General features: G+C 32.7%; 8 protein-coding genes and 1 long non-coding RNA gene across 10 annotated transcripts; 5 read left to right on the top strand and 4 right to left on the bottom strand.

The window, feature by feature from the left end:
- The first annotated feature begins 33,583 nt into the window (after positions 1–33,583).
- LOC127700646 (phospholipid scramblase 1-like) lies at positions 33,584–44,838 on the top strand. The gene is made up of 6 exons (XM_052204200.1): positions 33,584–33,878; positions 39,516–39,602; positions 41,559–41,757; positions 42,389–42,512; positions 43,344–43,446; positions 44,470–44,838. The coding sequence occupies exons 1-6, from the start codon at positions 33,752–33,754 to the stop codon at positions 44,568–44,570; spliced, it is 741 nt and encodes a 246-aa protein (XP_052060160.1). The 5' UTR covers positions 33,584–33,751; the 3' UTR covers positions 44,571–44,838.
- Positions 44,839–49,086: 4,248 nt separating this feature from the next.
- Positions 49,087–66,526, top strand: LOC127700643 (phospholipid scramblase 3-like). Its single transcript, XM_052204197.1, has 6 exons — positions 49,087–49,429; positions 61,422–61,511; positions 61,868–62,063; positions 62,526–62,649; positions 63,333–63,435; positions 65,657–66,526. The coding sequence occupies exons 1-6, from the start codon at positions 49,303–49,305 to the stop codon at positions 65,755–65,757; spliced, it is 741 nt and encodes a 246-aa protein (XP_052060157.1). The 5' UTR covers positions 49,087–49,302; the 3' UTR covers positions 65,758–66,526.
- On the bottom strand, positions 59,006–61,407 carry LOC127700645 (uncharacterized). The gene is made up of 2 exons (XM_052204199.1): positions 60,541–61,407; positions 59,006–59,970 (listed from the first exon to the last, which is right to left on the bottom strand). The coding sequence occupies exons 1-2, from the start codon at positions 60,623–60,625 to the stop codon at positions 59,480–59,482; spliced, it is 576 nt and encodes a 191-aa protein (XP_052060159.1). The 5' UTR covers positions 60,626–61,407; the 3' UTR covers positions 59,006–59,479.
- A 126-nt stretch (positions 66,527–66,652) lies between the features above and the next one.
- LOC127700644 (39S ribosomal protein L40, mitochondrial-like) lies at positions 66,653–79,247 on the bottom strand. Its single transcript, XM_052204198.1, has 5 exons — positions 79,180–79,247; positions 77,141–77,221; positions 74,704–74,877; positions 69,108–69,306; positions 66,653–67,320 (listed from the first exon to the last, which is right to left on the bottom strand). Exons 1-5 carry the CDS (start codon positions 79,209–79,211, stop codon positions 67,210–67,212), a joined length of 597 nt encoding a protein of 198 aa, XP_052060158.1. The 5' UTR covers positions 79,212–79,247; the 3' UTR covers positions 66,653–67,209.
- A 209-nt stretch (positions 79,248–79,456) lies between these two features.
- Positions 79,457–141,313, top strand: LOC127700636 (DNA polymerase epsilon catalytic subunit A-like). The gene is made up of 52 exons (XM_052204190.1): positions 79,457–79,536; positions 82,364–82,484; positions 82,888–82,968; positions 83,528–83,665; positions 83,965–84,119; positions 84,733–84,804; positions 86,160–86,292; positions 86,682–86,789; positions 87,416–87,526; positions 87,910–87,995; positions 90,248–90,367; positions 90,855–90,915; positions 91,234–91,305; positions 92,025–92,138; positions 92,453–92,665; positions 94,004–94,240; positions 95,018–95,120; positions 96,507–96,653; positions 97,423–97,717; positions 98,191–98,283; positions 99,401–99,545; positions 100,271–100,471; positions 101,254–101,532; positions 102,193–102,384; positions 102,978–103,058; positions 103,527–103,655; positions 104,302–104,529; positions 105,201–105,398; positions 105,940–105,952; positions 106,378–106,497; positions 108,277–108,373; positions 109,882–110,020; positions 110,917–111,023; positions 113,880–114,008; positions 114,609–114,775; positions 116,033–116,105; positions 116,863–116,950; positions 117,487–117,662; positions 119,734–119,848; positions 120,559–120,707; positions 120,986–121,075; positions 122,416–122,500; positions 129,563–129,766; positions 132,113–132,283; positions 132,582–132,653; positions 134,707–134,817; positions 136,199–136,287; positions 136,482–136,611; positions 137,144–137,355; positions 139,195–139,327; positions 140,028–140,137; positions 140,986–141,313. Exons 1-52 carry the CDS (start codon positions 79,466–79,468, stop codon positions 141,056–141,058), a joined length of 6,837 nt encoding a protein of 2,278 aa, XP_052060150.1. The 5' UTR covers positions 79,457–79,465; the 3' UTR covers positions 141,059–141,313.
- On the top strand, positions 123,041–125,055 carry LOC127700641 (uncharacterized). The gene is made up of 2 exons (XM_052204196.1): positions 123,041–123,300; positions 123,871–125,055. The coding sequence occupies exons 1-2, from the start codon at positions 123,216–123,218 to the stop codon at positions 124,383–124,385; spliced, it is 600 nt and encodes a 199-aa protein (XP_052060156.1). The 5' UTR covers positions 123,041–123,215; the 3' UTR covers positions 124,386–125,055.
- Positions 141,314–143,951: 2,638 nt separating the features above from the next.
- Positions 143,952–160,410, bottom strand: LOC127700637 (out at first protein-like). Its single transcript, XM_052204191.1, has 4 exons — positions 160,096–160,410; positions 154,132–154,272; positions 153,081–153,258; positions 143,952–148,546 (listed from the first exon to the last, which is right to left on the bottom strand). The coding sequence occupies exons 1-4, from the start codon at positions 160,408–160,410 to the stop codon at positions 148,272–148,274; spliced, it is 909 nt and encodes a 302-aa protein (XP_052060151.1). The 3' UTR covers positions 143,952–148,271.
- A 27-nt stretch (positions 160,411–160,437) lies between these two features.
- LOC127700639 (uncharacterized) lies at positions 160,438–185,737 on the top strand. Of its 2 annotated transcripts, none has more exons than XM_052204194.1 (7): positions 160,438–160,578; positions 164,382–164,432; positions 170,658–170,783; positions 171,474–171,606; positions 171,894–171,994; positions 173,695–173,877; positions 184,113–185,737. In XM_052204194.1, exons 2-7 carry the CDS (start codon positions 164,385–164,387, stop codon positions 184,146–184,148), a joined length of 627 nt encoding a protein of 208 aa, XP_052060154.1. In that variant the 5' UTR covers positions 160,438–160,578; positions 164,382–164,384; the 3' UTR covers positions 184,149–185,737. The 2 variants fall into 2 exon arrangements, with proteins under 2 accessions (XP_052060154.1, XP_052060155.1); XM_052204195.1 differs by lacking the exon at positions 160,438–160,578 and adding an exon at positions 162,159–162,179.
- On the bottom strand, positions 174,696–175,461 carry LOC127700642 (uncharacterized). The gene is made up of 2 exons (XR_007981674.1): positions 174,989–175,461; positions 174,696–174,820 (listed from the first exon to the last, which is right to left on the bottom strand). It is a non-coding gene; the product is annotated as an uncharacterized LOC127700642 (long non-coding RNA).
- Positions 185,738–202,225: the final 16,488 nt, after the last annotated feature.

Raw genomic sequence — 202,225 nt, 5'->3', positions numbered from 1 at the left:
AATGCAATATATTTCTCCTACGAATTATAAAAAATCGGGCTAATTGTTCAGTGATTTGTACAATAAAACTTATTTAATCCCTTTTGTTTTCCGTCCTGAACTTAAGTATGAACAGTGTTTTCCATGTTCAGTTGATAATTCATGTGCATCCTGTTTGTAAGCGATTTTGGGATTTCGATTCTATCTATTAAATTTGTTGGGTTAATGTATTTATTATATTGTGAGTCCACAAGAGAAGACTCGCTTCATTTCTAACAACAACACAAATATTACAACCCACGTTTGGTCTTTTATAATTAAGCCTTTTTGCAGCATGTGTCGCATTTTCTCAAATTAACTGATACGTTGCTTTGCTAATAACAGCTGAAAACTGAAGCTTGTAAACATTAACTGCTACCTAACTTATCTGCTCAAAATTAGAATAAACAATTCAACGGCCAAACGTAATTAATCTTTTCAATTATATTTAATCGCTTTTAATTTTCTTTTATTAGTAGTATATTGGTTGTTAATGAAGAATTGAATTTCTGACAGCTCAATTAACGGTATAAATAATTTCTACAAATTGTATTACATAGTATTATATGAAATCAATTGACCATCCTTTAAGTATTTTATACCAGAGAATTTTGTTTGAAATAAATTTCTGATTATTTAGTTTAATATCAAACAGTCCGCTGATTATGACAATTCTTCTTTTTTTTCTATTGCTTGAGAGCGTTTGTAATTGATTATTCAACATTTCAATATCTTTTTACTAATCAATATTGCTAACATTTGTGTAAAATACATTGGAACATATGTAAAATGAAAAGACCCCGTGGCTTTTTCTTGGAAGACTATTGAAGCTTTGCCATATTGCCGATGACGCTGTCATTTTACTCAATGGGAGTTTTATCTGTCAGTGTCAAACATTGAAAGATTTAAGACAATGCCTTTGTCAATTTACTATCTGGGTGTATTTTCTGTCAATTACGATATTGTTACTCAATGGGAGTAAACATTAATTAAGACAAACCCTTTTTTCATTGTCTCTATCATTTTACTCACTAGTAGAATTGTCGGTCAACTCTTAACATTCAAATATTCTTAATTTTTAGTAATTGAAGGTAGTGCTATCAAAGAAACTATTTCGAAACTGAGGAAGAAGCAATGCAATAGTTATTGTTTTAAAAAAATGGCGAAGGATACCACTTGGAACTCTTGGTTTAATAGCTTCCTTGTGATCAGCAATCCTCTGTCAAGGAAATCATGATAGGAAATACAAGCCCTGGAATATCGTATCAACTAGGATATATAGACTCCGTATGCAGGCTCTGCTGGAATGTTGCATGTTCCAATTGTCCTAACAACAATCCCGTCCCCTTTCTCCCGAATGTGACCTACCGAATAAGTTTGTAATAGCACGGGGAACCCAACGGTTGCCACATGTGGAGCAGGATCTGCTTACCCTTCCGGAACACCTGACATCTCCCCCAGTTTTTGGTTGTGTTTTGTGTACTGTTGTTTGTCTATTTGTCTTTTTCTTTTTTAGCCATGGCGTTGTCAGTTTATTTTCGACTTATGAGTTTGAATGTTCCTTTGGTATCCTTCGCTTCTTTTTTAAACAATAACAATTAATTGCTTCTTCCTTAGTTTCGAAATAGTTTCTATGATAACACTACCTTCAAATACTAAAAACTAAAAACATTTGAATGTTAAAAATGCATTTAGTAAAATATATTATTTGTACAACCATTATACCTCTAGATTCTTATATTGAACATCAGGTATATGCGTTTATATTCAATTTAAAGATACATGTATGTATAAACATGCAGTATTTAGAATATATCACCCAACAGCAGCAATTTGTTTTATCGTACACATTTACGGGGAATATATTTTTACATTACTCAATCCTTATTTACATATTTAAGGGGTTAATTTTTATTACTCAGTAGTAGATATTGTGTGATTTTGTACATACAAAAGACTGTGCCAGTTTCTGTTTGGTTTGCTTTGTCAAATTCATTATTAGAGAATTTATAAGGAAAAAAATGGATTCGTAAACGACAATCAACGTGCGACGTTAGTCACATGTTGATTATCGTTTGTGTATCAAATTCTTATATTGATTGATTGGTAATTGCTTTACGCCGCATCAGCACAAAAAAAAATATATCGCGGCGAGAGCTTTTTCACATATTTCAACAAAAGGCAGTTTTAAAAAATTAGACAAAAGGTCTTACATTTTACTTCCACTTCTTATAAATTCTCTAGCTAAACACATCTCTGTTAAAACGACTGTTAATTTTGCGTTTTGACCATAAATCAAGGGAATTACATAAAGATAATTCTACATATTATGTTTATTTTATTCTTTATTCTTTATGAAGGAAGGCAATTGCTGTATCCACACGATTCACATATATCTTTCGGCTTCCGACAAGTCAACAAAAAAATAAATCAGATCAGTAGTCAGTAGTTTGGTACTGACATGATTTATACTATCCTTTCTTAATATGTCCGTTTATGAATTGAGAAATATTTACGAAACTAAGGTTTAAGCTACCTCAGGCAAAGTTGAACTCTGGTGGATTTGGCTATCTTTGGGTCCCTTTTGTTCATATAGCTCTCCACCTGTTTCGGTTCATATACATCCTTGCCTTGCAAACATTCAGCTTTGAACGTTCCTGATAAAGGAAAATCCAGAAAGCGCTTAAAATTTATTAAGTATTGTACCGCTGCTGGTGAACTATCAGCCCCGCGGGTATCATCAGCTCAGTAGTCAATACTTTGGTACTGACATGATTTGTGACAATCTTTTCTAAAAATGGCCATTTATGAATTTAAGAAACTAATGTTTCAACTCCCTCTGGCTTAGTTGACCTTAGATGGATTTTGCTATTGTTTTAAGTTCCTTTTAGTCATATAGCGCTTCAATTGTTTCGATTGTTATACATCCATGGCTTTCAAATATTCGGTTTGAGCTTTCCTGGTGAAGGAATATCCAGAGAAGCGCTAAGCACGAATGAAATTTTTAAAGTGTTGCTTTTCATATTTAATTATAACTTAAAATTTGATACATCATGCACATGTCTCAATTGTTTAGAGAATATATTCAATAGTAGTTGTTAGACATTTAGCATAACTAAGATTAAGGCATTAATAAACTAGAATGCAACCAAAATTAATTATTTTAGCATGAAGACTCATGTTTTGAATGTATTGGTATGTTAATTTTTCAAGGTGTTACCAATTGCCGATTGCCGTGATCGTATATTGGATGGTTATGAAGGTCAGAACAGTTAATATTCTACCCCAGGATTAGATTACCTTGGCTGTATTTGGCAAAACCTTTCGGAATTTTGTGTCCTAAATGATCTTCAACTTCGTACTTTGATTGGCATTTTAACTTTACTTATTCGAGCGTCATTGATGAGTTTTTTGTAGACGAAACGCGCGTCTGGCGTACAAAATGTTAATCTTGGTATTTATGATGAGTTTATAGAACGGAGTCGAATATTAGAATTTTAGAGCAGATTATTATCTTAATCACAGAGAGTACTTAATATTTCCTTTTCATATAATGATAATATTTGTTTTAACTGTCAAAGAAGTAGTTTTACGGTTGTTTCTGTTAATTTGTCCCACTCATGACCAAAAGACAATGGTTTGATAGGATATTTTATAGAATAAAAAATATGTAGGTAACGTATGATTCGATGGAAAAGTAAATCGAAGGCCTTGTTCGAAATAAGTGACAAGTTCCATTGGTATATGAATGTTACTTTTACAGTTGTATAACGATGAGAGACATGTATAAGACATATATCGCTGTAACCATGGTGTAATAACAGAGCATATAATGGTTTGGTTCAACAGATCATAAAATGAAAAAACAAACATAAAATCATGTTCAATCCTGACATCTTGCATGAAAGATTCTGACCCTGAGTGTTCAACGTTGTAAGGGGTAAAATTTTTGTTAGTTAAAAGTTGGAATATAAGTGAATTTGTGTTTACAATGGATTATTGAAATATAATCTACAGTTAGAACAACAGACTGACGTCGAAATTCGTTAACAAAACCTACGGTTCACCAAGGAAGGAAACTAGACACAAATAAAAACACACCAAAATATAAACACGACATACAGTTTGACGCTATTTTTCAACATCAGAACTATTCTTGTTAAATAATTGTATCTAGCAACTTTTTATATACATGTATTGAAACTCGTTGATACATACATTTGACAAAAAATTCAACGCCTTGTTAAAGTTCTAATTTCTTAATTTTCAAAATATTTTCAGAATATTTTTGCTTTCTTTTTTACATCAACAAAATCCTAACAACGAGCAGACACAAAAAAAAAGAGAAAAATATAACTTTGGCATAAAAACACGTAGTAGCATTTCTCAAAAATAGCTACTGCCTCTACGTATTACGGAATACGTATCAACATTATTCCACGGTACTGTGTTGTCTAGAATTATAAAATTAAATTTCAATCTAACAACTGACTAAAAGTTTCATTAGATAATTCTATTGATTTTCAGCTCAAATAAATTCTTATTAAATTGACAGACTTTCTAATTTACACGTAGGTGTAACATTTTCTGGGATTTGAAAATAATTGGAAATGTTTTTATTTCAATTCAATTCAACAAAATCTATGAATTCAAGCTTAATAAATTACAAATTTCAAATAATTTTGCACTTTTATACCTACTTATAACGATAAACTATAAAATTATATTATAAATTTAATGCCAACCATGTAAATCTCCCTGATTTAATTTTCTTAAACCTTACATTGCTATAGAAAAATCTATAATTATGTGAAAATCTGAAAAAAAAGTAATTTGAAATTATCTCAACCTGAAATTTTATCATTTATGGAAACTTTTTATAATGTGTACAGCACTAGTTCAAACAGAACACAATTATGACAATTGAAATTAGGTTTCCGCATTTCAAATGAAATAATCTTTTCATTTATATTTTTTTTCTTTTCGTCATTTTACTAGTGAAAACATAACTTGTCGTTGCCTTTTATAACGTATTGTACGATATGCGTTTTACTAACTGTTGAAGGCCATGGCAAAAAGTGAAACAATTCAAACGAAAACAACCATGTACTAGGTTTATAACAAAAACAATAAACGGGGAAAAAATATGACAGACATCAACCAACGGCAACACTGATTTACAGGCTCCTTACTCGAGACAGGCACATGTAGAAAGTGGCAAAGTTGAACATGTTTGTGAGTGCTCCACTAACCAGGGACAGTTTTATAATCACAACACAAAAACAAACTGTAAATTTTAGTTTGAAAAGGCTAGAATCATCAGATCGGTACGAAACATACATAATAATGACACAAACAGACAGACTTAAAGTACCAATCTAATATTACTCGCAATCAACGAAAGCCAAAAAAAAAAAAAAAAAATAATGAATAAATCATGTTCTCCGAAATTCTTTTTGTTTTTCATTTATAACTTGTATAGCTGATTTAATAGATCGAGTTAAGTCATATATCTGATCCTTTAGGCTCAACCAATTCACGATCTCATTCCCCTCAAATGTAAAACGTTTTCTTATAGAGTTCAGAACTTCCAAATAACAAACTAAAATATTGTAGTTTGTTCCAAACGGACCAACTTGCACAAAAGTCAACAAAATATTACTAAAATATTGTGATTTATTGATCAATAACTATAATTAAACTTAACCTATTTGATTGTTCAAAAACCATAAATCTATACTTTCTATGTCAATTGAAATTTGAAAATTTTAGAAATCTTTGGAAGCAAAAATAAAAAAAAACAAGCAAATAAGACGTTTTCGAACAAAGAACACTCAAACCTAAACCACTGGACAAATACAATTTCAATAAAACATTGAATGTCTTACCAATAACCCTATATCAGACTGCTTAATATATACCATTATCCCAAACAGTAAAGGCATTGTTGGTAAATATACGATTCAATTGTACTATAAATACTACAATGTAAACGTTCCTCGGACATAGTGACACAATTTACTAAGTCAAATGTTCTACTTCTGCAATACTATACCATCCTAGTATATAACAATCATGTATCCCAGAAAGATAATGTCGACTAATTGATTACTTTCACTGTGCCATTCAAATTTTGTGTGATACACTAAAATACCATTAGTAGCAATTGTCTGTCAATAAAGTACAAACCATTTTCTTATAAAATTACCATAACTACATAAGTAAGTGTTGGGCTGCAGTTTGATAACATGGGGATACGTCCAGCTGCATACAACATACGATATAAAAATAAATGTGGGTTGCAGTTTGATAATATGGGGATACGTCCAGCTGCATACAACATACGATATAAAAATAAATGTGGGTTGCAGTTTGATAATATGGGGATACGTCCAGCTGCATACAACATACGATATAAAAATAAATGTCGGTTGCAGTTTGATAATATGGGGACACGTCAAGCTGCATACAACAAAAGATATAAAAATAGATATGGGGCTGCAGTTTGATAACATGGGGATACGTCCAGCTGCATACAACATACGATATAAAAATAGATATGGGGCTGCAGTTTGATAACATGCGGATACGTCCAGCTGCATAGAGCATACGATATAGAAATAGATATGGGACTGCAGATTGATAACATAGGGATACGTCCAGCTGCATAGAGGTGTAATACCACCAAAGCATAGTACGTCTCATCCGGTTGCATACGAAAAAGGGTCGAAATAAATATTCCCTTGAATTTGACAGTTGTAGGAAATAATTCCTACAATTCATTGCAGTAAAAAATTTCTTGAGTCATAAACATATATATTGGGTGTTGCAAAGCACCATTATTTTTTTATTTGGTGTTTCTATAGAATATTGAGGAAACTTGAGGTTACATGGTTATTAAAGCTTGTACACAGGAAAAAAGGGGTGAAAATTTTATTGGTTAACTTCCAGTGATTATTATTTTCTTATATGCAATGCAATGTTATGTGAAATTTTGTCTATAGTACTGGACATGATAAAACTTTACTCATGCCAAGTATTTCTTTATTTGAAACAAAGATAAATTCTGCACAATTTTTTGAAAAGTGCAAATTTAACAAAGACTAATAGGGGAAAATCAATGGTGGTATTACACCTAAAGCATACGATATAAAAATGGACATTGGGCTGCAGTTTGATAACATGGGGATACGTCCAGCTGCATAGAGCATACGATATAAAAATAGATATGGGGCTGCAGTTTGATAACACAGGAATACCAAGGAGGTTATATATCATATAACCTCCTTGGGAATACGTACAACTTCATAAAACATACAAAATTGCAACCCCACCTTTTCATCAAAAAATGTCTGAACCAATTCACGAATATGAGAGTTGTTTTCCATTTGTTCCGTTGGTTCATATAGTCTTACGTTTGATTTATGGACTTTCCCCTTTTTGATCTTAGATAACATGGTAATATTTGCAGCTGTTAACACCATATGAACAAATGTGGGTATACAGTTTCATAACATGGTATTAAGTTCAGCTGTTTACAACATACTAATATAAAAATTGATACGTGGTAAACAGTTTGATAGTATGCTGAAACATTTAGCTGTTTACATTATATGCATATACTGTTAGTTACATGGTGTGTTAGTGACCAAATACGATATATATGGGGTCAGTAAATTCCATATGAGGTGAGAGCGAAGCTCAAATCCCCATATGGAATTTACTGACCCCATATATATCGTATTAGGTCACTTGCACACCGTGTAACGAATTTATATTACCGACTATCTTCACATGTGGTATTTAGACTAGCGGCCTATCAAAGTGATTAAGTCTTCAATACTTAGTATTAAGAACCTACTTCCATTTGTTTATACAAAAAACAGATGCCAACAATAACAACTTGTTAGCTTTAAATTTTGTTTTATGAATTTATTTCAATCGTTCATCATCAATTTCTTCGTCTGTTGAAACCTTTCAGATTTCTATTTGTTTTGAAAGGGAAGTCACTCCTTACTAACCCTTAAGGTAACTAACCCTATATGGTAACTAACCCCATATTTTTTAGGACACCCTATATCAAATATATATAGTCACCACGTGTAGTCCTTTAACCAATCATATCCCCATAAATCTATAGGAGGTATAAAGATAAAATCAAATATGGGTATACGGCATGATAACATTGTGATACGTCCAGCTGTTTACACCGTATGAATTTAAAATAAATGTTGGTAGATAGTATGCTAACATGCGATAAGTCCAGATTCTATAGAAATGCCTTCGTCCTTTATAAAATGTTCATGTATCACAAAATGAGAAACAATTCAAAAGGGAAAACCAACTGCCTGATTTACACTACAACAGACAAAAAACTAACAAATAGAAATCAGACAACAATCAACAGCAATAACTGAGTAACATATTATTGCTTGAGACATGCACAAAAAGAAATGTGACAGGGTTTATGTTTGTGAGCGCTCAACATGCTACATTCTTGGCCAGTGATGCTTTGTAATATATGTGAAAGAAGGAGTCACAAAAAAAACCCACCAAATAAATAGAAAATTTAATTTAAACAAAAACTAGCAAACAAACAAAAAGGAAAAGTAGTTCATGTTGTTTAGAATTTTCTGAAATGCAAGATTTAATTTACGTTTACCCTACCAAATATATATATACCACGAAAACAATATTTTTTAGGGTACCATCGTCAAGGATTTCGTGACTCCCTCCAACAGCCAGATTTAGCACATACAGTAGGACAACCGGAAGCGTCGCAGTTAGATTTTCGGTGCTTAGTGATACGGTTCACTAGACGTTATAAACACGTAATGGCGAATACTGTTTGATTTTGGCATTCCGGGTAGATAAGTTACACTGATGACATTATCGGATGGTTTAACTAACTTTATGCTACACAACAACATAGAAGGCAAAGGCTTATTTCATATTGTCAGCTTATAATTTTCAGAAATAACAGAGCTTTAAGAATATTTAAAAACGGCATAGATAATGTGTATAATCATTTGAATCCATTGTTTACATCAAATATAAGTGGATTAAGTTATAATTTCGACCTACGATATCCGCGATTGTCTAGGGAATTTATAAAGACACATCTCACAACATCCGTCTTCAAACTGTACAGATTGTTCTTACCCTTCACAATCTCCCACAAAATCATTGACTGCTATCATTTAGTGTTTAGCTTATAGAACAGTTTTGTAAGTGTCAGAGGTTAAACAGCAAATACTGACAAAAATGAATCAAATTGAAATGCACAGGTGATCATGTTCCATACCGACTGTTAGTTCTCCGAAAAAGGGGACTCCTTTCCCTTTCAAAATATACCACAGCAAAGATGTCACCTTTCAACTTTGCCGCAGCGGAACGTCTGAGTTTCATGTTCCAAATCATTAAAGAATCAAAGTAAAATATTTTCCCCTTAACTGTTTACTATTTAAAACACAAAAATTTCGAAAAACTAAAACAGGAAAAAAAGATTAACATAAAACCATAGTGAATAAGATAACTAAGTGGACTACCGCTAGTTACTTGTAGTACGGCGCATTAATTACGCTTTGGCGCTTAAACATTTATTTTCAATTATGTACACAAATACATCCTGTATTTTGTTTCACATAATATTCATTACCAAACTGCTCTATTCCCACCCACCCACCTCCGAAAACCCTTTCTGAAATTATCAAAAACAGTGCATGTAAAATAAACCACCCACTCACCCCTTTATAAAAATTGCCGCATACCGTTTCATTATTTTATTTCAACAGTGTGTAATGAGTTGAATATTTGAGAATACAACACGAGCTTAGACTTAAAAGAGAGATGAAAGATATAAAAGGGACAATTAAACTCACATATCAAAAACCAGCATGTAAGAAGAATATTTGGTGAATAAATTATCAAGCTAAATTGTTTCCTCGGAGTTCGGTATTTTTGTGATTTTACTTTTTGTTAAAAAAAAACAATAATAATTTAGTACATGTTGCCAAATTATCTATTGTGTCCGAAAGTGCTAATCGTAAATCCTCGCATTTAAAACCCCACGTTCCAACTATGTTTTAACATGAGTATAATATACGAAAGTGGATACACACGAAGATAAGTATTTCCACAGTAATTTGCATTCAAATTTGATTCCGATTAATCGTATTTCAAAACATTACTATTCAGATTTCCAAGTTAATCAGGAAACGAAAAATGTCATCTAATTTTAAAATTATGTAATTTTCTGTTATATGAACTAATATCTGATAAATTACATGCTTACAAAATAAGCTGTATTTAATAAAATATGTTTCTTTTTACTCTCATATTATACAATGCTTTGAAATTCAAACTTAATTATACTCAATAATAATATTTTCATTTATTTCACAGGGTCTTTTTAATGTTACGCATGTAAAGTATCGTTTTACCTTTGAAAGAAAATGTCAGATGAATCCAGAGATCAGAACGTCATAGAGGATTCCTGCTAGCTCTACAAAATTTAATGTGCCAGAAATTACATATCCGGGGGACAATACAAATAAAAAAAAACAAAAAAAAAAAACACCATGAACGATGCCTAATTATATAAACAATACACAACAATTATAATCCAACATACTTTAAGTCGCTATTATTGAAGTAGATTATTACTAAGTCAGAAATTAAATAATTATCATTTCTTAATATGTAGCGACAGATTTCCGTGTCGTAAACAAAAAGATCCTATCACATCTATCAGATAGTTCGGAATTTAATCATTATAGGTACATATATACGAGAATTAAAAGTCATTTTGAAAATGTTTATGTATCTTTAACTGTCTGTTTAGTGTAGAACGGAGCTCAGAACGCCCGCAAACATCACTACTGTGCAGATTATTCCCACGGGCATATAAAGGACAGGGGCAGAGGCAATATAATCGGGGCATTATCAACTTGTCTACATTTGACGCGCTCAGGGATTGACAGAAGAATGGTAGTTTTTTTATTTGCTCAAAGAAAAACGGATCAAACACAAGTAAAACATATCTATTTAGTCTACTCCAAAGTACTGTTACTATAACAGTACAAAAATAAAGTGAACATGCATTTTATAATATAAGTACCTATCGTCCAGAATATAGAAGAGTTCATAAAACTTACGAGATGGTGATGACGATATATGTTTTACCTATGTTTCTATAACATCACGAGAATTTATATTTAGTTAATAACTTCAACATTTTGCCATATGAAAAGAGTTTGTTTTAAATCTAAATTGTACGCCTAGTATCTATAATGAGTTTTTTTACAACCACTGTGTCGATGTCACTGCTGGTGGACGTTTCGTCCCTCAGGACGTAAGATGCAAGTTGCATGACTGACTTTAAGATAAAAGACAGTCTCAAGTGTTCAAATTAAACCTGGCACATATGATGAGAGTTTATTTGTACAAAAATAGTGTCAGTGCTTCCGAGCCACCAGTACTATTGACTATTAGTAGAAAGATAGCCTCTGGAATATATAATACAATGAATGGCAGTAAAATGAAGCCAGTAGTATTACGGACTACTAGGTAGACTAAAAGATAGCCTCGAGGATTCAGTGTGCCCTGGTAGTGGTATCAATTCGGTAGTATTACCGACTTTTAGAACGAAGACTACCTCGGAAATGGCAGTTGTACCAACAGTGGTATCAAATACTCTACTGAAGACAGCTCGGGTAACTGGCTAGTGGCTACTCTATAGAAGACATCATCTGGAATTTACAATTCAATGTAAATGGTATCGAGACAGCATTATTACTGACTACAAGAAAGAAAACTTTCTCAATTATTTACAGTGCATTGATAGTGATATCGAGCGAGCAGTATACCATTAACCTACTACAATATAGAAGCCAACCTCATGGATATTTTGCATTGATAGTGATGTCGATCCAGCAGCATTACAGAATACTAGAAGGAAGAGTCTTGTAGATTTATATTACATTGCCACTTTTATAAGGCCGGCAGCATTACTGACTACTACAAAAAAGACAACGGGGACTTACATTCCCTAAATAGTGTTATAGAGTTCGTTGTGTTAGAGCACTTGAAAACAAAAGTGAACGAAAAATTAATAAAACCAAAACAAAACATTAATTCCGGTCAGCAACTGTTTTTGTTTTTTGTTGATTGTTGACCTTTTGGTGTTAACATCGTCTTCTCTTGTGATGTTTGGTGAATCCTTCTTATTAGTAATCGTACAGCATCTGCCAATTGTCATGGAGGATATGTTTGTTTTAAAAGAAAGACGAATGGCTGTCACACGCAATCAACTTATTATTCTTCTTGTAATGTTCAGTTCCTTTTTTTAAAGAAAAACAATACCATTGTACTAAATTTACTAGGAAACAAGACTTTTAATTTGGCATTTGAAAGATCTGAATACGTAATTATCTTTTTTTTACTGTTTACTTGATAACGTTAATTTAAACGTTAATCAAATCCTCCTCCAGCGACATGGCATTAATTTCGTTAACCCTAATAAAATAAATATCATTACAATAGCAAACATAAAACATAAAGGAACATCCCATCAACAATGTTGATCTCAAAAGTCACGCATATGTGGGGTTATTGTTATTCCTCAAAGCTATGCACTTTTAACCAAGAATTAAGTTCGAAACAAGAACCTACACGATTCACATTATTGTTTATAAGTACAATGAAACTAGTTATTGAGACTGCTCATTTTTTAAATTAGTCGAAATTCACATTGATGAATATATTATAACGTATGAAAAACATGTTGATTGTATAAGTAAGATCATAAAAATATCACTTAGTATAAACGTTAAAGAATTGTTGCCTATATCATATCATAAATAAACTATTGAAGTTAAGTAAAGGGGAATGTATCCTCAAAAATTACAAGAGTTAAAATATTACAGCATAGTGTGACAGGAATTATTCTTGAATGTGATATTTCAATTCAGAGAGTGTCTGTATGCAATTCTGTCTGTTTTTCTTTGTTGACATAGTTGCATAGTGTGTTTTTATAGTGATTAAGATTACACATTTGTAACACAATAATGACTGCTGTACCCCGATTTTTGACATTTTTACCTACAAATGTATTATGACTGTTTGCTCTGCTCACACATTGTTGTCTATATAATGGAATTTTATGCGACTGTCATACGAGTGAGAGTTTTAGCTAGCTATAAAACCAGGTTTAATCCACCATTTTCTACATAAGGAAATGCTTGCCCTAAGTCAGGAATATGACAGTTGTTATCCGTTATGCATTCATTTGATGTGTTTGAGCTTTTGATTTTGTCGTTTGGTAAGGGACTATCCGTTTTGAATTTTCCTTGGAGTTCGGTATTTTTGATATTTTACTTTCTTATACGACCGCAAAAAAATTTTGCGGTCGTATATTGGTATCACGTCGTCGTTGTCGTCGTCGTCGTCGGCGTCAGCGTCGTCCGAAGACATTTGGTTTCCGGACAATAACTTTAGTTTACATGTAAGTGTATGGATCTCTATGAAATTTAACCAAAAGGTTCAATACCACAAAAGGAAGGTTTAGATTGTTTTTGGGAGTGATGGTCCCAACTGTTTAGGAATAAGGGGCCAAAAAGGGGCCAAAACATGCATTTTTCTAGTTTCAGGACAATAACTTGTGTATAAGTATTTTGATTGATCTGAAATTGTACCACAAGGTTCAATACCACAAGTAGAAGGTTGGGATTCGTTTTGGGGGTAATTAATTGCCCAAACCGTTCAGGAATTAGGGGCCAATAAGGGTCTAAAACAAGCATTTTTCTAGTTTTCAGACTATAACTTGTGTATAAGTGTATGGATGTCTCTTAATTTGTACCACATTTTACAAAAAGAAAATTTCTTCAAAATTATTTTTTTTGAAAAAGGGGGGGGGGGGGGGGAGTACATTTTTTTTTGGGGGGGGCAATTTTTTTCCTCAAAAGAAATTTCTCTTCAAAATTTATTTTTTTTGGAGGGGTAAACAAAATTTTTTTTGGGGGGTCAATTTTATTTTCCTCAAGATTTAAGAAATTGTCAATTTTCCAAAGAAAAAAATTGGGGGTCACAATTTATTTTGCTAATTCTTTGTATATAGTCTGAAAACAGATTTACTAAGTATTGCGCAACAGCACAGTGTATTGCACAACAGTTAGAAATCTTCAATTGAATATAAATTCAAATCATATAACCAATTTCAAGTTCTTTGACTACATTTATTCTGTGTCAGAAACCTATAATGTGTCAAATATTTAATTACAATCCAAATTCAGACCTGTATCAAGCTTGAATATTGTGTCCATTTTTGCCCCAAATGATAAGGGTTGGACCTCTGCGGTCGTATCCAGCTGCGCTCGGCGAAGCATTTTATTCAATCATGTTTTGTTTTTTCTTTTAAATGGTTATTTTTACAGAACATGTAAAATGAATTTATGTGCGGTATGCGGAATGAATTTGAAAGATTGCGCATTAATTTTATAAAGGGGATTTTGTATAAGTTGTATAACTATTGCCGTTAACCGGTTTGGCGGTCAGTATAAAAGGTAATTGCACGGGTTTTTTAGTTATCGAGGACTGGGTAGTGACAACACAATCGCACGTCATATATATAGGTAGAAGTTTTTTTTTTTTTGTATACAAAATATTTGTATTTAGGTTTTATATAGAACAGTATTTAAATGTGTTGTATTTATTTTGTAGATTATTTTGTTGCAGAACATGATATTGTCCAAGATTCTGTCAGGCAGTGTATCTTGTGTTTTTGATGGACTTTATTATTTTAGTTTGATGGACTTAACCAGATCAGATACATATTGTATTAGGAAAATAAAATTTAAGGAGGTCACTGCGCCATTCAGTATCCAAACTTGTGTTTGTTCTATTGTATTTAGAAAGTAAAGGCTAATGTTGAAGTGTACATAATTGCATGTGCTCAATTATGTACACATATGTTCAAAATAGATGGAGCATTTTAGCACATAAATACTTTATGTTTGGTTAAACAACGTGCATTAAAACATAAACGCAAGAAATCTATTTTAATACATAAAATTGTAAGTGAACTGTATTTACCTTTAATCTGGTCGTTATTTTTTTCTAGGTATATGTAAGAGAATGATAATCCCTTTCTTCATGATTAAGTACGAGCGTTAGCGATATATTGTAAAGTGCTCAAGGTTCTCAAATGATCTCTTAATTGGTTGTATTTAAGAATTAATTTCATTGTCAGTGCAATGTTTTTAATTAATGCATGACTTCCTTTTTAGGCATTTCATTTATGGATAAGTTTTAGTGATGTAAGGACTTTCTTATCATTTGGGAAATATTTTTAAAAATATGCGTTATAGATATTAGGTGACACAACAGAACAAAGAAAATGTAGGAATTGTATATGTTTCCTGATTGTGAGTATAAATGTATATCATGTAACATTTTAGTGAGGAATTATCCTTTTTTTTTAATTTACAGTTTGAATCAAATGATACATTTGAGTTGCAACTAAATTTTATTTAACAGCCAATATTTTGGTCTGGCTTTTTACATCAAATACTATTTCATTATTTCAGGGAAATTTTCAAATAAAATGCCTTTAAAAGTTTTTAATATGTTCAAAACTTAAATTAGATTCCTGTTTTTTTTTTTTATTTTTTTTAATTTTATCGGAATATTGGAAATAACTATTCTTCCAAACCGCTGATCCAGTGATCAAAGTTTTTGAAAGCTAAATATTAAGGTTTTTTTTTTTATTTCAAAGCTTTTGTTTTCCTTTTTTCGCAAATGCTTTGACATTGTTTAATTATTTAGTAATTTGAAGAATGTTTTCATAATAACATTCACGGTACCAATTTTACTGCACAGTAAACTTCAACTTATTTTGAGTTTTTTCTTTTTTTCACAATTCAACTTTTAGTCAGTTTCAATCACTGTGTGATAAATCCTTTCAATCTGATAAATGTGCTTCGGGGCAATTGTAACTCATTTATAGAAACTCTTTGATAGACCCAAATAATAGGAGAATCATGATTTGCATTCATTCTTCACAACTAAGAGGCATCAGATCCTACAATTTCATTGGTAGAGAGCACTTTACTATATTCTAATGTTATGTTTAACAAATTTGTAATCTGGGGCCTTTTATAACATACTATTGATTTAATTTGTTAACTGTTTAAGGCTGTACGGTGACATGTAGACATCCTTGATCTTTGTTTTTTTGTTTTTTGTTTTGTTTTATGGGGGGTTTCGTTGATAGTTCTCTCAATACCAATCACATCAACACTCGGAGCCTCGGTGGCCGAGTGGTGTAAATAGTATAACTTCTGTATCACTAGCCTGTCAGCACTGAGGATGGAGGATGGGAGTCCGAATCCCGCACGTGGCAGGTCCGCTCGACTCCAATCTTAATTGACTAGGACTGTAAGTTTTCCTACCGAAGGTCGGTTGTTCTAACGGGCCGGCTTCCACCACCAATAAAAGCTAACCGCCACGAAATACCACAATAGTGCTGAAAGTAGCGTTAAACTCCAATCAATCAATCATTAATCTGCAATAAGTTATAATCTTGTCTATCATATTTGTTTTGTCATAAATTAGGCAGTTGTTTTTTCTTGCGTGAGTATATTCACATTTTGTCATGTCGGGCCCTTTATAGCTGACTATACGTTATGGGTTCTGCTCATTGTTGAAGGCCGAACTTTGACCCATAGTTGCTTATATCAACCTTATATGAACCCTGGTTGATAGCTGTCTCACCAGCAGTCCACCAGCAGTCATATCACATCTTCTTATTTTTTTATGTTAATTGATTTACGGTTACAGTTCAAAAATGGTCATTACGTGGAATTTATATATTTAGTAGTTGTAGTAGTAGTCGTCGTAGTTTATTAATTAGTTTATTTAGTAGTAGTAGTAGATTTTGGGTTTATAAGCAAGAGAAAAAAATGCTGTACATTGTCGATGGCTACCTTAGACTTCCGTTGCTAGTGGTTATTTTTATAGCCTTTAAAAAACAATTTTTAGAGGTATTTTTTTAATAGTACAACATGGAAAATTGACAAATAATCTATCATTACACAGAAAGAAAATACATAGATGTTTTTAATAACCATTTTATTGGCCATGAAAACAAGCTTAACATTTTATCGAAACTTTTTCTAAATAACCCAAAATTTCTTTTGAACATTGTAACTGGAGAGACAAAATATTGCACCACCTATCAAAATATGTTTCAATGTATTCTTTTACACTAGTCATTAGTCCCTTTATAGCTTGCTGTTCGGTGTGAGCCAAGGCTCCGTGTTGAAGGACGTACGTTGACCTATAATTGTTTACTTTTTATACATTGTGACTTGGATGGAGAGTTGTCTCATTTGCACTCATACCACATCTTCTTATTTATATTGTATGCATTTATGAAGATGGCATCTGTTTATATGTTGTTCCATAAGTATTGTTTGTTTTAATTAGCTTTTGATGAGAGTGATTTGAATTAATGACTTTTATTCAATTGAAATGACCCATATAGGAAGATCGACTTAACAATGTCTTCTTGATATATATCGACCCTTGCATTAGGACAGATCAGCTTGGAAAACCAATAAGAGAAGCGCCGCATACATTAGAACAAGTCAGCGTGTGCAGTCTATAAGAGAAGCGTCGCATGCATTAGAACAAGTCAGCTTGTGCAGTCCATAAGAGAAGCGCCGCCTTTCTTATGATAAGTCAGCTTGTGCAAACTATAAGAGAAGGGTCGCATGCATTAGAACAAGTCAGCTAGTGCAGTCCATAAGAGAAGCCTCGCATGCATTAGAACAAGTCAGCTTGTGCAGTCCATAAGAGAAGCGTCGCATGCATTAGAACAAGTCAGCTTATGCAGTCCATAAGAGAAGCGCCGCCTTTCTTATGATAAGTCAGTTTGTGCAGTCTATAAGAGAAGCGTCGCATGCATTAGAACAAGTCAGCTTGTGCAGTCTATAAGAGAATCGTCGCATGCATTAGAACAAGTCAGCTTGTGCAGTCCATACGAGAAGCGTCGCATGCATTAGAACAAGTCAGCTTGTGCAGTCCATACGAGAAGCGTCGCATGCATTAGAACAAGTCAGCTTGTGCAGTCTATAAGAGAAGCGTCGCATGCATTAGAACAAGTCAGCTTGTGCAGTCCATAAGAGAAGCGTCGCATGCATTAGAACAAGTCAGCTTGTGCAGTCCATAAGAGAAGCGCCGCATGCATTAGAACAAGTCAGCTTGTGCAGTCCATAAAAGAAGCGCCGCATGCATTAGAACAAGTCAGCTTGTGCAGTCCATAAGAGAAGTGTCGCATGCATTAGGACAAGTCAGCTTGGAAAATCCATAAGAGAAGCGTCACCCGTTTAAAGCCATTAAAATTTGATTCAACGGCTGAAATCTGAAAGTGATGATGTCATGATAATGTCGATGCGGCCATTAGTTATGAATTATAGTGCAAAATTAATTAATAAAACTACTGTGTATTGCCTTTTCTATATGGCCTTTGAGAGTTGACTGTGGACAATTCATTCGTACTTTTTTGAACCCTTTCAATTTAAACATAGTGTGCAGTAAGCATGTTATTGAAATATTTATTCCAAACCTAATGGCCGTTTTGAAATAGAAATCAAATCTTTTACAAATAATTACATCACGGAACTATGTACAGTTCAGTGGATTAGAGAAAACATTAGATTTATCAAGTCCAATTATATTTACATCTTCAAAGTTAACTTTCTATAATGAAATAAAAATACTACAATGAGAGTACATTTGTAATTCATTATTGGTAACGATGGAATCTTTGATGTATGAGTGTATAAATAAAGTTTAATATAGATAGTGGCTTGATAATTCCATAATTGATGTCAATCAAATAGTTATTAATTAATTTTATTTTCTAAATCTGTAGAAATTACACTTTATAGCGATATCAAAGTATTTGGTGGAAATGATGAAAATGCTATAATTGTTGTATTTAAGTGTTTAGTTGTATGTACCGGGACTATTTTGTTAACCAATGCTTTGCATGATAAGAATCATCAATGGATTTTTCATGTAGGTCCTCAATTTTTTTCACTGCGTTATCTGATTACAGAATTTCCTAATTTTACTTAAATGTTTTTCTTTTATGCTTTTGACGTTCTGTAACATGTTTTTTACACGTAACAACTTTGTTATTTCGCAAAATAAATTGGATTTGATGGTTTAAATCTAAAGCAAGATTGAAATGAAAATGTCATTCATGAGTCTGTTGTATAATATGGACGTTTGTCAAAAAGGATAGACGTGAAATATTGAGGATGAAAAAGTTGGTATTAGCAAACGGTAGGACGAAAATCTTAACCATCTTAGGAAAAAAATAATATAAAAAAGATTCCTTGACTATTAATATGTACAGTTAGGGAAAATGAATTCAAATCATTAAGGTATATTCGATCGATCGATCGATCGAGAGAGAGAGAGAATGGCCCGTCGTGGAATCCCCCCAAATGATATCCACGGAACCATCATACGACAGTCTGATATAGTCCTGATTTTGAACATGTTATTACAAACATTCCCTCTTATATGGCAATAATTTCGGTTCCATTTAACAAGGGGACTTTATGTCGTCACGAATATGGCTTGAATGTGTATTTATACATCCATTATCTGAAATTTGTACTACAAACTTCATATTATTTGTACAAATTGATATCATCTTGGGCAATATTTATAATATTATTATCCAATATCTTCTCTTAGGATTTAAAATTTTTCTTGGGAATTCTCCCTTTCCGAATGGTTCTCATTCCTTAGCGGTTCTCTTTTTCATTATCCGGGCTTCTCTCTTTCTTTTAGTTTCTCTCTTCCCTCTCCCTAAACTATAATGCAATATAAAATTGAATTTGGTATAATTGTTCATGAGACATTATCCACCACACACCAAAAAAAAAAACCAAAAGAACTACTATCTGGACATTTTGTTTGCGCTCAATAACCCATTCAACTACAATATCTCTACCTTCACTAACATATAAAACTGATATACGTCTGCATGACATGTTATTTTGAAGAAAAAAAATTCAAGGACACTAAAAACCAAAAGTTATGTAGGTCTGAAACTACTATGACAGTTGTAGTTGTCTCAGTGTAGGGAAATAATACAATGTTTCCTTCAGATAACAGATTAATTGATTGTTAGATTGATTGGTTGCTTGATTGATTGATTGGTTTGTGTTTAACGCCTCTTTCAGCACTATTTGCTATTTTGTGGCGGTCAGTTTTTATTGTTACAGTTACAGGTCAATTCTAGCAATACATAATACAACTTTTCATCTATATATTTTTTCTCTCCTTCTTTCTTTGGTATGAATTGTGTATTAGTGGTTGTCGTTGGTTCATGTTTGTCTTATTTGTTTTTCGTAAATTGTTTTGTTACAAATTAGGCAGTTAATTTTCTCAATTTAATTGTTTCATATTTTACATGTCGGGGCCTTTTATAGGCGACTATACTGTATGGATTTTTCTCATTGTTAAAGGCCGTACGATTGCCTATAAATGCTTACATCCACTTTATTTGAACTTTGGTGGATAGTTGTCTCATTGGCAATCATACCACTTCTCCTTATTTTCATATATTACTTTGTTTTACTGAGTTATTCAACAGATATGACATAGAGTTTTCGCAAACACTTATATAATTATATAGCTGTAAATGTTATGGTTACAACTTATGTTCCGTGACTCCGATTCTAAACAGACACATCCTATTACTTACAGTAAATAGCTTTCAGACGTCCAGACAATGGATTCGAAGACATGACATTAATATACCATTAAATAACGTGGACGTTCTTGCAGACAACTTTTTAAATCTAGATTGAAATCGTGACTTCGTCTTAGGACAATCATGTGTATTGTGACAAATATATCAAACTGCATATTTGAAATTCCAAAAAGGATGAATAGAATTGAAATTGTAAGTCAACAACAACAACAAAAAAACAGCCCAACATACAGTCATCGACAAGACCATTATTTTTTTTGGTAGGTTTATTACTTTAAAAGTTTAATTACATCCGGATTTAATAGAATACAAAAATGTCTGCTTGATAAAGTTATATGGTATCGTCTGATACCCAAATGAAAAAATATGACGATAAGTGGAGATATTGAACTAACCCTCACAGAACTGTACATGTCCAGGGAATTTTATACACTACAGAAATCGTAAGTATCACAACTATAATATACGATTTCTTACAAAGAAGTTGAGTTTCTTAATCATTACAAAAGTATTAGTAAAAGGAAAATAACATAATTTTCTTCGACAGGGTTTGAACTCGCAGCTATTGAGACATCAACGCAACACCACCTGTATACATAGCCAAGCGCCTTACGACACTCGACAAACTGGTCCATATAAAATACTTTCGTTTGTCGGGCGACGTATTTCCTCTAATTAGATATAAGAAGATGTGGTATGAGTGCTAATGAGACAACTCTCCATCCAAGTCACAATTTGTAAAAGTAATCCATTATAGATCAAAGTACGGCCTTCAACACGGAGCCTTGGCTCATACCAAATAGCAAGCTATAAAGGGCCCCAAAAATGACTAGTGTAAAACCATTCAAACAGGAAAACCAACGGTTTAATCTATATAAAAAACGAGAAACACTTATGAACCACATCAACAAACGACAACCACTGAACATCAGGTTCCTGACTTAGGACAGATGCAAACAAATGCAGCGGGTTTAAACGTTTTAATAGGCGCCAACCTATCTAAGCCTAGATATAATATAAAGGTGACATTGTAAAGTGCATAGTGTGTAATGGGTAGGAGATTGTATACCTGCGCAGTTCATGTTAATTTCAGTATTTCGCACAAAATGACAGTATGACTTCTATAGATATCCCGGTTATTGCGAGGGATTTAAGACCATGTTTCCATTTCACTTATTTCTGCTCTTTAAATGCATTATATCGTGTGTTTTTTTTTTTAGTCTTTTATATGTATGTGATCGTCTTAATATTTCTATTAAGTTCTTTCGGCGTCTCTCTTTCGGAAATTTTCTTAATCTTTAGTCTAAACATTATCTGTTTATAGACTTATTTTCAATAATGGGTTATTTGAAAATATATGAGGAACATAAAAGCAATGAAGTTTGTTTAATACGGTTTGTAGGTGACATGACATATAACAAAAAGACCAATCCCGAATGCAGCTGTGGCCATCCTGTTGAGGACAGTATTCACTATTTTTTCGAGTGCCCTTTTCATACATGTAATGAAACAAGAAAATTATTGTTTTTAAAATTAAAAAGATATGCTATATCAATTGAACTTCTATTGGCTGGTGACGGTGACCTTACATTTCAGCAAAATAAAGAAATTTTTGAGACTGTACAACCTTATATCAGAATTTCTCAAAGATTCAGTACGTTCAATTAAAATTCTGAATGCCTACTTTCTCAAACTTCACTCTAGACCAGTCTGATCTAATATTCCATATTATATTTTAGTTTTGTTTTTGTTCATAGTTTGTACTTCATGCATTCCTATTATTTTTTTCGTCATTATCTAATGTATTTTGTGTTCATATATGTATAGGGAGAGGACGTCACAAATGTTGTAATAACTTGTGTCCAATCCCTTTTGCTACTTTTGCAAATAAAATATGTTTAAACAAAACTAAACTAAATAAAACTAAATAAAAAAGAAAGAAAAAAAAAAAAAGACCATTGATAATACAATGTTCCAATTTAAATTAAAGCTTTAAATAACTTTCGAGAATAGAGAAAAATTGCTTTCGTTTCCATGGGAATAGACGAATATATTCTACATTTTAACCCAAAAATAGATTTTTGCTTTGGAAAACAGTTAAGAAATCATGCAATAAACAAGGGTCTGGATGGGGGTCCTTCATTTCTATATTCCTTAATATTTTAGCACCTCATTATTTTCTATTCTTTATTATTTTGGTTATTTTTCTGTATTCTTTGAACTTTTTGCCCATTATTCTCTACTCTGTAAACCCCATCCACACCCGCATAAACGTAAAACGATATTTTCAAGATTAGTAATCATTCGACCAGTGGAAGAGAAATACATATGTAAACTTATTTTTCGTTTTCATTTGCAAGGACATAAATAATTTTGTATTTCGTGATGCAACGGCATGAGTATCGGATGACACAATCTGATTTTACAGAAGCCATTTCCGTCTCGTGACCATCAGAGCAGGCGACAGTTTCTGGGACATGTTTTACGTTCTATTTCCTGTAGCGACTATCAAATTACGTAAGATGGGCTTTTAAAGTATTTTTTTCTTGTTTTCTTAATAAAAATAGATCAATTTATTGTTAATTAAGTATTTATTTTCCATAACAATGTTTAAAGCAATGTCCATGAAAAGATAGGTCGGGAGACATTGCGACAAAATTGCCAGTAACAATTATTTCTGCTTAATGCGTCAGCATGATTGCATGTTTATTTTATTATATAGTCACATAATAGAGCTAGCATTATAAGTTGTATTTATAGGTAGCTCATAAAAAAGAAAGACGATACAAGGAGGTCAATCCAAACATAAAAGCTAACGACACCATTACCCAAACGGAGAAGACTGAGAATACCAAGGAGCAATAAAAAACCTATTTTTTTCTCAAACATTTTAATGTATAGCCAAAGACAACTGAGCCGAAGCGGTTACAAAATGTAAATAAAAAGTTGAAATTCTGTGTAGCTAACAAACAGTAGACTTTTTAAAGAAATAAAGAAATTGAAATGTCTATAGAGCGTTGAGTGATAAAGTATTCAAAGATCAAATACGCTTTCTTCTGATCCCTTAATCGGCAAACATTTTAACCGTTTCCAGCCTGAACGAGGAAGAATAAAAATTTACAAATTAAAATATGTTGGCACTGCAATGCATTCACACTACTTCACTTCAGTTTATTAAATGTCTTTATGCATACAATTCGTAGTTGTAATGTTAAAATTTTTTTTAATTTCTTTGCTCTTCATTGAACCATGACATTTTAGCCACACGAGGAGACAGTCGAAATCCCTAACATCATAATAGCCGGAATCAAACTCAGTCTTAAGCAAATGCTCGATAGGAGAGTTTAATGATTACGCATTGGATGATTGCGTAACAACTTACCGAATTCGATGCATGGATGTCACTAAAAGAGTCGGATTAACTTACCCTCTGGAGCACCAGATGTCACCCCCTGTTTTTGGTTTGAGTTCGTCTTCCTAAGTCTATAGTTTTCTGTGTAGTGTTTTGAAGACTGAACATTGAATTTCCAATTTAGTCATTTTTAGCTCACCGTTCCGAAGGAACTGTGAGGTAGCAATACACAGTTAGGAAAAAAACTTAAAATTGACACTCATAATTTTTAAACATCCTCTTTCCCTTCCTTTCTAACAAATAAGGCTTAATATTTGTGTTATGCATGTGTATATTTATAGAAAGAGAATCTTCCATAGATTTGATTTCTAATGGTTATAATGGTGAAATATAATCTCTTTTGGGTGTAACCATGGCAACAATCTGCATTTCTTTGATACAAAATATTGCATAAAAGGGGGGTGAACATGTCACAAAAGTCTCCAAAATTTGGTCCAAAGGAAAATTTCAATCAATTACAGTGATACCTTTCCTGAATCCATAGACATATATCTATCAAGAGGTCCAAAAAAAATCATATGCATTTCTGCTCGTTTTTCCATAAAATTGAATTGAAAAGATCGAGCGCAAAATCTTTGTTGATAAATACTACAATAATTTATGAACCTATGGGCGGTACGGATAGGAAAATACGGACTGTCAAACAGAAAAATTGCCTATAAAACATGCTAAAAACAATCTAAATGTTCATATAAACCCACTAAGAAGGCTATATTATTCTTCAATTATCTAAAAATCTATTTTATTGTACAAAAACTTTCATATTTAAAAAATTCACCATGGCCATAATGCGAAACTAAACTTCTAACTGTGTATTGCTACCTTAAGGATAAACATTTTTTTTTCCAATTCCACTTTAAATGGATTTCTGTGTTCTGCTAGCTTAAACGAGCAAATTGGCCTGCTAGTTTTGAAAATTGGTTCAGAAATAAATATTTTATGAAGGTTAGCAGTTGACACTGAAATGCAGCAAAAAAGTGATTTGGTGAAACATGCCATGTCGAAGTGTAAATTCTCCTTTTTTAATCAAATTTCTAAAACTATACCTTCTGTGCTTGTCTTTTCTTGTTTAAAAACTTAAATTAACCTTAACAGTAGACAAATTTTACAAGTTAAAGTTATTTTAAGGCTTTAGAATGTCAATTTTGTTGTGTATTAGCATACCAAAGCCTTGGTTAAAATTTAGCAAATACTGAATTAATTTATAACAGCCGGAACAAATTTAGACTTAATTCAAGCTAAATTGTGACTTTATACTTGCTAAAATAATAAATTTGATTTAGTCGCATGAAAAAATATAAAGCGTTCCCTTCTGAGGTTTCTACATAATGCGCATTGTTTCTTTTCCAAGGGGTAGCCAATAAAGTATCAATTTATGACCGAACCAAGTCTTTGTGTCAAAATGTCTATATTGGTTGCTAAGGACAATAAACAACAAAAGTAACATACATTGTCATACTAAAAGATGTTTCTCCCTCATAATTGTATCTATAATCTAAATATCAATAGATTTGTGGTATGATTTGTCTAAAAATAAGCAATTCTGTGATTTGTCAAATGCCATAAGGTAGCAATACACAGTTAGGAAAAAAACTTAAAATTGACACTCATAATTTTTAAACATCCTCTTTCCCTTCCTTTCTAACAAATAAGGCTTAATATTTGTGTTATGCATGTGTATATTTATAGAAAGAGAATCTTCCATAGATTTGATTTCTAATGGTTATAATGGTGAAATATAATCTCTTTTGGGTGTAACCATGGCAACAATCTGCATTTCTTTGATACAAAATATTGCATAAAAGGGGGGTGAACATGTCACAAAAGTCTCCAAAATTTGGTCCAAAGGAAAATTTCAATCAATTACAGTGATACCTTTCCTGAATCCATAGACATATATCTATCAAGAGGTCCAAAAAAAATCATATGCATTTCTGCTCGTTTTTCCATAAAATTGAATTGAAAAGATCGAGCGCAAAATCTTTGTTGATAAATACTACAATAATTTATGAACCTATGGGCGGTACGGATAGGAAAATACGGACTGTCAAACAGAAAAATTGCCTATAAAACATGCTAAAAACAATCTAAATGTTCATATAAACCCACTAAGAAGGCTATATTATTCTTCAATTATCTAAAAATCTATTTTATTGTACAAAAACTTTCATATTTAAAAAATTCACCATGGCCATAATGCGAAACTAAACTTCTAACTGTGTATTGCTACCTTAAGGATAAACATTTTTTTTTCCAATTCCACTTTAAATGGATTTCTGTGTTCTGCTAGCTTAAACGAGCAAATTGGCCTGCTAGTTTTGAAAATTGGTTCAGAAATAAATATTTTATGAAGGTTAGCAGTTGACACTGAAATGCAGCAAAAAAGTGATTTGGTGAAACATGCCATGTCGAAGTGTAAATTCTCCTTTTTTAATCAAATTTCTAAAACTATACCTTCTGTGCTTGTCTTTTCTTGTTTAAAAACTTAAATTAACCTTAACAGTAGACAAATTTTACAAGTTAAAGTTATTTTAAGGCTTTAGAATGTCAATTTTGTTGTGTATTAGCATACCAAAGCCTTGGTTAAAATTTAGCAAATACTGAATTAATTTATAACAGCCGGAACAAATTTAGACTTAATTCAAGCTAAATTGTGACTTTATACTTGCTAAAATAATAAATTTGATTTAGTCGCATGAAAAAATATAAAGCGTTCCCTTCTGAGGTTTCTACATAATGCGCATTGTTTCTTTTCCAAGGGGTAGCCAATAAAGTATCAATTTATGACCGAACCAAGTCTTTGTGTCAAAATGTCTATATTGGTTGCTAAGGACAATAAACAACAAAAGTAACATACATTGTCATACTAAAAGATGTTTCTCCCTCATAATTGTATCTATAATCTAAATATCAATAGATTTGTGGTATGATTTGTCTAAAAATAAGCAATTCTGTGATTTGTCAAATGCCATAAGGTAGCAATACACAGTTAGGAAAAAAACTTAAAATTGACACTCATAATTTTTAAACATCCTCTTTCCCTTCCTTTCTAACAAATAAGGCTTAATATTTGTGTTATGCATGTGTATATTTATAGAAAGAGAATCTTCCATAGATTTGATTTCTAATGGTTATAATGGTGAAATATAATCTCTTTTGGGTGTAACCATGGCAACAATCTGCATTTCTTTGATACAAAATATTGCATAAAAGGGGGGTGAACATGTCACAAAAGTCTCCAAAATTTGGTCCAAAGGAAAATTTCAATCAATTACAGTGATACCTTTCCTGAATCCATAGACATATATCTATCAAGAGGTCCAAAAAAAATCATATGCATTTCTGCTCGTTTTTCCATAAAATTGAATTGAAAAGATCGAGCGCAAAATCTTTGTTGATAAATACTACAATAATTTATGAACCTATGGGCGGTACGGATAGGAAAATACGGACTGTCAAACAGAAAAATTGCCTATAAAACATGCTAAAAACAATCTAAATGTTCATATAAACCCACTAAGAAGGCTATATTATTCTTCAATTATCTAAAAATCTATTTTATTGTACAAAAACTTTCATATTTAAAAAATTCACCATGGCCATAATGCGAAACTAAACTTCTAACTGTGTATTGCTACCTTAAGGATAAACATTTTTTTTTCCAATTCCACTTTAAATGGATTTCTGTGTTCTGCTAGCTTAAACGAGCAAATTGGCCTGCTAGTTTTGAAAATTGGTTCAGAAATAAATATTTTATGAAGGTTAGCAGTTGACACTGAAATGCAGCAAAAAAGTGATTTGGTGAAACATGCCATGTCGAAGTGTAAATTCTCCTTTTTTAATCAAATTTCTAAAACTATACCTTCTGTGCTTGTCTTTTCTTGTTTAAAAACTTAAATTAACCTTAACAGTAGACAAATTTTACAAGTTAAAGTTATTTTAAGGCTTTAGAATGTCAATTTTGTTGTGTATTAGCATACCAAAGCCTTGGTTAAAATTTAGCAAATACTGAATTAATTTATAACAGCCGGAACAAATTTAGACTTAATTCAAGCTAAATTGTGACTTTATACTTGCTAAAATAATAAATTTGATTTAGTCGCATGAAAAAATATAAAGCGTTCCCTTCTGAGGTTTCTACATAATGCGCATTGTTTCTTTTCCAAGGGGTAGCCAATAAAGTATCAATTTATGACCGAACCAAGTCTTTGTGTCAAAATGTCTATATTGGTTGCTAAGGACAATAAACAACAAAAGTAACATACATTGTCATACTAAAAGATGTTTCTCCCTCATAATTGTATCTATAATCTAAATATCAATAGATTTGTGGTATGATTTGTCTAAAAATAAGCAATTCTGTGATTTGTCAAATGCCATAAGGTAGCAATACACAGTTAGGAAAAAAACTTAAAATTGACACTCATAATTTTTAAACATCCTCTTTCCCTTCCTTTCTAACAAATAAGGCTTAATATTTGTGTTATGCATGTGTATATTTATAGAAAGAGAATCTTCCATAGATTTGATTTCTAATGGTTATAATGGTGAAATATAATCTCTTTTGGGTGTAACCATGGCAACAATCTGCATTTCTTTGATACAAAATATTGCATAAAAGGGGGGTGAACATGTCACAAAAGTCTCCAAAATTTGGTCCAAAGGAAAATTTCAATCAATTACAGTGATACCTTTCCTGAATCCATAGACATATATCTATCAAGAGGTCCAAAAAAAATCATATGCATTTCTGCTCGTTTTTCCATAAAATTGAATTGAAAAGATCGAGCGCAAAATCTTTGTTGATAAATACTACAATAATTTATGAACCTATGGGCGGTACGGATAGGAAAATACGGACTGTCAAACAGAAAAATTGCCTATAAAACATGCTAAAAACAATCTAAATGTTCATATAAACCCACTAAGAAGGCTATATTATTCTTCAATTATCTAAAAATCTATTTTATTGTACAAAAACTTTCATATTTAAAAAATTCACCATGGCCATAATGCGAAACTAAACTTCTAACTGTGTATTGCTACCTTAAGGATAAACATTTTTTTTTCCAATTCCACTTTAAATGGATTTCTGTGTTCTGCTAGCTTAAACGAGCAAATTGGCCTGCTAGTTTTGAAAATTGGTTCAGAAATAAATATTTTATGAAGGTTAGCAGTTGACACTGAAATGCAGCAAAAAAGTGATTTGGTGAAACATGCCATGTCGAAGTGTAAATTCTCCTTTTTTAATCAAATTTCTAAAACTATACCTTCTGTGCTTGTCTTTTCTTGTTTAAAAACTTAAATTAACCTTAACAGTAGACAAATTTTACAAGTTAAAGTTATTTTAAGGCTTTAGAATGTCAATTTTGTTGTGTATTAGCATACCAAAGCCTTGGTTAAAATTTAGCAAATACTGAATTAATTTATAACAGCCGGAACAAATTTAGACTTAATTCAAGCTAAATTGTGACTTTATACTTGCTAAAATAATAAATTTGATTTAGTCGCATGAAAAAATATAAAGCGTTCCCTTCTGAGGTTTCTACATAATGCGCATTGTTTCTTTTCCAAGGGGTAGCCAATAAAGTATCAATTTATGACCGAACCAAGTCTTTGTGTCAAAATGTCTATATTGGTTGCTAAGGACAATAAACAACAAAAGTAACATACATTGTCATACTAAAAGATGTTTCTCCCTCATAATTGTATCTATAATCTAAATATCAATAGATTTGTGGTATGATTTGTCTAAAAATAAGCAATTCTGTGATTTGTCAAATGCCATAAGGTAGCAATACACAGTTAGGAAAAAAACTTAAAATTGACACTCATAATTTTTAAACATCCTCTTTCCCTTCCTTTCTAACAAATAAGGCTTAATATTTGTGTTATGCATGTGTATATTTATAGAAAGAGAATCTTCCATAGATTTGATTTCTAATGGTTATAATGGTGAAATATAATCTCTTTTGGGTGTAACCATGGCAACAATCTGCATTTCTTTGATACAAAATATTGCATAAAAGGGGGGTGAACATGTCACAAAAGTCTCCAAAATTTGGTCCAAAGGAAAATTTCAATCAATTACAGTGATACCTTTCCTGAATCCATAGACATATATCTATCAAGAGGTCCAAAAAAAATCATATGCATTTCTGCTCGTTTTTCCATAAAATTGAATTGAAAAGATCGAGCGCAAAATCTTTGTTGATAAATACTACAATAATTTATGAACCTATGGGCGGTACGGATAGGAAAATACGGACTGTCAAACAGAAAAATTGCCTATAAAACATGCTAAAAACAATCTAAATGTTCATATAAACCCACTAAGAAGGCTATATTATTCTTCAATTATCTAAAAATCTATTTTATTGTACAAAAACTTTCATATTTAAAAAATTCACCATGGCCATAATGCGAAACTAAACTTCTAACTGTGTATTGCTACCTGAGCTTTTGCCACCACTTGGCGTCCGTCGTCGTCCGTCGTCGTCCGGTGTCGTCCGGCGTCGTCCGTCGTCATCGTCCGTCCGTGTAAACTATTTCAAACATCATCTCCTCAGAAACTACTGAACCAATTCCAACCAAACTTAAGTTGAATGATCCTTAGGGTATCTAGAATGAAGTTTGTGTTTTATTTTCTGTTTCGTCAAAAAACATGGCCGCCATGGCTAAAAATAGAATATAGGGGTAAACTGCAGTTTTTGGTTTATATCTCAAAAACCAAAGCATTTAGAGCAAATCTAACACGTGGTAAAAATGTACATTAGGTCAAGATCTATCAGCCCTGAAATTTTCAAATGAATCTAACAACCCATTGTTGGGTTGCTGCCACTAAATTGGTAATTATAAGGAAATTTTGCAGTTTTTGGTTATTATCTTGAATATTATTATAGATAAAGATAAACTGTAAACAGCAAAAATGTTCAGCAAAGTAAGATCTACAAATAAGTTTTATGACCAAAATTGTCAATTGACCCCTTAAGTAGTTATTGCCCTTTAAAGACAATTTTTCACAATTTGTTCATCTAGTTTGCTACTTTAAAAAATCTCCTTTGAAACTGCTGAATCAATTTCAGCCAAACTTGGGCTGAATGAGTTTCAGAGTATCTAGTATAAATTTTGTATTTTATTTCCTTGTACGTCAAGAAACATAGCCACTATGGCTAAAATGGAACACAGGGGTAAAATGCATTTTTTTTGCTTTTGAAGAAAATATGACAGATACAAAGAACATTTGAATGGCATTTTTAAGCCACTCATTAATATATATTGAAAAGCAAAAATAATCATTGATGAAAGATTTAAGCAAAAAATTAAAGGTGAGCGATTTAGGCTCTTGAGAGCCTCTTGTTTTTGCACTGTTATGAATCACAGCTTAAGACCAAACTCAGTAAAGACCCGTCTAAATTGCATTTAATTGATAAATTCAACAACACTTACAATTATCTTGATAATATTTTTTCATTAAATAATAAAGAATTTTCTAAATATACTGCCAAAATTTAGCCAAAGGAACATACTTTAAATAAATCAAATATAAACGGCAATAACTGTCCTTTCTTAGATTTAGATATTTCAGTTTTTCACGGGAAACTCTACTGAAAAATTTACGACAAAAGGGACAATTTTTCGTTCCCTATTGTTAATTTTCCTTTTTGGACGGTGACGTTCCTTTGGCACCACCTACGGTATTCATATATCACAAACTCGTTCGCTATGCCCGTGTCTATTGTGACGTGTCATGGTTTTCTCCGACTGTTTATGACGTCTTCACACTAAATTCATTGGATGCTGGATGTGTACTGATTAATAATTAAGTCTTATGTGCATGTTTATTTCTATCAGTTGTTTTTGGCTTTTAATTAGCTGCCAGTAACTGGGAGTACTCGCAGATCTGTACTTGGTGTCCTTTTTGTTGTTGGGATGTATAAAAACCCTGCCATGTCTGGTCTGTGTACGTGTTTGATGTCTTTCTGCTTTGTATCGATCTGATGAGTTAAGCCCTTTTCAACTGATGTTTACAGTTTGTTCTTATGTTGTACTGTTACACAACTATCCCAGTTTAGGGGAAGGTTTGGTGCCAACAAACTGATTTAACCTCGCCACATTCTGTATGTGCCTGTCCCAAGTCAGGAGCATATTCAGTGGTTGTCGTTTGTTGCTGTATATCATATTTGCTTTTCGTTCTTTGTTTTGTACATAAATCAGGCTGTCAGTTTTCTCGTTTGAATTGTTTTACATTTGTCATATCAGAGCCTTTTATAGCGGACTATGCGGTATGGGTTTTTCTCATTGTCAAGGCCGTACGGTGAACTATAGTTGTTAACTTCTATGTCATTTGGTCTCTGGTGGAGAGTTGTCTCATTGGCAATCATACCACATCTTCTTACCTTTATATTAACCCATTCACAGTCTTTATTTGCATGTTCAAAGTCAGGATCCTGTTATTCAGTGGTTGCCGTTGGTTGCGGCATGCAACATTTGATTTTGATGTATTGCTTTAGAATAAATCAGTAATATGTTTTGTGGTTTACATTGTTTCATGATTTATAACGCCGGAGATTTGGGTCATTCTCTATGATTAACGGCCGGTGCGTATTGAATTATCGCTATTGACGGTTCAAGTTGTCGTCAATGTATCTCTTCAGATCTATCAAGTTATGCACCTGTAATACTCTGTAGAATGGTCATAGTTGTCTCTACAAACTGTTCAAACTTGTCTTTGTCTTTATAGACTCGGGGCCGATTTGTTTCTATAGATGGCACGATTTGTCTTTTTTATAGAAGGTCCTATTTTCTTCTGGCCGAGATGTCTTGTGATCGAGCTGACTTGAAATTCATTTTCAAGTTTTATAGAGTTCTAGTAAGACGTGATTTGTGGAAAGATACATACAAAATATCGAAATAGCCTTACTGAGGGGCGGGGGGGGGGGGGGGGGGGGGGGGAGGGGTCCTGATCCCGAAATCCCGGGCTTAAAAACATGGAATCCCGAGGTCCTGAATTTAAAAAGAATTCCCGGATCCCGAAAGGATCAATCCCGAAATCCCGAGCTTAAAAACACCCGATCCCGGAGTCCCGATAAAGGTCCTAACCCCCTCCCCCCTAGGCTGAAATTTCACGAAATCACTGATGAGGATTGTTTGCGTTATTTTCATGCCCATAGGCAAACAGTTGACAAATTTCAATTCTATGATAACTGTTGAAAATTTTTAATTGGGTAGCATTTCAACGCTCATTCAACGAAACTGGCATTGTAATAGATAACTTGAGTAAAATTGTATTAGCCGCCATTTAAACTAATTGACTTTCAGGTGATCTCCCTTGCTCCTCATTGTTTACTTCCTGCACATGTCAATAACTACACGTTTGTTTACATTTTTCCAGAAAAGCGTTTAAACGTTGTTGTTTATCGCTCCGTCTACATAATATATAAGAGAAGTTAACATACATTATGGTGCTTCATTCCGGGTTATAAAACTTTTAATGTTTAGTATCCAAACGTGTACCAGTTACGTGCATGGCTTACGTCGTTCCTGAAACATTCCAGCCATGTAAAGGTGCACGGAAAGAACTTCCATCTGGTCTGAAGGAACTTGCAACACTTTCTGAAGTTCAAATAAGCAGGGATGTTAACTTCTTTGAATGTATGTTTGTTGTTATATTTTTATGATTCTGTTATTGGTTGTCTTCTCTCATCTTCATGAGGATCGTAATGGAGGTACCTTTATGACGGATAACGGTAAATATTCTTGCCAAATGACGTTAACGGTATTTTTTGGTGCATGACGATAATTTTGACGTTTGACGTTTGACGTTAACGGTAGCCGAAAATGACCGTTTGGCATTCCTACCCTCCTTCATATTTGTTTAACAAACTTTACATCATAGATATCTTTGACAACTTATATCATTTAATCAGAAGTGAATTTTAACTGACGATATCAACAATTCATGTTTACATTTATAAAATTGATATCAACTGCTAGTATATGCTAAACAAACAACAATTACATTGTTTATTTAGAACATGTAACATTATAAGATAATGTGGGACAATCAGAACTCCAAAATTTCAAAAAAATGGGACAATCATATTAAACGGTTAATTTCGACTCGGTGCTATTTTTTTACTTGATTTCAATCCTTTAGTTGAAGCGCGAGGTTCCACTAGTACAGGGTTATCGAATAAATATCCTTTAGGTGTGTACTTTATCATTATATATCTTATTTAGTTTTTCTCTCCAGCTCTGCAAAATCTCATCTGCAAAAACCAGACGACTTTTTTTTCAACTCATTATGTATGTAAGTCATATCTTGTATAACAAGGTCATTGTTTAAAAAAATGTAAAGGCGAATGATCCAGTATCAGTTTTGTCAACACATTCTGTTTTTGTCTGATATCAGTTTTAATCAAGGAAACAAATATATGAATGAACAATTAAGAAATATCAAGGATATTAAAATTAAGATAAAAGATGTATATAGAGAAAAACATAAATAAAGGATTAATTTCATATGTTACAAGAGATTTGTTCTTAAATTGGTAGATTTTAGGATGATAATAAATATATTCATGAAGCAAAGAAATAAAACATAGTCCATATAAAAGACTGATCATAAAGTTGTTCAAGTAAACTTTCAATTCAAGTGACTAAAATAGGAAAGATTTTTTTGGAATAAATATTCATCGGAAAATCCTTGAATTAAAAAACGTCATAAACATAAAATCGAAAGCATGTGCAGCTATGTCTTCTTCTTTCTGTAACTGCCTCCTGTAGTATTTGCTTGATTTTTTTTATATAGTGGGCTATATACACTTGCACGGACGAAAATAGCTAAAATCACTTAAGTATTTATACAGTAAAAAACGCACTTGCTTATTAAAACGATGGGCTTATATTACACGGAAGATATTAATTACTTCGTTGTACGCTGAAGTTTCTAATAGTCTAAAATCTAAAATGTTAACTATATATAATGATTCACTTTATGGCAATAGTAAAACCGTGATCTGACACACCATTAAATATCTGTATGACTCTCTCTATTCAGTACGGTATCAGCTACCGCTATGCATATATCAAATGTCTGTATTATCCATCTTCCCTATACCAAAATATCTCTAAGTACATAACTGTATATGAACTGTCCTTCATGTACTTCTCACATCTAACTGTATTTGAACTGTCCTTCATGTACTTCTCACATCTAACTGTATATGAACTGTCCTTCATGTACTTCTCACATCTTTAACTGTATTTGAACTGTCCTTCATTCACTTCTCACATCTAACTGTATTTGAACTGTCCTTCATGTACTTCTCACATCTAACAGTATTTGAACTGTCCTTCATGTACTTCTCACATTTAACTGTATTTGAACTGTCCTTCATGTACTTCTCACATCTAACTGTATTTGAACTGTCATGTACTTCTCACATCTAACTGTATATGCACTGTCCTTCATGTACTTCTCACATCTAGAACTGTATTTGAACTGTCCTTCATGTACTTCTCACATCTAACTGTATTTGAACTGTCCTTCATGTACTTCTCACATCTAACTGTATTTGAACTGTCCTTCGTGTACTTCTCACATCTAACTGTATTTGAACTGTCCTTCATGTACTTCTCACATCTAACTGTATTTGAACTGTCCTTTATGTACTTCTCACATCTAACTGTATTTGAACTGTCCTTCATGTACTTCTCACATCTAACTGTATATGAACTGTCCTTCATGTACTTCTCACATCTAACTGTATTTGAACTGTCCTTCATGTACTTCTCACATCTAACTGTATATGAACTGTCCTTCATGTACTTCTCACATCTTTAACTGTATTTGAACTGTCCTTCATTCACTTCTCACATCTAACTGTATTTGAACTGTCCTTCATGTACTTCTCACATCTAACAGTATTTGAACTGTCCTTCATGTACTTCTCACATTTAACTGTATTTGAACTGTCCTTCATGTACTTCTCACATCTAACTGTATTTGAACTGTCATGTACTTCTCACATCTAACTGTATATGAACTGTCCTTCATGTACTTCTCACATCTAGAACTGTATTTGAACTGTCCTTCATGTACTTCTCACATCTAACTGTATTTGAACTGTCCTTCATGTACTTCTCACATCTAACTGTATTTGAACTGTCCTTCGTGTACTTCTCACATCTAACTGTATTTGAACTGTCCTTCATGTACTTCTCACATCTAACTGTATTTGAACTGTCCTTTATGTACTTCTCACATCTAACTGTATATGAACTGTCCTTCATGTACTTCTCACATCTAACTGTATAGGCATCACTAGTTTGTGATCTGAAAAGTATTAATCAAAATTCAAATCCATATGTAATGAATGATCATATTCAATAAAATTTTAGCAATTATCCGAGTTACTAGTAACCTCTGTTGGTGTAATTCATAGCATATGATTCAATCATTTTCAGGAAATTATTGTCATTTGGAAATGTAGAGCTCACAAGTTTTCTGCGGTCAACAATTAATTGACTTAAGGTGCCCTTATTTTGAAAATTGGTCAATCCCAATCTTATTAATTACGGCCTGTTTTATTGGGGCATAAACAGTCCGTCGAACCCCTTCCAGAGTTGGACATCTAGTTAGAAAAATGTTGGGGTTTTCTTCCTCGAGTTTGCAAAACGGGCAAATTGGGTCTGTGCTGCCTATATTAAATTTTGCATTAGTTGCTTGTAAGAGGTATGTCCCAGTTAGTATCCTAGCTTTTGTTATAGCTTTCTGTGTTTCCACTGGAATTTCTGTTGCAGTCTTCAAAACTGGATGTATTTCCCCTATTCTGATAGTGTCAATACAAAGCCGATTTAGGGATGACTTCTCTGTACTAAGTGACCTAAATTATCGCTCCAAAATTTATTTTTAGCAGATCTGAAACTAACGGAGACTAACTAGAAGCTATGTCAGTTTAAAAAATATCTGGTCCATCATTAACAATATAAAAAAAACAATTAACCCCCGGTCGTGTCAGACCAAAGACTTGAAAGTTGGCATTTGCTGATTCTCCGCCAAGCATGCATCAATTAGGAATTAGAGAACAGATTGGTCGGCCCAGAGTTAGAATAATGTTTCTATTAACATGGTTGAGGGTTACATATGCCTTCCCTGTGGACTGTTATTTTTAACTATCACTTTAAAAATCCGGCTCAGTGTATGTTGGTCTAGTTCAAAGTAGGTTTCATATTGGTCTAACATCGATATTGTTCTCGTCCTGAAAATGCATTTAACTTGCCACTGGACATTGAACAACCATCCGTTCATCTTTTTCAATAAAATTATATATGTTCTGAGCATACTGATGAAATTAATAAACCACATATACCTCTTCTTCCCAAGTGAGAATGTAGTTTTAGGCCTTGTCCTCTAATTTTTCAAATTATATTAATTCTAACAGTAGGTTAGAAAATAACTTATGCTAATGTAACATTGTGATTGTAAATGTTTTTCCCTTTCAATTCAGTCTCCCATCCCTTCAGTCTGAGTGTTCATAAATTTTAATTTTTAATCCTTTAGTTGAGTCGTGAGGTTCCGCTAGTACAAGCTTAAGTTTATCAAATAAATATCCTTAATTGCTTAAAGCGTGTACTTTGTTATAATATCTTATTTTAAAATTTTCCTCTGCGAAATCCCATCTGCCAATATCAGACGACTTTTTTTCCCATCTCATTATGTATGTAAGTCATATCTTGTATAACAAGGTCATTGTTTTAAAAAACGTAAAGGCGAATGATCCAGTATCAGTTTTGTCAACACATTCTGTTTTTGTCTGATATCAGTTTTAATCAAGGGAATTAGGAAGAATGAACACAGTCATACTGACCAGAATAAACTCGTAGTTTTTTTACGTTAAAGTAGAAATCCATTATTGAGAACCTTCGACGTTGAATACATATTGTGTCCGTTAATGCTTTAGAGACGTCCCTACATGCCAGCGAGTGAAGATTGTTAATTAGTGATGTTTTAACTTAGCTTACATTCGGCAACTTTTTTTCTATTCTTAAGATAAAAGTATTCCAAATAATGCTGATCCGGACAGAATAATATACAAAAGTGACATTGTCTATATAGCTTTCCCTGTGACAGCCACAAGGAGCTTCTAATGAATTAAACCCGTGTTGGAGCCCCATCCTAACAAAACCTACATATAACACCATCATTAAGTCTTTTACTATAACGGTAATGGTAGGACTTACACAAACAGCTGTAACTATACTCATTACTGACTGTGTCCGTATTCATCCATATACTCCTACACACATATAAATGGTATTGCACTGTTTTAACTTAACTTATTAAGGGAGTGGATGGGGCCGGGGGTCTTTCGTTTTTTGTATTCTTTAATTTTTAGCCCATTTTCCTCTATTCTATTTTTGGCCCGTTATTCTCTATACTTTACACCCCGCTGTTCTCTGTTCTTTATTTTTTTGGTCCATTTTCTCTATTCTTTATTTTTTTTTTGACTCGGAATTATTTAGAGTTTAATATATTGTATAGACACATGTCTATTGTTAAGACCGCGTGTTGATCTCATGATGTCCTTAGTTACGACCTCTAGATGTCTATTGATAAGACCGTATGTTGACCTCTAGTTGTCCTTTATTAAGACCGTATGTTGACTTCTAGATGTCTTTCGTTTTTCGTGTCGTTTTGGTTGGTGTCCTGTTGACATATATCTTATATTACTTATGTAAAACACATTTTTTTGTTCAGAGAAATGAAAGGGAAAGTGAGCTAAATCTAAGAAAAATACGACTAACGGTTAATATAAAATTAGAATAAAGATCTCTGATGGCATTATGCTCATAAGACGAGCAATGCGAGTAACGATCGTTGATCTGAATTTAATCAGATTATACTAACGGTATATATGTACTCATAAGGGTCTTGTGTATTCCAGTGATTTTTTACTATACTCTCTATAGTTGTATGTGTGTCATTGTTTTATTCTGTACCTCTATTCACTTTAGTTATTTTGCATATCAGTATTTTCTTTAGCTTGTTCACTTTGTCACTCTAGTAATATTATTTCAGTTATTGTATGCTGAACTTCTCGTCATGGTAGTAACATTATTTCAGTGATTTAATGCTGTACATCCCGCCACTCAAGTTAAACTAATTGAGTGTCCTTGTCATGGTAGTATTATTCATTATTTCGCTGTACTTCTAGTCACTCGTGTATGCAATTCAATGGTTTTATGATATTATACTCCTCTGCACTTTATCTATTTGTATTTCAGTATTTTTATGCTGTACTCCTCGTCAAGCATCATTTACTGTCTCTACATGTACGCCAACACCAGAAGAAATCTTTTCCATTAAAGAATGTAAGTACTGTCTTCAGGATTTCTGTCTTTTTGGTGTTTTGTTCTTTGTTCAGCTCACCTGACCTAATAGACCATGTGAGGTGAGATTTTGCCATCATTTAGCGTCCGTCGTCGTCGAGTGTCCGTCGTAAAATTTTATGGGTAAAATGCATTAGTTGTCATATATCTTGAAAACTATATTAGATAGAGAATACCTGACAGAGCAAAAATGAATAGAATACACAAATATTTATATATATATATACATTAAAAATTAAACAAGTCTAAATTGAAAACAACGTTCAAACCTATACATTAAAAATTAAACATAGTTATGATACTATTTACAATATGAAACTTCTAGGCGTCTTTTCAGACTGATAAAAGTACAGGTATTGACACACATTAATCTGATAATAAAAGTACAATTTTCTAACAGTCATTCTAATGCATATTATTAGAAACTGGGAAACTGGAAATTTTTTTTTATGCTTTTAGCGAAACTTAATATTGTGACCAAGGGCTACGACCCTCTCTACATGACGTAGAACTTTATTTTTATTACCCAACTTGAGAGGTGTTATTTATCTTTACTTCGGAGCAAATTGTAAGAGATAGGGTCAGTTTCCCCCGTATTTGTTTCACTGAAAGGGTTCATTTGTTTCACTCAAAGGTTGTATTTGTTTCACACAAAGGTTGTATTTGTTTCACACAAAGAGTCTGAGTCTAAAAGATGTCAAATCCAACTGGAATTTGAATATTAAAGAGACTATATCGTGTACTTTTAAATTTTTTGAAAAATGTACACATATTTCTATAAAATCAAATTGTAATTTTGAGCTGATTTATGTTGCTGTTGAAGGCAATTTGACATAGAATAACAAAATTTACATGTATTTGCAACATTTTGCATCAAAGGACGTCACTTAATAACGTCCTTCTTTACTTTAAATACTTTAAAAAAAAATATATTAAAAATTTGCCAAATTCATGGAAAATTGTTTTTTTTTAATCTATTTTCAGGCATTTGTAAATTGGTCATCTGATAAGAAATAAATTGAACCCATATTGTTAGAGTTGTACTCATAGTATTGTTAGAACTTCAAAGTACACACATCGAGCTATTATGCTGTGAATTTAAGTAAATACTGAGACGTTTTGAAATGGCCATGGTGTGAAATAAATTCATGCAAAATAGGCCTAACCTGTTTGTATATGATCCACCACTTGAAAACTAAAAGCAAGCGAAACATAGAGAGTTTAGTGAATGTACAGCGAATGAAAAAAGAAGCAAGAAAAACATGCATATGAACAAACTATACACAATATAATAATGAGGACACAAAAAAGACGGAAATATGAAGAAAAAAAACCCAAACAAACAAAAATATCGATTAACGAAGAAATAATATAAACGGCGTGTAAACAAACAACTAGACATATAAACAAATTTCAAAGACAGTCAGTCGTATGAGCAGACAACAACGCACAAAAGAGATAAAAACAAAACAAATACAGGTATATGCATAAACAACCATCAAACAAAACAAATACAGGTATATGTATAAACAATTATCAAACAAAACAATTACAGGTATATGCATAAACAACCATCAAACAAAACAAATACAGGTATATGCATAAACAACCATCAAACAAAAACGAATGGATACTAAAATGCAGGTGCATAAAGCACGTGTTGTGATGCCTTGTATTAAATTTTCAAACGAAGGCTTTCATTTCCTTAAATTATTTGATATAAAATATAAGGATATATGGTATGATTGTCAATTAGGCAACTATCCAACAGAGATCAAAGGATATACACATAACCCGTGTGTGCTTGTTCCGTACATATGGCTTTATTTTCGTTGTTACAGCCGGTATGTGCGTATTCCGTAAATATTTTTGTTTATTTTAGATTCAGCTGGAATGTGTGTTTTTCGTAAATATCTGGGTTTATTTTCTTTATTACAGCTGGTATGTGCATGTTCCGGGAATGTCTAGGAGGGGCGAGGAATCTAATGCTTCGGATGAGCAATAACGAAGACGAAGATGTAGCGTTTTTTTCACGTTCTATGACATGTACACGTGGGTGTTGTGGATCTTCCTGTTGTCCACCTAATATGGGGATAAATTCTCCGCCATATATCAGGATAGGAACTATACAGGAAAGGTAATGTGTCGTATTAAACAGGTCAATTCATCCGCCCACAAAACTAAATATTCTTGATAATAGTTTCAAGTTTTAAATGATCATAATGGAGTTGCTATTTGTTTTGGTACAAATGAATATGTTATGATGACATAGATAACGGATAATTTATTAAAATGGGTATGGTATCCCTCATGGAAGTCCCTGTTGTGTCGTTTGAAATGTTATTATTGCTTCGCATCACGATGCGAAGTTATTAGTTTCATTCGATATTCACGTCATCTTGAAATTATTACTTAACAAATATCAGTTCTGACTGGTGTCCTTATGATGTGGACTAGAATGAGATATAAAATATGGGATATGTCTCAGACAGGAGAAGATATTGAATACGGAAGACCCGAGCAACAATTATTGCTTCATATTGACGTAATTTATGATACTGACAGGCCCTCCGTACCTTTTTAGAAAGGTTAAACTTGCAAGTACGTAATTACTCTTGATAACCCTACGATCTTTTCGTGTATGCTGTTAATTTTAGAATATTAGAATGGTTCTTTCATTCAATATTTTTGCGGGTTATCCCCCTCCCCCGATTTCAAGACTTAATTCTTTCGCCAGGGTTATACACTTTAATACACTTTTATTACAGAGTAAATTGTTGCTATCCGAGGTTTGATGCTATAAATTATAAAGACAATGAAAACTTGCTTACATACCATACTGACTGTTGTTACATTAAAACATGTGGACTTTGTTATGATCTAGAAATAACTGTAAGTATTTTGTTCTTACACTCCGGTATAAGTGAGTTGTGAAGTCAAAATGACTAAGTTATATGATGCATGAAGTTTCTTAGTCTGTAATGTTGAAATACCTGCAAATATTGTGCATTGGCTGATCCAGGAGGACTAGAGGTCCCCCGAGTTAAATATAAATGCCTCGCGCATCAATGAAAAGACATAACTTGTCGAAAAGCTCATCCATTGCAGTAAAACTAATACCGTTATTGTTATTTTATGCTGAAAATTGTACACGAAATTTTGTTCAGATTCAAAATGTTTTTGATGAACACACACTCGCAGTGCACAAAACTTTCCTCCCCCTTCAAACTCCAAGCTATCTCGTGACACACTCACACAAAACTTTCTTCCCCTTAAAAATTAAAAATATCTCGTGCCATACTTACCTTGCTAATGATCGACCATGCCATAAGGATCGTAACTAATTTTTGAGGGGATGACACGCTGTTGGGATGTGGGATTTAGGGGGTAATGAAAGTGGGAATGCGGATATTAGGGGTACAAAAAAGTGGGGGTGTGGTATATTTTGGGAGGGGGGATTGAGGACTTAGGTGACCTTTCAATCTGAATGATTATCGCTAAAGGAAGTCACTGTAGAAGATGTGAGCTCTTTTGAGTTAGACGAACCATTATTTTTTTCCTTTCTTTTTTTAACTGTGTTTTTTTTTATTTAATATTTTGTATGTTAATTGGTCTGTGTGCTTAATGCATTGGTCAAGTTACGATATTCAACCTTGTGTTTGCATATTGCTGATAAAATGTAAGTCACAACATGTACATTATTTCGCTAAACGTTTATTATAGGTCCATGATTCCTGCACTGAAGAATGTGTTGCTAAAATAGTAAAGAAATCAAAATCCAATTGTCGTGAATGGTGTAATCTTAAAAATGATTTTATTGTACATTGTAAGTATATTACTGTTAGTATACAGGGTATGTAAGACACGCTTAGATTTATAATTAAATTTAGGACAACCATAATTTTTTTCGCAGATTTCAATATGTAAAACAATTAAACAAAATCTTTTCATTTGGAATTGGTTAAAAATCTATGTCCATTTCACATAAATCTATAGAGGACAAAGTTCTTCAGCTACATTGAGGTTAATTTAACCTATATTTCACACTAGATTGACTTTCTTAAAGTTTTTTGTTTTTGCTAATCTCTTTGAAAGCGATTACACCCTTAATATTTCACTACTAGTTTTCTTGAATAGTTAAACTCTGATCAGCTGATGATTTAGTTACTTGGTTATTTCATAATTGGACAGCATGGACATGCCATTGGCATTAATTTAATCTTGCATTTACATTTTCGTTTGAAAAATGCTACTATAACAGGCACATAAATTGCGTTTATTAATTTTGTATCATTTTATATATATATTGGATGTAATAGGCTTAGTAAACATATATGAAATGACAATTGTAGATATAATATTTAAGTTTTAAGTAAAGGTTTTTATCATGTACAGATTTTGATTGAAAAAAAATGCTAATATTAATTGAATTCAAAGTTGAAACCGTTGACTTTATAAAGCTATGTTAACCTTACTCTCGGGGATAGTAGAAGAAAGTATATATAATTATGGACGCAGTGCCAGTACTGGTAAAATCTCATACGAAAATGTACCTCGAGTGCCTCTTTAAAAGAGAAAAGTTCTAAACGACAAATACGAGTGCATACAACTTTTTTACAGCTATGTCCAGCTTTGAGTGAGAAATTTTCATAATGAATTATTAAAGAGAGGCGAAAGATACCAAAGGGGCATTCAAACTCATAAGTCGAAAAAGAAACTGACAACGCCATGGTAAAATCGGAAAACAACCAAAAGAAAAACAACAGTATACATAACACAGCACAGAAAACTATAACGACTGAGTATGACAAGAGAGATAACTTTGTGCATTTGTTTTTTTTCCCTTCAGATTTAACAGATTTGGACATTGTTAAGAGACTAATGGTGATAGGTGCCTGTTTATTGGCAGATTTTAACAATTTTGAACATGATCGAAGATGCTGTTGTTGATTTGTTTAATTGCTGTCTAATCAATGTATGAAATGTGCGAGTCGTTGAAACTTTAGGCTAACGCATTACTTTTATTTCTAGAATCTTTCGAAAATTTATCTAGTCAGTCAAACACTTTACACTTTACATAACTAATATCAACATTGAAGTATGCATTTAGTGATTCGATTCTTTTTCTGATACTGTTTATAGCTCATACATTGTATCTTCTGAATACAAGGAGCTCTTTTAGTTATTTTGTACATTCCAATAAAAATAAAGTAGTTTTGGTCTGTTTTCCTTTAGTTGTATTATTTGAAACTAAATACGTGTCTCCGGAAGTTCAAACGATAATGCTTTTTCATTAATAATAAAAGACATGAAAAAGGCAAGTAGAAGGTAACATAGCAATAAAAAATATCACCATAACAAAACGGAACAAAAGGGAACTCAGATGCCGCGGAATGACAGCAGTTCCTGTTATGCTCCAGAACGATAAGCGGTTCCTTTTCTGTTCCGGAATGGTTAGCTGTACCATGTGTGCTTAGAAATGGAAAGCAGTTTTTCTTTTCTGCTCCGGAATAGTTAGTTCTCTGTTTCTAATCGGAAATCGTTAGCAGTAACTTTTCTGCTTTCTGCTCCGGAATAGTTAGCAGTACCTATTTCTGCTCCGGGATGGTCAGCAGTGCCTTTTATCCACAGTTATAGTTAGCAGTGCCGTTTCTGGTTTACAAGTTGCACCCTTCTTGTTATCATCGACATGTTAAAATTCGAAAAATCGTTACAGATGTCTTAAACCTTACCATGAAACCCCGTATTTCAGTCGCTTCCATGAAAAGAAGCAGCGCTGTATCAAGGAAGTCCTGGTAAGATACAAAACCTCTAGAATACCTAATCAAGTGATAGATATTATAAGCAGATGCTTCTGGAATATAGCTACATAAATAATGGAAAGGCTGCATTTGTAGGACTTTTATTTTTTTCTGTTTGAGGGTTATTACTTTCAACCTGGTATAACTGTGCATTTGAATAAATAAATGAATTAAAGTATATGGTAAGGCGGCTCGAGTCATTTATATTTTCTATGTAATTTAAGATGTTAAATTGCTTTTGAGGAGCTGTTTATTATAAGCTTTTCTGGCTACCCTTTAATTATTCTACTGGTCAACATAAAAAGGAGGGTGAGTACTAAAAAACAAGTTTAACCCTACCAAAATTGCCAATTCATTTTAAAAATTCTGTAATTTCACCATCACTTTATGTATTCTTCACTGTACTTTCATTGTAAACTTCATACAATTTTTTGTAATACACACAAAAAACTGTTTTTTTTTCTTCAAATGTTTGCGAACCGCCTCTGTGGTGTTGTCAATAACGTTTTCGCCTCGATTGCGTTGCAGTTCGATACCCTGCAGGGTCTTTCCAAAGAACTGAAAATTGATAGTTGCTTCTTCGCTAAGAACGTGGCATTTATAAGTAAGAGCATAGACAGGTCGGTTCAGAATCGGGAATAGTATCCATGTAGGACGGCTTGTCTTCCTGTTCTTTGGCCATGAGAACTAGCACGTTAAATATCCGGTTCAGTGTCCTTATATGCCAATCCAGCATCGTTATCACTATAATCAATGTTTGACTACATACAGCATTTGATTTGATGATGCATTTTTTTTTTATGAAATATAGGATTTTTTGTCTATCGCTGCCATCATGCCCAAAATGTTAGTGTTTATTTGCATTTTATTTATTTGATGAACAATTTCCCAGTATCTTGTTTTCTTAAATTGACCCATAACTAAATTAGAGAGTTATTGGGTGTTTTCTATGGATATATAAAAAGGCAAATATAAGTCAACAAATAATATAATTTTAGTTTTTTATGCGACGTTTTCTACAAAATTTATAAGAGGTACTGCACTCCTTATCCATTTTTTTTGGTGCTTTAAAACGATTATTTTCCAACGCTTTTATATTCTAGTATGTAAATAGTTGTATTATTTACAAAATAAATGGATGTTATCAAGTTTTTATCAAATGCTTAAATTTCTAAGTTTCCCCGACAAAACCACTGTGAAAGGAATCCTCTATTTCTTAATATTTCATGAGATGCTTGTCTCGGGTTCTCATCCACCTCCCGTTCATTTTCACTCTTCAGCTTTTGGTAAATAACAGGACGAGTGTGTGTGATCATAATTTTCAATCTATAAACGTTATAAAATGACTGTCGGATATTCAATCTTAGCAATTTACAATTACAAGATTTTTTTTTCAAAGAACGTGGTACCATTTGAAGAAAAAAGAGTAAATCCTATATTGAATATGTTGAAATCACTTCGTTTTTTTCAGTATTATGGGCATTATGGTAGTTCATTTTCTTGAGACATTAGCGTCTGATGTCAGACTTATAATGTAACAGGGGATTCATTGCTTTAGGTTTATATAGAATCATAACTGCAGATTGGCTATAATATTTGTAAATACAATAAATTGCTTCGCTGAGCGCAGCTGGATACGACCGCAGATGTCCAACCCTGAAAAGTTGGGCCAAAATGGACACAATATTCACGCTTGATACAGGTCTGAATTTGGATTGTAACTAAATTTTTGACACATAATAGGTTTCTGACACAGAATAACTGTAGTCAAAGAACTTCAAATTGGTTATATGATTTGAATTTATATTCAATTTATTGCTTTTGTGCACTATGTTGTTGCGAATTGACCCCCCCCCCCCCCCTCTGCCCCTACCAATTTTTTTTTATTTTACTCCGTTTTGCTTTTGTGCAATACACTATGCTGTTGAATATTAACCCCCCCAAAAAAATATTTGAAGAAATTTTCTTTTAATTTCTGAAATCTGAAATGAGAAAAATTGTCCCCCCCTCCAATTTTTTTCACCTCCCCCCTTTCCCTTATTCCCCAAAAAAATTCCTTCCCTCAAGATATGGTCAGTATCTCAATTCAAATTTCTAATGCAGTTTGCAACCAAAATTACCCATTTAAATACATCATAAAAGTTTTAAAATATAAAATGACATACATAGTCATGGCTAAATTTAATATTAATTAATAGTAACTGCTAAATATAAATCGACAACTAATCACCTCAAGACAATCATCATTTCTTAATACATAATTTACAAGCAGTGTAAGGGAGGTAATCAAACAGTGTTCTTTAATTTGAATAGGATTACCTCCTTTACACTGCTTTTCAATTGTCTCAATTGTCCTTTAACCAGAAAAACCCTTGTTTTTCCCCTTTTTTGCCCCTAATTACTAAATGGTTTGAGCCATAACCCCCCAAAGTCAATCCTAACCATCCCTTTGTTGTATGGAAGTTTCAGAGAGATTCATACACTTTAACACAAGTTTTTGTCTGGAAACTACAAAAATGCTTATTTGGGCCCCTTTTTTTGGCCCCTAATTCCTAAACAGTTGGGACCATAACCCCCAAAATCAATCCCAACCTTTCTTTAGTGGTTATAAACCTTTTGTCAAAATTTTATTGATTTCTATTTACTTATACTAAAGTTATTATCCGGAAACCATCTGTCTTCGGACGACGCTGACGACGACGACGCCGGACGACGACAACGTGATACCAATATACGACCAAAAAATTTTTAATTTTTGCGGTCGTATAAAAAGCGCTTCAGACGCACCACATTTATAAAGTGTTATTCAAGTTCAATTTCTAGTACTTACCGAATCGATATTGCTAGTGCACAAAGATTTTTCTCTGAAAAAATAACCTTTATAGATCTTTATACATTAACATGACACGTATATACTGAGGTTAAAAAAATTTCAGACACAAGTGCCTGTGCGCTAGTGGTGGAATTATAGTATGATATTGTCAGTGCTTCTGTGCTGACATAAGTTATAATATATCTTTCCTAAAATTAAGAGATCATAAAGAAAATAGCTAGTTCTTCGTGATCGGCGCGTTTTCGCTATCGTGATCCGTTTTTCTACAGATTTTTTTTTTTTTATATTTTCGTGATCCGTGATCATGGAAATTTATTTTCTGTGAAACGTGATTGTCAAAAAAATCAACTCGTGAATCGTGATGAGACCCCCCCTTCCATCAGGCCCCTCATACATAACAAAATCTTTGTATTAGTTTTTTACCGATATGTTTGTCAATGGAAGATCGGTTAACACCTCCGTATTAGTAGTATCTACCGCGTTATAAATCAAAATCAAATCAAATCAAAATCAAATATTTATTATTCCAATCATGGTCCCACAGGGGGCAATATATAATACGTGTCGTCTGATCTCAGCAGGAACCACGAATCATATAGTCTACGATATACTCCTCACGGAAGAGTATGTAGATCTACAGGATTATATGGGTTACGCTATCGTATCTTACCTTTCAATGTGTGGTAAGCGGAAAGTTTGTTTTATCTGAGAAGAATAGAAAACTCTGTTCTTAGCTACAAATCCATCTTAGACTTTACCGCCTTTTAAACTGTTAAACAATAATATTATTATGAGTACTTACCTCCCATATTTACAATGTTTACATCCGGCACATGTCAATAACTATGTACACAAGTTTTAGAATAACAGTTTTTTTGATGAAACTGAGTGTTTTCGTTTAAGTGATTTAATCATTTATACGTGGAATAGCCAATGTATTATTAAAGTACCAAGACCGTCACGGCGACAATTAACGTCAAATATTTCAAGAAATTTAGCCGGCCACGGACATATTGGTTTGTATGTACATAGTGAGTGTGACAGACAGATGGCATACACTGTGCCCGAAACTCACCAGCCATGTAAAGGAGATAGAAAAGAGCTTCCAAATGGTCTGAGGGAACTATCAACTTTATCTGAAGTTTTAGTCAGTAGGAATGTCAATGTATGTGAAGGTTCGTATGTTTACATGTCCGCCGGGTTCGTAGGTAACAGTGTATGTATATTAGTATCTGTTCGTTCCACTAACAGAAGTTCCACTCGATAGTTTGTTATAAACAATGCCATAATATCTGTTCACGTTGGAACAAATATTCTATAATCGTTTTTCCGTTTGAAAAACGCAAATAGATTAAATGCATATGACTCGACCTGAAAAGTGCATTTGACTTTTTTTGTGTACATTTCCAGGCATGCTTTGAATTCCGTGCCATTGAATTACCCCATACCGTACCAATTGTACTGTAGCAGATGCACAATTCGGCCATTAGTGTCTCTTCGGTGATACTTATATATTTATCTTACGGCCTTCACAAATGAGCAAAATACATACCGTCTAGTTAGCAATAAAAGACCCCGACATGACCAATCTGAAACAATGCAATCAGGAAAACCAAAGATTGACGATTTTTACGACAAAACAATAAATGAAATTGTGTTGCTTTTATCATATCACCAGATACGTATACATTATTCAACTGGTTACGTTTTAAACTGAATGACCGACCTATATTTGTTCTACTATGTGACACCTCTACAGAAAATTTTGAAATATAATCTTAATATATTTTTTTTTTGAGAGACCGTATGAAATACGCAATGGAAACATATGATCTATATAGAGGTCTTCAAATATTGGAAAGATAAATTGACCAGTGGAGCTAATTTTTTTTAAACATTTGGATTACTTAAGGGCATACGATACAGTTACAGGGGAAGTAATGACGTTGCCAACGTAAAATGTTATTTTTCGCGACGTCAACTGCGACATATCGGGAAAAGATGCATTTTTCGACTTATTTTTATCATTCAGACTGATATAACTTGAAAACGAGTTCATGGACCCCTCTTTCTTAAAATGAGATTAGGATTGATTACGTATGAAGATTATTTGTACCAATTTTTATGAAAAAGTCACCGATGAGATTTTTTAAAAATTTGATAAGTATACAGCAAAAAATTCCGTTTTATTTCCTAAAATCCTGAAACTTTGATAAAAATTAATTATTTCCAAAGAATTGTTATAAACATTTAGAGCATACTTATTTAAAAGAGATTTTCCAAATGTTTTTACAAAAATCCTATTGTGTTTATCTTTTGAAACAAAAAAGTTAGGTATGTCTATTCAAAGGATAGAAATGTTCCAAAAAAAACGAAATTTTGAGTAAATGTCTAAAATTTCGACCCCATTTATCTCTTAAAGTAGCACATGAAGGTATATTTTTTATTACATATTTGCATTGACTAGGTGAAAAATAGCTTGTATGCAAATTTTCGTAAAAAAATCACCTTGGGATCAAAACTGTTACATATGCCCTTAATCTTAGAATCATATAATCCGGGAAAACAACACCCTTTTATATTTATTCCAAAGCAATGGCTAGAGACACATACAGAATACCTATTAAGTACATTCTACATTACTTAAGCAACTCGTTCAAGATTTAATCAAAAACAAAAGTAGAAGCAAAATGCATATTACCCGGTATGTGGAGAGGATGACTAAGATCTGATACATTTTCTACTTAACTGTGCCTTATTAGAAACAGCAGCTGCACAACAGGTTACAACCCAAGATATAGAAAAGAGCTATAGAAAACCTGCAAATTGAAACTAGCATAGATGTCAGATGAAGAGAAAATACAAAATACATTTGACTGCTCATGAAATAGAAGTTCTTTCATAATATAAGTCTCACTGAAATGTTTTCCTCTGGAACAAATATTACAGCTTTTTCCTAATATATTTAATTAATATATATATGATGCTTAATGTCAATAAATCAGGGCACTGGCTACGGTTACATGGAAATGTAACAATAATATAAAAATTATTGTTACATTGGAGACTAATTGCCGGAATGCAGGGTTGGGTAAGGAACCGATTAATTACGAATGTAACAATAATATTTGGGTCTACGGTTACATTGCATTATTGTTACATTAAAGACTGCAATGTATGATAGATTTATTAAACTTAAACCTTCTATAGTTATGTTGCTTAATTCTTCGATATGTACTAGATAATATTAATAATAATAATATTATTCAGCGAATAAGTATTGATTGTTTTGGTGTTGTTAAAAATCATGACTACTACAGTTTAGTTCAATATCACTATTGATGAATACTTAATGAACTGTTCAATAGAGCATGTACTGTCACGACTGATAAGATCACAAAATATCTGGACTCTGAAAATGAAAACACTGTTTCCACCAATTTCAATCTGTCGGCAAATGTCAACATTAATTGCTTTCACAATTGACTTGTATTTAAACAACCTAACATGCTTCTAAAAAAAATATTGGACGAAAATGTAAACATCGCAAGAGTAACAAAATATTTTTCACCTGAAGCATGGCATTCAGACATTGAAAGTTTCTTAAACTTCATAAAGGGAAAATGCAGAATGGAATTGTACGGTATGCAATATAGAGCGTGCACATTGCCGTATCACTGCATTGTTTGTGATGGCTGCTTAGAGTGGTTTCACCGAAAATGCGTCGGACTAAAACATGCTCCAAAAACAACATACTGGATTTGTAGAAACTGTCATTGTAAATAAAAAATCAAAATATTGTATGCAATATTGTAAATATCAAATAAAAGTTTTCAAGTTTTATTTTAATACATATTTATTACTATTCTCATCGTACATTGCAGTGCGTTAATGTAACAATAACGCAATGTAACCGTAGTTTTGTCCGTATTCATCCCTGTCATGCCTGTAAACTGCACGAACTATCCGTAATCTATACTATTAAACGAGAAGACCTCATTTTGTGTGCCGCTTCTCTTCCTTCCCCAATAAATTAATCATCATGCCTCTGTGTCCTATAGGTACCATGCATAGTCGCATTTGTCATCCATTCTTATGATTATTCAGTTTGGGTTATTTTGGGAGAAAAACGAAGAAAAAGGCGTCCGGATATTGTTCCGTCATCAGACCGACTTTTAAGTCCTACCCAAAACTTCCGATTTTAAACTTTAAAAGAGAGGGTAAAGGGTTATTTTCGTGCTACGTGTTTTGCCACTTTTTATTTCACGTGCAGCCGCCAGCCGTCCAAAAGGTTCGTTGTTCACAGTTTTTCTTGAAATCGATAAAAAGATCAACGTGCAAGAATTTTTTAATTCGGTTCGCTCACCGTGAAATGGCAATTTTATTTCGCGTTCTTCCTTGCAGATACCCCCCCCCCCCCCCTTTACTCCCCTCTTTAAACATAATTTTCATAATTACTCGGGGACAGGACAATTATTTTCGCGTTATTCTGCATGTATACTATGATTATAATCCTATAATATATAGAGACTCTCTATATAATATAGCAGTGATCACCGCCGTGGAGAAGAAACTTAATTAGAATTGATAGTTAATAGCAAATACACTTTATTTATATTATATGTATGTTCTTAATATACAGAAACGCGAAAATCATGGAATTTAACAGAGAGCAAAAAAATAACGGGCTTTGGAAAAAAAAGGGAGAAGGCTTAAAATAATTGTCCTGTCTCCACTTGAAGTGCCTATGACTCAGTTTGATACCATTTCTGAAATTCTCCAGACATAAAATGATTAAATCTTTTACAAAAATTCATCCTACAACAGTTTACATACTTTCAACCAAGCTCTAAATACCCGCGATTTCGCGGGTGTTTTCTAGTATCTTTAAAAGTCGGACTACATGCTCAACAAAAATTCAACATAGTTATCCTTGTTAATTTGTTAATTTTTTCCAACGCTGATGATTCATTATCAAAAAGGATTGAATGGGAATGACACCAAATTTTAACAATGGAATCCAACAATATAAAAATATATATAGTCATGTGTGGATTGAGGATTGTGTGTGCTTATTCTAAGTTTTGGAGAATAGGAATCAGCATGATTGTTTCTAATCGTCTGTTCACGAATATTGTAAGCGCAACTCCTTATAAACCATTCACTAGATTTTAATTAACTTTACTCAAATGTAATACACAATATAGCAATATAGATATGTTCTGAAAATGCGAGATAATAGGACCAGGGCATTTATCTGTTACAATTTATCACGTAATTCGTTAGCTTAGCTTCTATACACATCAACGACATTTCAATCAAAAGAAGTACGACATGTGAAATTGAAGTAAATCAAAATGTGACTATGTTTCAAAATCTAAGTGAGGCATTTAAAAATTAATTGGTAAACCTAAAATTTCCAAGTCCGATCGCCGTTGTTCTCTAAAAGGGTGCATTTTGTACATCGAGTTAAATCGCGATCGGGGTCACAATATTTGTATTAAGTATATATCCAGATACATATGATACGGTTTGAAACGTTTTAAATTGACCGACCTTTAATACAAGTATTATAACAAATTATATCAGTCTTTTTCTGTTGAGTGCAATCCATTCCAGATATTATTTATGGTACCACATCTGAAGAGTTTTGTGGAAGAGATATATATTTTGATTTATCATTTGTTTTTAAAAGTTCTCCTGTTTTGGTCTTGGAATAAATGTAAGGTGTACATGTCTGTCTGGCACGGTTCATATGACCTTGACCTTGTTATCAATATCATTGTTCATTGGTCAATGTTAATTTTTTTTGGTTGGTTTGTTTTTCAGGTACTTTGAGCAATATGACCTATATATTTGGCGTATGAAATGATTGTAAGGTGTACATGTCAGTCTGGCATGTTACACCTGACCTTGACCTCATGTTCATGGACCATTGGTGATGTTAAGTTTATGTAAACCTTCATATTACAGACTTTCAACATAAATTCAGGCAGGCGAGACATTTCAGCGCATGCACTCCTGTTTTAAATTGGTTTTATCCGGAACTTTAATTTCTAGCCCGTATATTAAAGTTTGTATACTATATGTTTTAAATATATGTACACAAGTGATAGGGTCTTATCTGTTGGTGCCATGAAAAACGGCTGACATTAGGCTATAAGCTGTTCTTGCTTTTGTGATGTTATTATTTACTGTTTTTTATTCAATTGTTTCCTTATAAAAATAACGAGACGTGGTATGATTGTTAATGAGACAACTATCCACCAGAGTTCAAATGAAGTGGATGCAGTGAGTGGATGTAAGCAATAGTATAAGCAATTGTACGGCCTTCGGCAATAACTAAATCCCATACCGCATAGTCCTCTTCTGTTTTCGATCTTTGTGTGTCCAAATATACTGCTTTACTTATATTTGGTAGTATTGATTCATTGACACGTTATTATGTTATAAACCTGGGATAGATTTGGGAATCTGTGACGCTTAAACTATTGACTTCACACAACTATCACTCTTCTTTTGTTGTGTCAGTCTTTTTCTCTTGTGACATCAGAATGTTACGTGAACGTATGTGCTGTCCAGTAATGACGGACAAATGGCGATAAAAAGGTGTATATAATTGTCCTCTATTATAGGATTACATTTTTACGTAAAACGTTTTATGGTTAATTAATAATTCTGACATTACTTAAGTCTTTTGATCTACCATACCGATAAAACAGAAAGGAGAAAGTACGATGAGAGCTCCGCTGGCATAACGCTGTCTAATGGAAAGTATCAGTCAATCTTTTAAAAAAATATGTTCATTTGTCTTGCGACTAAGTACAGAAATTTCAATATATGTCTATATATTTTAATAGTCCGAGATTGCTCTGACGTCCAACGGCTGTTTTGCAAGACAAGTCCCACGGCCCCAGCTTGTCTGGCAAAACAGCCGTTGGACGTCAGAGCAATCTCGGACTAATATTTTACGAACTACTTTTGAAGTATATATACGTTTATAGGTAGTGCCTGTATCATACCGACCGTGCAAGGGCTGTATAGCCAGTCAAGGTCGTTAAAAACTTCCATTTGTTGCCTGTATCATTGAAGCGGCATAATGAATTTTCATTTCCGGTGAAAGTGAGGCGAAAGTTACCAATGGGACATTCAAACTCATAAGTCGAAAATAAACTGACAAAGCCATGGCTAAAAAGGAAAATCAAAGCACGAAAGCGCTGTAAAGGCAGTTAATTACAGGTTGTGTGTATTTTAAGTCCAGTTATATCATTATCTTGCATAGTACAGTGTACTAAGCAGAGGTGGCTTTCAGTATTTAAGATTTAGAGTTCTCTAATGATATTGAATAAGTTTTATGAATGTCATATTCTGAGCACTATATGAAGGCGATTGTTCTCACTTGTTTATGAACTAGTGCATTATGTCCAGTTTGTACCTTTTTTATCTATGTTTATAGTCAAATTAGTTATCAAAGGTACCAGGATTATAATTTAATACGCCAGACGTGTGTTTCGTCTACATAAGACTCATCAGTGACGTTCAGATCAAAATAGTAACAAAGCCAAACAAGTACAAAGTTGAAGAGCATTGAGGACCCAAAATTCCAAAAAGTTGTGCCAAATACGGCTAAGGTAATCTATTCCTTGGATAAGAAAATCCTTAGTTTTTTCATTGGCAATCATAACACATCTCCTTATTTATATAATGATCTATATTCAACGACCTCAGGTACAAAAAAAATGTATGTAACTAAACTATGATGGGAAACCTTTGACTTCTTTCTTTATATAAACTTTTGATTTGGTACCATAGAACTATGTAGAGTAAATGTACATTGCAACATGTCAACTCTTTCAACTCCAAGCAAAATTATATTTCCAAGCATAAAGTAATTTATGAATGAATGAAATAAAATGCTCCGCTGGGGCGCAGCTTGATACGACCGCAGAGGTCAAACCCTGAACAGTTGGGGCAAGTATGAACACAACATTCAAGCTTGATTCAGCACTGAATTTGGATTGTAATTAAATATTTGACACAGCATAGGTTTCTGACACAGAATGAAAGTGGTCTAAGATACTTAAAAAAATTTAATTTACCTATTCAAACCATATCATTATTATTTGCTTTTATATATAAATCAGAAATAACCAATTTAAAATGGAAAATTTTAAAGAAAAAAAGGAAAAAGAATCCCCCCCCCCAAATTTTTTGAACCCCCTTATGATTCATCACCCCAAAACTCAATCCCAGCCTTCCCTTTGTGGTATGGTACCTTGCAGTACAATTTCAGAGAGATCCATACACTTGAACACATGTTATTGTCTGGAAACTAGAAAAATGCTTGTTTTTTGCCCCTTTTTGGCCCCTAATTCCCAAAAATTTGGAGGCAATTACCCCCAAAATCAATCCCAGCATTCCCTTTGTGATATGGAACCATGTGATACAAGGTCAGAGAGATCCATAGACTTACACACAAGTTAGTGTCATGAAACTAGAAAAATGCTTGTTTTTTGCCCCTTTTTGGCCCCTAATTCCTAAAATTTGGAGGCAATTACCCCCAAATTATCAATCCCAGCATTCCCTTTGTGGTATGGTACCTTGCAGTACAATTTCAGAGAGATCCATACACTTGAACACAAGTTATTGTCTGGAAACTAGAAAAATGCTTATTTTTGGCCCCTTATTCCTAAACTTTTTGGGCAATTACCCCCAAACTCAATTCCAGCTTTCCCTTTGTGATATGGAACCTTGTAGTACAATTTCATAAAGATCCATACACTTACACACAAGTTATTGTCATGAAACTAGAAAAATGCTTGTTTTTTGCCCCTTTTTGGCCCCTAATTCCTAAAATTTGGAGGCAATTACCCCCAAATTCAATCCCAGCATTCCTTTTGTGATATGGAACCTTGTGATACAATGTCAGAGAGATCCATAGACTTGCACACAAGTTATTGTCATGAAACTAGAAAAATGCTTGTTTTTTGCCCCTTTTTGGCCCCTAATTCCTAAAATTTGGAGGCCATTACCCCCAAAAATCAATCCCAGCATTCCCTTTGTGATATGGAACCTTGTGGTACAATGTCAGAGAGATCCATACACTTACACACAAGTTATGTCTGGAAGTTACAAAAATGCTTATTTTTGGCCCCTTTTTGGCCCCTAATTCCTTAACTGTTGGTACCATAACCCCCAAAATCAATCCCCACTTTCCTTTTGTGGTATTGAACCTTATTTTAAAATTTCATTGAGATCCATTCACTTAAACTAAAGTTAGAGTGCGAAAACTAATGTGTCTTCGGACGACGCCAACGTCATACCAATATACGACCACAAAATTTTTTTGCAGTCGTATAAAAAGGAGTTCTTAATTAAGAAATAAACTGATTCGCTGCGCTCAGCTGGATACACCCGCAGAGGTACTACCCTGAACAGCTGGGGCAAAAATGGACACAATATTCAAGCTTGATACAGGTCTGAATTTGGATTGTAATTAAATATTTGACATATTATAGTTTCTGAATAAATGTAGTCAATGAACTTGAAATCGGTTATATGAATTGAATTTATATTCAATTAAAGATTTCTTGCTGTTGTGCAATACACTGTGCTGTTGTGCAATACTTAATAAATCTGTTGCCAGACTATAAACAAATAAAGTTCAATTTCTTCTCAATGTCATATTTGAAATTTATGAAAATCAATAGGGAGATTACATCAATAGCTATAAATAATTCACCAAAGTTTCATGTGAACTGCTTAAAGCATTTTTGAGTTGTTGTCCAAAAACTGGAAAATCCCCCCTTTTTTAATGAATAAAACCCCATAACTCAGAAATGTAAAATCTAAAATTTATAAAATTCTAAAGGGAGCTTCTGGATTGATAATTTAGTCTTAGATGCAAGATTTTTTTATCAGTTGTTAGTGGCTTTGAACTAGCTGTCAGTAACTGCGAGTACTCTCAGATTTGTACTTAGTGTCTTTTTGTTGTTTGGATGTACAACTACCCGACCACGTCCACTTGTATTTGTATTTATCCATTTGATGAGTTTAGCCTCTTTCAACTGATTTTTATAGTTCTTTCTTATATTGTACTGTTACACCACTGTCCCAGGTTAGGGGGAGGGTTGGGATCCCGCTAACATGTTTAAGCCCGTCACATTCTGTATGTACATGTATGTGCATGTCCCAAGTCAGAAGCCTATAAAAGTGTAATTCAGTGGTTGTCGTTTGTTTATGTGTTGCATATTTGTTATATTTGTTCATTTTTTTACATAAAATAGGCCGTTAGTTTTCTTGTTTGAATTGTTTTACATTGTCATTTCTGGGCCTTTTATAGCTGACTGTGCGGTATGGGCTTTGCTCATTGTTGAAGGCCGTACTGTGACCTATAGCTGTTAATTTCTGTGTCATTTGGTCTCTTGTGCATGTGTGGAGAGTTGTCTCATTGGCAATCATACCACATCTTCTTTTTTATATTTACATCAACAGATATAAAAAATTCACCAAAGTCAAGGTGAGACAACAAAACTTAGTTGTAAGATCTCTGAAATTTTTTACAGGGTACGAGTTTTTCTCATTGTTGGAGATTGTACGGTGACAGTAACACCTGTAACTGCTTAAACCCATTTCTTATGCACTTTAGTTTGATAAACTCACTGAATATCATACCACATCTCCTTATTTTTATATGCATTACAATTTACATGTGCATGTAATTGTAAATATATATATATATCAGAACAAAATTCATTGCGTCACTTTTATTTATGCATCCTTTGGCACAATACAAGTTCTAAAATTACACAACATAAAACAACTAAATGTTATTTCAGATGAAAGTTTTGTTTCAGTTCCATTCATAGGATTTATTAGAATTTTGTATGTTTTGCCAAGTCCAAATTACACAACATAAAACAACTAAATGTTATTTCAGATGAAAGTTTTGTTTCAGTTCCATTCATAGGATTTATTAGAATTTTGTATGTTTTGCCAAGTCCAATAATTCGCTCTATGTGACATAGAGACATAGTTGACTAAACCACCAGGTGTCGAACATTCAAGAATTTTCAGTGTTTCTGTTTTTATTTGATGAAAAGGTTGCCTGAGCTCTAGGAGCTTTAGGTTTTATCACGGGATATTCTGTGCTGTCAATAATAATCCAAGTCGTAGGAAACTTTAATTTGAAGTTGGATGGTGAAAAATACCTGACTAAACCACTACTAAATTTCATCAAAGTCATAAAAAAACTGATTTTCAACTGACACCCTATCAATTTGAAAATGTATGTATCTCAAACAATGTGCTGCTGGACCAAGTGTGGTCAAAACAAATAAAAATTTAGTATACAACTCTAAACCGGTATAAAAATGCATGGCTGTGTCACGTGTCTTCATTTCAAAATTCTCTGTTAAAAACATAGGCATTGATGGTGTTTGCGTAATTCCATCTGTGAAGCTCAACATTAGCTCGGCAGTTGGTGGTGGACAGTCATAAATCCTTTCTGCAGTATGAATGACTTCTTCAGGAAAACCAACTTTACAATCAAAACTTTCCTCTAGATTTCTACTACAATATTCATCAAGTTTAGTTCTTTTGTTTTCACAGGAAACTGCCATTTTTCTTTTTGCGGACGATTCAGTTTCTTGCTTGGTCCAGGAAAATAGGCTGGGAATTGCAGTAGACTTAAGTCTCTGTATGGTGGGTTTGCGCCCTGAAAAAGGTTATAAAACATTAGTTTTTTTATAATTAAATGAACTTCCATTAGCAATGTATACTTTGTACTACCTGGCGAAATATTAACTAGATTTATTCATTACAATCTGGATAAAACTATGTTTGCCTGATTCAATGTATGTTATGTAAATCCAAAGGACAAACAATGAGAGACTTATGCAACAAACGTACATTGTTTGTACCTAAATAACTATAATATAGATGAGAGCATGTCATTGTTTTGTTCCTGTTAACATTGTCATTGATATTTTTCAAGAAAGTCTATGAGGCATAGCTTATGCATTCCTGTCATTACTACATTAGCATAATTACTGCTAAAATAATTCTCAGTATGATATACCTCTTGTAAGAAATCATTATAATTGTAGCAATCACCAAAAAATCTCAAACAGATCACATTGAATCGTAATCCAAAAAATTATGACGTCTTGAATTACCCACCCCCTTTTATTCTAAAACGATAATTGCGGTTGTAAACAGACTTTGGTTTATTCGCATGGCGATTACATATATAACTATATATTTCACAAAGAAAATAGAGTTTTACCATGAATAGTTTCCTGCACGTAGTCTTTTTCAGTAAAACGTGCCTTGCAAACAACAGCTGATTGAGATGGACTCCACGATATCATCGTGTTCTCGTCCAATCTGCGTATGGGCCATGGCGTTGATCCAACTTTTCCTTCTTTTTAAGTCATTTGGAAATGCATGTCCTCCTCTTAAATGACATCCAGGTACACAACAACAAGTACTTGGCATCGTTAATTAAAAATATAACTGAAATAGTTGCACAGTGCAGAAACCGGAAGAAGAGGAACAGGATCCGCTACCACGGCGCCACCTATTCAGGAACGATAATTTGATACTTTATATAACTGCGAAAATAACGTTAGACGGGTTCACGTGCATAAACAGAAATGCGCTTTAAATTGTATAATATAATTCATGTTCAGTCGACCTTTAATTATTATATCAACGACTGAAATGATTTATAAACATCTAGATTGCAGATAACACTCGAAATTAACCCGAGCTCTTTCCACACGGAATTCAAATAATTCTAGTTTGTCAATCGGTTGACTGCTTATAATGCAAAATACTAATATATCAAAAGTTTTTAAAACTAACAAAACACAATGATCGTTTCTCTATTTCCCAATGTAAATGAAATGTAACAAAAAACATTTTATATCGCAATAAGAAGAGGAGAGAATTCAACATTTCCGGATCTACTTAGAGTTTAATGACCCCCCACGTAGATAAGTTGGATATCGCGGAAGGAAGGATTAACCCGGCAACTAGAAAGGCATTAAAGCACTGCCTTTAAAAAGACCAACAGACAAACAACAGTATACAAAACACAACATAGAAAAACTAAAGACTGAGTAACACGGTAACTTAAGAATAATATTCCGTCTTGTTTTGCAGTGTTTTTGTGTTGTACACCTCGACAAGCTTCATTTAGTATATACACAACTGATACTGACTCTCAGGATGAAATACTTAGCATTAAGGAATGTAAGTACCGGTACATAGTTTTTCATGATTTACTTAAAATTACTATTGCCTTCAACAGACATAATCGATCATGCTGAGCCTTTTAACGTTAGACAAACCTGAGACTACTATAACATGTGTTAGTTATAGTAGTCTCAGGACAAACAATGCTGTAAAACAATATTTTTATCAAATTTTATTTATTTTCACTGCTAATTTTTTTTTTCTAAAATCAAAATAGGCTTAATTAACCCAATCAAATTTTTTTTTAGTGATAATGTTTAAAATTTAACTTGTTGCTTAGTGACACCTCTTTGCCTTTCTAAAATTCAATGTGTGTTTTAATTTCAAGATGTTTTTCCCTTTTTTATTAACAGCTGGCATGTGTTTGTTCAGAGAATGTATTGGTGCTGCTAGGAACTTGAATCTACGTATGAATAACTGTGATGATGAAAACGTGGCTACATTTTACCGTACAATGACATGTTCACGTGGATGCTGTTTCTCCCCAGGTCCCCCTTCAATGGCAGTTAACTCACCACCTCACATCAGACTGGGTACCATAGAAGAAAGGTTAAAACTTTTTTTCATAGTTGTTGAATTGTTGTTTCATTTGGGTTTAACACAATCCATGACAGTAGTGTAAATAGGGATTTATATGATCCAGCAGGCAAGTTATCCTCCATTTACAATACTACTTCAGTCAAGTTGATTGGTTAATTACAGTGGAAAATATTACAAGCATGTCCAGGACAATAAGTCAATAAAAAGTCTTTAATTGATTCTGATTCACTTTGTTTTTATAGACCATTGATAACTCCAATACTAGTATCGCAATCTACTCGAATTTCAATCTTTAAAAAAAAACTTTGAATGACACTGGACGTTTTAGAGCTTGACACTTGTCTATAGATGAAGACCATAGGTAGACATACCAATGTAGTTTGGTTATTTGTGTCCTAGGATTGCTGTCTCATTGACATATACCATCATCTCCTTGTACTCATGTGTGTATTAACCATTATTTTTTTACAGAGTAACCTGTTGTAATCCCATTTTTGATGTATTACCTCATAAAGAAAATGAACCTACACTGACATATACCACAAACTGTTGTTATATGAAGACATGTAACTGGTGTACTGATATAGAAATTCAGGTAACATTATTGAGTTTTTGGTATTATGGTTAAATTATTTGGGGACTGTTAACACTTTAAAATATTGTGTTAATGACATTAACAACTAATGTTATTACTGTGACTTGACTGTAAGTGTTGCTCTCCACCTATTGCAGTTTATTTAAAATTCTGACCAAATTGCAATTTATTTTATCAAACCAAATTTTATCACCTTGCACTTTCACCACTTGGCTGTGTTTTTCTACAGCAGTTTGTTAAAATTTCTGACCAGTTGAACAGTTTGGTTTGATACTACAAACTGCAATTTGGTCAGAATTTTGAATAAACTGCAATAGGTGGAGAGCAACTCTTACAGTCAAGTCGCAGTAATACTGTAAATTACCCTAAACATTGCACTTATAATAAAATTTACTGAATATTTTGTAATAAAAAAAAATGAAAAATTCTGAATCAATTCTTATTTAATATTAGGCATTTTTTTATCATAAGCTTTTCTTATAAATTCAGAAAATTCAACATGGGTTACATTCATCATCATCAATGTATACATTTGAAATAAATATATTATAATTATCATCAATGTATTACAATTATCATCAATGTATACATTTATAATAAATGTATTACAATTATCATCAATGGATACATTTGTAATTGATGTATTATAATCATCATCAATGTACACAATTGTAATTTTTCAGGTTTATGACCCAGCTACAGACAATTGTGTTGCTAAAATTATAAAGAATTCTAAATCTGATAGTGCAGAATTATTTAACCTGAAAAATGACTTCCTTGTTGAGTGTAAGTGCCATATGTAATGATAAGGTTTAGCTGTACAGTGTAATAAATGTTCAGATCTACCATAGCCTATGTGTGTTGACAAGGTATTAAATAGGCATCAATCAATCAGATTTACAATAGCCCATGTGAAGTGATGCTGTGTTAAACTGCCATCAATCGAAGTTCAATTCAAAAGCTTTATTTATAGACGAATATTTGAATACAGAAAAACATCAGCTCTATTGAGCTTTTATATCGTCGTATTACAAATAAAACATTTAAAATAAGCATGTTTAAAACAAAGCAAGAATACAAAACACACAAGAGCTACATAATCAAAGCAAATCATTACATGAAGCATACATATACGATATAAATGACATGAAGTAGTTAATTATGTAATCAATCAGATCTATCTAGCAATCCCTTCCTGATTGGTTGGGGTTAAAAAAAAGACATTTTTCTTTGCTTGTATGAAGGTAATTGATAAAACATTTAGTAAGGAGCATGAAAATGTTAAGTTGTTCTGTATGTTAGCTACTTTCAGATTTGCAGTACAGGAAATTGTGTTTGTTGATACATTGTATTTTGAACAATTAGGATGCTATATTTTACTGAAATAAAACACATAAGCACATGCAACCTTTTGTTTAGTAGAGAGCTCAAATGTTTCATTGGAGCTAGTTGAACTTGTTATCAACTTTTGTTAGTCTATTGTCCGATCTGATTAAAAATTCAGATCCTGTGTCCACGCTTTGCATACAAGGATCTGACGAAACTCCATGCTACTTCCTGTTCTGGTAATTATTAAATCAGCCAATGAAATTTCAGCCTTCAAATTTTTGAAGGTGTGTTTCATTACAACAAAATCAGAGGATCTCTAAACGTTTTCAAAACAGAGACTTAGAATTGAGCATTGTCAGATCCTTGTAAGAGAAGCGTGAACACAGGATCTGTATTTCAATCAGATTGCCTAATGGCCAGAGTTATCTTTCCTAATTGTTGAACATATTATAAGTAAAACTATTCTCTGATACAATCAGTAATTTAAACTTCTCAGACCTTAATCAGACCTTAATTTATTGTAAGCTGAGTGGAAAATCATCACCCCACATATATGCATAAGTAATGAAAAATCATCACACCACATACATGCTTAAGTAATGGAAAATCATCACACCACATACATGCTTAAGTAATGGAAAATCATCACACCACATACATACATAAGTAGAGAAAAATGATCACACCATAAAGATGCTTAAGTAATGGAAAATCATCATACCATACACATACATAAGTAGCGGCAAATCATCACACCACATACATACATAAGTAGCGGGAAATCATCACACCACATACATGCCTAAGTAATGGAAAACCATCACAACACATACATTACATGCATAAGTAATGGAAAATCATCACACCACATACATGCATAAGTAATGGAAAATCATCACACTACATACACACATAAAAAGCATAAAATCATCACACTTCATATATGCATAAGTAGTGAAAAAATCATCACACCACATACATGCATCAGTAGAGGAAAATCTTCACACCACATACATACACAAGTAGTGGAAAATCACCATACCACATACATGCATAAGTAGGGGGAAATCATCACACCATATACATACATAGGTAGTGAAAAATCACCACACCACATACATGCATCAGTAGAGGGAAATCACCACCACATACATGCATAAGTAGTGGAAAATCACCACACCACATACATACATAAGTAGAGAGAAATCACCACGCCACATACATGCATAAGAAACGAAAAATCACCACACCATATACATACATAGGTAGTGGAAAATACCCACAACACATACATATATATGTAGTGGAAAATCACCACACTACATACATGCATAAGTAATGAAAATCATCACACCACATACATACATAAGTAATGAAAATCATCACATCACACCACATACATGCATAAGTAGCGGGAAATCATCTTACCATATACATACACAGGTAGGGGAAAATCACCACACCACATAGATACATAAGTAGTGGAAAATCATCACACCACATACATGCATAAGTAGTGGTCAATTTTCACACCACATACATACATAAGTAGTGGACAATTTTCACACCACATAAGTAAAGTTTACTTTTAAAATTGATTTTCAAGTGGTAGCATAATATACTATAAGTGAGAAGTTTAATTTAGAGTGTGCTTTTGATATTTGTACTTTTATTGCAGTTTTAACAGACTTGGATATTATAAAGAAACTAATGGTTTTAGGAGCCTGTTTACTAGTAGATTTTAACAACTTTGAACATGACAGGAGATTTTGCTGTTGATGAATTATTGTATATTAGTTGTCATAATGATAACAAAACTGTATCAGATCTGTTTAAAGCAAAATGAGAAAGCACTAAACATTGTTAGTATGAGAGCAGTAAGTTTTAGATTTCAAGAGTATTACAGGCATATCCCTATAACTTCACTGTTTTTAAAATGTAAAAAGTAATTATGTCTGTGTTTCCTGCTGCTGCTACTAATTTTAATACATTAGTCACTACAAAGAATTGATGAACTGTTATAAAATAATGATGAACGAGCATCATCCAAACTTATGACGGAGGTATTTCTGTATGTTACATTTTATTGCCATCTGTTCAAGAAAAACTTCAAAAACATTTGTTTTAGAGGTTTTTATTAAGTACCAAAATTTATTAATTTAAGTCTCTTTTCATTGATACTTCACTACAAGCTTCAACGTTTTACAAAACTTTGTATTGATAGGGTGGTAATATTAGTAGCACAACAGTTGTCATCAATGTCATTAGAGGTATAAGGGACAAATATGCATGTCAATGCTTTGTTTTAATCTATTGTGCATACATAGAATGTAAATTCTTAATGATTCTGGGAGCGTCTTCATTCTGTAGTAATTCTTCTCTAGAACAATACATTCTTTTGCATAATAAATTATACTATATTGTAACTAAACCTTTGATATCTCACAATTGTTTTATAATTTATACAAGTGGAAAATGAAAAAGTCTGATTTGAGAAACATTTGTACTTAAGTTATGTGATTTGTAATTAAACTGCTGTATGACAATTTATTGTATTCCTGTTTTTATATCAATAATTCTTTTGTACCTGTAATTACATATGGTGAACCATTACCTAAGTGATGATTGTGTGGTATGGTAAATAGTGTATTAAAAGTTGTCTTTCATCAAAGTAATAGAAGACACCACTCTTTCTGGCAAAACATTTAGACCAAAATAAAATCATTACTTTGTGATAATATACGGGTGTTGTTTAATGTGGTTTTATCTAATAAAACATTTGTAAACTACGGTAAAGTTAAAACTCCCTCTCGCAAAGTTAACCATAGACAGTTTTACTGTTCTTTTTCTGTCCTTTCAGTTTTTGTGCTCTTGAACATTTTGTTGGCTTGTAAAACTTTTGGCCTCAAGTCTTTCCAATGTGAAGGTAATTCCAGAAACATGAACACATGTTGTACATACATTAAACTGGTTTAATCTCACCTCATTTTGTGCCTATACCAATTCAAGCTATCTGAATTATGTGTCGTTTGTCTTTGTACGTATATTTTTTTTCATAACTGTTCCATTTTTTTGTGGTCTGTATGGTCTGTTCAGTTGTCCAATATTTTTGGAAATTCATATTATCCTTTTGTGTATCAATAATCAGTATCATGTGTTTTTTTTTTAAACATTTTTCTTTGTGCAATAAATAATAAACCACTTTTTTCCTATTTTTTATTGAAATAAATTCTACCACTTTCTACTTGTATCTATATATTGTCCATCAGGTGAGTCAAAGTCATCTGGAGGAGGTGTTTCTGTGGGACCATTAAACTGATAAACAATATCACCTTCATGGATCTACAAAACATAGTCAAAAGTATTTTAATATATATCACCACTATTTAGCTACAAAACAATCAAAGGTTTAATATACTGTATAATATTACCTTCATGGATAAGAAAAAAGTTATTGAAAAAGTATTACCTGGTAATACCTTAAAAAGTAATATAAAAGCTAATTTACAATTATTTCTTAGCCAACACCAAACCTTTATATAGCAACCAATATCAGATGGCATTTAGCCAAAAGACCATTGCACGCTGTTAGTTGACCTCTATATGTCTTAATGGTACATGTATAATGTGTTGTTCTCAGTTTCTATGTCATTATCATTTACAAACCACATTCTTAATTGATTATTTCATAGCTCTTTTTCATCCTGGATATTGAAATATTTGCCACTGCATGTTAAATCATATTCTACATTTATTTGTGTTTTGATTCTCTGAACAGCTGTCAATGATATTGAAAATATCAAGGTTTGTGTCAGAAAGTGTGTAACAGTACAATTGTAACCTGTATCCACTAATTGACACCCTATAAGGCAAATGAACATGCAGTCAAAGTGATGTGATAACTACTGAAATAATTCATGTTTAAGCCAAGTCCAGGGTTTCTTTAACTTGATGGTTTACAGATTTTTAATATTAAGTTTAGGGGTTGGTCAAGAGTGAAAAAAAAAACCAATCTTACAAGACATAAATGCATAAACCGGGTAGCTTTACTGTTTTATTACAGGAAGTATTTTCTTCTGCAGCAAGACTTCCCTTTGGACCCCCTTCATGTATGTCAATGCTTATTTTGTCAACAGAGGGGGTTCAAAAGGTATTCTTTCCTTGTATAATTATTTATTATCCTTCTGTAAATGTTAGTTATAAACAATTTGGATATGCAATGAACATCATCGTAGTAGACCCGTCTGATTGGAAAGACAGTATCAGTGATATTCGTTTCGTCCTTTTTGCCATCTAAACAGTCTCAAGATATCCAAATGGACAAACATTGTTGTACAACCATTGATACAGGATATCTCCTATAGTTTAGTCATCTGTTTTACTTAACTTTCTTTTCCCTCTAGAGTCGTTTAGATAGGTCTTTTTCTTTTATGATGATGAAACACATTGTAGTGTTGAAACAGCTGATTCAAAATGTTTCAAAATATAATTCTTACAGATTATGGCGAAAAGGCAAAACAAACTAATTGGAATTGACTGTTTGCATAGGTTAAGTTCCATAAAGTTATTTGTGTGAAAAACATTTTCCAATCAGCTGCTATAGTATTTATATAATTTTATTTTAAACAGAAAGCACATTGTCAATGTTTAATATGAATAAAATATTGCACCAATACTAGTATAACATCTATATTATGTTCCAGAATAAAAAGAAAAGTGGATTAGAAGTCAACATACAAATCCTAAATAGAATGGTTTCTTGTGCAATATGTCAAGCCCAAAATTTGTGTAGTGCTCCTCCGGAAAAAGACAACCAATCAGACCAATAACTTGCTTTCAAGAATAAATCAACAAGAATACCAATACAAATCATTTCTGTATAAAATAATATCTAACTAGAAGATATGTTTTATATATATTTCAGGGATTTTGTATTTTGTAAGTTTGGGAGAATGAAAAAAAAAAGCATGAAACTTTCAATTTAAATACCCCCCTCCTGAAAATCTAGAATCAAGGTTAGGTAAATCCTTAAACAAACAATTAACAATCCCTCTCCTAACAAACAAATTAACTTCAATGTATGCACTAAGTATCGGTACACATTCAATACTTAAGCTGCTATTATTTACCTGTTTTGCTTTTTGATACAATTCTTCTGACTCCATTCTAAGTTCATTTAAAGCTTTAGTTTGAACATGTATTGCCTTCTGTAAAGCTTTATCCTCTGTATGGTATTGTTGGTTTTTATAATGTCCCCATTCCTTTACTAAAAGAGCTCTCCTTTCTATTTCCTCTATTTCTAATGGTTCAAATTCTCTTCTTAATTTACTGGAAATAAAAAAGAATAAGATTTAGGGGTCACTAGTTAAGACTTGATCAGAATTTCTTAGCTTCACCATTAAATTTTGCTCTCTACTCTTTGGTTTTTTAACAATCCCTCTTGTTTTCTTTGGTATGTTTAATCATTAGGATAAATGTTGCAAATTGGAAGCTTGTACATTAGAAAATATTGACCCACTGATGACAATGGGAAAGTTCTATGAAACAGACATTATGGTATCCATTACAAAACGTTAGAACATACGGAATTTTGATTACTTATTGTCATATTGGCACTGAGACAGGGATATAATGTCAGATGAGTCATAGTATGAACTTCAAATGAAAACAGATCTTGGTGGCAATAAATGGGTGAAGCTTGAATTCATGAGTCCTGACTACTCGTTTACAAAAAGATCTTGGTGGCAATAAATGGGTGAAGCTTGCATTCATGAGTCCTGACTACTCGTTTTATTATACGACCGCAAAAAAATTTTGCGATCGTATATTGGTATGATGTTGGCGTCGTTGTCCGGTGTCGTCGTCCGAAGACACATTGGTTTTCGCACTCTAACTTTAGTTTAAGTGAATGGATCTCTATGAAATTTTACCATAAGGTTCAATACCACAAAAGGAAGGTTGGGATTGATTTTAGGGGTTATGGTACCAACAGTTAAGGAATTAGGGGCCAAAAAGGGGCCAAAAATAAGCATTTTTGTAACTTCCAGACATAACTTGTGTGTTAGTGTATGGATCTCTCTGACATTGTACCACAAGGTTCCATATCACAAAGGGAATGCTGGGATTGAGGGGTAATTGCCTCAAAATTTTAGGAATTAGGGGCCAAGAAAGGGCAAAAAACAAGCATTTTTATATGGACAAATACTTTAGTACAAAACATAATTTAAAGCAGTGTAGGGGAGATAAATCAAATATATCATTTGAATTACCTCCCTTACACTGCTTTTAAATTATGTATAAAGTAATGGTTAATGAACAATTAAGACAATTAAAAACAGTGGAAGGGAGGTAATCCACATACAACGTTTTGATTACTTCCCTTACACTGCTTTTAAATTATGTTTAAAGAAATGCATATTTATAAAGGAAGACCAGTAAAAATATCTGCACATGTTGCACTTTTTTTTTTTTACAAAAAAATCCATATGAAAGATTTGACACCATATTTTAAATTCTATTATAAAATAGATTAAGTTAGCACTATGGTAAATTTAAATGGGTAATTATGGTTGCAATTTCAAATATTGAAAAATTTCAAGAAGTAATCTTTAATTGCACAGTATGGCGCATTAGATTTGTAAAATCTTTGACCACATTTATTTATTTGTTATGCCAAATCTGACCGTGTATTTAGATTTTAAATTTTTGGGTCCAGTTTTCAAATTGGTCTACATTAAGGTCCAAAGGGTCCAAAATTAAACTTAGTTTGATTTTAACAAAAATTGAATATATGGGGTTCTTTGATATGCTGAATCTAAACATGTATTTAGATTTTTGATTTTGGGCCCAGTTTTCAAGTTGGTCCAAATTGGGGTCCAAAATTAAACTTTGTTTGATTTCAACAAAAATTGAATATATGGGGTTCTTTGATATGCTGAATCTAACCATGTATTTAGATTTTTTATTTGTGGGCCCCGCTATCAAATTGGTTCATATTGAGGTCAAAAGGGTCCAAAATTAAACTTTGTTTTATTTCATCAAAAATTGAATTATTGGGGTTCTTTGATATGCCAAATCTAACCGTGTATTTAGATTTTTAATTTTGGGTCCCGTTTTTTAAATTTGTCTACATTAAGGTCCAAAGGGTCCAAAATTAAACTTAGTTTGATTTTAACAAAAATTGAATTCTTGGGGTTCTTTGATATGCTGAATCTAAACATGTGTTTAGATTTTTGATTTTGGGCCCAGTTTTCAAGTTGGTCCAAATTGGGGTCCAAAATTAAACTTTGTTTGATTTCAACAAAAATTGAATATATGGGGTTCTTTGATATGCTGAATCTAACCATGTATTTCGATTTTTGGGCCCGGTTATCAAATGAGTCCACATTGAGGTCAAAAGGGTCCAAAATTAAACTTTGTTTGATTTCATCAAAAATTGAATTCTTTGGATTCTTTGATATACTGAATCTAACTATGTATTTAGATTTTGGATATTTAAGGAATGACTGTAATATTTTTTCTGTCTATGAAGAAATAACATAAAAAATGTGGTGCATACTGAATAACCCGTGTAGCCGGTTATTTTAAAGTGTGCACCACATTTTTTATGTTATTTCGAATAGACAGAAAAAATATTACAGTCATTTCTTATAATTTAATTCTAAATTCCATTTTAAATCGTAGTAAACCATGAAAAAACGTTGATGACGTCACGGTCACATGACAAAATTATGTCTATGAGCTGATAAACAAAACAACGTCAGCCAATCAGAAGACGCGTTACATCCAAAATTAAATTATTGAACCATAATAGGTAAATTAAAAAATTTTAAGTTCATAGACCACATTCATTCTGTGTCAAATATTTAATCACAATCCAAATTCAGAGCTGTATCAAGCTTGAATGTTGTGTCCATATTTGCCCCAACTGTTCAGGGTTCGACCTCTGCGGTCGTATCAAGCTGCGCCCAGCGGAGCATTTTATTACGGTTATAGCCCTGCTCTGACTTGACATTTCTACCTGTTTCTACAATTAAAATCCAAAAGTTTTGGGAAGGGTATTCTTCTTAGTGAGAAGAAAAATAAGTGGATATATTTTTTTTTTACCTATTAGCATAAACAAATGGTTTTTTAAAACATATAAATAAATTAAAAGTATTATTATTTCAACATTTATTGCCAACTTAGAAAAAAAAATCTCTTTATTAGATAATTGAATGGCCTTGATGGATCAGTGACCAAAGAAGAAAGCAGATTTCATCAATTTACACAATTACTGCAGGACTTCAGTGAATTTGTTAAAAGAAAATGAATTAAAACAAACTAATGGCTTTGAATTAGCTGTCAGTAACTACGAGTACTCTCAGATCTGTACTTGGTGTCTTTTTGTTTTTGGGATGTATAAGTACCTGTCCACGTCCACTCTGTGTTTTTGTTAGATGTAGTTCTATTTGTATCCATCTGATGAGTTAAGCCTTTTTCAACTGATTTGTATAGTTTGTTCTTATGTTGAACTGTTACACCACTGTCACAGGACAGGGGGAGGGTTGAGCACTCATAAACATGTTCAACCCCGCAACATTCTTTATGTGCCTGTCTCAAGTCAGGAGCCTGCTGTTCAGTGGTTGTCGTTGGTTCATGTCTGTCATATTTGTTTTTAGTATACTGTTTTGTTTCAAATTAGGCCGTTAGTTTTCTCAATTGAATTGTTTCATATTTTTCATTTCGGGGCCTTTTATAGCTGACCATACGATATGGGTTTTACTCATTTTTGAAGGCCGTATGGTTGCCTATAATTGCTTACATCCACTTCATTTGAACTTTGGTGGATAGTTGTCTCATTGGCAATCATACCACATCTCCTTATTTCTATATTAAATGTGATAAAAATTAGTCAGTTACCGTACATAGGCAGCTCATTCTAAGTTAATAGGGGTTGCTTGACATTCATCCACAGTAATGAACAAAAGACAACTTTATCATTTAACCTCACAAAACAATTACATTAACCTTATCTGAAAAATGGTACAGAAGAAGGAATCAAACCCTAGAAAGCCTGTAAAGAACATCTTCATTTTTTGGAACACAAATAACTGCAAGACCTTGGATTAACTGAACACCAATAGCAACAATACCATGAATTTTGCTGAACCCCAATATCTACAACACCATGGATTTTGCTGAACCCCAATATCTACAACACCATGGATTTTGCTGAACCCCAATATCTACAACACCATGGATTTTGCTGAACACCAATAGCAACAATACCATGGATTTTGCTGAACCCCAATATCTACAACACCATGGATTTTGCTGAACCCCAATATCTACAATACCATGGATTTTGCTGAATACCAATATCTACAACACCATGGATTTTGCTGAACACCAATAGCAACAATACCATGGATTTTGCTGAACCCCAATATCTACATATACAATACCATAGATTTTGCCTAACCCCAATATCTACAACACCATGGATTTTGCTGAACCCCAATATCTACAACACCATGGATTTTGCTGAACCCCAATATCTACAACACCATGGATTTTGGAATACCAATAACTACAAGACCATGGATTTTTAGAACACCAATATGACCATGGATTTTTAGAACACCAATATGACCATGGATTTTTAGAACACCAATTTCTACAAGACCGTTGAATTTTGGAAAATAATAACTATTTACCATGGATTGTTGGAATACCTATAACTACAAGACAATGGATTTTTGGGACACCAAAAAATATAAGACCATTGATTTTTAAGACAATAGTGTGTTGCCAATTCCCGTAATTGACCCTGTAATTAGAGATCCCTTTTTTAGTTGTCTCCCTTAGGAGAGACATAAATTTTTATTGACAATGGAGAACTAGCGGAAAGAGCAAATTTATCTGTGTGTAATGTGTGTAGCCTTTAAGTTTTTCAAATCTTTTAATTAAATTTAATTTGTTGTTAAGCTAAATACTTTTGATACCAGAAGTTATTTTTCACTAAAAATTTGTTAAAACACTGATATATCACTTTCAACTTATCATGGTTTTATCAGTTTACGATTGACAAAGGAAAGTAATAAAAAAAAAAAAAAGAAGTTTAACAAGAATGTGTCCATAGTACACAGATTCCCCACTCGCACTATTATTTTCTATGTTCAGTGGACCGTGAAATTGGGGTCAAAACTCTAATTTGGCATTAAAATTAGAAAGATCATATCATAGGGAACATGTGTACTAAGTTTCAAGTTGATTGGAATTCAACTTCATAAAAAACTACCTTGACCAAAAACTTTAACCTGAAGCGGGAAAGACGGACAAACGAACAGACTCACAGACCGAAAAACATAATGCCCCTAGTTTGGGCATAAAAAGTGAGATATAACAGAATCAAATCGGTAATTGGCAAATGGACTATTATCACATGACCATGGATGTTTTTACAGGTTATCTAAATCCTGTAGTGTAAAATCTAGACTGTAACTGCTATACACAATAGAACAAATCTTGGGGGCAAAATAAAATCAAGGTTCTACTGTAAATGAATATTAAAACATAAGATTATTTTTTGTTATTTGTGTTGTTGTGTTGCTGTCACACTTAAATGTATACCTCACATCTTCCATTTACTCTTATGCATTGTATACCTCGTACTACTATTAAGAGTATAATATATACCACATAAAACAGGAATCTAATTTACATTATAACTAACAGACTTACTCTCTATTTCTCCTTAGTGCAATGTTGCCTGTAATTTCTTCAACTGGCTTGAGAGTTCTTCCAAATTTCTCTTCTCTTTTTCTCATTTCTCTTTCCATTTTTCTTATTTTCAGTTGAGTAGATTGTATTACTTTTGAAAGATCAACTTTTTTCCTTCTTTTCATAGGTTCAGCACTACAATTCAGATTTACATAAAATAAACAATTTTCTCACATTAATCTCTACAATTCAGGTAAACACAAAATAATCAGATTTAGTTGATTCAGGCTAATTATAACAACACCAGGAAATAAACATTTTTACTGGTTCAGCTCAACAATTCTGATCATAATAAAATGCTCAGATTTCAATTGTCCAGCCTTACAATTCAGATCTTGGCATCTACATTAATAAATAAAATTGAGAATGGAAATGGGGAATGTGTCAAAGAGACAACAACCCGACCACAGAACAGACAACAGCAGAAGGCCACCAACAGGTCTTCAATGCAACGAGAAATTCCCGCACCCGGAGGCGTCCTTCAGCTGGCCCCTAAACAAATATATATACTAGTTCAGTGATAATGAACGCCATACTAAACTCCAAATTGTACACAAGAAACTAAAATTAAAAATAATACAAGACTAACAAAGGCTAGAGGCTCCTGACTTGGGACAGGCGCAAAAATGCGGCGGGGTTAAACATGTTTATGAGATCTCAACCCTCCCCCTATACCTCTAGCCAATGTAGAAAAGTAAACGCATAACAATACGCACATTAAAATTCAGTTCAAGAGAAGTCTGAGTCTGATGTCAGAAGATGTAACCAAAGAAAATAAACAAAATGACAATAATACATAAATAACAACAGACTACTAGCAGTTAACTGACATGCCAGCTCCAGACTTCAATTAAACTGATTGAAAGATTATGTCTTCATCATATGAATATCAGGCACAATCCTTCCCGTTAGGGGTTTAGTATCATACCATCATAACATATATGAGAAGAACATAACCTGTGTCATGCCAACAACTGGTTTTTAAATAAATGTGTTTAGTGCCGATGCAAAGACCCTATAAGTGAATCAATATTAACGCCAAAATATGCAATCTTTAATGACCTGACAACAGTATCGTAACTATATCCCTTCTTAATAAGTCTATTTAAAGGTTTTGTTAGTTTCAGAGGAGAATACTGACATTTTTGTGCTTTATAAAGAATATTTCCATAAAAAATTGGATGTGAAATACCTGAACGTATAAGAAGTCTGCATGTTGAGCTATATTTACGAATGATGTCCTTATACCGATGATAAAATTTAGTAAATGTTTTGACTAGTTTGTGATATCGAAAACCCTGGTGCAATAATTTTTCAGAAATACATAAATTTCTCTCGTTAAAATCTAAAAAATTGTTACATACACGAGCGAATCGTACAAGTTGAGATATATAAACACCGTAAGATGGTGACAAGGGAACGTCACCATCTAAAAATGGATAATTAACGATAGGAAATGAAAAATCATCTCTTTTATCATATATTTTAGTATTAAGCTTTCCGTTAATGATATAGATATCAAGATCGAGGAAAGGGCAGTGGTCATTGTTAGTATTAGCTTTATTTAAAGTAAGTTCAACAGGATAAATTTCTTTAGTATACATACTGAAGTCGTCATTATTGAGAGCCAAAATATCATCCAAATATCTAAAAGTATTATTAAATTTGTGTATCAGATGTTGTTTCGATGGGTCTTTACTGATTTTTGTCATAAATTGTAACTCATAGCAATACAAAAAAAGGTCCGCAATAAGTGGTGCACAGTTAGTCCCCATTGGAATTCCGATAAGGCTGTTTTCATTATATAATTAGTTCAATATATATTTACATAAAATTAACAGCTTTTATTATTTGCGTCCGTCCTACAATTTAGATTAAATCAATTGAACATTTCAATTCATATGAAAACAAAAACTCAATAAATCACTTTGTTTTTTTTTAAAGATATATATCTATTTTACTTGATTCCTTGCCGTTGTGGATTATAAAGCTACAACCCTTTTAGGGCACCAGAGTTAACAGGCCTACTTTTTTATACCGTTCCTGTGTAGTGTTCAGTGGACTGTTGTTGGTCTCTGTCTTTTTGAGGTAATGGTGTTGTCTCTTCTCCTTGAACTTTTGATTTTTCAGGGGGATGGGTATATTTTCGCATCATTAAAGTCAATGCATAATAAATGAAATTGACCCCCGTGCAAAAATATCCACATTTACAGTAATACGATTGATATGAGGAAATGTATAAATAGGCAATTAAGTAAAAGCCTGAGGAATCTATACACTGTATGTTAAAATTTAACTACCACCAATGTGACTGAATATTTTTTCTGTTGATTATTCTATCATATCATATAGGCAGAATATGTCACATTCAGAACTTTTTGTAAAGTATTCTACTGACCTGAGGTTTGGAGTGGTGTAAAACAAAAGTGGATTAGAATTTGTATGGAATTGTCTGGTTACTCCACAGGAACAACATAACCTGGAAAATATTATTACACTTTGTATTATAAAAATTTAACATAGAAAATTGTATTTGAAAATTGTTTATCATGTTTATCAAAGCCAAAACCAAATACATGCATTGACAGCTCTAACACAGGAACACACTTAATTTTACAAAGTACAATTAAAATGCAAACAAAAGTATTATTTACCCTATGTACCGGTAAATTTGGGTTTTATTTTGTGACACATAGTAGACACAACATTTTACACTAAGTTTAACTGAATTTAGTCTTTTTGCACACTTTAATTTTCACTTTTTGTTCGTCCATCATTTTGTTGAGGTGGTGGAATCTATGTTTTTACATTTGTGAGCCTCAAGTTTTTTGCAGTGTCACTGACTTGTGTTTGTCAAATTTTCTCTGCCAGAGATTTTTTATACTGTTAATTCAGGAATCTTTGAGTGCAATTATTATTGCATTTTTTTTTACAATAGACAAAATTGTGAGATTAATTATTGCATTTTCAAGAAATGCAGGATGCAAGTTGTGCTATTATAATTTAAAATGAGAGTTTTTGTTTTTGCAAAACCTATTGCATCACAATTTTCGCAATAATATTACAAAAATAACCGTTGTCAATTTTCACTTCACGATGATACAACATATTATGTATTCGTTATTTAAAGCTTATACAACAACTCGTTTAATTATGAGTCTACTTTGTAAGGAATGCAGAAAAATAAAAAATAAAACTTTTTGCACAAGTATACAGGTAAAGTTTAATTATAAGGAATAACATGGTTTAAATAACACGAGGTGACAAAAGAAGTTGTTTGACTAAGATCGTCACACTGAACCAGGTATCCAGATACTTTAGCTTTCTGAATGACCTCTTAACCACAGGCACTTGTCTCTGAATTTTTTTTTTTACCTTATATACTTTACAAAGACGAAATAATTACGGTTGACATACTTTGAAGGCCTGTAACAAATGGAAGTAGGCTTGTTATACACCATTTTGTAGATAATTTAATGTAGATTTACGACATTACAAGTTTCAGTGGGGTAAACAACCGCAGAATCGAAATATAACGGAAGTTTTTCGACTGGGTAACATTTCTCAATTATGTGAGTTTAGTACCTTATGTTATATTAAAGTATATAGGTAAAAAAAAATTCAGAGACAAATGCCTGCATCATTTGTGCATGTGCACTTCACCTGATACACCAATCTTGAGTTCGTTTTTAATGAAAAAGTTACACCGGTTGAGGTCAATTGGCATAAACAACGTCATCAAACAATCTGTTCCAACTATGACGTAATATTATTAGCATTATGACACAAGGAATTAACCAGGGAAAGTGCATGAATTCGAAAGTCGTCTTATAAGTTATAACAACTACAAACTATCAGGCTATATATCCTCGTCTCATGGATTTTCGTGCTATTAAGAATGCATTGCGATGTCACAATTTCCATTGAAAAAGCATGCATAGTACGAATTCATATGAGTCTTCTGACGTACGAAAACATATCTGATCTGACCATACGTATGTATGTATGTATGTACTGGTAAATGCCTCCATTATCCGAAGAACCCCTCGAAAACTGCGAGGGTACAGTGACATCCATGTACACTCCCTATCGGGATTAATGGAGATGTGTCACTAACGTAAAACTACGACAATTTTTTACAAGGACAATCAATCCCCACCCAACAGAAAGGGAGTGCTAGGACACCGGGAAGTCTGTTATTATGGTGGAGGAAGCCGAGGTACTCGGAGAGAACCACCGGGCCACTCGGCGGAAACAGACAATCCGGAGAGATATCAGAAGATTGATCTCCAGGTCCTATACATAATAAACATGATTATAAAGGCATCATCATCTTGACAAGGAAATCACAACTTCGCCTAATATGAGATGAAATAATGCTTTTGTGACATTAAATCGTAAATAAAATAAAAACACTTCTTGGATTTAGAAAAAAACCTTGAAAATTTTGATATTTTTCCTAGTGACATTTTTAGTTTTTCGTCTGTTCGAGTTTCTCTGGTCTTAACATGGATTATTGATTTTACAAAATTTTAGGCAAAAAGAAATTTGTTGTTAAATAACCTATGATTTTAAAGACTATACTCATATTGCTGAATATTCTTATTTGTTTAATTTAGATTAGAAAAAACTAGTATAGATCATGTCTTTAATCACAGTAAATTTGTAATGTGGGAATTCGTTTTTTTTAAACGTGAAACTAATCTCCCGCCACAACCTAAAAATGGTTTTACAGAACAGTGGGAAATATAAATCAGACAAATATAAATCAGACAGAGACACTGGTGAAGGAGGGTAAAAATATCTTAAACCAATAGACAGGGACAATAACTAACGGAATCCCGATTGCCCATGTCCTAGCCTTTTTAATTGTGCCAATTTCACATCTAAAATGACCTGAAAAACTGCACTTTTTATACGGTATTATACATATCAAAATGATTGCCAAATGAGACAACTTAATACCAGAGATCAAAGGATGATGATGTATATAACTATGGATAACTATATGGCCTTCAACAATGGGCGAATCCATACCAAATCAAGTAAACCTCACAGTACCCAAATACGCCTTATCGCTATTCATGCTATTTGGAAATCTGCACCACTTGAACTATTGACGTCGTACAACAATCACTTTTCCATTGTGGCGTCAGTTATTTTCTATTGTGATGTCAAAATTTTACGGGAATCTTTGCGATTTCCAGTAATGGCGGACAAATAGCGATAAGGTGTATTGCACCGAGTACCCAAATTGCATCCATAAATTGGCATAATGCTAAAATATCTTAGAGGCTTTATTAGAGACAAAACAATTCGCCATTAGGCACGTCTTTCAAAATAGCTAAATATACACCAAACGGTCACATTTTATATCAACAGATAACATTTCCAGTGAAAAAGGTAAGAAAATTGTCATGGAAATGTTGTATGCCACATCTACAAAAAGTCAACTTTTAGAAATGATAAATTAAGATACATGTATGTCTCAGACATCAATTCCATACAAAATGTATATAACAACAGTCTGCAAAACCCTTTTGGTTTCTGTCTGACATTTGGTCAGACAGTGTTGTAGGTTTTGTCTGACCGAAAAAAAAACAATTAAGCTTATTGTGTTGTTAATGTTTTTAAATGTACTGTGTTGTTTTATGATGATATTTATGGTAAAAATTGCACTTCAGGAAAGCAGTTGATAAATTTTAATAAATAAAAAGAATTGTTATACATTTATCAGTCAGGGGTACTACTTAAACAAGTGATTTCAGAATCACTCCCTCGAGTGATTTTGGCTGTGAAATATTAAAAATTTTCACACAGACTTTTTAAAATCACTGAAACAAGTAATTTTAGAAGTTAAAATGTAATCACTTTAATAAGTGTTTATAACATTTTCTTGATATTTTTCCCACAAGCTTGATTTTTTTATTGGTAAAAAGACAACAATTCCATTAAAAAAACAACTATGTATATGCAGAAATTGTCTTTTGCTTGATAAGCCTGACACTTTTACAGATTTTTAAAATATGCAAAAACTGGAATAGTTTGTAGATCAGGTCATAAGCTTGAAGTAGATCATTCTAACTCTAAAGAAAACCAATCAGGTTACCTTATATTGTTGATCTTTGTCTGATAGTAAGAGTAGTTAATGAATTTTTGATTACAGAAAAATTCCCAAGGGTACTTTTAAAAGCTTTAGCGCACTAACTTACTGCCCAAGCGCACTGGTGAAATTAATATACAAAGAAAAAGGGATAATTGATTTATGTAGGAAAATTATGGAAAAGATTGTGAAAATATGGAAAATCAATGAAATTAGCATTTGAAGATCAAAGAAAACACTAAAATCACTTAAATAGGTGATAACTGAATTTATCAAATCACTGAAATAAGTGATGATGAAATCACTTGTTTAAGTAGCACCCCTGACTGTTTATATATATATTAGAGTTTATTTTATGACTTGGACAGGAACATTTTAAAGTTATAGCAGCCTGTGATGAAAGTGTTTTGGATTCTCAAATTTTGAGATACATTTGTGCTGTTCCATAATGACTTATGCAAACTTCACATGACATTAGGGTCTTTATGTGTTTATGACCTTCCATTCATTATTGAATTTTCTCTCTGGTCTGTGCTCCTCATATTTGCGTTTTTTGTCATGATTGCTTCCTTCATCAGTCACGTTACGTTTCAAGGGCTTACTGGGGATAGCCCCTTGAACATACTTCAGAGTAAACATTTTACCCGGAAGTTTTCATTTCTATCGATCTATGCTCATGCACATCAAAGTACAATAATAAGTCACAAAACCGAGGCGGTGAAAACACCGGTCAAACTGACCGGAATTGATATACGATTTGGCGGACCTGCCTCTATTTCATCAGTCAGGACCATCGAACAGACGGCGTTTGGCACAGACTGTAACGAGCATGGACTATTGTCAAATTGTTAAACAAATGTGAATAAATAAAACAAAACATCAGTTATTCTGTTTTTACAGATGTGTTGTTAGCATGGGTGCAATTTAGGTACCCCTCATTACAGAATCTTGGATCATTTGGAGGTCGATGTAAACCCATTTTTCTATGATTCAGTATGGATTCAAAATTAAATTTGTGGAACTATATAGTAAATAAAGATACCTCTGTCTACAAGTACACAATCTTCCTGCAGATGATCTCTGGAAATTTGAATTTCTTGTGTGAACAAATCTTCATGTGGAAATATAAGTATTATACAACTATGAGGGAACGACCATTTAACTTCAAGGGGGGTGTAATGGTATTTTCCCAAAAAAATATTCTGATCACCAATTTGATGAAAAAAAATATTGTGGTCAAGCAGATGACAAAAAAAAAATATTCTGAATCCAGATTTTCCCAATTCGCTTTGCACGAAGAAAAAAAATCTGACTTGGACAAAAAACCATAACCCCTCCCTTGAAGTTAAATGGTTACTCCCTAATCAACTTGTACCTATGACAACTTACAAATATATGTGTTTCATTAGTCAATGTGGAGTATTATGAATTTAAGTATATGTTTCTTTTCACTTTTCATGTTTTGATGTGACTAAGAATTGTACTTTAATTGTAAACTTTGAATTATATTTATTACAGTCAAGAATCAGACAAAAGATTACTGAGATCCCAACAGAATGATCTTCTTGACAAAAAATTTGGATATGAACGATACAAAGATCCTAAAGAACGTGTTGGATGGCTTATCAACATGCACCCGGTAACAATTTATGTCACAATAGTTTTGTTGTCTCAAGTTTAAGGTATTTGGAACATAATCCAAATTGTAATCAAATATTTAAAAAAATATAAAAAAGATAAATCAAAGCATACATGCATATGTTATTAACTCTTTTTGGGAAAATTTACTTGAGGATAGTGTTATAAGATGTTTGACAAATCATAAAAGTTTGGGTCAGTTTCCCAGATACTATGTGTGTGACATTTGCATTGAAAAGATTGTCTGATCTCAAGATAAAAATATACAGACTGTAACTCATGAGGTAACATGAGTTTAGGGAAAGACTGTCTTCATCAAGTCTGGTATTTTTTATTTTTTTTTATCAAAGTGAGAAATTACCATTGCCACTGCCATGTATATAGGACTGATGTTTTATTTTCAGGCTGATATCTTGGATGAGAATAAACAGTTGATAAGTGCTGTTGACTATTACTTCTTAGAAGATGATGGGGGTAGATTTAAGGTAAAATGAACTCCTCAAACTCTATCTTTGAAATGTATATTTTTAATTTTCAACCATGTGACTTGCAATGATTTTAACAATTTAAATTGAAGTAATTATCAGTTAATTATAAGATGTGGACTCAGGAACTTCTTGATTGAAAAGAGAACTAAAAACTTGTAAAAAAATCAAAGCTTACTAATAAATTTGTACAATAAGCACCAGTTTTTGTAAAATATATTTTGTTTTGTCTGAAGGATACAAAATTAATAGAACAGCAGTTTTCTGAAGATCTGATTATAACTTATATGTATATGCAACACATCTGAGTCATAAAGATATTGTTTAAGCAATTTCCTTTCTGCCTCTTTGGTCTCATAGTAGTGTGCTTGCCTTGATTGTTAGAAGTGGTGGATTCAACACTTTAAATAGTTGGGTCAAAACAAATAATTTAGAATTTGAATTTGCTGATTCTCTGCCAAGCATGCAGGATTTCAGAGTAAGAACAAAGGCTGGTCAGCTTTGAGTCAGAATAATGTGCCAGTGAGACCTCATTAATCCCTGATTTTCTTTTTTGCAGGCCACCCTTCCGTTCAGGCCTTACTTTTTTGTGGCAGCAAGAGGTAATTGTGGGAGAGAAGTCGGATCCTATCTGACAAAAAAATTTGCTGGGAAGATTGCTACAGTAGAAACGGTCAAGAAAGAGGATCTTGACCTGGTAGGTAGACACATGATCATATCTGACCAGAAAAATGGTTCCAGGAATGTTTGTCATAGTAGAATCTCAAGAAAGAGGATCTTGACTTTTTGTCTCATGATCTATTCAGACCAAAAAGAAAAGAATTTTTGAAAGGATAGGCATAGTGAAAATTTTCGTGAGAAAAATTATAAAATTTCCAACAAATATTCAACAACTTTTAGCTGAATCGTTTTAATATATAGTTAATTTAGAAAAGCAGACATATTTTACATTTTAACCAAATCATTTAGTTAATTTAGACATATTTTATGTTGTAGCCAAATCATTTAGTTGGGTTAAAGAGAACTTATCTCAAGTTGTCATTTGTATCAACTGAAGAATTGATGAAAGTCAAGAGAGAAATTCAACCTGCTGTCAGAAAAAATAAAGAAAGGGAAAAGTCAAGTGAAGTCTACACCGCAATGTTATCAAGGTAAGTTAATTGCTGCGGTGCTTGCCTCCAGTTTGGAATACCAGGGGTTTAGTCCTTCACCAGGTCAAAGTCAAAACAAAGGCTTTTAAATTGTTCTCTGCTGCTTCTCCTCCAAGAATGTGGTGTTTAGGAGCTAGAGCTAAAGCTAGTATGCTTGTAGTCTGAATAATTTGTCCAAAAATATGTCTTCCTGCAGATTGTTACCTTGTGAGCAAGCATGATAAAAATTATACTCAGTTACACGTTACAGTGTGTCAGTCTTTTAGTATGCATGATATATCCATATGTACCATCACATTGATACACATTTAGAATTTACAGTATCCAAGAATAATCGACTTCAATTTCAAAGGTCGCTGACTTTTAAGATGATTGTTATATTGGTGAGCATTAGAGACATTTTAGTGTGTCATATCAAGCCAATCCACAAAAATGTGATACCTATGTACTCTACTTTTAATATCGCATATAATTGTATATAACAATCCTTAGAAAAAGTGTTAAAACAATATATTATTGTTTATGGTAATGTACAGATTTAATATATATCTGATAAGTTTTTTCGTTATATGCTAAAAATTGATTTATGAACATCTGACCAATGTTATTTTAGTTTTCTGATTGGTGATGAAGATGAAGAGGCCAAAAAAGTTACAGACCAAATGGACAATATCATAGATATCAGGTAATAACATATAACATGGTTAATATCGTAGATATCAGGTAATAAAATGGACAATATCCTAGATATCAGGTAATAACATATAACATGGATAATATTGTAAATGACTTATGATAAACTCAACAGATGGACAATAACATAGATATTCAGTTTAGTATCTGTCTATATACAGTCAAACCTCATTAAGTCAAAGTCTAAGGGACCTATGAAAGTATTTGACTTAACCGAGGTTCGACTCATTCGAGGTCAAGTGTGTGTAATAAAATTAGGAATGCATGAAATATGGTGAGATTTGTGTAAACTAGATACTTTGAAGAGAGTGCTTTTTTTCGATATGATAATTTATGATGATTGTGTATTCAAGCTCCATATTTTTTTTTCCACCAAAATCAAAACAAAAATATTTACAAAGGTCAGTCACTAAAAATTATGGAATCACTCGTGGAACGAAACAAGTCCTGAAAGATCATTGATGAGGATTACATTGAATTCAATTATTGTAAATTTGTAATAATTGCCTTAATCCTTTCAATTTTTGTACTTAATGAATTTTAATTCTGACGATTTATTTAAAATCGGCTCGGGTCATTTCAATTCGTTTCAATTTCAAGTTAAAGTTTACTTGGACGACCAACAAAGGTGTTAATTTCCGGTCACCATAAACATGTCATTTTAATATGTTTTAATACACTGCTTTAAGCACTTATGAAAATGATAAGGTAACATAAGAAAAACATCCGATTTGAATTTTTATCTTTAAGTCTGCGTTTTTCGAAATTTCTTACTTTCTAACCTAGAGACATTGGGGTCAATTTAAATTAATTTTACATCAAGAGACTATAAAATTTAATGACATAACCAAGAATTCCAATCAACCAAGTTCGACTCTTCAGAGGTTAGATTGCATTAATCAATTGGGAATTTTACCTGGAAATTACCTCGACTCATCCAAGGTTTTGACACAACCAAGTTCAACACAAGAAGGTTCGACTGTATACAAAATTATCGATATTAGTTCATGTTGTGACCAGATGGACAATTATATAAAATTTTTATCAGTTCATGTACTGATCAGATGAATAATTTTGTAGATATCAGGTAATGGACAATAAAATAGATATCAGTCCATGTAGAGATCTGATGAATAATTTTGTAGATATCAGGTAATGGACAATAAAACAGATATCAGTCCATGTAGAGATCTGATGAATAATTTTGTAGATATCAGTATATGAACAATGATGTAGATATCTGGTAATGGAAAATAATATAGATATTAGTTCAGGGACAATAATTTAGATATCAGTTCATGTAAAGATCAGAAGAATGATATTGTATTATCAATTGATTTTTTTCAGAGAATATGACGTTCCATATCATACTAGAGTATCTATTGATTTGAAGATATTTGTTGGACATTGGTATTCTATAAGAGGACGTGGCCATCAACCACCAGATATAAAACTTAGAGAAGATATAATGCATAGACCAGTAAGTTCATTTCTAGAAACAGGAACGAAATCCATATATAACAAGTCACACCATTAAGTAAATAATCACTCAGAGATCATAGATACTTATGAGACAAGATTACTTAACAAAAAAGAGAAGACAAATCTTAGAGGGAGTTTTCTTCAAGGAAAAAAACCAACAAAAATGATTAAAAAAAATTAAGATGCAAGGATGTGGAAATACCATATCTCTTTTGAAAAGGCCCTGGTTTTTTTTGGTAAACTTAGTTTTAAAAAAAAAATTGATTAACTTTTTTTTTTGAGTTGATGTTTCATTTAAATTTACTAAACATGTCCAATTATTTATGTAAAAGTTTAAAAAATCTACATCAACAAACATAAGTAGTATATATCATTTTATTTTTACAGGATCCTATAGTATTTGCATATGACATAGAGACAACAAAACTACCATTAAAGTTTCCAGATGTTCAAACAGACCAAGTTATGATGATATCTTATATGATAGATGGTCAGGTAGGTTTATAGGAAGTGAGGGAGGGATAGATTATTGGAGATTCCTAACATTGAAGTAAGTCAATTAGTCCGGTAGGTTGTACAGATAGTTATAGAAGGAATGGTTATCCCAGATATTTAACTAATAAAGTTATGATAAGTTCTTTATATGGTAGATGGTCACTGGATGTTAAGCAAGCAACAATTTTTTACAATCAATTATATATTAGATGGAAAGGTGGGTCGCACAGGAAGGGAGGGAAGTATTGGATCCTTGTCTGTGTTGAACTATATTTGTAAAAGTTACCTATTAACAGTGAAACATTGTCACAAAACATTTATTATACAATTCTGCCAGCAATTTTTACATGTGAGATTGGAGTGAAATCTGACCCATTTAAAATGCAGATATTTGAAAATTTGATGGATATCCTACTGTAAAAATAATGCTCAAATTACACATGCTGTGTTAGTTTCGATACTTCAAAAATTTTCATTGTAATAAAAATGAAATATAGTTGACATCTTGTAATAGGTAAATGCATCAATTGTGCTGGTGTTTTCCCACTGGACAATATATTTTTATTCAGACAACAAAAGGTATAGAGAAGAATGAATTTCTGTCATAAATGTTTAATATATTATAGGGGTACCTGATAACCAACAGAGAAATTGTGTCGCAGGATGTGGAGGACTTTGAATACACACCACGACCAGAATTTGAAGGCCCATTTATTATATTTAATGAACCAGATGAGGTAATTATTGTATTATATCTTGATATTACTAAGTAATTAGGGAATGGTGACTGATTTAAATATTTTATTTAGATAAGTACAAACAATGTGAAAAGTTAAAAAATACTAGTATACCCCCCACTCTTAGCTAGGTGCGTATTCATCTTGTCCGTCCATCAATGCTTTGAATTTTTCAATTTGTGAAATGAAGTTAATTTTTTTCGTCACTCATTTCCCAGGACTACTGAACAGAAGGATTTCTTTTTTGGTCAGCAGCTTGGTAGTGATGAGTTGTAAGTGTCATTGCTTTTTGGTCTGTGAGACATCTATCTCTGACAGTTCTACTGATATTGAGGTATGCTTAATACGACAACGATGCATTCTTGTTTTATTTGTCTTTACAGGTGGCACTTCTTAGAAGATTTTTTGACCATATCATTGATGTAAAGCCAAATATATTTGTCACATATAACGGAGATTTCTTTGATTGGTATGTAATTTAATTAATGAGATAAAATAATTGCGGTCTTTCATACTATGAGTAATCTTCTTTGAAGATTAAATTATGTAAACCCTAGAACCAGTTTGTCTAATTCATCCTGCATTTAAATTGGATTTGACCAGTTGGATAAGCCACATTTGGATTAAATTGTTGCTTGTGATTTCCCTCCAAATCTATTTGAAAAAATATACTTTAATTTTTTTTATAAAAACAATAGAGAAACAGATTCAGTTACTTTTGATATTTGTTCTCTCTCATAAGTTTACCCTGTTATAATATTTGTTCTCTCTCTCATAAGTTTACCCTGTTATAATATTTGTTCTCTCTCTCATAAGTTTAGATATCAAGCCTCACAATTAAAAAATATTATAATTGTGGTATTGAGGTGCAATCTATATTTTTTGTAGTTATTCAATTTATTTATTTTACTGGTCTTGCTTGACATTGCTATATCACGACAAGCATGACAAGAACCACTTACTAGTGTGTACGCAAACAAGATAATTTTGAAATCAGAAAAATGCCTATTAGTTAAAACTTATTTAAGACAATATTACTGATATATATATGTAGGACTCAAATCTATGGTGGGTTCCAAATCTATGGCAGATTCCTAATCTATGGTAAATGTGACGTCATGCCATCCCAAATCTATGGCAGATTGCTTTACAATCCTAATCTATGGCAAGTTTTGTAATTTCCTAATCTATGGCGGGTTTTTTGTTGTTTTCAAATCTATGGCAAATTTTGTGCAAATGGAAAACTATGCAGTACATATACGACCAATGACTTGTCTTAAACAAATGGACATGTACGACGGGAGCATGTATATAAATATTTGTGAAATAAACATTTCATAATGGTCAACCAAATGGTGTTGGCAACCAATCAAATTCGTAAATGATGAAATCATATACCTTAATACAGACTTCAAGATTGAAATGATGTGCACCGTAAAAAAAAAACAGTTTTTAATCTGTGCATGTTACCTATTTAACCCATTCATTAAACCAACTAGTAAGTCCCTTACAAAAAAAAAGGGGGGATAGTTTTTTTTATAAAACAAAAATGATAAATAAAAATGAACAGTTTGAATTTTCAAATAATATTTACTTCATCGTTAATATCATTTTTATTTGATGATGATTTAAATCAAATTGGTATCCGGTAATTTTATCTTTTACTTTATAAACTTTGCCAGCTGTAGACAGTAAAATATTTACTATAACTCCTTTTCTAAAATATCCGGTGAAAAAAGCGGTGTCCTTGTTCATCGCGGGTTTCGGCCGGTACAGCACATTTTGTCCCTCTTCCGGATTATAGGTCATATCTTCCTTTAAACCATCCGCAAATTGTTGTCGAGGGAAATACCTTCATCTGGAATCGTGTTCAAATCTATGAGTTCCGCCAACGTTTGCGGCGGCGACGATGTAATATTGCGTTATTCTATTGTGACGTAATTTAAAGATCTGCCATAGATTTGGAGAAAACTAAAATCTGCCATAGATTTGATTTGTTTGACGTTTGTTACGTCACATTTGCCATAGATTAGGAATCTGCCATAGATTTGGAACCCGCCATAGATTTGAGTCCTACATATATAATGAGGATGATTGATTGGCATCAAGTGACAGATGTAATATTCTAACAGGACAAGAACATGTCTTTGTGATATGAATATGAACCTGCTTTCTACTACTAGACTGACACCCTAACTGGACACACTATTCTGATACACCTTATTGCTATTTTGTCCAATTCGGAAAAAACAGTCACTTAGACAACTTCCTGTTTGGGTCATCCGGCACAAAAACAAAGGTCATCACTAATGAGCTGAGGGAGGAAAAAATTTAGAAAGCGAACACTTAAACTTTGATAGATTATGATCCACAATTTCGAAACTCAAATTAAAGTAAAAAAAAATATTTTGTTTGCAGTGTTTACGATGGTTTAAACAGGTCTCTTTAAAAAGTATTATGCATGATACATTGTTTAAACAGGGCCCAATATAGCTTCAACTGGATGAAAAAGTTGTGTAATTTCGGAACTTACCCGGAATGGAATAAATAGCGATAAGGTGTATTCTGAGTCAACCAGTCTGCTCTTACATAAAAACACTTTACAACATGTGTACAAGACAAAAATGCATTGAAATCTTATAAAACGATTTAGATATTATGTTTAAAATTTAGAAATAGATTCCAATATCTTTTAAGATTGTTGTATAATTTCTATTTCAGGCCATTTGTAGAAGGTCGGGCAGCAATGCACGACATAGATATGTTCCAGGAGATAGGTTATCAAAAGGATGTTCAAGGAGAGTACAAATCTAGACCTGCATGTCACATGGACTGCTTCAAGTAAGTAACAACAGAAGCGAGGGTCTGGATGGTAGAATATAAACATCTGTCCCTAGTATCACTTTAACCTATTGTTTACTTCTTATAACAAATGCCTTAGGTATTTTTGGTACAAATAGAAGACAAGGTGCATTGTAACTATGGGTATGTGATGGATACAAATGAAAAGCGATCTGGGGTAAAACATCTTAGAGACAGCAAACCAACAACTCAAGTGAAATACAAGTTTTTACCTTCCAAAAACATCACCTCTTTGATAGAGTTTGTGAGTAACTCTCTCAAGATATGTGGTTTACTGATTTGTGCTCAGATTGATTCATTAAGGGCTGGTACTCATCCAGTTGCAATTGTTTAGGAATAAAAATTTTTGTACTGATATGGTGGTAAAACATTATCATAACATTGTTTTGTTTTTGATTAATGAATAAGTTTAGTATGACTGAATGATTATGACAGCTGGTAACCTATAAATAATATCCTCTTTTAGGTGGGTAAAGAGAGACAGTTATTTACCAGTAGGGAGTCAGAATCTAAAAGCAGTGGCCAAGGTAAGATAACTGTTCAATAGTCTATACCAAAGTACATTTATATATTGACATGATAAAATGTAGTATATTGCTTAATTTTGGTATTAAAAAATCAGAAGTCTTACATTGTTCAAAAGTTATTAAAAGTTATTTTTAATTGAAGTAAATGAAACATCCATTTAGTGTTGCAGATAATTAAATGTGTCAAATATCTTCAAAAGGTGCTTCTTTCTTTATCCATGTTGTCTTTATATCATTTTACGAATAAAGTCTTACAGAATTATAAATTGCATTAGATCATTAGAGCTGACTATGTTGTTGTAATGTCTATGATTTCAGGCTAAGCTTAGGTATGACCCAGTTGAATTAGATCCAGAAGAAATGTGTAGAATGGCTAGTGAAGAACCTCAGGTAAATTCCATTCAGACTAGATAAGTACAACAAGTTGAATTTTGACTAGCGAAAATCCTTCGTTATGATTTTGACTAATAAAGAACGACTGTTAAATTTGCTTGCAGTCAATTCAGTACTGTTCAGTAGCTTTTCAGCCAATTCAGTATGATGTTGATGTGTACAGGTAAATAAAAACTACTGAAAAGTCTTAACAGATCTTAATTGACAGCAAGCTAAAAGTCTGAACAATACCAAATTTACTGCAGCGGATAAGTCTGAAAATTGGCTGAAAGACTGAAATAACTTTTCCACAAATATTGATTAATAGGTTCAAAAATCAACTAATTCTGAGAAATAATTTTGTATAAATATCAGTTTCACTGGTATACTTTTGAAAGGAATGTATAAACATACTGTTGTAATATGCTGAAACATTTTGATATGATAATTTAAAGATGTATATTTTATTTGGTCTTTTTTTGATATTGTATTTGTATTTGTAGAAATGAATAATTTTTTAAAAAAGATTTTGATGCAACAGTTACTTGTGAAGATAACAAATAGCAAGAAATTAACTATCTGAAGATCACTATATGGCTTTTACCAAAAAATCAGCTTACTATGGCGAATTGTTTAAAAGCCAAAAATAAAATTATCAATGTATTCAAACAAAAGAGAGGTATATATAAATGACATATTCAAAGAAAATGCAGACTTATTTCAATATATATTTTCAGGTGTTATCTAATTACTCTGTGTCTGATGCTGTGGCCACCTACTACCTGTATATGAAATATGTTCATCCATTTATTTTTGCCTTGTGTACCATCATCCCTATGGAACCAGATGAGGTTGGTCAGGAAATAAGATTTGTAATGTTTGAGCAAGTAAAATGTAGCAATCCATTAGAATTATATAAACTTTTATATATTAAAGTGATTTTACATTAGAATGAATTTGTAAATAGATGTTTATATCAAAGTTGAGATGATGTTTTCTCTAAATTTTGAGACATTTATAAGAAAAATTGTAATACACTTTAAATAAAAAAAAAGAAAGCAAATTTATTATGCCTCAACAGGTGATAAAGTAAGAATATGAACTTTTTCAAGGTTTAATCACTGTCCATGTCTATATTGCTTTAATACTGATCCTATTTTCACAGGTGTTAAGAAAAGGATCAGGAACTTTGTGTGAAGCTTTATTAATGGTGCAAGCTTACCATGCCAACATTGTCTACCCAAACAAACAAGAACAGGTGTGGAACAAATTGACCGAGGATGGACATGTTTTAGACTCGGAGACTTATGTTGGTGGTCATGTAGAAGCTTTAGAATCTGGAGTATTTAGAGCTGATATTCCTTGTAGATTTAGAATGGTAAAATTTCTTAATTTGAGGCCAAATTAAAAAATGTTTAGCTTTCCAGGCCTCCTTTTATAGCTCACATTGCCTAATAGATCATGTGCGATTTTGCAATCACTTGGCATCCGTTGTCATCTTTCCTTCACTGTCCGTCATAGTAAACTTTAAAAAAAATATTCTCCTCTGAAACTCCTGGGCTAAATGTTACCAGGCTGTTCGGTGTGAGCCAAGGCTCCGTGTTGAAGACCGTACTTTGACCTATAATGGTGTACTTTTTTTTAAAATTTTGACTTGGATGGAGAGTTGTCTCATTGGCACTCATACCACATCTTCTTATATCTATTTACCTGAATGTTCCTTAGGGAATCTACTTTGAAAATTTTATCCGTGGATATGATCAATTATTTTGTGTTATTATCTCAATAACTATTAAGTGTTAACCAATTTTTTGTGTTTTGTATAATTCTTTAAAAAATTAATTGAAACTTTGAATTGCAAAGATGTTCAGAACAATAAGACCTACATAATTGCAACTTGGCCAAAATTGTCAACTGACTCCTTATAGGAGTTATTGCCCCAGAGTGATGATTTTACCATTATTTTGCATTTTTTGCATTTTTGTTAAAGACTAAAGATGATTGAGAGAATCTTTTGAAATAAAACTAATAAGCAAAATTAAATCTACAAGTAAGTCAACATGGCCTATATCACCAGACTCCTTGTAGGATTCATTGCCCTTAAATATTGGTTTTTACTAATTTATATAATTTTGCCAATTATCTCGAAAACGTAAGAATAAATAACATAATAGCATATTTTTACCAGGTTAGCAATTCTGTGATCAGTTTCACGAAAAATTTAACGACCAAATTTGATCGTAAGTATATTGAATTGTTCATGACTTACGATCAACTTTAGTCGTAAGAAACTGTGGACTTGTTCTTATCAAAATTTTTCTTATTGTCCCATTTCATTTTGTGAAAATAAAAAATAAAAGTTTCCATATGATAAATGGTGTATAACTGAGATATTATTAAAATAGACTGAAATTTTATATGGAATAAAAAGAAAATGAATACAATGTGAGATTTATTATTCCTGGCCCTAAATATTATATATTCAAAATTTTATGTTACTTTAAGTTTAAAAGAGTAAAAAAAAATCCATGAAGTAGGACAGCTACCTTTATCCAATTCTCTTATAATAAAGACATGTGAAAATACTGAAATGGATTTTTAACTAAATAAGGTATAGACTAATTTGTTTCCATAAATAATAATGTAATACAACATTCAAAACAGAAAGTTTAAAGCACAAGAACCATAGCCTCTCCAGTAGTATGTCTTGTTACAGGTACCTGAAGCTTTCCAGAATCTTATAGACAAAGTGGAAAATACTATGAAGCATGCTATTGAGGTGGAGGAAAATATCCCTATGGAATATGTTACAAACTTTGATGAAGTGTGTGCTGATATTGTAGAACGTCTGTCAATGTTAAGAGACTGTCCAAACAGACTGGAGAACCCTATTATTTACCATCTTGATGTCGGGGCTATGTATCCTAATATTATCCTGACCAATCGACTTCAGGTAAGCTATACCTTGTAATGATAGAATTGAAGATGCCTTCGAGTTAGCCTCAAATTTTACAGGCGTTAATCTCTTACTCGATTTGTGTTTTATTTCAGCTATTTTTGTCTGGCCTGTGATACAGTCCGTCAGTATGCCTATGTGATGGCACTTAATACATTATTGGCACAAGTTTGCTACATGAACTTATTATAATAAAGCTTGATATTTCAGAAGGTAGAAGAATTAGACAATTGGTATTTTGTATATATAGGATTTATTGTTTGGAAGAAATGTCAGTTGTCCTTAACCTCATTTTCATGGTAGTGGAAAGTTAAATTTTCTCTCTAAAGAAAGTCACATTTTTTTTGAGATATCTGTCAAGTATATTTGTCATTGTAAGGTGAACAGGGATTACCTGACCATGACCTATTTTTCTCTTGGCTCAGTTTCTTAGTTTCTATGAGTAAAAGTCTAACCTCATTTTCAGGGATTTATGATAACATTATTAAATTTGGCTGAGGTCAGTTTCTCTGTTTTTATGAGGAATAGGTCAACTGTATTTGTTTTAAAGAATCATTGTAAATTGTGCATGACAATCTGACCTTGACCTTTGGTTGGTTTATGAATCAATATTTAGTTTGCTAGATTCAAGAAGTAAAACAATTATCTAAAAGTGTCAACATACTGTTATTTTGAGTCATAATGTAGGTTGAATTTTTTATCTTAACAATCGGTGAATCAATACTTTATGTTTACTTTAGCAGGTTTCAATGTAGTGATGTTTTCTATTTCCAGCCACCAGCCATTGTTGATGAAGCAACTTGTGCAGCCTGTGATTTCAATAAGCCTGGAGCTAAGTGTCAGAGAAAGATGCCATGGATGTGGAGAGGAGAATGCAGTAAGTATTTGAATGAGAAAGTACATAAGTGTCAGATAAAAATACCATGGACGGGGGAGAAGGGAGTGTAGTATGTATTGAAATTCCAATGCCCATGACTACTTTCCACTCCACAAAACCCGGAGCCATGTTTCAGAAGGAAATACTATGATTGTGAAGAGAAGACTGTATTAAGTATTCCTAACTGGTTAACAAATTACAAATAAAACAAATACCAGAATTTTAAGATGTGAATGTGGTATAGTAAAACTGAATTGTGATGCTTGTTTAAAAAGAAAATATTCAAAAGCAATAGAAGTTGTATTTTTAACTGGATTTTCGAAGTAAAAATCAGTTATTGATTTGGGGATGTACAGCGTGCGGGCAGTTGGGTGGGCAGTCGGGTGGCTGCCAAACAGTGTCTGTTCATTTACATGAAAACGCTTTGAAGAAATTTTTTCAAATTTAGATATGTTGTTTCCTGTGACTAAATGAAGGTCAGGTTCAATTTTCATGATTTTAGCTTTTCTTGTTCAGTTATAGCCCTTTCCCAAGAATTCAATTTTTGATGAATTAATCTATTTCTGTACAAAGGTAAATAACTCATTTTTAAAAAGATTTTTAAAAGACATTGTATTAATGATAAATGACATTTTTTTTTTTTTTTCTTTTCTTTGGTAAATTGTTCGAAGAATTTTGTTAATCTGTAATAAACTAATTTTCTAAATGCTATATATATAAAATTTTTTTATAAAGTGAACTCCTTTAATTAGATAATAATCTATTTTTATCAAAGGATATATTTCATTACATTACATTGAGTAGATAAAGTTGATAGATAAGTTGCAGATCTATATTAGTTTGTGACAAATGAAAGAAAAAATATTTGGAACTATTAATTATATTTGATTATAATTTGAAAATAGATATAAATTGTGTTACATCATATCTAATTTTAGAGAACTATTTTTAGTGGAATCATATCTAATGTTAGAGTACTATGTTGAACCATATTTCTGTTCAAAGGGAAATAACTCAAACTTATTCCATGAACCAGTAATGATAATATCAAAATTTCTTTATAACTATTTTTTTAAAGTCATGTGTGTTACATGTGTTATGATGGTAGATGTCACAGTTGTTATGTGGTATTTTATTTTTGTTGTGTGTTTTAATGTTTAATTTTTACATGATCCTGTTTGGGGTTCAGATTTGCAAATATCATTTTCATTATTAATTAGATAATAATCTATTATAAGTATTCATTCACAATCCAAATTCAGAGCTGTTTTAAGCTTAAATGTTGTGTCCATACTTGCTCAACTGTTCAGGATTCAACCTCTGCAGGAAAATCCGGTTTGCTGTCACTCGACAGCCTCTTGTATGTATCCCTTTCTGTAATTACAGTGCCAGCTTCTAGAAGTGAGTTTAACAGAATCCAGCAACAGTTAGAAAATGAAAAATTTCCATCCCAGATGCCTGGTGGAGATCCTCGACCATTCCATAAACTTACTAAAGAAGAACAAGCTACTATAGAGAAAAAAAGACTGGCAGGTATAATTTTAGGGTGTCCTAAAGTTGTCAAACCCAAAGTATTGTACCTATGTGGCATTGTGCTAATAAAATGAGATGTGAGGTAAATGTCAATGAGACCACAAGTTAATCAAAATAGACATCTAGAGATCTCTATTTGACCAGTTATGGCAATAAACACTTAGAGCCTTCAAGTTGTTGTAACATTAGGCTCTAATGAGAAATACAAGGTCAAAAAAAATTATTCATATATATAAGAAGATGTGGTATGAGTGCCAATGAGATAACTCTCCATCCAAGTCACAATTTGTAAAAGTAAACCATTATAGGTCAAAGTACAGCCTTCAATGCTTCATAGCAACCTAGAATTTAGTTGTCACTTTCATTAACTTTTAGCATTTTTGGATGTTTTTGGTTAACAACAAAATTGATAAACTAATAGATTGAGATCTACAATACTAAATTAAAACAAATATCAAGAAAAACAAGGTACAGCAAACATTCATTAGGTATGGCTCCAATGTCTAACAGAAAAGATCCACAATCTTTTTAAATTCTGAATGAAACTTAATTTACTAAATTGTAAAAAATCCTGGTTTGCTTGGAAAAAAAATGAATTCTCAGAATATTTCACTCCAAAAACATTTTAAATAGTGTATTTACAGAATTTTAGTTCTACGACTACTTTAAGTTTTTTAAAATTATCGAGTCTATTACTTATTACTATTAAATTATATGTTATTTGGTGTATTATGTATTTTATCAATTAAACATTTAATTTATTTGACAGAGTACTGTAGAAAAGCTTACAAGAAAATACATAGTACAAGGATGGAGGAAAGAGTGGCCACCATTTGTCAGAAGGAGAATTCATTTTATGTTGACACTGTCCGAGCCTTCAGAGACAGACGTTATGAATTTAAAGGGTTGACCAAAGTCTGGAAAAATAAATTGTCTGAAGCTGAGAAGTCTGGTGACGCAGCCGAAATAAAAAGAGCAAACGGCATGGTGGTGTTATATGACTCGTTACAGCTGGCTCACAAATGTATCCTGAATTCATTTTATGGTTATGTGATGAGAAAAGGGTATGGCTGTTTATTTTATGGGATTGAATTAAAACTTATGGTAATTTCTTTAAGAAAACTACCATGTAAAGACACAATGAAAATAAATGAAGGATTCCGTTTTCAAATAAATTTAACCATAATTGAGTTCTTGACATTTAGTAAATCGATTTTGAACTAAAACAACCATTATGAGAAAGGTAAAAAATTAGTATGTCTGACTAAAGACGCCAAACTGAATTATAGATCCCTTTAGCATAAAATATTGTCCATATTTTGAGTTAGAGCTGGTAGACTTTTCTATAATTTTGATATAGTTTGTCCCAAAAGTAGTACAGAAAATCTTTATGAGATAGAGCAGGTGTGATTTTTTAAATTTGTATTTGTCTAAAAGAAATGTACTACGAAATAATTGAGTTCTCCAGCCAGAGGAATAAAAAAAAATGTTTTGCTCATCAGCACTTGGATTGTAAAACTTTTAACTTATATTTTAGTGCTAGGTGGTACAGCATGGAGATGGCTGGAATTGTGTGTTATACTGGAGCTAACATCATTACACATGCCAGAGAAATTGTTGAACAGATTGGGTAAGTACACCACAATAAAGTCACTTTATATAGAGATGGTTGGGAGTGTGTGTTATACTGGAGCTAACATCATCACACATGCCAGAGAAATTGTTGAACAGATTGGGTAAGTATACCACAATATAGTCACTTTATATAGAGATGGCTGGGAGTGTGTGTTATACTGGAGCTAACATCATTACACATGCCAGAGAAATTGTTGAACAGATTGGGTGAGTATACCACTATATAGTCACTTTATATAGAGATGGCTGGGAGTGTGTGTTATACTGGAGCTAACATCATTACACATGCCAGAGAAATTGTGGAACAGATTGGGTAAGTATACTTCAATATAGTCACTTTATATACAAGTACTAGCATTATATTCTATCACAGGAATAACAGAGGTACAGACACTCTACCAATTGTCAGCAGGCTACCCTGAATGAACTGTTATAAACTCTAGAGCTAGCAAAAACAGGTCCAAACAGCTGGAATAGAAAGAACATTGTTTTGATTTTGTGTTGGATGTGAAGAAATATTTCTCTAGACCATGATTTATGAAATGATAGGAAATGAGAGCAAAATTCTTGTATGTTTTTCCATAGTAGAAACATTTTGCATATTGATAGTCAATAAGAGGAGAAATGGTGTGTACAACAATTTAACTGCAACACTAAAAGATAATAAAAGCAGAAAAGACAATAAGAGGTCCTCAGTAACATTATATTTTGATTTTAATATAATTCAAATAAAATTGAGAATGGAAGTATGTTTGGGGTAAATGTCAATGAACAACCAATCCAAACAACCCAATAAACTGAAAAAGAAAAGTCTGGTGTAAATGTTAATGGAAAACCAATGCAAACAACCCGATTAAATTGAAAAGTAAAGTTTAGTATTTGTCAATAAATGATTAGTTTATGATGTTTTACAGGAGACCTCTAGAACTTGACACAGATGGTATATTGTCAATAAATGATTAATTTATGATGTTTTACAGGAGACCTCTAGAACTTGACACAGATGGTATATTGTCAATAAATGATTAATTTATGATGTTTTACAGGAGACCTCTAGAACTTGACACAGATGGTATATTGTCAATAAATGATTAGTTTATGATGTTTTACAGGAGACCTCTAGAACTTGACACAGATGGTATCTGGTGTGTTCTTCCTGCAACCTTTCCTGAAAATTATGTTGTTAAGTCAACGCATCCTAAAAAGTCAAAGGTCACTGTTTCATATCCAGGTGCTATGCTGAATGTCATGGTTAAGGTAATAAACATAGGTCAACACATTTAAAAGTTTGAAAAGTAGCATTGTTTACGGAAAATGCTGAATTTCTTGTTTGAGGCAAGTTGTAATTGGGATAAAATGATACTGTATCAACACAATATAACTAATAATGAACATGTTGAAGACCGTGCTTTGACCTATAATGGTTTACTTTTATAAATTTTAACTTGGATGGAGAGTTGTCTCATTGGCACTCATACTACATTTTATATCTATCTATGTTGTCTTTGCTTTGTGTTTGCTGTCTGATTGATGTTTATCTCTGATTATTTATAAGTAATGTATTATATTTGCTTGAATCTATTTCTATACATTGACCTACTTTTAATTGTATAGCATAAAACAATTCCATAGGTATGAACTTTTTTATGTAGTCCAAGTAGTGGCCATAGTTTTATTCTGGTGGTTCCATTATGATTTACAGGTCCTTGAATATAGAACTAGTGGGTATATCAATTTTACAGCTGTTAAATGTGGCAATCATGCATAAGAATTCTATCTTTTCATTGATTCAAGCCCTCGGCCATTAACATGGTCATTTCTCCCTAAAATGGATAGTCTTATGACATTCACTTAACTTGGTAATACATTTTCCTCTCCTCAAGAGGAATGGTCTTCTGAGATTCAGTTCATTTTAATGAATATTTTCCTCTCAAGAGGAATGGTCTTATGACATTCAGTTTATCTTGTTAAATATTTTCCAGGATTACTTCACTAATGATCAGTACCATGAGCTTTTGGATGCCTCATCCTTGAACTACACTATCAGAGATGAGAATTCTATATTCTTTGAAGTAGATGGACCATACCAAGCCATGATATTACCTGCTTCTAAAGAGGAAGGAAAGAAGTTGAAGAAAAGATATGCTGTGTTCAATTTTGATGGATCTTTGGCTGAATTAAAGGTTTGTTATACATACTCCTGGTATTTTTGCAGAAAATGTTTTATAGAAAGCAGGAAGAATCTCAGTAGTTTTGTGGGAACTTGCTTACCTTGGGTGCCTGGGGTTGTATATGTATCCCCAGCCAACTCAAAGCAAAGACTTTAAAATGGGTTCCAGTTACTTTTCATGTGGTAGTGATGGCAAATACTGAAAGTGTCGCAATAGTGTGTTTCACTAGGGGGGGACATGTCTTTAGGACTGTTCAGGCTAGTATGTTAAAAAATTCATATCAGTGTGTTGATCTAGTTCAATGCATGTTATAATTACATCATATTTATACATTCTTTGTCTGTATAAACATTTAATGTCTGCTACTTGACTTAAGTCAATTTAATATAGAAGAAACCCTGGAATGACCCAAGTAAGGATGAAAACTTGTTAAGATATAATCTGAATATTATAACCCTCTTTAGACTGATTCACATAAAACCTACAATCATGGACTTTATCAAATTATACTTGATTTAAAGTACATGTTTTGTTTTTAAGTGTTATAGATGCAACAATCAAGATGAAGAACTGCAATGAAAGCAATGTTGCTTTGATATATTAATGATTTTCCAGTATTTTATGAAATGCCTCCTGTATATTCACCACATATCCTTTCTTTTACAATAAATTTCAATTTTAAAGAATTAGTAGAACCAAAAATTATTTACTCTCGTTGAAATGAATTTCTATGTAGTTCAAGGTAGATTATTTATTTATAATGAATTCAGCTTACATGAATGCTATTTTTATAGGGGTTTGAAATAAAAAGAAATGGTGAGTTACAATTAATCAAGATATTCCAGTCTTCGGTATTTGAGGCCTTTCTGAAGGGTGACTCACTAGAGACATGTTATGCTGCCGTTGCCAGAGTTGCTGATTATTGGTTAGATGTACTATATAGCCAGGCAGCTAACATGCCAGATTCAGAACTGTTTGAGCTGATCGCTGAGAATCGTAGAATGTCCAGAAGTTTAGAGGATTATGGGAGTCAGAAATCAACCTCAATCAGTACAGCTAAGAGGTTGGCTGAGGTAATCATTTCATTCTTAAACTTCGTATTTCTAGTATTTTTTTATTAAATATGTATTATCATGCCTCAGGAAACGGAACAACTAACATAGGGTTGTTTATAAGTTCAAATGTTCAGTGGTTATTTATTAACATTCCAGCTTGTTTACATGTGATAATATGCAATTATGGACTTTAAAAAATGTGAATATCCAAAATTGTAAAACATTTAAGGTCATTTACTTGAGGGCACAATTGTTTTATTATACAGAACTCAATGTAGAAAGGTCGTTTAAACCATTGAAGTTGGTGGTAAGTAGTAACAGACTGTCAAAACACTTTTGTACGAAAATTATTTCGTGTGCTTTACTCTTAGAATGCCCTGTATGTACAGCAGAGGTAAAGTCTTTCTGAAAAATATATTTGTGGCCCTGAGAAAGGCTATCCTCTACACTAGATGAATTTCTAAACCTGACTTCAACGATATAGTAAAAAGTATAATATTATGTGATGGAGTTAAAATGCTCAGTGGTTTTACATTTAAATTCAAGCTAGTTTAATATATATAGTTATAAAGTTGATAAATCTTTAAGTGTAGACTAAGGTTCCAACAGTGCAAATTCAGCAGTCATTAATGTGTTATTTGTGTCATCATATCACCATGATACTTTCTTGTTTTTCAGTTTTTAGGAGATCAGATGGTGAAAGATGCTGGATTAAGTTGTCGTTATGTCATATCGAGAAAGCCTGACGGAGCACCTGTTACAGAGAGGGCTATCCCATTAGCTATATTCCAAGCAGAGCCAGGGGTCAAGAGACATTTCCTCCGCAAGTGGTTAAAGACCCATGATCTAGGAGAAATTGATATCAGAGATGTAAGTGTTTGTGAACTTTTGCCTACAGTAGCAAAGGAAGGGTGGGGATAGGTAAGGAAATGATTAAAGAAAATTGATTTATATCTTGGGAAGTCAACAATGGGGGTCAAGGCATATAATGTAAATTTAAGAATAACAAGGAATAGCAAATGTTCTTAACTTCAAGGGACATTAAAGCATTTATTGTCCATACATTCTGTTCACTTTGACAGGGGAATATTTTCAAATGATCATACTTTGTAAACTCTCTCAAAAACAAATTACAAGATTTACAATTTTTAAATTACTTTTAAACAAACAAAATTAAGTTCAGAAATCAAGGAACTAAATGTCTAGATCTTTGAATTTGAAGCAGCTAGCTAAATTAAAATGGGAACATATTCAAAAGATACAATTATCCAATTTTTGGGTCTGTTAATATGGAGGAACATTTAGTTCTAAGTAATGTTATATGGCAGGAAGAAACATGAAATAAGGAAGACATTGAGACCTGTTATAAGGGAGATTGTGTCACCATTGACTATTATATATCATGTATTGCATTATAGAAAGATTAATAGTATGCTGTGTACTGTTCGTATTTTATTTTTCAGATATTAGACTGGGATTATTACCTTGAGAGGTTGGGTGGTTGTATACAGAAAATTATCACCATTCCTGCAGCTTTACAACAGGTAAATAAGATAAATTGTTTATATGACAAAAGCATGATTATCTCCATAACCAACAAACTTCTGTACTGCCCAAATATTGTAAGTTATGGTCAAGATATAAGATACAAACCTTCAAAAATCATATTTCATTAGTTGGATATTACTGTAGGTTCATCAAAAAATCTGGACCAATTTGGCATATTTAAAACACAACTGATGTTTCTGTAAAGACCTGATGAAGTCAACCATGGCAAAGGATGGTAAATTTGGACTGCCAATAAATATTTGAAGTAAAGACGCCTGTTATCAAAAATGTGATTGTTTATGATACAGACGTTCAAAATTTGTTGTGTTAATGTGGCCAAGGAGATGGGTGACATTACCTTCAAGCCTGTAAGTTGTCATACTGCTCTGTATAACCTGCTATTGTTGGTTTGACAATAGAAATAGAAATACAGTGCATACAAATGATATTTTTCTTTTCCTTAGGTATCTAATCCTGTTCCACGAGTGAGGCATCCTGATTGGCTGCACAAGAAAATGTTAGAAAGAAATGATGTATTTAAACAGAAGAAAATCAGTGAAATATTTGCTCCAGCTCAAAAAAAATTGTTACAGGTATAAATAAAACCGTTAAAATGTTATTTTCAGCTGAGTAATATAGCAAATAAATGAGATATAAAGGGGATGCACTACAAGTTAAAACAACATGATATGCATATTGTTAAATCTGGTATCTCATAGAAGTGATAAATCTGGAAACCATCCATAGAATAGATATAATTAGTGATAGATCTGGTTTCTAAACATAAATGCAATATATCTGGTAATGCATCTGGTAACCATCCAATGAAATGAAATACCTGGTGATCTGGTTGTCAACCATAGAAGCAATGTACCAGGTGATAGATCTGGTGGCTAACTATGTAGCAGCACTTTTATATTTAAACGATTAGTAATAGCCATATAAATGATTTCCATTGCCATTTTTATGCACCCACCACAGCAGATGGGGCATTAAGAGTTACCCTTGTCCGTCCCTATGTCCCAAAATTAGTTTCCATTCTCTGACTTAAGTTTCTCTCAACCAAATGATATGAAACTTCTACACAATGCTTATTACCACAAAACACAAATCAAATTCAAATTTGGGTTGCTTCACTTTTATTGTTCTTGAGTTATGTCCCTTTATAATGTTATATGCAAGCGGGGCATCATCTTTATCCCATGGACTTGTTCTCCATTTATTTTTTCATTACTTCAGCACCAGCCGTCCTCCCAGAAAGATTTATTTGCAGACGATAGTGAACAAATGAATGGTGTAGCAGACATGGAAGATTTTGGAGGGAAAAAGCAGACATTGAATGGAATGGCTGTTTCACATAAACGTAAAAGAAGTATGGAGAACAGTGAACAAAGTCAGAATGACACACAGTCCTCTCAGACATGGAAAGAAATTTTAGGACCTGTTCCACCAATGGGCAATACTAAGGTAACAAAATAGTAATGAACTGAGAATGACAGTTTGAGCAAAAAAATAGTATACAAAATGAAAAAAGCAAAAAAAATATATGATACAAAATGCATCTTATAATTGTAATATGATGGTAAGCAATAAAAAGAATATAAGACTTGGAAAACATTAAAGAAATTACCAATGCTACTTCATTGATCACTGATTGAAAGTTTAAAAAACCTTATTAGAATAACAAACGGCTTAAGTAAATCAAAAGTTAACAAAAATGAAATTAAAAACTAAATTATTTATTATAGTTACCTGTGTTTTTTACAGATAGTGTACAGTATAAATGAAAGCAATTATTTATACACCTGGTCCTGTGGGCATATAAGTCACTTTAAACATCAATGTCAATGGTACAACAAAAATGTTTTCTCTTAGTGAAATCTCGCAATATATATTTAGCAGTTTTCTGGATGCTATCATAGTAAATTTTAAAACTGTTAATCTTTTCATAGAATATATTGATTGTCAATTTTTGAGAAATTTTGAGCTCTTAAGTTATTGTAATTTACCAAAAATGATTTTGTGAATGGTCCACCCACAATCGGCAGAATTTTTTCCTTGTAAAATTTGCATATTTGAATTCTTCATATTCTGTAATATTATAATATTATTATGATATGGATACTGTATCTTAAAAGGAAGAAAGAAAGGTTTGGTTGGAATACCACAAGAAAAAATGGCAGCTACAGGCCAAGGATAAACAAAATAGAAAGAAACGGAGGATTGACTTTGGGGATGTACCCATGGGAGTCTCTACCTCTACTAGGACTGGTCTTGGTGGATTTTTACGGAGGACAGCTAGAAGTATTATGGACCTCCCTTGGCAGATAGTTCAGGTAGGATATAGGGAACTACATGTAGCTAAAATGGTATATACATGTTGTTTCCACCTCAATATTTAAATTTATGCTAAAATGATAGGTAAACATTGATGAACTTAATGACTTAATATTTGGTCAGCAGCTCATGATTTGTAATGTATGTTCAATTTTTTTTTTTATCAGTCAGGCACATATTTCCTGTTTTACAATACTTTGAACCACAAGTTGGGGAATGCTAACACAACAACACTGGCACAAATCACCAAGGTTAATCTTTGTTATGACAGCTGCAGTTGGGGACCATCAAAGAAATTACTGAATATTACTGTTATATCAATCAGAATTCATCTGACTGGTAAAAATTGTCCTTTTATTTATTACCAATCTTTGGCATAAAATTTATTCCAATAGTTGCAATACAAGTGACTTTGACTAGTAACCATTTTAAAAATTCTTGTTTATTCCCACTAGCTGATGGAGACAGGTCACCCAGGACAGTACAAGTTATGGGCCTTGATTGGTAATGATTTACATGCTTTGTTTTTACTCCCCACAGCTGATGGAGACAGGTCACCCAGGACAGTACAAGTTGTGGGCCTTGATTGGTAATGATTTACATGCTTTGTTTTTACTCCCCACAGCTAATGGAGACAAGTCACCCTGGACAGTACAAGTTAAGGGCCTTGATTCGTAATGATTTACATGCTTTGTTTTTACTCCCCACAGCTGATGGAGACAGGTCACCCAGGACAGTACAAGTTGTGGGCCTTGATTGGTAATGATTTACATGCTTTGTTTTTACTCCCCACAGCTAATGGAGACAGGTCACCCAGGACAGTACAAGTTATGGGCCTTGATTAGTAATGATTTAAATGCTTTGTTTTTACTCCCCACAGCTAATGGAGACAGGTCACCCTGGACAGTACAAGTTAAGGGCCTTGATTCGTAATGATTTACATGCTTTGTTTTTACTCCCCACAGCTGATGGACACAGGTCACCCAGGACAGTACAAGTTATGGGCCTTGATTGGAAATGATTTACATGCTATGAAGCTGAATATACCCAGAATATTTTATGTGAACCAGAAATCTCCAAAGGAAGGTGAAGGAGCATGTAAGTATTGGCTATAATAAATACATTCTAGACTCAACATCAAATATATCACAGATGCTATAAGACAAGATCTCATAAACTACATGTATGTTAAATCAAAGCAAAAAACTTCCCAAATGTCTAACGGATTTTAGGTAAATTATAAAAACAAAAAACACAAAACATTTGAATACGGTGATTTTAAAATCTCCTTGTATGTAAACATGTTTTCCTTGCCAAATTTGAATAGTTTATAATAGGGACCACAGTTTGACATGTTTTCGATCTGTTATTTCTGAAATATGCTCTTGATATTTTGGGAAAATAGCCAAATTTGAGGTTTTTGTCGAGCCTGCGACTTTTGTCGCAGAAAGCTCGACATAGGGATAGTGATCCGGCGGCGGCGGCAGCGTTAGCTAACTTCTTAAAAGCTTTATATTTTAGAAGGTGGAAGACCTGGATGCTTTATACTTTGTATATGGATGCCTCATGTTACGAAGTTTCCGTCAGTCACATGTCCAATGTCCTTGACCTCATTTTCATGGTTCAGTGACTACTTGAAAAAAAAGTTAAGATTTTTTGTAATGTTAAATTCTCTCTTATTATAAGTAATAGGATAACTATATTTGGTATGTGCGTACCTAGCAAGGTCCTCATGCCTGTCAGACAGTTTTCACTTGACCTCGACCTCATTTCATGGATCAGTGAACAAGGTTAAGTTTTGGTGGTCAAGTCCATATCTCAGATACTATAAGCAATAGGTCTAGTATATTCGGTGTATGGAAGGACTGTAAGGTGTACATGTCCAACTGGCAGGTGTCATCTGACCTTGACCTCATTTTCATGGTTCAGTGGTTATAGTTAAGTTTTTGTGTTTTGGTCTGTTTTTCTTATACTGTATGCAATAGGTCTACTATATTTGGTGTATGGAATGATTGTAAGGTGTACATGTCTAGCTGGAATTGGGTCATCTGACCTTGACCTCATTTTCATGGTTCAGTGGTTATAGTTTAGTTTTTGTGTTTTGGTCCGTTTTTCTTATACTTTATGCAATAGGTCTTCTATATTTGGTGTATGGAATGATTGTAAGGTGTACATGTCCAACTGGCAGGTGTCATCTGACTTTGACCTCATTTTCATGGTTCAGTGGTCAAAGTTAAGTTTTTGAGTTTTGGTCTTTTTTCTTATACTATATGCAATAAGTCAACTATATTTGGTGTATGGAAATATTATATGATGTACATGTCAGTCTCGCAGGTTTTATTTGACCTTGACCTCATTTTCACGGTTCATTGCTCAGTGGTTAGTTTATGTGTTTCAGTCTGTTTTTCTTAAACTATAAGCAATAGGTCAGCTATATTTGTTGTATGGAAGGATTGTAAGCTGTTCATGTCTGCCTGGCATGGTTTATCTGACCTTGACCTCATTTTCACGATTCATTGGTCAATGTTTAGTTTTCTTGGTTAAGTCTGTTTCTTAGAAACTATAAGCAATAGGTCAACTATATTTAGTGTATTGAATGATTGTAAGGTGTACATGTATTTCTCGTTTGGTTTATATGACCTTGACTTCATTTTCTTGGATCATGTTAAGTTTATGTAATAGTTGTAGTAAAGCTTTCAAAGACTATCAACATGATATCAATGGTTAGTAAAGAAGGCGAGACATTTCAGCGTGTGCACTCTTGTGGTTAAAATTCAACGAAACATTTTCAAATTTCAAATTATTTTGTGTTATTTGGTTGCTGTCTCATTGACATTTACCCAATATCTCTCTTAATTTGATCTGTTTTGAATTCAGTATGGAAGAAAGTGATGAAGACTTTACCTAGATCTCATCCTGTGATGAATTTATACCAATATGCTGTTCCAGAGTCCGATTATTTAGAACATATCAAGTAAGATTTATTGAGAACATAACAAGTAAGTTTTATTGAGAACATAACAAGTAAGATTTATTTAGAACATAACAAGTAAGTTTTATTGAGAACATAACAAGTAAGATTTATTTAGAACATAACAAGAAAGTTTTATTGAGAACATAACAAGTAAGATTTATTGAGAACATATCAAGTAAGATTTATTGAGAACATATCAAGTAAGATTTATTGAGAACATATCAAGTAAGATTTATTGAGAACATATCAAGTAAGATTTATTGAGACCATAACAAGTAAGATTTATTTAGAACATAACAAGTAAGTTTTATTGAGAACATAACAAGTAAGATTTATTGAGAACATAGCTAGAAAGTTTTATTGAGAACATAACAAGTAAGATTTATTGAGAACATATCAAGTAAGATTTATTGAGAACATATCAATTAAGATTTATTGAGAACATAACTAGTAAGATTTATTGAGAACATAACAAGTAAGATTTATTTAGAACATAACAAGTAAGATTTATTTAGAACATAACAAGTAAGATTTATTTAGAACATAACAAGAAAGTTTTATTTAGAACATAACAAGAAAGTTTTATTGAGAACATATCAAGTAAGATTTATTGAGAACATATCAAGAACATATCAAGTAAGATTTATTGAGAACATAACAAGTAAGATTTATTGAGAACATATCAAGTAAGTTTTATTGAGAACATAAGTAAATTTGATTGAGAACATAACAAGTAAGTTTTATTGAGAACATTACAAGTAAAATTTATTTAGAACATATAATGCAAGTTATTTGCAAAAAGATAAAGAAAACTTGTTAAATTTTGTATGCATGTTCCCTGTTTACATTTGGCTAAGAGCTGTTCCATTAAAATATACATGATATGTAGGGAAGGCACTTTGAAAATTTGGTAACCATCTATAGATAGATATAAGAAGATGTGGTATGAGTGCCAATGAGACAACCCTCCATCCAAGTCAAAATTTATAAAAGTAGGCAATTTTAGAATTTCTCGTACACTTTCACTGTTCAAAAACACCCACCCATAGATGAGATTCAAAGTGCCTTCCCCAAGTCCCATGTTTTTATGGAACAGCCAAGAGTTAATTTGCACAGTTCAGATATTATTGAATTAAATTGAGTGCATGAATCAGAATATATCAAAAAATTTTAAGTTTCTAAGACTAGACTATGGTATAGAAGAATCTATCTTGACAAACAAACTGCAGGGAGAATTTTTCACAAAAGAAGTTGATAACAGATAAAAATCACAAACTACTGACTTCACAGAAAATGTTCTCTGATTGCTTCAGCATCTCTGCTGTCTTATTGACAGGTATAAAATTAATATGCCTTAGACTGTGACAATCTTACACTTGCGCTTAAAGTCTATTAAGAAACATTACATTTCTAATAAGATAAAGACTTTACATCATACAAATATTTATGATTTTAAGCATCACTTAAGGAACTGAATAAATATAGCAGATGTTTCCATTCTCTTTCAGTGAAATAAGTGCAGATTTGTCTTCCCCTGATATAGAGGGTGTATATGAAACACAAGTGCCTCTATTGTTTAGAGCTCTTGTCAGATTAGGTTGTGTCGTCACAGTCAACAGAGATTTTGCTAGATATATGTCTGGAAGGGTAGGTACAATAGTTGGTCTCTGTCATAAGTTTTTTACAGGAAGTGACATACTCATTCATAGAAATAATCCACACAAAAGGCAAGCACACTAATTCACATATTTGTCCTCCCCTGACTATAGATTTCATATAGCATAAACCTTCTAATTTTGATTTGATTTGTTTTCACGAGTAAAGAAATAACGTGAATCTAAATCATTGTGAATATTACATAAAAGGATCTTTATTATCACAATGAACACATTTTGCAAGGGTAAGATATTACAATTGGTTGTTTAAGATTGAGGGCCAATAAGAATTACACATTTGATGTTTCTTGTAAGATTATGATGTGTTGGTAAGTGAAAATAATTATGCTAAAGAAGGATATATATTATTTAATTTGTCTCTCCTTACAGATTTATATATAAACGTGTGATCTCTTTGTCAGATTAAATATTGGTCAACAAAGATTTTGTTAAATTTTTTTTTTTTTTTAGAGGAAATATTGTTATATTGTTGTGTAAATGTGTTTAATGTTATGCTGCAATATTAAATTCTAAGTGTCATTGTATTCATGCAATTCAAAAAAGTTCTTAACAACAGGTCAAGGGAAAAATGTTGTCATGCTAATATTATAGCCTGTTTGTACTGAGAGGGGTTTTGTTTTCTAAATTATTTTGATCGGAATGATGTTAAAATTTTAATTTGAGCAGGTACTTGTCATACTTTAACTTCGAGATATGATCTTTTAATTTTACAAACTGAAAACAGTTTAAAAAACACAATCATTGGTTCAAAGGAACTTAAATTAAGAAGTTTATATGTAATCAGATGTTATTGTTTTTCTTTATTGACTGTGATTGCCTATACAAGTATCAATGACAAAATATACCCTGATAATCTGTTTCTTGTAGGAAACTGATACATTTGACATGGAGAACCTAGACTTCAGAACTATGGCACAATTCTCATACATACAGCCTGGATCAATGAAGCATCTGTATTTATATCATCATGTTTGGTAAGTTTCTCATGCATACAGTCATGATCAATGAAACATCTGTATTTATATCATTATGTTTGGTAAGTTTCTCATGCATACAGTCATGATCACTGAAACATCTGTATTTATATCATCATGTTTGGCAAGTTTCTCATACATACAGCTGGGATCAATGAAACATCTGTATTTATATCATCATGTTTGGTAAGTTTCTCATACATACAGCCTGGATCAATGAAGCATCTGTATTTATATCATCATGTTTGGTAAGTTTCTCATACATACAGCCTGGATCAATGAAGCATCTGTATTTATATCATCATGTTTAGTAAGTTTCTCATACATACAGCTGGGATCAATGAAACATCTGTATTTATATCATCATGTTTGGTAAGTTTCTCATACATACAGCTGGGATCAATGAAACATCTGTATTTATATCATCATGTTTGGTAAGTTTCTCATACATACAGCCGGGATCAATGAAACATCTGTATTTATATCATCATGTTTGGTAAGTTTCTCATACATACAGCCGGGATCAATGAAACATCTGTATTTATATCATCATGTTTGGTAAGTTTCTCATACATACAGCCGGGATCAATGAAGCATCTGTATTTATATCATCATGTTTAGTAAGTTTCTCATACATACAGCTGGGATCAATGAAACATCTGTATTTATATCATCATGTTTGGTAAGTTTCTCATACATACAGCTGGGATCAATGAAGCATCTGTATTTATATCATCATGTTTGGTAAGTTTCTCATACATACAGCCTGGATCAATGAAACATCTGTATTTATATCATCATGTTTGGTAAGTTTCTCATACATACAGCCTGGATCAATGAAACATCTGTATTTATATCATCATGTTTGGTAAGTTTCTCATACATACAGCCTGGATCAATGAAACATCTGTATTTATATCATCATGTTTGGTAAGTTTCTCATACATACAGCCTGGATCAATGAAACATCTGTATTTATATCATCATGTTTGGTAAGTTTCTCATACATACAGCCTGGATCAATGAAACATCTGTATTTATATCATCATGTTTGGTAAGTTTCTCATACATACAGCCTGGATCAATGAAACATCTGTATTTATATCATCATGTTTGGTAAGTTTCTCATACATACAGCTGGGATCAATGAAGCATCTGTATTTATATCATCATGTTTGGTAAGTTTCTCATACATACAGCCTGGATCAATGAAACATCTGTATTTATATCATCATGTTTAGTAAGTTTCTCATACATACAGCTGGGATCAATGAAGCATCTGTATTTATATCATCATGTTTAGTAAGTTTCTCATACATACAGCTGGGATCAATGAAACATCTGTATTTATATCATCATGTTTGGTAAGTTTCTCATACATACAGCTGGGATCAATGAAACATCTGTATTTATATCATCATGTTTGGTAAGTTTCTCATATATACAGCTGGGATCAATGAAGCATCTGTATTTATATCATCATGTTTGGTAAGTTTCTCATACATACAGCCTGGATCAATGAAACATCTGTATTTATATCATCATGTTTAGTAAGTTTCTCATACATACAGCTGGGATCAATGAAGCATCTGTATTTATATCATCATGTTTAGTAAGTTTCTCATACATACAGCTGGGATCAATGAAACATCTGTATTTATATCATCATGTTTGGTAAGTTTCTCATACATACAGCTGGGATCAATGAAACATCTGTATTTATATCATGTTTGGTAAGTTTCTCATACATACAGCCTGGATCAATGAAACATCTGTATTTATATCATTATGTTTGGTAAGTTTCTCATACATACAGCTGGGATCAATGAAACATCTGTATTTATATCATCATGTTTGGTAAGTTTCTCATACATACAGCTGGGATCAATGAAGCATCTGTATTTATATCATCATGTTTGGTAAGTTTCTCATACACACAGCCTGGATCAATGAAGCATCTGTATTTATATCATCATGTTTGGTAAGTTTCTCATACATACAGCCTGGATCAATGAAACATCTGTATTTATATCATCATGTTTGGTAAGTTTCTCATACACACAGCCTGGATCAATGAAACATCTGTATTTATATCATCATGTTTGGTAAGTTTCTCATACATACAGCCTGGATCAATGAAACATCTGTATTTATATCATCATGTTTGGTAAGTTTCTCATACATACAGCTGGGATCAATGAAACATCTGTATTTATATCATGATGTTTGGTAAGTTTAAATCATGGCTTCATTTGAATTATTTTTCCTATTTATCAAGAATCCCATTATCCCTCCAGGAAAACAAAGGAATACAAGCAAAAAAGTAAACTATACCTCTACTTTGCATCAAGTTGCTTTAAGAAAATTTCAAATTAATAATAATTTTCACTATTTGAAAACACATGAAAAAAAAAAAGTGTTGTATAATGGGAAAGTCACTGTTTTAATATTCTGATTGACTCTGATATAAACCATGAGGATACTAAAACTGCAAAGTAATTTACAAGGACATAAGATGAATTTCTATATTGGTTCATTATGAATATATAAAGACATAATACTTGAACATTTAAAATATGCTGTAAATTTTTCAGGGCTGTTCCAGAAAATACTATGTCCCCCCCAGGGAAGGCAATTTTTTTTAATTTTAAGTGGGTGGTTGTATTTGAAATACCAAAATGCAAAGGGAGTGTTGTTCTAATTTATTTTTATTTCTGTGGGTGGTGGGGGTAAAAAAAAAGTGCCTTCCCTGGGGGGGGGGGGGGGACATAGTATTTTCTGGAACAGCCCTCAACATACATTGTACATGAAAAGGAAGTATTTGTGACTTTAGCAGGACTTCAATTTATATTACAGTGGAAGTAAAATGATCTTTGGATTGTTCTCTCCGATGTCCAAGAAATGTAACATGTTTGTTGTGGACACAGTCCGTAGTGACCAACTGCCCAACCTTCCAGCTTTGTATAATGCTGAGAGAAATTCAAGGTGAATATTTATATAATTATTTATTTGAGATTGAGTTAATAGTAATGCAAGATTTTAAATACACTGAATATTTTCAGCAAAATTTCAAAATCTTTTAATGTATCAGTTTTCCTTGCAGGTATTTTTAGAATCAGAAGAAAGTTGCTACTGAAAATTCCTTTATCAATGTTACTTCTTGCCTTTATGCATACATGTGGAACCATTTAAGAATGGATTGATTGAATTTGCATGTAGTCATTGTCCTGTAATGGGAGTTGCTATTCGTTTTAGAAATAAGTTCGCTTGATCAATATTTCACACTGGAGCTTCATTTTTTCTGAAACTAAAATGAGGTCTAGTTTAAAAACTTTAAAAAAAATCCTTTTTATAAGTAGTGTCTATAGTATCTCTTAGTGACCGTACATATAAAACAAAATGAACAGGTTTTCATGTGTCCAGGAGTGACTATACATATAGAAGAAAATGAAGAGTCTATATGTTTATGGTAGGCCTATTAGAACCCAAATTTGAACCTGTTAACATTTTCTTCCTTATAGATTGCTAATATTGATTGTTATTAAATTTTAAAAAAGCTGCCAATATTGATTGTATATGTTTCAGAGTAACTGAAGGAAGAGATGAAGAGACTTTACCACAAGCTCATCATACCTTTGATGCTAAGTTAGAGAAAGATGTAAGAAATGTGTACAGAGCCATACAGAGAACTCTATCATCATATAAAGATGAAAAACGGGGACCAACTTTCATAGCTGTTCAGTCTCCCCAAGGTATGGTATAAAGATGAAAATAGGGGCCCAATCTGTTCAACACACCCACAGACTTTTATATTCAAAATAAAAAAGGCTGTTCAATTCCTACAGGATTTGGTATATTGGGAACAACATTCATAGTTGTAAATTTTCTGTAGGGTTCATCTATGCTTGACCTCATTTTAAATCATTCAGTGATCGATGTTAAGGTATAGTGGGTCAGTTTATCGATTCAGATACTAAAAATAATACAAATAGTTCAACTGTATTTGGTGTATAGAATAATTGTAAGGTGTACATGACCATATGACTGGGTTTATCTGATTTTGAGTTCATTTCCATGGTTTCATAATAAGGTCAGTTTCTCTGATACTGCAAGTAATAGGTCAACATTATTTGATGTAAAGAATCATTGTAACATGTTAAATGACCATCTGTCAGAATTCATCTGACCTTGACCTCATTTTCATGATTCATTGATCAACATGTATTTTCTCATGATTAGTACATTTTCTCAGTTATTAGGATAATAGATCAACAATATATGGTCCATCTACTGATTTTCTGGAGAAGATGTCTGACTGACAGGGGTCACTTGAATTTGACCATCCTTTAAGATCAGATTCTCTGTTACTATATGTTATATGTCAATATTTGGTGGAAAGGATTATTGTGTTGTGTTAATGTTTGTGTGACTGGGTTCATCTGGCCTTGACATCAATTCTATGGACCATTGATCAAGAGTTATCTTTTCTAATAGCTTTGTATAACCCTTGATATCAAGGACTTTAAGTAGAAAATTCAGTGAAATCAGTATTAAGCAGACAATACATTTCAGCAGAAAACCCACGTTAATAGCTTACCATGTTTTCTTTGCTTTGTTCATCCTCTTTATATTTTGCTACTGCTCTCTGTTATTTCCATAGAGGCAGATATTAATTTGGATTTTATACAGTTTAGAACCTTGTTGCTATTTGTGAATCTGTGACACTTGACCTGAGAATTTGCAACACTTGAACTAATGATGTCATACAGCAACCACTTTGCCTTTGTGGGGTCAGACATTTTCTTTTTTGATGTCAAAATTTTATGGGAACGTCTAATGTCCAGTAATGGTGTACAAATAATGATCAGGTGTATTAAGTTTGACCTCCTTATGAGCAAAGGAGCCATCATGTTGGCAAGCATAATGATCTGAATTTTAAGACTATATTTCTGGTGAGGACCTATTTTTTATTTACTTTTTAAAATACAAATGCTGTTTTCATTTTACAGATTTCCAGCACTTAACATCTGCTATGCCTGGTTTTCTAGATTTCCCATTGGTACCTATACATGTAAATGACAGGTAAAATAAACACATTTTACTGACATGTGATCACATTCAATAAATAGTAATTTTATGTCATGAATAAAAACACATATTCCTACTTTTCTGTTACTGTGGATTCATTGATATTTGTTGCATACCATATTTTGTGGATGTCGTGGATCATGAAATTAGATGTTTATCAAAGTACAAATTATCTATTGGTTTGTATGCAGACTTTGGCAAAACCATGAAATCAAATATCCACGAAAATTCAATTTCCCCTCAATCCACAAAAATTAATACCCACAAAAATAAATGAATCCACAGTATACTAACAGATTTTGTCATTTGTGCTGTGTAGCGGCTGTAAACAATTTCTTAACAGCTGTCAAAGGTATCAACATAAAGCAAAGAATTCCACTCAAACATGTTTTCGAGCATTGAGGTTTCAGTGGTTGCTTCATGTTGAAGTCCTCACTGTTAACTTGAAAAGCATTAAAAGCTCTGTTCCTTGTAGATTTTTCAAATGTGTATAGTGATTTTGTCTCATATATTTAAAGAAGAAAAAACAATTCAGAGAGAAGATATAATGAAGTTTTGTAGAAGAGACATGTTAAAGGATATCTTAATCAATTGATGACAAACTGGTTCTCTGTCAATGATGTACTACTGAGTGATGTTAAATTATACAACTGATCCGATTCATATTTGATTATATATCAGGTATATATATAAATTGTTTGGACTGGCAGAAGACAAATGATGACTGATTCTTATTTGATAATATTTTCAGGGAAGATCTGTATAATGTTTTGGACTGGCAGAGGAAGGGCTGCAGAAGGATGATTCAACATTATCTTAATGTTGATATCATTTTGAATGTAAGTTTTCCCTACTTCAGATATAATTTTATGTTTGAACAGGCCTTACCAAAATTTTTGCAGCTTAGAATATAACTGTTAGATTGATTGATTAGTGCTTATTTATTGCATCCGCATGAATTAGCTGTAAAATGACAAGAGTCTCTTACTAAGATTTGAGCCAAAAAATTGCTTAAAAATCTGGCAAAAGGATTATGGTGTCAATTGAAGCCATCCTTAGTAGTTTAATTCTGCTGTGAAATTTTGTTTATCTTTTGATACAGTGATTTAATTATTGGGAAATTATGGAGTTGTGCAACCTCATTTTTCCATGAATATATATAAAGGTATATGTATTTATGAAATTGAAAATTGGGGCTAAATAAGCAAAATTTGAAAATCTAATAACATAAATAACCATCATAGCAGATAGTTATACATTGAAAAGACTTAAAATAATACTCAGATTTTATAAATGTACCTTCACAGTACACATGTAAAAACAATTACTTTTGAGGGATATATGGAAAAACACACTACTATTTATATTATTTCAGGGGTATATGGAACAGTGCCGTTATCTTCACATACCAGTAGGTAACATGCCCAAAGACGTTACCCTATTTGGGTGTGATCTATTTTTTGCCCGCCATCTACACAAACATAACCATGTCCTGTGGTGTTCCCCGACAGAGAGACCAGACCTTGGTGGTAAAGAAGCTGATGATAATAGGTAGTGTTCATTTTAATTCCTTTCAGAAGTTCACATGATGTCTATCGAGTAACTACAATATTACATTAGTTTGATTTATGGGTTATTTTTAACCATAATTTATTGAAAAATCCTACTTAAAACAAATACTTTTATTGTCCTTGTTGATATACCAAATGTAATACTAATGTGCGCACATTAACTTACTACCAGAACTTATAAAGGCAATCGTTATTCTGTAGTTGATGGCTTAAATGCTGAAGTCCATGTTGACTGCAAGATGACATGTGCCTGTAGTGATCTATACACCATATCTTTCTTTTCCATTTCCAAGGATCTGGATTTTTTTATCATTCTCTTAAGTTTTGCTTTTTAGCTCACCTGGCCCTATGGTATGGGCCAAGTGATCTTTTCTCATAACTTGGCGTCCGTCGTCCATCGTCCGTCGTCGTCCGTTAACTTTTACAAAAATCTTCTCCTCTGAAACTACTGGACAAAATTTAACCAAACTTGGCCACAATCATCATTGGGTTATCTAGTTTAAAAAATGTGTCGGATGACCCGGCCCGTTAACCAAGATGGCCGCCATGGCTAAAAATAGAACATAGGGGTAAAATGTAGGTTTTGGCTTATATTTTTGAAACCAAAGCATTTAGAGCAAATCTGACTGGGGTAAAATTGTTCATTAGGTCAAGATCTATCTGCCCTGAAATTTTCAGACAAATCAGACAACCCCTTGTTGGGTAGCCATTGTTGGGTTGCTGCCCCTGAATTTGTAATTTTAAGAAAATTTTGCAGTTTTTGGTTATTATCTTGAATATTATTATAGATAGAGATAAACTGTAAACAGCAATAATGTACAGCAAAATAAGATCTACAAATAAGTCAACATGACCAAAATGGTCAATTGACCCCTTAAGGAGTTATTGCCCTTTATAGTCAATTTTTAACAATTTTTTGTAAATTTTTGTAATCTTTTACAAAAATCTTCTCCTCTGAAACTACTGAGACAAATTCAACCATACTTGGCCATAATCATTATTAGGGTATCTAGTTTTAAAAATTTGTCCGATGACCCCACCTTCCAACCATCATGGCCAACTTGGTTAAAAATAGAACATAGGGGTAAAATGCAGTTTTTGGTTTATATCTCTGAAACTAAAGCATTTAGAGCAAATCTGACAAGTGGCAAAAATGTTCATCAGATTTAGATTTATCTGCCCTGAAATTTTCAGACGAATCCGACAACCCGTTGTTGGGTTGCTGCCCCTGAGTTAGTAATTTTACAAAAAATTTGCAGTTTTTTGTTATTATCTTAGATATCACTATAATATCTAATATCTAATACTATTAATTATGATTTTAACCTTATTTTAAATGATTTCCAAAGCATCAGTAAATACAGGTGAGCGACACAGGCTCTTGAGAGCCTCTAGTTTTTTTCATTTTAGCCTATAAACATGAAAACTATGATATTTAGAGAGAAACATTTTTTTCCCGTTATGCCTTATATGATTTAAATTATAATAGATAAATAAACACTTTAAATCACAAAAATGATCAGCAAGCTTCATAGGAGTGGTTGCCCTTAAATGAGGATAGAGAGAAACTGAACAGACTAAAAGATCAGTAATACAAGATCAACAAAATAGAGATTTTTGTCATGAAGTCTATTCTCGTCTACAATGTTGGAGAGTGTCCTTTGTTTGATATGCACATAGACCAAGGTGAGCGACACAGGCTCTTTAGAGCCTCTAGTTTTATTTAGCAACTCTACAGTACACCCTAAAAACAATATTTCACTTGATGCAAATGAAGAATATAAAATCACTCAGGTCTATCAAGGATAGCCTCATTTTCAAGTGGCATTCCAAATTTCCAACCCATCCCCTGGTCGACCCCCTATTGCAGGACCTACTTATTGTATTTATTGTTAATAAGTTCTCGTCCTGAACATGTCTGAAATATTTGGCACTGGATGTTAAGCAAACAACAATCAATCAATATCAAGGAAGTTAATATATACTATTAGTACTGTATTGCATGTATGGTCCTGCACAAGTGACCTTACATGACCCTTGTTTGATTTCAGGCTATGTACAGAATTGGAAGAGAGTACCAGTTGTGAATTGAATCATCCTGGAGCTTTTCCTACAGTCTGTGTTGAGCTAGACATTGCTAGTCTGGCTGTAAATACTATTATAGAGGTATTTATACTGATCTATTAAACTGACACACAAACACACATACACTGTCTTATACTCTCTGTTAAGTTAGGCATTGCTGTTAAAACAATTACAGAGGTATGTATTATATCACTTGACAGTGAAGTTTGGGAAACATACAAGGATCAATTCTGTTGGAGCACCTGTTCTATTAGCTTTTGTTTTTGATCTGAGCGATTTTGGGGGTTTCCCTGGAAGACTCACACATTTTTAAACAGTAGAATTAGACCTTGAATAATGAAGAATAATAAGAAAAAATATAATAATAAATCTAAAACAGCGTATGAACAGAGCCTAGTATAATTCTCAATATACTATGTTTAGCAAAAGCGTCCATTGGTCTTTTCATCCAACAAATATTTCCATCACACTTTTCTCAGTTATATATTTAACAGAGCAACTTTTAATTTGGTCAGCAGCTTATCAGTGATGAGTTATAATATGTGAGCATTTTGAATATATTTTTCACAGTAATTACGTTGGAAGGGAGATAATGTAACACCAAAATCAATCATGATTTTATAATGCATAACCCTAGTTATCTCCCATTTATAGTGTATTTTTAACTTTCTGCTTAGAATTTATAAAAAAAGTATAATGTAATAGTGACTATTGAAACATACATTGTATATTGAAATGATGGTTAATCAAGTATTGCTACGTGCTGTTAAACACATTTTTATGTCTTGTAGTCTGCACATGTAAATGACCAGGAAGGTGCCAGTGCTGTTAGTTTTGATACACTGCCGCAGACATCATTGGAGGAAATGGTTCAGGGACAAGGTGCTGCCACCTATTTAGCTAGCTATGATGAAACGGCTTTGTGTTCAGCAACATTCAGGTAGGAATGAGTATAAATTGAAGTTATTGTAGAAATACTGTTTAAGATTTTAGTTTGTACCATTGTTTGATTTTAATATCTAATTATATAAGATCATATAAGGATTTTGGAAATATAAGTGTGAAAATACTTAAAGGTTATAGCAGAGTTCTAATCATATATTTGGCAAGCTTGATACAAATGTAATATTTATTATATTGGGCAAAGGACTAGGCTTTGAATGCATCATTAAGTGTTATTGGATGTCAGATATTATCAATTAACGTTTCTATTTATAGAATTTTGAAGGGAATGGTACAAGGTTGGGTGAGAGATGTCACACATTACAACAATGTGTTTGCCGACAATCAGATAATACATTTCTACAGGTATGTGTTCCAATCATGGTTTTCCAATGTTTGAAACTTGTTAATCCATTTTGAATATACAAAGCAAATGAAAAAAAAAAACAGAGATAATTGCATCAACTTTAAAAATTGACAGAATAAACTTCTGTGTTAATGCATCACCTGCCATGTGAATTCAGATTAAGTAAAAAATATAGGAAAATGGCACAACCGGACAAAATAGGCTAAAATAATGTTTGATTGAAAACTTCAGCTGCAGAATAATTTGTCTGAAGATGCTTCTAGAGAGGTTACTTGAATGTTTATAGTAAAAGAAAATAAGCAAGAGTCAACTGTCAGTGTTAAATTTACCTATTATAAAAAGATGACTTCAATATTACATGGAACATTTTGATACAATTTCTGATAGTTGTAATAATTTGTGAATAGAAGGGATCAATAACTGTTCATATTGGATGCTCTGATAAATTTGATAGACAAATATACAATATTATTTAGTTAATGCAACTTCACAAAAATGTGCATATAAATAGTGCTTGTAGAATTTCAGATGAAAGTTCAAATAAAAGGTAATCTTACATTTATCACAAAATTTCTGAATTTACAGTATTTGATTGTTGTCAAGTTATGTAAAGTCAATGTCAGAAGCAGATTTATATTTTATTAGATTGCTTTTTATACGAATGTTTGTTTTAAGCTGTGATTCATGGATACTATTTATTGCTGTAAAATCGAATGATAAATTATTTATTTTATTATCAAGACTATAAGGACCCCATTGGAAATAAGCTTGTTTGCTTTCATGGGTCATCCTTGGGTTAAGGCTTTAGAGGTACCTAAAGTCACAACCATTGCTATATTTTAAGGTTGTATTTAACTAAGTTTCTAAACCTTATTATGTATTTGTATTAATTATATACTTAGTAGTAAATACAGGTAAATTGTATGTGTGATACAATTAATGACAATCCTGCTGTATCAGCCATCCGTGATGATATTGATATCAGTCACGGTTTCAAAAGGTTTATCTAACCCCTCATCTTTATGATGTCACGTAATCGATATCAGTCACGGTAACAAAACCTTTATCAAACCCCTTATATGTATGACGTCATGTCTCGTGAAAAATACATAAGAGAGATTAGTTGTACTTGAGGTACATGTATATAATATGGCTTTTTCAATATCGCACACTGTATCAACCCTCAACCAATATAATCCCTCGAGCAGAGCTCTTGGGATTATATTGGTGTCTCGGGTTGATACAGGTGTGATATTGAAAAAGCCATATGATATTCTCTATATATTGCCTTACCTGAATAAATATTATTATTATTATTATTACTATGATGTGGTTGTAGGTGGTTAAGATCCTCTAGTGCGATGTTATATGATCCAGCATTGAGGAGAACGTTACACAATATGATGAAGAAAGTCTTTATGCAGGTAATTTTTAAAGGCAGTGCTTTAATGCCTTTCTAGTTGCCGGGTTAATCCTTCCTTCCGCGATATCCAACTTATCTACGTGGGGGGTCGTTAGGCTCCAAGTAGATCCGGAAATGTTGAATTCTCTCCTCTTCTTATTGCGATATAAAATGTTTTTTGTTTCATTTCATTTACATTGGGAAATAGAGAAACGATCATTGTGTTTTGTTAGTTTTAAAAACTTTTGATATATTTGTATTTTGCATTATAAGCAGTCAACCGATTGACAAACTAGAATTATTTGAATGCCGTGTGGAAAGAGCTTGGGTTAATTTCGAGTGTTAACTGCAATCTATATGTTTATAAATCATTTCAGTCGTTGATATAATAATTAAAGGTCGACTGAACATGAATTATATTATACAATTTAAAGCGCATTTCTGTTTATGCACGTGAACCCGTCTAACGTTATTGTTATTTCGCAGTCATATAAAGTAGCAAATTATCGTTCCTGAATAGGCATATAGGTGGCGCCGTGGTAGCCGATCCTGTTCATCAACTTCCGGTTTCTGCACTGTGCAACTATTTCAGTTACATTTATAATTAACGATGCCAAGTACTTGTTGTTGTGTACCTGGATGTCATTTAAGAGGAGGACATGCATTTCCAAATGCCTTAAAAAGAAGGAAAAGTTGGATCAACGCCATGGCCCATACGCAGATTGGACGAGAACACGATGAAATCGTGGAGTCCATCTCAATCAGCTGTTGTTTGCAAGGCACATTTTACTGAAAAAGACTACGTGCAGGAAACTATTCATGGTAAAACTCTATTTTCTTTTTGAAATATATAGTTACATATGTAATCGCCATGCGAATAAACCAAAGTCTGTTTACAACCGCAATTATCGTTTTAGAATAAAAGGGGGTGGTTAATTCAAGACGTCATAATTTTTTGGATTACGATTCAATGTGATCTGTTTGAGATTTTTTGGTGATTGCTACAATTATAATGATTTCTTACAAGAGGTATATCATACTGAGAATTATTTTAGCAGTAATTATGCTTATGTAGTAATGACAGGAATGCATAAGCTATGCCTCATAGACTTTCTTGAAAAATATCAATGACAATGTTAACAGGAACAAAACAATGACATGCTCTCATCTATATTATAGTTATTTAGGTACAAACAATGTACGTTTGTTGCATAAGTCTCTCATTGTTTGTCCTTTGGATTTACATAACACACATTGAATCAGGCAAACATAGGTTTATCCAGATTGTAATGAATAAATCTAGTTAATATTTCGCCAGGTAATACATAGTATACATTGCTAATGGAAGTTCATTTAATTATCAAAAAACTAATGTTTTATAACCTTTTTCAGGGCGCAAACCCACCATTCAGAGACTTAAGTCTACTGCCATTCCCAGCCTATTTTCCTGGACCAAGCAAGAGACTGAATCATCCGCAAAAAGAAAAATCAGGGCAGTTTCCTGTGAAAACAAAAGAACTAAACTTGATGAATATTGTAGTAGAAATTTAGAGGAAAGTTTTGATTGTAAAGTTGGTTTTCCTGAAGAAGTCATTCATTCTGCAGAAAGGATTTATGACTGTCCACCACCAACTGCCGAGCTAATGTTGAGCTTCACAGATGGAATTATGCAAACACCATCAATGCCTATGTTTTCAGCAGAGAATTTTGAAATGAAGACATGTGACACAGCCATGCATTTTTATACCGGTTTAGAGTTGTATACTAAATTTTTATTTGTTTTGACCACACTTGGTCCAGCAGCACATTGTTTGAGATACATATATTTTCAAATTGATAGGGTGTCAGTTGAAAATCAGTTTTTTTATGACTTTGATGAAATTGAGGCATTATACAACCAACTTTGAACTTTCTAGATTCTAGATTGAATCTAGTGTTAAGAATATTGTGTATACATGGATTGTTTTTATGTCTAAACAGTGGTGTGAGGCTAACACTTGGCCATCTAGTGGTTTAGTCAGGTATTTTTCACCATCCAACTTCAAATTAAAGTTTCCTACGACTTGGATTATTATTGACAGCACAGAATATCCCGTGATAAAACCTAAAGCTCCTAGAGCTCAGGCAACCTTTTCATCATATAAAAACAGGAACACTGAAAATACTTGTATGTTCGACACCTGGTGGTTTAGTCAACTATGTCTCTAATGCATATGTTGGTTCTACCAGTGACTATGAAATAGTTGAAAGATGTAGAATAGTTCAATTATGTGATCCAGCTGGTGACAGTGTGATGGCAGACAAAGGTTTAAATGTGCAAGATTTGTTTGCTAACTTTTTTCAAAAAAAGAAACCGAATTAGTTCCAAAACTCTTATACGGGATAGAAAAGTCTCCAATTAACATGTGCACATAGAGCGAATTATTGGACTTGGCAAAACATACAAAATTCTAATAAATCCTACGAATGGAACTGAAACAAAACTTTCATCTGAAATAACATTTAGTTGTACTATGTTGTGTAATTTTAGAACTTGTATTGTGCCAAAGGATGCATAAATAAAAGTGACGCAATGAATTTTGTTCTGATATATATATATTTATAATTACATGCACATGTAAATTGTAATGCATATAAAAATAAGGAGATGTGGTATGATATTCAGTGAGTTTATCGAACTAAAGTGCATAAGAAATGGGTTTAAGCAGTTACAGGTGTTACTGTCACCGTACAATCTCCAACAATGAGAAAAACTTGTACCGTGTAAAACATTTCAGAGATCTTACCACTAAGTTTTGTTGTCTCACCTTGACTTTGGTGAATTGTTTATATCTGTTGATGCAAATATAAAAAAGAAGATGTGGTATGATTGCCAATGAGACAACTCTCCACAAGAGACCAAATGACACAGAAATTAACAGCTATAGGTCACAGTACGGCCTTCAACAATGAACAAAGCCCATACCGCACAGTCAGCTATAAAAGGCCCCGAAATGACAATGTAAAACAATTTAAACAAGAAAACTAACGGCCTAATTTATGTACAAAAAATGAACGAATATAACAAATATGCAACACATAAACAAAAACCACTGAATTACAGGCTCCTGACTTGGGACAGGCACGCCACATACATGTACATACAGAATGTGTCGGGGTTAAACATGTTAGCAGGATCCCAACCCTCCCCCTAACCTGGGACAGTGGTGTAACATTACAATATAAGAACGAACTATAAAAATCAGTTGAAAGAGGCTTAACTCATCAGATGGATAAATACAAATACAAGTGGACGTGGTCGGGTAGTTGTACATCCAAACAACAAAAAGACACTTAAGTACAGATCTGAGAGTACTCAAAGTTACTGACAGCTAGTTCAAAGCCACTAACAACTGATAAAAAAATCTTGCATCTAAGACTAAATTATCAATCCGTAAGCTCCCTTTAGAATTTTATAAATTTTAGATTTTACATTTCTGAGTTATGGGGTTTTATTCATTAAAAAAGGGGGGATTTTCCAGTTTTTGTCGTGCCTGCGACTTTTGTCGCAGAAAGCTCGACATAGGGATAGTGATGTGGCGGCGGCGTTAGCTAACTTCTTGAAAGCTTTATATTTTAGATGGTGGAAGACCTGGATGCTTCATACTTTGTATATGGATGCCTCATGTTACGAAGTTTCCGTCAGCCACATTTCCAATGTCCTTGACCTCATTTTCATGGTTCAGTGACTACTTGAAAAAAAAGTTAACATTTTTTGTAATGTTAAATTCTCTCTTATTATAAGTAGTAGGATAACTATATTTGGTATGTGCGTACCTTGCAAGGTCCTCAGACAGTTTTCACTTGACCTCGACTTCATTTCATGGATCAGTGAACAAGGTTAAGTTTTGGTGGTCAAGTCCATATCTCAGATACTATAAGCAATAGGTCAAGTATATTCGGTGTATGGAAGGACTGTAAGGCGTACATGTCCAACTGGCAGGTGTCATCTGACCTTGACCTCATTTTCATGGTTCAGTGGTTTTAGTTAAGTTTTTGTGTTTTGGTCTGTTTTTCTTATACTGTATGCAATAGGTCTACTATATTTGGTGTATGGAATGATTGTAAGGTGTACATGTCTAGCTGGCAGGTCTCATTTGACCTTGACCTCATTTTCATGGTTCAGTGGTCAAAGTTAAGATTTTGAGTTTTGGTCTTTTTTTCTAATACTATATGCAATAGGTCAACTATATTTGGTGTATGGAAATATTTTATGATCTATATGTCAGTCGCGCAGGTTTTATTTGACCTTGACCTCATTTTCACAGTTCATTGCTCAGTGTTAAGTTTTTGTGTTTTGGTCTGTTTTTCTTAAATTATAAGCAATAGGTCAACTATATTTGTTGTATGGAAGAATTGTTAGCTGTACATGCCTACCTGGCATGGTTCATCTGACCTTGACCTCATTTTCATGGTTCATTGGTCAATGTTTAGTTTTCTTGGTTAATGTTAAGTTTATGTGACAGTTGTAATAAAGCTTTATATTAAGGACTATCAACATAATATCAGTGATTAGTAAAGAAGGCGAGACATTTCAGCGTGTGCACTCTTGTTGGACAACAACTCAAAAATGCTTTAAGCAGTTCACATGAAACTTTGGTGAATTATTTATAGCTATTGATGTAATCTCCCTATAGATTTTCATAAATTTCAAATATGACATTGAGAAGAAATTGAACTTTATTTGTTTATAGTCTGGCAACAGATTTATTAAGTATTGCGCAACAGCACAGTGTATTGCACAACAGCAAGAAATCTTTAATTGAATATAAATTCAATTCATATAACCGATTTCAAGTTCTTTGACTACATTTATTCAGAAACTATAATATGTCAAATATTTAATTACAATCCAAATTCAGACCTGTATCAAGCTTGAATATTGTGTCCATTTTTGCCCAAACTGTTCAGGGTTGGACCTCTGCGGGTGTATCTAGCTGCGCTCAGCAAATCAGTTTATTTCTTAATTAAGAACTCCTTTTTTCATTCATAAATTACTTTAAACTTGGAAATATGATTTTGCTTGGAGTTATAGTTTCTTAAAAAAGTATTGTCATTGAAAGAGTTGACATGTTGCAATGTACATTTATTCTACATAGTTCTATGGTACCAAATCAAAAGTTTATATAAAAGAAAGAAGTCAAAGGTTTCCCATCATAGTTAAGTTACATACATTTTTTTTGTACCTGAGGTCGTTGAATATAGATCATTATATAAATAAGGAGATGTGTTATGATTGCCAATGAAACAACTATCATCCATACTTAACAGTAACAAACCACATTTGCAGAGTTGAATAAAATACACATTTGCAGAGTTGAATAAAATACAGTTGATAACATTTACTTATTACTAAAAAGAAAATGCCTAACTATTTTAAACAGTATTTGAATATCAATTATATGGTCATTTTTATAAACTTCATGTTACAAAACTTTGAATTTTTCGAAAAACTAAGGATTTTCTTATCCAAGGAATAGATTACCTTAGCCGTATTTGGCACAACTTTTTGGAATTTTGGGTCCTCAATGCTCTTCAACTTTGTACTTGTTTGGCTTTATAACTATTTTGATCTGAGCGTCACTGATGAGTCTTATGTAGACGAAACACGCGTCTAGCGTATTAAATTATAATCCTGGTACCTTTGATAACTAATTTGACTATAAACATAGATAAAAAAAGGTACAAACTGGACATAATGCACTAGTTCATAAACAAGTGAGAACAATCACCTTCATATAGTGCTCAGAATATGACATTCATATAACTTGTTCAATATCATTAGAGAACTCTAAATCTTAAATACTGAAAGCCACCTCTGATAAGTACACTGTACTATGCAAGATAATGATATAACTGGACTAAAAATACACACAACCTGTAATTAACTGCCTTTACAGCGCAAACTGGACATAATGCACTAGTTCATAAACAAGTGAGAACAATCACCTTCATATAGTGCTCAGAATATGACATTCATATAACTTGTTCAATATCATTAGAGAACTCTAAATCTTAAATACTGAAAGCCACCTCTGATAAGTACACTGTACTATGCAAGATAATGATATAACTGGATTAAAAATACACACAACCTGTAATTAACTGCCTTTACAGCGCTTTCGTGCTTTGATTAATACACCTGTTGACACTGACATACACAATGGAAGCTAGGTGTAAGAATGCATCTGACGAGTTTAGCATATTAAGTTTTCACATTTGAGTTCAAATCTAAGTTAGTGAAATGATGCATGCAGAAGAATTTTCCTAAATGTTTCAAAAAGAATGTCTTTGTGACCTACATTTTATGCTTCACTGAAAGGTAAGCTGTTATAATCAAACTTCAAATATTAGAAACCTATAAATCATAATTTGTCCTAATAATGCATTTAAGAGAGTTAAGTATCTTAACACAAAAAAGAACATGTGTTACATCTAAGTTCAGGTCCTGGTTAATGACCTATTATCATACGACTGGTTAAAAGGATGCACCTAAGGGAGTATTTCAACATAGCATAAAAGGTCTATTTCACCAATATATTATGCTTTACAACATTACCGATTTAAAGTTTTACATTTGACTACATTTCTCAAAAGTAAGTGACCATTAATTATGTAATTTGGTGTAAGGATATGTTTAATAAGAAGAGTATAACAGCCTCTGGAAAAGTAAGTCACATGGACCTTTATTTTTCTCCATTAATCAGTATTAATTGTCTAAACATAGGGAAGCTATGATTACAAAATTGGAGGAAATTGAAATTTGTCCTTTTCTATAGTTTATAAATAATAGTTGTATAATACCAACTCCATTTGACAGCTATTACTTAAAGATGTGAAATTATATGATGTTTTAAGAAGATATTTTATTTTGGTGACCCGTATTGACATGAAATAATAAAAGATTACAACCCATAGGATACTTAAATAGTTTTCCTAGTTCACTATAAACAAGTTGAATTATTTTATAGGATGTGTTTATATCAAAATGTTAAATCAGAACTTACTTAAATGTCTTATAATCAATGTTTACCTTTCTTCACAGTTAATTGCTGAGTTTAAGAGGTTAGGGTCTACAATAGTGTATGCCAACTTCAACAGAATGATTCTATGTACCAAGAAAAGAAGATTAGTTGATGCCTTAGGCTATGTTGAATACATCACTAACAGCATCAAGTCCAGAGAATTATTCCATCTTATAGATATGACGTACGAACAGTGCTGGGAATATCTTGTATGGTTAGATCAGGTATGTAACTTTCAACAGGTACAATTTCTACTGTGCATTGAACTGCAGTACTCGTAATTGATCTAAGTATTTTTATTGAAGCATCACTAACTATTCAAGGGGCCTTGGTTGCCAAGTGGTCCAAGTATTTCATTTATAGTTATCACAAGCCTGTCAACAATGTGGTGAGTATGAACCCCTGCTCATGGCAGGTGCACTTGACTCCTATTTTAATTAGATAGGATTGCCAGTTTTCCCACTGAAGGTCAGAAGTTCTTTCCTGTAACTCCAGCTTCCTCCACCAATAAAAATTGGCTGCCAGGATAAAACCAAAAGTTCTGACTTAAACACTTACAATCAATCTTACTAATCCAATTTGCTTTATGTTATTTGTACCAAATTTTACTTTTTTATTTTTTGCATCATAATGGCAAGCCTCCATTTAATTTTGAAATCTTTCTTTTATTTGTTGTTCCAGAGTTACTGAACCAAAGACTTTTAAATTTTTATTTGCTTCTTCTCCACTAAGGACAATGGGTCAAGGAGTAAGAGCAAAGACTTGTTGGTTTTGAGTCAGAATTATGTTTCATAGTATTTGTGTTGAAAAGTCTTTGTGAAATTTAGCTATGTTCATCAAAATTACAAATTATACTGTTAAAAGAGGTTTAATTTTGCTTAAACCATTGTGGTGACCTCAGCCTATTCATTTATCGTGGATTCTTTTTTTAGAATCAACGCTTCCTAAATCTGCCGCTGAAATTGACTCACCAAATTATATTCAATTGTTTCCTTTGTGTGCCTAATTTCATTAAGTTTGAATTGGCTAATTTACTGATTTCTGTTCACTAATAGAATTAATTTAAAAACTTACCTTTAATTTTTGTAATTTTTATATGCCTTCACTGGGAATCGAACCCTTCCTTGAAATCTGTTATGTGTGACTGACATCAACACATCCATGAAACCTCTCGGCTACCAATGGGTTACACTATAGATGTCTATTTTATATATTTAAATGAACATCTGATATATACGGTTCATCGGACACACAGGGCTTGTACCTTTATATAGACACAATAGGCAGTCGTATAGTATGAGTTGGTAGCCGCGAGGTTAGCATGGTTAAAATCAATGAGTTAAAGATAGGGATTTGTCGGTTTAGGTTCGAATCCCTGTATTCTCTCTGTTGTTCCAATTCTTAAGTTACCCTGGGTTTTTTTCTAATTTTGCATGTTACAGTGGATATTTTTGTAATAATAGCGAGTTTTACCGTTTTTTTTTATTATTATTGGCTATTTCACATGTTTGACACAAAAATTATTACATTTTATTTGTCAATTTTTGTTTTATAAATATAGTATGATTTCATCTGTTTTACTACATAATTTTACAAAGGTTTGTTCGTAAATTCCTATGCGAGAAAATCGTGATGTGCCTAGAGTGCTAGAAAAATTTCGATAACATACTTATTATATATACTTTATATATGCCTTTTGGTCGGGTTGTTGTCTCTTTGACACGTTCCCCATTTCCATTTTCAATTTTATTAGAAATAATTTCGAATATGTCTTATTTTGTATAAACATATAATATTCATATGCCTGGTAATATAAAAATCTTTAAAGGTAGAAGTGTTATATTTGTATTTTGTTAACCAATTAATTGTGATCTGAGATTTATCAATGCATCGTTGGACACGATAACATGGTTATTTAAACTCACTTACAATACCTTCTAATTAAGAAAAGGCTTTAATTTTGAAAAGAAATTAACACAATAGTTTAAGTTATAGATACAATGGATAAGCGTAGATTCATGAAAAACAAACCATTCGCCCTCTGGGCTCATGGTTTCTTTTTCAAGAATCCACGCTTATCCATTGTATCTATATAACAGATTTTAATTTTTGCGATTTCTAAGGTTGAACTGGTTCACATGGTTATAATTTTGAGTTTCCTTGTCCATGATCACCTTAAATTAAATTTATTATAGGGGTTAGTTTCTTAATTTTATCTTAATTGAAAAAATAAACCCTTCACCATTATTTCCCACATTACAGTAAATGGTATTGCCTGTATAACAGAGTTCTCGAAAAGTGGTGGTCCAAAGGTTTTAACACCAAATTTTGCAAAGGACAGACGCAAGAGTTATGGAACTATAATGATAAAATATAAGAAGAATGTGTGTATCATGACTGTGTGCTCAGTTAAAGATAATGAAACAACATACCTTATGGCTTTTGGTTGCTGTGTTATGATGAGATAACAGTTAAAATACATTTGCGCACACACCTATTGCAAATCATGTACCCATATCCTATGTGTTACAATAAGAGATTGTTTTGGAATAAATAAAACATTATTTCAGGCAAACCATGGAGGTATTAAGGGAAAGTTGCCATCAGAACAACCACTAGAACAAAGCCAACCAGACCCTGATAAAGAGGCTATGAGGGAGGATACTGACACAGAGGAGGATGACCCAGATAAACCAGACGATGAGGTGGAGGTCCTTAACAAATCTAATGAAGATGATGAGGTTGGTATACCAGCTTCTCAATGTAATGGTCACTCTTCTAATGACTTCTGACAACATTTCTGACTCAACCTTTAGTTGAAAGATGTAAATTGTCACAAGTGCCACAAGATTTTATAAAACAAAGCTTCAGTCACAAATTTTAATGTATAATTGAATTTACATACATAATGTTTTTGTTATAATGTGTTTATTTTTTTTTTATTTGATGATAATTTTAATCGTTATCAAGTAGTTTGAGATTGGAATTGGATTGCATACTGCTACAACATCATCTTATTAAATGTATATCTAATTTTAGCCAGAGATAGAAATGAACTGGAACATCATGCAATTCTTACCAGAAGCAGGTGCTTGTCAGACAAATTTCAATGTAAGTACTGATAATTATTGACCTAACAAATAACAAAAACCACTGCATTTAAACGATCCAGATTTAAGAGTAGATCCACCAGAGTCTGGTAACAAAAGAATTAGCCATTATTATACCACTGCCTTAAAAAAGTGGGGTATACTGTTTTACCTCTGTCTGTCTGTCAGTCCTTCCATCCCATGAATATTTTTCGTTGCATCTTTCTCAGGAACTACATTACAAGGATTTCTGAAATTTGGTTTCAGGGTGTATATGAGTCAGCTATACCGTGTGATGTGTTTTCAGATTCATCACTCAACAACTTCCTGTTTACCGAACACTTGTATCATTTTACACATGATAGCCAAGTTGAAAAATTTCGTCACATTTTTCTCAGGAACTACAATACAAAGATTTCTGAAATTTGGTTTCAGGGTTTATATGAGTCAGCTATACCGTCAGAGTTCGCGAAAATGGTCGGTCCTGTCGGTCAAAATGAGGCTCGGACCAGTATTTTGAAGGCTAGTGCCGGTCCTGATGACCGATGTAAAAACGGCCATTGTAGTGCATATTGCTGCACTTTTTTTACATCGGTTATTAGATGTACCGCAACTGTTTCCAATAAGTGTTCCTTTACATCGGTTATCTGATGTACCCGCTGCCAATTTCCGGTACTGGTTTACAGATTTTAATATTATAAACAAACCAAAGCGGCGATCTACACGTGGCCTACTTAATTTGTTCATAGATCCATCCCTGGCAAACAATTGGCGATTGAACCCTACCATGGAGCAAACAAATACTGTAACAGCCGAGAAAGTGATTCAGATGATGAAATGGATAATGAAGATGACTTTAAATAAGAACAATAATCAGAAGACCTGAACTGGTCCTTCATTGTTAATTTGCCTGTGGGTGCGAAGAATAAAACTAATATAAATAAAGTTATTTTTCGATAAAATATGTTATTAATTTTATTTCAGGATAAAATTGACAGATTTTGTAGGACTGGCTAAAATTTTGTAGGACTGACAAATAATCATGCTTTGTCGGTCCCATGACCGACGGGTCAAAATAAGTTTTCGCGAACTCTGTACCGTGTGATGCGTTTTCAGATTCATCACTCAACAACTTCCTGTTTACCTTATACTTTTAGCAGGGCAGGGGTATCATTAGTGAGCAGTATCTCACAGATTCACCTGTTATACCTGCACTCCCAAGAATACTGTTTTACCTGTACTTATTGTGAGGTATCATTAGTGAGCAGCAGCTCGCAGTTAATCTTGTTTGTATATGCCAGTAATAGATAGGACCTATAATAGCAATCAGCTGTCAATTTTTTTGTTCACACATCAATATAAAACTATAGATAGCTTTGATCAAATTTCAGGAAATATGTGGAATGGTTGAAAAAAGAAATGTTTCTTGATCCAGAACTATGGGATGATGTCAGATTTAAAGCAATTTTTTTTTTCACATATTGAACAAACAAAATGTAACAGAATAAATATGACAATAATTGCCTCTCTAATTGTCATATTTATGTTGCCAATACACCTTTGCTGTATGTATCATAACCAAATTTATTAATCCTGCAGTATTGTTGTTGATGAAAAAAATCACAATACTAAAAAAAGTATTAACTTCAAGGTTTAAATCAATAAGGGTATTAAAGTCCATAAAAATTGACAAAATCAAACACTAGACTTTAGCCAACGGAACAAATGGCAAACAACTGTCATATTCCTGACTTGGTACAGGCATTGTCCAAAGAAAATAAAGGATTGAACCTTGTTTTATAGCTATCTTAACCTCCCACTTGTATAACAGTTGTTTATAGTTCCATTATATTGAGAAAATTTTGTGAGCAACCCAAACAGACATAATAGGCTAAAGTGACAATGATTGGGATTCAGCAGCCATATATGCTCACATATTTTGATATTACAGTAGATATTTTCAAAAAGCTAAGTAGTTCCAGCTGACTACAACAGATTGCCCTTTCATTATAGATACTTCTGTTGCTATTGAATTACAGATTCACATAGTTATGTTGTATTATTTTGTATTTCAGATGATTGTAGCAGGATATATACTGTCAATATATAATCACATGAAGGAGGAACAGAGAAGAATGACACCTGGAAATACACCTGTCAAAAGACGTCACAACAGTCAGTCACAGGTAAGAATGACACCTGGTAATACACCTGTCAAATGTTATTGCAACAGTCATTTTCAGGTAAGAATGATACATTGAAATACACCTGCCTTAAACATCACAACAGTCAGTTAAAGGTCAGAATGATACCTGGGAATATATCTGTCAAAACCACATCACAACAGACACAGGTAAAGCGTTTATCTAAAGTTACAGATAAGTCACACCTTTTAAATGATGTCACAACAGTCAATCAAATGGAAAGTTCTCTATCTAATGTGAGGAGAATTATGACATCTGTCAAACAAAAGTTACTACAGTCAATCACAGGAAAGTCCCACCTGCCAAATCAACAGTCTTTAGTTACACCCTTCATACCTGCCAACCTCTGAAACCTTCAAAGAGGGAGATCTCCCCCTTATCTATGACAGCTGAGGGGAGATTTTGCGCAAACGACATTTTCAAGTTAAATATATGACTTGTTTATTTATTCATCTACAAAACACCAATAAGAGTTAAAAGATATACTTTATTTCTTCAATTCATGGTTATAATCTATACAAGGTGTGCTTTTTTTTTTTTTTTTTGCCTTTTTCAATACCTCTTGAGTCTCATAACTCATAACATTCCATATTTTGATTTTGTTGTGAGACCCACGTTAAGCATGCTTTCAAAAGTCGTACAGACCACCAGAAGAAACCAAAAAGTTGATTGAACATGATGTGCAAAATGAAGATTCATTGCCAAGTGTCAGTGAACTTGGTCGTAAAAATTGAAAATCTTTCATTCAGTCTGCTTGACATTTCGATTTGCAGTTATCTATTTCTTCTTTTTTACACTGCTGATTGGTCCAGACAAAGACCTCTATCTTGTGGGAGTTGACATAGCAGAAATGAATTTCGATTACTTATAAATTGAACATAAAAACTACAAAGTTTTCAAATGATCGCCAATTGTTTATTTATTTCTATTGACAGTAATGAAAATGCCAGAGAATTACGAACGCGGGTCGGTCATTCCAGGTTAAAATATCTGAAAGCGGGAGATTTTATACTCTCGCGCGGGAGCGGACCGGCAAGAGGGAGATTTCTGGAATTTCGTCGTTTGAGCAAGAGTCTCCTGCTCAAAACGGGAGGGTTGGCAGGTATGACCCTTTAACATGATGGTCAACTGATGTCGTCATAACTAATCAAATGACATCACAGAAGCTCTTCACTGGAATCTTACACTTGTTAGAAGACAAAAAGTCAAAGTGAATAAAGCACATGAAAATTACAACATAACATGTATTTTTTATTCCATATTTTTATGGGTAATGGCACCTGACATTTGTCATATATTTGTTGTAACTCCAGTATTGCCACATGACAGTTTGACACTTTACAATGTTAAATTTTTATTGTAGACCCCTGTAATGCCACCTGACACCACACCATCATCAGTATCATTTGCTCAGGATCTCATACAAGGAGATTTAGCACAACAAATGTTTGCGTAAGTTGTAATCTTTTTTGAATTTATAACATATTGTTAAACCAGAATCTACATTACTTTCATTGTTGTTCCAATGCTGGACATTCCATCAGAAAATTGATTTCATCTTCAATTGAATTTAAAGAACAACAGTTTATGCTTTAATAGATTACACATGTGATACATATCTCTGTATGAACAGTTTATGATTTCAGAATAACTCAGAAAATCAATAAGAAATTATCTGGAAGTAGAAACACTATAGCTGCTGAATTTCCTCAGCCACCAGGCTCACATTTACAGCTTAAGAATCCAGCACTAGAATTTGTGAAAGCTATATGTAAGGTAAGCTATTATCTTCCAACATTTTCCTAAACCATCAGAATCATCTACAGGTCAAGAATCCAGTAAAGTATTTGTAAAAACTATATATACGATAAACAGTTTTTTCTTACTACACTCCACCTCATCCACCAGACTCAGATTTTAAAAGTCCAGATTACAGCTTTCAAGAGATTCAAGCTATGAAATTTATTAAAGCATCGTTAAAGGTAAAATACTTTATCCTCATCCTTAGTCACCAGTAAAACATCTCTTGTCCTTACCCTCCCCTCATTTCAAAACCTTCACCCCTTTTTCATGGATTGTTCATGATTATGGTAAGCTTTAAGATGCAGTTAGTATGACCTTGATCAGAAAGACTTTCAACATATTGTTTAGTTACAATCAGGCAATATATATTTCTGTATATCAACCCTTGTTTTGTTTAGAATATAAAAATAGTTGTTGTAAAGTGGTTATTGACAGTAATACAAATATTAATGAAGTTGATGTTAAAATTAAACATTCTAATGATTAAAACATATGTATTTAACAGGTACTATCATTAGACAGTAACATAAACCTTCAGGTAACCAAGATGAAAAGAGATTTGTTGAAGTTGATTGGACTTGGAGAGTTCTCAGAAGAATCACAATTCAGGGATCCTTGTCTTTCCTACGTCCTTCCAGAGGTCATCTGTAAACACTGTAACCATGTCAGAGACCTTGACCTTTGTAGAGATCCATATATGAACAAAGATGGAACTGGGTAAGATATAGAGTAAAGGTCAAATGTTAAATCAAGAGAGGTTATCGTGACTATTATTTCATGGATCTTGGCAGGTATATAGAAACATATATGAACTATTAATAAACCAAGATAACTGTTAAGAAGGATTGTTTGGCCCTTTTGAAGATGGTATATATTTTATTACCTTGATAGTTGAGGAGTCACTTAGACCTTTTGGAGGGAAAATTAAAATTATTTTTACCAGTGGAGGTATAGATTTTTTTCTGATGTTCAAAACTGATATTAAATGGGCCATTTATACCATTCAGAGGTGACACAATTTTTTTATTTCTGAGAACTGTATTTATTTATTAGTCGATACATGTCCTAGGTGGTTTATTGTTCAGTAGTACATTCTAAATTTAGGATTCTTTAGGACTTATCAAAGTCCATTTAATCTATACTTGTTTTAAGTATGCATATCAGTATCTGACACATGTAACTTAACTTGACTTATACTATCCAATTATAAATGTCCAATTTTAGTGAAAAGGTTAACTTCTAAATATGCGCAAGAGATAGGCTCAAAAATATCAAATAAGCTAACTCTGTCTAGAGGATTAATTTAATAATTGGTCTGTAGCTTGACAATGTTGAGATGTAGAGTGTAAGCAAGTTTAACATCTGCCATGCAGCCACTTCATTTTTACCGACAGTTTGAAATTTTACAACAATCATTGTACAAGGAAAGATTTTGTCAAACATTTCTTTGCTTCTGTGGAAGGGATTGGTTTTATATTTGGTCTGCAGCTTGGTAATGTTGAGTAGTCAGGTGTCAGCAATTTTTACATCTGCCATGCAGCCACTTCCTGTTTGCCAATATTTTGACATTTTACAACACCTGTTGTACAAGGAAAATTTTCATCAAAGTTTTCTTGGCATCAATGATTTTAGGGAATGATCAGTTATGCTTCAGTATACATGTTACCTCAATCAATTGCATGCATCGAAGCAAGTCCAGACAAGGTATTGCCTTTTGTATACTAGAACATATTCGCATCGTAGAAAGTTGCCGAATAGAATTAGTACGTCTATTTTTATCCAGGATTAAAGTATTCATATTGTTATCTGGTGAAGTTGTGCTGTGAACAGTTTTCTCTGTTTTCATCCTTTCTTGCAGAACCTGTCCTTGTTTTCAAACATGATTTCTTTCTATCTTACTTTTACAGTTAGCAGCGGGAAGGGTGAAGCAGAAATCTCTTATCCTTCAGAGAACCTAATTTTGTCTCTAATTTTATTGGGGTGCATGTTTTCCACTTGTTTCAGGTGTCCATAGTCTTGTAGAATGTTATATATAGATATAAGAAGATGTGGTATGAGTGCCAATGAGACAACTCTCCATCCAAGTCAAAATTTATAAAAGTAAACCATCATAGGTCACAGTACGGTCTTCAACACGGAGCCTGGCTCACACCGAACAGTAAGCTATAAAGGGCCCCCAAAATTACTAGTGTAAAACCATTCAAACGGGAAAACCAACGGTCTAATCTATAAAAAAAACGAGAAACGAGAAACACTTATGAACCACATCAACAAACGACAATATGTCATGATTTTTTTCAGGTGTCCATGGTCCTGTATCCAATGCCATACAGATCTATGATATAACCCAAAAAGAATGTTATATATGTATATATGTCATGGTTTTTTCGGGTGTCCATGGTCCTGTATCCAATGCCATACATGTCTGATATAACCAACATGAAATGTTACATACAAGTCATGGTTTTTTCAGGTGTCCATGGTCCTGTATCCAATGCCATAATGTCTATATTATAATCCTAACAGAATGTTATATATAGGTCATGGTTTTTTCAGATGTCCATGGTCCTGTATCCAGTGCCACAATGTCTATGATATAACTGAGATAGAACAGAACTTATTAGATTCCATACATCGGAAGTCTATGGGTTATGTACTTCAAGATTTAAAGTGTACCAAGTGTCAAGGGGTAAGGTTTTGACAGTTAGATTTTCATTACCATTTTTTGTTATAAAAAGTGATGCAGGAAGATCAAGAGCTATATGAATATGTACTTCGAAGTTCAATACTGCACAAAGTAAAATACCTCATCTTTTTATTTTTATTAAGTGGCAATATTTTAATGAGGCACCAACCTAAATACAAAGATGCTAAATTGTCCTGACTTTATAAAAGTTGCGATTTAATTAAACAGAAACTATCTTTTTCTTTTTAAGCTATGGCATTGTCAGATTATTTTCGACTTATGAGTTTTGAATGTCCCTTTTGTATATTTCGCCTCTCTCTTATCAAGATTTGCCATAATAGAAGTATTCCTAAACATATCTTATTCAGGTATAATCAATTAAGCTGGGAAGACATATACGCCTGTGCATTATTTTGTCTACATCATATTATGAATATGAAGGAAACTGTTTATGTTCAAATCCTAAGCTCCTTATGATATGTTAGTCATATTTATCACTGCAATATGTCATTGGTTGATAGCACTTTGACCTACATTTCATACTTAAATAGTTTGATAAATTTTTGTGTTAACTTTTAAGGCTCAGGTATCTGTAATGAAGATATCCTCTCTTTAGTTATGTCCATATTTCAAAACATCTATACTATATGAGGGTAGGGGATCTAATATTGTTTTATTAACTTATCTTCTGTAAAATATATAGGTTAAAGAGGGCAACATGGCGAAGTATTGTACATGTGCTGGGAATTTTGTTAACTCTGTGGATATTGATGAATTTGCACAGAAACTGAGAACATTCAAAGGAATAGCAAGGTATGTAAGAGTAAGCTAAGTATTACCTTCATTTTCATAATAGATGTAAATCAGAAAAACAGCAGTGGTCAACAAAACAACATCAAAAACTAGAGATTGAGCAACTCAAACTTCACCGAACTTATAATACATTGGTAAAATCTCTATCCCTTGGCTTAAATTTTACCAAATGTTAATTCTAGGGTTTTCATGACAAAACACAGACAAGAGCATTACAAATATTAACAACACACTGAATTGAAAAATGAAATAGTACAAAATACACATCAAAAAACTGAAGCAAAAGCTACACAAACCCATTAAAACTAAATTTCACGTGTTCTGGAAGGATTAGAAGTGCCTGTTACACTAGTGGTACCCATTTTGTTGCTCATTCTCAATTAAAACTGCTGTCTAACTTTGATGAAACCATACCATTATGATCCCATACAAAAGCATCATATAAATCCACAACAGACTTTGAGTTGATTTACCTTAACCATCATAAGTTAAGGATAAAAGGGATAGCACACATCTCCTTTTATTCATTGTAAAATCCTATCACTTAGCAAATAAATGAAAAGGAGAATCTATTTACAACTCATCTTCTGTTGTAGTTTTCTTTCCGAAATATGTGGGATGGAACTCAATGATGAATTACTTTTAAAATGGAGAAACAACCCATAAGGGCAAATTTAGAATTTCACTTACTTTTTCACTCTACTTGACAACCACCAATATTTGAGATTTCAAAGAGCCTTCCCTGGGTCCAATGTATGGTTTAATTGAACAGCCCTCAGTATACATATTGATTTTGTGTACTTTATATTTCAGTACAAGTATGTTTTATATATATAGTATTTTTTTAGCCACTACAACATGATATTATTACAAGAAACAGTAAATTGGATTATGAAAATGAACCCGCAGATCAAAAGCTGACAACTGAAAATACTGTAAAACTATCAACACATTACAGACTTTGTATAGTTAATATTAAGAAAGGAGTGGAGTTACAGGATAAATCAAAATAATTCACAAGATTCATGGTAGTTACAAAAATGATAGACTTAAATTAATTCATAAATGAAATGAGTAATATAATTGTGAAATGATTTCCCAACTGTAAATTTATTTTATTGTTATTTATATATTGAAATGTACAAAGCTTGATTATAGAGTAAAATGATGTCTGAATGTTTGTTTCTTTTTTTGTCCAAAAAATTACGCTTAAGCATCATGTTGTATTTATGGAACATTGTATTGCCTGACAAACTGTAGGAAAACAGGAATTACTGTGTCGTCTGCATCACACTCTCATTAATCTGCAATTCATTTGAAATGGCTCAGCAGAATTCTAAAGATTCTTCTACAGGATATGAAATTGTACACCTTATTAAATGCAATACATGGACTTCTGTTGTCCCATATAACAGGATATTTGCAGTGGCAACACAGTGGTCACAAAATAGCTTTGGTATAAATGATGTAATTATCTCCCTTCTCACAATGTAAATAAAATTATCTGCTTTTTCACAATATAGATATTGATTTGGCATTATTATTTTCTCTTTATTCTCTTTATGTCACAATTATATATTGTTTTGTCAATGTATAAATTATCTCCATTATCTGGGTGGTCAATATAATTATCTCCCTTGTCACAATTGGACGGATTGATGGATGGCTGTTTAACATCCAGTGGCAAATTAAATGCATAATTAGGATGATAATGAATATAAACCCTGATTTGTACTAGACCAAGATACTGAGACAGATTTTTCACCTGCAAGTTCACAAGGAAACCATTTGCAGGAAGACATGTCACCTTTTCAAAAGACATTATTCTGACTCCAAGCAAAACAATCCTTGCAGTCCATTTAATTATCTTCTTTGTCGCAATTAGATATTGTGATATTATGGTAGCTATCTCCCTTGTCACAATTAGATATTGTGATCTTATGGTAACTATCTCCCTTGTCACAATTAGATAGTGTGATGTCATGGTAATTATCTCCCTTGTCACAATTAGATATTGTGATGTCATTGTAATTATCTCTCTTGTTAAGACTAGATATTGTGATGTCAATGTTATTATCTCTCGTCACGATTTGATATTGTTGTGGTAATGCAATTATCTTCCTTGTCAAAATTAGATAATGTGTTGTCAATGTTATTAGCACCCTTATCATGACTAGACATTGTGAAGTCAATGCTATTATCTCCCTTGTCACAACTAGATATTGTGATGTCAATTCATGATTAGATATTGTGATTTCAATGTCATTATCTCTCTTGTCATGATTTGATATTGTTGTGGCAATGCAATGATCTCCCTTGTCCAAATTAGATATTGTGTTGTCAATGTATTATCTCCTTTGTCATGATTATATAGTATTGTGGCAATTATCTCCCTTGTCACAATAAGATGTGAATTTAATTATCTCCCTTGTCTCAATAAGATATTGTGTTGTCAATGTAATTTTCTCCCTTGTCACATTGTTGATATTTTCAATGTAATTTTCTTCCAAGTGAAAGTTTTCAATATAATTATCTTCTATATCACAATTAGATATTGTTTTGTCTTGTCGCATTGTCAGTATGTAAATATTGTTTTCTATGTAATTATCTCAAGTTTCACAATCATAGTGCAGATTTGTCCCTGCCAACTTTCCAGATTTACAGGGATTTCCCCTTTGAGAGGTGTTGACCCCCACTCTTAAAATCCTCACATTTATATAACTTGAATACCTAAAATCAGCAATTTAGTGGAGTTAAAATAATGTTTAAACATATATACTCATTTAAAACCATATCAAATTTTGATTAAAAAACATTTATGAACTGTAAAAGAGAACCAAAATTCCCAGAAGGAGATTCTGAAGTAGGCAGGTTTGTTGACACTAAATACTGCTTAAGATCCTGTAATTGCCAATTGTAAATCATAAACCATCCTCCTCAATTGTATATTTTAACTTGAGTTTTATCAATAAACATCTACTAAAGACTTTTCTATACATCATAATAATAGTCCTTACTTTGTAGTCTTTCATTTTCTGGTCAAAAGGACAAAAGACAAAACGGAACACCTGTCAAAACTTAACAAATCCTACAGTCCTTGTGGTATTCTGTTGAGGCAGGTACAGTCCTTGTGGTATTCTGTTGAGGCAGGTACAGTCCTTGTGGAATTCTGTTGAGGCAGGTACAGTCCTTGTGGTATTCTGTTGAGGCAGGTACAGTCCTTGTGGTATTCTGTTGAGGCAGGTACAGTCCTTGTGGTATTCTGTTGAGGCAGGTACAGTCCTTGTGGTATTCTGTTGAGGCAGGTACAGACCTTGTGGTATTCTGTTGAGGCAGGTACAGTCCTTGTGGAATTCTGTTGAGGCAGGTACAGTCCTTGTGGTATTCTGTTGAGGCAGGTACAGTCCTTGTGGTATTCTGTTGAGGCAGGTACAGTCCTTGTGGTATTCTGTTGAGGCAGGTACAGTCCTTGTGGTATTCTGTTGAGGCAGGTACAGTCCTTGTGGTACTCTGTTGAGGCAGGTACAGTCCTTGTGGTATTCTATTGAGGCAGGTACAGTCCTTGTGGTACTCTGTTGAGGCAGGTACAGTCCTTGTGGTATTCTGTTGAGGCAGGTTTCACCATATGTAGCCTTTCTTAAAAGACTTTACATCAAACTTGACTTAAATGATACTTTAGTGTTTCATGCTGAATATTCCACTGGATAATTTGCCAGGTGGATATATCAGGTTCTTAGAGCCACTGGTTGTGTGGCATGTACCTCTGAATCTTCTCTAATGGAGTTAAAAGTTCTTCAGACATTTAAGAAAAAAAATCTATGAAATGTTTTATTTTCACATTTATTTTTCAAATACATGTATACATGTATAAAAGTAAAATAAAAATGTTATTACGAAAGTTTAAAATATTTTGACAATAAGTAGATTTTATGTAAAGATTTTGAACATATATCATGATCATGTATATTTTAATAATGAACTAGGCAATGTGGAATTTTCATGCATTGTAAACAACACAGTAAAATCATTAATACATTTTGAATCTTTAAAATAAAAAAAAGACATGGATGTATACTAGACATTTTCCAACGAAATACTATGAAATAAAAAAAAGAACACTTCCATTGCAGTTCTTCATCTTGACAGTTGATGGAAAGTTCAAAATAAACTACCCCTAGAACATTCATTGACATTGATTAGAAACTGCTTCATATAACTTTTAATCGTCTTTTATATATATATTTTTAACTTGGAATTATCAATAATAAATGTGGATAGTGTCCACATGTGGACACAGATGATGCCCCCGCTTGCATAGCATATAGTTATAAAGGGACATAACTGAAGAACGGTAAAAGTAACGCTACCCAAATTTGAACTTAATCTGAGTTTTGTGGTAATAAGCATTGTGTGTAAGTCTTATAACATTTGGTTGAGGCTAACTTAAGTAGAGAACAGAAACTAAAAATTCAGCAATTTTTCTATTTGTAAACACGCATAACTCTAGAACGGTTGTGTATAAGTTTTATAACATTTGGTTGAGACAAACTAAAGTTAGAGAACAGAAACGAAAAATTCAGCAATTTTTATGTTTATAAAGGGACATAACTCAAGAATGGTAAAAGTGTTCTCACCAAATTTCGTACTTAATCTGTATTATGTAGTAATAAGCATTGTGTATAAGTTTCATAACATTTGGTTGAGGCAAACTATAGTTAGAAAACGGAAACAAAAAATGTGTACTTGATCTTAGTTTTGTAATAATGAATATTGTGTATAGGTTTCATAATGTTTGGTTGGGACAAACTTAAGTTACAGAATGGAAACTAAAAATTTTGCAATCTTTCGATTTATAAAGGGGCATAACTCAATAATGGTTAAAGTGACACTACCCAAATTCAACTTGATCTGTGTTTTATCAGTGGAAGTCAAAATTAAACATTGCATTGTATAAAGCATTGATTGTAGTTGATTCAATTTTGCAATTTTTCCATTTATAAAGGGGCATTACTCTAGAACAGTTAACGTGACACTATCAAAATTCAAACTTGATCTGTGTTTTGTGGTAATAAGCATTGTGTATAAGTTTCATAATATTTGGTTGAGGCAAACTCAAGTTAGAGAACAGAAAACAATTTTGGGACGTACCTTTGTACGTTCAGACGGACAAGGGTAAAACTTAATGCCCCCACCGCTACGGCGGGGGCAAAAAAACATATATAACTGGTGAAGTGTGTCTAAAATTGGTGTCATTCCTCTACTGACAAGTACAAAATAAGAATAGAAGTTCTGCTTCCATAAATGAACATTAAAACATGATGTAATCAGTTTACTACAAGGTATAATAACATCATCATATCTCTTTATAACAATATAAAACCTACAAACTTATAATTTGGCTACAACATGACAATAATTCCTTGTTTGACAACGGAAATAGCACCATCATAAAGGGACTTAATTATCACATTATTACATTCAGAAATCAACCTACAAAACAATTGGTACATTAGATTGGTTTACAAATGACCAGCATTTCTAATGTTTTGGCAAAGTTAACACTAGAGGCTCTAACCTGATGACAACTCACCTTTCAATTACTACTGATCACCAGTATATAAATGAAATGCATAACATGATGAGATTGCTATAGTTTATATTGACTGAAAATACACAATTACAAATAATAAAACAAACCTTGAAGTCAGGCCTGGGGCCATTACATTGCAATGTAATGCATTACATTACAATGTAATGCATTACATTACAATTACTTTGTGATTCTTCCATTACAATTACAATTACATTTTTTCTCACATGTAATGCATTACATTACAATTACTTTGCCTGTGTAATGCATTACATTACACATTACTTTTTCAATATAAAAACTAAAAACATTTAAAAAACAGATTTTTATAAGAAATTGATAAATATTACCGGGGTATATGTACATATATATATACAGTGTTAGTGACATCGACTTCAAATACTTGAAAAATAAATAAATTATCACATAATTTTGTTTCTAACATTGATCACTTAATCATTAAGACATCATAAAGGGATTTCAAAGGGATATAATAAATGTGCCATTAAAGGATTATCTTGTTAAATGCTTAAGGGCTCTGTGAGGACAAACATAGGTTGAGAAGATTTGATTGCAATAAAAGCATTTTGATATTAATTAGGTGAAATAACAACCACAGTTTGGTGTAGAAATGTTGATTGACATATTCAATCTTTCATTGAAATACATGTAAGGTGTGTATAGAATTATGAAAATTTCATCTTCATATTTTTTCCATTCATCTATATAGTTTTGTTTAATAATTATTTTTTAGAAGATTTTTTAAGGGCAAACTATCTATAATGATTTAATACAGTAATTAACTGTGACAATAATTTTATTCAATACTTTCTTTTGTTTTTGTTAATATTTTATTTTTATTTTACTATATTCTTCAATTTTATGTATTTTACCAATTTGTAATGAAAAGTAATGTACAGTAATGGAGGCATTACATTGATTTTTAACTAAAGTAATCATTACATTACATGTAATTGTAATGCAGAAAATGTGCATTACAAATTACTTTGCATTACATTAAAAAATGTAATATTACAATGCATTACAATTACAAATTACCATTACCCCAGGCCTGCTTGAAGTTACAACCAAGTTTAAGTAACAATGGCCATCTTTGATTTCACTGAAAATATTAGTTTTTCACAAGATTTTTTCAAACTTTAAACCTGTAAATAAGAAGACATCCTAAGATCAATGTTAAGAGATGGCCAGAATAATAAAGTACTGATCATTGTCATGTTTTGCAAATGAATGATTTTGTAGTATGACACAGTTTGCTAAATGTTAGCCATCTAAAAGTGAAAGAAATGTACTAAGGACTGACCTGTACTTCCCCTATGCATGGACTCTGAACAGAATCACATATTTATAAATGCAGAAACTAATACATGTATTAACCTACGACAACAATTAGAATAACGTTGAGAAATAATCTCATTCTCATTATCCTAATAGAAGACAGCTATGATTCCAGGTTGGTAGGCATCTTTTACTAAGTTTATTTATAGATTATTTCCTCACCATGAAGTAAAAGAAATTTGATAAAAAAATAATAATCTTAAAAACATCTATATAAATCACGGAAAAGATGCTTCTTAGTCTAAATATCATTTTAAATATTGTCACTAAAATCCTCCCCAAAATCTTAAGCTATTTTATTTGGGATAATATATATCCAAAAAAAGAAATATGAGGTAACTGAATTTGATATAAAGAGTTTTAAATATTATAATGCCCTAATGTGACATAAAGCAATCATAACAAGAGCCTGTCAGAGTGACAGCAAACTGGATTTTCCTGCATGAAAATGATATTTGCAAATCTGGAACCCCAAACAGGATCAACTAAAAAAATAAATGAAGTTTTGTAGGGTTCAGAAATGCAAAGGCCAAAATCAATCCAAGTATCACTTTTCCCTACATAAAGGTGAACAACTCAACAACGATAAAAGCTAAAATCTTGAAAATCGATTTAGACCTTCATTTAGTCACAGGAAACAACATATCTAAATTTGAAAAGATTTCGTCAAAGTGTTTTCAAGTTATTGCACAGACAATGCTCGAAGTATCACTTTTCGCTACTTAAGGTCAACAACTCAACGATAAAAGCTAAAATCGTGAAAAAATCATGAAAATGGAACTTGACCTTCATTTAGTCACAGGAAACAGCATATCTATATTTGAAAAGATTTTGTCAAAGCGTTATCAAGTTATTGCACGGACAACTCTCTAAGTATCACTTTTCGCTACTGAAAAGTCTACAACTCAACCACGATAAAAACTAAAATCATGAAATTTGAACTTGACCTTCATTAAGTCACAGGAAACAACATATCTAAATTTGAAAAGATTTCATCAAAGCAATTTTAAGTTAATGAAAGTACACTGTTTGGCCTCCCCCCCGTACATCCCCAAATCAATAACTGATATTTCCGTTGGAAATCTGGTTAAAAACTGATTTTGTTTTACAATTGTGATAGTTTAACCATTAACAAAGTATTAATCAGACAGCAGTCATACAACCAAATCTTATATCTAACAAATATTAAAAATCCCACAAACAGAACATTTTCTGTCTGGCTACAAAGTCAAATGACATAAATCGTCGACACGTCTTTATTCCACATCTGTAACTGACATACTTTCCTGTGGAATCCTTTCCACGGCAGTATTTTAATCCACATGGATACCATCCAATACATATGTGATAATGGCATAAACATGCTTTTGATAAATCGTTGACATCTTTACAATTATTATACTTGGCAGGAAAAGATGGTTTGATTGTTGACATCATGGCTGTCATGTCTTGTCCTAAAGCTGAAAAAAATAATCACATAAATTTTCTCAATTACAGTTTGAATATGCCAGTACACCTGTATATGCTCATGATTAAAGCAACCATTGTTACTACTTATCAAAGCCCTTTGAATTTTCCAACCAATATAAAATTTGAAAAACTGGGTAGATGGGAAGAGAGACTCTAATAACATTAGAAGTAGGCTTAAAATGCAAAACCAATGGTGATGACGGAAAGGACACCCAAAAATCATTTTGTTTTCTGAATTATTTCCCCAACTGAACCAACATGAAGAATGATTACCTAGGATAACAAACTGTCTACCTTTAGGGAAGAGAGCCATATTGATTGATTTGATGACTTGCCTACCTTTAGGGAAGAGAGCCATATTGATTGATTTGATGACTTGCCTACCTTTAGGGAAGAGAGCCATATTGATTGATTTGATGGTTTGCCTACCTTTTGGGAAGAGAGCCATATTGATTGATTTGATGACTTGCCTTTCTTTAGGGAAGAGAGCCATATTGATTGATTTTATGGTTTGTCTACCTTTAGGGAAGAGAGCCATATTGATTGACTTGATGGTTTGTCTACCTTTAGGGAAGAGAGCCATATTGATTGATTTGATGACTTGCCTTTCTTTAGGGAAGAGAGCCATATTGATTGATTTGATGGTTTGTCTACCTTTAGGGAAGAGAGCCATATTGATTGATTTGATGACTTGCCTACCTTTAGGGAAGAGAGCCAAATTGATTGATTTGATGACTTGCCTTTCTTTAGGGAAGAGAGCCATATTGATTGATTTGATGGTTTGTCTACCTTTAGGGAAGAGAGCCATATTGATTGATTTGATGACTTGCCTTTCTTTAGGGAAGAGAGCCATATTGATTGATTTGATGACTTGCCTACCTTTAGGGAAGAGAGCCATATTGATTGATTTGATGGTTTGCCTACCTTTAGGGAAGAGAGCCATATTGATTGATTTGATGACTTGCCTTTCTTTAGGGAAGAGAGCCATATTGATTGATTTGATGGTTTGTCTACCTTTAGGGAAGAGAGCCATATTGATTGATTTGATGGTTTGTCTACCTTTAGGGAAGAGAGCCATATTGATTGATTTGATGACTTGCCTTTCTTTAGGGAAGAGAGCCATATTGATTGATTTGATGGTTTGTCTACCTTTAGGGAAGAGAGCCATATTGATTGATTTGATGACTTGCCTACCTTTAGGGAAGAGAGCCAAATTGATTGATTTGATGACTTGCCTTTCTTTAGGGAAGAGAGCCATATTGATTGATTTGATGGTTTGTCTACCTTTAGGGAAGAGAGCCATATTGATTGATTTGATGACTTGCCTACCTTTAGGGAAGAGAGCCATATTGATTGATTTGATGGTTTGTCTACCTTTAGGGAAGAGAGCCATATTGATTGATTTGATGGTTTGCCTACCTTTAGGGAAGAGAGCCATATTGATTGATTTGATGGTTTGCCTACCTTTAGGGAAGAGAGCCATATTGATTGATTTGATGATTTGCCTTTCTTTAGGGAAGAGAGCCATATTGATTGATTTGATGGTTTGCCTACCTTTAGGGAAGAGAGCCATATTGATTGATTTGATGACTTGCCTTTCTTTAGGGAAGAGAGCCATATTGATTGATTTGATGACTTGCCTACCTTTAGGGAAGAGAGCCATATTGATTGATTTGATGGTTTGTCTACCTTTAGGGAAGAGAGCCATATTGATTGATTTGATGGTTTGCCTACCTTTAGGGAAGAGAGCCATATTGATTGATTTGATGACTTGCCTTTCTTTAGGGAAGAGAGCCATATTGATTGATTTGATGGTTTGCCTACCTTTAGGGAAGAGAGCCATATTGATTGATTTGATGACTTGCCTTTCTTTAGGGAAGAGAGCCATATTGATTGATTTGATGACTTGCCTACCTTTAGGGAAGAGAGCGATATTGATTGATTTGATGGTTTGTCTACCTTTAGGGAAGAGAGCCATATTGATTGATTTGATGGTTTGCCTACCTTTAGGGAAGAGAGCCATATTGATTGATTTGATGGTTTGCCTACCTTTAGGGAAGAGAGCCATATTGATTGATTTGATGGTTTGCCTACCTTTAGGGAAGAGAGCCATATTGATTGATTTGATGGTTTGCCTACCTTTAGGGAAGAGAGCCATATTGATTGATTTGATGGTTTGCCTACCTTTAGGGAAGAGAGCCATATTGATTGATTTGATAGTTTGCCTACCTTTAGGGAAGAGAGCCATATTGATTGATTTTATGACTTGCGTTTCTTTAGGGAAGAGAGCCATATTGATTGATTTGATGACTTGCCTTTCTTTTGGGAAGAGAGCCATATTGATTGATTTGATGGTTTGCCTACCTTTAGGGAAGAGAGCAATATTGATTGATTTGATGGTTTGCCTACCTTTAGGGAAGAGAGCCATATTGATTGATTTGATGGTTTGCCTACCTTTAGGGAAGAGAGCCATATTGATTGATTTGATGACTTGCCTTTCTTTAGGGAAGAGAGCCATATTGATTGATTTGATGGTTTGCCTACCTTTAGGGAAGAGAGCCATATTGATTGATTTGATGACTTGCCTTTCTTTAGGGAAGAGAGCCATATTGATTGATTTGATAACTTGCCTACCTTTAGGGAAGAGAGCGATATTGATTGATTTGATGGTTTGTCTACCTTTAAGGAAGAGAGCAATATTGATTCATTTGATGGTTTGCCTACCTTTAGGGAAGAGAGCCATATTGATTGATTTGATGACTTGCCTACCTTTAGGGAAGAGAGCCATCTTGATTGATTTGATGGTTTGCATACCTTTAGGGAAGAGAGCCATATTGATTGATTTGATGACTTGCCTACCTTTAGGGAAGAGAGCGATATTGATTGATTTGATGGTTTGTCTACCTTTAGGGAAGAGAGCCATATTGATTGATTTGATGGTTTGCCTACCTTTAGGGAAGAGAGCCATATTGATTGATTTGATGGTTTGCCTACCTTTAGGGAAGAGAGCCATATTGATTGATTTGATGGTTTGCCTACCTTTAGGGAAGAGAGCCATATTGATTGATTTGATGGTTTGCCTACCTTTAGGGAAGAGAGCCATATTGATTGATTTGATGGTTTGCCTACCTTTAGGGAAGAGAGCCATAATGATTGATTTGATGACTTGCGTTTCTTTTGGGAAGAGAGCCATATTGATTGATTTGATGGTTTGCCTACCTTTAGGGAAGATAGCCATATTGATTAATTTAATGGTTTGATCTGAAAGAAAGAAAAGTGACACACAAAAATAGGTCTCCTTATTTAATATTATAGATTCATGCAGAAACAAGAATGTGTCCATAGTACACAAATGCCCCACTCGCATTATCATTTTCTATGTTCAGTGGACTGTGAAATTGGGGTCAAAACTCTAATTTGACAATAAAATTAGAAAGATCATATCATAGGGAACATGTGTACTAGGTTTCAAGTTGATTGGACTTCAACTTCATCAAAAACTTATCCTTGAACAAAAACTTTAACCTGAAGCGGGCACTATCATTTTCTATGTTCAGTGGACTGTGAAATTGGGGTCAAAACTCTAAATTGACAATAAAATTAGAAAGATCATATCATAGGATACATGTGTAGTAGGTTTCAAGTTGATTGGACTTCAACTTCATCAAAAACTACCTTGACCAAAAACTTTAACCAAACACTTTAACCTGAAGCGGGACAGATGGACAGACGAACAAACAGATGGACGGACGAACAGACGCACAGACCGAAAAACATAATGCCCCTAGGTGGGGCATAAAAAATATTTTTCGGCTATGAGACATAAAATTTGTTATGGTTTACCCCCTTATCCACTAAAAAAAACAAGTGTATTTATGTTCTTCATTCGGAGGAGGGATTTTAAGATAGAAAAGAGTGGTCAAATTTTTATTTTTATTTCTTGCCTTTGAGAAAGACTAGGCAGATACTTAAATTAATGTCACACAATATGACTTTTCACCTCTACCTTGAAACCCTATCCTAAAACATTGATGGATTCAAAGAAAAACATCTTTGAAATCTGACCCTTTGGAAGCCTCTTTAGGGACATATTGGATGTTCAATTAGGACCACATTAACAACATTAAACATATATATTTTATCAAACATTCCTGCATGGTTAGCTTTAATTTCACTTCGTTTTCTGGGAAAAAAAAGAAGCTATTTCCAATAAAGGTTTCCAATTAGATTTTAACCTCTACTGGGAGTCATTTTTTTTTTATCTGCACCAAAGTAACAACACTGAACAAGGAACTACGACGAAAATTATCTGTCAAATTCAATTTCAATTAATTCAGTTGTTCCTTAAGATTAGTTTTATCTTCTTCAAATTTCCACATTGAAACAGTATATTCTTTAATTTTCATTTTAATATGCTTGCCCAGTTATAAAAACCTTACTTCTTGACAAATAGCTCCTCTTGTATGAATTCAGAAGATAGATATAAAAGGAAACTTTTAACACAACTGCTATTAACATACTCACATTTTGACCATATTTTAATATCTATTTCTTTGGTAAATACTGTGTCTCTAGCATCACGACAGAAGTTGAAAATCTTTGGTGATATAATGTTGGATTTTTCAAGTATTAAATTAGCATCCATCAGATGACTCTCTGGAGTTTTCTCTTCCTCAGGGGTTCTGATAGCTGATGGATTTTTCTAGAGAAATTAAAGGATGTAAAATATTACTTTGTCCAAAGGACCTGATGGTTTAAGGATTCTTTTACATCAAATTGAAAGTAAAATAAGCAATAATTTAAACCTGCATATTCTTAGCCTTATTCTAAGTCTGAAAACTTAATATTAGATGTTGAGGTCTTGACATATGGTATTCTAAACCATCATATGAACAAAATGTCCAGATATTTATTGATTGGTTGATTGGTGTTTAAATCCTCTTACAGCAATATTGGCTATTTTGTGGCAGTAAGTTTTTATTGGTGGAAGAAGCCAGTTCAGATATTTAAATCATTAACAAAAATAAAACTTATAATCCGAGGTGGAAAAAAAAAACTTATATTGTTTAACCCCACCACATGTTCATGTGCCTGTCCCAAGCAAGAAACCTCGTCAGTGGTAGTCTTTTGTTAGCTTTCATGTCGATCCATCCCAAATTGTTCCTGACCAAGTCGAAACAACTTAGGGGCTGAACAACCTGATACCTTTTGTTACATTTTAAAGTTTTTTTTTTTACTAATTGCAATTTGGTGTTGATGATAAGGCTATATATATTTTCTTGCTGTGTTGAAGATCCATTGGTGGCCTTCAGCTGTTGTGTGCTCTTTGGTCGGGTTGTTGTCTCTTTGACATATTCCCCATTTCCATTCTGAATTTTATATATATCAATAAATTTATTAACACTTTTTTTGCACTCAGGGCAACTTAGTATTGTGTGTTGACCTCCTTTGGCTTTTTGTGTCATACTATTGCTATGATATCTAATTGATCATGTTGAGGTACATATATACTCCAAATCTATTTTTATTCATACATCATGTACATGTCATTGAAATAATAAAATGAAGTAAATACCTGTCTTAATTTAGACATAGCATCAGATGAAATGAATTCATTTTTTGTAAACCTGGAAACAAAACATAGAGCTTGTGGTTTACTCTGACCAAAGCCCTGTTCTTCCTCCCATGGGATATAGGTTTTAAATATCTGTGTTTCCTGTTAACAGAAAAATAATCATTGAGTGTTATGTCGATAGATGTATTCACTTATAAATTGAATATTACATGTATGTCGATAGATTGCACACTTATACATTCAATGATGACATTGCTTACTACTTTATGAATTTATGGGTTGCCACAAAAAGATATATTTCATTACATAGAATTTACATGGTTAAATCTTTAAGAGTTTTTACAGGTTTAAACCCATGGAATTATTAAGTGATAATTTCCAAAGTCAGGTAAGTGGTTGTCTGGTTTTTTTTTTCTCCGTAGATTTATTCACAACTTTTTTTTAGAATCAGGGCAATTAAGAGATTGACATGATGTAAATAGAAGACACCATCTGTCTATTGCCGAAGACCCAATGTTGACCTCAATTTGTCTTAGTTTTTGTATCTTTTTGGGGTCTTTGGGTAGCTGTCTAATGATATTTCTCACATACATGTATTACACTTAGAGCTCTAAAAGAAGAAATATTACAACCTTCTTTCGTATATATGATAAACTGTGAAATGCAAATCAGGAGTTAAGAAATTTATGTCGTTAGAGTTAACGATTAGACCTCAGATCAGGAGATTTCTTCTGTCGTAAATGTAACAGTCTGATGTACAAATTGTCTATTTTGTGTACTTTTTCTTCAATCTTCCATCTGAGTAATCTATCAATTGATGTGTTTTCAGTACCCTTTGTAGCCTGTCTATTTGAATGAGATCAGTTGAAAGAATCATTGAGAAGATTCTGTTTCTGGTTTTCTATTTGAGTGCTGATAATTTGATTGCTTGTAAATAAAGTTAAAGTTATTTTATTTAACCTTTCCTTTCCTTTGAGTACAAAGAGAAAATTAAAGCATAGTGTTTTATTCATGCCTCCATCTTTTTATTTGTATTCAATGTCATTGGCGCAGATATATCAGAAAGAAATATGCTACACATTTTATGTCATTTATAATATGATTAATCATGTTGTTAATAGATGAAAAATTAACAAACTCTATCAACTAATGGCAAGATTCAAAAGTGACAGTAACTGGTCATCGTACCTGTAAAATTCCCTAAAAAATGGGCATACTAGCAACCCATTTTTTCATTGTTTAATAAAATGCTCCGCTGGGCGCAGCTTGATATGACCGCAGAGGTCAAACCCTGAACAGTTGGGGCAAGTATGGACACAACATTCAAGCTTGATACAGCTCTGAATTTGGATTGTGATTCAATATTTGACACAGCATAGGTTTCTGACACAGAAAGAATGTGGTCTAAGAACTTTAAATTTTTTTATTTACCTATTATGGTCCAATATCCAAAATCAAAATACATGGTTAGATTCAGCATATCAAAGAACCCCATATATTCAATTTTTGTTGAAATCAAACAAAGTTTAATTTTGGACCCCAACTTGGACCAACTTGAAAACTGGGCCCATAATCAAAAATCTAAACATTTGTTTAGATTCAGCATATCAAAGAACCACTAGAATTCAATTTTTGTTAAAATCAAACTAATTTAAATTTTGGACCCTTTGGACCTTAATGTAGACAAATTTAAAAAACGGGACCCAAAATTAAAAATCTAAATACACTGTTAGATTTGGCATATCAAAGAACCCCAATAATTCAATTTTTGATGAAATCAAACAAAGTTTAATTTTGGACCCTTTTGACCTCAATGTGAACCAACTTGATAGTGGGGCCCACAAATAAAAAATCTAAATACATGGTTAGATTCAGCATATCAAAGAACCCCATATATTCAATTTTTGTTAAAATCAAACAAAGTTTAATTTTGGACCCTTTGGACCTTAGTGTAGACCAATTTGAAAACTGGACCCAAAATTAAAAATCTAAATACACAGTTAGATTCGGCATAACAAATAAATAAATGTGGTCAAAGATTTTACAAATCTAATGCTCCATACTGTGCAATTAAAGATTACTTCTTGAAATTTTTCAATATTTGAAATTTGAAAAAAAAATAATATTTGAAGAATAATTCTTTTTAATTTCTGAAATCTGAAATGAGAAAAAATTGACCCCCCATAATTTCTTTTTACCCCCCCCCCCCCCCTTTTTTTCCCCAAAAAAATTCTTTCCCTCAAGATATGGTCATAATCTCAATTCAAATTTCCAATGGAGTTTGCAACCATAATTACCCATTTAAATTTACCATAGTGCTAACTTAATCTATTTTATAATAGAATTTAAAATATGGTGTCAAATCTTTCATATGGATTTTTTTGTAAAAAAAAAAGATGCTACATTTGCAGATATTTTTACTGGTCTTCCTTTATCATGTTTATAAATATGCATTTCTTTAAACATAATTTAAAAGCAGTGAACGGGAAGTAACCAAAACGTTGTATTTGGATTACCTCCCTTACACTGTTTTAAATTATCTTAATTGTTCATTAACCATTACTTTGTACATAATTTAAAAGCAGTGTAAGGGAGGTAATTCAAATGATGTATTTGATTTATCTCCCTTACACTGCTTTAAATTATGTTTTGTACTAAAGTATTTGTCCATTAACCAGGACAACCTTGTTTTTCCCCCTTTTTTGCCCCTAATTCCTAAACGGTTTGAGCCATAACCCCCCAAAGCAAATCCTAACCATCCCTTTGTGGTAAAGAAACTTGTGGTATAATTTCAGAGAGATCCATACACCGTTCCACAGTTATTGTCTGGAAACTAGAAAATGCTTATTTTTGGCCCCAAATCCTTAACTGTTGGTACCATAACCCCCAAAATCAATCCCAACCTTTCTTTTGTGGTGTTGAACCTTATGGTAAAATTTCAAAGAGATCCATTCACTTAAACTAAAGTTAGAGTGCGAAAACCAATGTGTCTTCGGACGACGACGACGACGCCAACGTCATACCAATATATGACCTTATAAAAAAGGAATTAAAGTTTGAGTCTATAGACGTATGGTACTAAACCTAACTTTGGTACCCTTTATTATGAAAAAAGAATACTTCCCCAGAGAGTTACTAAAAATTATATAAACTGTGAATTTCTGATGGTACATTTTTTTGTACATGTAGCTACATGTAGTATTTGTCAGTATCAGGTCCGTTCGCTCCCAAAACACATTCGCACCTTACATATTCGCCAAGGTTGGGCGGTAAATACCACCCCGGTATTTACCAGTGGTATTTACCGGTATTTACCGCCCCGGTCAATACTCCTCAAGTGGTCAATACTGGCAAATACTGGACAATTGAAATTTTCATGGTTCTTTTGACAGATTTTACTATCAATGTTAGTTAAATCTTAGTTGATAGGGGATATTATTTTAACTTTTTATAAAAAGGATTGATATTGGTATGTTTTATCAACTATTAGCATGAATAATGACTTATTCAGTTCTTATGGGTAATGATATAACATAGTTTAGGTATGGATATAAAATTGCTATATCAGTTATTTCAACATGTATAAAATATATATTTTTTTTTCTTGAAAAGGTTTGATTTTAACAGGTAAATAGAATTACAGGTGACTAGATTATCAGGGCATTACCTATTATATGGCAAGCAGGTGTCAAAAGTTTATTCAATATTACAACTGTCCCCTAATAAATGTTGACATAACAGGAAAAAAGTCATAAAATTATTTTTGAAGACTGTTTAAAACAATTATTTTATTCCTGACTATTCAACTGCATGATAAATATTTTCTAAAACTAAATACAGAAAATGGAAATTTTGAAGGATCTATACTTTGGCTGCTGCTTTTTCTTTTTCTTTAATTTTATTCTAAAAATCACTGTCCATGATGTGTTCATGTAAAATTTCAATTTATATAAGAAAAGATAACATTAAAAAAGTCTAATTTTGACTTGAAAACTTTCATATTTTCATGACTAACAGTTATTGAATGTAGGGCTAAATATCACAGGACAGAAAGTCACAATGCAATTTTGAAAGAACTGTTTCTTTGATTAAGAAAAGACTAATTTTTAAGACATTGTTTTATTACATTTGATGAAATTACTGTTAAGAAAACAAGCTGCCATAGTCTTTTTCTTGACTGGCTTCATGGTACCAAGAAATATCCTTTGTAGGATTAATATTTAATAAATCTTCATTTAACCATGTTCATTATCAATCTCATAAACATTACAATGAATTCATTTCAAGGATTTTCCCTTACATATTCAAAAACTTGTTAACTAATTAATTGTGAGTTTTTGTCCTTTACAATGTAGTAAATAAGTGACTTTCTGTCCTTTACAATGTAGTAAATAAGTGACTTTCTGTCCTGTGAATATATTTGTCCATTTACCCTGTAGTTGACCAGGTAGGGACTGTATTTAATAGTAATATCTTATCAAAATTTCAATTGACCAGTATTTGCCAGTATTGACCAGTATTTGCCAGTATTTCCCGGTATTTACCGGTATTTACCGCCGGCCTGGTCAATACTAGTATTGACCGCTTTTTTGCCAACCTTGATATTCGCACCCCACACATTCACTCCCTGGGTCTGATCGCACCCTATATAGCTATTTAGATGTATATATCAAAATATTTATTTTTTCATGAATAAAAATATAAATTTTTTTTTTGTGATTAGACGATTAATTATTATTTGTGATTTATTTAATTACTGTTAATTGGTATTTACAAAGCTAATTGGTACATGTATTATTGTTTTGTGTTTGGTTTAAAGTAAAATACAAACAATGAAGATTTTAAATGAAAAAAATTAAAGATAATTATTTTTAACAGTTTGTGACGAGATTGATAGCCGTTTGGAATCTTCTGACTCTCTTTTACGAGAGAAGAATGACTTAGTCTTTGATCATAATGACACTATTCATTATTCATTTCGTCAAAATAATTCACAAAGGAAAACTTATTTATGTTTTTAGAATGTCACTTTATTTTTAAACAATAATAAAAAACTTAATTTCTTTATTTTATAGCAATACACTAACTTAAGGTTCATCAACACACTTCGACAAAAAATGGCTGTGTTTACACCATAAAATGTTCTCTATGTACATGATGTACAGAAAAAACTGTACAATTTGAAAAGTTTTAAAGCCTGGCAGCACCTAGATAAATAAATATTGCATCCATGTTAAATTTAAAAAAGTTAAAAACATTTATGGATTTTGATGACCATTTTCTTTCCTTGCCACAGAAGATGGTGAAATAAACAAACACCTGAGTTTTATTTGATACAGTCCACTCATTTACACTATTTAAATCACCTTTGTTGTGTTGATTTCTATAGTCCCTCTATCTATTGTCCATTTTAATCAATATGATACAATACAATCATTACCTGAGGGGGACCATCTCAAAGATTTCACCAGACTTTGATTATTTTTACACCACCTGCAGCAAGGAAAGAAAATGTTTAGCTAAATCCACAAAAGTTTTTTATCTTTTTAAAACACAAAATGAAAACAACTTGTATATATCTAGGTGCTGCCAGGCTTTAAAACTTTTCAAGTTACACAGTTTTGTCTGTACTCAGATAAATTTTATAGTGTAAACACAGAAATTTTTGTCAAAGTGTAATGGTGAACCTTAGCATGTTAAGCATCATTAAAAACTTATTCAACACAAATCCTTTAAAAAGGGTGCAAACAGACCCAGGGTGAGAACATGTGGGGTGTAAATGTGATAGGGGCGAACAAGAATGGGAGCGAATGGAGTGACCATACAGTACCATCCAGGAACATCTCATAACTTTAGAAAACAAATCAATTGTCAATGATTGCTACGTGTTCTGCCCATGACAATTTGAAGTACACTACACTAACTTAGTATAACATAAAAATCTGTATCGAAATATAAACTAACTGTTTTAAAGTCTATAAATTGTGTAACATGTGTCCCATCTTTGTTCAGAAACTGCAGCTGAACTATATCTGAAGTGGTATTGCCAAGAAAACTTTCTACTGTGACATCGCCTCCTCCATCTTTTACATTAACCACAAGTTGACAAGAGCACAGTGATAACAAGAACAGTGAAAGTATATATGCCTGCTTCAATTCACTTAAACGTTTTGCCATTTTCACATCATTCATCATTATAGTGCTGTTACATTTTTCTCCATCAATGTCAATTTGTGGCTTGAATTTGTGAACGGTGATATTTGCAATACAAACATACATATGATCTAGATCGATTAATTATTTATAAGGAAAGGGCCATACGGAAATCGATGATGATGATGATGGGGGTTTTTAACGACCTTGACTGGACTGTTAAATCCAAAGTACACGTCGCAATTACCCAATTTGCATACTATTTTTTAGAACTTCGTTATTCTATTATATAGGGTAAGTTGCCATCTGTATTTTAGTAAGGAAACATGACCTGTACATACTAATAATACTAGAGTTCACTCTTTTCTTTAAAACTTTTTAAGAAACAGTGTAAGACGACACACAGACTAAATACTTTTTCAATTAGAGTAGTGGATCAGTGGAATAACCTGTCGGATTTAACAGTGACGGCAAAGACTTTGAATATTTTAAGTCAGCTTTAAATGGCGAAAATTGGAACCCGTATACATTTATATGTTCGTGTTAATTGTTAAGCTGCGCACACCTAAAGTTTTATTTAAGTTATTAAGTTCATACATGTGAACCTCCCGACGGGAGTACAATAATTCCGTTTTCAGGGGTCTCCTCCCGTTGAATAGAAAAAAATCCCGTGTATGAAATATTTCCTGAATGAAAACTTTCAGCTGCCATATCCAGTGTAACTGACTTTACCTGAAGTTAAATTTTACCTGTAAATCAAAGAACATGCATAATTATATGGCTTCACTTGCCAGCTTGGGTGTCAAACATACTGGTAATCAACGATTTTTAACTCAGGCTAACTGCCGTTGTGTAATAAAAACTTTGTGTATTTAAACAGTCAGAGATATAACTCTATAGGGTTATTACAGAAAATAACTTGTGTGTGTTATTACAGATACTTTCATGAGTTGTCTACTCTTTATTCCTTAAATTTTCTAAATCTGCAATAACATATGTTTGTTATTTGTAAAATAAATCAAAAATATTTTAATTTATTATGGGCTCTAGGGAACTCTTGAGACTTTGCGCAGAAACTAAATGCATAGCCTTGATAATTAATTCTTTATTTATATTAATACATTATTGATTAACCATGGTAAATCAATGAGACGAGGCTTTTAAGGGATAAAATTAGCTGTAATAACATAGCTTAGTTATTAAAGGAATGTAACCTATAATATGAGACACTTGGGAATTACTGGGAAGCTTGCGCAGAACCTCATTACATGCTCTGGTCATTATTTCTTACAATAAATTAAAATACATTGTAATTAAGCATGATGTATGTCTGAGAAAATGCTTTGGAGTGATATAGAGAAGCTGTGATAACACCCTTTAGTTATTACAGGCATATTTTTTCTGTAATAACATATAGGTGTACTATGCAAAATTGGCGAACTACGAACTGTTATATCTTTCTTTAGTTAAGTATACATAAAGACAATAGTAATATCAATAGAACTTGTATGCATTTTAACTAAACTAGTGATGTATATTGTCCCTTTGAAACATGTAACATACATATGTTATCACAGTTCTTTGATTTTTAGTCCACAATAACAAATGTATGTTATTTTTCTGTAATAACCCTATAGAGTTATATCCCTGACTGTTAAAAGTAATTGAAATAAATTTTGGGTTACTTCCCTTGTTTTATTCTGTTTAAAGTTATTTTCCTTTAAATAATGTAAATTGTTAAAAGACTATAAATGAAATATAAATTGAATAAAATAATCATAAAAGGATGGTAATAAAATGATTTTAAATGTCTTAGGAAAAATAAAAAAATAATAATTTGGAAATTATTTGAGGGTTCTATACTTCTTTTCAAGGCTTGAATTGAAATTTATTTAGTAAGTATGACCTTTAAGTATATACTATAACAGTACATGCATGTTTAATATCAAGAAAGAAATTCCCTTATGCAGTGATTGTTGTATAGAATAAAGACAAAAAAAAAAAAAAAAAAAAGGAAATTAAAGAATGTATTATGAAAACAGAATGTTAGATTGAATAAAGTTAAAGAAAATTTAAGAGTACAAGGGTACTATAAACATATTACATTCGGATGGAAAGTTGAAGAAAAAAACACTTTAAAAGACAATTTCTACATCACACGGTTACATTTACGACAAAATTTATGTCGATTATAAACCTCCTGAGCTGAGTCCTAATCTCCTGACCAAAATTTCCCAATCTCCTGATCTGAGTTTCACAGTCCATCACATGTATGTAAGTTATATAAATATATTATTATGCGATCAGAAATTGCATTACGACATTCCAAGATGAGGGGTCAGTAGAAGCCATTGGCTGATTTAAGGACCCGAAGATAAAGGTATAAAGGTATAAGGTATTCAATGCATTTCAAGTGCCTGGAAGTGTATAGTTTGAGAAAAAGACTTTTTTTCATTCACTGTTGACATCACCTGATCATACCATAAATTAATATGGCATAAACTTAGTCTATTACACATAACTACAAGCTATTTAGGATATTACACATGTGGTTAATCCTCATATATATATTTATATTTGTTTGTTGTACTTGAAATAATTATATTATATATACTAAATTATTTTAAGGTGAGTTCAGTTTTAGATCCCTAGAGCTGCATATAAATATAAATGATTGCATGATTGAAGTTTTATAAACTACTATTTTTACAGAGAGTTTTTAGGTCACACAACAACAAAAGGGTTTTATCAGGGTGTTTTTGGAAAGACCTCTTTAATGAAAGTTTGTAAGCCAATTTGGGTCATGTAATTGGGACTCAAAATTAGTGGGACAAGCTTATAAGATTCAGAATTCTATATGATTATACATGTATACCTAATTCTCATAAGGAATGGATCCTTTTAACAACGCTTGGAAATTTTTTATGCTATAAAAAAACCTGTACAAACTTACATACATATCAGGACGAGCATGACAAGAACTTGCATGTTAATGTGACATGAGCATGAACCCAGGCTTGTCAAAGGGACTTGACTAAAGGTCAGTGACTCTTTTCACAAAAACTCTTACGATTAAAATTGATCATAAGTTATACTGAAATGTGTATGACTTACGAGTATTTTTACTCTTAAGATTTTTTGTGAAAAGAGCCACAGATATATAGTCTGTTAATTGTCTACGTGCATTTAAAAAAAAATGTATACCACTACTATCCAAACCCGGGTTTTGGATAGTAGGGGTATACTTTTTTTTTATTTTTAAATGCATCATATCATCATGTAGATGATAAACAGACTATATATCTGACCTGTAGTCAATTCCCTATGGGCTTTGCACTTGTCCAAAGGACCTCGGTGGCTGAGCATGCTGAGTGGTATAAGTAGTTCATCTACTCTATCACTAGCATGTCAACACTGAGGCTATGAGATCAAATCAAACACATGGTGCTGAAAGTGGCTTTAAGCACATACAAACAATCAATCAATTGTAGTAGATCGACACCCTGAGTTTGATTATGAAACATACTAGTTTGCAAGGTAACAGATTTAGGAAGACTGCCAACATCAAGTCTTTGCTCTTAATCCTAAATGCTGTGTGTTTAATGAAGAAGCGAATTACAATTTTCTATTTTGTGGTTTGACCAGGCTAGAGATATAACCATACCTCCCTAATTCTAGGCAAGCATGCTACCTAGAGACTTCTGAGAATTCATGCATAATTAATACCTGCACATTTGAATTTATATATGTACTGTATATTCAGAAAGTATTGCAAGGTTTTTATTAATGCAATAATGTCATGAATGTGACTTGGTGAAGAGCTCCCATTCTGATATCTGATACATTTGTCTGTATGAAGATTTTACTGAAATCACAATAATTAATCTCGTATTTTTTTCCATTCTTTAAAAATTGCAATAGTAAATGCATGCAATAATTTGTGAATTTACAGTATGTGCATTGTCAGGTATTAGGCTTTAAAGGCATTTCATGTGTTCTTTAACTTTATTTGTAGGTAAGCTGATACATTTACTATTATTTCAATTTATTTTATTTCCTGCAGTATGTGTTTAATTTGTTTTTTCAATTCTTTATAGACAATGGCGCAGAAAGACCAAGGACCACCTCCTACAGGTAAAACATCCAAAGTAGGTATAGTTGTTATGAACAAAGTATTTTATGATATATTGTATACTAATTGTCACCTTCTTCAGATAGACAGCTGTTCAAGATTTGTTTAGGGGATTATTATGTTATATATAATACTCATAAAACGGATAACAGGAACATAGAAAAAATATTGTACAGTACAAACACACAAACCAAAAAAAATAGATGTGTAAAAAATGCATGGTAATGTTCATGCCTTCTCGCATGTAACCACCAAGTGTAGAACTCTTGTTGTCTCCCTTTTCATAATGTTGTACATTCTACATACACTATGTTGTAGTAACTGCATACATTATAATTCTAATTCTTGTGTAAACAAATTAAAGGCATCCTATACAGTTTCACGTTATATTGTCATTTTTAACCGGATTTTCAAAGGAAAAATCGTTTCTTATTTGGGGATGTACAGCGGGCGGGCGGGCGACTGCCAAACAGTGTCCGTTCATTTACACATGCAAACGCTTGGATGAACTTTTTTTTCAAATTTGGATATGTTGTTTCCTGTGACTAAATGAAGGTCAAGTTCAATTTTCACGATTTTAGCTTTTCTCCTTGTCGAGTTATATCCCTTTCCAATAGTGAAAAGTGGTACCTATTATGTGATTGAGTTATTTCCCTTTGAACAGAAATGGTTAATTGTATATATAAAGTTTATATATAACAGATAACTTTTATAGATTTTTAAAAGACATTGTATTAATGTAATAATGATAAATAACAATTTGGAATTTTTTTTCTTTTCTTTGGTAAATTGTTTGAAGAATTTTGTGGTAGGCTTTATATATTTAATTTTTTTTTATGAAGTGAACTCCTTTAAAAACTAAGCTTATATTGTCTATTAATAAACACATATTTAGATTTCTGATTTTGGATTTAATTTCATCAAAAATTGAATTCTTGGGTTCTTTGATATGCTGATTCTAACAATGTGTTAGTGGTTAAATCATATCTAATTTTATTGATTATAATTTGAAAATATCATATCTAATTTTAGAAAACTATTTGTTATAATTTATTCAGTTTGAGTTATTTCCCTTTGAACAGAAAATTATATGGATAAAATTAAACTGTGTTTCATTTCAACATAAATTAAATATATATAGGGTTCTTTCAAATGCTGAATCCAAACCTGTATTTAGATATTAGATTTTTGGGTCCAGTTTTCAAGTTGGTCCAAATCAGGGTCCAAAATTAAACTTTGTTTGATTTCAACAAAATTGAATTTATGGGGTTCTCTTTGAAATGCCGAATCTAACCATGTATTTAGAGATTTTGGATTATGGGCTCCTTTATCAAATTGGTCCACATTGAGGTCCAAAGGGTCCTAAATTAAACTTTTGTTTGATTTCATCAAAAATTGAATTCTTGGGGTTCTTTGATATGCTGATTCTAACAATGGTTTTGGATATTGGACCATAATAGGTAAATGTCCAATTTCAAATTTTTCAGTTCTTTGACCACATTCATTTTGTGTCACAAACCTATGCTGTGTCAAATATTCATTCACAATCCAAATTCTGAGCTGTTATAAGCTTAAATATAGTGTCCATACTTGCTCAACTGTTCAGGAAATCCGGTTTTGCTGTCACTCTGATAGCCTCTTGTTAGTCCCCTACCATTGAAGGCGAAGGGGACTTTAGGTTTGCACTCTGTCCGTCTGTCTGTCTGTCCATCCGTCAGTCCGGCAAATCAGTTTTCCACACTTTTTTTCTTTGTGCTTAAAGATATTGATTTTATATTTGGTATATTGTTTTATCATGACAGGTTACAGATCAAGTTCGAATTTTGTTCCAGTCTGATGATTTTGTGCAGGGTTATGGTCCTTGGACTTGGATTCACTCAAATATTCAGTTTTCCGCACTTTTTTTCGTCATGCTTAAAAATATTGATTTAATAATTGGACCATTGTTTTATCATGACAAGTTACAGATCAAGTTCGAATTTTGTTCCGGTCTGATGATTTTGTGCAGAGTTATGGTCCTTGGACTTAGAAAATTCACTCAAATAATCAGTTTTCCACACTTTTTTTCTTCATGCTTGAAGATTTTGTTTTGATAATTGGTATATAGTTTTATCATGACAAGTTACAGACCAAGTTTTAATTTTGTTACGGTCTGATGATTTTGTGCAGAGTTATGGTCCTTGGACTTAAAAAATTCACTTTTTAAATAATCAGTTTTCCACACTTTTTTTCGTCATGCTTGAAGATATTGACTTGATATTTGTTATATAGTTTACACCATGACAAGTTATAGATCAAGTTAGCATTTTGTTCCAGTACAATTAATTTTTAACTGGTAGGGGACTATTTTGCACTTTTGTAAAAAAAAGTTAAGCAAAGTTAGAAAAAATTTGGAGTAGATTTTCTTATTCATAAATTAATAAAATTGGATTCAATCTGAAGCTGTAATAAGTGAAAATAGGGGGAAAATAAATCCATACAAGAATGACTAGTTTAAAATAATTTAAGTCATGCTTAGAATTACGGATAAGATGCTCAGAGTGGGATTTTTTTTTTGACCTTAAAATGTGGAAATCAAGAGGTTCTTATAATGTCATTTTTCTCATTTTTCTACATTAACTGTCTTTTTTACCATTAATACTGTGTCCTCTCATATTTGACATAAATAAATGGGAAAAAAAATGTTCTATGAGGAAATTTACTTCTTTTAAAGTGTTGATGCCTTGATTTACAAGGGATTACAATAATTAAAACTGGAGTTTTGTGCTATCTGAACTTTGATATGAGTTTAAAAAACATTGACACAAAATGATATTGACTTTGCTTGTAACTTATGCGCTGTAAAACTATTCTTTTGTCAGACTAACGGGCTGTTAGAAAGTCGGATCCATATAAAATTCTATCAGGGATGAATGACAATAAAAATGATACATGTAATTGTCATCAAGGGGTCAGTAGTCTAGAGATTGCTCCCTATACAATGTTTTATTGACTTCATTGTTGAATACCTCATGTGTTTAATTTCTTAATTTTGATTTCATTAGACTTTTATACTGTGTATATATATATATACCCAAAATATTAGAATCAAATGTACTTATTTTGAGGGCATAGAAGTTGAAGTGTGTGAGAAACATAAATTGGAGCATTGTTTATATTAAATATCATTCAATCGTGTATTTTTTTTTTATCATTACGGAAAATTACATGTTTCATGACATCCTGCCAAAAGTGACGTTTTCGTCAGATTCCAATGCATAATGTGGCACCAACAGTAACTGCCTTGAAACTGTTTGGGTGCCCTTAACTACAAAATGTTATCAGTGAAGTTTATTGAGACAAAACTCCTGAGCACAGACCAGATATTAACAGAATAACAAATCCACAGACCTTGTGTAAACAAGATAACTAATCAGTGTTGTTTATTTTGACCAATCAAAGACCTTGTGTAAACAAGATAACTAATCAGTGATATTTATTTTGACCAATCAAACCTTGTGTAACATGTGTAAACAAGATAACTAATCAGTGATGTTTATTTTGACCAATCGCATACCTTATGTAATCAAGATAACTAATCAGTGATGTTTATTTTGACCAATCGCATACCTTATGTAAACAAGATGACTAATCAATGATGTTTATTTTGACCAATCACAGCCCTTGTGTAAATAAGATAACTCATCAATGATGTTTTTTTTTACCAATCACAGACCTTGTGTAATCAATATAACTAATCAATGATGTTTATTTTGACCAATCACAAACCTTGTGTAAATAAGATAACTCATCAGAGATGTTTATTTTGACCAATCACAGACCTTATGTAAACAAGATAACTAATCAGTGATATTTATTTTGACCAATCAAACCTTGTGTAACATGTGTAAACAAGATAACTAATCAGTGATGTTTATTTTGACCAATCGCATACCTTATGTAATCAAGATAACTAATCAGTGATGTTTATTTTGACCAATCGCATACCTTATGTAAACAAGATGACTAATCAATGATGTTTATTTTGACCAATCACAAACCTTGTGTAAATAAGATAACTCATCAGAGATGTTTATTTTGACCAATCACAGACCTTATGTAAACAAGATAACTAATCATTGATGTTTATTTTGACCAATCACAGACTATGTGTAAACAGGATAACTAATCATAGAGTTTTTTATTGTCGAGCCTGCGACTTTTGTCGCAGAAAGCTCGACATAGGGATAGTGATCCGGCGGCGGCGTTAGCTAACTTCTTAAAAGCTTTATATTTTAGAAGGTGGAAGGTCTGGATGCTTCATACTTTGTATATGGATGCCTCATGTTACGAAGTTTCCGTCAGTCACATGTCCAATGTCCTTGACCTCATTTTCATGGTTCAGTGACTACTTGAAAAAAAAGTTCAGATTTTTTGTAATGTTAGATTCTCTCTTATTATAAGTAATAGGATAACTATATTTGGTATGTGCGTACCTTGCAAGGTCCTCATGCCCGTCAGACAGTTTTCACTTGACCTCGACCTCATTTCATGGATCAGTGAACAAGGTTAAGTTTTGGTGGTCAAGTCCGTATCTCAGATACTATAAGCAATAGGTCTAGTATATTCGGTGTATGGAAGGACTGTAAGGTGTACATGTCCAACTGGCAGGTGTCATCTGACCTTGACCTCATTTTCATGGTTCAGTGGTTATAGTTAAGTTTTTGTGTTTTGGTCTGGTTTTCTTATACTGTATGCCATAGGTCTACTATATTTGGTGTATGGAATGATTGTAAGGTGTACATGTCTAGCGGGCAGGTGTCATCTGACCTTGACCTCATTTTCATGGTTCAGTGGTCAAAGTTAAGTTTTTGAGTTTTGGTCTTTTTTTCTAATACTATATGCAAAAGTTCAACTATATTTGGTATGTGCGTACCTTGCAAGGTCCTCATGCCCGTCAGACAGTTTTCACTTGACCTCGACTTCATTTCATGGATCAGTGAACAAGGTTAAGTTTTGGTGGTCAAGTCCGTATCTCAGATACTATAAGCAATAGGTCTAGTATATTCGGTGTATGGAAGGACTGTAAGGTGTACATGTCCAACTGGCAGGTGTCATCTGACCTTGACCTCATTTTCATGGTTCAGTGGTTATAGTTAAGTTTTTGTGTTTTGGTCTGGTTTTCATATACTGTATGCCATAGGTCTACTATATTTGGTGTATGGAATGATTGTAAGGTGTACATGTCTAGCGGGCAGGTGTCATCTGACCTTGACCTCATTTTCATGGTTCAGTGGTCAAAGTTAAGTTTTTGAGTTTTGGTCTTTTTTTCTAATACTATATGCAATAGTTCAACTATATTTGGTGTATGGAAATATTTTATGATCTATTTGGCAGTCACGCAGGTTTTATTTGACCTTGACCTCATTTTCAAGGTTCATTGCTCAGTGTTAAGTTTTTGTGTTTTGGTCTGTTTTTCTTAAACTATAAGCAATAGGTCAACTATATTTGTTGTATGGAAGAATTGTTAGCTGTACATGCCTGCCTAGCATGGTTCATCTGACCTTGACCTCATTTTCATGGTTCATTGGTCAATGTTTAGTTTACTTGGTTAATGTTAAGTTTATGTGACAGTTGTAATAAAGCTTTATATTTAGGACTATCAACATAATATCAATGATTAGTAAAGAAGGCGAGACATTTCAGCGTGTGCACTCTTGTTTAACAGACGACAGTACAAAAATCTATATGTCAACCAGCAACCAACAAAAGTTATACATACATCGTCTGTAAAAAAAAGTAGAAAAATCAATAGATATCTATACAAGATTGGATTGTAACGAATAACTAAATAGATTTTCTAGCTGCATAATCAAGTCAAATATCTAGGCAAAAACTCTTATCAAATATCCACTTGATTTCAATTTCATTTTATAATGACAAAACTTTTCAATTGTTACATATTCGATGCATAATTCAAAACACAATATCTCTATTCAAATTGTCATCCCTGCAATTAGGTTTGCAATTTTGTAATACTGATAATTTCTATACGCTATACATTTTTGATAAAATTTTGTGAAGAAGTTGTTGAACTGAAAATGCAAGAAAAGAAAAATCTATCAATGCTAATGGAAAATTTAAATATAATGACAATCTGAAGGGAACAGTCAAACTGTATTTTTGAACCTTGCTTTGATCGTTTAAAACTGTATTCCATTAGTTAGAGAGTGTAACATATAATAATTTCTTTATCTTTTAGCCAGGAATTTTTGGATCAATCATGAAAGAAGTGAAGAGTGCAGGCAAAGAGGTAGAAAAAGGTCTGAATTGGGCAGGTAACCAGATTGAGCATGCTGTCAAACAGTGTGAGACTGGAAATATTCTGGTAAGTAGACTGGTAACCAGATTTGACTCATACAATTCTGATGTATAAGCTGGACAAAAAAGTGGAAGAAAAATAATAAGACGAAAAAGATATGTAGAATAACAATATGTCAGCCCCAACTCTGTTTAGGGTGCCATAAAAAGAAAGGGAGGAAAAGCAATATGTCACCCAACATTGTCGATAGGGTGACATGATAAAAAGAAACGGACGAAAAGCCATATGTGACCAGACATTGTTGATCGGGTGATATAAAAAGAAACGGAGGAAAAGCAATATGTGACCAAACATTGTCGATCGGTTGACATAATTACATAGAAAACTGAAGACTGAACAACAAGGACCCTACTTGTTTCACTCCTCAGATATTCATGGTATAATACATATCTTCCATCAGGAGTAAAACAGTTAGTGCAAATGATTTTTAACACATCAAATATTTGCATTTTCTTCTTTTTTACTTTAAAAAAGAATTTCTTTATAAATTACTTATATCATATCAATTCATTAAACAATATGATACATAAAAAAAGAATATAGGAATCATCAATAATATTGTACAGTTCAACAGACCACATCAACACCCAACTCCTCTGAGAAAATTGATATACACCAAAAAAATCAATATTGCTGTGCTTTGAAATAAATTTACATAAAATCATTGTATATTTATATGGTATAATTTTTTTTCAGCAAACATTCCAGACAAACAATGTTGTACAGCTAGTATCACGAGCCAGTGGACATTCACTACAGATTGTGATGTCTACATCAAAACAGTCAGTCATTGATGGATGTGGTGCCGAGGGACCTCAGGCTTCTAACAGTAGGTATTATGAGCCAGTGGACCATCATTGAAAACTATGATGTCACTGATTAATACAACAGTCATTGATTTTATGCTAGTGAATATTGCAGACTAAGTTGGAAGATTTTCTATCAAAACTGGTCGCCAAATGAGAATAAAGATTTACAGTGGATAAAAATTCCAAATTTGTTCATTGTGGTAATTGCAATACAAGACTTGAATAGCCTTAAATGTACTCTTGCTTCAAGTGTTTGATCATGTTGATATTAATGTACATGTACCTAAAAAAAAAAATTCTTTTTCAGCTTTATGGACTGTTATAAATGAGGGCAAGAACCAAGTTCGTCTCCATAACAACAATAACTACATTGCTATTGTCAATGGTATAACACAGCTAGTTCACATGGTGAGTTTAGTTTTAACATAGCCACAATAGTTGTTTCCTTTTAATTTTGACGAAGTTTATTAATGAAATTATATAAAACTGGTCACTGTCTCTAAATTGTTCATATCATAATTCAAATTTTTTGTGCAAAAATCAAGAAAGTCTGGTCCTGAGATCAAATAAAGAACTAATCAAAAATTGCTGGAATTGGGATTGAAACTCATGATTAAAAAAAAAACTCTCATAACAGTGTATAAGGTGTTTGCATTTAAAAGGGATCTTTATATGACATGTATGAGACAGCCTGAAAATGAGTGAAATTAAAAGTAAAATAATGCCATGATATCCATTACCATTAAACTAGTCAGTAATATTTTTGTTGTGAAATTGGAATCTGCACAGAGAGTAAAACTTATGCATGAAATTGAGCTAAATACATATTTTAAATAAATGTCCATCAAATGGGAGATTCTATACCAAGAAGTTGACACATCTTTATTTGTGGACAATCATCTTTACTGATGTGTTGCATTATTATTTAACTTAAACCTGTAGTTTGTTAGTTGTATACATATTAAAGGAGATATCAGGTATATGTCAATAAGATAGTAATCCAACAACACACTAGCATGAATTCACAGAAACCATGAGTAAAAACACCCACTGGTGACATTAAAAATGTGTATGTATATCTGTATCGTGTCCATGATGAAAAACACATTTATATACGACTGCAAAATTTGTCATCATAGTTGTTGTCATCGTCCAAAGACATTTGGTTTCCAGACAATAACTTAAGTATAAGTGTATGGATCTCTATACTACAATGTTCCATACCTCAAAGGAAGGTTGGGATTGATTTTGGGGGTAATCGTCCATACTGTTAAGAATTGGGGGCCAAAAACAAGTGGTTTTTATGCCCCCTCCGTAGCGGTGGGGCATTAAGTTTTACCCTTGTCCGTGTACATACGTACGTCCCAAAATTGGTTTCCGTTCTCTAACTTGAGTTTGCCTCAACCAAATGTTATGAAACTTATTCACAATGCTTATTACCACAAAACACAGATCAAGTTTGAATTTTGGTGGCGTCACTTTAACCGTTCTAGAGTTATGCCCCTTTATAAATGGAAAAATTGCAAAATTTTTAGTTTCCGTTTGATTATAATTTGAAAATAGATATAACATCATATCTAATTTTAGAGAACTGATTTTTAGTGGTTAAATAATATCCAATTTTAGAGAACTATTTTTGCTGTTAATGCATCACTGGTTCATGGAAATAAGTTTTAGTTATTTCCCTTTGAACAGAAATGGTTTAATTAATAAGTATTTCATCAAAAATTGAATTCTTGGGGTACTTTGATATGCTGATTCTAACAATGTAACTAGATTTTGGACATTGGACCATAATAGGTAAATGTCCAATTTCAAATTTTTAGTTCTTTGACCACAATGGCACATTCATTTTGTGTCACAAACCTATGCTGTATCAAATATTCAATCACAATCTGAATTCAGAGCTGTTATAAGCTTAAATGTTGTGTCCATACTTGCTCAACTATCAGGGTTCGACCTCTGCAGGAAAATCCAGTTTGCTGTCACTTTAACAGCCTCTTGTTTTCAGATGTTGTCTAGACGACAAAATCAAGCATACATGAAAATAAATAAGTAAGTAAGAAAATAAAAAAATCTGCAATAAGAAAATAATTTTCTTTTAACAGCCACCAGGTACAATGCATGGAGAAGAAACCAAAATCCAGTTACATCAGACTGATCAGTTTGTTACCATGGAATCATGTAAAACTGTGGCACAGTATGTTGGTGTGTTAGAAGATGGACAACTGAAGTCTGCTTTAGCAACACATAGAAATGACACTCATGCTATGTTTGGTGTTAGACTGATAGTAAGTACTATAAATAAATACTGACAACAGTGTAAGATTTTATTTGAAATATTAACACATTTACTGTAAAAAATACACATATTGGGAAAAAATAGAATTGATGTGACAAAATTCTAACACTTAAATTTATTTTGTGCATCCATGCCATGTTTTTGAATTACATTCATCAGGAATACATAAATACTTAAACTCATCAGTAGCATTATATCCAAAAATTTACAGAAAAAAATAACTAAATCCATACACGGAACCTTAGTTTCTAAATAATTTCTTAATTAGTCAATTGAATTGAGAATTTAATAATAGTATGTTTATAAATCATGTAAGTATAAAAAAAAATCATACAGATTAAGCCTTATTTAAATGGCACATTAAGATTGATTTTTGGGCACAAGACATTTGGGCTAAATCATTAACATTACCAAAGGGCAAAAAAAAAATAAAACGTGTTTCCGCCAACCCTACCTACCCTAATTATACCCCATGCAAGGAGTTGCAGAGGGTATAATGTTTTTGATCCGTCTGTCCGTCTGTCCGTCAGTCCGTCAGTCCTGTTTCTTGTCATCGCAACTCCTCTCAAACCACACAACAGAATTTCACGAAAACCTTTTTAGATAATAAGGACATACTATGTAGTTGTGCCTATCGACAGGAAATTATGATTCAATTTTTTTTCTAGGAGTTACGCCCCTTTGAACTTATTTACTTTAATGTACTACTGCAACAGTTTGTCATCGCAACTTCTCTCAAACCACGCAACAGAATTTCATGAAACCTTTTCAGATAATAAGGACATACTACATAGATGTGCATATCGACAGGAAATTACGATTCAATTTTTTTTCCAGGAGTTACGCCCCTTTGAACTGATTTGCCCAATATACTACTGCAACCTTTTGTCATCGCAACTCCTCTCAAACCACAAAACAGAATTTCATGAAACCTTTTCAGATAATAAGGACATATTACATAGATGTGCATATCGACAGGAAATTACGATTCAATTTTTTTTCCAGGAGTTACGCCCCTTTGAACTTATTTGCCCAATATACTACTGCAACCTTTTGTCATCGCAACTCCTCTCAAACCACTCAACAGAATTTCATGAAACTGTGTAGATAATAAGGACATACTATGTAGATGTGCATATTGACAGGAAATTATGATTCAATTTTTTTTTCTGATACAATTTTTTTTTCTTACACTTAATTTTATTTCTCCAATGACAATGTGGGGATGTGCGGTATGTGAGCGCGCTCACTAAGGTTCTTTCATTTTTAGCTCACCTGGCCCAAAGGGCCAAGTGAGCTTTTCTCATCTCTTGGCGTCCGTGATCCGTCGTCCTGCGTCCATCGTCCTGCGTCCGTCGTCCGTAAACTTTTACAAAAATCTTCTCCTCTGAAACTACTTGGCCAAATTTAACCAAACTTGGCCACAATCATCATTGGGGTATCTAGTTTAAAAAATGTGTCCGGTGACCCGGCCAACCAACCAAGATGGCTGCCATGGCTAAAAATAGAACATAGGGGTAAAATGTAGATTTTGGCTTATATCTCTGAAACCAAAGCATTTAGAGCAAATCTGACATGGTGTAAAATTAATTATCAGGTCAAGATCTATCTGCCCTGAAATTGTCAGTTGACCCCTTAAGGAGTTATTGCCCTTTATAGTCAATCTTTAACCATTTTTCGTAAATTTTTGTAATCTTTTACAAAAATCTTCTCCTCTGAATCTACTAAGACAAATTTAACCAAACTTGTCCACAATCATCATTAGGGTATCTAGTTTAAAAAATGTGTCCGGTGACCAGGCCAACCAACCAAGATGGCCGACATGGCTACCGTTCCTACTCGCTTATTAGTCGGAAAATTGGGAGTAAAATTCATAATCCAGAGAGGGGGACCGACTAATAGACGAGATCTAGCGACCAGAGGAAAAATCCAAGCTTGAGAAAAGTGGTCAGGAGTGAATTTCCTGGTCAAAACTACGTTTTTGATTGCCAAACCTACATAAATCAATAAATAAAAAGTTTTTGTTGAAAATAAATGACTACAATACTGTCTTTGTGTTTTATTTGTTCCTTGGTAAACATTTTCTGCAAATTCGTGTTGAAATTCTACTGTTTCCGGTTTGTGTATTGATTTTCATGGTCACATGGTTTTCCTATAAACCCAAAAGAAGAGCCAAGAACCAAAAATGAAAAGGAGATAACAATGTACCAAATATGTGAAAGGATGTTTTCAGCGGAGTTATTGTGTCATTATTGTGATATCATGATATCAATTCAATGCTTATAAATCATATAATAATCAAAAAATAATTTTGAGATTCATTCCCAAAATCAAAATATTATTCATTAAAGTGTCTCGGGTAAACAAAAATTACAAAATTGATTGACAAGCCAATATAATCCATTGATAACCCCAATTAAGAGACAAAGAGTTGTATTTACTAAAGGTGTGAAAACTATGAGTGATAGGTAAACAGATGACACTAATGAGTTGGAGTTAGTTATTTTAATATATTGATTAGCTTCACTTAATTTTTTTAATCCTTTAATCATCACAATATAATAAGAATTATGAAGTGTACATGCTCATTTAACACCAAGTTATGTATGCTGTGAAAAATATTTTCATCAAGTGTTGATTGACTTTAAATTTTCAGGTTCATATTGGTTTATATTCGCTTTTCTCAAACAATAGGTTATTAGTCATACCCTACAAAATCATTGATGCATTATGTAAACAACATATGGCTAATCTAACATTTGAACAGTGAACAAAACAAGAGAAATGAATACATCTTTATTATTAACAGCAATATAAATTATCATGATGAGCATCAACTAAATTCAAACCAAACAAACATTAATGCAGAAATGAATATTATTCCTGGATTTGCATTGGTTTTACCGGCGTTCAGTTACTGTCAGCTGAAAAAAAAATGCCCAATTTTGTCCGACTTATACGAGGGTCAAGACTAAATCCTTAGAATTTGGAGCTGAAAAGGGCCCCCGACTTATAGTAGGATCGACTATTAGGCGAGTATCTACGGTAATAAATAGAACATAGGGTAAAGTGCAGTTTTTGGCTCATATCTCTGAAACCAAAGCATTTAGAGCAAATCTTTCAACTATAAAATTGTTCATTAGGTCAAGATCTATCTGCCCTGAAATTTTCAGACCAATCAGGCAACACGTTGTTGGGTTGCTGCCCCTGAATTGGTAATTTTAAGAAAATTTTGCAGCTTTTGGTTATTATCTTGAATATTATTATAGATAGAGATAAACTGTGAACAGCAATGATGTACAGCAAAGTAAGATCTACAAATAATTCAACATGACCAAAATTGTCAATTGACCCCTTAAGGAGTTATTGCCCTTTATAGTCATTTTTTTACAATTTTCATAAATTTTGTAAATTTTTGTAAATTTTTACAAAATATTTTCCACTGCAACTACTGGGCCAAGTTCATTATAGATAGAGATAATTGTAAGCAGCAAGAATGTTCAGTAAAGTAAGATCTACAAACACATCACCATCACCAAAACACAATTTTGTCATGAATCCATCTGTGTCCTTTGTTTAATATGCACATAGACCAAGGTGAGCGACACAGGCTCTTTAGAGCCTCTAGTTAGCTCACCTGGCCCAAAAAACTTGGCATCTGTCGTCCGTTAACTTTTACAAAAATCTTCTCCTCTGAAACTACTGGGCCAAATAAAATCAAACTTGGCCTAAATCATCCTTAGGGTATCTAGTTTAAAAAATGTATCCAATGACCCTGCCCATCAACCAATATGGCTGCCATGGCTAAAAATAGAACATAGGGGGGTAAAATGCAGTTTTTGGCTTATATCTCTGAAACTAAAGCATTTAGAGCAAATCTGACATGGGTAAAAATGGATCTATCCGCCCTGAAATTTTCAGACGCATCAGACAACCCGTTGTTGGGTTGCTGCCCCTCATTTAGTAATTTTAAGGAAATTTTGCAGTTTTTATAAGACCGCAAAAAATTTTCAGGTCGTATATTGGTATGACGTTGGCGTCGTCGGTGTCGTCGTCGTCCGGCGTCATCCGAAGACACATTGGTTTTCGCACTCTAACTTTAGTTTAAGTGAATGGATCTCTAGGAAATTTTACCATAAGGTTCAATACCACAAAAGGAAGGTGGGGATTGATTTTGGGGGTTATGGTACCAACAGTTAAGGAATTAGGGGCCAAAAAAGGGCCAAAAATAAGCATTTTTGTAACTTCCAGACATAACTTGTGTGTTAGTGTATGGATCTCTCTGACATTGTACCACAAGGTTCCATATCACACAGGGAATGCTGGGATTGATTTTTGGGGTAATTGCCTCAAAATATTAGGAATTAGGGGCCAAAAAAGGGGCAAAAAACAAGCATTTTTCAAGTTTCATGACAATAACTTGTGTGTAAGTATATGGATCTTTCTGAAATTGTACTACAAGGTTATATATCACAAAGGGAAAGCTGGAATTGAGTTTAGGGGTAATTGCCCAAAACGTTTAGGAATAAGGGGCCAAAAATAAGCATTTTTCTAGTTTCCAGACAATAACTTGTGTTCAAGTGTATGGATCTCTCTGAAATTGTACTGCAAGGTACCATACCACAAAGGGAAGGCTGGGATTGAGTTTGGGGGTGATGAATCATAAGGGGGTTCAAAAAATTTGGGGGGGGGATTTTATTTTTTTTTCCCTTTTTATTTCTTTTTAAATTTTCAACATTAAGTTGGTTATTTCTGTTTTATATTTAAAAGCAAATAATAATGATATGGTATGAGATACACACCAAACAGGATGTGTAAATTATTATATAATAAGTATTGTGCAATAGCAAGAAATTTTCAATTGCACAGTATTGCACAATAGCAAGAAATCTTCAATTGCACAGTATTGCGCAATAGCAAGAAATCTTCAATTGCACAGTATTGTGCAATAGCAAGAAATATCCAATAGCACAATATTGCGCAATAGCAAGAAATTGTCAATTGTACAGTATTGCGCAATAGCAAGAAATATTCAATTGCACAGTATTGTGCAAAAGAAAATACTTCGTATAAAATGCTTATTTCTTGACCAATTTCAATGGGGTTTTATTCTTGAATTCTTGGGGTTCTTTAATATGCTGATTCTAACCGTGTATTAAGTTTTTGGATTTTGGGCCCCGTTTTTAAATTGGTCCACATTGAGGTCCAAAGGGTCCAAAATTAAACTTTGTTTGATTTCATCAAAAATTGAATTATTGGGGTTCTTTGATATGCCAAATCTAACCGTGTATTTATATTCTTAATTTTTGGTTCCGTTTTCAAATTGGTCTACATTAATGTCCAAAGGGTCCAAAATTAAACTTAGTTTGATTTTAACAAAAATTGAATTCTTAGGGTTCTTTGATATGCTGAATCTAAACATGTATTTAGATTTTTGATTATGGGCCCAGTTTTCAAGTTGGTCCAAATCGGGGTCCATATTAAACTTTGTTTGATTTCAACAAAAATTGAATATATGGGGTTCTTTGATATGCTGAATCTAACCATGTATTTAGATTTTTGATTTTTGGGCCCCATTATCAACTTTGTCCACATTGAGGTCAAAAGGGTCCAAAATTAAACTTTGTTTGATTTCATCAAATATTGAATTCTTGGGGTTCTTTGATATGCTGAATCTAACCATGTATTAAGATTTTGGATATTGGACCATAATAGGTGAATGTCCAATTTAAAATTTTTAAGTTCTTAGACCACATTCATTCTGTGTCAGAAACCTATGCTGTGTCAAATATTTAATCACAATCCAAATTCAGAGCTGTATCAAGCTTGAATGTTGTGTCCATACTTGCCCCAACTGTTCAGGGTTCGACCTCTGCGGTCGTATCAAGCTGCGCCCTGCGGAGCATTTTATTGGTTATTATACGACCGCAAAAAGAAAGAATTTTTTGGGGGGAAAAAGGGGGGGGGGAAAGAAATTGTGGGGGGGGCAATTTTTTCTCATTTCAGATTTCAGAAATTAAAAAGAATTATTCTTCAAATATTATTTTTTTTTCAAATTTCAAATATTGAAAATTTCAAGAAGTGATCTTTAATTGCACAGTATGGCGCATTAGATTTGTAAAATCTTTGACCACATTTATTTATTTGTTATGCCGAATCTAACCGTGTATTTAGATTTTTGAATTTTGGGTCCAGTTTTCAAATTGGTCTACATTAAGGTCCAAAGGGTCCAAAATTAAACTTTGTTTGATTTTAACAAAAATTGAATATATGGGGTTCTTTGATATGCTGAATCTAAACTTGTATTTAGATTTTTGATTATTGGCCCAGTTTTCAAGTTGGTCCAAATTGGGGTCCAAAATTAAATTTTGTTTGATTTCAACAAAAATTGAATATATGGGGTTCTTTGATATGCTGAATCTAACCATGTATTTAGATTTTTTATTTGTGGACCCAGCTATCAAATTGGTTCATATTGAGGTCAAAAGGGTCCAAAATTAAACTTCGTTTGATTTCATCAAAAATTGAATTATTGGGGTTCTTTGATATGCCAAATCTAACCGTGTATTTAGATTTTTAATTTTGGGTCCTGTTTTTATACGCCCGTTTACGGGACGTATTATGGTATACCGTTGTCCGTCTGTCCGTCAGTCCGTCTGTCCATCTGTCCGTCCGTCGTCAACATGTCGGACATTAACTCAAAAACGCTTTAACCAATTTGCATAAAACTTTGGTGAATTGTTTATATCTATTGATGTGAGCTCCCTTTCGTTTTTTATAAATTTTAGATTTTATGTTTCCGAGTTATGGGGTTTTATTCATTAAAAAAAGGGGGATTTTCCAGTTTTCTGACAATAACTCAAGAATGCTTTCACCAACATGCAAGAAATTGTGGAGAATTGTTTATATCTAATGACATGAGCTTCCTTTTGATTTTTATATATTTTAGATTTTACGTTTCCGAGTTACAGGGTTTTATTCATAAAAAAAGGGGGATTTTCCAGTTTTCGGACAAAAAATCAAAAATACTTTCAGCAGTTCTTATGAAACTTTGGTGAATTGTTTATATCTATTGATGTAAGCTCTGTTTAGAATTTTATAAATTTTACATTTTACAATTCTGAGTTATGGGGTTTTATTCATTAAAAAAGGGGGGATTTTCAAGTTTTCGGACAATAACTCAAAAATGCTGTCAGCAATTCTCATGAAACTTTGGTGAATTGTTTATATCTATTGATGTAAGCTCCCTTTACATTTTCATAAATTTCTAATATGACATTGAGAATTAATTGAACTTTAATTGTTTATAGTCTGACAACAGATTTACTAAGTATTGGGCAACAGCACAGTGTATTGCACAACAGCTTGAAATCTTTAATTGAATATAAATTCAATTCATATAACCAATTTCAAGTTCTTTGACTACATTTATTCAGAAACCTATAATATGTCAAATATTTAATACAATCCAAATTCAGACCTGTATCAAGCTTGAATATTGTGTCCATTTTTGCCCAAATTGTTCAGGGTTGGACCTCTGCGGGCGTATCCAGCTGCGCTTAGCGAAGCAGTTTATTTAAATTGGTCTACATTAAGGTCCAAAGGGTCCAAAATTAAACTTAGTTTGATTTTAACAAAAATTGAATTCTTGGGGTTCTTTGATATGCTGAATCTAAACATGTGTTTAGATTTTTGATTATGGGCCCAGTTTTCAAGTTGGTCCAAGTTGGGGTCCAAAATTAAACTTTGTTTGATTTCAACACAAATTGAATATATGGGGTTCTTTGATATGCTGAATCTAAACATGTATTTAGATTTTAGGTTTTTGGCCCAGTTTTCAAGTTGGTCCAAATTGGGGTCCAAAATTAAATTTTGTTTGATTTCAACAAAAATTGAATATATGGGGTTCTTTGATATGCTGAATCTAACCATGTATTTAGATTTTTTATTTGTGGACCCAGCTATCAAATTGGTTCATATTGAGGTCAAAAGGGTCCAAAATTAAACTTCGTTTGATTTCATCAAAAATTGAATTATTGGGGTTCTTTGATATGCCAAATCTAACCGTGTTTTTAGATTTTTAATTTTGGGTCCCATTTTTTAAATTGGTCTACATTAAGGTCGAAAGGGTCCAAAATTAAACTTAGTTTGATTTTAACAAAAATTGAATTCTTGGGGTTCTTTGATATGCTGAATCTAAACATGTTTTAAGATTTTTTATTATGGGCCCAGTTTTCAAGTTGGTCCAAATTGGGGTCCAAATTAAACTTTTTTTTATTTCAACACAAATTGAATATATGGGGTTCTTTGATATGCTGAATCTAACCATGTATTTAGATTTTTTATTTGTGGGCCCCGCTATCAAATTGGTTCATATTGAGGTCAAAAGGGTCCAATTTTAAACTTTGTTTGATTTCATCAAAAATTGAATTATTGGGGTTCTTTGATATGCCAAATCTAACCGTGTTTTTAGATTTTTAATTTTGGGTCCCATTTTTTAAATTGGTCTACATTAAGGTCGAAAGGGTCCAAAATTAAACTTAGTTTGATTTTAACAAAAATTGAATTCTTGGGGTTCTTTGATATGCTGAATCTAAACATGTTTTAAGATTTTTTATTATGGGCCCAGTTTTCAAGTTGGTCCAAATTGGGGTCCAAATTAAACTTTTTTTTATTTCAACACAAATTGAATATATGGGGTTCTTTGATATGCTGAATCTAACCATGTATTTAGATTTTTTATTTGTGGGCCCCGCTATCAAATTGGTTCATATTGAGGTCAAAAGGGTCCAAAATTAAACTTTGTTTGATTTCATCAAAAATTGAATTATTGGGGTTCTTTGATATTCCAAATCTAACCGTGTATTTAGATTTTTAATTTTGGGTCCTGTTTTTTAAATTGGTATACATTAAGGTCCAAAGGGTCCAAAATTAAACTTAGTTTGATTTTAACAAAAATTGAATTCTTGGGGTTCTTTGATATGCTGAATCTTAACATGTGTTTAGATTTTTGATTATGGGCCCAGTTTTCAAGTTTGTCCAAGTTGGGGTCCAAAATTAAACTTTGTTTGATTTCAACAAAAATTGAATATATGGGGTTCTTTGATATGCTGAATCTAACCATGTATTTTGATTTTGGACATTGGACCATAATAGGTAAATTAAAAAAATTCAAGTTCTTAGACCACATTCTTTCTGTGTCAGAAACCTATGCTGTGTCAAATATTTAATCACAATCCAAATTATCAAGCTTGAATGTTGTGTCCATACTTGCCCCAACTGTTCAGGGTTCGACCTCTGCGGTCGTATCAAGCTGCGCCCAGCGAAGCATTTTATTATCTTGAATATTATAATAGATAGAGATAAACTGTAAACAGCAAAATTGTTCAACAAAGTTAGATCTACAAATAAGTCAACATGACCAAGATTGTCAATTGACCCCATAAAGAGTTATTGGTTCATGGAAATAAGTTTTAGTTATTTCCCTTTGAACAGAAATGGTTTAATTAATAAGTATTTCATCCATATTTATTTTCAGACTTGTATTAAGTTAAGAGATGAGCTTTTAAAAAATTCAATACTTCTGTAAAAAAAGGACAACTTGAAAAAGTTATCTTATAGACTTAAGAAAACCACTATTTAACTTTTAAGGTTGAATGGAATGCATATTGTGGAAATATGCAACACATAATGTGGAAATATATAATTATCAGCGGTGATAAAAAGCAAACAATAATCGTATTGTTACAATGAACAGAATGGGTTTTTTTTTAAGCCTGGTCCTAACATTTTTGAAGCAGTACATATTTGATTGCAAGCAAAGCATGTTGGTCCTGCCGGTTGATTTTTTAGTTAAATCCAACAAATCTTGTATATTGATTGCTGAAGATCAAATTTCTTTTTCTGGTATAAATAGCATCACCGAATATTCTCAATGTAACATTGTCATCTATACTATTCCCTTTCATGATTCTGAATCTGGAGCCATTTTCTGATTTAGCCAGTCACAGACTCAGATTCCTTAAAGGGATTACCTTCATTTGACCAGAAAAATCATTTTGTCAGCTAAAGTTTGTTAAATAGCTAGTTCAGAACACGTTAAAATAGAAAAGTTGCCTATTGTTTTATGCCCTTGAGTAGATAACACCTTCTTTTATAATCAATAATTCAACTTTTCCTTTCTTCTATGTAATCAATTTACTAAACAATGTTTTCTTATTTTAGTCTACACCATATGATGGAGCACCTGGTAAACAATAAAGATCCAGTAATGACATCTGATATATACAAATTACATGTTCTTGTTTTCAAGTACATACACTTTGATGTCAGATGTTCATCTTGTTATATTTATTGACATTACTCAATATTGAGGGCATTAAACAAGTTATACCTCAGTGTGTGCCCAGTTAGTGCCATAGTTTATATGAGACTTTTCTTGTATAGATTGATATTTACAAGACTTTCTAGTTATTTATGTAGACACAAATAAACCGCATTATATTATTATATTATGTTTCACTTTCCTAGAAATACTAACTAATTATCATTTTGGAGTAGGTTTTTATAAACTTAATAATGTTTATGTATTGTAGATTAGTTGACCTCTTATAAAGTACTTTATTTTTTAATATGCATTATATGACAACTGACAGAAGTATGAGATTAAATTGTGTGTCTTCATTAAAGGGTACACAATGTACAAAATATATATCAAATCTTGTATAATATTTTCTCTAATTCAATGTAATTCTTTGGCAATTTAACCCTTTCCAGACAAATTATATAAAAAAAAATCTATGTGTGGTTGCTGATGATCTCAGAAGATAATTGGATGAGTGTATGGGTCATAACCTTTATAAGCTCACTGGATGAATCAAATTGAGCTAACTGGTATGAAATTGACAACTTTGTAGAATTTGGAAGGCACTCAAAGGGGATTTTCGTTTATCAAAAATAAAAATATATTTAATAATCATTAGAGAAACAGATTCTCACATAGTAACTCGTGGATAATCAGATTTATCCAATCTTGATACTTAAATTATCAATTTTAAAGTCCTTGCCGAGGCTCAGACTTTAAAATTCGATTATATTACTATCCTAGATTGGATAATTCTAACAACCCATTGGTACCAATGTAAGAATCTATATATAAAGACAATAAACTTTGCAATGTTTCCATAGGATAATTTACTCCATAAGTAATGAAGGTCAATTATTTTTATAAAAGACCCATTAAATCAATTATTTTGATCAGATTTTATTGATTATTGGTAAGATTTTTTGTTAAACATGTGTGATAATATAGTATAATTCTAAGTTACTTTTATTGACTAAGCATTCTAATTAGCTCCCCCTGAATTTAGCATATTTGTGCAATATTTTCTTGTCTTTTATTCATGAATAAGCCCACAACTGTTGCATGTAACTAAATTTTGATATACATCTTTGATAAGGTAAACTTATTTGTCTCCTGGGATGGAATTTGTTAAAGCAGGACATACAATCCTGCAGTCTCTTTTTTTTCAGATTTCTGTAGTTTACTGTTAAAAGGACTTAATTTTTACAGTTAACTTTTAAAAGCAGTGTTTGGTAAGCATTTTTTGGAGTTTTTACACTTTTACAATAGCAATCTTGAGAAAGTCATATTATTTGAAATTTTAAACTTGTATATCTGAACATTTTATTTTCAAACAATATACAATTGAATAATGACATGTTTTTAAATTATTTTATATTTCAGCTTAATTTATGTATTGTTTAATTGTTATCATGGTGTTAGTTTGTTATATTGAGTTGTAGTCTTTGTACTCTTCTCATCTATTAAAAAGCTTTTATCATTGTGATTCAGCAGTTGTTTGTACTTCTTCACTCTCGCCTTCAAGGAACCAAGCTCATAAACAAATCAATCAAAACGAGGACTGTAGGAAAATAAGGAGAGCTGACGACTTTGCTTCATTCTGTGAACAATAAACCACTTAAAAGTATACACTAGTATCAGGGGAGATAACCAGTGTATGATTAAATCATATATTTTGGTTTATCTAAATTCAGAAATTCCTGTGCATTTATTATTGTGTTTGTTGACCAATGGATAAAAAGGGGAGTTTAATTTTTGTTATTTCATGAAACGCTGAATACAAAAAAGCTAACTCAATTTAAAATGCGAGTTTTTATTTTTGCAAAAGCAATTGTTTTTCTACTGATTGATTCTGAAAATAATTGTCACAACAATGATGATGATGTTGGATTTGTGTTTAAAGCTCAATAGCAATTATCACTTGCATATCAGACTGAACATGTGTACTTTATATATTATGAACAATGTTTAGTACTAGACCGACACCCTGATCTTCATTTTAATGATTTATGCATTGACATCTTTTATCACACCATGGCAAATTAAGAAGTAAAATAAAAAAAATACACAAGGAATATTCTAAACGTCCCAAAGTCCCTAAGCAAATGGCAAAATCAAAAGCTCAAACACATCAAACGAATATATAACACTTGTCATATTCCTGACTTGGTACAGGCATTTTCTTATGAAGAAAATTGTGGATTAAACCTGGTTTTATAGCTAGCTAAACCTCTCATTTGAATGATAGTCACATAAAATTCCATTATATTGACAAGGATGTGTGAACAAAAGAAACAGACATAATAGGTAAAATGTCAAAAATAAGGGTACAGCAGTCAGCATTGTGTTATAATCTTAATCACTATAAAAACAAACAAATATGTCAACAAAGAAAAACAAAATGGCATATAGACAAAGCACATCAGCAAATACGAAAGACAAAAACACAAAAATTAACACAATACAACAACACAATGACGGGATGTACAAGTACCGAGCCATGTCAAATGGACATCACCAAAAATAGACTAATAGTAAAAGTAATAATTTACAGAGACAAATAAAAGAATACTATAACTCTTGATTAAGATGATAAACAATGTCAGTACCTAGAATCTATACTTCAAGACCATTGTGTATTATTTGTGAAGTTGATACAGAATATTTATCAACAAGATCTTGGTAACTGCCGATGAACTTTTTATTTTGCGGTCGTATATTGGTATGACGTTGGTGTCGTCGTCCGAAGACACATTGGTTTTCACACAATAACTTTAGTTTAAGTCAATGGATCTCTATGAAATTTTACCATAAGGTTCAATACCACAAAAGGAAGGTTGGGATTGATTTTGGGGGTTATGGTACCAACAGTTAAGGAATTAGGGGCCAAAACAGGTCCCAAATAAGCATTTTTCCAGTTTCCAGACAATAACTTGTGGAACGGTGTATGAATCTCTCTGAAATTATACCACAAGTTTCCATACCACAAAGGGATGGTTAGGATTGACTTTAGGGGGTTATGGCTCAAACCCTTTAGGAATTAGGGGCAAAAAAGGGGGAAAAACAAGGGTTTCCTGATTAATGGACAATTTAAAAGCAGTGAAAGGGAGGTAATCCAAATACATTTAAAGTATTAAAAAAAAAATTGGATTACCTCCCTTACATTGCTTTTAAATTATGTATAAAGATGTTGTATTGTCATGAGGTGATTAGCTGTCAATTAATTTTTAGAAGTTGCTTTTAAAGGAATATTAATTTTAGCCATGATTATGTATGTCATTTTCTATTTTAAGAATTTTTGATGCATTTAAATTGGTAATTATGGTTGCAAACTCCATTTGGAAATTTGAATTGAGATTATGACCATATCTTGAGGGAAAGAATCTTTTTTTGGAAAAAGGGGGGGGAGGTGAAAAAAAAATTGGGGGGGAGCAATTTTTTCTCATTTCAGATTTCAGAAATTTAAAAGAAAATTTCTTCAAATATTATTTTTTTTGCAAAATAAAGGGGGGGGGGGTCAATATGCAACAGCATGGTGTATTGCACAAAAGCAAAAAATTGAATATAAATTCAAATCATATAACCAATTCTAAGTTCTTTGACTACAGTTATTCTGTGTCAAAAACCTATTATGTGTCAAATATTTAATTACAATCCAAATTCAGACCTGTATCAAGCGCGAATATTGTGTCCATTTTTGCCCCAACTGTTCAGGGTTGGACCTCTGCGGTCGTATCCAGCTGTACTCAGCGAAGCATTTTATTTAGAAAAAGGATGAGATGTTCTTTAACATACCACTGGTTCATCAACTTTCTGCTTAGACACTGGTGACGTTATACAAAGTCTGAGTAGCATCTGCAAGCTCTTGAATACCGAATGAGTTGGAAAATGTATATCCCATATGCAGGTGCAGTTGGTATATTGCTACTAAGGTGGGGGAAATTGATAATTTCAAAATTAAATAGATAACCTATCATAAACCCATTATACAAGTACCAATAAGTAAGTCATGTGATAGATAACCTATCATGAACCCATTATACGAGTACCAAATGAGTAAGTCATGTGATAGATAACAAATCATGAACCCATTATACGAGGGCCAAATAAGTAAGTCATGTGATAGATAACCTATCATTAACCCATTATACGAGGGCCAAATAAGTAAGTCATGTGATAGATAACCTCTCATTAACCCATTATATGAGTACCTAAATGAGCAAGTCATGTGATGGATAATATATCATGAACCCATTTTACGAGTACCCAAATGAGTAAGTCATGTGATAGATAAACTATCATGAACCATTATACGAGTACCATATAAGTAAGTCATGAGAGAGATTACCTATCATTAGGCCATTCTACGAGAACCAAATGAGTAAGTCATGTGATAGATTACATATCATGAACCCATTATATGAGTACCATATAAGTAACTCATGAGAGAGATAACCTATCATAAAGCCATTCTACGCATGTAAATGAAAATGAGTAAGTCATATGACAGAAAATCTAGCATAAATCCATCGTATGAATACCAAGTTAGTAATTATATAATTCATGTATTAGATAATCTACCATGAACACATCATATGAGTAACAAATGAAGAGGTCGTGTGATAGAGAACCTAGCATAAATCCATAGGTATGAATACAAATGAGTAAGTCATGTGGGATATAGAACGTAGCATGAAAAGATAATATGAGTACCAAATGAGTATGTCATGTGTGATATAGAACGTAGCATGAATAGATAATTTGATTACCAAATGAGTAAGTCATGTGTGATATAGAACGTAGCATAAATAGATAATATGATTACCAAATGAGTAAGTCAGATGTGATATAGAACGTAGCATGAATAGATAATATGAATACTAATTGAGAAAGTCATGTGTGATATAGAACATAGCATGAATAAAAAGATAATATGATTACCAAATGAGTAAGTTGGTTGGTTCCGGTGGCGCTTTATGTGGGTTAGTGGTCTTGTGGTTAAGACTGATGGCTACAGTGCTGAAGGTCCCGGGTTCGATTCTGACTCGGGTCGCCGGAAATTTCAGTATATCACAAGGGTGATTTTCACCCTCCAACACACTTCTCTGGTACCTAGACCGGAATTTAAACTAGAATGGGTACTTTGGGGGCCTCGGTTGGTCAAAGCTGTTCCCTACTTTGACCGTGAGATCAATCTTCTGATATCTCTCCGGTTTGTCTGTTTCCGCCGAGTGGCCCGGTGGTTCTCTCCAAGTACTTCGGCTTCCTCCACCATAATAACAGACTTCCCGGTGTCCTAGAGTGTCCCGGCTGTGAAAAAGTGTCCACCTGGACACTTTTTCACAGAAAAGGTATATTTAAATGTGACCGATGCTGTGAAAAAGTGTCCATTTAATTAGACATATTTTCATGATAAATACTATTAAATTTTGTCCTGCAAAGGTTGATTTTCAATAAGAGGACACCTTTTTCACAGTAAAAAGTGTCCTTTAAAGGGAGATAATAAAAAAGTAACTGAAATGTTTTGGCTTCAAAATCTCATTTAATTTTCTATTACTAAAACAAACCAATTAAGAACCTGTTATAATTTGATAAAAACAAAAATTGTAAGGTGTTGAATCTAAAGCATTTTCAACAATTATCTTAGCTATAAAGATGTCAACAAAAAGTATCCACCAGCCTCAACTGTCACAACCTCTATTAAAAGAACAAGAAAGGCCAAATAAAGGAAGAACAGTACTTATGAGTACTATTCTTGAATATTACATGAATTTGTAAATGGAAATAGATTACATGTATTATTATCCACATAGTTCATATTAAGTACTATTAAATATATTAATGTTTTTGTTACAAGTATTGGTACATGTTTTATTGTGTAATTTATGTTTTATTACACATGGTGATGATCACATTTTGTATGAATTCAATACTCCAGCTTACATGTCATGTTTTAATTGAGACAAAACCCCGATTCTTATTTTAAAGCTTCAATTTAGATAAAAGAACCGAAGCTTTTTATACATTTTGTAAGTAATGAGAGTGGACACTGTCCTTTCTATGAAGGACACTTTTTCATATTAAAATATTGTCCTTTCTTTGAAGGACACTTTTTCGCATCTGTGGACACTATTTCATAGGTAAATATCGTCCGGACAATATTTCATAATAAAATTATGTCCGTGGACACAATTTACTGTGAAAAAGTGTCCGGTGGACATAATTTCATGTCGGACAATATTTAATCCTACACTAGCACTCCCTTTGTGTTGGGGTGGGGATTGTCCTTGTAAAAAAATTGTGATGTGTCACTAACGTAAATATACGTTAGTGACACATCTCCGTTAATCCCGATAGGGAGTGTACATGGATTCCACATTCAGATCCTTTAGATAAAGCAAATATACTTAATCAACAGTTCCAGTCTGCTTTTTCTGAAAGAACAAGCTTTTCAAACAAGGAATTCCAAGATAGATGTGGATTTTTAAACAAAAACTATCCATCTATGCCAAAAGTTAACATCACAGATAATGGAATACTGAAAATACTAAAAAATCTAAATCCGCACAAAGCAGCTGGTCCAGACCAAATTACATCTAAGGTTCTAAACGAACTAGCCACCGAAATAGCACCAATATTCAGTATCATCCTTCACAAGTCGTATGAATCTGGAGAATTACTAATAGACTGGAAATTGGCCAACGTCTGTCCTATCTTCAAAAAAGGTCAAAAGTATAAAGCAGAAAACTACCGTCCAGTTTCTTTAACGTGTATAGCCTGCAAAATCATGGAACACATAATTGCCAGCAACATCATGTCCCACTCAAATAAACATAACATCCTACATCCTATGCAGCATGGGTTCCGCAAAAAATTATCATGTGAAACTCAACTCATCGAGTTCATAGATGATATAACACAAAACCTAGATGAAGGAAAGCAAACAGATTGCTTAATTATGGACTTCTCCAAGGCTTTTGACAAAGTAAGCCATTCACTTCTGATCCATAAACTAAGGCAATACGGGATTGAAGGTAAAACCAACAGATGGATTCTCAGTTTCTTAAGTGGGAGACAACAGTCAGTTGTGGTTGAAGGAGTAAGCTCTGGCCTCATTAATGTTGAATCAGGTGTACCACAGGGTTCAGTCCTAGGTCCCGCTCTTTTCCTCTTTTACATCAATGATATGCCAGAGGGAGTTCAATCTAGAACAAGATTGTTTGCCGACGACACTATCATTTACCTCACAATAACAACAGATGCAGATACCACAACACTGCAAGAGGACTTGAATAAATTATCAGACTGGGAACAACGATGGCTCATGATGAAGTTCAACGCAGACAAATGCAATGTGATGACCATCAGTAAGAAAAGAATTTCCATCACCAAATATTACATCCTACACGGCCATGCACTTGAGAGAATATCATCTGCAAAATATCTTGGAGTTACCATCAGCTCAGACTTAAATTGGAGTACCCATGTACATAACATCTGTCAAAAAGCAAATAAAACTATTGGGTTCCTAAAAAGAAATTTAAACATAAACAACAAACAACTGAAAGAAAATGCATACAAGTCATTAGTGAGACCAACACTAGAATACGCAAGCGCAGTTTGGGACCCCCATGAACAAAACAACAAGAAGAAAATTGAGATGGTACAACGCAGAGGGGCTAGGTATGTTAACAACAAATATCGTAACACATCATCGGTTGACGCCATGATAAAACAACTGGAGTGGCAGCAATTAGAAGAGAGAAGATCAACAACAAGTATGTGTATGATGTACAAAATCACATATGGTCTAGTTAACATAGATGCAACATCTAGGCTAATTCCCATAAGCCGAGCATCAAGAGCAACTAGTACTGGATGTTACCAGGTTCCCCTTTGTAGAAGGACCCCTCCGATCCCCAAAGGTGCCAAAGTTAATAAAAACAAAACAACAAAACAACAACACCGTGAGTGGCTGGAGAGCTCTATAGACTCCCTTATAGAATAGAATGGTAATATATGCATGGGTATATGTATGGGCAGGTACATTCATGTGATCTCACTATAAAGAACGACATATACATATCCCTGAGGACACATGACGAATGTATCATAGATGAAATCATTACAGAAGCAGAATTAATCATCATTCAATGTATTAATGCTCCCCCTTGGTGCAAAGTAACCATTCTGGAAATCCCATTATATTCAATTGTTTCCTGGAACTGGACAGTGGGAAAAGGAAAAGACGACTTATAAAGATTTTATCAGAAAGACAAAGATTTAGAAGAACAAATAGTTAAAGTTAACCTCAAAATCAGGGAGCTAAACACCAATTACAACTCTTACTCTCCTTAATTTAGCCCAGATTTAACTCTCATTCAAAAGTACAGAAAAGGTAATCGCCACCAATTAAGTGACAAGACTGGTACAGCATAGATTTGAACTTTACTTTAATGGTATTCACCCGCGACGACTGCTTTGAAGAGTCTGCTTAAAAAGAATCGAACAACAAATTATAAAAGACCTCTGGGATACTTCCAACTAGAGCTCTTAGGTACATTACCATACAGTAAGCGTGGGTCTCACCACACTACACTGCAAAATATATAATGTACAACTACCACTGATGAAGCTGTTTTAGCTAAAGTAAGCGTGGGTTTACGCCACACTACACTGTTCAAAGTTCAACTTAATTTTACATCTGTAACAATTTTTGAAATGATATAAAAGCTTATGTATATATGTACATAGTTTTTTTAATTACTATCTAGCGATTTCTCTACTGATATTGTCTTGTAAATATATGGATAACATGTGATACACATCACCTTATACATCACTAATAGTAAGCGTAGGTTTCACTACACTAAACTGCAATACGTTAAAGCTGATGCCCTTAATACAATAAGCGTGGTTAACGCCACATTAACTCACTTAGATTTTAGATTTTAAAATTTTAATATGGAAAAAGGAGACTCTTCAAAGTAATGGGGCATACTGCATGTTCATATCTACAGTTTTTAGTTATTGTTTAGCGATTGTTCAAAATATATTGTCTTGTAAAAATACGGACTACATGCAAAGCACATCACCTCATACTTCATTAGTGCAGTAAGCGTGGATCTCACTACACTAAACTGCAATTCGTTAAAGCTGATACCTTAAACACAATAAGTGAGGGTAACGCCACACTAAGCTCACTTAGATTTTAGATTTTAAACTTTAAGCTGGAAATATGTGTTTTTAAAGCAATAGTGCATACTGCATATTCTTATCTACATAGTTTTTAAAAGTACTATCTGGCGAATGTTCAATATGTATTGTCTTGTAAATATTATGGTTTACACGTGAATCACATCACCTTATACTTCATTAGCATGATTAGTGCATTAAGCGTAGGTTTCTTTTGATTTTGCCAATTGTTATGGGACTTTCCGTTTTGAATTTTCCTTGGAGTTCAGTATTTTTGTTGTTTTACTTTTCACTACACTTAACTGTAACACGCCGAAACTGATCATACCTCATATACAGTAACACTAAACTCAATTAGATTTTAGATTAGAGTCTGAAATAAGGAGTCTCTCCAAAACAACAGGACATACATGTATAGTCATATATAAATCCTTATGACAAAATGGCCTTAGTAACAAAATGCTATGAAAAAAAAACAATTGTGGATCCAGACTCTACTCAGGATAATAATCATGTTTGTGAAATACAAAATCAAATTAAAACTAAAACTAAAACATATGCACTGAATATTGATAAAGTACTGCAAAACATGCTTGAATCGGCAAAAAAGGACCGATATATGTTACAAAAAGACTGGTGGTGGTCTCACCGTCATATACTAGACTAGCAACCTTTATTATTTGTTGCTGCGTTATCAAGTTATTATCAAAATTATCCACTTTCTGCAGGAGAAATCACATTTCAATCTGAACATGATAGAAAAGGTGTATTAATTAGTCCAAAAAAAAAAACATTTAAAGTTCAACTGAAGAACAGCGAATCATATAACATAAATTCTTACACAACAAAAGCTTCTTCATTAATAAATGTAAAATTTGTAACCTATTTTATTGAAAATGAATTACCCACAATTCACCACATGATTTGCAATACAAGCAATTAATAAATACAAGTACAATAAATAAATTAATAGAAGAACAACTGCAATACATGATATATAACAGATCTACAAATAACAACATGAAAGCTAAATGTAGAAAGTGCAATAGAAATGTAGTCACTAGAGCCGTACAGTGTAACAACTGTCAGCTGTGGGTTCACTATAGATGTGAAGGCCTTGCACAGCCTGATAATAACAATATCGAAAACGATAGCAACAGCTCATACACATGCTCCTCTTGTCCAAAGACTACTGACAGTTCTATTGAGATTGGTAGTTTATCGAGTCCATCTGTTCAATAAAGGCAACAGTAGTATACCGGTGTTCAAAAGTCATAAATCGATTTAGAGAAAACAAATCCGGGTTACAAACCAAAATCGAGGGAAACCCATCAACTATAAGAGGAAAACAAAGGAACAACAGAAACACTGAAGTGTAACAAAAACAAACGATAACATACATAGAAACGAACTATTTGATAACAAATGCCATATTCCTGACTTGGTACAGGACATTTTTAATAAAAATGGTGGTTTGAACCTGGTTTCATGACATGCCAAACCTCCCGCTTTATGACAATGTTAAAAAATATCGGTAAAACACTACGTGACAGAAATACAGCACAAACACACGCAAGAACACTCATAACAGAGAAACGCACAAACAAATAATATAATAGTCGACACAACATACAAACCACAGAACAACAACGAACATATCAACGAAAAACACCACAGAATATCAAAAACAGTGACGCGCTTACGTAACTAACATGCAATCTGGAACTTTATACAATTATTTTCACAATATTGGTCCAAGTAATTTTCATGACAATAATGGTATTGAAAGGCAGTTTTATAATTATTTTGACTACAAACGATAAGACATAACAGATTATCCAACCTAAACCATAACAGAAACAACAAAATAAATCCATTAATGTTGGATGTACAAAACACCGAGACACGCCGCACAGCAATGTAAATTCACATTCAGTATAACAGTCATATTCGGGAATATGACAAATTATGATGGTATTATATTGTAGGGCAATTTTATAATTATTTGGACAACAAACGATACGACATAACACATTATTCAACCAAAACCATAACAAAAAAATCAAAAAATTAAAACATGAGTTGGATGTACAAAATACCGAGACACGTCGTATAGCAATGTAAATTCACTCTCGGTATAACAGTCATATTCGGGATTAGGTCACGTTCGGTACTTAGCAGACAGACGACATAGATGTTAAACCACAATCTAAGACGTGGTAAAAATGTCATTAGTTAGTTTAGACACAGACACATCGTATAGATCAACCAATTCGTGATGGTGCCCATAAAATTTACGGAGTGTCATTTTTAATCTTTCCTCCTCATAACTCTGTTGGAGCAGTTTCTGCGTAAGGAAAACACTCCTGTATATGAAGTCAGTATAGTGTCAACATGCACGAGCATAACGTTTCAATTGAGATATATGTAAAATCGTGTCTTTTTATAACAACACAAGGGCGTTACTAAATCTGCAAATTGCGTAATTGGTGACCAATGTAGAAATACTTCTAAATGAAGAAAGAATTAAACAAATATGCTCCAACTGTGAAAATGAGATTGAAGATTCAGTTGAAACTGTTTGTGATAGTTGTAACAATATAGTACATTTGACATGCATAGTTAAACACTGCCCGAGGCAAAAATTTCAAGATTGCTATGTGTTAGAAATACAAAACGAGCAAGTTAAAAAAACTCTAACTATGAGGCAGAAAATAAACCTAATAACAACACAATTATGAAAACACCGCATAAACAGCAAACTGAATCGCCATCAATATGTCATACCAACATACAAATAGATAATAATCTAAATACAAAGTTTACATACATTGAACAAGACCCAAGACAGTACAATCTCAGAACGAAGAAGAATAACAAATAACAAAACAGATGATGCTGGTATAAATCAGAGCAAAGTTACGAACGATTCAAAATTAAAATTTAAAGACTTGAGGTAGCTAGAGCTAAAATTGAAAAAAAAGAAGATGACATCCGATAAAGAGAAATGAGAAATTAAGAGCTCAACGCTGAAAATATCCGCATAAAATCCTCAATTCTTATGCAAGAAACTAAAATAACAGAAATGGACAACACAAAAAGAATTCTTAACAGAATAATAGTTGTCCTTGAAGATACTGGTTCTGATTCAAATAAAACAGATGCCAACTCACAAGCAAAAAACTGCTGCCACCATAAGTGTATAACAGTAACAGATAATCTATTGATAGCCATGCGTGAAAGAATGACAAAGTTAATTCTGCAGAAAGTGGACGCTCAAATAGACCAATTTAATAGAGAACAAATGCCTGTACAGTCAACAATTACTAGTAATACAACGCCGAACAGTAATAATGATGAGACTTATATAAAGAGACAAATATATACTAGTACAAACACAGCTAGAGCACAGAGACACTTTAAAAGTAGTTCTGGGACTAATCCTCTGGTAATGAATGGCACCTAAGTATCATCATCATGTCTCGCAACCAAAAAAATATTATACACCGGGTCCCATAGGAATTGAGTAACACAACATTTACAACATCAGTGTTCTCCTGATCTGAACAACCCAAATGTGTCTACGTCAGGTCCTTCAAATTCACAAGACAGAGTGAGGCATGTTCATGGCTACCCACTTATATACAGACCCACTGAAATGCCTACACCAGTGTTGTCCAACTACAAAGACCAAATGTTTTTTTTTTCAAAAGAAAGGACTTATAAACAACAGAATGTAGTGCCAACAGTTAATGATAATGTAAATAGCGTTATTAATGTATTACATTGAAACATTTTATCTTTTAACTGTAAAAATATTAAAACATGTGATCCATTATTTTGTGAAATTCTTACTAATTACGATATCGTGTTGCTGCAGGAGTATTGGTTATTTGACTGTTAATTGCCATTCTTAAATGATGTCCATATTGATTTTAATGGTGTTGGAAAAGCAGTTGATTCTGATGATCCGCTGCCACCTACCCATTTACCGAGAGGATATGGTGGAGTCTGCGTATTATGGAAAAAGAGTATTGATCACATAATTACTGAGGTAGAATGTACAAATAACAGAATTTAATGTATTGAGATAACAAACACATGTGGTAAAGACATTCTTATAGTTAGTATTTATATGCCATGCAAGGATAAAATAGTAGAGTAATTAATAGAATTTTTAGATGGCATAGATCAACTTCACTCATTATGTACATTATACAACCCTACACATCATATTGTTATAGGTGTTGATATAAATGAAAACATAATTGATAAAAGCACATCAAAACGCTATGAGGCTGTCAGAACACTAATGGAAGACCATGGTCTATACACACGCCAAAGTTAAACAAGGTCAACACTCTGTTTTCTACAATGAATACATGTCTTTGCAATATTTCAAGCTCTAAATTTTCATTAAATAGATAATTTTGGATAATTTTACAAAGACTTCCAAATAAAATTGAGAATGGAACTGGGGAATGTGTCAAAGAGACAACAACCCGACCAAAGAGCAGAAAACAGCCCAAGGGCACCAATGCGTCTTCAACACAGCGAGAAAATCCCGCACCCAGGGGCGGGCTTCAGCTGGCCCCTTAACAAAAATGTGCACTAGTTCAGTGAAAATGAATGTCACACTAAACTCCAAAACATATAAATGAACTCAAACTAAAAAAAAACATACAAGACTAAAAAAAGGCCAGAGGCTCCTGACTTGGGACAAGCGCAAAAATGCGGCGGGGTTAAACATGTTTTGTGAGATCTCAACCCTCCCCCTATACCTCTAGCCAACGTAGAATAAACAAACACACGGCAATACGCATGTAGTAAAACTCAGCTTAAAAGAAGTCCGAGTCAAAGTATACAATCACCACAAAATCCTTTAAATAGCAAAATTGAAATACACAAATTTAGGAGACCTTGAGCCTTAAATTAAGGCAATGAACAGGAACCAACTCCATTTGCTAACATCTGAGAAAACAATAATCACAACTTCATGTATATGTTTGTATTATAATGTTCTGATAAAAAATGGTATAAAGTTTGATCGATGCATGTGAATAGGGCTGGCGAATGTTCAAAACGACAGTTTTAGTAAATATGTTTTGCCATGGTCCATAAAACTAGCCAGTCAGATATTTATAACACAAAAATAAGAAGATGTGGTATGATTACCAATGAGGTAAATATCCACCAGAGACAAAATGAAGTAGATGTTAGCAAATATACGTGAACCTACGGCATTTAACAATGAGAAAACTCGCACCACATAGCAAGCTATAAAAGGATCCGACATGACAAATGTAAACAAATTCAAACGACAAAACCAACGGCATGTCATTGATTTATCATGTGTACAAAACAATTATAAACGAAAAGCAAATATAATACACAACAAACGACAACCAATGAAATCCAGGCTCGTGATTTTGGTACAGCCACACATCGAACTTTGCGGGGTTAACCATGCTTGCGAGCGTCCAACCTCTAACCTGTTCCTTTGCTTTTTGTGCTTTTGCTGAGCATGAACTGATTTTGTATCATGTATGTATACCCCATATTCTTTCTTTTCTATAATATAAGAACTAATTGTAAAAACCAGTTGAAAAGGAGTTGACTCATCAGATTGATACAAAGCTAAGCAAAAACTTACAAAAATACCTATATATATATGTAACAAAGTAACGATCAGAGAGTCACACATGTATGCGCTTCACTTCATAACGTGCCATTTTTTCGATTTTTTTAGAACCGACTTTAAACCGATTTACTCTTTAAACATTTTTCGCAGGAACTGTGTACCCTTATACGCTACTGAAACCGGCTCAAGTAGTATATAGAAAATTTTGTCCATAAAAAAAAGTTAACCGAAATTAGTACAGGCAAATCCGCAAGTGATTTAGAAATTAAGCTCTTTCCAGGGGTTAAAAATTGCCACGCACAAATAGAAAATTGTAACCCTTAACATACTATATTGGTCTTTCCAATGTTCCACTTATTTATCATGGACCCCAATACAATCTATAGGCAGAGGAATTTTTCTGAATGGATGAAACTACAAATAAAAAAAATTTCAACATAAGCTATAAAACGGCAAGCTTTTTAGAAAAGCTATTACTTGTGCTTTATTATAGTAAGCGTGGATTATGCCACACTATACTAATTAGCTGTTAAACTTGACGTTTTATACCCAACCCACTTTCAACTTCTGTGACAGTGAGCGTGGATATATTGTCACACTATACTGAGTTATGAAGATGATCATAGTTAACCTAACTGTTCAAACCATTGAGCTTGCAGCATTATAATTTCTATTGGTGTATATGTTAGCGGCAATAAGTGAAATTAGGCATTTAGCTTAAATCCTAGGCAATAAGTGAAATTAGCCATTTAGCTTAAATCCTAGGCAATAAGTGAAATTAGGCATTTAGCTTAAATCCTAGGCAATAAGCTAACGCTTAGGCAGTAAGTCTATTGCCTAAATAATGTTAGGCATTACTCTTAAATCCTGAAAATTATGTCCAGGCATTAATTTTAATGCCTAAAATAAAATGGGAGTAAATAAAAAGAAATTTATTCAGAGTTAGAATAAATTTTGTACATAATAAAGAACTGCAGTTTGAATTACATGAAATTAAATCATAAGTAAAATATTGATGTTAAAACTCATTGAATAAACGTCTTAAAATATATGTAAACTTGTTGGATAGTTGGCAATCATACTACACCTCAGTATTTTTATATTGATAGAAACTTTGAAATTTCCCTCATCGTTCTCTTATACGTTACCAGTTTTTTAATCCTCCAATGGTAAAAAATGTCCTACCATTTTGGATTTTAATAGTCTATAGCTGCCTTACTTTCTAATTTTGAAAGTTTGATATTTGCCAAATGACCATTGTACTTTTGCTTTGGGTATATGATCTTTGTTTTCCCTGATTGAAATTTATATTCCGCAAAGTTTCGAGAAATTTGTTCTTGCTTTAATGCTAATAATCCAGATTAAGAAATGAAAAGACAAGATGGGTATCTAAGAACATTTACATATACAATAAAACCGATGGAAAGATGATATGACTGGCAAAATTTCATATCTTCGGTTATCTATTATTGACCAGCCCAAACCGGCTCGATCATTGAAGAGCAAAACCACAAAGAAATACGAATAAGTTCTGTTTTGAGTACGAAAAAATACTAAAATTTTAAGATCTTTTATATCAGTTTATATTCATTTTTGACATATAATTAAAAAAAATAATTACTCATCAGAATATTTCAACGAATGTACATGTATTTGGAAGATAAACCAAAATCACAAAGTTAACTTATTGCCTGAAATGATGTGTGGCAATAGGTTGAATAATCATCATCAGATTTCAGGAAATAAGCTTAAAGCCTGAAAATTTCAGGCTAGGCGTTAGCTTATTGCCTAGGATTTAAGCTTAATGTCTAATTTCACTTATTGCCGCAAACATATATAAATGTACTTAATGGAGACGTATTTTATATTTGATGAGCAGTGTTTTACTTCGATGTATAACGTCACAGTACCCAAATTGCATCTATTTAGCCAAAATAGCAGCGAAAATCTTACAAGTTTTCTTAGGGACTGAACAATTTGTATTTTTTTTTATTTGACATTATGTACCTCTTTCAAATAGGTAAATATATTTAGATATTCACAAAACGTTCACAGTATAAATCAACAGATGAAGTATTCACTGAAAAAAGTAAAATCTACGGAAAGGACGTCCACAAAAAGTCATCTTTTAAAAATGAGCAAATAAAATATGTTATCAGCATCCATTTCTTAAAAAATGAAGAGTAAGCATGGACCAATGTCAAATTGTTCTAAATATTAGAAGAAATAAAACAAAACACCTGTTATTCGATTTTTAAGGATGTGAATTTAAACATGGATGTAATTTTGGTACTCCTCATTTATTTACCGAATCATGGATGGTTTGGAGGTCGGTTCAAACCCATTTTTCTATGATTCAATATGAATTCAAAATCAAATAGATGGAACTATATAGTAAATAAGGATACATCTACAAAATAAACACAAAATGGAAACTTTTGTCTGGATCATAAATAAACGTAGGTGAAAAAAAAACTGTCAAAATAGGTGCAATTTGGGTACCCTCACGTTATATATGGCACTTTGAATAAGACATAAAACTTTATTTAGAGTCGGTATAAGCAATACAATTACAAACATAAGCTCTGAAGAGCTCTTAAAACCGACAGAACAAAAGCACAACAAACAAAACATACATATCAAGTCATGCACACATATAATTAAACATAGAAAGCAAGAGTTCATATTAATATGTAAACATGCAACACAAAGGTTCTATAAAGCACTTATGAGGTAAAAACACAAAAGCAAAAGTAAAATGGTTTGCAACATAAAAAGCACATGGAGATTAGTAAAGTAACTAAAATAAGCACAAAATAGCAGAAGCACTAAAGTTAACAAAACAAAATATGTTTGACATGTTGAAAACAAAGCATTAAACTAAAAACAATGAACAGAATTAACTGGTTTTGCAGGCGAAACATTGGCATGAGCTGCCAGACCAAGAATTTATCAAGGTCTTGAATTAATTTAAAGATTCATACGTTGCTCATCTGCAGCTCATTCCAAAGCTTAGCACCCGCATACCTTAAAGATTGTAGACCATATGCAGTTGTTCTCACATGTGGTAGGTCTGCTGTATTCTGGTATCTGAAAGAGTAAGGGTTTTCTTTTAAGTGGATTAAATCAAGGAGATAA

The sequence above is a fragment of the Mytilus californianus genome, unplaced genomic scaffold, assembly GCF_021869535.1.
Source record: "Mytilus californianus isolate M0D057914Y unplaced genomic scaffold, xbMytCali1.0.p SCAF_5, whole genome shotgun sequence".
Lineage (NCBI taxonomy): Eukaryota > Metazoa > Mollusca > Bivalvia > Mytilida > Mytilidae > Mytilus > Mytilus californianus.
The sequence above is the reverse complement of the archived record's forward strand: the minus strand, read 5'-3'. Positions and strand labels throughout refer to the sequence as shown.

Excerpts from the sequence above, each read along its gene's own strand:
- LOC127700646 (XM_052204200.1), top strand. The coding sequence starts at position 33,752 with ATGGCTTACGTCGTTCCTGAAACATTCCAGCCATGTAAAGGTGCACGG. Across the intron at positions 41,758-42,388 it reads ATAGGAACTATACAGGAAAG|AGTAAATTGTTGCTATCCGA; the intron begins GTAATGTGTCGT and ends CTTTTATTACAG. Across the intron at positions 43,447-44,469 it reads AAATGATTTTATTGTACATT|ATTTAACAGATTTGGACATT; the intron begins GTAAGTATATTA and ends TTTTCCCTTCAG.
- LOC127700643 (XM_052204197.1), top strand. The coding sequence starts at position 49,303 with ATGGCATACACTGTGCCCGAAACTCACCAGCCATGTAAAGGAGATAGA. Across the intron at positions 49,430-61,421 it reads GAATGTCAATGTATGTGAAG|TGTTTTTGTGTTGTACACCT; the intron begins GTTCGTATGTTT and ends CTTGTTTTGCAG. Across the intron at positions 61,512-61,867 it reads AATACTTAGCATTAAGGAAT|CTGGCATGTGTTTGTTCAGA; the intron begins GTAAGTACCGGT and ends TTTTATTAACAG.
- LOC127700645 (XM_052204199.1), bottom strand. The coding sequence starts at position 60,625 with ATGATATCGTGGAGTCCATCTCAATCAGCTGTTGTTTGCAAGGCACGT. Across the intron at positions 59,971-60,540 it reads CGTGCAGGAAACTATTCATG|GGCGCAAACCCACCATACAG; the intron begins GTAAAACTCTAT and ends AACCTTTTTCAG.
- LOC127700644 (XM_052204198.1), bottom strand. The coding sequence starts at position 79,211 with ATGTCACTAGGAAAAATATCAAAATTTTCAAG. Across the intron at positions 74,878-77,140 it reads TACACCACTCCAAACCTCAG|TGCTGAACCTATGAAAAGAA; the intron begins GTCAGTAGAATA and ends TCTGAATTGTAG. Across the intron at positions 69,307-74,703 it reads GCACTAAGGAGAAATAGAGA|TAAATTAAGAAGAGAATTTG; the intron begins GTAAGTCTGTTA and ends TTTTATTTCCAG.
- LOC127700636 (XM_052204190.1), top strand. The coding sequence starts at position 79,466 with ATGGTTTTACAGAACAGTGGGAAATATAAATCAGACAAATATAAATCA. Across the intron at positions 116,951-117,486 it reads ATGTTGATATCATTTTGAAT|GGGTATATGGAACAGTGCCG; the intron begins GTAAGTTTTCCC and ends ATATTATTTCAG. Across the intron at positions 140,138-140,985 it reads ACATTCAAAGGAATAGCAAG|CCACTACAACATGATATTAT; the intron begins GTATGTAAGAGT and ends GTATTTTTTTAG.
- LOC127700641 (XM_052204196.1), top strand. The coding sequence starts at position 123,216 with ATGAAATCGTGGAGTCCATCTCAATCAGCTGTTGTTTGCAAGGCACAT. Across the intron at positions 123,301-123,870 it reads CGTGCAGGAAACTATTCATG|GGCGCAAACCCACCATTCAG; the intron begins GTAAAACTCTAT and ends AACCTTTTTCAG.
- LOC127700637 (XM_052204191.1), bottom strand. The coding sequence starts at position 160,410 with ATGTATGTTTGTATTGCAAATATCACCGTTCACAAATTCAAGCCACAA. Across the intron at positions 153,259-154,131 it reads CTATGTCTAAATTAAGACAG|AAAAATCCATCAGCTATCAG; the intron begins GTATTTACTTCA and ends TAATTTCTCTAG. Across the intron at positions 148,547-153,080 it reads TATTAAAATATGGTCAAAAT|CTTTAGGACAAGACATGACA; the intron begins GTGAGTATGTTA and ends TATTTTTTTCAG.
- LOC127700639 (XM_052204194.1), top strand. The coding sequence starts at position 164,385 with ATGGCGCAGAAAGACCAAGGACCACCTCCTACAGGTAAAACATCCAAA. Across the intron at positions 171,995-173,694 it reads TAACACAGCTAGTTCACATG|CCACCAGGTACAATGCATGG; the intron begins GTGAGTTTAGTT and ends TTCTTTTAACAG. Across the intron at positions 173,878-184,112 it reads TGTTTGGTGTTAGACTGATA|TCTACACCATATGATGGAGC; the intron begins GTAAGTACTATA and ends TTCTTATTTTAG.